Source organism: Hemiscyllium ocellatum, chromosome 17, assembly GCF_020745735.1.
Source record: "Hemiscyllium ocellatum isolate sHemOce1 chromosome 17, sHemOce1.pat.X.cur, whole genome shotgun sequence".
Classification (NCBI taxonomy): Eukaryota; Metazoa; Chordata; class Chondrichthyes; order Orectolobiformes; family Hemiscylliidae; genus Hemiscyllium; species Hemiscyllium ocellatum.
In genome coordinates, this window is record NC_083417.1 from 30,921,715 (window position 1) to 31,210,072 (window position 288,358).

The window sequence follows — 288,358 nt, forward strand, 5'->3', positions numbered from 1 at the left end:
TTTTTAAAAATACTTCTGACAGTAATTAAAATCTGAAAAAAATAAGCCTCCATTATGGGTCTGTACATTTGTGACTGTTTTTGAGGTTGTCTCCAGGGTTACTCGGTAATATTTCAGGGAGCTGCCCCTTCCCTTCCAGCGCCCCCTTTCACATGCTCACCAATCAGTTAGTAGCTAATGCGGCCATCTCATAACATTACTTTCTGTATTTGCGTTGTGCTTTTTTTTGGGGGGGGGGGGATTTCCTTCCGTAGAAAAGATAGATTAGAACCAAAAATAAGATTTAAAAAATAATTATTATAAATCTCCCATACTGTGTTTCCAAAGTGAAAGTTCTCAATATTTGACTCAAGGTAAGTTTCTGGGAAACGAGTCTCATACCTGTGGCCCCTTTTACAATTTAATTGCAAGGAATCTAATATGCTCCAGCATTTTTTGGTTTTGTCCTACAAATTTCAAGTTTGGCAAACAGACTGCCAAAGATCAAACGACAGGAATATGGCCAAATTATTTCTGCAGCACCAGGCTCACCATCAGATTTTAAAAATACTTTATTTTGTGGATATTTCACATTTCAGTAGGTGGTGGTGGGGGGGGGGGGGGAATGATGTGAGGAAGCGGACAGACTGAGATGTAAACGCGTCTATCTTCTCTCGGTGGGATGGTGACCGCAATATCAGTATCGGACCGGGCTTCCTCATGGGGAGGGGAAGGTAGTGACCCCACCCCCACCCCCTTTGCAGTCGCCAGAATCACTGCAGCAATCACCTCGGCAGCCCTCCGACTGACCCTCTCCCTCTAACGTGCCTCCTCTTCCCCCTCTCCCAGTGACACAAGTCCCCATCCCAGGCCTGGTGACCAGATTCAATCCCTCAAGAGTTTCAGAACACCCCCCCCCCTCCCGTGTCATGTAACTGGGGAAACAGGCAGGTGTCCCCCACCCCCCACCTGGCAGCAGACTCTGGGGGTCCGCACTCAAACCGCGCACATGGGGGCTGCCCTGAAGTTTCTGTACGAGTTGCACATTAATAGCCAATCGCCAGGACAGTTCGCCTCTGCAGCGATTTTGCTGGCGGCATTCCCCATAGCACTGACTACCCAGGGGCTGGCCCAACAGAACCACAGCTGGCTACACCGGATCTGAAGGTTCACCTCAAACATGTCACAGATTAGTCGTGTGCCTGAGTTTCACCCCTTTTCAGATGCGACTGAGTTCCTCAGCGCCTCGATTTCTAAATACACGGCTTCGGTAAATAATTCTTTCACGATATTTTGGACTTGATGTCAAATACTACTGCAGTGGTCTCATGGGAGGAAGTTTTCTTCAAGTGGAAAAGAAAGGCAGACACATTTGTACCCAATGAGCAAGTAGGCGGTCGTGGGGAGAGGCTGCTGCTGGCTCTGGGAATGTGAGCGAGCGGGAGTACCCGAGTGCAAATCCCTCTGTTCCTCCCCCTTCTCTCTCTCTCTCCATCCCTCCCTCTTTCTCCCTCTCTCTCTCTCTTCTCCAGACTTGCCTCGCCACTAACTGGCTAGCCTCGAGCACAGGCGACGAGCATTGAGTCCAAGGCTCTCTGTCCAGGTACTTTTTCTTTTAGCGACAATTGTTATTTGGAATTACTGTTATGCATTGTTACAGCAGTATTAAATAGAGGGATGCTGTAAGGAATACATAAGGAGGGAATTAAATAACTCGTGGAAAGACCACATTCATTAAGTTACGTTTCTGACAGCTCTGTGATTTGAAGTCTCGGTTATTATCTTAGTAACCAGATTACAAGCCAACCAGATGACTTTTGTGAAGGATATCGCCTCGTGTCTAGAAATTCACTACTTTCGACCAACTTGCTTTAATCAACTCGGACTGGGCAATATCAGTGCTGTCAGTTTAATTTCAATGTTTTAACATCAACTATCTCGCATGTGGTCGTATTGGATTTCATTAAAAAAAGAATGGCCAAAGGTGTTGGGTGTTCGATTAGTGCCCTTTCAAGTATGAATGGAACCTTTTTTAAATTTTCTGTATTAGGTTAGGGTGTACCGCGACTAAAGTGGCGACCCGTGGTTCTCTGTAAGTGTGATCAGCCTGGAGAGAGGCTGCTTACTGAACAAACTCTAAATTTAGTACAGATGGTTGTGTTTTAATCCGGCTGCCACAGATAGGAGTTGAAAGCAAGCGATGGAAATTGGGGGAAAAAAAACATATTGTGGTTCCGAAATAATTTTGGGAGGACGAGATTGAACTTGCTGTGGTGTCGGTATGGCATTTTACAGGGTAGCATTTCAACGCTAAATACTTCAGGTCCTTGTCAAGTAACACATTTTCATCATCTCCAACATTGGGCACAGCTTCTTATACTTTTTAAACGAGTGATTAACTTCATTTCATGCTGTTAGTACATGGCTGATGGGATGTTCATTATTAGTGTACACAAAAAATATATAAAGGTCACTACGTGGTACAGCTGCCCACTGTGTCCTTTCACTTTCTTATAACCAGTGTGAAGAAACTTAATTACATTTACATTTATTCAAAGTGTCTATGATAGACGTTTGCACAACATCTGTACAAGTTTCTACTGAAGCACTATTAGCAGTAGGTGGAAGCTGAATTACAAAATAATGAAACAAATTCAAAAATCAGTCAATTTGAAGGTAGCCATGAGAACAACCCTTGGGGTTTCTTGTTTATGAGAATTTGGTTGTGACAGGGGCTAGTTGGGAATGCTTGCTCTCTGGAAACAATACCTGGTCTACTTTGAGCTTTGGCAACACTTCATATAAGTTTTTATGTTGTGCTTTAGGGGCAGAGTTGTTCCTAAAAAAATCTTTCAGGACATAACCAACCAAATTTGGAAGATTCTTTACTGACTATTGAAATCTTGAAATCCCTTTATCAAGCCAGCCAGCTCTGCTGTGAATGGGAATGAAGTATGTCAGTAATTCTGAATGTGGAGGAGCCGGTGTTGGATAGGTGCAACAAAGTTAAAGATCACACAGCATCAGGTTTGGACTATAATCTGGTGTTGTGTGATTTTTAGCAGTAATTCTGAATACTTACACAGCACATGTAGGGTGTTAAGTAATTAAAATTCAGTAAATTGGCTTACCATGGCACAAGTCCACTATTCATAACTGGAAAATACAAAATAAACCCTTTTGAAAAACCCTTTCCTTCTGAAAGGTTTTATCAAGCATACACACAAATTGCTGAGTATTTCACTGCTATCTATTCAAATATAAGGGATTCTAATCTTACACTGAGGTGATTCACACCACCCCTCAGTGAATATTGATCTTTAAAGACTGGCTAGTGCTTTAAAAGATGGCCTGTCATTTCATTTCTCCTCATCGGTGGTTTGGATTGATCCCCGACATGCTTCGTCAGATTTGCCGAAATAATCACTCAGTAGTTATGGTTTCTCTCAGTAGGTGTTTCTTGAATTACCATTTAAAGTTTCTCCTGCTTGAAGTAGAAAGTAACTTGGATCCAGAGTCAAGCCTTCTGTATTGAGCATCTGAAGCTATTAGAATCAGTGCTGAAAATGTCTTTGGACATCATTACTTCAGAATGGATCAAGGTTTCCTCTGTGATGGTTTAAGGTTGCTCCACCTAAGTGTCTTGTCGAGACAGAATATATCTGTTCTCATAAACATGTTGTAATTTTGTTTTTGCTGAAATTAATTCAGTAATATTACTTATGTAATACTATTTCAGTGAATCACTGTAAAATCACAGAGGAATTTGTCTTTTGTCTAACAAGATTGAGACATTTATCAACAGCGTGTTGGCAATGTAAAGTATTAAAAGACACAAAATACTGACCTTTGTTTATAAAATATTTAAAGAAGTGTAACTGTGCCTGATATAGAGGGGAGAAACAGAAAATATAAATGCATTACTATATTTGGTAAAGGTCTGCACAGCTCTGGTGAAATACAATATAAATTTGGCAGTCTAACAACATCCAGAACATAAATTGCCTGTATTTATTTTTGTTAATGCAGCAAAGTTTAATTTCAGCTCTGCCATTTCTGTTCAAACTGAACAATGTTAGAATTTTGAATTTTTTTTTACTGTAGTGAATGTGGCTTTATGAATTGCACATACTACCTCTTACTCAATTCTTACTCATGCCAAAAAAGTTATTCTTAATTCCACACACTTCCATTTTGCTGAAACTCTAATGAAAATATGTATGAGTATGAGTTAGAAGCACATATAGACCACTTGGCCATCTTTAAAAGCTGGATGTGATTATAACCTTCAAATTCATATTCCCACCTATCTTAAGTAATCTTTCACCCTATTGCTTTCCAAAGAATCTATCCACTTCTCCCTTAAAAATATTCAAAGCCACCTCTTACACCGAGGTCTCTTTAGGAAAAATGTATTGAATGCCTTCTGGAAGTCGAGGAAATAATACTTCACTTCACTCTACACCATATTAGTGGCATCCTCAAAATTTGAAACAGGTTAGTTAGGCATGCCATTCATTCCAAATGCATGCTGGTTCTCTCATCAGTACAGATTTGTTCAAGTCCACAGTCACTTTGTCTCTAATGACATTTTCTGATAATTTTGTTAGGATAAATGTTAGACCATTCTTGTTTGTCACAACTATCCTCCTTAAGTTATTAGAATAGAAATGAGCTATCCAAGTAGCATAAAAAAATGCCCAACATCTTAAAATGTAAGAACTATATTCTTATATAACACATAACGCATATATCTTTCACATATAAATTAAACTTCTTTCCTAATCAAGCCAAAGAAAATTATCTATTCATGTATCTGTTGATAAATTTATGCTCACAATTTAATTACAATCATACAAGTTCTATACAAGGCAAGGAATTGTAAAGTTAAACAGCCTATTTTTCAATGAAGCTTATTGCTTTTCGTTATTTATTAATATGATGTAGGTGTCACTGGCTACAGTAAGATTTATTGTTCAACCCAAATTTCCATGAGAAAGCTGCCTTCTTGAACTTCTGTCATTGATGGAGGTGGTTCTGGGTGTGGTGGTTGCGGGTGTGGTGGGTACCCCTGCAATGCTATAGGGATATGAGTTCCAGGGTTTTGGCCCAGTGCAGTGGAATGAACAGTAATTTAGTTCAATGAACCAAGATGGTGTGTGGCTTGAAGATGAACCTGTAGATGGTGGTGTTCCCATTATTCTTGTCCTTCCAAGTGGTGGATTTGGATGGTAGTGTAAAGCAAATAATTGTGGATGCTGGAAATCTGAAATAAAAACAGGAAGTGCTGGAGAGTCTCAGCAGATCTGGCACTATCTGTGGAGACAGAAACAGATTTAATGTTTTGAGTCCAGTATGACTCCTATTCAGAATGTCATGTTTGTGTTTATTTGAAAAGGTACACATTGCTGCCATTGTGCATTGGTGGTGGAGGGAGTAAATATTGAAGGTGGGTGGATAGGTTGCCAGGCAGGTGGGCTGCTTTGTCCTGGAGGGTATCAAGCTTCTTGAGTGTTCTTGGAACTGCTGTCATCCAGGAACGTGAAGATTATTCTGTCACATCCTTGACTTTGGTCTTGTAGGTGGTGGACAGACTTTGGGGACTGAGAAGGTGAATTATTCACTGCAGATTGCCAAGCCTCTGACCTGCTGTTGTAACCGCTATACCTGGCCCAGTTCAGTTTGTAATTATGGGGGAATTCAACAATGGTAATGCCATAGAATGTCAAGGGGAGATGGTTATCTTATTTGAAAATTATGTTACTGAATATACTTGTTCATAAGTTTCCTGAATAATAATTAAATGTTTTAATTTTAAATTGCATAAAGTTTGCTTGTGTTGTGAACTAAGTCAGTTATGAAATTGATATGTTGTATTAGGGGTACTTAGAACATCATGAAACTCATTGCATTCAGTGAATTTCATTCAAGTGACAGAAATATCCAGCTTCTATATCCATTGACATTGATAGGAATGTTGGCCAGAACTCCCTTTATAGGAGTCAAAGTGTGATGCTGGAAAAGCATAGCAGGTCAGGCAACATCAGAAATGATGAAGGGTTCATGCCCGAAATGTCGATTCACCAGCTGTGCTTTTCCAGCGCCATACTTTTAGACTCTGATCTCCAGCATCTGCAGTCCTCAAATCAGGAAAAATGAAAGCAAAAAATCTGGTAATCTTATTACATGATGAAAACTCCAGGATTATTATCAAAACAACAGTCTTGTCTGGCAGACAGGTGACTCCAGGTTGACACTCTGTTATTATGCATTAATACTACCCATGAAACTAGCAAGCCAGCCAATTGTTCTGTAATGAGCAATTGTGACTCATACCATGGTCTTTTTAATTAGAAATATTTCCGTTGACAGAATAATCCTACATGTCCTTGCTAATGTTTGGAAAAGACTGGATTTTGAATGATAATGCCATGGCTGGGGGAAGGAGTCTTGGGAAAACTGAGCAAATTGCTCAACTTACAAATAAAAGTGCTGTGACTCCAGCAGGAACTAATCTGCAGAATTCCACCATTAAATCAATGACTCCTCCGCAGATACTGTCTGGGTATATCAAGCATTTTCTGGTTTTATTGTTTTCATTAAATAGTGGATGTATGATCTGATCATGATAAACGAAAGTTATGTTAGGTCAGTTATCTTTTTAATTTAAAAAGCTGTATGAATACAGAAGTGAATGATCATTGGTACCTTGAAACTGTTAGTTGTGTCATGCACTATAGCTTTCCTTCATTGCCTTTAGAGGCCAGTGATGATTTGTAAAATATTCTTTGAAGTTTCACTCACGTTTCATCACTCCCATCAAAAAATTAAATAGGACAGTGTGAATATAAGATAAATTTATTTATAAACTGGCAGGTTGAGCTTGAAAGACTGAAATAATTTAGAATAATAGTTTAAACAGGCATTGTTCATAGTAACTCTATAGGGAAAGGAGCAATATACCATGAAGAACACGGTTTCGTTCTTTTATTAAGGCCAATCTGAGTTCTTTTAATTCTCCAATATTTAATTACAATAGATAGGATTAATGTTGAAATAAATCCTCGGCAGTTGATCCTGTTTCCAAGTGATTTTAAATCCTGGGGTTATGTCCAATTTCAGAAGACCAAAAAAAAAGTTTGGTCAAACGTGGTGGTACAGGCTTGGTGGGCGGAAGAGTCTCTTCTGTACTGTGTGATTTTATGAAATGACTATTTATAACTTGTAGTCCAGTGTGATGTCTAGTATGTGAAGTTTAGAGTGTGCTTTCCACCTGAAAGACAAGGGACACAAAACTGTAATATTGGAGAAATAATGGATAGTGACAATATATGATTTCACACGTTTACAATATAGTTAACTGAAATGAATGGGATATAATTTGGTGCTGAAGGATGAATGTAGATAAGAGGAAAATAATGGGAAAATGATCTGAAATATTTTTAAAAAGTGAATGGGAATTATTTGTACTCCTTGATAAAACCAAATAGGAGGTAATTTTATGTATGTGAAGTTCTAAATCATGAAAATAAATGTGTGAAACCTTGAATGAGCATGTTGTATCTATCTCTAATTTTGGAACAGAATGAAACACATATTTATGTACATAGAGTCAGCTATGCTTCAGAATGACAGAGAAAACATTGGCTTAAAAGGGTTTATTTGTTTATTTCCTGGTCTCTTAAAAAAAGGCAGCATTATCTTCCTTTTTTATTATTTCCCTTATTTTTTTTGCTTAATTTCATTTTCCAGCTAGAAAAATGGGCACTTAAACATTATAAAATCTAACAACAGGGTAGAATAGGTTATGTAAAAAAAAGACTAACATTCATTCATTCTAGTTACTGTTAAACTGAATCACAGGCCTCAGACTTCAAATTTCTTTGAAATATGATCTTTATTACAGTAAACTTTTTCTTGATTTATTTTCAGGTGCATTTGATATCACTTTTGGTTCTGTGGAGTTGTCTGAAAGGACTACATACCGTTTCTTCAGTTTTTTCTTGGATACTGAAGATGGAAAATTCACAGTATTAACAACGCTGAATTGAAGAATCCTCGAACAGAACTGATTCCACTGAAATAATCTTTATCACCTTTATACTTTCTAACATCTCAGTGGCAGTTGCCTTGGTGTCAACATCCAAAACAAATCCTCAGTGCTGGCTTTCCATTGTTGGTGCCTTGGTGAAGAGCTCAGTCCCTTGTTAAGGTGCTCCCAGTAACATATCCTTGCTGCTGGTTTCTCAGACATCTCTTGGTGCAGAGATGACTGAGCTCACAGGCAGGGTGTCTCCAGGTCCATTGGGTGTTGTCACTGCTCCCTGTGTATCCAAGGTGGAGCTACGTGTTTCCTGCAAAGCTTTGCTGGACAGAGATACTCTCAATAAATCTGACCCATCTGTGGTACTTATGATGCAGTCTCAGGGACATTGGGTAGAGGTAAGTGACAATCAATAGATGTTACCTAGTTCAAAAGACAATATCAATGTGCTTGTCCATTAGTGTATGTATGAAAGGTTTGTATAATGTATTTCAAATAATGTGGATCATGACTTTTGCTTCCAGTAAAACTGCTGGATAAAGATGGATAGAGACTTTCTAATAACATTGCTGATTAAAATAGCAGATAAATTATACCACTTTATTGCCCATAAAAATACATGGCGTGTGTATTGTGGGAGGCATGGTGGCACAGTGGTTAGCACTGCTGCCTCACAGCGCCAGGGACCTGGGTTCAATTCCCGACGCAGGTGACTGACTGTGTGGAGTTTGCACGTTCTCCCCGTGTCTGCGTGGGTTTTCTCCGGGTACTCCGGTTTCCTCCCACAGTCCAAAGATGTGCGGGTCAGATGAATTGGCCATGCTAAATTGCCCATAGTGTTAGGTAAGGGGTATGGGTGGGTTGCGCTTCGGCGGGTTGGTGTGGACTTGTTGGGCCAAAGGGCCTGTTTCCACACTGTAAGTAATCTAATCTAATCTATTTTGAGGTGTGAAAAGTGCGATTTGATAACAAGCTCATTGTTTTCTTCTTTCAATGCCTGCGTGGAACTGATTGTCTCAAAAAATGTGAGACAGGCTCTGACCTAACATCCTCTCTTTTTCCCTCTGGGAAACATTCTGTCCAAGTTTGTTGCCTCCTTTCTACATTTGACTGATTCTAAAAGAGAATCTAAAAGAATGTGGGGGTAAGGTCAGAAAAATGGGATTCAAGTAGAGTATTCCATTCATAAACCAACAACACAAACTTCTTTTTACATGTTGTAATTTCCATATTCTATGAGTTTATACTTGCTTATCCCCAGAACACAATAAAGATGGTGAGAATCACAGGAAATTGTATTTAACTGCAATTAATTTATGATTATCTAACAGGATTTAAGAGACTTTCTCTGGTTTATGAAGTGTGTAATATACACACAGATGTATTTGCTTCAATTAAAAAAAATGATTGTTTACATTACAGTGTTCAAGATGGATGGGATGGTTGGGAGACAGGGTGGGGGTGGGGGCAGGAATTCACACCCTAAAATTAATTATGTGAGTAATCATTGAGAAAAAGTTGACTCACTCATGGAAAAGACAAAGTTCCTGGAGAGTCTCTCCTCCAATCATAGGCTAGTTCTTCCTGTGTTTCAGCCAACATGTGAGAGAAGCAGCCTGTGATTGGAGGAGAAACTCCAATGTGATTGGTGGTGGTGAACAAACCAGGACTGGAGACTTAGCATCGTGAGTTGTCAGGAACACAGGATGGGTGAAGTAGCAGGAAGCTGTGCTGAGAGCAAGGCTGTAGTGGGGTGGGTGGAAATTGGGTCATATTTTCTGGTTCCCATAATGTTAGAAATAATCATACATTTGACTTGAAAATGTTAGAACTCTGTGCTTACTACAACTTGCTATGTTGAATGGTCAGAAGATGGATCTAGGCTCGTGTTCTGTTACGTGTTACCTGACTCTCCAGGATATGATCCCCTGGAACTTTACACATGGCTAGTCAGTTCCTAACAGACAAGCTATCAATGGGGGTGGAGGTTAAACAGGGCAGCTGCAAATGGGCAAGGAGAGAGGGTGTGTAGTGAGCTGGGGCATAGAGGGAAGCTGTAAAGAGAATAATTCCAAACTAGTCAAAGAATTACTGAGCTAAATGGAGGCAGGAAAATATGGAGTCACTGATTCAACAAATTCCTTGCAAATGAATATTTTGCTCAACATTGTGTGAATTCAAGGGCTTACTATATGGAAAAATGGAACAGTTGGTATTTTAATGAGCACTGTTAGTTGTTAAATCTGAGTTTGAGACATCAGATGCACCAAAAAGGATATTAACTGTCTGGTTAAAGTCTGTATATATAGGGCGGCACGGTGGCGCAGTGGTTAGCACTGCTGCCTCACAGCGCCAGGGACCTGGGTTCAATTCCTGCCTCAGGCAGCTGACTGTGTGGAGTTTGCACGTTCTCCCCGTGTCTGCGTGGGTTTCCTCCGGGTGCTCCGGTTTCCTCCCACAGTCCAAAGATGTGCGGGTCAGGTGAATTGGCCATGCTAAATTGCCCGTAGTGTTAGGTAAGGGGTATATGTAGGGGTGGGTTGCGCTTCGGCGGGTCGGTGTGGGCTTGTTGGGCCGAAGGGCCTGTTTCCACACTGTAAGTAATCTAAAAATGTGAGAGAAATGCAATAATTATGAGCTCACTAGCCTTTGGAAGGTTTATTTAAAATGATAGAATTTTGGATGGAGGTATTTGCCTGTTATGTCGTAAAGAAAAGTCTTTTGCTAACTTGTATATTGCGTTGTGTCAAATACTGTGGTGTTTATGTAATTAATGTTTTGTTTTTACTTTGTGGCTTTGTGTTTAATGGAATAACGATTTTGGATGTTGAATTTTTCTAATTCCATGCCTGTGCAATACCGAATTCCACATATATCAACACAGATGTAGAAGGTAGTGTTGCTATGTGACTGCACCACCTCATAATGAGAATGAGAGATAGAGCCACTGAAAATCAAAAAGGAAAATCTCAAGAAGAGCCCTCCAAGAGCAATTTTAACCCTGGTGCATTGGCATTGTTCACAAATTACTTGTCTTTGTGGAATGAATTAAGGACAATTTATATTGAATGTATTGCATCCAAACAAATGGAGCAGCTCAATAGTCAACACATGATTAGAACAATTTCTCAACTATTGGAATGTGTTTTCACTGTAACGTGTCCCCCGATGAGTTCCGCAGCTTCATGAAAAATAAAACACTTCCATCTATCAGTGAAACCTTCTTACAAAATCTGCTCAGTGAAAATACAGCTGTCTAAAATTTAATTCCAGCAGAAACAGGTTAAATACATTTTTAAAATTTCAGGTGAAGAATTATTATGAAATGTATCTTTTGGACATCATTAAAATAACTACATAGCTGTTGATTGGGTCCATCTGAATCTTATTGCAGCAACTCCTGCTGACTATTATTGTTGGGTATCTGTATTTATTAGTGACTTAAAGACCTTGTGGCACAGTGGTATTGTCCTTACTAGAAAGCCTGAGTTCAAGTCCAGCGTGCTCCAGGGGTGTTTCATAAAACATCTGAAAAAGTTGATTAAATATACGTCAACAGGTTGCTTAAAAAGAAGAAATGTCTCCCATTTAATGTATTCATACGCTAATTGTAATTGTTAATTTGAAAAAATGAATTCAGGAATGCGGGCATTGCTAGTTAGTCCAGCTTTTATTGCTCATCTTTAGCTGGAGAAGTTTCTGGTGAATTAAGTTCTTTAACTTCTACACACCATTTGGTGTCAGTACACTTGCAATGCACTTAGGGTGGGGAGTTCTAAGATTTTGACCCCGTGAAGCTGAAGGAATGGTGATATATTTCCAAGCCAGGATGTTGAGGTCCAGGTTTGGAGTCCCATCTGGTTGAGATGTGTGTAGTAACATCTCTGATCAGGTTGGTTAGAAAACATGTACTTTGAGGAACTCCCAAAGGAGCTCTTCAGATGACAATCATTACTTATTGGCAATCTCCTACATTTTCCCTGTATCCTTGCACATTGTTTATACCCAAATAATCATCCAGTGTCCTCTTGAATGTCTCAATTGAATCTGCCTCCACCACTCTTCCAGACACGCAGTTCTTATCCTAACTACTAACTCTTGTGGAAAAATTCTGCTCTCACCTCTCATTTGCTTCTTTTGCAAATCACTTCACTTTTGTTTCTTGATTCTCCCTATTTATTCTCTCCAACCCACTCCTGAATTTGAAAATCTCTCAGAATTTCTCTTAGCCATCTTTTCTTCAATGAAAACAGTTCCAACTTCTTCAGTCTACCCTCAGAACAGAAATTTCTTGTCTCTGGAACTATTCATGTAAATTACTTCTGGATGTAGGTTTGCTCGCTGAGCTGGGAGATTCATTTCCAGATCTTTCATCACCCTACTCGGTAACATCTTCAGTGGGTCTCAGGCGAAGCAGTGTACATGATTCCTGCTTTCTATTTATATGTTTGGGTTTCTTTGGGTTGGTGATGTTATTTCTTGTGGCAATGTCATTTCCTGTTCTTTTTCTCAGGGAGTGATAGATGGGGGTCTTACTCGATGTGTTTGTTGATGGAGTTTCGGTAGGAATGCCATGCTTGTAGGCATTCTCGTCCATGTCTCTGTTTGGCTTGTCCTAAAATGGATGTGTTGTCCAATTCAAAGTGGTGTCCTTCCTTATCTGTTCGTAAGGATACTAGTGAGAGAAGGTCATGTCGTTTTGTGGCTAGTTGGTGTTCATATATCCTGGTGGCTAGTTTTCCGCCTGTTTGTCCAATGTAGTGTTTGTTACAGTTTTTGCAAAGTATTTTGTGAATGACATTAGTTTTGCTTGTTGTCTGTATATGGTCTTCCAAGTTCATTAGCTGCTGTTTTAGTGTGTTGGTGGGTTTGTGGCTACTATGATGCCAAGGGGTCTGAGTAGTCTGGCAGTCATTTCCGAGATGCCTTTGATGTAGGGGAGAGTGACTAGTGTTTCTGGACATTGTTTTGTCTGCTTGTTTGCATTTGTTGCTGAGAAATCAGCGGACTGTGTTCATTCTGCTCTCCAATGAGTTCATATCCTTCCTATAGAATGGCACCCAGAACTGGACACAACACTCTGGCCGAGGTCTACCAAGTGAGTTATACAAGTTCAACATCACCTCCTTGCTCTTGTATCTTACGTCCCTGTTAATAAAACTGAGGATTGTATGCTTTATTAATTTGTTTCTCAAGCTGTCCTGCTACTTTCAGTGATCTGTATATGCACTCAGGTCTCTCTGCCCCTGCACCCCTTTTAGAATTGTGTCCCCTACTTTTTATTGTCTTTTAACATTCCCTCTACCAAAGTGCATCACCTCACATTTCTCTGTGATTGACCTCATATGTCACATTTCTGCTTCCTTCTCCAACTTGTTGATGTCTTTTTGGAGTTCTATACTGTCCAACTCACAATTTAGAATTCTTCCAAGTTTTGTGTCACTAATGGTTTATGATTGTCTGTCCTGGCATTCTTCCAACGTATTTAGGTAAGCTTTGTGCATGTTAGTGTATTTACAGAGGATGGAAATGCTGAGTGTTTTTGCAAGGTAATTAAAACTAACGAATGTTAAGGGCCTCTAGGGGTGGATAACGAGGAAGCCAGAATGTGCGATTGTGCAGAAGGAATGGAGGAAGGTATTTCAGAAATGTGGAGATCCACCTCAGCATTGCTGAAATTTTGTTTCCCATCTTATAGCTGACAAAGGTGAAGGCTGTTAGGTGGGGCAGAAAGTGGTGGAAAATCATAATTGTAAACCATTAATAACTGCCTTTGGCAATTGGTGAGCAAGGAGCCATCTGGGAGCTGAGAACAAGCTGAGGGAAAACAAAGGTTGGTGTTAAATGAGGATAGCAATCTGGGGGAGATAGAGATCAGGGTAAAGAAATGGATTGGGGGAATACTGATGGAAGGAGATGGTACAGGGTAAGCAGAAAGGAGGATTGGAATTTGGTTGTTGGGGTGATGGCCATTCATGGCGACAAGAAAATCTGCAATTGGCCGATGTTTTTTGGAGCAGTTGTGCTGGTTGCATTGTTGGTGGCGCAGATGGGGGATGGTAATAAAAACGTCAAGGCTTTTATGCGCACCATTTTAATTTTTGTTCCATTATTCAAATAATTGAATTGGTATTGAGTAATTTATCTGTGGGAATTTACTTAGGTCAGTTGGCTGGATTGGTTGCTTTGCAGAGAAGTGTGATGCCAATAGCATGGGTTCAATTCCCATCACTGGTTTGAGGTTACCATGGAGGCCTTTTTTTAACCTCATCCCTCGCCTGAGGTATGGTGGTCCTCAGGTTAAATCATGACCAATCAGTTCTCTCTACTGAGAGAGCAGCCTCTATGGTCTGGTTAGACTATGGCGACACAACAACAATTTATCTGTTTACTAGTGCTATGGCTGGTGACATATGGCCAATATCTCTTGTAAGCCCCAAGTGCATAACTTTTCATTCAGGGATTAAAGAATCAAATTGTCAGAAGTAATAGCAAGAGGATTGAAATTTCTTGTGTAGTTTCAAATCACATCAATACCATTGTGCAAAGATATAATGATAATTACCAGGCTCTGAGCAATTTGGGCTATGGTGAGATGTACGGCAGTATTGAGAGAGAGACCTATCTCAATGTTGAGATAATCTCACCACATCTTATATGCTTTTCACAAGTGGCATGATAAACCTTGCTGTGCAGTGGCAAGTTCCCAATTGCTGATTATTATTCTTGATTAAACAGCTTGTTGACAGCTCAACTCACCATGGGTAGCAATCTTTCCAAAGTCTCCATATAAACTCATCACTGGAAAATGTGATAGGGAAACCAAAGCAGGTTTTTGATAGGTTCAACTTGCCACTTGTTCCATTTGATGTTCATGTTTTACACTGGACACCAAGATTTCAGGTCATGGTACATGGCACTGGCCATACACATCCCACACTCACAGACACTGACATCCAACATATGGAGCATGTCAGATCCACTTATAGGATTCTTCTGCACTTTGGTTGTAGCATCTCAGGCTTCACTGGTAACTGTCATTGTGATGCTGCAGCAAGGACATTCTGCATTCAGGGATACACGCCTGGCTGATGGACTGGAGTAGACTGCAGCTCCAGGCTCTCCGCTCACTGTCCCAGCACTCACCCACTCTGAGCCTACCTGTGAGCTCATACCATCCTAGCCTTGCCTTTTTTGTGCTGTTCTCCCCTCACGACAGATACCAGGATTAAACTCCTGCTGACTTTCTATGCTGTCTAGTGCAGTCACAATGGGAGGAAGCTTGGCCTGCCGATCAACAGGCATCAGTTATGTCAAGGGGGTTAGCATTCGCACAGGGCTTTCAGGCATAGCATAGACTCTATAGCAGCCCAGAGTGGTCAGCATCAGGATCTTCTCCTCGTAACATGGTGGGAGTTGAATGCCATACAGCTCACTACCTGTTCTGAGTCTTTCCGCTGTGTTGTTTTACTCATGTAATGAGAGGGACAGAGAGGTATTATGGAAGATGAAATTGGCTGGCACAACTATTAATGTTAGTTAAGGTGGGAAGGTGTCCCCCAGTGATTGATGAGGCAGCACAGAAGGCATGCAGGGTTAGTACAGATGAGGATTGGGATGGGTGAGGATGAGCAAAGGAAGGTGTTGTAGGCAGTAGTGAGAGTGGTTGATGATGAAGCTTGGTAGGAGGTGAACACAGTAACAGAGATTGAGTGAGGTCTCTGAGAGAGAATGGTGGCAACTCTGCCAGTGGAGAGGAAGACATTAACCGTCTACCTACAGTGTCGGATATTTCTCTGGATGACTGAGACTACACTGACTGGGTGTCAACGTCGGACAAGCTGGCATGGTCTGGTGCTCTGGCCTGTACTGCTGGTCCCTGGGGGAAGTGGATGTGCTGCCTCTGCATGCACCATCTCTGTTCTGCAGAACCTTCAGGAACCAAATTTCCTGCTGTCTGCCATGTCGGGATCAAAAATCAGGAATGTGCAGGGCTGCCCTGGACTGACAGTGCTGGTCCAGCTTTAATGACTCAGATGCAAGGGACACTGGTGAATTCCTGCATATTTGCTGCATGGCAGATGTTCTGGGTGTGGCATGTGGTAAGCTGGGGTCGAAATTGGATGTGATTCTTGCTGCGAGGCTTCAAATGCCAACGATGGCAGTGAGTTGGCATGATGCTGTGAATAAACTTGCTCAGTCTTGTGTTGAGAATCACTCCATCAATCTTAAAGTTTCTTGGATTTAACCAAAAGAACCATAAGATTCAGCCCATAATCTTACGACTGCAGTATGGAATAATTTCCAATATCATGTATGAAATTGGATTGAACAGAGCACTGTAGCTTTAAAAATTAAGGTATACTTGGGATCTCTGACTATCTCGTGGGGTAGCATATTATGGGCAAATTCAATGCTCCTAACTTTGAGCTGCACTCAGCTGGAATGCAGGCCTGACAATTTATAACCTGCCCTTACACCAAGTGTAGATGTTCAATCAATCAACAGAGTGACCACAGAGCAACCAGATGTCATGGGACCACCGAAGTACATACAAGGAGTGAGATCCTGAATTAAGAAAGAGATTGAAAAGCAGGATCTCTAACTTAGTAATACCAGAGTTGCTCTCCATAGCACATCTACTGAGTAGAAAAGTAGGAAGATTAAGTGAATGGACATTGAATTGAAGAAATAGTATAGGAGGGAGGTCATTAGATTTCTGGGCTGGTACTGGGACAGGTGAGATGTATACAAGGAGGACAAGTTGCACCTTAGCAGGAACAGAACTTGCAAGACAATTTGTTAGGAGGTTTAAACGAGCTTGGCAGAGCTTTGGGAGCATGAAGGAATCCAGCTAGGAGAAAAGCAAGGCTGGTTTTGGGAAGTAGAAAAGACATAAACGATAGGCAGTAGGAACAAATGCTAATGTCAAATAGAGTCAAAATATGGAGTTATAAAGCAGGACTAAAGGCATCTCTATCTGAATGTACAGAGCATTCACAACAAGGGAGATGAATTGATGACATAAATGGAGATAAACAAATATTAAAAGTTTGCTATTAAGGAGACGACTACAAGATGACCACAGCTGGGAACTGGAACTGAATATTCAAGGAAAGTCAACATGTAAAGAGTAACTTACCTTAGAAGAACAAGATGTGCTTGCTGAGAACCTGGACCACAGAGAATTTTGGAAAATCTTAGTAGGTTTGGCACCACCTCTGGAGAGAGAAACACAGTTAGTTTTCAAACCTGGAATGACTTTTTTGGAACTGTATGTGTTTGGATGGAGCTATGAAATAGCTAGTGTTGACAAATGTTGGTAAGAATTGTTTATAGGTCATCAAACAGTAATGGTAATATAGGGCACAGTAAAAACCAGGGTGTTAATGATGAATGTAACAGGGTCTTGCAAAAATTATAGTAACTCCAATCTGCATAAGACTAGGTAAATCTAATGAGCACCAATATTGTGGAGGACACTTTCTTTGAATGTAGACAAGCTGATTTTCTAGAAAAGGTTATTGAGGAACCAACAGGGGAACAGGCTATTTTAGATCTAGTATTATGCAATGAGAAAGAGTTAATCAATAATCTTCAGGGAGGACTGGCCATATTATGACAGATTTTCCAATAAATCTCAAAATCATGTAGATCAATTTGAAACTGGAATCTCAAATCTAAATGCAAAATTATGAAGTTTATGTTGAATTGGAAAATGTATAAACATGGAATGACAGCAGACAGGCAAAGGCAGGTAACTAAATCTAATGCATGGTTAAAAAGCATGCATTATTTTACAGCACAAAAAGCTAGCAACAAAGGAAGTGGCCAACAAAGGAAGTTAAATATTTTAGTTAGCTAAAGGAGAAAGTTGACAAAATTGACAAAAAAAAAATAAGCCTGAGGATTGAGAACATATTTAGAATTCAGCGAAGGATGGTAAGAACTGAAAAGTGGTGATTGAAAATTAGTAGTGAGCATAAAAACAGACTATTAAAGGTTTCACAGGTATGTGAAAGGAAAAGGTTCACAAAGACAAACGTGAATATAGACAGAGACAACATTTATAATGGGCAAAAGGGAAACTGCAGAGAAGCTAAATAATTAATTGTGTCTATCTTCACAGCAGACGATACAAAAAAATCTCACCAATGTAACAGATTTTCAAGGGACTAATGAGAATGAGGAACTGAGAGAAATTAGTTTCAGTAAATGAGTAATATTGGATGAATAAAGTAGGGTTGAAAGTTGTCAAATCTATATGTGAGTCTTGAAAGAGGTGGCAATGGAGATAATGGATGCATTGGTGGCCATCTTTCAATTCAAGAGATTCTGGAATGATGCCTGCAGACTGGAAGGTTACAAATGTAAGGAGGGAGAGAGAAATTGGGAATCTGTAGAGTCAATAGTCCGATGCTAGTAGTAAGGAAATTGCTAGCATCTATTGTAAAGGACATGGCAACTGGACAATTAGAAAATAGTGATCTGACTGGGCAGAGTCAGAGTCACAGATTAATAAAGTGGAAATAATTTTGGAAAAACCTATTTGTGTTTTTCAGGACGTCACTAGCAGATTTCTAAAGTGGGAAATCAGTGTATTTGGATTTTCAGAGGGCTTTTGGTAAGCAGCTGCATAGGAGGTTAGTAAACAAAATGACAGCACATTGAATAGAAGCTGGTAATCGGTGGTGGAATAGGTTGAGGTTTGGTTAACAGCAAGAAAAAACTGAGAGTAGTAATAGATGGATAATTCTCAGGTTGTGACTTACAACATACTGCAAGGTAAAGTCACTACAGTCCCAGAGGGCCCTGTCTCCTGAGAGGGACAGCGAGAGAGATGACTACTGGCGGTTTAACCTGAGGGTCACTACATTTCGGGCAATGGGGAAAAGTTGTGAAGGTATGACCTTCACAGCAACCTCAGCCAGATCAGAGATTGAACTTGCACTGTTGGTACTGCCTGAGAACCCGTCATCGAGCCAGCTGAGCTGAACAACCCCCTGCGTGCTGCAAGGAACAGTATTTGGTTCCCAGTTGTTTAAAACCTTGACAAGTTATTTTGATATGAGACTAAATGTAATATTTGAGTTTGCAGACAATGTGAAACTAAGTGTGTGTGTGAATTGTAAAGATAATTCAAGGAGTCTTCGAGGGAATTTGGACAGGTTGAGTGAACTTCACAGGTGAAAAATAAAGTGGATAAATGTGGGGATTTATACATGGACACAAGGAGCATGGCTGCTGTGTTCTGTTTAATTTTTCCTGCCATTGCACAGACTTCCGTGTTTTGTTCATGGCAGCAGCTTCCAGAACCGCAAGTCAGTCCTTTCATATGCCAATCAGAGTGCATAGATTCTCTGAACCATGTAGCTGTGTAGATTGGAAGGATCATTCCACGACTGAGGAGTTCAATGAATATTTTGCATATGTTTGTAAAAAAGGAAATGCTACTCAGGGCAGTGTCCAAAGTTGACTAGGCGCTGGGACCAGATGAGATACTTGCAAGGATTTGATGGAAATGAGAGTGGAAATTATATAATTAGAGGCTATAATTTTTCTGTCTTCCCTCGACTCGGGGAAAGTACCAGAAGACTGAAGAATTAAAAAACTTATCACCTTTTCCAAGAACAGCTCTTTCAACCAGTCGAATATCATTGGTGGGGAACATTCTAAAAATAATTATTCAGGAAAGAGTGAATGCATTAGGAAGAATCAGCATGGATTTCTGTCAGGGAAATGAGTTTGACCAACCTGCTGGAGATTTTTGAGGAGATAATAGAAAGGCTCACTGAGGGTAACACTGTGGATATGGTTTACATGGATTATCCGAGGCATTTGATATAGTGACACACACAACAGACCTGTGAGGAAAGTTATAAGAATAAAAGGAACAGTTGTACTGTGAAGACAAAACTGGCTGAGTAATAGGAGATAGGGAGTAATAGTCACTGGATATTTTCAGGCTGGAGAAAGGTTTATAGTGGAATTCCCCAGGGATCAGTACTGGGACCCTTGTTTTATGGGACCCTGATAAATACTAATGCTCAAACATTTGGTGTGTAGGAGACAATTTTGAAATTTGCAGAAAGCATGAAACCTGGAAGAAATGTAAACTATGAGGAGAATAGCATGAAACTCCAAAAGGACACTAACAAGTTGGGAGAGTGGACAGATAGGTGGCCAATGAGATTCAGTGCAGAGAGGAGTGAGGTAATGCACTTTTGTTGGAAAAAACATTGAAAGACAGTTTAAAATAGAGGCACAATTCTAAAGGGGGTACAGGGCCAAAGCCATAGGAATGTTTATGTGCATGGTTCACTGAGGTGGCAGGATAGGGAGAGAAAACAGTAAATAAAGTATTCAGTATCTTCAGCTTTATTAATTCAGGCATAGAGTGAAAGATCAGGAAAGAACTTATATAAGACACTTGTTAGATCTTAGCTGGAGTATACAGTTTTGGGCTCCATAATATACAAAGGATGTGATTGCAATGGAAAGAGTCAGAAATAGTGCACAGGAATAGTCCCAGGAAAGATCAACTTCAGTTTGGAGAATAGATTAAAGAGCTGAGACCATCCTCTTTGGAGAGGAGAAGGTAAGAGGAGATCTGATAGCTTTCAAAATCATGAGTAGCTGGATAGCGTGGATAGGGAGAAACTATTCACTTTCATTAAAGGAAAAGACATGAGAGGCCATAGATTTAAAGTGGTTGGCAAAAGGATCAAAAGTAGTGTGAGAAAAGATTTCTCATACAGCAAGTAGTCAGGGTGTGGAGTATACTGTGTTGGTGGGGCAGGTTCAATTTAAATATTCAAGAATGCAATGGACAATTATTTGGACAGAAATATTGTGTGAGATATGGGGAAAAAGCAAGAGATTGATTGGCACAGGCAAATAATACTTATTTGAAGAGGCTATGAGATGTAATGGGCTTATTAACCTCCTACTGTGCCTTAAGACTTCTATGATTCTGTGACAAGGAGTGATAGTATAGTCCAACCACAGTTATACTAAGTGCAACAGGAACCCAATGTTTAAGCTATGTCTTCATCAGTATCACTGCTAAAGCTGATGTAATCAACTAGAAAATGAAATCAAATTTCGGGTGAATTGAAATCAAACAAGTTTCTTTGGGAGAGAAAACTGGTAAATATATGCATTAGCTCTTAGCCACTTATGTAGTGTAGCACTAGAACATATAGTACACAGTTTTCATAATGCACAATGTCCAAGTTCACTGTCAAGTTAATGAGTTTAATATCATGGATGAATCTGGTTGCCAAGGGATGACTAGGAGAAACTATAACATAAAATTTTTTTAAAGTATTTATCACTGACACCACCATCTGAAACCATTTAAAAAGGAGCTTAAAACATTGAGTTGACAGAAACATTGTAAAGCAATCAATGGTGATGCATAGCAAGGCAGAGAGCTAAATACCAGATGTAAAAGTGAATCAGGAAATGAAGGTTGAGAGGTGTCATAGGGCAGGAAAGGAATTAAATAAACCTTTAAAAAATTTATCATCTTTGAATTTTTTTACAGCTGCTTTGATGAATTGGTAAAAGGCCATTTATGCTCAGGAGATTTTTAATGAAAACTGTCCCTGAATTGTACCAGTACCTCCTTAAAAGGAGATATACACTTACATACATATTAAACATGGACAACCCAAGCCATTCTGAGGTATTTTCTAATCCCTATTAATTCCTGCTCTGCCAGTGACAGATATTTCTCTGTGTCAAAATTCCTGAATGCAAAAATGTTTACATAGCAGCTGTCACATTACAACAAAACCAGATGTCAACAAAGCTGCTGTCTATGCAAATGCGAATAAAAAAAATGAATGGAGTCTGTACTCTGTGTCCTGTCACTTTATTGAGAACTGTAGCTTGTGGTTTTACATTCTTGAACAAGCTGTAGATTGTGGCATGCGATAAGTACATTTGGGACTAAGAGTCTGAAAGCTGATGTGATTCAGTTTTATTCACCAAACATGGGGGTGATCTGAGTTCTGAGGAAGAATTACTCGACCTGAACGTTAGCTCTGATTTCTTTCCACAGATGCTGCTGGACCAGCTGAGCTTTTCCAGCAATTTCTATTCATGTCTCTTTTGCATTTTTTTTTGGTTTTTATGATTATTCCACTTCACAATTGCGTAGTAATACATAAGAATATATTAAAGTCACTCAATGATGGGTTACAAACTCTTTTCTGCTATAAATAAGCAGGAAACTAATGGCCACCACTTGCAGATGTAGAAAATCAGAATATTAGTATTTTTGTAAATACCTTATAAGATAAAGTTTTCCTTTAAAAATTTAATAAAATGCACTGTATCCTATATGATTTCTTGACCACATTAACTAATTTCTGGATCAGTGGTGCTGGAAGAGCACAGCAATTCAGGCAGCATCCAACGAGCAGTGAAATTGACGTTTCGGGCAAAAGCCCTTTGTCCTATCTTAAGGACTCTGGGGAAATGCATGCCAAGCTCCATCTTTTCCTCTGTATTTCTCAGAATCCTATCATTTATTATCCACCCCTTGGGACCTTGTCTGTCCTCCTCAAATATACTGCCTCATACTTGTCCAGGATCAATTCCAAATGCGACTGAGTCCTGTGGAGCTTCATTGAAATGACCTTTTAATTCAGTCACGTCCAGTAGTGAATGGTGCTTGACAACTGAACAATTAACAGAAGGAAGCTCCACAAATATCCCTATCCTCAATAATATGTACTCCAAGCACATGTGTAAAAGCCAAGGCAGAACTTCTTGAAATCATCTTCAACCAGAAGTGGATATTCAATCTCCTCCTGAACCGCTCAGCATTGCAGATGTCAATCTTGTACCAATTCAATGCACTTCACTTGATAAATATTTGGCGGAACGCAGTGAATACAGCAAAGGCAATGGACCACTGTAAGATACCAGCTGTTGAAGATTTGTGCAGAGTTGGGCTTGTTCCTGATCAAGCTGTCCCAGTACTGTTCTATCAACTGGCATTTTCATACCAATGGCTTACTGATGCTTAGTTTTGTTTTTATCAAGTCCACCTTCCTATTGACATCTTACAATCTCATTCAAACATGAACTAAAGAACTTAACTCAAGATGTGAGTGAATGCCCTTCAGAACAAAGCATTTGAAAGAATGTGGCATCACAGTCAGCCCTCACAAATTGAAGTCAATGAGAATCGTGGGGAAAATGGATGAAGATGGTTGTGGATATTGGAAGTCAATTATCTTAGCCTCACGATATCTCTGAAGGAGCTCCTCAGGGTAGTGTTTACCATCTTCAACTGCTCCATCAATGACCTTCCCTTCACCATAAGACCAGAAACGAACTTATCCACTGATTTGGACAATATTCAACACCATTTACAACTCCTCAAAAACTAAAGCAGCCCATTTCTAAATGCACCAAGCGTTTGACAATGCACATCAGCTTTTGCTGATGTTCAATGCTTTCTACTTAAATGCCAGACATTGACCATTTCCAATAAGAAATCATCTAACCATCTCCACTTGACATTTTAATGGCATTATAATCACTACATCCCCACCATAGATATCCTGGGTGTTGACGTTGACCAGATTTTGAATAGGATCAGCCAAAGAAATACAGTGGCCAAAATACAGGGGTTAGGATTTCTTTAACAATTCGCCTCCTGACTCTACAAAGCCAGTCTGCCATCTACAAGGAGTATAATCAGATATTCCCTGCTTGCCAGACTGAGTGCAGCTCCAATAACACTCAAGAAGCTTAACACTTCCCAGGAAAACACAGCCTTCTTGATTTAACTTGAATGCTCCTCTAAAGGAGAAGGGAAGAGACATGGAATCATTGCTAAGTTTAAGTTCCCCTCCAAGCCATACATTGTACTGACTTCACTGTCACTAGGTCAACATCCTGGAGCTCCATCCCTGACAACACCACAGATTTACCTACACCACATGAACTGCAATGTTCTTTAGGTAAAAACAATGACTGCAGATGCTGGAAACCAGATTCTGGATCAGTGGAGGGCTTTTGCCCGAAACGTCGATTTCGCTGCTCGTTGGATGCTGCCTGAACTGCTGTGCTCTTCCAGCACCACTGATCCAGAATGCAGTGTTCATTACCCTGTGCTTCCTGCCATTGAACCAATTTTGGAAACAACTTATAACTTCCTCTTGAATTCCTAAATCCTTTAATTTTCTGACCAATCTGATGTGAAGGACATTATTGAAAGCTTTGCTTAGATCTGTGTAAATCTTTAGTTCTCAAATGTTTTCACCTGCAGAACACTTGGATGGTGCAAAACATCCTGCAGATCTCTTATCAAAATTGCCCTACCTGCTTGTGCTTGCCTTTGCAAAGAATCTCATTGAAATTAATTGACTCCTTCATCACTGATACAGAGGGGCAGCAGTGTGTACAATAGTGAAAATGCTCTGCAGCAACTCACAAGCCACTTCCTATAGCATCTTCCAAGCCCACAACCTCTACTACCTGGAAGGACAAGGGTTAGTGACACTTGGGGACTCCATCACATGCAAGGTTCCCTCGAAACCAGACATCATCCTCCTTTGGAAATACACCAGGTAGAATGTTGCTGCTGTTCCTGAGACAGCTATGAGACAATGTCTGGTTTCAGGCTGGGGAGCTTCGGTCCCATGTTAGGCGTCACGTTCAATCACTTTGGGGAAACTCTGTGGGAAGCTAGAGAAGTGATTGCTGGGTCTCTTGCTGAGATATTTGTATCATCAATAGTCACGGTGAGGAGCCGGAAGACTGGAGGTTGGCAAACGTGTTGCCACTGTTTAAGGAAGGTGGTAAAGACAAGCAAGGGAACTATAGACCAGTGAGCCTGGCCTCAGTGGTGGGAAAGTTGTTGGAGGGAATCCTGAGGGACAGGCTGTACATGTATTTGGAAAGGCAAGGACTAATTCGGAATAGTCAATATAGCTTTGTGCATGGGAAATCATGTCCCATACACTTGATTGAGTTTTATGAAGAAGTAACAAAGAAGATTGATGAGGGCAGAGCAGTAGATGTGATCTATATGGACTTCAGTAAGGTGTTCGACAAGGTTCCCCATGGGAGACTGATTAGCAAGGTTAGATCTCATGGAATACAGGGAGAACTAGCCATTTGGATACGGAATTGGCTCAAAGGTAGAAGACAGAGGGTGGTGGTGGTGGGTTGTTTTTCAGACTGGAGGCCTCTGACCAGTGGAGTGCTACAAGGATCGGTGCTGGGTCCTCTACCTTTTGTCATTTACATAAATGATTTGGATGCGAGCATAAGAGGTACAGTTAGTAAGTTTGCAGATGACACCAAAATTGGAGGTGTAGTGGACAGCAAAGAGGATTACCTCAGATTACAACAGGATCTGGACAAGATGGGCCAATGGGCTGAGAAGTGGCAGATGGAGTTTAATTCAGATAAATGCGAGGTGCTGCATTTTGAGAAAGCAAATCTTAGCAGGACTTATACACTTAATGGTAAGGTCCTAGGGAATGTTGCTGAACAAAGAGACCTTGGAGTGCAGGTTCATAGCTCCTTGAAAGTGGAATCGCAGGTAGATAGGATAGTGAAGAAGGTGTTTGGTATCCTTTCCTTTATTGGTCAGAGTATTGAGTACAGGAGTTGGGAGGTCATGTTGTAGCTATACAGGACATTGGTTAGGCTACTGTTGGAATATTGCATGCAATTCTGGTCTCTTTCCTATCTGAAAGATGTTGTGAGACTCGGAAAGGTTCAGAAAAGATTTATAAGGATGTTGCCAGGGTTGGAGGATCTGAGCTATGGAGAATGTGAACTATAGGGAAAGGCTGAACAGGTTGGGCTGTTTTCTCTGGAGTGTCGGAGGCTGAGGGGTGACCTTATAGAGGTTTACAAAATTATGAGGGACATGGAGAGGGTAAATAGACGAAGTCTTTTCCCTGGGGTTGGGAAGTCCAGAACTAGAGGGCATAGGTTTAGGGTGAGAGGGGAAAGATATAAAAGAGATCTAAGGGGCAACGTGTGTGGTACGTGTATGGAATGAGCTGCCAGAGGATGTGGTGGAGGCTGGTACAATTGCAACATTTAAGAGGCATTTGGATGGGTATATGAATAGGAAGGGTTTGGAAGGATATGGGCCGGGTACTGGCAGGGTGGGACTAGATTGGGTTGGGATATCTGGTCGGTATGGACAGGTTGGACCGAAGGGTCTGTTTCCATGCTGTACATCTCTGTGACTCTATGACTCTATGACTTCTGCGTCTTTGTCTTCAGCCCAACAAGCTCATTCCCTCAGTTATAGGTTATAACAGTAATATAAAGCTTGCTGATAAAATTTTATTTTTGTTGCTATGCTTATGATTTATGCCCTGCTAACAGAAGCCCAACCGTGTGTTGTCATATGAGTGGTGGGGAATAGTGTTCTGGCCTGTTTTTCCATGCTGTCTTGGCCATGGCACTGTGCATCAGTGACTTGTGTTTCAGACCACCTGGAGGTCATTCATGGACCATCAGTTGTTGGCGGACAACATTTTGGAGACTATCAATGTGGAGTACATCAAACATGCTACCCTCATTTGATGCTCCTCTTTATTTCCCCATAAAATCAACTTAATTAGAAATGACTTTCCCTTAACAAATCCAAGCCAACTAAGCTTGATTAATCCATGCTTTTTTAAACAAGAGCTCAAAATGTTTTTAATAATTTGCCGCCACCAAGGTTCAGCTGGCTAGCCTGTAATTACCCGATTCTATCCCTGCCCCACGTTATAAACAACACTCCAATGTTAGCCATCTGTCCACCCTCTGGCACCAGACCCATAGCCAATGAAGACTGAAATGTTAGTTGGAGCTTGCTTCGCATAGTAGCCTGCTGAGTTATCTACATCTCAAGAATGCTAAACACAGTAATAGGTTTCCCCATCCAAGATATCAATCTTTTCTCTCCTTAGCTATAACGACTGGTTCAATCAACACTTTTGTGAAAACAGACATAAAATATTCATTTTGAATCATACTCGTGTCTTACACCTCTATACATAAGTGACCTTTTCAGAACCAACCATTGACAGTGGTCCTTTGAATTTTCAAGGTGCCATGCACTGGCATTACCTCATTAAACCATTCCTCATTTATCTTTTCCTGTCTCCTCCACCATCTCCCTAAATCTTTTTGAATGAATTTCATTGTGCTTCTCCTGATTTCTCATTTGCCATGGATCCAGTTTTTATTCCCCTTATGCCTTTGAGAAGTGCCTTGGGATATGTTTCTATGCTAAACCCACAATAAATATGCTTTATGTTGTTTTTGTTGCAATAAGCGACTGCTCAACTGGAATGCTTTAAATCATATATTGTAATGTAATGGTATTTTACATCACTTCTAACCATTTTACATCATTACATTTTAAATCAAAATTTAAAATATCATTTTGTAGTTCAGACAGAAAATTAGCTTTTACATTCAAGAATGGGTCTCATTTTCCTCTGCTGTTGTGAACTGGGGATGTGAATTTTTCTACGGGACAACCTAGTTTCTCTTGAGTGAGTGTCTCTGTGTTGGTGTTTGCTTTAAGTAAGATGTCATGATGCATTTGGTGAGGAATGAATAGCAATTACCAACAGCTAATTCTCTAGTGAAAGGGCCTTGCTGATTATCATTGTGGGTGGCATCTTCGACAAGACAATCTTTTAAATGGGAAATACAGACGAGCTTCTTTAGATGTGCAGTCTCATTTGAGGAAATAATTACTGAGTTTCAGGATATTAGAATACTTTGAGAAAGTAAAAGAAGCTGAAACTATCATTCCGAGCAGATCCCATTTTCCCCAAGCCTGCTGTTACAAACTTAACTTGCAAATCTTCTGCTCCAGTTGGCTCTGCTGTTTGTCTGGCAATGATTTAGAGAGTTTCCTTTCAATGCACAGTCAATGTTTACAGGATTGCTGTTCCTTCCTGCTTCCATTTCTCAGACAAAACTTTCCTTTTAAAGGGAGGGAGGATAGTGTTAAGGGTACTTGAATGACATTGATGTTTTACCTTAAACGACTGCATGCATCCCATGTGGAAATATGGAAGTGGGTTGTTTTCTTAAATCACACTCTTGAAGACTAATTGCAGTACTTGAGACAAGTAATATAAATTCCTAAAATATTTTAGTACATTAAGGTGCTGTAGTATTTACCAAGGTTATTCTTAGCAGAAATCCTCTGACAACTAATCGCTGAGGTAAAACAACTTTGAGTGTCAAAGAATTGAGAATCTGTTACTGGAAAAGCACAGCAGGTCGGGCAGCATTTGAGGAGCAGGAAAATCGACGTACCGGGCCAGATTTCCGGATGAAGGGCTCCGGCCTGAAATGTCGATTTTGCATTTCCTCAGATGCTGCCTGACCTGTGCTTTTCCAGCAACACACTTTCAACTCTGATCTCCAGCATCTGTAGACCTCACCGTCTCCTTTGAGTGACAAAGAGGTGAGTGAAGGTCATTGTCATGAAGGGTTTGTATTGTGAGGAGTGCCGAAACTTGTCTTAATTACGTTTGTGGGATCATTGACTGTCACCCACTGTCATGCTGCACTTTTGTACCATTGAAAACTAGTATTTTCACATTGGTGGGTAATATTTCCTCTCTGCCAACTTTGGAGAAGTTATCTAGACTTGAAATGTTAGCTTGCTCTCTCCCAACGGATGCTGCCTGACCTGCTGTGATTTCCAGCATTTTTTGTTTTCAGTACATATTCCAGTGTCTGCAGTAATTTGCTTGTAGACGTATGATCCCATGGGATATGTGTCCTTATAGAAACTCAAAATATGTTTCCCCATTGGTCTGGGATCATGATCTCTATCAACCCTACCTGGCAAATCTTTAGCAGTGCAACAAAATATTGACTTTGCTGATGTTGGTGGAAATGATGACAGGTATGCAGTCTGTTACATAACTAATATAAACCAACAAAACTTCTCCTTGTACCCGCATAGTGACATTTTATTATAAAGTGAGCAATGAGATTGCAAAGAAATTGGACTTTCTCCACAAAATGAGGATTTTCTTAATTTGGATTGATTCAGGTGTGAACTTCTGTTTGAAATTCCTTCATAAATTACCATCCAGAGATACACGAGAGATTTTCTGTCCTTTCAATGAAGTAGATTTGTTGTTTTATTCTCTATAGAATGGACTGCAATAATAACTGTGACTTATAATTTCCAGTCAGATTCTGATCACACCATGCTCATTCAAGCAAAATAAAGAAATTAGCAACATGTGACAGTATGGCATGCAGTAACTTGGCATCATGATGATTTTTGAAAATAAGAGCATTCAAACCCAAGGTATATCATTACAGATGTACCTGTGTTTGAATGTTGTTTAGTTTTTCTGATTTCTTCGCCCTTCCTCTCCTGAAGGTATACAAGGTCGCTGTGCTATTCTCCACCTCAGACAGGGGCCATTCTCTGTTTATAAGCTTATGTATTGTACTTGGACACAAAACATCACTCAAGAAGATTATGAAATAAAAAATCAACTGGGGGGGAAACTGTCCTTCTGATAAAGGTGCCTTTCCTTGTTCTTCATTTGCTAATTTAAATGGAAGAATATGTAGGTGATGTTCCAAAACCCTGTCTTTGCACATAGAATTGCTAACAAGTAAAATGCATTTGTAGTTTTATACGTCTTGTTGCTCAGTGATTCTGTTTCCAATCACTCACTGGGGGTTCCTAACTACCTCTCCTACTCACTCACTAGGGGCTCCTCACTACCTCTCCTACTCACTCACTGGGGGCTCCTCACTACCTCTCGTCACTTACTGAGGGCTCCTCACTACCTCTCCTACTCACTCACTGGGGGCACCTCACTCCCTCTCCCACTCACTCACTGGGGTCACCTCACTCCCTCTCCTACTCACTCACTGGGGCTCCTCACTACCTCTCGTCACTTACTGAGGGCTCCTCACTACCTCTCCTACTCACTCACTGGGGGCACCTCACTCCCTCTCCTACTCACTCACTGGGGTCACCTCACTCCCTCTCCTACTCACTCACTGGGGGCTCCTTCTACCTCTCCTACTCACTCACTGGGGGCTTCTCACTACCTACTCACTCACAGGGGCACCTCACTACCTCTCCTACTCACTCACTGGGAGCACCTCACTACCTCTCCTACTCACTCACTGCGTGTTCCTCACTACCTCTCCTATTCACTCACTGGTGGTTCCTCACTACCTCTCCAACTCACTCAAAGGGGCACCTCACTACCTCTTCGACTCAGTCACTGGGAGCTCCTCACTACCTCTCCTACTCACTCACTGGGGGCACCTCACTACCTCTTCGACTCAGTCACTGGCGCTCCTCACTACCTCTCCTCACTCACTGGGGTCACCTCACTACCTCTCCTTCTCACTCACTGGGGGCACCTCACTACCTCTCCTACTCACTCACTGGCGCTCCTCACTACCTCTCCTCACTCACTGGGGTCACCTCACTGTCTCTCATACTCACTTACTGGGTACTCCTCACTACCTCTCCTCACTCACTGGGGACACCTCACTACCTCTCCTCCTCACTCACTGGGGGTTCCTCACTACCTCTCCTACTCACACACTGGGTCACCTCACTACCTCTCCTCACTAGAGCATGCTCTTCACTACCTCTCCTCACTCACTGGGGGTACCTCACTGTCTCTCCTACTCACTCACTGGGGGTTCCTCACTACCTCTCCTCACTCACTGGAGACACCTCACTGTCTCTCCTATTCACTCACTTGGGGCTCCTCACTACCTCTCCTCACTCACTGGGGGCTGCTCACTACCTCTCCTACTCACTCACTGGGGGCACCTCACTGCCTCTCCTACTCACTCACTGGGGGTTCCTCACTGCCTCTCCTACTCACTCACTGGGGGCTGCTCACTACCTCTCCTACTCACTCACTGGGGGCACCTCACTGCCTCTCCTACTCACTCACTGGGGGTTCCTCACTGCCTCTCCTACTCACTCACTGAGGGCTTCTCACTACCTCTCCTACTCACTCACTGGGGGCACCTCACTGTCTCTCCTACTCACTCACTGCGTGCTCCTCACTACCTCTCCTCACTCAGTGGAGACACCTCACTGTCTCTCCTACTCGCTCTCTGGGGGCTCCTCACTACCTCTCCTACGCACTCACTGAGGGCTTCTCACTACCTCTTCTACTCACTCACTGGGGGTTCTTCACTCTCTCTCCTGCTCACTCACTGGGGACACCTCACTACCTCTCCTCACTCACTGCATGCTCCTCACTACCTCCCCTCACTCAATGGGGACACCTCACTGTCTCTCCTACTCACTTACTGGGTACTCCTCACTACCTCTCCTCACTCACTGGGGACACCTCACTACCTCTCCTCCTCACTCACTGAGGGCTCCTCACTACCTCTCCTCACTCACTGGGGGCACCTCACTACCTCTCCTCCTCACTCACTGAGGGCTCCTCACTACCTCTCCTACTTACTCACTGGGGGTTCCTCACTACCTCTCCTATGCATTTATTGGGGGCACCTCACTGTCTCTCCTACTCACACACTGGGGCACCTCACTACCTCTCCTCACTAGAGCATGCTCTTCACTACCTCTCCTCACTCACTGGGGGTACCTCACTACCTCTCCTCACTCACTGGGGGTACCTCACTATCTCTTCTGCTCACTCACTGGAGGCACCTCACTACCTCTTCTACTCACTCACTGGCGGCACCTCACTGTCTCTCCTACTCACTCACTGGGGGCACCTCACTACCTCTCCTACTCACTCACTGGGGATTCCTCACTACCTCTCCTACTCACTCACTAGGTGCACCTCACTGTCTCTCCTATTCACTCACTGGGGGTTCCTCACTACCTCTCCTACTCACTCACTAGGTGCACCTCACTGTCTCTCCTATTCACTCACTGGGGGTTCCTCACTACCTCTCCTACTCACTCACTGCGTGCTCCTCACTACCTCTCCTCACTCACTGGAGACACCTCACTGTCTCTCCTACTCACTCACTTGGGGCTCCTCACTACCCCTCCTCACTCACTAAGGGCTCCTCAATACCTCTCTTCACTCACTGGGGGTTCCTCACTACCTCTCCTCCTCACTCACTGGGGGTTCCTACCTCTCCTCACTCACTGGGGGCTCCTCACTCTCTCTCCTACTCACGCACTGGGGGCACCTCACTACCTCTCATCACTCACTGGGGGCTCTTCAATACCTCTCCTACTCTCACTCACTGGGGTTCCTCACTACCTCTCCTACTCAGTCACTGGGGGCACCTCACTCCCTGTCTTACTCACTCACTAGGGGCACCTCACTACCTCTCCTTCTCATTCACTGCATGCCCCTCACTACCTCTCCTACTCACTCACTGGGGGCACCTCACTGCCTCTCCTATTCATGCATCAGCCACCATCATATATGATCTCTCCCTTTCTCTCGTTGTAGGCAACATTGATCAAGGGGAAAGGCATAGATCTGGCCAAGAAAGGGATCAACTATTTTGTTTTGTGGGTTTGGGGGAGTCAATAGGCAACCAACTTAGTACGCTTCACTATGCTGTCCTCCCCATAGCACCAGCATTAGGTCATTCTAAATCTGAACAATATTTTACCCCTCCACTCCACTCCACCTTACCCTTTGAATATGCACCATCAAGACGTCCCACTGTGCCCTCCACCAGCTCAGAAGTTCTCACCTCAGTGAGCTCTTTTTCGAGATGACACAATCTGGTGAGAACGTCATTGACACATCTTTGGCATTGGCTGAGGAAGATATACCTCAGTTCTCCTGGAGACCAGGCACCTGTCATATGATAAGCGCCTCCTCAGATACAACTGGGTTAGCCAAACTGCAGCAATAGCCACAAAACAGCAGGCAGTCAGTAAGTTGGATTGAACGGTGCAGATGTCCAACAATATTGCCTGTTCTGGCTTACAGGTGTTTTGCTGTTTCCATGTAAATGTTAGTGACCATCTTGGAGAGTCAGGTCCAGCATACTGCATAGACCTGCCTTTTATCATTCTAGCCCTGGCCATTCAGCATCAATGAAAAAGCAAGCGGAGGACAGGGGACCTTAATCTCACCGTCTGTACCCCTTCCCTAAGGGAGGCAGCGTGTTGCCAGCATGTGACTGAGGAGCCACAGATAATACCCCAGAGACTTCTTTTCAGGACACTGTAGATGAGTCTAATCTCTCCACCGCCCCTCTGCCTGTGATCCTAAACCCTGCAGTTGTTCATGCTGAAGGGGTTAAAACTGTTTCTGGGCAGGAGACTGCTATCGGGCCTGGGCCTTCTAGGTGCAACAGTACCAGAGAACACCCACCAAGTTTTCTAAACCAATAGGGTCAACCACAGAATAGGGACCATCTGCCCATCTGTGAGACTGCAATTGCATGTAATAGAAGGGAGGGGAAGAAGAAAACATACCTGGGAACCACATGAACGTAAATAATGTTACACTTCTGTAAATACATATTCGCTTCTACTGTTAAATTACTGTTATATAATGTTTGCACTCAGAGCTGGTTAAATTGCACATATGAGAAATGAGCTTGCCTCTTCAGGTATCCCATGAATGAAAGAAGTTGCAATTGTCCAGGCATTGGTCATCTCTCACAAGCAACTGAATTCTTGACTGCAGATGGTCTCCGCCATCAGGGATCCTTAGATTGTGACATTGAGGACTAAAACCGGTCCAGACTTTTCATTTCAATTTCACAACAGTGAGGCTAACAGTGATGAGTAGAGAGTGTGTTAGGATCTGTGTTGCACACATCATTCCACACTTATGAGTAAGAGTTTAGAATCAGTGGTGATTCCACGCATCTCTCGAGGGCTTTTCAAGGGAGTGCACTGGCATTCTCTCTCCCAGCACTTTGATTTGCAGAGAAGAGTTGCGCAAGGTGCTGTGTCTCGTGCCACACCATCCTTGAGAACACTCAAGAATTTCAAGGCAACTGAGCAGGCAGTGCAAACTCTAAAGAGTTGATGGGTTACTGATGATGGAAGGGTTAAAAGGAAATTCCTGTCAGCCTGCTGGCTATTATGGGCCAACTTCACTCCATACCACTTGTTTACAATATCCTGACAGATACCTTCAGAACTGTATAACTGATGTTAGTGCAATGCCTCACTGCTGTTTATTTTCCCTAATAGTCAAGTTGGATATGTGTACATGGTTTAAAGAAAATATCAAGTGTACAATAACATGGCTAATGAGACATTTGTGCAGCAACACAATAGGTCAAGAATTACAAAATAACAAAATCCATGTGTCCTTAGCAAAGGTTGTTTGGCAGATTAACTACCAAATCTGAACCTATTAAACAAGTCCAAATCCAATTCATTCACTCTGGAAGCAGCTTTCAGTTCAATTTTGTCCAGCTGCTTGGTTTCCGAATTGCTCTGCCATGCTCTCTTCAGCATTGCTCCTGCTCCATGTCCTGATTCTCAGTCTCAACCTCATCTTCATCTGCAAAAGATTGCTGTCAATTCCCCATTACGTCTGCATTCGGACATCTCCTGTTTATTCCCAGTTATGAAAGGCACAGCCGGCCACAATGCTGCAGGGTATAATTTCAGGGCTTTTATGCTAGGCCCCACTGCAGAAGCCCAGGCATTCATACCTCATCCTATGGTCTGTCTCACTATGGATCTGGTCAAGGTTTGATCAGGGTTGTATCTTTGCTTTGCGATTGTCTGAGGGTCTTGTAAGTATATGTGGAGGGGTAGCCCTTGTCTCTCAGCAGTCATCCCTGCATGGACCAAGGTTGTCAGAGTGAATTCTCTAGTGACCTGGCAGAAACATGCAATTCATGGATGTTCCTGAGCGCTGATGAGTGTTGAAGGGCTGAAGTGGGGCCTGAGAGCAGGTATAATTGTATATGAGGCTGGCAATTTGCCAATGCTGACTTGTGTGGGTGAAGTGTCAAGGAGGAGATGGAGAAAAATCTTTCGGCTACAGAGGAAGAATGATTGCTGAGGGGAATGATGATCTAGTTGCTCTGCTGAATATGAAGAACTCTAATTTATTTGTGCTTTGATTTTAGATGTTTAAAAACTTTGTGCAATGAGAATTGTTTTAATATTGAGGTTTCTGTCTAATTTTACTGTTAAGATTTCGAAGTGTGCTCATTGTACATTTCCTTTGGAGTGTGTCAATAGTGGGGAGATAATATGTGCAGGGCAGGGTGTGAGACTTGCTGCTTATGATCCTAGTTCAGAAATGTAGCATAGAGGAGGAGGTGAGCTGAATGCTCATTAGGTGGATGAGCTTTTGGAGCTGCACTAAATATTTGTAATTTGTGTAGTGGGGTCAAAGGTCTCAAATCTAGATATTGATTTAGCTTTTATTTGCTGCTAGTAATGATGTACAGATTGATTCGAAAGTGAATTTGTAAATGCTTAAAAGTGTTTGCCATCAAAAGTCCAAAATTTAGCTCTATAGTGTTGCTGACATTAGCACTATAGAATGCCACAGCTCCATCATGGTCAGCCAGACTGCTTCTCAACAATTCACAAGTGTCCACATGCTGCACTGTGCATTTATTAAAGTAGCCCAGCCTTGGATGTTTACAGCATGGGATGTAAAGAACTTCAAAGGCCTCCTGAACTAAGAATAAGAAAAATCAAGTGCAGAGTTTATATTTAAAAAAAATCAAAGCTGCAATAACTTTTGACAAATGTAATAAAATGGATGATCTATATTAAGAGTGTCTTATGTAAGTGTTACAAAATATGCATTATAAATAAAATGTAAATTGTATAAATTTTGTGATATCTTATGCTGGAGTGATATTAACATTATTCATCCTTAAATAATTCCTTCATACAAAGAGCGTTTCTATGTTCTGGCCATTTTCAGTTTTTTAAAATATCATTCATGAGGATGTTTCATTGAAATATAATCATTTTGCAGTCTAAACTGTTTAATAAGCTCACATACTATTTGTTGAATCATCTGGAATACAGAAGTCTGGTTTTGATTAAATACTCTCTGTTAAACAGGAGGGCTGGACAGTGATCAGTTATGCTTAGAGTCTAATCTGTTACCAATAGCAACGCCAGTATTGTGCATTACAATTCAGTAATGTTATTTATGTAAGATATTAACAGTGTAGTTTCCACATTGAACTTCTTAATGAACACCAGAACCAATTTGGCCTTTTGCAACAAATGCATCTGGTGAAGTTCAGACTCTGGGGTGGTGCCAATATGTTTCTTCAGCCAAGGGAAACCATCTTGAGAGGTTTCTTATCTGTAGGCACTGATTCCTTTCCAGGATCTGGTTGTGTGATGGCAATCAGCTCACTCCAACTTCGTCAAATGACCATTTTTCAATGTGCATGTCAGAAACCAGGAGCTTGCCAAGCATTTGATAGATATTGGAACAGCCAACTATTACTAACTACTATCCATTTTATTACATTTGTCAATACTTATTGGAGGATGACAATGATTCTGATTCTTGCAAGATAAATCTCCATAGAGATGTTGATGTTCATCTGTCATTGCTTCTGAAGCAAAAACGTGAAAGCATTGGAAAAATAATGGCTCAGATTTTATGGTTAGTGAAAAAGGGTTGGAATTTGCTGTTGACTTTGAAAGAAATCATCCATAAACATCTAGCAATCTTTGAAGGCCTGAATTTCATTTTTTTCCATCTTTAATTTCATTTTGGAGGCAGATGTAGTGAATGCCATCAAACAGGCTAAGCAGGTAATCATTGAAGAATTCCAAATTACAGCAAGCAAGAAGGAGAAAGTGAGGACTGCAGATGCTGGAGATCAGAGTTGAGATTGTGGTGCTGGAAAAACACAGCAGGTCAGGCCACATCCAAGGAGCAGGAGAATCAACATTTCGGGCATAATCCCTTTATCAGGAAAGGCTTCTTGATGGGCTTTATGCCCAAAATGTCATTTCTCCTGCTCCTCGGATGCTGAACAAACCAGGAAGTGGAAAGCAAAACTTAGTTTCACTTCTTAATATAATTTTAGAGACCAAAATGAAGGTGTAAGGTAGAAGGTGAAATGTTGTAACAGTAAAAAACAATTTTTTTTGTCATAATCAAGAAATTTGGCACTTAATAAACATAAAACTTATAGGGTTTGAGAGCTTTTAAAGCTGTAATAATGACTTAACATATTAAAAACCATTAACTTTCAATTAACAAGACAAATTTTTCAAAGGGTTTTGCAATGACCCTAAGAGCATAAAATGTGGAGGTGCTAGTCAGATCAAGTAATTTTTAAAATTGCCATTTCTGAGGACTTCAACAGTGGCCATTTGGGAAATTATTGACAAGGACTTTTGGATTTCCACATTGCCATTGGCAAATTCACTGATAAGAGGTTGCTTTCAGTTTTGTAATCACTGGGTAACACGGGTGAAACCTGACAGTTTCACTGTCAACACAATTACAAAATCAGGTCAGAGTAAAGACGCTGGGAATTCTGAAAAGATGACGTTGAAGAAGATACTACAGAATAATTGGTACAAACAATTACATCTGGAATATTGCTTTGAATTAAATTGAGTGTAAGATGCAGGGACATGGGTCCACTTCAGCAGAAACTAACTTTAGGACTGATAGCAGAATTCTTCATGCAGAATGGACAGTAAGGAAAAACAGCTAAAGGGAAAACTCTGGCTTCATTTCAGAAACAATGAGGTGCAATAATAGTTGGATGTCAGTGTATATTAGATGAATAAACTAACATTGAGGGGAAACAATTCTTAAGTTCCAATTACATTGTGAACTTGTGAATGGTACAGCTACCCAGAGGTTAAAACATTCAAACCACTGGAGATATCGCTGGTTAGTTTTAATATGCTACCCTTAGAAAATCATTCACCGTTTTTCTGGATTTCTCTGATTTCTTGGATGATGTTCACATATCACTCTGAAAAACAGACATTAGTAGTTTGCTGAAGATTTAAATGTTTCCTTATTTTGTATAATTTTGGGGAAAAAGTGCCATTTATTCACTGTGAAACGTAATGCTACTTGTGAAACTTTGTGTGTAATATCATTCCTAACACTTTGTTTAATTATTGCATTCATTATTAATTAAGTTGGATGATGTATGGCTATTGGATGTCTTCTCTTAACAATCATATGGATGTTTCTTATGACTTAGTGACTTGTTCCTCCCATGTATAAGAAATGCTCCGATGTTATAAAGTTCATTTACCTAGGGTAGAGCATCATATAAATGTCATTCATTTAGAAATAATGGTTTTGCAAGTATGGGATTGGAAAATAGGAATGCTATGCTCACAGATAGATGCATGTGTTATGTAGTCATTTGCAACATGGTCACTAAAAGAAAAAAACTACTTTGCCAGTTGCCAAGTTGTAACGATTTAGTGGGACAAATAACAAAGGATTTTTGTTTTGCAGAATTGGATAGTAGCATTAAACAAAGAAATCTACTATTATGACATTCTGTAATTTCTGCGCTTGAGCAAGTTTCTTGCAAAGTTCACAGTATTTCTCCAACAGTTAAATTGTCAATCTGATTGTCAGGTGAATCCTCTGGAAATAGTTTGTAAATTCTGTTGTTCTTCTGTGATATATTAATTATAAACATTTTATACATAAAAAAAGCAAAGCATCTCTTGAAACTAAGTTTATTTTTTCTGTCCCCCTTGTTTTTGGCTTTGTTTACTGATAGTTATAGAAGGGAAGGAAATGCTTAAATAAATGCTTAAAGAGAACAAGGAACAAAGAAAATTTACAGCCCAGGAACAGGCCCTTCGGCCCTGCAAGCCTGAGCTGATCCAAATGTACTGTCTAAACCTGTCGGTCAATTCCTAAGCATCTGTATCCCTCTGCTCCCCACCTACTCAGGCATATGTCCAGACACATCTTAAATGAATCTATCATGCTTGCCTCTACCACCTCTGCTGGCAACGCGTTCCAGACACCCACCACCCTCTGTGAGAAATACTTGCCCCGCTTATCCCCCTTAAACTTTCCACTTCTCATCTTGAAAGCGTCACTTCCTGTTATGGAATCCTTCACCCTGGGAAAAAGCTTGTCTCTATCTACCCTGTCTATACCCTTCATGATTTTGTAAACCTCAAACAGGTCCCCCCTCAATCTCCTTTTTTCTAATGAAAATAAACCTAACCTACTCAACCTCTCTTCATAGCTAGCACCTTCCATACCAGGCAACATCCTCATAAACCTTCTCTGCAACCTCCCCAAAGCGTCCACATCCTTTTGATAATGTGTCACCCAGAACTGTACACAGTATTCTAAATGCGGCGGAACCAATGTCCTGTACAATTTTAACAGGACTTGCCAGCTCTTACACTCAATACCCCATCCAATGAAGGCAAGCATACTATATGCCTTCTTGACCACTCTATCCACCTGTGCAGCAACCTTCAGGGGACAATGGACCTGCACTCCCAGATCTCTCTGCCCATCAACTTTTCCCAAGGCTCTTCCGTTCATTGTATAATTTGCTCTAGAATTAGTCTTGCCTAAATGCATCGTCTCACATTTGTCTGGATTGAAATCCATCTGCCACTTTTCCATCCAACTCATCAGTCTATCTATATCCTCCTGTATTCTTTGACAGTCCCTTATGCTTTCTGCTATTCCACCAATCTTCGTGTCATCTGCAAACTTGCTGATCATGCCAACAGTGCCCTCTTCCAGATCATTCCAGATCCCAACACTGACCCCTGCGGAACACATTTCTCCATTTTGAGAAACTCCCTTCAACTACTACTCTCTGTCTTCTGTGGCTCAACCAGTTCTTTATCCACCTAGCTAGAACATGCTACACGTCATGTGACTTCACTTTCTCCATTAATCTACCATGGGGAACTTTATCAAATGCTTTACTAAAGTCCATGTATATGACATCATCAGCCCTTCCTTCATCTATCAATTTGGTCACTTCCTCGAAGAACTTTATTAAGTTGGTAAGGCATGATCTCTCCCGCACAAAACCATGTTGCCTATCACTGATAAGCCCATTCTTTTCTAAATATAAATAGATCCTATCCCTCAGTACCCTCTCCAGCAACTTTCCCACTATCAATGTCAGGCTCACTGGTATGTAGTTTCCTGGAATATCCCTACTACCCTTCTTGTACAGGGGGACAACATGAGCAACCCTGCAGTCCTCCGGCACCTCACCTGTATTTAAGGATGCCACAAAGATATCTGTCAGGGGCACAGCTATTTCTCTCTTGCCTCCTTCAGCAACCTGGGATCGATCCCATCCGGTCCTGGTAATTTGTCCACTTTAATAATCTCTAGCCTACCCAACACTTCCCTATTTACATCAACGTGATCCAGACTAATCAAACTTCTGTCTCTAATCTCAAGATTCATCATGTTCCTCTCCTCAATGAAAACTGATGCAAAGTAATCATTCGGAATCTCATCCATTCTCTCAGGGTCGACACACAGCCTTCCTTCATTATCCTTTGGTGGACCAATCCTTTCTCTAGTTACCTGTTTGCATCTTATGTAAGAATAATATGCTTTGGGATTCTCCTTAATTCTGCTTGCTAAAGCTATTTCATGACCCCTTTTAGCCTGCTTGATTCCTCGTTTAAGACTTGTCCTACTCTTTCGATATTTCTCCAGGGCCCATTCTGTTCTTAGGTGCCTGGACCTTATGTAAGCTTCCCTTTCCCTCTTGGCCAGTCGTGCAATTTCTCTTGTCATCTATGGTTCATGAATCTTGCCCTTCCTATCCTTTGCCTTCAATGGGACATGCCTATCCTGCACTATCTTTAACCTATCTTTGAAAGCCTCCCACATATCAAATGTGGCTTTTCCTTCAAATAGCTGTGTCCAATCCACATTTCCAAGCTCCTGCCTAATTTTGATATAATTAGCCTTGGCCCAGTTTAGTACTCTTCCTTTAGGACCATTCTCATCTTTACTAACGTGTATTCTAAAACTTACAGAATTGTGGTCACTGTTCCCAAAGAAATCCCCCACCGCAACTTCTGCCACCTGTCCTGGCTCGTTCCCCAGTACCAGGTCCAATATGGCCCCTTCCCTTGTCAGACTATTGACATACTGCTCCAGAAAACTCTCCAGGATTCTTACAAATTCTACCCCATCCAGACCTCTGACACTAAGTGTATCCCAATCATTGTTGGGAAAATTAAAATCTCCCACAACCACGACCCTACTGCCTCTACATCTTTCCATAATCTATTTACCTATTTGTTCTTCTCCCTCACGCTCAGTGTTGGGAGGCCTGTACTACAGCTCCAACAATGTAACTGCACCCTTCTTATTTGTCAACTCTACCCATAATGCCTCACTACCCAAGACCTCCATAGTGTCCTCCTTTAGCTCAGCTGTGATACCATCCCTGACCAGCAATGCAACTCCAGCCCCTTTTTACTTCCCTCCCTGTCCTGTCTGAAGCGTCTATATCCTGGAACATTTAGCTGCCAATCATCATGCCCTTCCTTCAACCAAGCCTTCTGATTGCAATAACGTCCTACTCACAGGACCAATCCAAGCCCTAAGTTCATCTGCCTTACACACTATACTCCTTGCATTAAAGTAGATGCATTTCAGGCCACCATTTCTTTTACGCTCATCTGCTCTCTGCCTAATCTTCCCTTTATTAATGCTATCTTCATAATTCTTACAGTCTCCAGTCTCCACCTCGCTGCCTACTTGTTTTCTCTTCTGGTTCCCAGTCCCCTGCCATATTACTTTAAAACCCCCTCAACAGTAGTAGCAAAAACTCCCCCAAGGACATTGGTTTTGGTCTGGTTCAGATGGAGACCGTCCATTTTATAATGGCCCCATCTTCCCCAGAACCGGTCTCAATGTCCAATAAATCTGAACCCTTCCCTCCTATACCATCTCTCAAGCCACATGTTCATTCTGCCTATTTTTTTCATTTCTGTGCTGGCTAGGACATGGCACTGGTAGTAATCCCGAGATCACTACCTTTGAGGTCCTCCTTGTTAACTTCTCTCCTAGCTCCCTGAATTCTTTTTTCAGGACCTCATCTCCTTTTCTACTTACATTGTTGGTGCCTATATGCATCAAGACAAGTGGCTGTTCACCCTCCCCTTTTAGAATGCTCTGTAGCCGATCGGTGACATCCCTGACCCGAGCACCTGGGAGGCAACATACCATCCGGGAGTCCCGAGTTTGGCCACAGAACCACCTATCTACTCCCTTCACAATAGAATCCCCTATGACTATGGCCCTATGAGTCTTTTTCCTGCCCATCTGAACAGCAGTGCCTGCCACAATGCCATGATCTTGACAACTGCTGCCCTCTCCACGTGAGCCATCTTGCCCAACAGTATCCAAAATGGTATACCTGTTTTGGAGGGAAATGACCGCGGGGGATACCTGCCACTGCCTTCCTACTCTTTTTCTGTCTTTTGGTCACCCATTCATTGTCTCCCTCAGCAATTTTAACCTGCGGTGTGACCAGTTCACTAAATGTGCTATCCACGACCTCCTCAGCATCGCGGATGCTCCACAGTGAGTCCATCTGCAGCTCCAGAGTCATCAAGCTGTCAACAAGAGCTGCAGCTGGACACACTTCTTGCAAGTGTAAGAGTCAGGAACGTCAGACACATTCCTAAGCTCTGACATCAAGCAAGAGGCACATGCCACGGGTCTGAGATCCCCTTTATATGAACTATGAATTTAGCTTTATATAAACTAACTAAAATCAAACAATACACTTAAATATATGAAAAAGAACGATAAGAAAGAAATAAAAGTCTTAGTTTACAGAGTCTTTGTCTTCCGGTTAGAGGAGGGGGGCGGGAGGGAGATACTGCATGTGTAGTATCTCGGGTTTAGCCATTACCCAAATATAAATTAAGCCCTTACCTTCCCTGCCGTCCTCACTTCACCTCATCTTCTCTCCTCACCGCTCTCTCAAAATGGAGCAATTTTGTCAAAAAGAGAACTATGACTATGATCCTAGACTAAAGATATGAAGGTAATTTTCAGTTTGTACAGAATGGACATAATTGTCTTTATATGATAGGGAAGACTTGATATATTCAATTAAAAAAATGCTTTGTATGTATTACTTCCAATAAGAGATGTGGTACATCATATTAAAAGATTATACAATGACAAAGCTGAGTGACAAATTCCTAAGTGATTAGTATCAGCAGTATGAACCTATTGTCTCCTCTGCAGCAGATTCCATCTTCAACCTCATCCTCAAAGATCCTTTTCTTCAACACTGGTTGAGCAACATGATGCCAGAATCTAAAGTTATGGCTGTGAAAGTGTTATCAGAGATTTGGTGTATCTGTTGCCTTTCATGATGTGGTCCTGTTGGCTAACTAGGTGGCAGTTCTTGGCTGTCTTCAAGCAGAAATGCAAAACAAGAGACTGGGGTGATGAAATAAGAATGGGTTAGAAAGCAGTGACTTTTTCACGCTGAGGGTGGAATGTGTATGGAATGAGCTGCCAGTGGAAGTGGTGGAGGCTGGTACAATTGCAACATTTAAAAGGTATCTGGACGGATATATGAATAGGAAGGGCTTGGAAGGATAAGGGCCGGGTGCTGGCAGGTTCAACTAGATTGGGTTGGGATATCTGGTCGGCACATGCCAAGTTGGACCAAAGGGTCTGTTTCTGTGCTGTACATCTCTATGACTCTAAGACTATGACTCTATCTGCAATGTGCACTTTATACCAGACAGCAGGAGGAGTGTGATATAGGATCGCAAACTACATAAGGTAAAAACACAAACAGAATTCTGAATGTTTGAGCAGTGCCGGCTGTCACACCTGATTCCATGATGTGAGACACTATCTCCTTCATGGAGTTCAGGCTTCAGGCATGGTTTCCCCTTCTAGTTCTCGGCTTCTCCCTTCTATTATTCAAGAGAGACAGACTGTCAGAATGTGTCTAATATAATTTGATTGGAGGCTATGCCTGCCATTCCTGAACAGCTGGAGTTACATGGAAACAACAAGAGCTGGTGCTAAGGCTGGCAGCCTTGGGAAGTGTGTCGGGCTGAGGTCAGATATCTCACTATTTTAGAATGAGTGCTGATATATGAGCCATGATGCTATGGTGCACTGATCAGCTGGACAGGCTGGAGCAGTGGTGAGTAGGAGATGTTGTGTGATGCTGCAATTAATAAGTGGTAATTGAAATATTTTGGGTGCTGCAGCCAGATACCCAGGGCCAGACTCTGAAAGGTGACCACCCTGAATCTCATTCTGTCCTCAGTGTTTGTCTTAAGACGATCTTTTGTCCCCTACAGGAACATAGCATTTTTCCACCTTTCAATGTGTCCAGGAGTGTATTGGATAGTGTGGGACTCCACTCTCTGGCCTGATTTATTTACTATGCATTTCTTTCTAGCAATGTGTTTTAGAGACAATTATAATGGCTGTGTATTATGAGCACACGTTCCTTTAGGTGGGGGCAGGTTCCCTTGAAGAAATCCATGCTCAATGTATGGTGAACTTTCCCAGCATGCCACTGGGCCTCCTGTAAGCATACACTCAATTAGCTGTTAGAGGTGGGAAGGGAAGGTAGGCAGTGCAGGGATCCCCTGTGGTCGTTCCCCTCAACAATAAGTATACCGCTTTGAATACTGTTGAGGGGGACGGCCTAGCAGGGGTAAGCTGCAGTGACCGGGTCTCTGGCACGAGGTCCGGCTTTGAGGCTCAGAAGGTAAAGGGGGAGAGGAGGAGAGTGCTAGTTATAGGAGACTTTATAGTTAGAGGGAAGACAGGGGGTTCTGTGGACATGGGCGAGACTTTTGGTTGATTTGTTGCCTCCCGGGTGCCAGGGTCCAAGACGTCTCGGACCGTGTCTTCAGAATCTTTAAGGGGGAGGGTGTGCAGCCAGAAGTCGTGGTGCACATTGGCACCAACGACATAGGTAGGAAGAGGGGTGGGGAGGCCATTCAGGAGCTCAGGGAGTTAGGCTGGAGGCTAAAAACTAGGACGGACAGAGTCGTCATCTCTGGGTTGTTGCTGGTGCCACGTGACAGTGAAGCAAGGAATAGGGAGAGAGTGCAGTTGAACACATGGCTGCAAGGATGGTGTAGGAGGGAGGGATTCAGGTATTTGGACAATTGGACTGCATTCTGAGGAAGGTGGGACCTGTATAAGCAGGATGGGTTGCACCTGAACCAGAAAGGCACCAATATCCTGGGAAGTAGGTTTGCTAGTACTCTTCGGGCGGGGGATGGGGGAGGTTTTAAACTAATTTGGCAGGGGGGTGGGATCCGGACTTGTAGTTCAGCAAGTAGGTTAGCTGTTTTTCAGGATGTCCAAGAATGTAGGGAGGCTGTGGAGAAGGTAGCACTGACAGGGAATACTTGCGGACACAGAGATGGGTTCAAGTGTGTATACTTCAAAGCAAGGAGTATCAGAAATAAGGTGGGTGAACTTAAGGCATGGATCGGCACTTGGCACTACGATGTTGTGGCCATCATGGAAACGTGGATAGAAGAGGGACAGGAATGGTTGTTGGAGGTTCCTGGTTACAGATGTTTCAATAAGATTAGGGGGATGGTAAAAAAGGAGGGGGTGTGGAGCTGCTAATTAGAAATGGTATAACGGCTGCTGAAAGGCAATTCGAGGGGGATCTGCCTTTGGAGGTAGTATGGGCTGAAGTCAGAAATAGGAAAGGAGCAGTCACCTTGTTGGGTGTTTACTATAGGCCCCCCAATAGCAGCAGAGATGTGGAGAAACAGATTGGGAAACAGATTTTGGAAAGGTGCAGAAGCCATAGGGTAGTAATCATAGGCAATTTCAACTTCCCAAATATTGATTGGAAGCTCTTTAAATCAAGTAGATTGGACGGGGTGGTGTTTGTGCAGTGTGTCCAGGAAGCTTTTCTAACTCAGTATGTAGATTGTCTGACCAGAGGGGAGGCCATATTGGATTTGGTACTTGGTAACGAACCGGGACAAGTGATGGGCTTGTTAGTGGGTGAGCATTTTGGTGATGGTGACCACAATTCTGTGACTTTCACCTTGGTTATGGAGAGAGATAGGTGCGTGCAATAGGGTAGGTTTTACAATTGGGGGAAGGGTAAATACAATGCTGCAAGACAGGATCTGAGGAGCATAAGTTGGGAGCATAGGCTGTCAGGGAAGGATGATTTTGAAATGTGGAACTTTTTCAAGGAACAGTTACGATGTGTCCTTGATATGTATGTTCCTGTCAGGCAGGAAAGAGCTGGTTGTGTGAGGGAGCTTTGGTTGACGAGGGAGGTTGAATGTCTAGTAAAGAGGAAGAAGGAGGCTTACATAACGTTGAGGAAACAAGGTCCAGACAGAGCGTTGGAGGAATACAGGATAGCCAGGAGGGAGCTGAAGAAAGGGATTAGGAGAGCTAAGAGAGGGCATGAAAAATCTTTGGCGGGTTGGATCAAGGATAATCCCAAGGCCTTTTATGCATATGTGAGAAACATGAGAATGACGAGAACGAGGGTAGGTTCGATCAAGGACAGTAGTGGGAGACAGTGTATTTAGTCGGAAGAGATAGGAGAGGTCTTGAATGAGTACTTTTCTTCAGTATTTACAAATGAGAGGGACCATATTGTTGAAGAGGAGAGTATGAAATGGACTGGTAAGCTAGAGGAGATACTTGTTAGAAAGGAAGATGTGTTGGGCATTTTGAAAAACTTGAGAATAGACAAGTCCCCCGGGCCTGAGGGGATATATCCTAGGATTATGTGGGAAACAAGAGAGGAAATTGCAGAGCCGTTGGCAATGATCTTTTCGTCTTCACTGTCACCTAGGGTGGTACCAGGGGACTGGAGAGTGGCGACTGTTGTGCCCCTGTTCAAAAAAGGAAATAGAGATAACCCCGGGAATTACAGGCCAGTTACTCTTACTTCAGTGGTAGGCAAAGTAATGGAAAGGGTACTGAGGGATAGGATTTATGAGTATCTGGAAAGACACTGCTTGATTAGAGACAGCCAGCACGGATTTGTGAGGGGTAGGTCTTGCCTTACAAGTCTTATTGAATTCTTTGAGGAGGTGACCAAGCATGTGGATGAGGGTAGAGCAGTGGATGTAGTGTACATGGATTTTAGTAAGGCATTTGATAAGGTCTCCATGGTAGGCTTATGCGGAAAGTCAGGAGGCATGGGATAGTGGGAAATTTGGCTAGTTGGATAGAGAACTGGCTAACCAGTTGAAGTCAGAGAGTGGTAGTAGATGGTAAATATTCAGCCTGGAGCCCAGTTACAGGTGCAGGGATCAATTCTGGGTCCTCTGCTGTTTGTAATTTTTATTAATGACTTGGAAGAGGGAGTCGAAGGGTGGGTCAGTAAATTTGCAGACGATACGAAGATTGGTGGAGTTATGGACAGTGAGGATGGCTGTTGTCGACTGCAAAGGGACTTAGATATGATGCAGAGCTGGGCTGAGGAGTGGCAGATGGAGTTCAACCCTGTCAAGTGTGAGGTTGTCCATTTTGGAAGGACAAATAAGAATGCGGAATACAGGGTTAACGGTAGGGTTCTTAGTAATGTGGAGGAGCAGAGGGATCTTGGGGTGTATGTTCATAGCTCTTTGAAAGTTGCCACTCAGGTGGCTAGAGCTTGTAAGAAGGCCTATGGTGTATTAGCTTGCATTAGCAGAGGGATTGAATTCAAGAGTCGTGAGGTGATGTTGCAGCTGTACAGGATCTTGGTAAGGCCACATTTGGTGTACTGTGTGCAGGTCTAGTCGCCTCACTTTAGGAAAGATGTGGAAGCTTTGGAGAGGGTGCAGAGGAGATTTACCAGGATGTTGCCTGGAATGGAGAATAGGTCATATGAGGATAGGTTGAGAGTGCTAGGCCTTTTCTCATTGGAACGGCGAAGGATGAGGGGTGACTTGATAGAGGTTTATAAGATGATCAGGGGAATAGATAGAGTAGACAGTCAGAGACTTTTTCCCCGGGTACAACAGAGTGTTACAAGGGGACATAAATTTCAGTTGAAGGGTGGAAGGTATAGGGGGGATGTCAGGGGAAGGTTCTTTACCCAGAGAGTGGTAGGGGCATGGAATGCGCTGCCTGTGGGAGTGGCAGAGTCAGAATCATTGGTGACCTTTAAGCAGCAATTGGATAGGTACATGGCTAGGTGCTTAAGCTAGGACAAATGTTCGGCACAACATCGTGGGCCGAAAGACCTATTCTGTGCTTTATTGTTCCATGTTCTATGTTCTATGTTTCTGCACTCACTACAGTCTGAAGTCATTTAGCTGAGGAGGCAGTGTGTACGCTTTGTGGCTAAATGGACTGATTGGCGATAATTATACATCAGAGACTCAGAGAAATATAGGAGTTTACAGTTCCCCTCCCGCTTCAAGGGGTCACAGCTGTAATTAGATTGTGCATTCTAGCTTCCGAAAGATTTGAAATGCTAAAATGTTATTAGATTAGACTCCCTACAGTGTGGAAACAGGCCCGTCAGCCCAACAAGTTCACACTGACCCTTCGAAGAGTAAGCCACCCAGACCCATTTCCCTTTGACTAATGGACCTAACACTATAGGCAATATAGCACAGCCAATTCATCTGACCTGCACATCTTTGGACTGTGGGAGGATACTGGGGCGAATGTGCAAACACCACACAGACAGTTGCCCGAGGTTGGAATCAAACTGGTGTCCCTGATACTGTGAGGCAGCAGTACTAACCACTGAGCCGCTCTGCTGCCCCGTAACTTTGAGGCAAATGATGTGAAGTTCAAACATTTGTTGAACAAGAATAAATGCAAATTATTCCCTTTGTGGCTGGTAATAATCCATTCTAATTTTGTAATATCTATTCAACAAAGTTATTACATTGCTAAAATGATTTTTCTTTGTAATATAGACTAAAGAGAGCATGAAAGATGGCATACTGATAATTGTAGAGTACTCCAGCTTTTGAAGGCAAGAAAACTGTTATTTCAATAATGCTGCAGCCAAAATGTTAGGGCTAAAACTTGTCACATGCAATACTTAGTAGCTAAGCTAATGACCAATGGGAATTGAACATCAAGATAGAATATAAATGGAATTGGTTGACTGGAGCTTACTGGAATAGTGAATAGAGGATTCAATGGCAAAGGGTGTACAAAATATCAGCACCAACAGAGTCAAACCGAAATACCACGTTCATGCCCAGTGAGGGGCAATGCACTGCAAGTAAACTTGAAGGTAGGATACAGAATATTTATTTAAATTAAATTGCTTTTAGAAACATGCAGGCAGCAATGTTAGGCTAATTTGCCTCTTATGAAAGCCATGGGATCAGGTGCAATGTAAATGTTATGTCCCATGTAATATTTCAGTACTCATTGACCTTAATAAAAATGGACAGTGTGTCAAACCAACAAAAACACTTAATTCTGTCAGAATCTCATCTGACAGATGGTTAAAATTGCTTCCATTGGGTTGGTTGCAAGATTTGTATTCCACCTGATCCCACAGATCTCCCATTAGGTCAGAATTTCCCTTAAATCTGTCTACTAGCTCATAAAGCAATTTGTCATTCTATTAATGGCACTTTCTTCGGTTGGGCCAGAATTAGATGAAAGCCACTAACTGCTCGTTCTGTGGACAAAGGTTAGGGAGTCACAGTACTCCCTGGAAAACCTCATTAACATATATATGATTATGTAGGAATGACTCAGCTAGGATATTTTCGAAGTAATTCATTTTGTGTAGTGATGTGTGGAAACTGCTAATTAAGTTTGCAGAGTTCAGTATTATGTTGCCCACACATATTCACATATCCACTTATGTGACTTTTAAGCATAAATGGAATGTGTAATTCTCTAGGAATTTGTGATCATTACTATGTTTCATAACAGCTACATTATTGTTAATGCTATTTCTTATTAATCGTGTTCAGCTACATTCTTCTTTGGTTTAAAAAATATTTAATTTATTGAAAAGAAATAGTCATTAAAATCTGTAGAGAAAATAACAATAATAATAGAGGAAATGTTTGCAGAAATGTATCCACAGATAATAAGCAGCATGATAAATACATTTATATATGGTATAAACATAATATTAAAATACATTGTTTGTATTTTTTAAGCTAATCTCCCATGGAGTTGCTCATGAATTAAATTATTCACAGGAAAGTTCTAATTTTACCTATTAGTACGGAGCTATGTGTAATGTTGACTTGTATGTTTAGGACCACTGCTAAAGTATTTAGAGTCACAGAGTCATAGAGATGTACAGCACGGAAACAGACCCTTCGGTTCAACCCGTCCATGCCGATCAGATATCCCAACCCAATCTAGTCCCACCTGCCAGCATCCAGCCCATATCCTTCCAAACCCTTCCTATTCATATACCCATCCAAATGCCTCTTAAATGTTGCAATTATACCAGCCTCCAGCACATCCTCTGGCAGCTCATTCCATGCACTTACCACCCTCTGCGTGAAAAAGTTGCCCCTTAGGTCTCTTTTATATCTTTCCCCTCTCACCCTAAACCTATGCCCTCTAGTTCTGGACTTCCCAACCCCAGGGAAAAGACTTTGCCTATTTATCCTATCCACACCCCTCATAATTTTGTAAACCTCTATAAGGTCACCCCTCAGCCTCTGACGCTCCAGGGAAAACAGCCCCAACCTGTTCAGCCTCTTCCTGTAGCTCAGATCCTCCAACCCTGGCAACATGCTTGTAAATCTTTTCTGAACCTTTTCGCCTTTCACAACATCTTTCTGATAGGAAGGAGACCAGAATTGCACGCAATATTCCAACAGTGGCCTAACCAATGTCCTGTACAGCTGCAACATTTCCTCCTAACTCCTCTACTCAATATTCCGACCAATAAAGGAAAGCATACCAAACGCCTTCTTCACTATCCTATCTACCTGCGACTCCACTTTCAAGGAGCTAAGAACCTGCAGTCCAAGGTCTCTTTGTTCAGCAACACTCCCTAGGACCTTACCATTAAGTGTATAAGACCTGCTAAGATTTGCTTTCCCAAAATGCATCACCTCGCATTTATCTGAATTAAACTCCATCTGCCACTTCTCAGCCCATTGGCCCATCTGGTCCAGATCCTGTTGTAATCTGAGGTAACCCTCTTTGCTGTCCACTACACCTCCAATTTTGGTGTCATCTGCAAACTTACTAACTTGTGCCTCTTATGCTTGCATCCAAATCATTTATGTAAATGACAAAAGGTATTGGACCCAGCACCGATCCTTGTGACACTCCACTGGTCAGAGGACTCCAGTCTGAAAAACAACCCTCCACCACCACCCTCTGTCTTCTACCTTAGAGCCAGTTCTGTATCCAAATGGCTAGTTCTCCCTGTATTCCATGAGATCTAATCTTGCTAATCAGTCTCCCATGGGGAGCCTTGTCGAACGCCTTACTGAAGTCTATATAGGTCACGTGTACTGCTCTACCCTCATCAATCTTCTTTGTTACTTCATCAAAAAACTCAATCAAGTTTGTGCGACATGATTTCCCACGCACAAAGCCATATTGACTATCCCAAATCAGTCCTTGCCTTTCCAAATACATGTACATCCTGTCCCTCAGGATTCCCTCCAACAACTTGCCCACCACCGAGGTAAGGCTCACTGGTCTATAGTTCCCTGGCTTGTCTTTACCACCCTTCTTAAACAGTGGTACCACTTTTGCCAACTTCCAGTCTTCCGGCACCTCACCTGTGACTATTGATGATACAAATATCTCAGCAAGAGGCCCAGCAATCACTTCTCTAGCTTCCCACAGAGTTCTCAGGTACACCTGATCAAGTCCTGGGGATTTATCCACCTTTCACCGTTTCAAGACATCCAGCACTTCCTCCTCTGTAATCTGGACATTTTGCAAGATGTCACCATCTATTTTCCTACAGTCTATATCTTCCATATCCTTTTCCACAGTAAACACTGATGCAAAATATTAATTTAATATCTCCCCCATTTTCTGTGGCTCCACACAAAGTCCGCCTTGCTGATCTTTGAGGGGCCCTATTCTGTCCCTAGTTACCTTTTTGTCCTTAATGTATTTGTAAAAACCCTTTGGATTCTCCTTAATTGTATTTGCCAAAGCTATCTCATGTCCCATTTTGCCCTCCTGATTTCCCTCTTAAGTATACTCCTACTTTCTTTATACTCTTCTAAGTATTCACTTGATCTATCCTGTCTGTACCTGACATATGCTTTCTTCTTTTTCTTAACCAAACCCTCAATTTATTTAATCATCCAGCATTCCCTATACCTACCAGCCTTCCCTTTCACCCTGACAGGAATATACTTTCTCTGGATTCTTGCTATCTGATTTCTGAAGGCTTCCCATTTTCCAGCCATCCTTTACCTGAGAACATCTGCGTAATCCAAAATGGAGGCTGGGAAAGGTTTCTGGCTGTAAGAGTTGCTCCTTTTTTTTGGGGTGTTTTGGGTGTTGGAGGAGATTTCCTCGAATTCCAGGAGCAGCAATTACTGTTTTATATGCTGTTCCATTGTTTTGGAACTTTGGAAAAAAAAGTCAAAACAACAGCCGTTTCAAAGGGAGAAGAGCAGACAAAGGAAGCACATGGTGAGGACAGTGCAGGAGAGAGAGAGAGAGAGAGAGAGAAAGCCTATACAGTTACTGCCTTTGCTATTTAAATTTGTGTATCGCTGGACATCGGAGTGCATCTGGGAAAGTTAACAAACAGTGAAATTCACGACTAATCTTGGAGGAACTGTTGGGCGAAGTTCACAGCACAGAATCAGATAAGTTAATTATTGTTTTAAGTCTGTTCTAGAGAAAGGCTGCAGTAGTGGGTACAGTGGATTCTTTTTTGATTATATGTTTTTGGAGATAAGTCTCTTGATTAAAATATAAGCCATAGCTATTAATTTAACCTGTGGCAGTGTTTGTAGAGGAATAAGACAGTGTTATTTTCTGGGTCTGTAGATTGTGAAGGAGGAAAAATGGCCTTTATAGTGATATGTACTTCTTGTCAGATGTGGAAGTTTAAAGAGAGTTTAAGGGTTACTGCGAATTATATCTGCCATAAATGCTGTTGGATGCGAATCTTATCAGATCAAGTGGATCGGCTGGAGAGACAGATAGAAGCGATGAGGAATTTGCAACAGCAACAGTATGCGATGGATGGCAGTTATAGGAAAGGGGGAAAGTCTCAGATACAGTCACATAGATGGGTTAACTCCAGGAAGGGTAAGAGAGGTAGACAACTAGAGCAGGAGTCTTTTGTGGATATACTCATTTCAAACAGGTATGCTGTTTTGGAAAATGTAGGGGGTGATGGATTCTCGGGGCAATTTAGCACAAACAGCCAAGTTTCTGGTATTGAGACTGGCTCTAATGCAACAAGGGGTATGTCGGATTCCAAGAGATCAATTGTGTTAGGAGATTCTGTAGTCAGAAGTGCAGACAGACGTTTCTGTGGCCAGCAGAGAAAAAGCAGAATGGTGTGTTGTTTCCCTGGTGCCAGGATCAAGGGTGTCTCAGAGAGGGTGCAGAATGTTCTCACAGGGGAGAGGGGCCAGCAGGAGGTCATTGTCCACATTGGAAGGGAAAAAGTTGAGACTCTGAAGGGAGATTACAGAGAGTTAGGTAGAAATTTAAAAAGAAGGTCCTCAAGGGTAGTAATATCTGGATTACTCCTAGTGCTACGAGCTAGTGAGGGCAGGAATAGGAGGATAGAGCAGATGAATGTATGGCTGAGGAGCTGGTGTATGGGAGAAGGATTCACACTTTTGGATCATTGGAATCACTTTTGGGGTAGAAGTGACCTGTACAAGAAGGACAGATTGCACCTAAATTGGAAGGGGACTAATATACTGGCAGGGAAATTTACTAGGACTGCTTGGGAGGATTTAAATTAGTAAGGTGGGGGGGTTGGGACCCAGGGAGATAGTGAGGAAAGAGATCGATCTGAGAACAGACGTGAGTCAAACAGTCAAGGCAGGCAGAAATAAGGTAGGACTAATAAATTAAACAGCATTTATTTCAATGCAAGGGGCCTAACAGGGAAGGCAGATGAACTCATTGTATGGTTAGGAACATGGGACTGGGATATCATAGCAATTACGGAAACATGGCTCAGGGATGGGCAGGACAGGCAGCTGAATGCTCCAGGATACAAATGCTACAGGAAGGATAGAAAGGGAGGCAAAATAGGAGGGAGAGTGGCATTTTTGATAAGGGATAGCATACAGCTGTGCTTAGGGAGGATATTCCTGGAAATACATCCAGGGAAGTTATTTAGGTGGAACTGAGAAATAAGAAAGGGGTGATCATCTTATTGGAATTGTATTATAGACCCCCCCCCCCACCAATAGTCAGTGAGAAATTGAGAAACAAACTTGTAAGGAGATCTCAGCTATCTGTAAGAATAATATGGTGGTTATGGTAGGGGATTTTAACTTTCCAAACATTGACTGGGACTGCCATAGGGTTAAAGGTTTAGATGGAGAGGAATTTCTTAAGTGTGTACAAGACAATTTTCTGATTCAGTATGTGGATGTACCTACTAGAGAAGGTGCAAAACTTGACCTACTCTTGGGAAATAAGGCAGGGCAAGTGACTGAGGTGTCAGTGGGGAGCACTTTGGGGCCAGTGACCATAATTCTATTCGTTTTTAAATAATGATGGAAAAGGATAGACCAGATCTACAAGTTGAAGTTCTAAATTGGAGAAAAGCCAATTTTGACGGTATTAGGCAAGAACTTTCAAAAGCTGATTTAATTCAGAGAACTATTTGAAATAACCACATTCTGAGATTAGTTAGACATTACATTTGATGGATGTTCCTCTAGATTGGCAGATGCTGGTTCTTTGCATAATGACCAAAGGCAGTTCGCAGGATATCATGGCAGAAGCTGCTACTATGTGGGGATGGGGCTTGGGAGTATGGCAGGGGGAAGCTTTGTTTTGGCTAAAGAGTATCCACTGAAAGTCACTGGGATTTACCTGGTGGATACCCCACATGATAGAGGGAATACCTGCTGCTGGTAAAATGCTAGCTGCAGTGTAAAAAGGTCCTTCCATGGCCATGCAATGGCTCAGTGGTCTCTGGTCTGGAAGGCCATTTGTCACCTTATTATCACTGGTATGATAACATGACAGAAGGAAAATAAGGGGCACACCAGCCCACCTTCTCTCATTAATTTATAGGCAGCCACCTCCCACTATGTTCACGGTGGTATATAGAAACATAGAAAGAAAGGGATTTTGAGTTGCAATATGGCCAATTGGCCCTTTGGACCTTGTCAACCATTTAATAAATTATGGCTGACCCTGGTTAAGGTCTCAACTCCACCTTCCTGTCTGCCCTCCATAAACCTCGACAACCTAAGTATCAAAGATCTCTCACTTGGCCTTGAATAAATTAGAAAACAGAGCCTTCACTATCTTCTGGTGAAGAGAATTCCACTCTTTAATTACTCATTTACTGGAATTGTTTCTCCTCATCTCTGACTTAAAAGAGAGACCTCCTATTCTTAAACTGTCTCTCTTAGTTTTTGGCTTTTCCTCTCAAGAGGAAACACCCTCCCAAAAACCAAAGTATCCAGTTCCCTCAAGATTTGATGTGCACTAATAAGATGACCTCTCAATTTCTAAATTCCTAGCGAGTATATTCCAAATGCATTAACCCTTTCTTCATAAGATTAGCCATTCCTCTCAGAAGTAAGTCAAGTGAACTTTCTGTAGAAACTTTGCAAAATCAATAATATCTTTTTTTCAGAAAGAAGACCAGAATTATACACAATGTACCACTGGTGATATTAACAATGCCTTCTTGTATATACCATTTCCCTAGCAATAAACTGCATCATTCCATTTACCTTGTCACTTGCTGAACCTGCATATTAATGTTGTGATTCATGTACTAGGACATTCAAATCCATCTTTACCACTGAGTTCTACAATCTGTCTCTACTTAAATAGCATTTTGCTTTTGTATTCTTCTTAGTAAACTGGACAAGTATTTGTTGACCCACATTATATGGCATCTGCCAACTATTTTGACCTCACGTTTGACCCATGTATGTCCTCTTGCTGACTCTCAACCTCTTGTTGACAACATATTTTCCTACCTATCTTGGTGTCCTCAGCAAGTTTAGCTCCCATACTCTCTAAATCATCAATATAGATTATAAATAGTTGAGGAACCAGGACTAATCCCTGTAGTACTTCAAGTTACAATTCACTAATCTGAAAAAGCCTGATTTATCCCTGCTGTCCCCATCCTGTTAGCTAATCAATCCTTTATTCACACTAATATGTTACCCTCTATAGCAGGTGCCACAGATAATCTGCCACAGGTACAGTTGATTTCTGAAGGAGCTGCTGGGTGGATCTTACTCCTGCCCCAATTGTGTGTTGGAGATGCTTGAAAGTTTGGGCTGCTTAAGGTTTTGTCTTGACTTTATGGTGAGGCTACATTGACAGTTGACAGTTCTTGGATACCTGAAAGCTGAAAGGCAGAAGGTGGCGATTAGCATCGGGGGTGGGGGTGTTGATGTTGGAGTGGAGGGTGCATTTTGGGAATTGAATAGTCATTAGATAACACCATCTGCAGCTTAAATCTCAAGTCAAGTTTCAGGGTGACATTGGTGAGGGTTGAGGAAGTGCATAAGGCAGGAATATTTCATCATGTTAGATGCTGTCACCAACACTGGTCATGGTGACCTAAATTTGGAAGCTGGTCTCCACCAGGTTCAGGGAAATGCAAGCATGCTCACTCCCTCCTATTCTGTGCGCACCTAGTCCTGCAAAAGAGATGAAAGGATATCATTGAATGCTTTGCAAAGAGTGTGCCTGTCATGGACACATAGCTGAGAGAAACTGAAGACTGCAGATCAGAGTCAAAAAGTATGGTATGGAAAAGCACAGAAGGTCAAGCAGCATCTGAGGAGCAGGAGAGTTGACAATTTGGGCATAAACCCTTCATTAGGAATGTTGGCGGGGTGGTTGGGGGGAGAAGGGTGCTGAGAGATAAATAGGAAGGTTCGGGTGGGGGTGGGGGCAAGGTAGCTGGGAAAGCAATAGGTAGGCACAGGTGGGGGATGTGATGGTGATAGTTCGGAGAGCAGGATGGAGCTGATAGGTGAGAAGGAAGATGGACAAGTAGGAGAGTTCAAGAGGGAAGTGCTGAGTTGGAGGCTTAGATCTGGGAATCCGATTGCCACAGCTACCTGGACATTTACTTCAAACCCACTGGCTCCCACAGCTATGTGGACTACACCACCTCCCACCTCCTGTAAAAATGCTATTCTTTACTCCCAAATCCTCTGCCTCAGCCGTATCTGCAATTCCACTCCAGGACAACCCAGATGGCCTCTTATTTCAAGGACCACAGTTTCCCCTTCCACGTGCTCAACAATACCCTCCAGTGCATTTCCTCCACTTCCTGCACCTCTGCCCTTGAACCCAACCCCTTCAGCTGCAACAAGGATAGAACCCCCATGGGTCCTCACCTTCCACCTTCCAATCCACCAACCTCTGGATACAGCGCATCATCCTCTGCCATTTCTGCTACCTTCAGTCAGGCCCCACCACCAGAAGGATATTTCCTTCCCCACATCTATCTTGTTCTGCAGAGACCATTCCTTCTGAGAATCCCTTGTTAGGTCCACGCCCCCTCCCCACCAACCCATCCTGCACCTTCCCTTGCCACCACAAGACATATGAGACCTGCTCCCACACCTCCCCCATCCTCACATCCAAGGCTCCAATGGATCTTCCCACATCCAGCAGAGATTTTCCGGCACATCCATATGCCTCATCTGCATCTGTTGCTCTTGATGTGGTCTTCTCTACATTGGAGAGACAGGATACCAACTTGTGGAACTTTTCAGGGAACATCTCTGAGACACATCACCTAACAACCCACACCTCTGTGGCCAAACACTTCAACTCCACCTCCCACTCTGCCAAGAATATCCAAGTCCTGGGTTGCCTCCACTGCCAAATTGAAGCCACCCGACACCTGGAGGAAGAATGCCGCATCGTCTTTTTTGGGACCCTCCAACCACGTGGCATCAATGACGACTTCACCAGTTTCCTCATCTCCTCTCCCCCTACCTCATCCGAGACCCAACCCTCCAATTTGGCGCCGCCCACTTGAACTGTCCTACCTGTCCATCTTCTTTCCCATCTATCCACTCCACCCTCCCCTCCAACCTATCACTATCAAACTCCACTTACATCTACCTATAGCCTTCCCAGTTACCTTCCAACCACCCCACCCCCATATTTATCTCCCATCCCTCTTCTCCCTCTACATTCCTGATAAAGGGCTTCTGCCCGAAACATCGACACTCCTGCTCCTCAGATGCTGCCTGACCTGTGTTTTTCCAGCACCACATTTTTTGACATAGACCATAGCTGACCATATTTGGAACCTTTAAGATGTGAGGGTGAGGCTAATAGTAGCAACATGTAGGGAGGCTGTGGAGAAGGTAGCACTGACAGGGAATACTTGCGGACACAGAGATGGGCTCAAGTGCGTATACTTCAATGCAAGGAGTATCAGAAATAAGGTGGGTGAACTTAAGGCATGGATCGGTACCTGGGACTACGATGTTGTGGCCATCATGGAAATGTGGATAGATGAGGGACAGGAATGGTTGTTGGAGATTCCTGGTTACAGATGTTTCAGTAAGATTAGGGAGGGTGGTAAAAAAGAAGGGGGGGGGTGGCATTGCTAATTAGAAATGGTATAACGGCTGCAGAAAGGAAGTTTGAGGGGGATCTGCCTTTGGAGGTAGTATGGGCTGAAGTCAGAAATAGGAAAGGTGCAGTCACCTTGTTGGGTGTTTACTATAGGCCCCCCAATAGCAGCAGAGATGTGGAGAAACAGATTGGGAAACAGACTTTGGAAAGGTGCAGAAGCTACAGGGTCGTAGTCATGGGCGACTTCAATTTCCCAAATATTGATTGGAAGCTCTTTAGATCAAGTAGATTGGATGGGGCGGTGTTTGTGCAGTGTGTCCAGGAAGCTTTTCTAACTCAGTATGTAGATTGTCCAACCAGAGGGGAGGCCATATTGGATTTGGTACTCGGTAATGAACCAGGACAAGTGAAGGGCTTGTTAGTGGGTGAACATTTTGGTGATGGTGACCACAATTCTGTGACTTTCACCTTGGTTATGGAGAGGGATAGGTGTGCACAACAGGGTAGATTTTACAATTGGGGGAAGGGAAATTACGATGCTGTAAGACAGGATTTGAGGAGCATAAGTTGGGAGCATAGGCTGTTAGGGAAGGATGTGGTGGAAATGTGGAACTTTTTCAAGGAGCAGATACGACGTGTCCTTGATATGTATGTACCTATCAGGCAGGAAAGAAATGGTCGTGTGAGGGAGCCTTGGTTGACGAGGGAGGTTGAATGTCTAGTAAAGAGGAAGAAGGAGGCTTACATAAGGTTGAGGAAACAGGGTTCAGACAGAGCAGTGGAGGGATACAGGATAGCCAGAAGGGACCTGAAAGAAGGGATTGGGAGAGCTAAGAGAGGGCATGAAAAATCCTTGGCGGACAGGATCAAGGATAACCCTACGGCATTTTATGCATATGTGAGAAACATGAGAATGACGAGAACGAGGGTAGGTCCGATCAAGGACAGTAGTGGGAGATTGTGTATTGAGTCAGAAGAGATAGGAGAGGTCTTGAACAAGTACTTTTCTTCAGTATTTACGAACGAGAGGGACCGTATTGTTGAAGAGGAGAGTGTGAAACGGACTGGTAAGCTAGAAGAGATACTTGTTAGGAAGGAAGATGTGTTGGACATTTTGAACAACTTGAGGATAGAGAAGTCCCCTGGGCCTGACGGGATATATCCTAGGATTATGTGGGAAGCAAGAGAGGAAATTGCAGTACCGTTGGCAATGATCTTTTCGTCTTCACTGTCAACGGGGGTGGTACCAGGGGACTGGAGAGTAGCGAATGTTGTGCCCCTGTTCAAAAAAGGGAATAGGGATAACCCCAGGAATTACAGGCCAGTTAGTCTTCTGTGGTAGGCAAAGTAATGGAAAGGGTACTGAGGGATAGGATTTATGAGTATCTGGAAAGACACTGCTTGATTAGGGACAGCCAGCACGGATTTGTGAAGGGTAGGTCTTGCCTTACAAGTCTTATTGAATTCTTTGAGGAGGTGACCAAGCATGTGGATGAGGGTAGAGCAGTGGATGTAGTGTACATGGATTTTAGTAAGGCATTTGATAAAGTTTCCCATGGTAGGCTTATGCGGAAAGTCAGGAGGCATGGGATAGAGGGAAACTTGGCCAATTGGATTGAAAACTGGCTAACCGGTCGAAGTCAGAGAGTGGTAGTAGATGGTAAATATTCAGCCTGGAGCCCAGTTACAAGTGGAGTTCCGCAGGGATCAGTTCTGGGTCCTCTGCTGTTTGTAATTTTTATTAATGACTTGGATGAGGGAGTCGAAGGGTGGGTCAGTAAATTTGCAGATGATACGAAGATTGGTGGAGTTGTGGACAGTGAGGAGGGCTGTTGTCGTTTGCAAAGGGACTTAGATATGATGCAGAGCTGGGCTGAGGAGTGGCAGATGGAGTTCAACCCTGCCAAGTGTGAAGTTGTCCATTTTGGAAGAACAAATAAGAATGCGGAATACAGGGTTAACGGTAGAGTTCTTAGTCAGGTGGAGACACAGAGGGATCTTGGGGTCTATGTACATAGATCTTTGAAAGTTGCCACTCAGGTGGATAGAGCTTGTAAGAAGGCCTATGGTGTATTAGCGTTCATTAGCAGAGGGATTGAATTCAAGAGTCATGAAGTGATGTTGCAGCTGTACAGGACTTTGGTTAGGCCACATTTGGAGTACTGTGTACAGTTCTGGTCGCCTCACTTTAGGAAAGATGTGGAAGCTTTGGAGAGGGTGCAGAGAAGATTTACCAGGATGTTGCCTGGAATGGAGAATAGGTCGTACGAGGATAGGTTGAGAGTTCTCGGCCTTTTCTCATTGGAATGGCGAAGGATGAGGGGTGACTTGATAGAGGTTTATAAGATGATCAGAGGAATAGATAGAGTAGACAGTCAGAAACTTTTTCCCCAGGTACAACAGAGTATTACAATGGGACATAAATTTAAGGTGAAGGGTGGAAGGTATTGGGGAGATGTCAGGGGTGGGTTCTTTACCCAGAGAGTGGTGGGGACATGGAATGCGCTGCCCGTGGGAGTGGTAGAGTCAGAATCATTGGCGACCTTTAAGCGGCAATTGGATAGGTACATGGATGGGTGCTTAATCTAGGATAGATGTTCGGCACAACATCGTGGGCCGAAGGGCCTGTTCTGTGCTGTATTGTTCTATGTTCTATGTTCTATGTGTGACCGAAATTTGAGATGAGTCCTGATTACTGGATACTGCTGATGGGTGGGTGTTGGGTATGTTTGATATGAATTATATGTAGGTTTGGTAGTGCAGTGTTAAGAACAGAATAAAGAACCCCTACAGAACTCAGTCTATCCAAACTAGACTTAATAGTATTGTTCCAAATATACACAACAGTCCCAATAGCAAATTCCCTTAAAAAAACCCAGTAAAAATGGAACAAACACTTACAGGTGAAGTTAGAAAAGCAGAAGGAAAGAGAGTTTAGCAACTCGTTTCAACACAGCTGGACTCCTAACTAGTTCTGCACTGAACTGCTCAGCTAGAGAGCTGACCACTCCCCTTTCATTATATAGGTCACTTCTAAAACATGACCATTTTGGCCTGACGTCTTATCTGTTTATATATAAACAAAAGGCCTCTCAACAATCCATTTCATCTCTGTATCAAACTAGTCACCTTGGAACGGGAGGGTTTTATGACCCCTCTAAAAAAAAACCAAGGACACAGTATCTTTGAGAAAGGGAACAGCTTTGAGAAAAAAAGGGACCAGCTTTGTGACAGCAGTGTGCAAAAGATAAAGAGAGTGAAAGGAAAGATCTGAATTTGAATAGCAATTTTCATTTTAGTACAAAGGCATAATAATTATTGTGCTAGTGTTTCACATAGGTTGTCAGTGATGTCAACCACATGTAACTAGAGCCTGAGGGAAGAAGCTTTCAAACTCTCCGTGCCAGAGGAGCCCAGAGCACTCTCTGTCAAACACTTTTGAAGGATGCAGTCAATGCCAATACTGACAGGAAAGTGAAAAGATTTTGCCTGTCAGAGAGCACTCTTGTACATGCAATCAAAGCAATTCAACTTGACTGGAATCCAAGAAAGCTGCTTAGAAGTGCTCTAAGTTACCTTTGTCCAAGCCCCTGGACTTTGCAGGGTGCTGTAAGAAGTTGCATCCTGTGGAAACTGACATTGCTGATTAAAGTGATGTGGGACAGGTTCTGGATGCACTCAGAAGCAAAATAATAATTGGGACAGTGCGTTCCTGTTCTAACATTATGTTATGCAGACAGGGGTTTGTGCAGAAACTGCTAAATGTGTAGCAAACTTTAAAGAGTTTGATTCCTACATGAACTTTCATAGCAGTGCTGCCACAGACTGGACTAAATTCAGCAGGATACCCAGAAAATCTTTATTCTTTTGGTAATGATTTGCATCAGGTGCCAGATGACTGTGGATCTGGGAGAGATCTTAGAGTGTCAGTAAGTAAGCTAAGTTGTGGGACAGTGTGATACCCACCATTGTTTTATGTTTCCATTATGGCAAGCAAACACAGCATCACCACCAAGCCACATGGGATCAATGTGGATTTCACCAGTTACTTCATCATCCCTCCGTCCACCTTATTCCAGAACCAACTTTCCAACTTGGTAGTGCCCTCTTGACTTGTTCTACCTGTCTGTCTTCCTTCTCACTTATTTGCTCCACCCTCCTCTCCGAACTATCACCATCACCCCACCTTCATCTATCTACATGCTCTCAACTACCTTCCCCCAAAGCAGACAAGTTCCAGAGGGAACTTCTGAAACTACTCACAGGACTTGGAAGCTGCAAATAACTCACCATATCACTGTCTACTCATGTCAAGCAAGTTTTCACATTTCTCTTAAAAAGTTTAAAAGAAGCCATGCTACAGCAGGGAATGATATCAATACTGGCACCCAGTCCACTTCATGGTGCTCTGGCATGGTGTCTGTACCCAAGCCAAACGGCTCCCTCTATATCTGTGCCAACTTTACACAACTGGGTGGTGGTGTGAGAAATGCACTCCAAGGTATCCACTGATGAAAATACCTGTGTCAACCTAAATCCTGGCATATGGTGACCCAGACCTGCCATTATTGTGGCAACTGAAGCATCTGCATTGTTTTAAGAGCTGGTTTGTTCCATGTCCAGTGTGATAGCTCCATATGTCCTGTCTACCCTTTCTTCAGGGCACTGACAGATACAGAGCTGTGCCACAAGGCCATTGAGAGAGACACCTGGATACATGAAAACCGTCTGTAATTAGAGCTTGGATCTCAAATTCAAACTCCAGATGGATCATAAGGCATTAATGACCTTCATAACACTATGGAACTGCTAAAATTCCAGCTCAAATCCAAAGGTTCCAATTCTATCTTCTACAGTTTGATGTCAACATGGAGTATGTCTATGGGAGAGTTCAGATCCTGGTTAATGTTTTGATCCATATTCCTGTGGGGAAACTTGCACGAAATGATTACTCTTTTATTCGGGATGTGGTGTTCTATGCAGTTTTGTTCATAGAATTATAGAATCCCTACAGTGTGGAAGCAGGTCATTCAGCTCATCTAGTTCACACTGACCCTCCAAACAGCATTCCATCCAGACCCAACCCCCTCCTACAATATCCTTGTACCTCTGCAATTCATGGAACCTGGACAACTTTGGACTGTGGGAAGAAACTGGAGGAAATCCAAGCTGACATGACTAGAATGTGCAAACCCTGCACTGACAGTAACCCGTAGCTGGGATTGAACCCGGGTCTATGGCACTGTGAGGCAGCAGTACTAATCACTGAGCTATCATGCTGCTGTTGATCATGCTTTTTCCAGTGACCGCTCATAAAATGGATGACATTTGTTCAACTCAGGATACCACGCTAAATCCTCACAAATGTGAGATTGCCATGTCATAGGATGGCCTGCATATATCATTACTAATGTACTCGAAGGCAGTACTTCAAGCAATATCATCATCATAGCCTTCTGGATGACTTGCTGGTCTATTACAACTGCATTCTTACTCCCAGGGCCATGAGGCTGGACATTCTGCAATGTTCCACCAGGTTCACTGGGGAATTACCAAATACTAAGCAACACCCTCTGGTGGTCTGATATATTGAAGTCCATTGGAGACATAGTCTCCAATTGTCCAACGTGTGCTAACATAGGCAGAATACAAAGTGCCTGTGATGCTGCTATCACTCTCATTTTGTTGTTGGGAATGCTGGGGATGGATCTGTTCACTATCCAGGGTAAAACCCATCTTAGTGTTGTCAATTCATCTGCCCAATGGCTGAAGGTCAAGTGATTAGACAGCCCTACCTCAATGGCTGTAATCACAATGCTCAGAGATATTTGCCACACATGACATTCCTGAGGTAGTCACCTCAGACAAAGGCATGCAGTTTGCCATGACTGTTAAACACTTCACTGATTTGTACAATTTTGTACGCATTACCAGTTCCCCTCAATTCTCACAGCCAATGATAGGAAGATTTGTTTGGTCAAGGACCAATTAAAGAAAAACAATAACATTGATCCTATGTTACTTAGTTATAGGTCCACACCTTTACAAAATGATCTGATTCATTTGGAGCTCCTAAGATGAAAGAGATTATATGCTCTGTTCAAAGTCCTCTGCACACCTGTTGCTTAGGAATCGCAGAGACTGGCTTGGATAAGAACCAAAAGAAGGAGGATCATTATCGTACAAACCAAGCTATCACCTTTGACAGCCACCAAGGTACAGAAACAGCCAGCTCGCCATCCTTGGAGTGTGTCTGGATGTAGGATCAGAACCCACTTGACCAAGTTTTGCACACTTTGACATGTCCTCCATGTTTTTTGGTCAACACTGACTACAATGTCCTCACACACAACAGTGTAGATGTCTAACAGTGGTGTCAGATGATGTTACTGCATAATCTGAAGGAAGAAGGTTCTAATGATGTCCTGCAAAAGTCTGCCTCTATAATAATTTAACCAGTCAATGAATATTGACTAGTTTTCTCCAGTGTGCTTTTCAGCTCTCTCCATTCTTTCACACTCAGCCAGAGCTTGTAATAATATATTCACAACCACCAAATGTTACAAAGCCCTCTATAGCCATAGAGACGTTTTGAAGCATAGTCACATGATTGCAAAATGTTTTGCCACAGAAAGAGGCCATCTGGACCACTATGTCTGCACTGGCTTTTCAAATGAACTTCATTACCTCCTGCCAATCCCCTGCATTTCTCTGGTTTCTGTGCAAGTAATCATCCAGTACCCTCACAAATGCTTCAATTGTATCTGCCTCCACCACACTTCCAGGCAGTGCATTTCGGATCTTTGTTTTTTCAAAATCCTTTTAAGTCTGTATGCTCTGTTTATTAATTCCTTTACAAGCAGGAACAGCTTCTCCTTATCTATTCTATCCAGCTCACTCATGATTTTTGAAAACCTTAGTTCACTTCTCAGCCTTCTTCTCTCCAACGAGAACAGTCCCAACTCCTTCACTCTATTGTCGTAACTGAAATTTTTCATCCCTGGGACCATAATTGTAAATCACTTTGGCACTCTCTCAAATGCGTTCACATCCCTGTTATAATGTGGTACTAACAACTTACACAATACTCTGGCTGATGTGATGTTAGTAATGTGGGAAATGTAGTTGTTAATTTTCACTCAGCAAATTCCCACAAGCAGCAATTTGGAAGTGACCAGACCATCAGTTTTATGACATTAGTTGAGGGATAAATATTGCCAGAACATGGTCTTTTTCTTCAAAATAGAGAGATGGATCTTTCATATATGTGTATGTAGGCATGTGGGACATTGATTTAACATCTTACTGGAAAGATGGCTCATCTAATTGTGTTGCACTCCCTCAGTATTGCAGCAGATTGTCAGCCTTGATTGTTATGTCCAAATCAGAGAGTGGGGATTAAATTTAGAGGTGAATGTTTTATCAACTGAAGCACAGCTGATACATATGAAGACATTAGTTGCTGTATGGAGTCTTCTAGACCAGAATCCTTACATTGGTCCACATGGCTATCAGCTAGACCACCATTTGCTGTCTCTGCCTGGAGAGCCTCCTGTATCCCGAGGAGACTTTGCACCTCTCCTCCTTTCCAATTTCTGTGCTAAGATTTTGAGTCCTGCAACTCTAAACCTGAGGGCCCTCCCTATGGCCAGCTGCTTAATTAATATTCTTTGAGAAACACCTTCTGAAACAGTTACAACCCTAACCTTGAAGTTCTGCTTGCAAATAACTTGTGTGACTCACATAGACACTTGGACCTTACTGAGCATGCAGCCTGTAAGCATCATATATTGTTATCTCATTGCCTGAGAGTGCTGGCCTTGCAAGGATTTAGCTCTGATTGTTCTCCCAATTCTTTGCAGACTCTAATCTCAATTTGTTTCTTCACATCAGTCAGGCAGAATGAAAAACCTCTTCATAATTTACTTCATAGACAAAGTTTTTACAAACCCTAAGATGTGATAGTAGTACAACAAAGAAACAGGTTTTCCTGAACTTCCTTGTTTATGAAAAGTTGTCTTGCAGACTTTTTATTCTGATCATTTCTTTAATGTTTATGAAAGAATCTGAAGGTTAGCATTCTTTTCACTTGAATATTTTAGAAAGTTTCATATCTTTTTAAATTAATAATAATTTACAATGGTTGGAATAATTGTCCTTCAATTCATTCTACAATTAAGTCAAGGAAAATTCCAGTAACCTCTGGACTTTTATATAAGTTTGATTACAGGGTTCTTGTGGTCCCTACCCCTCAACCAGGAGACCTAACTTCACATATATTTTGTGGGGTGAATTTATACTTGCAGAGTTACATTGTAGTTTGCTCAAACCTGCATGAATTCATGTAAGACTCTGTTATCTCACTTTTTAGTTTAGAATCAGTCTAAACATTATGGCACAAACAGTGAACACAGGGGGCTAACACCATCAACATAATATCTAGCTAATACCAATTGTCACAGTTAACCTGAGAATGTAACTTTTAAAAAAACGTTTTGTGATTTACACATGACAGAAGTGAAACTACCATGGTATTCGAAGAGATGAAAGACTCAGCAAACAATCAAGGTATTTTTCAATGTATAATTTCAGTTACATCGCACTGTAAACTTTTGCTATAAATTCTGTGTCTTACAATTGTGTACTCCACAACCACCTTATGAAGGAGTGGCACTCCGAAAGCTAGTGCTTCCAATTAAACCCGTTGGACTCGTATTGTGTGATTTTTAACTTTGTATACCCCAGTCCAACAGCCAGTCAAAATCATCATTACCAGAGTATAGTTGGTTCTAAGGTAACAACACAATCATGTTTTTTTGCCAGATTATTTTCTATGCATTATGTTCACCACCAGGAGATTTGCTCCAAAGCACATGGTGCTGATTGTTGCATTTTTATTCTCTTCCCTGAAGTGGTTTTTTAAAAAAATTCCTTGACATTGTTCTAGATGTGACATTCTAGGGTCACTACTGAGGCTGGGTGTAATCCACAAAGGAATTTCCCAGACAGTCACTGAATTGTTTTTAAAGCAAGATAAACTATCCATCTTAAAATTTAATATGTCAGTAAGTAATCCTGAGTTTTGATACATTGATTACATCATCTATCATTGTCGCATGTACTGAGATACAGTGAAAAATGTTGTTTTGAGTGCAGATTGTACCATTCAACCAGAGTGCAGAATACAATGTTATAGCTGCAGAGAAGCTGCTGAGAGAGGGATCAGAATAGCTTCTGAGAGGTCCATTCAAAAATCTGATAACAGCAGGGAGGAAGCTGTTCTTCAATCTATTCATACATGAATCAAAATTTTATATCTTCTGCCTGATGGAGGAGGATGGAAGAGATTAAAACTGGAGTGGAGGAGTCTTTGATTACGCTGGTGCTTTCCTGAGGCAGCAGGAAGTGTAGATAGAGCCAATGGATTGAGGGCTGGTTTGCGTGATGCACTGAGCTGTGTTCATAGCTCTCCAGTTTCTTGCGGTCTTGGGAAGAGCAGTTGCCAAACTGCACTGTGAGGCATCCAGATAAGATGCTTTCTGTGGTGTATCTATAAAAATTGGTTAGAGTCCTTGAAGACATGTTGAATTTCCTTCGCCTCCTGAGGATGTAGAGATGTTGTTGTGCTTTCTTGACCATCGCGTTGATGTGGGTGGACCAGGACAGATTGTTGGTGATCATCATTCCCAGGAACATGATGCTGTTGACGATTTCCACTTCAACGTCATTGTTGCAACCAGGGGCGTGCCCTTCACACTGCTTCCTGAAGCCAATGACCAGCTCCCTTCATTTTATTGACATTGATGGAGAGATTGTTGTCTTTACACCATGCAACTAAACATTCAATCTCTTTCCTGTATTCTATCTTGTCATTGTTTGTTGGAGCTGTGGTCAAAAGATAGGAGCCTGACATAAATATTCTTATTATGCAGATATTACAGGGATGAGTGTAGGGCCAGGGAACCAGTGCTTTGGACCTCTTGCACTAGTAGTTGAATTGAAAAGAATCAAGGCAAACTGGGAGGCTAGAGTTGACATGAGACATGACTAATCTCCCGAAGCACTTCATAATTATGGAGGTCAGAGGCACCAGGCAGTTGTCATTGAGGCACGCTACATGAGTTTTCTTTGACACCAGGAGGGTGGTGGTTTTCTTGAAGCAAATGGGGACTTCAGACCAAAGCAAGGAGAGGTTCAAGATGCATGTGGTTATTCTTGCTAGCTGGTCTTCACAGGATCTGAGTGCATGGCCATAGGTTCACTCTCAAGAAGGCCAATCTAATGTCTGCGGTGGTGACTGTGAGTGCAGGTGTACCCAAGGCTGATGGGACAGGTGACATTGTTTCATTGACCTTCTGTTTAAAGTGAGCATAGAATGCATTGAGCTCATTGGTTAGGGATGTATTGTTCATTGCGATTCTGTTTGAATTTGTTTTGTAGCCTGTTATAGTAGGTCTTGCCACAAACAACAGGTGTCTGTGTGGTTGTCTGAGTCTCAAACTTAATTTGGTAGTGCCTCTTGGCGTCTCTAATGGCCTTGCAAAGATCGTACTTAATTCCTGTATAGGTCAGTGTCACCTGTCTTGAATGCCTCAGATCTGGACTTCAGTAGGGAGTGGATCTCCCAGTTGTCTCATGGCTGCCTGTTTGGCGAACATTCAGATTAACTTCTTTGGCAGCAGTGTCACTTACTAATGAAGTGTGTGACAGTTGTTGCATAGTTGTTTAGGTTGGCTTTCAGTTCTTGAATATGGCCCAGTCCACCGTCTCTAAGCAGTTCTGTAGAAGCCTTCCATTGCCTCAGACCAACACCGCACTACTTTCTATACTGGGTCCTCATGCTTCAGCTTCGGTTTGTAAACTGCGAGGAGAAACACCACAGCATGATCCATTTGAGCATTTCTCGAATTACAAAACCAAAACCAAAACCAAAGCTCTCCAGTCTTGATTAAAAATTTTTAAAAATGGAAAGACCTTTATGGCATTATAGGGCTGGAGACATTTTTCGCAAAATAACTGGTAATTAATTAAAGTAGAAGAAAATCCAGTCTTTGATGATTCTAAGCTCATTGGCTCTGAATAGAACAGAAGTGAATGGATTCAACTGATTAAAATTGGTCCTTCATTCATCTGCCTAGCTCTGTTAAGCACTCCCTTCCCAGCTATAAGTCTTGACTTCTGCTCCATTTATTACAAATTCAAATACAGATGACATCATTCTTGATCTGATGATTTTGTTAAGATTCTTTTAAAGTTACAGGCAGTAAACAGGCTGAGGGAACTGTTGATCATTTTTGAGCGGCAGGCTAGCATTTTACTGTGTAAAATATTAGAGCTGTTCTGTTCATCTACCATACTGGAGTCATGTCTTGATCTATGCAGTTCTGAACAAAAATGTCTAGATTTATTAAGCTGCCCTATATTCTAGAAACAAAATCCAGTTATCCAATGTAAGGTGAACATTGGAACTCGCTACATCTGATATTCCAAACAGTCATCAATAAGACTGTAATGAACCCATAAAATTGTTCTGCTTTGCAGGTTGACCGGACTGAAGTCATAAAGAGTAACCTGCATCCAGTCTTTTCCAAAGTTTTCAATGTGGATTATTATTTTGAGGAGGTTCAGAAGCTTCGATTTGAAGTATATGATATCCATGGCCACTGCAGTATTGGTACTCGTGATGATGACTTTCTGGGTGGTATAGAGTGCACTCTGGGACAGGTAAGCACTAGAATAAACACTATTTTCTTCTCAATTCTAATAACTACAGGGCTAGTTGATATTTTAATTCTTTCTTTCCCTCTCATATTAAATCAACAATATTAATGATGAGAAAATAGATTAGTCAAAGCTGTAAAAATTTTTGTTAACTCCAGTATTGGAGAGTTTCAAAGTTTAATATTAGGGTTTAATAAATAAAAATTGATCTAATACTTATTACAATCTTCTGTCAAAGCAAGGGGGCACCTACACTCAGCTACCAATAAAAGAGATACAGTTTGTGTCTATACTTAATGCCTTGTATGCCTTTATAAGACATCAACTGAAATCTGCTCTTCTGCATATATCAATGATGTGTTGCATTAGCTAAAAATGATTTTAAAATTAGTTTCATCCAGAAACCATCCAAAAATGTCAATGTTTTACTTTTCTTTGGTAATGCACCACTTAATGTACATGCAATATCTTTTGTGTGCCACTTAAACATATTGGCCTAATTATTTTATTAGCTATAATTAATAATAAGAACAAAGGAAGCATGAAGTATTGCTTAAGTAAACAGTCCATGTTCCAAGGTAATTAAAAATACCTCAGGTTTTTTTTCTAACCTTATGTAATGATATTTTCTTTAAACCAGTCTCTAAAGTGATGTTTGGCATGGAATCAAACATCTATAATAGTCCCTTCTGGCCCCTGATTGTCAATAAACTAGCAAAGAAAGTTATTTAATAAAGATCTTTGATGCTTGATACACCTGCTTGCTGACTTGAACTTCAAATGGTGATGAAGAAATGTAGAAAAGATATTTTTTCAAAATCTGTTGCCCTAAATGGAATGTCTCCAGCTGAATTAAGCAAATTAAAGTGATGACCAACTGGTTTCATACAGAGCTACTTTAAAAATAATCTTTTATGAAATGAGATATGATTTTTCAGTGATGGTGCATGATGCATTCTTTTAAAAATGAAACAGTAGGAATTTAAAGATATATTTATTTCTATCCAAGTAATATTACTTGAAAAATGTGAAATGCTATTGATTTTACTGCAGTTGTATATTTTTAGTGTAAATTGTTTTCATTAGCCAGGATTTGTCATTCAATTTAACTTTCCTCGAGAGAAACTGATCTGGTTTGTAATGCCTGTTTTACTTTGTACTGAAGTTGGTGGGGAATATTAGTCTGTGGGGTATAACATGGATACCTGAGCTAATCTGATCCGTTCGTTGTAGATGGGTTAGACTAACATAATCCACTATGGATTGGTTTGGTGGAAATTGAATAATGTTAGTAAATTTAAGACCATGTCTTTTATTCCATGGTATTCCATTTTTTTCTTATGAAATGTAGGGTCATTTTGTTTAAATATAATTCTTCATTTGATGCAAGGGTTTCCCTTTGTTCCATTAAGTAATTCATGTGCGTAATGTTTGAGGTGCATGTAGTTACTAAAATGTTACAGATTGTGTGATTGATGTTCCTGTCGCTTTATATCTCACAGCAGATATGAAATATATCTCTAAGGGAGATGGTCATGATACCATTACTGTATTACGGCATGTGACCTACTCATATAGAGGCCTCAGCTTCCATCTTACTGAACTGCGTCATTTTGCAGCATGACATGCTGAGGGAAGCATGTTGCAGATCAGCTAACTGGCTTAACAGGAACCCACGCACACTCGTGCCTGTAATTGTAATACACATTGGGTAAACACCAGGAGCTGTAATAAAAGTTCATTGAAATTTTCAGTGCTGCATGTCCCATGTCTCATATATCTGTTACAGGAACTAACATAAGAATCACATTGTTGTAACTCATAAGCATATTTCACCATATCACATGGCCTTGAGAGCACAGTGGTCAGCATCAATAACTGTTTGTAAAAGAATCTTCAGTGAAAATGAGACAGCCCTGGATCATTAATCATTTGGATGACCAGCCACAATAAATTTACATGAATACAAACCTCTTCACTTAAGTAGCCAGAGGGCAGATTTAGCTTTTCTTCTACTTAAACTTCAGGACCTATCAAGCTGGAAGTCCTCTATCTCTTTACAAACAAACAAAAGATGTTTCAGCTTGCTTCCCGATAGGATAATTGAAGTACAGCAGCTTTAAAAAATACTTCTTCTAGATTTAAAAACAAAATCTGCAGTTAAAGTGTTTCCTACAGGGTTAAACTAACATCAACCATTATGCAATGAGTGATGTAATAACTAATGCTCAATTACAGCACAAGCAGAAGTTACTCAATGTCTGGAAGTACAGAAAGAGGTCACACAAGCTCAGATCATCTTTCCCCCTTGTTAAATGCTAATTCTGATCACCATGGCTATTCCAATAGTTTGACTAAATGTAACAAAATATGACTGGAAGGAAATTGAACAGAGATAACTGTGCTGTGAGTTCACAAAATTTATCTGCATTGTCAAACTGAAACCTTGTACAAGTTTTACACGCTGGAAACCCTAATTATACACCTGGATTGTTGCAACTGTAATTAATCTTAATGCATAGTAACTAAAGGGAGTTAGTTGTGTATCTTTACTAGATCAATTGTTATTCTTTCAAACCATAGTTTAAAATAACCAAAAGGATATAGTCTATTCCACCAGTTAAGGAAGCTCAAAATAAACTTTTGATGGGAGTTTTCCTATGAATTCAGTTTTGTGTGATGTGATTTCATATCTTACAGATCGTGGCTCAGAAGAAAATTACAAAGCCTTTGTTTTTAAGATATGGAAAGTATGCTGGAAGGTCTACAATTACAGTAAGTATTAGTACTTAAAACTTCTTATATATGACTTTAATCAGAAAACTAAAAGATAGAAACAAACTTTGTTCCAAAATATAATGTTCACTTCATGTGGCATATAGTATTTGAAATCAAAGTATTGAAATAACAGAACGGACAATGTGCCATCTTTATTCTAACCATTGCTCAGCACATTATGATAACTGAATTTTAAGAAATGACTTGCCTGATTAAAGTGCTAAAACAGTTTCAAAGCTTCTTTCCAGCTCTGAAAGCTTGGACTGCCACAAACTAACCTGCCGTTCTGTGGTATGATTATTCTTTTCAATTGAAATATGATTGTTGACCTGTTCTGTCTTTCTGCATGTTGACTAACTTCAATGTTGTAAACATTTAATCAGTTAATCTCCCCAGAAAGTCACATAGCTCCTGCTTCCTTGGAAATGAGGTTTGAATTCATCATTCACAAAACTGAATTTTTTTCAAATATTTCACAGAATTGAGACCTAAAACACACACAACTCAACTTTAAAGTTCAAATTTCCAAATGATAGAAATATGACAGAAGGTAAGACTGATGGTACTTCTTCAGTGTTTAAGTGCCTGCTGTAGATTGTCAGAACTTCCAAAGGGGTGGCATGGTGGCTCAGTGGTTTGCACTGTTGCTTTACAGCACCAGGGACCTGGGTTTGATTCCACTCTTTGGCAATTGTCTGTGTGGAGTTTGTAATTCTCCCAGGTCTGTGTGGGTTTCCTCTGGGTGCTCTGGTTTCCTCCCACAGTCCAAAGATGTGCACGTTGGTGGATTGGCCAAGATAAAGTGTCCAGGGAAGTACAGATTGGGTGGGTAGGCTATGGGGGTTAAGAGGATGGGTGTTGGGTCTGGGTGCGATACTCTTTGGAGGATTCATGCAGATTCAAATGGCCTGCTTCTGCATTGTAGGGATTCTTAGTTAGTAAAAACCAATGCTTGGTAAATAGTGTCCTTAGACTCAGGTATGAGATTTTGTTCTTAAAATACCATTTCCTCAGTTAGCTGAATGCTAGCTGGCATATTGGTAGGCGATAGTTTGAATCTCAAGAATATTGATGTTTCTGGAGAAAAAAGACATGTTTGGTCAGATGAAGCCTTAGCATTCAGTCAAAAATTAAAAATATGTTGGGACAAAAGCACTATTCCTGTTACCAAAATTACCAAAATGATGGTAACTGTATAATAATGAGTGAGAGACAGCTTGAATAAGCTAATAGGTCAGAAATAGGTCTTTGGGAGATATTGGCTTGAAGAAGATATCAGTCAGGAAGGATCTACTAGGCAAGGGTTTCATGAAGTGTGTAGAAAACATTCCATGAAGAGGGGAGTATTGGGCAGCAGCAACATGCCAGTTGATCATTAGCTATGCTAATACTGAACGCTAAGCTTTCTAGGCAGAGAAAGCATAGGAGAATGTGTGTGGTCTAACACAGCCTGAAGCAGATCAATTCCATTACGGCAAACTTGCCTGGAGAACAACAGTGACTTATTTTCTTATATCACACTCTTGCATAAAGCAATAAATAGAAATTTTCTTTGGAAGCTTATGCAAATGAAATAAATCACCATTACAGATTTTACATGGAACTCAGAAAATGAGTTATCCAATATTATCACATTGCATAGTGATAGCAGACAGCTGATGTTCAAGTCAAAATATACAGAGACAACCTCAAATTGTCTTTGTAAGAAAGTATTTCTGGAAAATACATTTGGAAATGGAGCGGAAAGGTCTGTGGAGTCAAACAATTTGAAGCAGCAAAATTAATTCTCAAAGTGGAATTGTATCAAACAGTAGCATCCACGAAAAGAATTGACACATCTCTTTTGACAACTCTGCAAGACACTTTTTAACCTCCCTCCACTTACTCTTGATGGCAGCACTCAGAAGTGGAAGCTAAGTGGATGGCAATTACTGCTTGCACTGAATCAAGTAAATTGCACCTTGCTGTTTCACCACCCTAATGAGTCATAAACCGGGATCAATGTACAGAGTTAGCAAGTTATTCCTGGACAACGTTTTTTGCTGTACCTTCTGCAGACGGAGTAGCTAACATAATTAAATGGGATCTTGAGTGTTATTTGTTTATATTATTTTATTATTATGTTTATTACATAAAATATTGTGAAATTTTGTTTAAAATCAAAACAACAGATTGTTAATTAGACATTCAACTGAAGTTTATGCTATTGAATGCTTTTTCAGGAACAGTTACTTTCTGTTGCTGCTATGATCGATGCATTATAGTTGGGGAAGGGAATTAAAAACATATTTTACTGAAATTAAATTAATTACAAATTAATCTGAAAGCTTTGAAAAAATGGCATAGATTTTCAGTTTGCCAGCTGAATGGATTAGATAGAAACCCAGTGAAATGTGATTTTCGTTGCAATCTATGGCTTTGAAAAAAGGATGGATTCTAAAACTGATTCGCGATCCCCAATACCATTTTTATGCTACAGTGACAGATTGGAAAGCTATCCATGTACGTTTGAGATCCTCGATGTTGACTCAACCTACTTAAAATCATTTACCACAGCTGGCAATCTACCAGCCTGTCACATGCCACCCAATTGTCCGAGCAATGTACCAACCACTTCACCAAACTACCACCCTATTCAATTACCTCACCCACCTTACACAACTGCAGTTACCTATTCAATCACACAGTCACAAATTCTTAACATTGTTCTATGTGGGACCATCCTGTACCATAAAGCCTCCAAACAGTTCAAAACATTCACTTTTATTCAGCAACAGCAGAATGACAAACAGACAAATAGAAGGTGCTTCCCAGAACAAAAATGGATTGCTTGCTTTTCAAGTGGCAACAAATCCAGTCAATAAATGATCACTGCTCTCATTGTCTGGAACCAAGTGTCTAAATTGTTGCAATTGACACTGCTGCAGTCTTTCAGGCTAGAAGTGATGATCTTCCTGCTCAATGTCCTCACCTTTCTCCTTGCAAGACTGCTGCCATTCTCCCAGCGTCCATCACATCCTCTCGTTGTCAGCTTCAGTTGTGATGGGGATAGCATGATTGGATAATGCAACACTTTCTGTCCAGAGTTTACTGCAAGGATGCCCAGACCAATCCAAACATCCGAATCTCATTTTAGCTGGCCTCCTGTCTGCTCTGTCATGGCCCTGGTTGAAGAATGCGCTGCACTGTTTCCACACTCAGCCTCACGAAGGGAGTAGTATAATGAAATCATCAGTCATGGTCACAGAGGGTAGCCCTAATCTCTCAGCAACAATTCTTGTAAGGCATCTGAACCAGTCATATGAGAGTTCTGAAGATGTGAGCATCATGACAGCTTCAACGATATGTCACGCACACTTTTGAGATGTGCTACCGATGATCATAGATCTCTCATGTATGGAATCTTTCTATTGATGAATTCTGCTGCATTATGAAATGGCTTTCTCAATGCAATGTGTGTAGAATCTATCACACCCAGCACCTCGGTGGGTGCCAGCTATATTGTTAAAGCTTACTGCTTGGGCTACAGTGCTGATTTTGTCACAGGGAAACAATGAAGTAGTATGATCTAACATAAGTTGCATGAGTAACAGTCTTGATGCATTTAAGAGTCACAGAGTTGGATGGCACAGAAACAGACCCTTCAGTCCATCTCATCCATGCTGATATCCTAAATTAATTTAGTCCCATTTATTAGCATTTGGTCCATATCCTTCAAACCCTTCCTATTCATATACCCATTCAAATGCCTTTTAAATGTTGTAATTGTACCAGCCTCTACCATGTCCTCTGGCAGCTCATTCCATACACGTACCACCCTCTGTGTGAAATAATTGCCCCTCAGGTCCCTTTTATATCATTCCCCTCTCACTTTAAACCTGTGCCATCCAGTATTGGATCCCATCTCCTGGGGAAAAAGTCATTGGCTATTTATTCTATCCATGCCCCTCATGATTTTATAAATCTCTACAAGGTCACCCCTCAGCCTCTCTCGCTCCAGAGAAAACAATCCCAGTCTATTCAGCCTCTCCCTATAGTTCAAACCTTCCAACCATGTAAAAGATGGACATCATGGTTAGTGGTTAGTACTGCTGCCTCACAGCATCAGGGACCTGATCTTGATTCCACCCTTGGGTGACTGTCTGCGTGGAATTATCACATTCTCCCTGCGTCTGTGTGTGTTCCCACCAGGTGCTCCAGTTTCCTCCCTCAGCCCAAAGATGTGCAGGTTAGGTGAATTGGCCATAGTGTGCAGGGTTAGCCATGGTAAATGTGGTTAGGGTTAGGATAGGGTGAGTGGGATCTGGGTGGGACGCTTTTTGGAGGGTTGGTGTGGACTCGATGGCCTGCTTCCATGCTATTAGGGATTCTATGAACCTGTCTCATTCTATGAGACAGATTCTATGTTCTGTCTAAATGATGCTTAAACTATCTGTACTCTCATAAGTGAAGGATATTTCTCTGAAGAATATGCATAACTTGCTTTACAAATTTTTTCTGCACCCTTTCAAGTTTAACAACATTTTTTCTATAGCAGGCAGACGAGACTTGAATGCAGTATTCCAAAAGTGGCCTCACCAATATCTTGTACAGTTACATTATAATGTGGTAACTTCTATATTCAATGCACTGACCAATAAAGACAAACATACCAAATGCCACCTTCACTATCCATTGTACCTGTGACTCCACCTTCAAGGAGCTATGAATCTGCACCCTAAGGTCTCTTTGTTTGCCAATGGTCTCCAGGACCCTACCATTAACTGAATAAGTCTGGCCCTGATTTGCCTTACCAAAACACCTCTCATTTATCTCAATCCATCTGCCATTCACGGGCCCATCTGACCAAGGTCCCGTTGTACTGCGAGTTAACCTTCTTCACTGTACACTACACCACCAATTTTTAATGTCATCTGCAAACTTATTAATTGTATCTCCTATATTCACATCCAAATAATTTTTATAAATGATAAAAAGTGGTGTTTGTAGGTGCATGATTGAGAAACCTCTCCCATGAATCCAGTGGCTCCTTGCAAGGAACCAGTTTCAGAAACGTTTATCAAAGCTGCCATCTTGATGGCCACTGGGATAGATGGCCACCCGCCCTTTTGTGTCGCAGGTCCCACTTCAGCACCTGCTCAAGCTTTGTGACTGTATCCAGGACATCCTCACTCTGTGGTGACACTTATGTCTTGCTTATCTGGAGAAATTGGCGTCAAGTTCGAAAGACTAGCTCTCCTCTATCTTCACATTCTGAGGGGGACTTCAAGCTCTGACCTCTTCACGTGGAGCATCTGCTGGAGGTTTCTGCAGGTCCTGTAGTTGCTGATATACCAGGTCCTCCTCTGCTCCTCTCAGCCTTCATTGCAATACAGTAACAGTGACAATAGGCCCTGCTGTGGCTGGATCCATTAGTTATATTTCCAATGTCCCTGGCAGGGGACCAGAAGAAACAGGATGCATCCTCAGTAATGTGAGCAGTCAACATTCACATTGCTCATAAAAGATGCTTTACCAGACTGCTCCACAGTGAAACATGGAGAACTCTGATAAGGAGGGGTATGGACTGTCTTGAAATCGTAGTTCAACATTGAATATTATTCTGATGCAGCACCAGTCATATTGCAAAAAGACAATGTGAGATAGTAAGCACTCTGAGTTCCAACACCTTCTCCTCCCAGCCCCACATCACCCAAGAAATCCATCATTGCATGTAATAGCATATTGGTGAATACTGACAGTTCAGAGTGAGAGGGAATCAGCTTGGTTTCCCAGTGCAGCCTATGAGACCTTGCGATATCTTTGTGAAATGTGGCCCATAAGTGTCTATGATTACACTTGTCTTACAGAGGTGACTATCTTCAGTCTGCAATGACAAATGACATGGTACGATTGGTATGGTTCCATGATGGTTGATGACTTCAATCCATTCTGCAATTAATACCTAATTAATGCATTCTCCCTTTGAGGGGCCTTCCATCATACTGTCAAATAGAACCTGTGTGTTCAGATAGGAAAAAAAATCCTGACTTTGTCCACTCTGGATGTTATTGCAGCTATTTTGCATTTACATTTACATGTTGATGCATTGAATAAATATAGCAGGAAATGCCAGCCATATTTGGCACAGTGAGTCTTTGGGCTTAGCCTGGTAATTAAGGGCCCTCCATTTGTTTTCCTATCTTGGCAGTCCATGCCAGCCCATTAGTACTTATTCTCTGCATGTTCCCATAAACTACTTGGATTTACAACTGCAACTCTCGTCATTACCTCCTGAGCATCATCCTTACAGTTTAACCATACCGACCATTGTGCTGCAATGTCTCTCCACTCCCCCAGCAAGGCCCACCCCATTGGTGGTGGTTATTGATGACTCCCTCCATCGTATCCATATCCTTCAATGCAGTCATCTCTGCCACCTTGTATATTAAAATTTCCCCCTTCATCATTCCTGTTCCTTCTGCATCCCAAATTGTCGCTTCCAATCTCCAGCACTGATTTCCCCAAATTTCCCTAATACAATATGTTGCCTGACACCATACTTGACTTCCATTGAGCTAAGAGCAGGACTGACTAAGGTCTATCCCCCTGAACAGTTTGTACAGATAGCTCCAACTAATCACCGATCAGACTCCTGACTGATTTGTGTCTAGCTCCCAAACTGACCTATCACAAGCTCCCTGACTGTTTGGACCTGCAAGTCTGACCATGCACTCAGCATTTTCTGTCCTGATATGGACCCCCAAGCAGTGACTGACTATATTCCAGCTCCAGGATTGAGATTGGAGTCTGCTCCTACTTACCCTACCTATGGTCCAATGACTGATGACAGACCTCCTTTACTTGACTAGGGACTACTCCCCTTAGACTTTGATACATGGCTATTTGGTTGAAGCAAGTACAATGTATTTACTGGCCTAGCTGCTGCCACATGCTATAGAAGTGGGATTGACATAACACAGTGCAGTGCAACAACATGTCCATCCCGTTGACTGATGACCATGACAAGTTGCTTGGTTTTGTGACTGCGCTAGGCAGCAGGGCAAGACTGAAGTCTTTTAAGGTCTCACTGAGGGAACAAAGTGCAGAAAGGCAAAGCAGGGATGCTGTAGTATCAAAATAGGTGTGAGTGAGTGAACGCTAAGAGGGAAAATTAGCAATCCTGAGATGCAATGTGGTCTAATCTGTGAGCTAACTTCCTGGTCCTGTGAGGAAAGTGGTCTTGCAGTAGCACTGCACTGAAAGTGCTGTTGCACTTCATACTGAAAATAGATCAGAGATGTGTCATGAGGATGTGGTGAGCTGGTATGTCTCAGATGCCAGTGTCCATGGACGGAAGCATTATGTGCAGTCCCTGTCCTTGGAGATGCAACGGATCTGAGATATTGATGCCTGGTTCCAAGATGGAAATCCATATGAAGAGATAATGAGTTGGAGTCACAGGTAAGCTCTCTTACTTTCATATCAGGAATTATTGCTGTTTAGATTCTAACAGAAGGTGGGAGATTCGGAAACTGCATATTAATGAGGCATGATTAGTTAAGAATGCAATATTAATGTCAGTTAGTGCATATAAATAGGTCTCTTGCTGCTCATTAACATGTATGTCAGGTCTTGCCATTAAACAATTGTTTGGAAAATGGGTCTTCTCGCTGTCTATGTTGACAAGTTCCTCAATGGCCATCTCATGCAATTTTCACAACTATTTTCTATGGTGGCAATTCCAGGGGCAGCCAGTAAGGAAGTATCATCTGAAAAAAATGTGCTTTTTCTCTATTATGAACATTGGCTGGAATTGTTTTAATGCTAATTGAAATATTTGGGCCATGAAGTTTTATTTTTTATTCATTCAGGGATATGGGCTTCTCTGGCTGGGCCAGAATTTATTGTCCATCTCTATTGCCGTTGGAGTGACAAGCTGCCCTTTCAATGTTCTGTTTGGTGTAGGTCGCTCCATAATGTGGTTAGTGAGGGAGTTCCAGGATTTTAAATCATCAACACAGAATGAAGGGTGATATATTTCCAAGTCAGGATTGTGGAATGTTTGGAAGTCAACTTGCAAGTGGTGATGTTCCTATATGTCTGCTACCTTTGCCAATCAAGATGATAGTGGTCAACGGTTTAGAAGATGCTGTCGAAAGAGCCTTGGTGAATTTCTGAAGTGCATCTTGTAGATAATATGCACTGCTATTAGATACGGTGCCAATTAAATGGGCTGTTATGTTCTGGATGGTGTTAAGCTTCTTGAGTGTTGTTTGAGCTGGAGAAATTATCCAGGCAAGTGGAAAATATTCCAGCACACTCCTGGTTCATGCCTTGTAGTTGGTGAACAGGCACTGGGGAGTCAGGAAATGAGTTACTCGCTGCAGGGTTCTTAGTCTCTGGTATGTTCTTGTAGCCACAATATTTATACCATTAGTCCAGTTCGTGATGTTTGTGAGTTTGTGCCCAACATAAATGACTGTAAAGTATGACATGAATTCATTCTTATGATGTATAAACCTGCTAAGATCCAATTAACAATATGATGAGACTTGATGAGGATTGAGATTTCTATTCCTCCCTTAGACAACAGATGCTTTGTCAAGACTGTAAGGTGTGTGACAATTGGAGAGATGAGATTGCAGGAAAGGAACCATCCTGTAACGTACAAAGGTTAATCTAAAAATGTAACCTCACTCTACCATCTCTGGAGTCATTACTGGATACTGTATGAGTGAATATTGATGTTCTTTCATGTCTATGAAAGACACAAGATATACACTTGTGAGTTGTGAATGTGAGTTTAGTTATTGTAATTTATAAAAAGCAAAAGAATTAAAGTGATACTTCATTCTCAACAATCTATGCAGTCATGTTATCTCATACTTTAAAAGTCAGTCTGAACTGTTTCTAAATGGTTGACTTTTTATTTCATGCTTTTGGTGTACTACATTGTAAAGAGGGCAGTTTATTTGTTGAGAGTTTTCATCCATTCATATACTGGGAATCATTAGCATCACAAAAAGTATCAGTCAGAACGTACCCTGTCACAGTGAGTCACACTGTTCATTTATATATATCCACATTGTCAACCTTGTTAGCTTTCAGGTCTTTGAATTTGATCACTGTTGGTTCTGTTGATGTTACAGACTTTAGCACATTGTTACTTGAATGAAAGAAAAAGATGACATCAAAAATTGGAGTTGATGTATTGTTCACCCCATTAATTCCCCAGACCATTGAAATGCAATTTTCATGTAGGCTGTAGTGATGATTAATGTGTCCACCCAAACAAGTCTAAAGATTGCATAAATATGCAAATTGGGAACTTGCAGCCCAACTTTTGTTGACTTCTCCATTGTTGCTAAATTCAGGTTGCTTATTTAACACCCAGTACTGGATGTGCAACAACTTCCTTCAATCAAATATTAAGACGATTGGAGCCATTATTTTTGGTTCCCTCCCCACCTCCTGCCTGAAATTCCATTCCATAATTACTGTCTCCTTGTCTTTACCTGACAATACTTTAAAACAAAGTCAGTTCACAGTCTTGGTACACATATGATTTTAAGGTAAACGTCCAACCTCATATTTGTGCCATCTAAAAGAATACTTATTATCATCACTGTAATGTCACCTGATATTTCCCTTGTCTCAGCTCATCTGCAGCTCACACTGTCTTCAATATCTTTCTTAACTCCAGACACAATAATTCCATGGATTCCTACCTGGTCCCATATATGAACCTTTGTAAACATCAGGTCATCTACATCTCTGTGGCCTGAGTCTTAATTTGAAGCAACTTCCATTCACCTGCCAGCTCCCATGCTGCTAACATAATTAGCTCCTGGTCTATGTGAACAGAGCAAGCAAGTATGGATCTCCATAACCAATCAATTTGAGAATTCTTTACTTCTTTACAACAAGCTTTCTTGGACTCTTCATGTGGATGCACTGATTACAAAGGCCCGACAACATCTCTTCTTCCTCAGGCAGCAGAGAAAATTTGGCATGACGGCAAATACCCTTGCCAACTTTTATAGGTGCGCCATCAAGAGCGTTCTGTCTGGATGTATCACTACCTCATTTGGCAACAGTTACCTTTCAAGATCATAGATGGTTACAGAGAGTGGAGAACTCAGTCCGGACAATCACAAAGGCCAATCTCCCACCTATAGAATCCATCTACCAGACCCGCTGTCAAGGAAAGGCCACCAGCATTCTCAAAAATCCATCTTGCCCTGTCCATGCTTTTCTACAACCTCTACCATCAGGGAGAAGGTACAGAAGCCTGAACACACATACCAGCTGGTTTCGAAACAATTTCAACCCTACTGTTGTTAGAATACTGAATGCACTCACAAACTCTTAGCATTCACCTGTATCTGTGTTTATATTTTTTGCAGCTGTTTACCTGTTATTTACTTATCTATGCTATTTAACTACATGATTGCCTGTATTGCTCAGAAGACAAAGCTCTTCACTGTGCCTCAGTACACATGACAATAAATTCAATTCAATTCCAGAATTACGGGGTAGAGACCTAGTAGATGAGAACTGTAGCAGGTAGGGGATGCAATTTGCTTTGGAAATGCTAGGGTTCAGGATTCCTGCATGATGTGATATTCTGACTCCACAATGTGTGTTATGTTGCCTGCCCAGAAGTTAGTTTGTTTGACAGACTTGATACTCAGTCCAGTGGGGAGTATCCAATCCAATAATTTTATGGTGGGTCTGACCTAAAAATCCTGATTGGGAGCTCCTAAGTATGGGAGGGAGGAAGTCTGAGTGATGGAAGGAACCAATTCAAAGGTTAGCTTCCTGGGGCAGAAAGCGCCTGTACTACTCGTCCCACAAGGAGTACTGTAAATATACTTGTCTCCTTCCACCAAAACACTCTTGATCTCCCATGATCTGTTGTGTTACTTTAGCCAGGAAACTCCAAGTTACCCATGTTACCAACATTAATAAATAATTATCTTCCGTCCTGGGAGCAAGTTTGCTGTCTTTCTCCTCTCCCATCTCTGTTGAAGCCAATAAACAATGAGTTGGAATCAGAGAGTTGCAAGCAGTTGATTTTGAGTTTTAAAAACTGAATACTATTTTTGAAGTCTGAAACAATGAAACCCTAAGTATGTAGAAACCAATCTTCAGCGGTAAAGACTTTGACAATTTTAAGACAGCTTGCACCTTGAGCTTATATTTGAATGGACAACACCAATTTCTTTTTCTCTCTGGCAAGTTAAGGTTTCTATCATGTAAGTACCACAACATCATGCTGTTGCAGACTTTATGTTAAAATTCCCAGAGGGGAGAGTGATTCAGATAGCGACTTCCTGATTTTCATGGTTAACTTTACATGTGCAATCACCAGATATTTCTGTCTGATTTACTCTTTAATAAGAATCAATGAGATGACATAAACATTTTAAAAATATCATTAAATTGCTGATATAATTACTATGATCTTATAACTGCGTTTCCATTGCATAAAAAGCTTCACGGATTATTCAACCTCTCTTTAACATAACCTGTACCATTAAGAAATCCATTGTAATCTAGTATTAATGTAATAGCTAAGCATGGTGCATGCCATCAGCTAGACTTATTATTTCTGTCTCTGTTCACAGGTTATTGCAGAAGAAATAAGTGGAAACAATGGCTATGTTGAATTGGCCTTCTGTGCCAAGAAACTGGATGATAAGGTACGGTAGATCTTTGAGCACTAAATTTAATAGAATATATATAAGAAAGTGGATTATAAAATTAAAATTCTCAATTGCACAAAGCAATGCTTTTTATGGTACAATCTAGTTGCATAAATGCCTGAATTTTAAAAGAAAGGATTCGTTTTTGGAGTTATTGTTCCCTTTATGTAGATTCAATAAAGCAGGATATGAATATCAAATCTCACTAAGATAATTAAAGTGCTCAAGAGAGGTGATAATTAAACTTTGATGGTTTGTTGCTTCTGAATAACATTATGTGCAATAATGCTTTCTCAAATCACCATACTCACTTTAAGACTCATATTTCATTTCATAAGACAGCCTTAACTACATTTTAATCAGATCTATACAAAGTACATTTTGGAGGATGACTCAAATGGATTTTCATCTTGCAAACAGACAGATTTAGACATGATCTAAACGGGGAGACCTTCCATTTTGTAGCAAGAAAATGGGATAGATGCCATTTATATCAGCTTGCCACCAAACAGAGATTTTTCAGAGTAGTATTGCATTTGTTAACCCTTACACAGTTTGTCCATTAAACAAATAATTTAATTGTATGATAATAAGGGCCGATTTCCTGCTTTTACACTTTCAAAGTACACAAGGTAACATAAAGAGTGAGTTTCCCTGCATCTGGCCCCTTTTACTTATATCACTTAAGTGGATACTTGACACCATCCTGTTTACACCTCAGAATTCTCAGCCTCTGATCTGCTGTTATAGTTGCATATTTATATGGTTGGTGGAGTTCACCGTCTGGTTATGGGGACCCTTCCCGGATATTGATATTTAGGAAAGTCAGTGATGACAATCGAGTCGTATGACACAAGGAGATGGTTAGAATCTCTTCTTGAAGATGGTCATTGCCTGGGACTTGTGCGATGTGAATGTTACTTGTAACTTTGCAGCTCAAGTCTGCACATTATCTCCTCCTTGCTACATGTTGACATGGATTGGTTCATTATCTGATAGTCACAGTAGGACAGTGGGAATGTCAGGAGGGGTTTACATTTTCTTTTGTTATGTTGCCTATTCCATTTTCTTTAATAATTTTGTGTTTCATGTCAAATTACATAGCTCATCTGTCCCAATTGTCATTTCAAGATCTTGATATATATTTGGTCAACTGACCTTGGTAATAGCAGAATTTTCTTAATATCATTTCAGGATCTTTTCAGCAAATCAGATCCTTTCTTGGAGATATACAGGATGAATGATGATGAATCTGAGCAACTTGTCTACAGGACAGAGGTGTGTGGAATGCTTTAGAAAAATATCTAGGATTACTGTACAACACACAAACCATAGAAGATAAAACGCTTTACTCAATGATGATGGAATTAATATGGAATATGAAATTTAAAGCCTATGGTAAACACACTTAAAGCAATGGTAACAAAGTTACATGATCTATTCAGAAAGAAATATAATAGAAAATATTCATTTAAAAGTTGCTTTTATGTAACGTTAATATTTTATGCCTCTTTAAATATTCGGTTTTGAATTATGAATTCCTCATTCATAATTTTAAATAACATTTTATTTTTAACTGACTATTTTCCTTGAATATTAACAAGCAAAATAGGCTGCAAGTTTTATTGGAGTTGAGTAGATGAAAGAGGCAAAGCTGCCTAAAACATGAAGCTAGAATTGTGCTACTTGGTCACTCAAAGAGCAGTTGAGAGAAATTGACCAGTATTTCTAATACCTCTAAACAAGAGAAATGGCATGGAGACCAATTTTAAAAAGTGAAACAAGATACACTTACAATTTTAATTATCTATTTATCAGGAAAGATCTAAAGAAAAAGCTAAGAAGAGCCAGGAGGGGGCATAAAAAGTCGTTGGTGGATAGGATCAAGAAAAATCCTAAGGCATTCTATAGCTATATCAGGAATAAGAGAATGATAAGAGTAAGATGAGGGACAATCAAGCATAGTAGTGGGAAGTTATGCATGGAGTCAGAGGAGATAAGGAAATTGCTAAATGAATACTTTTCGTCAGTATTCACATTAGAAAAAGACAATGTGGTCAAGGGGAATACTGAGATACGGGCTACTAGACTCAATGGGATTGAGGTTCATATGGAAGAGGCGTTAGCAATTCTGGAAAGTGTAAAAATAGATAAGTCCCCTGGGCCAGATGGAATTTATCCCTGGATTTTCTGGGAAGCCAGGGAGGAGATTGCTGAGCCTTTGGCTTTGATCTTTATATCGTCATTGTCTATGAGATTAGTGCCAGAAGACTGGAAGATAGCAAATAGACAATAGGTGCAGGAGTAGGCCATTCTGCCCTTCAAGCCACACCACCATTCAATATGATCATGGCTGATCATCCTTAATCAGTATCCTGTTCCTGCCTTATCTCCATAACCCTTGATTCCACTATCCTTGAGAGCTCTATCCAACTCTTTCTTAAATGAATCCAGAGACTGGGCCTCCACTGCCCTCTGGGGCAGAGCATTCCACACAGCCACCACTCTCTGGGTGAAGAAGTTTCTCCTCATCTCTGTCCTAAATGGTCTACCCCATATTTTTAAGCCATGTCCTCTGGTTCGGCACTCACCCATCAGCGGAAACATGTTTCCTGCCTCCAGAATGTCCAATCCTTTAATAATCTATATGTCTCAATCAGATTCCCTCTCAGTCTTCTAAACTCAAGGGTATACAAGCCCAGTCGCTCCAGTCTTTCAGTGTAAGGTAATCCCGCCATTCCAGGAATTGACCTTGTGAACGTACGCTGCACTCCCTCAATAGCCAGAATGTCATTCCTCAAATTTGGAGACCAGAACTGCGCACAGTACTCCAGATGTGGTCTCACCAGGGCCCTGTACAGCTGCAGAAGAGCTTCTTTGCTTCTATATTCAATCCTTTTGTTATGAAGGCCAGCATGCTATTAGCCTTCTTCACTACCTGCTGTACCTGCATGCTTGCCTTCATTGATTGGTGTACAAGAACACCCAGAGCTCTCTGTACTGCCAATTTACTTAATTGATTACATTTAGGTAGTAATCTGCCTTCCTGTTCTTACCACCAAAGTGGATAACCATACATTTATCCACATTAAACTGCATCTGCCATGCATCTGACCACTCACCTAACTTGTCCAGGTCACCCTGTAACCTCCTAACATCCTCATCACATTTCACCCTGCCACCCAGCTTAGTATCATCAGTAAATTTGCTAATGTTATTGCTAATACCATCTTCTATATCATTAACATATATTGTAAAAAGCTGTGGTCCCAGTACTGATTCCTGCGGTACCCCATTGGTCACTGCCTGCCATTCTGAAATGGAGCTGTTTATCACTACTCTTTGTTTCCTATCAGTCAACCAACTTTCAATCCAAGTTAGTACTTTGCCCACAATACCATACGTCCTAATTTGCTCACTAACCTCCTATGTGGGACCTTATCAAAAGCTTTCTGAAAGTCCAGGTACACTACATCTACTGGATCTCCCTTGTCCATCTTCAGAGTTACATCCTCAACAAATTCCAGATGATTTCCCCTTCATAAATCCATGCTGACTCTGACCTATCCTGTTACTCCCTTGTTCAAGAATGGGAGTAGAGACAACCCTGGAAATTATAGACCTGCGAGCTTTACTCCGGCTATGGGTAAAGTGTTAGAAAGGGTTATGAGAGAGAGGAATTATAATCATCTGGAAAGGAATAAGTTGGTTAGGGATAGTCAACAAGGTTTTTGAAGGGTACGTCGTGCTCACAAACCTTATTGAGTTCTTTGAGAAGGTGACCAAACAGGCGGATGAGTGTAAAGCAGTTGATGTGGTGTATATGGATGTCAGTAAAGTGTTTGATAAGGTTCCACATAGAAGACTATTGCACAAAATCACCATTTGAGGAAAAAGACTTTCACTGTCCAACCTATCTAACCTTCTGATTGTGTTATATATCTCAATTAAATCACCTCTCAACCCTACTCTCTCTAACGAAAGGGATGGGATTACCAGTTTGGATCAGAAATTGGCTGAAAGAAGGTAGAAGGTGGTGGTTTATGGGAAATATTCATCCTGGAATTCAGTTACTAGTGCGGTACTGCAAGGATCTGTTTTGGGTCCACTGTTGTTTATCATTTTTATAAATGACCTGTATGAGAGCATAGAAGGATGGGTTAGTAAATTTGAAAATGGCACTAAGATCAGTAGAGTTGTGGATAGTGACGAAGGATGTTGTATTTTACAGAAAGACATAGATAAGCTGCAGAGCTGGGCTGAGAGGCAACAAATGGATTTTAAGTGGAAAAATGTGAAGTGATTCACTTTGGAAGGAGTAACATGAATGCAGGTTACCGGGCTAATGGTAAGATCCTTGGTTGTGTAGGTGAGCAGAGAGATCTCTGTGTCCAGGTACATAGATCCCTGAAAGTTGTGACCCAGGGTGATCTGGTTGGTAAGAAGGCATACGGTGTATTAGCTTTTATTGGCAGAGAGAATGAGTTTCAGAACCATGAGATCATGCTGCAGCTGCACAAAACTCTGGTGCGGTCACATTTGGAGTGTTGCATTTGGTTCTGGTGACTGCATTATAGGAAGAATGTGGAAGCTTTGGAAAAGGTTCAGAGGAGATTTACTAATTGTCTGGTATGGAGGGAAGATCTTATGAGGAAAAGTTGAGAGACTTGAGCCTGTTTTTGTTAGAGAGAAGAAGGTTGAGAGGTGACTTAATTGAGATATAAGATAATCAGAGGGTTAGATAGGTTGGACAGTGAAAGCCTTTTTCCTCAGTTTGTGAAGGCTAGCACAAGGGGACATAGCTTTAAATTGAGCAGTGATAGATATAGGACAGATAGAGGTAGTTTCTTTACTTAGTGAGTAGTAGGGGCATGGAATGCACCACCTGCAACAGTAGTAGACTCGCCAACTTTAAGGGCATTTAAATAGTCATTGGATAGGCATATGGACGAGAATGGAATAGTATAGGTTAGATGGGCTTCAGATTGGTTCCACAGGTTGGCGCAACATTAAGGGCCGAAAGGCCTGTACTGCGCTGTAATATTCTATATGTTCTATGTTATATCATTTAAATGGAACATTTGGTCTAAATAAAAATAAACATTCTCATTCTAATCAGTGGTTTTATTTGTATTATCCTTGCCCAATGCTGTAATAAAAGTGCAATAATGTTGTATCCTTCAAAGAAATCACATTTTTAATAAATTTATGTATTTCATTGAGGCTTGGTGCATTTATTACAGAATTACAAATTATTACAAATTTGAGTACCTGCACCCTTCAAAATTGAATACATGTAAGGAACAAAATTCCTTGAATCAAATGATGTTGGACAGAACATTTAGCAAAACAGGCTTTCGGTTTTACACACTTAAACCAAAGAAGATTTCTATGATGGTAGAACCATTTCATAGTCCATGTTCTAGATTGCTTTGATATTATGAAGACTGCAAAACAAATGACACTATCAAAGAAATGTTCATGTTCTTGTCACTCAAATCCAGCAGGCTAGTATAATGTGTGTCACCTTTGTCTCCAGAATAATGATTTTACTCTTTTAATTGCCTATTTATGAAGTAATAGAGCTGGAAAGACTAATGAACAAATTCCATTACTAGCCTAAAAAGACTATTTAAAATGATTGCATCTGACATTCCTCATTACAGCTGTCAATAATAGAACTAAATCATTTTCCAAACTGCTTATTACATTTTTTTGACATGCAGAGTGTTCAATTTGTAATTAGTATATGCCTAAGACATACATTTACATAAATGTTGGAAATTTTCCAAGTTAACTGGTGATCTTCAGATTTAAAGAGAAGTACTGAAAACTGACGAGATAGACTAAAATGCCAACTCAATATGCTAAAGGTTTCAGTGAAGATTCGTATTTGGGTTGTGGTTGGAGTTGTTGGCGAGCTGGTTAATTTTCTTGCAAATGTTTTGTCTCCCCCCTGGGTGACATCTTCAGTGAAGTGTAGCCTCAGGATGAAGTGCTGTTGTTATGATCTGTCCTGAATTTATACGGTTCTGTCTGTTGTGGCAGGTGGTTCTACTTCCAGTTTCCTATTGTCGTGGTCTGAGGATGGGGTCTATGTGACAAAAGCAGCCATTAAAATGTTGAGGTTCTAAGATTCTTTTTTAACACTTGTTATGATTAGATGTACATTCAACTTTTAGGCAGTAGTAGTGCCTTTCTAAATAGAATTGGTGAAATGCTTGAAGGGGAAATCTTTGCAGGACCATGGGGAAAGGAATGGGAATGGAACTCCTTAGAAAGCTCTTCTGAGCAATTTGGACTGAATGTCCTCCTAATGCTCTATCATTCTACAATTCCATAATGTGCTTTCCTATATTTTCCTTTAAATCTACAGGCAGATTTCAAACACCCCATAAATATGAAAAATACATTAACTGTTAATGGGTAACAGGATGTGCAAGAACTTTATCTGAGCATATTAATGATTCATTAAAAATCATAGTAAGTGGCATGCCTGACTACAGATTGGAAAATCACTTGTGACAGTTTTAAAAGAAAATTTCCTCAATAATTCACTTTGACGTCATGGGGCATGAATAGTATATGCAAAGTAATTACCTTTTGTGGCCAACAGATTGAGCACAAAGTGACTAGTCTTCTACACAAGGAAAGGAGTAATTTTCAGTTTTCTTTATAATCTATTTGTTTGCACTCACATTTAATTTGAACATTTAATTTCTTAGGACTACATTGAATTCATCCAAATCATCCAAAAAGTAAGTATATGTTGGGCTGTGTTTTATAGGGTGCCACATTCCTTGCCACCAACACCTGACAAAAATGTTAGGTCCCATCTATCAATAAAGCAGCTGCGCTGCAGCTATTTTACACTGAAAACAACAAGAATTGTCCAAGGTTGAGATTTATGTCCTTATCTGGGAGGAAATCTCGCCTTAGAGAGCTGGTGGCCACTGCTGATACTGTAAATCAGTTCCTGAAACGGAACGCATTATGGAAAACAAACCGAAAGTGCTGGAGAGATACGGTATGTCTGGCAACATCTGCAAAGTAAGAAGCAGGTTTTAGAATCAAATATGTTGGCAGGGAGGAAGGTAAAGACTTGACAGATTTCAAAGGCAAGATTTCCTCTTCAAATCAGGAGACAGGGCAAGTGATCCTTTCTCAACACCAGCCAGTGCAGTAAGAGCTGCTATGGCACTTAGCTTGTCTGGGCTTTCCTTGGTGAAAGTAAAATAACCACAGAGATGAATGAGATAGTTAAATTGCCATTAATTGGCCACTTAGAGGCCGCAATGGACTCAAGGACAGGCCTGGCACCACCTCTGTCCACTATATAGTTGGAAAAAGGCAGCTAGGCACATGACAAGCAGGGCATGTGATGCATTTTATGAGAACTCATCTTCAAATTTGCCAAAGGAATGCTATAAAATCATGTCCTTTTCCTTTGTTTTGTGTGAGATTGACTAAAACTGAGTGTAATGTGACGTGCGCTTTTCTTCTTTATTCTCCACCAGGTTATCAAGAACAACTTGAATCCTGTGTGGGAACCCTTTAAAGTTTCCTTGAGCTCACTCTGTAGTTGTGATGAAAAGAGACAGCTAAAGGTACAGATTCATGTTGAATATTTACTTCTGCATGTGTTCAAACGGAAGACAGTTTTCTCAACAGAATGTGTTTTATTTGTTTGTTATTGGAAAATCACTTTGTAACCTTTTGTGGACAAAAGTTCAGTTGAAGCTAATTGTTTCCTTGGTACATGTCTCTCTTCTTGTCATTGTAAAATGTTGAGTCAGGATCAATAGTAGTTTGCAACATTTTGAACCAGATTTTCAACTTTTGTCCAAATGTGAAGCTATCATTAAAGATTGATGGCTCATTTTGTTTTTAAAAGCCTGATTTTTGGTGTCATCATAGAATCATAGAATCCTTACAGTGCAGATAGAGGCCTAGTCTTCACAATTCCTCTAAAGAGCATCTCAACCAGACCAATAATAATCCCCTACATTAATCATGCTAACCACCTAGCCTGCACATCCCTGGGCAGTACTGTGCAATTTAGCATGGCCAGGCTACCTACCCTATATGGTTGTTTTTGCAAGTAACGTGGTTGGTTTGCAGGTGCAACAAGTAATTAGGAAGGCAAATGGAATTTTGTCCTTCGTTGCTAAAGGGATTGAGTTAAAAAGCAGAGAGGTTATGTTGCAGCTGTATAGGGTGCTGGTGAGGCCACACCTGGAATACTGTGTGCAGATTTAGTCTCCTTACTTGAGAAAGGATGTACTGCCACAAGAGAAGGAGTAGAGGAGATTTACTGGGTGATTCTAGAGAGTTGATGGGGTTGGCTTATGAGGAAAGACTGGGTAGACTGGGATTATATTCATTGGGATTTAGAAGAATGAGGAGGGATCTTTATAGAAACATCTGAAATTATGAAGGGAATAGATAAGATAGAAGCAGAGAGGATGTTTCCACTTGGAAAAAGTGAGGGCTGCAGATGCTGGAGTATCAAGAGTCGAGAGTGTGGTGCTGGAAAAGCACAACAGGTCAGGCAGCATCCAAGAGCAGGAGAATCGAAGTTTCAGGGTAGAACAAGAGGGCATAGCTCAAAATTAAGAGCAGCAGATGTATTGAGGAGCAACCTCTTTACTGAAAGAGTTGTAAATCTGTGAAATTCCCTGCCCAGTGAAGTAGTTGAGGCTTCCTCATTGAATATTTTTAAAACTAAAATAGATAATCTTTTTGAACAGTAAAGTAATTAAGGGTTGTGGGGAGAGGATGGATAACTGGAGCTGAAGCCACAACAAGATCAGCCTTGAAGAGGCAGATAGCCTACTCCTGCTCCTAGTTCCTATGTTCTTATGTTCTATCTTTGGACTGTGGGAGGAACCCAGTGTATCCAGTGGAAACAAATGTGCAAGCTCCCAAACACAGACTCCGAAGGCTGAAACCTGGGATCCCAGCACTGAGAGGCAGCAGTGCTAGAACTGTGCCACCCTAAATTATTAACCATTGAAATTAGTGGCAAGCTAAAAAATCTATAGCAAGATCAATAAGTTGATTGTACTATTGCCAAGCATCAGCAATGGGCACTGCTAATGCTGAGATTTGGAAAAAAATTACATTTTATTTTTAACTTTAAATCTTTCATCCTTCATAAAATGTATCTACCCTTGACAATAAATTAATTTCTTTGGAATGTACAAAATTTCTATAATTTCCACAAGATGTTTCCTTTCCCTGCTTCTTCACCTTCCTCATTAAGCACTCCTATATGTCAATTTGGGAATTACAGTTCTATCAATTAAAAAGTGTTATTATTGTGATATTTTATTGTTCATTACTTTTTTGCAAGCATTAATCCAACTGTCTACTAAAACCAAAGTTGGGGGAATGCTACAGTGTGTGTTTGTTTTAGATTTTTAATGGCTTTTTTATTTTAGGCAATGTTTGCCAATTACTAAGATTATTGTTTTAATTTGTATCAGTGATGATTCAACAGTGATTAATATTATTCTTTTAGTTCTTTTTGGTATTTCTTGGCATTTTGGAAGAAAAATATTCAATGAAATGGATCTACTAAGTAGTGTCAGATCTGTTCTGTACTTCTTCTGTCTCTTTGAATCAAAATAGTTTTCTTTGATGATCATGAGTATTTTCAGATTGTAATTGTACCTGAGAACTTGACAAACTGAATTTCTGAGTGATGAGCATGTGTGTAAATTCACAGATGTCCTTTGTTCTATATTCATTAAATGGAACAGATCTCACCTAAACACCTGTGTGTCATGCTGATTTTTACCCAGCCAGATAAAACACTAATGAAGCTTCCTCTTTGTTTAACAATGGAGGGTACTCCGTGCTCTTTCCCCACTTGACCTATCTGCCTACAATCTTTAATTGTGAGTGGCAAAGGCATTTGCCCAATCCAAAAGGTCCTCATTAAAAACGCATTCTTTACTGCCTTGACATCCTTCAGGCCTGATCTGCTATTTCGACTTGAAGACTAAAGGGGAATAGGAATGGCTGCCCTGGCCAAATCTGTCACAAACAGCAATCACTAACAGGATAATCTAATGATACTTTTAAGTTAATTTGTTAGTATCAGGATGACAACCCAGAACAAGTGCTGTAGACATTATTGACATCAGGCATTCTATCACCTCTCTGGAATGTGATTGCTCTGCTGAATATCACTGATCCACTTGCTTGTGTCAGGAAATAAATCTCTCATTCCCTGGTCACAGTTCCCTTCTGCCAGTGAGTCAAGCAATCAATTCTGTAAATTTCTTGACTGTTTTGGCCTTTAACCAACATTAGATTAGTCGTTACATCTACTTTAGTCGCATGTTGATTCTTGTCAGCCAAAGTCCATATTGTCCTCTGAAAATACGTAACTAGCCACTTCTCTGCATTAAATATCATCTGATATTGATAGGCCCTTCTGAAGACATCTAGAGTCCTCCCCACATTGAACTCTGTTCCCTAATTTTGGATGTTGTGCAAATTTTGAAATTGTACTCTCTATACCCAAACTCTGATTATATAATCATTCTGAAAGAAGCAATGATATCAATTGTAATCCCAGGGAAACAGGTTAGTACCTGTCCAATCTGAAAATATTGATAAATCACTGCGTTCTGTCCTTTAAATAACTTCGAAAATACATACCTTAAATTTACCAACATACTTTTTGCATAGCACTTCATCAAACACATTTTGAGAATTTACATAGAGATGACATCCATGGCATTTCTTTATTAATAAATTCTGATATTTCTACAAATAACTCTTTTGTTTCTTTCATGTTTTGTTGAATTCAAAGATCAAGCAAAGAGAAAGACTAAAGCAAAAAAAAGCAAATACACAGGAAAATGCTCAAACTAGAAAGAAACATTTAAAAATGAAAAGTGAATCTTAAAATGTCAAAACAGTGCATTAAAATATTGTATATTCTTGTGTATTAACTGTACATATACTGTACATAGTGGTCAGTTAGCTGGATGGCTGGTTTTCAGTGTAGAGATTTCCCAATAGCATGGGTTCAATTCCTGTTCAAACTGTATTTACTACGATGGTTCCACCTGCTCAACCTTTCCTGTTGCCTGAGATGTGGTGACCCTCAGGTTAAACCACCACCAGGCATCTCTCTCTCTCTAATGAGAGAGCAGCCCTATGGTCCTCTGGGACTATAGCGACTGTATCTTTATTATTCTAATGCTCAAGTAAAATATAAGAAGGGGTGATAGAAACAGTTTTGTTGAGTTTATAACTTTTTCTTGGCAAGTCTAAATTTTTAAGTAAATTCAAATATAATTTTGCTCTTGCATTTCCATATATTTTTGATCAATGGGAAGCGCATTGAACCCCATTGCTCTTTATAAAGTGACATTTCTTTTTCAGCAATTTCTTTCTTGTCATACAACCAGAGTTCAGACCTCAGGGTATTACAGAAAATCGTTTTTGAAGTTCATAATTTCTTCATGATTATTGCGATTGATCCTGTAACTTTGGCAAAAGATCAGTGGCAACTCTTGCTGCATGCAACAATTTCTCAGCCTCCTTACTACAGTGTGGTGCAATCCTTGGGTGGATGAGATTTAATATTATTAGTGCAATTAGCAATAAATAGAAACATAAGTTAACCAGTCGCACATTCTCCATGCCAAGTCTGCAGATTTTAAATGTACCCAGGCTCACTTGTTTCCCTTTATCTGCATTGCAATATATTGGCTATGCCATAGCCTGCCTAATCAATCATTGAAATTATTTTAAAGATGTTCTTAATTCCATTAAGTTCAATTACTGGTTCATGTGTTGAATGTTAACAATGTATTTTCTAGTCTTCATCGGAGTCTTTGTTCATGAATAGCTTGAACAATGTGGTGAAAACTATTAGTCCTCAGCTAGAGGTCTCACCACTTCTCTGTGGCATATGTTCCGATGTTGCCACGTTCGACAAAGGAGTCTCCGAAATGTCCACCTTCTTTCTCAACTGTGGATTCCCCAGCACTATTGTTGAAAGTGCCCTCAGCCAGTTCTGACCCATTTCCCATTCTTAGGCACTCACTCTCTCTCTCTTCGCTCCTGCAAAAGCAATAGGGTCCCCCTTGTCCTTACCATTCGACCAGCATCCACACCCAGAGGATAATAAGCTGCAATTTCTGCCATCTCCAATGGGATGCCATCACCAGACACACATTACCCCCACCTCCCATGTCAGCCTTCCACAGGGACCATTCCCTCTGGTTCACCTTGGTTCACTCTTCTTTCACATCCAACACCACCCCAACCCCACCCCTCCACAGCCCCACAGCACGTTCCACCTCAACTGCTAAAGGTGTAACACCTGCCCATTTAGCACCTCCTCCTCCATATCCAATGGCTCAAATATACCTTCCAGGTGAAGTAGTACTTCACCTGCACTTCCCACAATCTAGTCTACTGCATTCGCCGCTCATAATGTGGTCTCTTTTACATTGGGGAAGTGAAGCATAGACTGGGTGACCACTTTGCAGAACACTTGCATTCTGCCTGCAAAACATACTCTGAACTTCCAGTTGCCTCCAACTTTAACACACCACCCTGTTCCCAGGCCAACATCTCTTTCTCAGGCTTGCTGCAGTGTTCCAGTGAAGCTCAGCACAAGCTGGAAGAATATCACCTCATGTTCAACTTGGGAATCCTGCAGCCTTCAGACTTTTTATTGAGTTCAATAACTTTACAGCTTGAACTCTCCCATATAATTACTCCTACCGCCACATACCTGGTCTTGGTATCATATGGTCTGCTATTATACACAGCCCTTTGTTAGCCACTAATAGTCCCCATTAATAGCTATTCACCTTCCTAGCCCTATTATTATCCACTCCTTTGTCCAACAGCTCTTCTCTCTCTCTCTTTGGGCTCTATCTCCACCTACCGTTTATTCCTTACACCCTCCACAGACCATATCTCCATCATGTAAACCAAAGTTTTCCTAGCTACCATCAATTCTGAGGAAGAGTCACTGGACCCGAAACCTTAATTCTGATTTCTCTCCACTGATGCTGCTGGACCTGCTGAGCTTTTCCAGCAATTTCTATTTTTGTCCCACCACTCTATTTATAGAGTCATAGATAGAGTCATAGAGATGTACAGCATGGAAACAGACCCCTTGGTCCAACCCGTCCATGCCAACCAGATATCCCAACCCAATCTAGTCCCACCTGCTAGCACCTGGCCTATATCCCTCCAAACTCTTCCTATTCATATACCCATCCAAATGCCTCTTAAATGTTACAATTGTACCAGCCTCCATCAATTCTTCTGGCAGCTTATTCCATACACGTACTACCCTCTGTGTGAAAATATTGCCCTGTAGGTCTCTTTTACATCTTTTCCCTCACCATAAACCTATGCCCTCTAGTTCTGGACTTCCTGACCCAGGGAAAAGACTTTGTCTATTTGCCCTATCCATGCCCCTCATAATTTTGTAAAGCTCTATAAGTTCACCCCTCAGCCTCCGACGCTCCAGGGAAAACAGCCCCAGCTTGTTCAGCCTCTCCCTATAGCTCAAATCCTCCAACCCTGGCAACATGCTTGTAAATCTTTTCAGAACCCTTTTAAGTTTCACATCTTTCCAATAGGAAGGAGACCAGAATTGCATGCAATATTCCAACAGTGGCCTAACCAATGTCCTGTACAGCTGCAACATGACCTCCCAACTCCTGTACTCAATACTCTGACCAATCTACCTGCGACTCTACTTTCAAAGAGCTATGAACCTGCACTCCAAGGTCTCTTTATTCAGCAACACTTCCTAGGACCTTACCATTAAGTGTACAGGTCCTGCTAAGATTTGTTTTCCCAAAATGCAGCACCTCGCATTTATCTGAATTAAACTCCATCTGCCACTTCTCAGCCCATTGGCCCATCTGGTCCAGATCCTGTTGTAATCTGAGGTAACCCTCTTTGCTGTTCACTACACCTCCAATTTTGGTATCATCTGCAAACTTACTAACTATACCTCTTATGCTCACATCCAAATCATTTATGTAAATGACAAAAAGTAGAGGACCCAGCACTAATCCTTGTGGCACTCCACTGGTCACAGGCCTCCAGTCTGAAAAACAACCCTCCATCATCATCCTTTGTCTTCTACCTTTGAGCCAGTTCTGTATCCAAATGGCTAGTTCTCCCTGTATTCCGTGAGATCTAATCTTGCTAACCAGTCTCCCATGGAGAACCTTGTCGAACGCCTTATTGAAGTCCATATAGATCACATCTACCGCTCTGTCCTCATCAATCCTCTTTTCTCTGTTCCCTTTCAATCTGTAGAGATAAATGAGCAGAAATGCATCCAATACAGCACCTTAAATTATATATATGTTCTGCTTGTTTGCAGTGTTTAGTCTGGGATTATGACACTCGTGGAAAGCATGATTATATTGGAGAGTTTTATACAACATTTGAGCAAATGCGGAAAGCAATGGGAGAAAACAAGGTAAATGATATTGAACCATAATGTTTTGTGAAGTGACTCAATGATCGATGGACAATCAGAAGGGTTAGTTCTAATGACTGTGCTGCAATGCGACTGCTCTAAAATATATAATATTTTAGTTCTGTTCTGTGCTTAAAATCTATGAGACTAATATTATTTGGTTGAATGTTTAAATTCATTTTATATTTGCAGCTTGTAATAAAACTGAGCTGAACGGTAACCTCAAAAGTGTTAGGCTTTTCTCTTATGATTGCAGACCCCCATCCTTGGTAACCTATCTTCCCCTTCTCCTTCTCCCATGATCTTTTGTCCATTAGAATCAGATATTAAAATCAACTCCAAATGGATAGAGAGTCGTGTAGTAGCTCTCCCCTCTGTCAAACACCTTGGGCTCAGAGAAGGCATTCAGTGCACAACTTGCACCAACCTTTGTCTCATATTTGACCCTTTTCTTCATCTCTGCATTTATGGTTCCACTGTAGCAATGTCTATATTTTGCTGCAGTTATTCCATCTGGATATGTACATAATGGCCACACAATTCAAGAAACTGCACTGGGATCATGTGAATCAAGGAAATTCAGCTCATACACTTCATAGAAAAATGAATGGTCAAGTTTTAGTATTTGTTTTTAATGTTCTGAATAATTTCCTTTATTCAGCTTTTAAATATTGCCTTCTGTGAAAGCATAATGTTTGCTGATGTTCTGTGCCACAACTTTGCTGTTTTCTCCAACCAGGAACCCAGTGAAATGTCTGCACTGCTTTAGGAGCTGCTGGTCATGTCGTATTGGTAATGTCACTGAACTAACAATCTAGAATTCCAGGCTAATATTTAGCAATTTCTGTTTTGCTTCTGGGAACATGGGTTCAAGTCACACCATAGGAGATGAAATTTGATTTCAATAAATATCTGGAAGAGATCTGGTTATCATGTAACCACTGTTGATCATTGTGACACGCCATGTGGTTCACTAGTGCACTTCAGGAAAGGAAATCTGTTGACTTTACCTGCTCTGGCCTACATTTAACTCCAAACCCACAGGAATGTAGTTGGCGGTTGGCTGCCCTATGGGGCAGTTATGATAAGCAATGAATGCTGACTTATCCAGTATTGAATTTTTAAAAATTCTGTCTTTTGCACATTTCTGATTTTAATTGTTACATCATTGGCCACCATTTTTCTGTCATAGTGGCTCCAAATTCTCGAATACTGCTCCCAAAACTTTCTGTCTGTCTCTCTCTGTATTGTTCTTTCCCCCTTTGGAAGTGGCCCTTAAAATGCACCTGTTCTCATCTTTATATCTCTTAATATCTTAATATCGCAAGTGTAGGATTTGTGCCAAGCAACAGCAGTCAAAAGTATTCCGTGTTCTTTGGGGCTTTGTGCAATAATCCACATTCCACTGTTGAAACTATGGAATGGAGCCTAATACCAGCTGTTTTGTAGTAAACCTATAGTTTGTTTCTATATTAAGCCATGGAGTTCCCATTTGTTAGTCAGCTAGGACAATAGAATGCCAATTCTTGCCATTTTAGAATCAAGCACTTCCTTTTTTTAATTACTACAATCTTTTCCTGTAAGTAATTGTAATTCTCAGTTGAGGTTATGGCCCCATTTAATTTTCCTGTATGTAACACTGAACGTTACAATATTTCTTCCTGTTTCAACTCATAAAACAGTTTGTATCGCATGGTCAATATGTCACTAATCATTAAGAGACATATTCATGAGATCATCACTGCATCATAGCATGTGTCATAATGGTATAAAAGTCTCAAGTGACACCTTAAGTCAAATTACTAGAAGCACACTCTTTTGCTCAAACCTAGATATGCCCATCATTGTAATAGTTGTGCATATGAGATATCTATAATAATGTCTTTAATAACACGTTATTATATCATATTATGAATGAAGCCATAAGCATTGCTGTATCAGGTAAAAATGCCACACTAGAGGCAAAAAAGAACCACATAATGGCTAGTAGTGGTGGTTGGCCATAAAGAAAGGACTTTATGCTGTCAGTAGTAGATATTTGGAAACCTAATTGAAGATCAACTAGACAACAGTTTAAGACATCAAAGAATTCAACAATCAGCAGCATCAGTTTCTAAGAGTGTAGATGGCCATATGGATCTGCAGCTAAATATTGAACAGTAAGAAGACAAAACTAATTATTTTTATTAACATTTAAGTTCTTTTCAAAATACACAATATTTTGGGATTGTCTTAATTAAAAGTTAAAATGGCCAAAGTTACAATACAATCAAAGCCAAAAGAAATCTGTATCTCCCATCTTAAAAAAATAAGAGTCCCAAATGCCTGTAGTCCAAATGTTTAATAATACTGCAGTGGAACAGACCTTACAGCATAGCTACAGAGAAAATATATAGCTAGAAATGTGGCCTTACACTCTTAGGATTACTTTTGTCCAGACCTCAGTAAGTTCTGCCGTTTTCTTTCTTCAAATTGGCACCTTCTTTGGTACAGACTTCACTGAAGCTGAAACATAAAATTAAAAGCCCATACTTGTTTTAAACCGGTAAACATATGGTCCTTAAACTTTCTTAATGGGACCAAGACCAGTAAAGGAGCAGCAATAACAAAAACACCAGAAAAGACTGGCAAGGACACTGAACAATAAAGATCAGAGCAAAGAAACAAACAAACACGGCACTGTACTTTCCAAAGAAAAACCAAAGGAAAACAATTTATCGTGGGCTGGGCATTCGGTGATTGTTTTACTGCATGACAACTATGCAGACGATGTACACAGTTTTAATTAACAGATCAGGCAATACATGATAGCCATATGTGATCTCCAAAAACTTTGCTTGCTGTCAGGAAGGATGGAATTTTCCAAATTAACATGTCTGGTTTGTTGATGGATGTTCAGAATGATCCAGAAAAGGTCTGGTGTGTTCTTAGCATTTACACACTCCAACTCTTGCCATACAGACAGCAACCCCAAGATTCTATTGACCAGTTTATCAGAAGATGCTGCAAAGGCACTAGTCCAACTTTTCTGGAGGGGAGCTCTCAGAAATGCTCATTGACCAGCTGACCACTGAGGGAGAATCTTTGAGCAAGAAAAAAATACCATGATGTTGACTCATTAATCAACAAAGCACACTAAGCTAATAAAGTCTTCAACAGATGTGGTTCATCACACTGACCCAAAAGCTGTCCACCCAATCTCGATATCTGTAAAGCATGTTCCTCACCACCAAAGGGCATTGGGCGTACATGGTGATGCAAGATCTCTGGTTCATAAGGTCAAGCCAGGCTGTAAAACAAATCACAGATGACCTACAAGATGGTACAAGACCACAAATCATGGCTGCAAAGAAAATATTAAGAAGGTGCACAAATGCAAGCACATTCATGTGGTTCAGAGACAAGCAAGCAAAGGACAGTTGTCAGAAATGACCATGCTTTCCATGAGGTTAACCTCACATGGCATGTTAATGGTATAATGTGATCAGAAGATTATATAACTATTAGCATGAAAAATCCTGAAAAGGCAGGTCGTTATACATGAAAACACTAAAAGCTAAAATTGACATAGGAGCTAGTGCTGACATATGCATCCTGAAATACATGTGCCTTGTCAAATGGTACTTCATGGCACAGCCTATAAGAGATTATTTCACAGAGTATAATGGATCACCAATTCCATGCAATGGTTGAATCAGACTGCAGTACAGCACTCTAGCTCATCGTGGCTTCCTGAAATCTTCTGCCTGGTAGATTCTAATAGTCCAGTATTGTGATCATTCATCAGATTCCAACCACACCCGTGAAATTGAAAATGTGCTCAGAATTTATCTGTTACACTTTGACCAAAGCGAATGTCAGCAGTTTCAATTAGTATTTAGCAAAAATGAGCAACGACAAGAATTGCAAAGGGTTGTTATCCAAGGATGACCTGACATTATTACGGAAGTACCTGAGAACATTTGCTTATTTTGGCCATACAGTGATAAAGTTGGTATATTCACAATAAATCACCTTCAAGGGCAAACTAGTCCTAATGTCAAACACATTATGCCAAGTTTTCAAGTCTATGTTAAACATGTGGCCATTGAATGCTCAAGACAGTGACACATGAATCTGTGAACTGGTCCAGTGATGAATCAGGATATTCGACTACTTGTGACTGAATGTGAGGCATCCCAAACACATCAACCCCAACTTCAGAGGGAGCCACTACATCCACACAATGTACACTTTTTGGAATAGCAAGAGACATGTTGGCAGCATATTCAGCAAATTTGTATTCTTATGATGGATTACTTCTCCAAATTTCCCATTGGCTGATAATTTAGCAACAGAATTGACATTTTGACTGTTATTTTCAGTTTGAGGTTTATGTGGATGGTATCTGACAACAAACCATTTTAAGACATGCTTACTAAGTGGGGAGTAACCCATATTACATAGTCACTGCAAGATCTCCGGTCAAGCAGCCTAGCAGATGATCTGTGATATTTTCAAATCCATGATTATGAAGTGTTGTGCAAGACTTTTTGTGTTACTGAATTTTCATGTTGCATGGTATGATCTCAGCTGATGTTATCACTGGACAAATCAAAATTGCTCACATTATTTCAAATATGAACAGACTAGAGCCTTATACTGTCTCAGCAGCACATCTCTGCTCTTGATATTCAAGCCCTCTTGAAATGAATGCTAACGTTACAGAGTCATAGAGATGTACAGCACGGAAATAGACTGTTTGATCCAACTTGTCCATGCCGACCAGATATCCAATCTAGTCCCTCCTGCTAGCACCCAGCCCGTATCCCTCTAAACCTTTCCTATTTATATACCCATCCAGATGCCTTTTAAATGTTGCAATTGTACTAGCCTCCACCACTTCTTCTGGCAGCTTATTCCATACACGTACCACCCTCTGCATGAAAAAGGTGACCCTTAGGTCCCTTTTATATCTTTCCCCTCTCACCCTAAACCTATGACCTCTAGTTTTGGACTTCTCCACCATAGGGAAAAGACCTTGTCTGTTTATCCTATCCATGCCCCTCATGATTTTATAAACCTTTATAAGGTCACCCCTCAGCCTCCGAGGCTCCAGCCTATTCAGCCTCTCCCAATAGCTCAAATCCTCCAATTCTGGCAACAGCTTTGTGAATCTTTTCTGAACCTTTCAAGTTTCACAACAACATTCCGATAAGAAGGAGACCAGAATTGCATGCAATATTCCAAAAGCGGCCTAACCAACATCCTGCACAGCCTCAATATGACCTCCCAACTCCTATACTCAATGCTTGCTTTCCAAATGCCGCCTTCACTATCCCATCTACCTGCAGCTCTACTCTTGCACATTTATGAATGGTGAGCTGATTGTGATGGAGAGAAACAAACCTGACTTTTATAACCAAGTGAACAGGGCAAGCAGCTCTCTTTGAGCATTCACCTCAAAAGATTGTGAAATAAACAATGATAGGGACTGAAGAATGAAGTAGAAATTAGAACAGGGGAGTTCAGTGCCAAATCAGGTACAGCAAGAGAAGTAGTAAGGGAAAGAAAGGTTGGATATTGAGAGAGAGATAGAGAGAGAGAGAGAGAGAAAGAGTGTAAAAGAGAATCAGAAAGAAAAAGATAAAATTGATTCATTAATCTTCAACCCATCATTAAAAGGATCCTCAGTCTGAAATCACTTCACACCATTCAATTTATTTCAATAGTGACCAAGATGGTAAAATGCCAATTTGTGAAGCTAACAGCAGAGTGGTATGGCTCAGATAGTAACCTTTGGATTTTTCAGTAAAACTATCCATCTGGTACTTGCCTGTAGCACTTCTCTGTACCAGCTACTCATAAGTAACAGTGAAAGTAAACAGACTTGTATTTTGGTGAGAGGATCTGGGCTATTGTGAAATCAGCATCTTCTGTCGCTCAGACTGGTGAAAGCTATTCAGTTGAATGGAATTTGTGTGCTGAATTTCTGAGGTGTTGGTATTCAGGATCTAATTATTGTTCATCTGTTCTGGCAGTGATCAAATACTGAATTTGTATTCCACCTGACATATCAGCTGCTCATGTTATGATCGAAACTGTTAATGGTATTCCCCATTGCTGGTTGCTTTGTTCAACTTGATATGCACAGTGAATATTTAAATTGGCTTCTTTCCCACTTCAAATAACACATTGCCTGTTTCGGTATGCATGGCAACCATTTTGTCAGCATACATTTCTAAATTCAAATATACATCACACATTGGAAATGTAATTTCAAATTACATTTACTTAATAGTACAGAAGATGTATTATGAATGCAACATTGGTTTATAGTATCATGTAGTAATCTGGCTAGGCCTTCTCTCTTTTAATCAGATCCATTGGGACTGTGTTAATCCAAAATATAAGGCAAAAAAGAAGCATTATAAGAACTCTGGAACTGTCATACTGAAAGATTGTAAGGTAAGATACAATGGTATGCAATAATCATGGACAAATTAGATTAGATTACTTACAGTGTGGAAACAGGCCCTTCGGCCCAACAAGTCCACACTGACCCGCCGAAGCGCAACCCACTCATACCCCTACATTTACCCCTTCACCCAACACTATGGACAATTTAGCATAGTCAATTCACCTGACCTGCATACCTTTGGAGTGTGGGAGGAAACCGGAGCACCCGGAGGAAACCCACGCAGACATGGGGAGAATGTGCAAACTCCACACAGTCGGTCGCCTGAGTCGGGAATTGAACCCGGGTCTCTGGTGCTAACCACTGTGCCACCGTGCCGCCCATTACTTTTCCCCACAAAACAGTAACTATAGTTTAAAAGTGGAGGGAATGTTTTTATAACAAAATTGTGCAGTGTTGAGCAAAATGTTCTGACAATAAACATTGTTTCTGTGCGAATAGCATGGATCTGCTTACAGCTGATTTCACTCAGTCTGCTGATCTGAATTTGGGAAAATGTAAAACTTGGAAATCAGAACGTTTAATTTGTCTTGTGTGAAATTTCTAATGTATCTTCAAATACTGCTTAATTAAAAATAAAACGCTGCATTAAAAAAGTGAAAAACTGAGAAAGACAACGAAACACATTTATTCAACAGTCTGTGATTTCTGCCAGTAGTGTTATGAATTTTATACAATCAACTTCTAAAATTATACAGAGTAAGATGTCATTTGAACAGCCATCAAAGATGAGTTTCCACTAATTTCTATCTTCTTTGTTAAATTATTTTATGTTACTCAGTCTTTGCAGTTACGAGAAAATCAGTTAGAAGTGCTATAAACTCCATTTAACATAGACTGGCTCAGCTCTATTATGACCTTTAGTTAGACACAGCTGGTTTCAAACAAGCATTCATAACCTTGTATTCCTACCTAAAGATAAACATTAAAACATCAGGATTTAAAGCAATCATCGTTCATTGTCATCATTCTCAAACATTCATTCGTGATGAATTAAAAGCTACCTGTCAACAGGAGTTGATCTAATCTGCATATATGACAAATATCAATCTTGTATACAGAATGACAGTTCAGGGAAGATGCCAAGTTATTAGTCATTGTATTAAAATGGTTGAGTTAAATGTTTTTGGACTGACTCTGTATTTTTTGTGTTTTGAAGTTGCACAGGATTTATTCCTTTTTAGATTACATAATGGGAGGATGTCAGATTCACTTTACGGTAGGTGAACAGTTATTATGCTTTTAAAACTATTTCCTAGTGATGTTTTTTCTTGTCTCTGGAAGATGGATGATTGATAACTTTTATGTTTTAGAGTGTGAGTTTGCCAAAAGTTTTCATTTGACGCTAATTATTCTTCTAAAAGTGTTATAATGACAGCAATTCCTGGTTTCCAAGCCAAGTTCCCAATTAAAATGTGAAACGTTTGCATTTGGATTTATTTTTGTAACATTTTATTTTTGAAGAGGAAGGAATGTTGAAAAGAATTGCAAAATAAAATTAATTCTGGTCTGTGAAATGTTGTATAAGAGAAACGGCCATCAGACCCTAATATTGAGCCTATCAGACTTTCATTTCATTCCAGACGAAGGATATTAGTAATAGAAAGGGTTCTGTTGTTGCTGAATCGGCCAGTGAGTAGTTACACTATGGTATACAGTTGTAAGTGACTATATGCACTCAGTCACTGCAAAGCTATGACTTTATCATTCTGATAAATTGTGGAAGCATCCAGCAAAACTGTTTTGTAAAAGGTTTTGATGCATTTTGGTGATAGCTGTAGTGTAACTACAGGCGAACCTTACAATATTTTAGCAGAGTAATTTTTGTTGGGTTTTTTGTAGAGTTCCCTCTGCAAGGCCTAGCAAGTTTTCTCACACTATGTTCCCACACCTACCTCATTGGCTACTAACTTCTCAGTGTTAGTATGATTCTACCACTTACCATTGCTGGAAGTATTCACCACTGCTGGGATATGCCTGATTAGACCATTACCTCAGCACAGGTGCCACCTTGGAACCCTGGCTGTGCATCTGGTCACGCAATGGCCTAGTTCATTCACGATGTCCTGGAATATCCTCAGTCCGTGCCAACACTGTGCCTCACATGTAGAGAATCATGTCAGAAATGAGTGACTCTGGCTTTCCTCAGTTTCCCACGTATCCTGAGGCACCCTTCAGCTGAGATCTCTTCACATGGTTTCTGTTCGGTTTCTGCTACATAGATATTAGATTATCAGCAAACCTTTTTGGGTGCTTCAACTGAACTTGAGGCTCCAAATTAGCATGTGCCATGCACACCTGCACATGTGGAGTGAACCATATCTTAATACCATCTCATCGAGGGTGTTAATACATCTGCAGCGAACATTTTCCAGAAATGTACGGAGCAGATAGATGACGGCAATCTGTATATAATGCTGATTTTACATTAATGATGCCTTTCTGGAACTTAGCGCTCCAGTGAACATTGTCTACAGTCATGGCTGGACTGATGCTTTATTTCAAAAGAAATATCTATGAGACTGAGAATGAACAGAGGTCATGCAAAGCAGCACAAGCTGCTGGAAGGGCAGGGATAGGGCCATTGCAGGAGTTCTCAAAAGTGGAACAAATCTGTCCAATACTCCTTCCTGAACATCAGCACAGAACAGTGAGAGAAGAGTTTTGGTTTTAGTAAATTCAATCTCCCTGGAAGACATAATCAACTAGAGTCAAGCGGGAGCACCTGGGTGTGTTGGGCACATCTGTTCCTCCTCCATCTCCTCGCACCTTCATTGCATGGAAAGAAATAGCATCCTTGTAATGAGCAACTGATAGACGTGACTGGTGGTGTCCTGGAGACAAACTACTGATTGATTCTTGGGGGAAAAAAGGGCAAGAACTCTGCTATGTTGCCTTGCCTTTTGTCTTTTGCTTTGTTCTTATCTGAAACCTTCAGATTTAAATTCCAATTCTCTGAAGAGGATTTTGTCAGTGAGAAATGTTGAATATCACATGCCACAACTTCTAAGATGGGGTGCCCAATGACGTTCATTGATATGATATCTACCTCTGGGAGGAAGATGAAATGAAGAAAGAAGCTGCCCAGGGAACTCTATTTTATCAGGTAGCACCAGAGAAGAGCCATGGCCTACTCCAATCTGTCAATGGGATGCATAGATCTCAGAAATTCTTGGTAAACATTTCTGCAGCTCTATCTCTTCAAGTTATAATTCAATGTAGAATAGGATATCTGCCTTCTGCTACAGACAGGGCTCCAAAGGAACATCTGTTGGTGCAGAAAGATGTTAGTACGAAACATTTATTTGATCATTCATTCTGAGGAGGAACTGTAATCATTTCCATTATATTCTTTGTACACTTGCCTCAATGACTACTGCCCTCCATAATTATGAAGTGCTTCAAAAGGTTGGTCATGACTGACATCAACTTTAGCCTTGATCCTTTGCAAGCAATTCGTCTACTGGTGCATCAGCTCCATGGCAGACGCCATCTGTCAGGCTTTGCACTCATCTCTGGAACACCTGCATAACAAGGATATCTATGTCAGGGCTCCTGCGTATTGACTACAGTTCTGCCTTCAACAACATAATTCCAACCAAACTCATCTCTAAACTCCGCGACCTAGGCCATGGCTCCCCCTCCTATAACTGGATCCTCGACAATCAGTAAGGATAGGTGACATCACCTCCTCCACCATAATCCTCAACACCAGTGCCCTGCAAGGCTGCATACTCAGCCCCCTACTATACTCCTTAGACACTCATGACTGTGTGGCCAAACTCCACCCCAACACCATTTACAAGTTTGCTGATGACACCACCATTGTAGGTTGGATCTCAAACAATGATGAGACAGAATACAGGAAAAAGAATGAGTGCTTAGCAACATGGTGTAAAGACACCAATTTCTCCACCTACATCAGTAAAATGAAGGAGCTAGTCATTGATATCAGGAAGCAGATTGGAGGGCATATCCCTGACTGCATCAATGATGTTGAAGTGGTGATAGTTGAGAACATCAAAATCCTGGGAGTGATGATCACCAGCAATCTGTCCTGGTCCATCCATGTCAAAGCAATTGTCAAGAAGGCACAGCGATGTCTCTACTTCCTCAGGAGGCTAAGGAAATTCAACATGTCCCTAAAGACTCTTACCAATTTTTATAAATGCACCCATGAAAGCATTCTATCTGGATGCATTACAGTGTGATTTGGTAACTGCTCTTCGCCATACTACAATAAACTAATAAATTACAGAGAGTCATGAACACAGCCCAGTCCATCACGCAAACCAGACTTCCTTCCATTTACTCCATCTATACTTCCAGCTGTCTCGGAAAAGCAACCAACATAATCAACGACCCCTTCCACTCTGGTTATACCCTTTCCTACCCTCTTCCATTGGGCAAAAGATATAAAAGTTTGTATACATGCATGAATATATTCAAGAACAGCTTATTTCTCACTGTTATTAAACTTCTGAATAGACCCCTCAAGTTTTAAATTTAATGTTGACCTCACTCCCTGTGCACCTTCTCTTGCAGCTGTAACATTGTATTCTTTGCTCTGTTCTATTATCCTAATGCACTTTGTATGATATGATCTGCCTGAACTACGTGCAAAACATTTTTCTGTACCTAGGTACATGTGACAATAATAAATCAAATCAAATCCAGGCAAGTCACTAATACTTAGTTTGCCAAGGTTCCCAAATGGGTGATAGTACGCCCAAGGACTGAATGAATACTCTGTAAGTGGCTGCAGAATCATACGATTTAATCAGAGATCCTGGAACAAAGAACTCTTTTCAAATGGCCATATCTGTACCAACTGACAATGGTCAACGTGACATCAACAGAAAGGAACTTCACTCCCTGAGCATTGAAATGATGTATATTTACAGTTTTCATATAAACACTCGTGTGCTTTTATTTGCCGCCATCTTTTCATCCTCAGGTATCAGAAAGCTCTTCCTTGTTTATTTGACAGTCTCTGCGAAATGAAGGCTGCCTTGCTGCTTTCCTAGCTTGTAACATGCCATAGCTGCAGCAGTGCAGTGATGCTATATTTAATCCAGAACCAAAGGGAACTGCAGGAACACTAAACAAATGCTTATTTTTGGCTTGGAAATCTACACCCTACTCCTGTTTCAAGAATGTTGTCCTGATTTGCCCTCTTTAATCTGTCGGAAGTTTTGAGAGTAAGTGTCCCAGGAGGAGGAAGGGGAGGCAGATGTTGACGACTTCGAAACAGAAGATCAGACACAGGAAGACAAAGCACCAGAAGCATAAACAACACCAGCAGCAGAAGTGCCAAGGAAGCTTATCAGTAAAGTGCCCTCACTGATCCTATTGTGACACATTGCCAGTAAAAGCTGTACCAAGAAGAAACAGTATTTTCCTACAGCTATGTTTCCTGCTAGTTTCTAACACTGGCAGAATGAATTTATGCCAATCCATTAAAATTGCTACTCCTTTAATAATCCCATGGAGTCGGGTGTTCACACTGTTCTGTCAACAATGAAAGAATGCCCTCATACCGATTTTCCTATTTAATGCCAGTCCTTCCATGTACTAACATTGTTTCCCTACCACCATTGTCACTTCCTGCCATCCTTTCTGATTGACCAGTGCTGAATCAGCAGTAGCTACTCAAGTGGGTTTAACTTTCTGCTGTTGTCATTGGGCAGTTGGTGCACACTGGCCCCTGCCACTGTCTGATGTGCAGCTTCGAAGAATTGTTCCTTTAGTGTCAAACTGAAAAAGAAACTGGAAATCTTAAGATTTTTCTGAACAATTAGGCATCAGTAGATGGATTGAATTTTAGAAAAACTGCATTCAAGATTGAGTTCATTAATTCAATGCAATCTGTTTACAGATTTCTGTACTTTTTTTTATAGACATTTGCTTCAATGTTTCTTTTCCCTTTAACAAAGGGTTAATGCCTTAGATTTCAGCCGCAATAGATCTGAAATAGTGCTATTATTTTTGACGTATTTTATATGCTTTTATTTAGAACATTGTGCATCAGTATGAGCTTCTGAAGGAATGAAGCATCCAGGGCCTAGTGCTGTTAATTATGAATTGCCACCTTCTATTTTAGGTAGCCATTGACTTCACAGCTTCGAATGGAGACCCACGAAACAGCTGTTCCTTGCATTACATCAATCCCTACCAGCCCAATGAGTATTTGAAGGCACTAATCTCTGTCGGTGAAATCTGTCAAGACTACGACAGGTACTGTTAACCATCTCCCAGAAAGCATCCTTAGCTCACATTACAGCAGCATGTTTAGTAATAATGGTGCTCTTTAATCTTTGTTGACATTTTTAATAGAGCAAAGCAATTGTCTTTCATTCGAACTGTACAAAACTAATGAATACTGCATCTTGATTGAATTTTCTATGTTTGATTTTGCATGATTTGAGGTGAAATTATTAACAAGCCAGTTTAGCTACTTAATGGGATAGAATAGTAAAGTTAAATTGAGGAAAAATTAAGAAATCCCTGTCATTTATTGAGAAAACTTGAATTTATTGGAACTGCTGAATTTAGTCACAATTATTATAATGTCTATCAAGGTGAGTTGTAATTCTGCAGCAACTAGACTAGTTTAAATATTTAAGTCTATTTAGAGTCAATAAGCAGTTTAATCCATGCATGAATTCAAGATCCTCTGAACTAGGCTTTTAAAATATATGTTTATGAGTGCTTAACATGTTTTCATGAATTTCTATTTTGGCAATCTTTATAAAGGTTGTTTATCTTAATGGATGACACCTCCATTAGAATACAGGAAAAGGAATTACACACATGATACAATTCCAAGAGCTGACTTTCAAAGGTCTCATTTATCACCATGTTGGCTAATTGTTTTTGCCATTAATGGCCAGTATGCTGTCATTGACAATTGCTCATCTCCTTCCTATCCCCTCGTGAGACTGACAATGTCTTTGAGTTCCTCTAAATGAGTTCCTGGGGATGTTCGGTATGTAGGTAATTAGCTGTACTCTACAAGGGGTCATGGTTTTCTCTATTAAAGTGAGACAATTGGTTACATAGATTGAGCAGCACCATTCCACATTGAGCATTGGGAAGGCAAGGAAGCAGATGTAATGGGAATGGCAGAATGGGAATTGAACTCACACTGTTGACATTATTCTGAACCACACACCGACCATCTCAATTATCTAACCTTCACTGGGACCTTAGGCCACTTTAAAGTTTCAATATGACTAAAAGTATCCTTAAGTTCCCAGTTCATAACTTCAGAGATGGCACATTCAGCCGAAAATCTACATTTCGGATTTTCAAAAAAATGCTTTAGGATTGATGAACCATTAAATAACAAATCAGATTGGATATGGCCATGTTTTTAAGGAAACATTTAACCTAATATAATTTCTACCATCAAAGCATTAAGCATTTCTGTGGAAATGGTTTCACTGTCAGTTATACATCCCGCCTAATTTTTAATTCCTATTGAAATTTTACACCTTGCTGACATTGTACCTTCTGTCCTATATCTCCCAGTGTAGTCTGTTACAGTCAGATCAATTATACTTTTTATTCATATGACACATGCTCATTGTAATTTTTTTAGATTAGATTACTTACAGTGTGGAAACAGGCCCTTCGGCCCAACAAGTCCACACCGACCCGCCAAAGCGCAACCCACCCATACCCCTACATTTACCCCCTACCTAACACTACGGACAATTTAACATGGCCAATTCACCTGACCCGCACATCTTTGGACTGTGGGAGGAAACCAGAGCACCCGGAGGAAACCCACGCAGACATGGGGAGAACGTGCAAACTCCACACAGTCAGTTGCCTGAGGCGGAAATTGAACCCGGGTCTCTGGCGCTGTGAGGCAGCAGTGCTAACCACTGTGCCACCGTGCCGCCCAGGGCATGGCAATACTTTCTCCTGAAGACTTTGGCCATTCTCAGAGGACTACATTAGGAAATATAAGATAAGCAGTGAGAGCTTGTGGAAGATTAACTATTAGTGGGGCTTAGCTCAGTGGTGGGGTTGAGTGTCAGGGTCATAATAATAAGTTGCAACTTACACAACAAGCAGCTTACTTCAAAGAGCAGTGTTCCTATCTATTCACATGCTGAATGAGTGATCATTCTGGAACAGTTACTTCACGAGTGTTTTACAACTCCTGTAGGATTCAGACTGACCCTCAAAAGTTGAATAATTTTAGGGAAGTAGTGATCCTTATTTATAGTTTGACATCCAGTATTCGGGTACTGTAGTGTGAGCAGATGATTGCTTACAAATGAAATTCAAAACTGGCATTAAATAAAATTGAAGGAAGAGTTCAAAACATTATTAGCATTCACTGAAGGAACAGGGGGAGAAAGGAGCCAGTAAAATGAAGGGAAGAAAACAAAAGATGTGGTGATGTTTCTGCTGATGAAGTGGGATTAGTGCTACATGTGGAGATTGTGATAAGGGTTTGCCTTTGTGCCAAACCATGCTGGCATTGTTAGAAGTTCTCAGTGCATTGCACAACCACCTGCCATGCCAATTACAGGTGCTTTTATGTATCCCATCTGGAATATCTATAGGAGACACCTCAGAGTGCTGGAGCAGTACCACCAACACTGCCTGCATGAGATCCTCTGTGTGCACTGGGAAGACGGATGCACCAACACCAGCGTCTTTGACCAGGCCAACATCCCCAGCATTGAGTCACTGATAACCCTTGATCAGCTGCAATGAGCTGGGCATGTCATCTGCATGATCAACACAAGACTCCCAAGCAGGTGCTCTACTCTCAGCTTCGAAAGGGCAGGGGAGCCCCAGGTGGGCACAGGAAGCGCTTCAGTGCTACCCTCAAGGCCTCACTGGTGAAGTGCGACATTCCCACAGACACCTCGGAATCACTGGCCCAAGACCGTGCAACGTGGAGGAGGAGCATCTGGGAGAGCTGATTAACCATAGGTGCAACTTCCTCTTTCTTTGTAAAGGGAATACCTGCCCGGATTAAGCCGGAGGCTGGATGGAGTGCTGCCAAAAACCTGCCCTCTAGTGGTAGGATGTTGATTAGGCTCAGTAATGAGCCAAGTGACACCAACTATCTACGAGTCCACAAAAATGTAATGGTGCTCAGAGATAAAATAGGAATTGCAAGGCTTTCCTATGAATCCCAAAGGCTGCCTCATAGGATTTGCAAATGGCCTTCAGGTTGGGGTGTTCCTCGTTTTCCAGGTATTCAATGCCCGATAATAGGAATGGGAGAGACTATTGACAGTCCCCACTGAACCACCACCACTACCACCACATTCCTTGGCTCTAACTTCCATCACCACTATCCCTCCAACAAACTCTTATTCTGCCCACACTTGGTGAGTTCAGGGATCCAGCATTAGCTGCAGCCTATGCTTCTAGTTGTGTTGGCAGCAATGGAGAGCTAATTAGCTGGCAGCGGATGGTGGCAGGATTTCTGCTGCCAGGGTCCTATACCCTCAGGGAAGACCCAAGCTGGCTAGTTAAGGGCCTGAGGAGCACTTAATTCAGTCACTATTTCCAACAAATACTGCTGGTTTCTCACTGATCTCCAACAATGGTGGTCCGAGAACATTAAATCCCATCAAACATCTCAACATCTGGAACTTTGCCATGATGAGAAATACAGATGCTGCCACTTGGGTTAATATTAAATGGTCAACAACATCTTCTAATATACCCAAAATATGAAAATGAAGTGACCCAATAAAAGGGAAAGAAGCAAAATATACCGTCTACAATAAACAGCATAGCCCAATTATAATTTGTTTATCACATATGGTGTTCCTCCTGGGCAAATCAAATTGTAACTGGGTTCTTCAGATTAATCAACTCCATTAAGCAAACATGTTTAAACATTCACTGCCTCGTCTAACAGAAGAAAATATATGCATTCCAAAACGCAGATAGTGTTTTGTTAATAATGATAATAAACAAGAGTCCAGAAATATTCCATGAGATTTAAGGGGAAAAATAAATTTGTTAGCTCCTTGTGCCAGCCTGCTATTTAACATAATTGCAGAATTTAACAGAGTGATATGCCACTTGCCCTTGTCTCAACCCACCCCTTACAAACTCTCCTAACCCATAAGAATGGTTTGTTCCAAACCCACGAACTTTGAGAAAGCCTGTGCTGGAGCAATAACACGTGGTGGGCCATCCAGATAGGCTTAGGACTGGCCAGATTCTGTCAGAAATGCAAGAATTTCATTAATGGGTCGAGACTAACTAATTCCTAGGATTTGAGAGTGGGAATGGATCAGGCAAACTAGGGAGTGGTGGGGATTGGACCACGTGGGGAGAAACCTGGTGTAATATCTTTGACAGAGGGTGGGGACGGGGTGAAGTATGACCAGTGTGCATGGGTCACCCTCTAATTGATGAGCTCCTCCATTTTCAACACAGCTAAAAAACAAACTGCATTGCAGTCTGTCTCTACTTCTCTGGGTTTTCTGACAGTGGAGCTGGATTGAGGCCCTCTAATTTTGATAAGGAGGAATTTCTTCAGCCAGAGGCTGGGGACTCTTTGGAACTAATTGCTACAGAGGGTTGTGGAGGCCAAGTCATTGAGGGTAATTAAGACAGAGATAGTTAGGTTCTTGATTGATAAGGGGATCAAGAGTTATGTGGAGAAAGCATGAGAGTGGATTGAGAAGAATATCAGCCATGATCAAATGGTGGAGCAAACATGATGGGCTGGATGATCTAATTCTGCCCTGATGTCATTATAGTCTAGCTAGACTGTTAATGTCGTCATCAGGCATAAGGTGGGTGGATACCTAGGCACCTTGCGTCCCCTCGCTACCCTCACCAACCCATACTATGGGGTATTAATCGGGGATGGCAGGAAAATGGTTGCCCTCTGCACAACCCAATCTACACTCCCACTATCCCCCACACTCCCCCACCAACAGAGTTCAATAGAATCCAGCTTTTTGTGAAGTAAAATATGGAATAATTCTTGCTTGTTTCTGATTCCAAAATGGCAGTAGAGTAGAACTCCTCAGCTGGAGCTCGTCCACACCATCTGTTTCCTTTTTTCTTCTTTTTTCTTTCTGTTTTTTACTATATTTTTTCTTCTCAGTGATTTCCTCAACTCACAAGCCTCATTGTGCACTTGGACTCGTGGTCTCAGTGCGGACCTGAAGTGGCGGTCTCTCAGCTCGGTGTAATGGCCTCTTGGCCCATCATGGCGGCCTCTTGCCAGCTCAGCGTGGTGGGCTCCTGACTAATTGTGATGGTCTCTTGGCTGGTCGTGGTGGGTTTGTGACCCATTGTGTTGGTCTCCCAGCCAGTCACGGTGGCCTCTCAGCCCTTTGTGACTGTCTCCCGGCCCTTTGTCATAGTTTCTCGGCCAGTCATGGAGGTCTCTCGGCCTGTTGTGACGGTCTCCTGGCCCTTTGTGGCGGTCTCCCAGCCTGTTGTTATGATCTCCCAGCCCTTTGTGATGATCTCTTGCCAGGTTGTGGAGGTCTCTCGGCTGGTCGTGGCGGTCTCTCAGCCCATTGTAATGGTCTCTCAGCCCGTTGTGATGGTTTCTTGGCCTGTTGTGGCAGTCTCCTGGCCAGTCGTGTCGGTCTCTCGGCCCATTGTGGTGGTCTTCCACTGGTTGTGGTGATCTCCCGGTTCGTTGTGATCTTCTCCTGTGTGGCCTCAGTGTGGACTCTAGCCTTGAAGTGATTCCAGAGTGGTCTCCTAGTCTCAATGACTTTAAGGTGAAGCCGAGGACAGTTTGGAGTCCAGGCCCTGTGCAGACCAGAGGCTTAGTGCTGGAATGGACTGGGTTGGAAGGGGTGTTATTCTGAATTTTTTATTTCTTTATTTTTCCAATTTATTCCTATGATTTATAATGCTGGACTTTATATTTCTTTATTTTCCTAATTTCTTTTCACTTAGAATTTGTACTTAGGAATCTGTGCCGAGATGGCGCCTAAGATGGCGCCGTAAGTGGTGACTTGTAAACGTTTCACTGTACTCATTTGAGTACATGTAACAGTAAAGCTAATTCTAATTTTAATTCTAATTCTAACATCAGTGGAATGGAGCAACAATCCATTTCCTGCTCTTTATCCAGTTCTCACAGTTTTAATTCCATCGACAACCCACAAGTACTCATTTCAGTGAAGTATGTAGTATATTGTCAGTCTTGCACCAAACTATTAACTAAAAATGAATGCACATGGAAACACAATGTAAGGTGGAAAGAAATTCTTACCTACAGTATGTGAAGTTTGTACCAGCTGATATATATACATGATACCTAATCAAAATAAAAACAGAAACAAAATACAAAACTAGGGTAAAGAGAGTAAAGAGAGATAATTGGCTTCATGCATTAAATTCAACATGTACCTCTTTAAGACATTATTTTCTACCAGAAGGCTCTCAATTTTCTTGAGGATTTCTACATTCCCAAACATTAGATAATTTCCTGAGTTAATCCCACTCATTTGCTAGAAATTCATTAGAAATAGGTATGGTAGAATTGTGGTTTCTGGAACAGTTTCTGTAAAGGTGTAAGAGAAGATAGGTTGAGTACATTGGTGTTTGTTAAAGTATCATGATGAGTTGAACAGTTGACAAAATGTAAGTTATTGTTCCAAAATTGTATATTGCTAAAAGAACATTCCTCCCACAGTGTGTTAAAAGTAACGCTTAATGCTTTCTGCTTTCCAAGATATATAAATGAGCACAAAAGAAAGTCATCAGCTGAAGTCTAGTTTCCGTTATAATGAAGCTTGACATTGAGTCCTGGATTAAAGTTCAGTTTTATAGTTAGTGGTAAATTGAATAATCTGAAGATTCAGGGGTCAGCTGTTGCATGTACTCTGAGGCTCAGCGAAGGTAAGGAGCTACATTCAACAACACAACCAACAAATGTTTTGGTAGTGATGGCAGAAGGTCTTGAACCATTAGGGATAATGGCTAACCAGGTAGAGGGTGATCCCTCCAGGTGAAGACAGGAAGTGCACTTGAGGAAGTCAATGGGATATCATCTCATGCTTTCCTACCTTAGTCAAATTGCTCATGGAAGATGAAAATTGGAGACTGCTATGAGCAACTAAAGTGGAAAGGACAAAGCTATGTGGCATGGAGAAATGAGAAGGGGACCTGCCTTTAGTCTGACTCTTGCTGTAAAGCTATTCAGCTAATCTTTGGCCTCAAAGAAGGTGACTACAAACTTCTATTGATATTCATGGTGTCAATTTTAACTTGCTCAAAGGCTTAATTCTGAGTCAAATCAACGGGGTGGATTTTCTGATTGGAGGCAGTAAACAAGAGATATGTCTGTCTTTGGGTCAGTAGTTTGCTTCCATTGGAAATCTTATTGAGGGGGCAAACCTTTAATTGATGGTGATCCTGTCCAATTAAAGCTAACTGGGGAAGCAATGGAAACTGGCTTCAGATACCAACAGCAGTCATCACTAAGACTGCTGCTTGCCCTAAGGGAAATAGTTTTTGCCAAAGCAAGCTATTGTACATGAGGTGAAAGTGAGGATTGCAGATGCTGGAGATCAGAGTTGAGAGTGTGGTGCTGGAAAGTACAGCAGTTCAGGCAGCATCCGAGGAGCAGGAGAGTCAATGTTTCGGGCATAAGCCATTCATCAGGAATTCTTGATGAAGGGCTTATGCCTGAAACATTGATCTCCTGCTCCTCGGAAGCTGCCTGACCTGCTGTGCTTTCCCAGCATCACAATCTCGACAGGGATCCACATGATACAGGGAGCCAGAAACCTGGTAACCACTTTGGAGAGGGACATAGCATTAGGAGCATATCGCCTTGCCTTTTGAGCATACTGCACGATTCAGCAATAATCCTGGCTGATCTGGTTCTGCCTTCAGCCCAATGTTCCTGTCTTGATTTCATAACTCTTGATTCCTTTGTCTTCAAAAATCTATCTAATTCGCCCTTGAATGGATTTAAAGTCCCAGCCACCACTATCTTTTGGGGAAAGAAGTGCCAAACTCTAACTTTTTCTGAAAAAAAAACTCTTCATTACAGTCATAAAAGAAACCTCTTATTTTGAAAATATATTTTTTAGTTTTTCTCCTGGGATCCACACTATTCAACTCCCTCAAGATCATATGTTTTGAGAAGATCATGTCTCATTCTTCCAAACTCAAATAGATAAAGCTCTAACCTGTTCAACATTTCTTCATAAGATGAGCTATAAGAGTAAATTGAATTATCCTTTCCTGAAATGTTTAAGCATACAGGAGCAGGAGACATTGAAGACGACAAATGGCATATTAGCCTTCAAAGTGAGAAGATTCGAGAGGAGCAGGGATGTCTTGCTGCAATTGTACAGAAGTTTAGTGAGAGCACACCTGGAGTATTGTGTGCAGTTCTGGTCTCCTTATCTGAGGAAGAATGTTTTGATTGTGGAAGGAGAGCAATGAAAATTAAGCAGACAGATTCCTAGGATTAACATATGAAGAGAGACTGGATCAGATAGGACTATATCCATTTGAGTTCAGAAAATGAAAGCAACCTCATAGAAACCTATAATATTTTAATAGGGCCAAATACAGAAGGATATTCTTGATGACTGCTGAGTCCAGAATCAAGGATCACAGTCTAAGGATACAGGGTAGGTCTTTAAGGACTGAGGTGAAGAGAAATCTCTTTGCCCTGAGAATGGTGACCCTGTGTTATTCTCTACCATGGAAATCTGTGCCAAAACATTGAATGTTTTGAGGAAGGAGTTAGATATAGTTCTTAGAGATAAAGGGATAAAATGACATGGGAAGAAGGCAGGAACAGGATACTGAGGGGGTGATCAGTTATAATCACATTGAATGGCGAAGCAGGGTGAGAGGGCTGAATGGCCTACTCATGATCTCTGTTTCTCAAAAAGTTATACCCCTTTTTCCAAATAATGAGACTGTCACGATATACAGATAATCATGACCCACTGTTTCACAAGCCATCATAAAATGTATAAATGTATGAAATCCCAATGAGACCACCCAATTTCTCCGGCTGACTGCTGTATATGACAAACACAATTCACATTAGGTTTTTTCATTAACAAGAAATATCTATTTCTTATAACATTGTAATTTTAACAAGAGCAAGTGACAGAAAGGATTGTTAAACTATTATGATGCAATTTATGTTATACCCCTTCGAAACCCCAACTACACACACACATCTTGGTTAAGACAAATGGTTTAACATATAGACTAAGGGAGGAAAAATAATAAAGACAGAGTAAACAAAATTCTGAAGGTCAAAATCACAGGATGGAAAATTGCTTTCTACACAATTTTTTTTGATCTTTTAATGATAACATGCTGTTTGGTGCTGCTTTTTAATTTAGTTCCTAACTGTTCATACTCCCATAGTTTTATCTATGTCATTGGTACCTATGTGGACCATGACTACTGAATCTTGACCCTCTCACTCCAACTTCCTGTGTAACCCAGATGAGATATCCTGAAGCTGAGCACCAGGCAGACAACACAAATAATGATAATAAAGCAGTTTGGTAACTGACATTGTCAAAGTTACTCAAATATATATGACCGCTAGCATTTGTTAAACATCAGAAGCAAGTATTTATGTATGGGTACAGATTAGTGGGTGTTAGTTGGTTTGCTAGGAAGTCCATTCATAATTCAGTGGGACAGGAACATATGATCTGAAGCTACATTAATGACTCAATCAAATTTTTAGTAAGGCTTCTTAGTAATCAGTACCTGAATATATTTCAGAAAAATATTTTAAATGAAGGAGTGATGCACACTACTATTGTGTATTCTATCACAATGCTGCACTCATGGAGATGAACCTGCTAATGCAGAGTTTGCAACTCCAGATTTTTTGACTTCATTGCTTTAATTTCATTCACAGGCACTTTTACTCACCCATTCGCTCCCTTGCAGGGCTTCTTCCACTTAGACATGCAGGGACATGAATCTATGGACATCAGAAAACAATATTCATGTGTGTGAACCTTGACTGTGAGTTTATGTGCGTCCTGTCTTTAAATTTATGTCCATATACATTCAGTTTCAGCACTTGTGGAGATAGGGACCTTTGCAATTTATTTTTCCTCCACAAGCCAAGGTCACTGAGTTAAACTCTAATATCACTACAGTAGCAGAAATCTGATAACTCAGTACAAATAATTCTGAAGACGAGTCATTAGGTTTGAAACAATAATTCTAGTTCTCTGAACACAGATGGTGCCAGATCTACTGATGTTTTGCACTGCTTTCTGTTATTGTATCTGAATGTAGATCTGTGGCTTAAAATTACGTAGGGGATAAACCTGCTGAGAAACCATATCCACAGAAGTCCATTCCCTTTAGTTCACTGGGAACAGGAGAAATTATTGAGATTTTGTGCCAATAATACAAAATGCAAATTTGGATTTTAATCATTACATCAGCATTGATGGTATCCAGGATTTATGTACATTTATTTGTTTTATTGGATTGCCAATATATTCATCTTGTAATGTTAGCACTTGGAAAGAACATTAGCACAATGACGAGGAATTCAGAGACCTATGACATACTTTTAATTCCAACCTATTTGATTATTAATTGCAGTCAGCCAGTAGTCTGTATGAGTGATGGAAGCCATTGTTTGAAACATGTTTTCACAGGTCAATGTGAAGCTTCATTACAGGTATGCTGGAAGGTAGTGCTGTTATAAATTACGCAGCTTTGATTATACTGGGACTTGTTTCAACTTCTGAAAATGAATTCTTTCAAGCAAATTTGAATCAGGTCCAGAACATATGAACAGCACAATGGTAACATGATGTCTTTAATTCAACTCAAATCATCAAATGATTTAATGGCATCAAAAACAGCTGTTTTGATTTTCATTTATGTTAATTCATAAATTAAACAGATTTTGTTATTTTTCCATTTTCTGCTGCTACCAAACAAAGCTCAGAATTACTGTCTTCAACCATCTGTGCTGGTAATTTTGTCACTTCATTCAGCCTTTTCTATAGCTGATGAGTGTGATTGCTTTTATTCACCAGTAAACTATTACACAGAAAAATTGAACAACAGAACAATGCGATTCAATACTATCTTCTATTCACCAAGACTTTGTAAAATTGAAATCTCCAGATGGAAATAATTATTTTATTTGGTTAGAAAATTGACCTTTCATTTTTTTTTTAAATCTTGATTTTGATTTTCATTCCAATTGATGAGATTTGAAGTCCGAAATTGAGCTTGATGACGTCAGTAATTTGGGTACTACACTGCCTTTAAAGCTCCAGTCTGTGGGGTGAATGATATTGTTTAGAATAATGATGAGGACATTAGCACTTGTAAAGGGAATGATCACCAGAATTAGCAGCAGCAACAGAGGAGGCAGACCAGACTGACAAATGCCATGCAAATCTGACTTGGTACCACTTTGGAGACCAACATTCTACCTCGGGCTTTATCTGAACCTCAGTCAGCTGAGCACACATTCACGAGCATAAAGAACCCGCCCTGTAAGAACTATGCAGAGATTTCAACACTTGTGAGCTAACCATTGGTTGACTTCCTCTGACCTTCTGTGATTCAACATGTTTAGTTCTTTCTAAACTTTCTTCAAGTTGCATAGATTTGCAGGGTGTGGTTTGGTGTATGCTGAAGGACATTTTAGAGACTCCAAGACTTCTGCAGAAATTGCTTGCTTCCATAGATGGGTGTACAAGCAGGCATTTCCCTCAGAATACAGTATGGCTTAGAGAATGAACATAGGGCACACATCCAAGAGCAAACTGCTAGAAGAAAGGGTGGATGGGGTGGGGGAGGGGCAGTGATAGGAAGAAGGACACCCAGGAAGAGCTGAAATGTGCCCATGGTGTTCATGGAACAATTCCCCTACCTGAACCTTAGGAGAGAACAATGGGCAGTATTTAGAGCCCTCAGTTGAAGACTGGGGTGAGCTGTTTAATGAGATATGCGATGTTGTGCATGGTTCCTGCTACTTTCTCATCTCATGATTGGCCTACCCATCCTGATGCCATCTGAAGCCCTTGTGAAAAATTAATAACAACTTCTGGATTTCATCCTGCCTTTTCTGATATTCACCCAGTCAGAGCTTGATCTTCGACTTGTACCAGGATGGATGTATCCACTGAGAGGCACCCCTACTGCATGTCCCCCCTCCCCACCAACACTTACCAGTAAACCCTGTTCTCTTCCCTCCCCCCTCCCTGCAGCACTCAACCTGGTGTCTCTCACCTGTGACCTGGTCTCTTGCTGATCCTGGTGGCTGCATGCTGGCTGGTACCATCATGCCCATTGGCACTGCCTAAATTGGAGAATTACCAGACTCTTGGATGGCAGCTCCTGATGGATGAGGCTTCTACCTCCAAAGTCCTTGGGACAGCTTGCTGTTGGCCACTAAAAGAACTGACATTTGACAGCTTTCTTCGCAGGAGGCGTAAGTGTTGGAGCACTGAGCAGTTAGGGAAATCTCTGCTGTCGCTGAGCAATTCACTGGGTGTTCCTTTTACTGTGTGCCTGGAGCCAAGGTTGAGCAGAGGAACTGCTACATAGGGGGATAAGGGTTGGTGGTTTGAGGTGTGATTAGGGAGGGTGAAGGGGACAGAGAGTGGTGGTGGAGGGGACAGGGAGTGGTGGTGGAGAGCCCAGGGGTGGGTGCCATTTATCAAAAAGCAGGGAATCTTGCTGGGCAGGCATTTTGCTGAGGCTGAAAGAGCCTTTTGCTGGATCAGGGAATTTCATCTGCTGGGGCCGTTAGCCAGAGGATGGAAGGAAAGAGGAAGTTGAAGGAAGCTGCAAGAGATGCCATGAGCATAAGGAAGCATTGTGAGGGTTGTCAGAGAAAGCTGCAAGTGGGGTTGGGGTAGAAGAATGTCCTGCAAAAGGGGCATGGGGGAGAAAAGGAGGCTGCAAGAAAAGTATGGGAAAGTGGGAAAAGAGAGGTTGCAATGATAGAGTAGAGAGAGAACAGTTTCACTTCTGTCAACAAAATAGTACTCAGCTAAATGTGAGACAAGAAATCACAAAGATAATCAGTTCCTTGCAAATGAGTGTGGAATCTCTAGTTCAAGGCTGTATAAATTCAAGGTATCCTGATTATAAAACAAACCAGGAAACTCATGGTCAACTATATGTAAAAGACCAGTAACCTGGTGGGGTAGACTGCTTCATTCAAACTATGGTATCAAACCATTTAATTGCGCAAAAGCTTCCAATATTCAGCATCTTCTAAGGATGCAATTTCCTAGATTATTGGGCTTTTTGCATCAGGATGATATTGGGGTAAAAGCTGATCAGTGCCACTAGCCACCTACATTGGGCAATCACACTGACTCAGTAAAACAAGCTTGACCAAACCAGGACACGAGTGCCTCGACTTGAAAGGGGAATGAACTTTTAATGAAGCATTAATCTGATGTGGATGAATATTAAAAGGAACACCAATAAAAAGATTACATAGTAAGTTGAGCTGGGCACAAAAGTAAGGAAAGGGAAAATAAATTTAAATGGTGTGGCTGTCAGAGAAAGGATAGATCCTGAAGAATGGAGGAGCCGAAGTTTTTCACTATACTTAGGTACGTGTGACAATAAATCAAATCAAGTCCAATCTGAACAAGACAAGCACACTGGGTTTGAGATAGTCAAATTAATTGGGACAATATGGATAGTAAAGACTGGGAACTGGATATTAAGGTGGGGCTACCGAATGGAATTGTTGGTGTGCTGTGGAGGAAGGCGGAACTGAACAAAGTGGAGGAGTGAAGCTAAGGACAAGTTGGCATCTGAATTCTCCAAGGAGCTGGCATGAGGAGATTAGCAGGAATAACCTAAGCAACAGGAAAGAGTCAATATAGGAGGGGGAGATTGAAGAAGGACAGAGGGATGGGAAGGGGAAAATAGGCCAATGATAGCAATACTGAGGGATTGGGTTGCATATTGTGCTTGAAAGGGGCACGATAGAAAGAGAAATAATCAAAGATAAGGTGTATTACAGCCACCTTATAAAAGATAATTTCCAAAAGAGGGATTCTGAGAATGCCCCATATAAAAGTGAAGGACCCCAAGTGGTGAGGCAAAGCAAAAAGAAGCAATCAAAATCAAAAAGGGCGGCATAGTGGCTCAGTGGTTATCACTGCTGTCTCACAGCACAAGGGTTCCAGGTTCAATTCCAGCCTCAGGTGACTGTCTGTGTGGAGTTTGCACATTCTCCGTGTGTCTGCATGGGTTTCCTCCAGGTGTTCCGGTTTCCTCCCACAGTTCAAAGATGTGCAGGTCAAGTAAATTGGCCATGCTAAATTGCTCATAGTATTGGGTGCATTAGTTAGAGGGAAATGTGTCTGGGTGAGTTACTCTTTGGAGGGTTGGTGTGGACTGGTTGGACTGAAGGGACTGTTTCCACACTATAGGGAATCTCATCTGAAAAAAAGCATATTGCATTAAAAACACATTAATGACTTTGTATTGAAGGAAAACTATCAGAGCACATTAAAAATGAGTAAGGTATAAAAACTGCAAACAACTGTCTCCCCATTATGTTCAGTGAATCATTAATCTTTCACAAGGTGGAAAGCTAAGCTTCACCAGCAGTTGGCAGAGGTGGTGGTAGAGGAGGGGAAAGTTAATACTCAATTTGCCGTGCAGAGCTATTCACTGCATAAAGACGTGACAATGAAATGATTCTGTTTCCTGATCCTTCCAATGTGTAAGGACTGTATTGCAGGAGGTAATGAAGGGCAAACAGATTGTTTTGCATTTGTCTTGTAACGCAAGGTTAAGATAAAAACCACAAATATTTTGCACATGGCAGTATCAGGAAAGAGATGAAGCAGTCATGGATTATGGAGAGTGCTCCTCTCCATTTACAATTGGCAGTAGGCCCAGGCTTTCAGCCAAGACAGGAGTGACCTAATAAGGCTACAAAGTCATCAGTGTCTGTGATGAGTTGCCAAATGCAAAACACACACCTCAATCCTGCACTTCCTTCACAGATAAGCAACTCCATGCCAGATATTGGACACACTGAATGTAGCAGCAGCTTTAACATTGAAAAGATGCAGAAGTTGAGAAGAAACAAAAAATAACAAGGCATCGTGCTACCTTGCTCGAAACAGCAGAGTGTGTGAAGATTGCTTTGCTGTATTGCTTCAGATGACTTTAGTATCCTCTGGTGGCTTGGGACCTAAGTGCTACGGTCCATTGAGGGTGTCTTGCACTGGTGCATGTACAACCTCCTTGGCATGAATTGATGGAGCTGTTTGGATGCCTGGTAGATGGAAGTGGTATGATGTGGAACCTTGGGATGGTCTTGAAAAACAATTCCTGGGTGCGTGTCTGTTGTTTCTCTTCTCTGTCAGTACATAGTGACACATCCCTCACCCTTTAAGAGTTAATACTTTTGCTAGGGATTTGAGGTCTTGTGGCCCTCTTTTTCCAATTCAATGAATGTCCTGCATTAAGGAGTGAGGGGCCAAAGCATATCTTGCAGATGCTGACTATCTTGTTGATCTGGCTCTCTATGGCAACCAGCATCCGATTTGTGGAGGCAGCCATGTGCTCATATTGTAGAGACACAACATTGGACAGAACTGGAGCACTTTCCTCTGCCTTTGCCACAGTCTGAGTGTGGCAGATTGGCAACTTTGCTTCTGTATCTCTGTCACCTCATCAGTGGCTGGAACCAGAGGTTCACCTTCTGTACTAAGTTCAGCGGACCCTGTCTGAGACCTTCTGTGGCTGTGAGCCCATGTTAGTGCCGTGTGTCCCAGCATACTCCAGATATATGACCCACTGAGGTGGAAGCTCTGTGAGGGCTTATGGATAGTGGGGAGGAAGGCCTTTATTGTGCTTTCTCTGAGCATGACAGGTGCTTCTTCTCAGAACTGTCTTTTGTGATGACTGGAAAAAACCCAGCATGACCTGGGAAGCTTGGCTCTGTGTTCTGGAAGCTGCACAGATAAACAGAAAGATTTGTTAATGTCATGATGCACCATTCATATCCAAAGTTTCATTGCAGCTTTGATTCTTGATGGACAGTTGGTATTAGCTGCTTGGAGAAATTTTCACTAGGTGGCTAGACACATCCAATCTTCCCTTCAGCACAGGCACATTCCCCTTGCTGCCTTGTCAGCTCAGTGGCTGGTTCCCTGAAGGGGGTCAAGGGTCATATGTTAGGCATTCCCCCAATCTCACTGCCTCCCATCTACGAGTGGAGTACATTCATCTTCTGCAGAAAGGTGAAAGCATGAAGAGACATGAGCATGGCTGTACAAGCACTGTGCCTGCATTGATTCTTACAGTAAGATGTCTGAGTCTTCCAGCAGAGCTATGATTATCTGAGTTCATTACTTTTAAAAATAACGTGGTATGGGAGAAATGAAGAGTTGAGGGGTTCTGTGTGGAAGATGGTTCAGTGTTGTTAAAGCACCACTTTTGTGTGTGATATTCCCATGAAATGGTAATAGCTTCCAATGCTAACACACACTCAGGGGAATGAAGCATTGAGCAGACAGAGGCACTTACTCTGATGGGATGTATGATGTGGTGGAGCCAATGTTGGACTAGGGTGGACAAAGTTAAAAATTACACACCACCAGGTTATAGTCCAGCAGGTTTATTTGGAAGCACTAGCTTTTGGAGTGGTTGTGATAGAATGTAAGAGATCATTCATCCTCTTGAGCCACTATAAGCATTCTCACCTCTGGTTGTCATGAGGATGTCTGCCACAAAGTCTTTAGACCGGGCTGCCTCAGTGATTCTGTTCTCCTCCCTTACAGACTGTATATTCATCTCTCCTGGATGGCCTGTACAGGAATCTGTAGGGAAATGCCATTGAAATATGGGGCTGCCTGTGGCAATGTTCTGACATTTCTGCGGTTAGGTGCAGGTGATGGTCCTGGGTTTCAAAGAGTGAAATGTTTTCTGGTTCCCAGAAGTTGAAGCCCAGAAGGAGGTCCCACCTGCTTACCACTGTAATTGAATGTTTTACCCACAGTTGAATATGTAATGAGTATAAAAGAACATCAGCATGCTGGAAAATGTGCCGTGCTCGCAAGCCAACGCCTTCTCACTTTTCAGTCTGCCTCCGCACCTAATCTCAGCAAAGAAAATTCTGCAAAATGTGCCACTTCTCTTGTACTTCCTTTCCTTGATGAACACACCAAATGAACTGCATTTTGTTTCTTTGTTTATTATTTTACTGCATGATAGCAATTGGCCAGTACCTAGCCTTAGCAATAAGCTCATGTTGCTGCTATGTGTGCAATGTTCCCTAGTTTTTTGAGTTACAACAGAGTTATTGACAGAGCTCTGGGAAGGACTAATTTAATAAATGTGGGAATAATACTGTAATACCAAGAATATCACTTCTCAGTTGTTTGCTACAATGGACCAATAGGCACAGAAAGGCTTACTGCAAGCTGTAGTGAAGTGATGATTGGAACATTGAGTGGTGTTGCAGAACAGTTGGAAACCACTTTAATTCCCAGATTCACGGGAAGTTCCTGATTTCAACAGCATTGCTGTGTGGAAGCAATGAGCAGATGTCAAATGCCTCCCGGCAGGAAGGAAGGGGAATTGAAGACTACAACATGCCTCGGGTGTGCCTGCATTCCTCCTGGCAGCGATTTCAAAGAAAACGTTGCTGGAGGCCTGTAAGCAGGTTCTGTAAACATGCCGTCAGTGGTAGGAGGTATGTAGATTGGAGAGATCAAAAATAAAGGAGAAAATAAATGCTCAAACTGCCAGTTGGAAATACTTCTATTCTTCAAGGAAGTGATGAAAAACTGTTATTGTCTTATAATTTATCATTTATAGATCTAAAATAAATATTTCAAACAAATGGTTAATCAAAGGGAAAGGTACTTCATTTGTTTTATATTACACAGTTATGTGACCATTGACCAATATGTTCAAAAGTCAAATCCATGGAGTTGATTTTAACCGTATCCACCCGACCATTAGAAGTTAAATCCGACCAGATAACTTGCCATTTGATCTTGCCTGAATTCCAACATTTTTGATTTTAAATTGTTCTTCCACTATGGGCTATTTATAAAGATGTAACTTCAAGCCTGGTAATATCACCCAAATCACAATTTTGAGCAGGAAACTTGCTGCTGGTTTTCCATCAGATGAATTCCAGTCAGGACATGATTGGAAACAGAACACGTGTTTTAACTAAAGATTTTGACTTTGCTTTCTGTGGAACCTGGAGAATGGACAAGTGGCTGAGGATCTGAATTTTCATCCTTGCTTCCGACCAAGAGGTAATATCCGAATAAGACCAAGCATTTAAAATGATCTCCTTCTATTGACAGTGTGTGACAATTTAACTGAAACCAATGCGTCCTCACCAGAAACTTGCTCATAGTTAAATTGATGTTCAGCTGAACAAGAAGACAAATGCAAGGATTTGCCGGTCTTGATGCTAAACCAACAGTTTTCTTCCAATTGTCAAGGTCTTTGGTGAAATTAAATTTAATTTGATAACCCTCTCTTTCCTACTGATACAATATATACATTTAAATCTTTTAGTGATAAGAAGTTTTCTGCCTTAGGATTTGGAGCAAGAATTCCCCCCAACTATGTGGTGAGTAATATTTGCTGCTGTTTAGAAACATTGATGTCTCATGGAGTCAGGTTACTCAGTGTGCTATTGCTGTTTCAGTTTCTTTTCTTCCATTTTTTTTGTGTCTATGTTCCTCTTTATATAAATCTCAATTTTCCTTTTGCCAAGGTTTGTGCCAGGTTCTCAGTGAAAGATGACTTGCTTCTATTCAGCAATTTTCCATTTATGTTGCCCACCACCTGCTCTCTGCCCATCTCCACAGTTGATTTGCATGCATTCTTACAATTCAAATCTGTTGTATCCTAAGCTGTAGCACAGTCTGTTCTGTGTGTCTCTTTCTCCTTTTTCTCACTCCAAGACTGCTGTTGGAAATGACCTTCTAGAGAAACATTGGAAGAAAATGTCACCCTCTACTTTATGTAATATTTTGCATTTAATTTTGTTTGTCAGATTTTGGTGAAACTGTAATGAGTTAAGATCATTAAATTACCACATAAGTGCATGTCTTGAATAATTTATTTATATATTCCTTTGAGATTTTGATCATTCTTCTTTATGTTCCAGGAAAATGCATTTAATGTACTGTTTGTTCATGACTGCCATCACCCTGTACATTTTTCATCCTGATTTCTTTACAAACAATAAAGTAAATGTATAGACACGTCTTTTATTTTCCAAGCAGACTTCTTATGAAGGTAAATCTATTATTGCTTAAATTTTAAAAATGTCATGGCAGATAAGAAATCTGTTTGTGTAGCTTCCATTTCCACTTCATGTTTAAAAACTTTAATTTGATCCTTTCTGCCTTATTGCCTACATACTGCCCAGAAAACAATTTCTATGTTTAATTCCCGTAACTTGATTTTCAGATGGACTGAAAATGTAAGTAGAAAATGTCACTTCTACTGAATACCCAATGAGTCATTGTCTGATATGAATCTTGTGAGCTATGGTTTTAGCAGAATTGTTTGGAATTAGACTTTCATATGTTTTATTTCTGAACATACATGTATTTAAATAAGTGCATTGTTGATAGGGGCATGGAGGGAATAAATGATTTGTATTCATTTATTGTCTGTTGGAGATGTGTTTTTGGGGTTCTCTAATGATTACTGCTCCTGTAAGGGGTCTAAACAACCTTCCTTCTTCAGAGTCTGCTCACATTTCACTTTAAATACATTGTACAATGGGTGGCACGGTGGCACAGTGGTTAGCACTGCTGCCTCACAGCGCCTGAAGACCCGGGTTCAATTCCCGACTCAGGCGACTGACTGTGTGGAGTTTGCACGTTCTCCCCGTGTCTGCGTGGGTTTCCTCCGGGTGCTCCGGTTTCCTCCCACAGTCCAAAGATGTGCGGGTCAGCTGAATTGGCCATGCTAAATTGCCCGTAGTGTTAGGTAAGGGGTAATGTAGGGGTATGGGTGGGTTTCGCTTCGGCGGGTCGGTGTGGACTTGTTGGGCCGAAGGGCCTGTTTCCACACTGTAAGTCTAATCTAATCTAATCTAATCCAAGGTTGCAAAAATGTGTACCAGATCTCTGTGCTTTTCGCGCATACATTTTTCTTCAATTTCTCCAGACAGATTAATACGAGATAAGGCAAAGTTTGAATCAAATCATTAAACTAAAATAAAACTAAGAGATAAGAACAGGTCAAAAGCAGACAGTCTTTTGAGCCTGCTCTGCAATTTAACTTAATCATGGCTGACTTTCCAGTTTGGCATCATTCTCCTGCCTGCTCCTTTACCTTCCTCAATTTAACTCAGCATTAAATATATTCAGTGATGGAGAATCCATACCATCTGGGTTGTCTCAAAGAGACAATCGGCATCACTTTCCATTAAAGAGGAATAATTTGTTGTACAGCGTGACGGGCACCACTTTGCCTTAAACACAGGATGGGTAAAGAGACAGGTCCCAAGATTACGTCAGTTGGAATGGGAATGTGTTGTTAGCATTATTCTGAATCACACATTAGCCATCCAGGCAACTGAGCTAACTGGCCCCTTCCGCTGGGAAGGGGATTCTAAAAATTCACGTCTGGTGGAGAAGAAATCTCTCCTCATCTCAGTCTTAAATACAGTCATAGAGTCATAGAGATGTACAGCATGGAAACAGATCCTTTGGTTCAATCTGCCCATGCCAACCAGATATCCCAACCCAATCTAGTCCCACCTGCCAGCACCCGGCCCATATCCCTCCAAACCCTTCCTATTCATATATCCATCCAAATACCTCTTCAATGTTACAATTGTACCAGCCTCCATCACATCCTCTGGCAGCTCATTCCATACACGTACCACCCTCTGCATGAAATAGTTACCCCTTAGGTCTCTTTTATATCTTTCCCCTCTCACCCTAAACCTATGCCCTCTAGTTCTGGACTCCTTGACCCCAGGGAAAAGACTTTGTTTATTTATCCTATCCATGTCCCTCATAATATTTAAAACCTCTATACGGTCGCCCCTCAGCCTCCGACACTCCAGGGAAAACAGCCCTAGCCTATTCAGCCTCTCCCTATAACTCAAATCCTCCAACCCTGGCAACATCTATGTAAATCTTTCCTGAACCCTTTCAAGTTTCATAACATCTTTTCAATAGGAAGGAGACCAGAATTGCACGCAATATTCCAACAGTGGCCTAACCAATGTCCTGTACAGCCGCAACATGACCTCCCAACTCCTGTACTCAATACTCTGACCAATAAAGGAAAGCATACCAACCACCTTCTTCACTATCCTATCTACCTGCGATTCCACTTTCAAGGAGCTATGAACCTGCACTCCAAGGTCTCTTGTTCAGCAACACTCCCTAGGACCTTAACATTAAGTGTATAAGTCCTGCTAAGATTTGCTTTCCCAAAATGCAGTCCCTCACATTTATCTGAATTAACTCCATCTGCCACTTCTCAGCCTATTGGCCCATCTGAAAAACAACCCTCCACCACCACCCTCTGTCTTCTACCTTTGAGCCAGTTCTGTATCCAAATGGCTAGTTCTCCCTGTATTCCATGAGATCTAACCTTGCTAATCAGTCTCCCATGGGGAACCTTGATGAATGCCTTATTGAAGTCCATACAGATCACATCCACTGCTCTGCCCTGATTGACTTCTTATCCTGAGACAGTGCCCTGGTTTTTACAGCCTGGGAAAACACCATCAGTGCCTACCTTTTCAAGCTGTTTGAAGAATTTTTCTTTTAATTTACTCATAAGATATAGTCATCGCTGGCTTGACCAGCGTTTATTGCCCATCCCTAATTGCCCTTGTAAAGGTGTTGGGGAGTGCTTTCTTAAACCACTGCAGTTCAAGTGGTGTAGCAAGACCCACAATTAGGGAGGGAATTCCAGGATTTTGTCCCAGCAAAAGTGAAGGAACAAGATATATTTTCAAGTCAACCTCATGAGTGCTTGGAGGGAACTTTCAGGTGCTGGTGTTCCCATGTATCTGCTCCTTCTCCGTCTCAATGGAATCTGTCGTAGCTTTGGAATGTGTTGTCTCAGGAGATTTCTTGAGTTTCTGCAATGCATTTTGTAAATAGTACACATTGCTGCTACTGCGCATCAGTGGTAGAGGGAGTGGATGGTTATCGATGGGATCCCAATCAAGCAGGCTGCTTTGACTTGGGTGAAGTCAAACTTCTTGAGTATTGTTGGAGCTGCACTCATCCAAGCAAATGGGGAGTATTCCAACACACTCCTGACTTGTGTCTTATAGATGATGGCCTTGCTTTTGGGGAGTCCAGAGAAGACTTACTTGCTGGCCTCTGACCTGCTATATTAGCCACTGTATTTATGTGATTAGCTCAGTTGAGTTTGTGGTCAATAGTAACCTCCAGGATGTTGATTGTGGATTCAATGATGGCAATGCCATTGAAAGTCAAGGGATGGTGGTTAGATTATCTGTTATTGGTCATGGTCTTTGCCTGGCATTTGTATGGTACGAATGTTCATTGCCACTTTTCAGCTCAAGTATCCCATTATACCAGAGATAAAATAGACGAGCTGGATGGACATACTGGGACTACATAAAATGTAGGTTTAAGCAACAGCTAGAGTAGTACTAGATGCAGTTCTTGTCATCACACCAGAGGGAAGGTGTGATTGCACTTGAGAAGCTACGGAGGAGACATATGAGAATGTTATTTGGATTGGAGAGTTTGAGTTATGAGAAAGGATTGGATTGGTTCGAATTTGTTTCCTTTAAAATAGAGGAAGCTGCAATATATAAAATTACGAAGAGCATGATAAAATGGATAGGGATTACTTATTCCCCTTGCTTAGAATATGCTTCAATGAGATCAGCTCTCATTCCTTGAAATTCGAGTCTGGATAAGCCCAGTTTAGCCTTTCATCATGGGACAACTGTTACCAGTGGGACCAATCTAGTGAAACTTGTGTCATTTCTAAGTTAAGTATTTGATGTTGTAGAAATGGAGACTGAAACTGTATATGGTACTTTTGTCATCACCAAACCCTTAAACAACTATAGTCTGATTGATGATGCATTAAAATCATGATCCATTAAGAGCAAACATGCCAATTACCTTCCTAATTACTTGCTGTGCTTACATGCTACAGTCCCTTGTACAACTTTCCACAAGTGCCTCTGAACAGCAACATTTTTACAAGTTTTGTACCTTTATAAAAATAGTATTCTACTGTTCTATTCTTAATTATCAAAGTAGATAACTCTGACATTATATTCCATCTGGCACCTTGTTGCTTACTCATGTAATCCGAGAGCATCTCATCACAGCCTCATTGTGCCTTCCTCACAGCTTTCATTCCCATTAGCAAATTTAGATATGTTACTCTCTGTCTCTTACCTTGGTAATTAATATAGACTGTTGGTAGATTCCAGCACTGGTCCGTGTGCCATTTCACAAACTCGGGCCTGCCAATTTGAAAGTGCGCCATTTATCCCAAATTTTTGTGTCCTGTCTGTTAACCAATCATCTATCCATATTAATAACCCATCCACAGCTACTGGATGCTTTCTCTTATGTGTGAAATGTTTGTACCAATTCCTTTTTGGAAATCTAAGTAGAATACATCTACTTGTCCTCCGCCATCTATATTTTGGTTACATCTTCAAAAGACTCTTTAAAAATTGCGTAACAAGGTTTCCCTTTTGTAAAACCTTATTGACTTTTAAATTTATAATGATTTCCAAAAATACATAGGAAAATTTCCTTAGTAATAGACTCCCAACATTTTCCTAACAACTGATATCAGGATCTCTGTTCCTTTGAAATCCTTTCTTGAAGAACAATATCAGATATAGTAACTGCCAAACTGTTGTGACTACTTTAATGTCTAGTAAATTATATCCTTGATTTCTCTAGTTAAGCCAATTCAATGTTGAAAATGTGTTGAATATTTTGAATTGTTTCCTCTAATATTTAATGCACTAATCTGATTTCTAGTCGGCACATTTTTTGCATGTCATGATCATGGGAAAAGAGGAGCGGAAAAACCAAGGCTAAAGGACAGTGAGACAGCATTTGAGAAAGATAGTCACTCTCTTTCCAAAAGTATGTGCACACATGCCCCAGGAAGACTTAGTGGGGAACCGTACAACAAAAGATTCTGTTTTTACTTACTCAGGCAACGCAGACTTCATTGGCCTGACCAATCTTTGCTGTCCAGCCCAAATTAGGAACACAAGATCAGGAGTCAGCCATTCAGTCCCTCAAGCAAATTCCATCATTCAGCGATATTATGACTGATTTCTGACTTGACTCCATAATCACGCCTTTGGCCCATATTCCTTAATACTTTTGCTCAACAAAAATGTATCTACCTCAGATTTAAAATTAACTTATCTGGCATCCACTGCCATTTATGGAAGAATTCCAAACACCTAACACTGTGTTTAGAAATATTTCTCCACATCTTGCCTAAATAGGCTGGCCCTAATTCTCAGACTGGCCTAGAAACCCTAACTAATGGAAACAATTTATTTACAGAGGAACCTCGATTACCCGAAGGACACGGGCAGGGAGTATTTTGTTCGGATAATTGAATGCTGGATAATATAGTTTAGCCCAGCGTCGGGACAATCTTGCCAGATAATCCGATATTTGGATAATCAAGGTTCCTCTGTACACTGTTTTTTTCCTGTTACTATCTCAAAGATTCAATCAGATCATCCCTTAACCTTCTAAATTAGAGAGAAAACAGGCCTAATTTGTATAATATCCCCTCACAATTTAACCCCTGATGTCCAGGTATCATTCTTGTAAACCTACATTGTACTCCCTCCAAAGCCAATATATCCTTCCCTAGGTTTGGTGCCCAGACTTGTTCACAGTATTCCAAGGGGGATCTAACTAGGGTTTTGATTAACAGCAGCCAAACTTCTGCATCCTTAACCTCCAGTCTTCTCAGTATAATGGCCAGCACTCCAACACCTTTCTTGATTATTTTCTACACCTGTTTTTGACACTTTAAAGATCTTTGCACCTGAATTCCTCTTGAGCATGTTCTGGTGAGCTGCCTTCCTGAACCGCTGTCGCCCTTTTGGTGTAGATATTGTTAGGGAGGGAATTACAGATTTTGGCCCAATTACAGTGAATGATTGGCAGTGTGTTTCCAAGTCAGGATGGCGATGAGTTTAGAGAGGAACAGAAAAAGAATTCATTTGATCAAGGAGGCAATTGAGGGTCCTCAGCAGTCATGCTTGTGATCTGCAGCCACATCTGCCCATTCCTGTGCCTCGCCATGGCTAGATAGTTTTATTACATTGTCTCATTTCAGGCACTGATAAGATCTGTATAACATGATGCAGAGTGCAGTTTGCAAATGCATCATCAGGCATTTCTTTCTGCAAAGCTTGGGAATTCATCCAACTTGGCAAAGCAACAAGGCAACAGCAGGATGGGGCCATCCAAGCATCTTTCCCAAGATGCATAGATAACACCACTGTTGCTTTGTGAACTGCCACAGCACACTGCCTTCACAGCCCTGAGCAGAATTAGCACCATTCACCCAATATCCAGATTGTGTGCCTACACTTCTGCAGTGAAAGAGTTGGCACTGAGCGCTCCTGCCAGCTTCCTCCATGTGGAGTAGGTTTTTATACGTTCTCCAGTGGGGCCGCAGCAGTGTGCCTTTCTGCTGGACCGCATTCAGATGGTTTTGTTGCTGGCTTTCTGTCAAATTTTACCCTTTCTTGCCCCTTTTCACTGTCCTGATTGCTGATAGGGACCTCAGACTTTTTCTAAAATGACACACAAAACTGTGGGATTCCATAAATCTCTGACTGTGAACTCAAGTCAAGCAAAACATTCTTTACTTACTTGCTATTTCTTTAACTAGTTGCCACAATCTCTTTGGCTTTATAAAAGTTTCATCACTAATTTCAAGCTGTTTTAGATTAATATTTACATGTCACACAAAATTTATCTTTTTTATACACCTGTCCTTTGCATACAAGAAGAACATCTCCATGCATTTCACTTTTCTCAACTAAACAAAAGCTTGAGGGAACAACCATTTCCTGGTGCATTTGACCAATCAGAGTTGACTTTACTGGTTTGAATTTAAATAATGAGCTGTTCCTTGCCAGTGAACTGTTCCTTTGTGCATTCTCTTTGTTAACCAATCAATATCCCCTTCCCATGCAGTATGAATTGTTGTTCCTTTTGAGGTTTGGTATTCACCACCTTCAGCCTTCACTCCCTCCATCACTGAAGCCTCATGACAGCAATGCGTACCATCTACAAGATACACAGCAGAAATTCAGCAAGGCTCTTGCAACCATTCCTTCCAACACAACACCCGTTAACATCTAGAAGGACAAATGCAGCAATTGCATAAGAACACCACCACATTGCAAGTTCCCTGCTGGCCACACACCAGCCTGACTTGAACTACATCGCTGAACTTGCTTCCATACAATATTGTTGGTGTTGTTACATTCCACTGTTCAAGAACTTCAGTGTTCTCTGGGGCAACTGGGGATTGGCAATAAATGTTGGCCTAGCCAGTGGTTCACACATTCCATGAACAAATAAATGAAACAAAATCCTTGCAATTCTGCCCTGAGGAGTAAAAGGACAAAAACCTTTGAAAGCCTGTCCCTTTCTTCAGCAATAGTCAAGTTTGTGTATTACCAAATTAATAGATTGTTCTCAAAAACAATATGATTAAATATCATTGATATTTCCCCTGCATTAACATTGTTGGCAGTATACCAATAGAATGTGTTATCTATTGTTCATTTTATAAATAATTAGAATTCACTAACACAAACAATGGAGAAGTGAGCTTCAAAATTGGAAAGAAAATTAAATTTAACCTTAGGGAGATGTTACCTGATTATGCTGCGATCAATGTGAATTTCTCTGCTGTGAGTATGAAAGGGATACTTCACATTGGATTCATTATCTGTTATAATTGCAAACTCAATGTGAGTCATCTTCAGAGTCTCTTTTCCAATGGAGAATGAATAGGTCATGTCATGTAGGTCATATAGCTTAGATCAGCTAAGGTAATAGAATATGGTCTCCTTATGAATATAACTAATTCCATTTCACTGGATTACTTTCTTTTACAGGTTTCTCATAATTTTGCAATTAACTTCAATTCAGAAAATGACGAATGTGAAGGTAAGCTGAAACCAGTTGCTTTCAATAAAATGTGTAATTTGCTTTCTTATTTGTTGCCCTATTATATAATTTAAGATTCACAGCAATGCAGTATGAATGGAGTCAGATCTCAAACTGTTTTTAGAGTCCTATCCTGTGAGCCTTCCTAAGGAGGACCTCTCGCTGAAAGAAGACCAGTGATTTCTGAAATCATACCTTAATGCGTTGAGAATGCAGTTTGTTTAGAAGCACTTGAATGCTACCCCCTTGCCCGTGACCCATCAGGCCAAAATCGAATGCACTGTCAGTGCCCTCATTGCCTCTGATAATCTCCTCTCCACTGCCTCCAAACTTGTAGTCCCCCCGCCATGTACTGCCTGGTTCTACCTACTCACCGTAATCCACAAGCCAACTACCCTGGCTGACCTATAAGAGTGGGCATGCTCCTGCACCACCAAACTCATCTCATCCTACTCCATCCTCTCTCCCTTAGTTCAGGCACTTCCCACCTACATCTGTGACACCAACCACTCCCTCCATCTCTTCAGCAACTTTCAGTTCCCCAGCCCCCAGTACCTCCCTCCCCTTTCTTGAGCTCACCATTTCCATCTCTGGTGACAGTCTCCAGACGAACATCTGCTACAAACCTACAGACTCTCATAATTACCTGGACTACATCTCCTCCCACCCAGTATCCTGCAAGAACTCCAAACCATTCTCCCAATTCCTCTGCCTCAGCCGCATCTGCTCGGATGAGGAGACATTACACTCCCAAGCATCCTAGATGTCCACCTATTTTGAACAACGTGCTTTTCCTTCCTCCATTTCCAGTCAGCCCTCCGCCACACCACCTCCATGCCATGTTCCACTGCTCTAACCCACCCAACGCAATAAAGACAGAGTCCCTCATGTCCTGATCATTCCCTTCGACAGTCCTTGGTTTGCACCACTCTGCCCACCGATCACCCCCAAAACACCCAGGTACCTTCCCCTGCATCCTGAAAAGATGCAAAACATGCCAATGCTCAACTCCCCTCACCACCATCCAGGGCACCAAACAGTCCTTCCAGGTGAGACAGAGGTTCACCTGCCTCTCTTCCAACTTAGTTTACTGCATCAGGTGCTCCCAATGTGGTCTTCTCTACATCGGGGAGACCAAATGTAAACTTAGGGAACAGTTCACTGAGCATCTCAGCTGGGTCTGCAGAGGCCGACTGGACCTTCCAGTCACCGCCCATTTCAATTCCCCTTCCCACCCCCTTTCTGACATGACCATCATTGCCCTCCTCCATTGCCAAAATGAACCACACCACGACTTGGAGGAGCAACACCTCATCTTCCGTCTACAGCCCAGAGGACTCAACACTGAGGTCTCCAATTTCAAATGACTTCCCTCCCCATCCCTTCTCCTCTGTGCCACCAACCGGATTCATTCCTCCCATTAACCAACCAGGTTGTACCCTCAACCTGTCTTCACCTATCCCACCTCACCACCCTGCCCCTGCCTCCCCTTTATCTGTAGCTTCCCCGACACCCACCCCCAGTCCCGAAGACGGGTTACACCCAAAATGTCGACTACTTCAGCTCCTGATGCTGCCTGGATTGCGATGTTCTTCCAGCTTCCCCCCGTCTATCCCATAAACACAGACACAAACATGGTCCAGCATTAGCACAATTAACAATGAACCTGTTTGATTTTATGGGATGTGCTAGCTTTTGCTGCTGAAGGATTGGTATAAATCGCCGTTTTGTGTATAATGCTCATTGTTTCTAATGCTTTATTGCATTGTATAACTATAAAACCAATATTTAATTGAATTATGTTTTTTTTTGTTAAAGGAATACAGGGAGTTGTTGAATCATATCAGAGCTGTCTACCCAAAATTCAGCTCTATGGCCCAACCAATGTGTCACCTATTATAGGGAAAGTGGCTAAAGTGGCTGCCGAGGAGGAGAAAACAAAAGAAGCATCTGTACGTACACCTTACTTAAAGAAATTCTCAGAAACACATAAAGAATGCAGCTAGCCATAATCTTTTCATCCCTCGATCTTCCCTATCTGATGTTGCTGGGACACATGAGCAGACCGATATATTAGTTAAGGCTATTTAACTAGACTGGTCAAATAGTGCACAATATCCATATGCTAAGGAGCCTTGTCAATCACGAAATAAGAGTGAAAAGGCAGGAAAATCTTAGTTGCTTGGGCAATGTTTTATGTGGTTTCCTCAATGCAGAGGAGATCAAAGGCTGACAGGGTGACTGTTTTGTGGTGCATATCTGTTCTGTCCACAGGCATGACCTCTAGGTTCCAGTTGCTTATAATTTCAATTCCCTACAATATTTCCTTGCTGAGCTTTCTTCCCATGGTTTCCTACAGGACTCAAATGAAGCTCACACAAGCTGAAGGAATGACACCTTGCCTTTGAACTTGGCATTCTATATTGAGTTCCCCATCCTTTGCTGAGCTGGTCTTTGTCTTGTTTCTTCATTTATCCCTTCACGTTACATTTGGATGGTTTTGTATAACAATTCATACCTTATTTGTTTATTCACTATATTCATTACAACTCATTTTGATTGTTGCATTTTGAAATTCTTCGCTATTTCATCTCCCTTAGCTTCTATTCCATCTCGGATATTTTCCTTTGTTCATCCTGTCCCCTCTTGCACTGGATTTCAATCATTCACATTTCTATTTCTGTTTGCTTCTGATAAAAGCTGATCAGAAAGTTAAATCTGTCTCTTCACAGATGCTGCCCGACATGCTGAATTTCTCCAGCTTTGTTTTAATTCCCATTTCCAGCACCTGCAGGATTTTACTTTCAATCAGGAGGCCTTGACACATGCTGTATTACTGATCTCAGCTTTGATAGGGTGAAGGGATTTCAATGTTCCTTGGCCTGGAACAACATAAATCTTCTAGGATTCCTGCAATTAGTAGCCACCTCCCATAGTTTCTGCTGAAAGTTGCCCTTGGACATTTGTTGCATGAATGAAGGATTGAATTTGGCTGTGAAGTTGCTGTGAATGATTAGCCTATGGATGTTCAATGTCTTAGCTCACGATCAAAGGGAAGAGAGAAATCTCAGGATTTGGAGGAAAATGGCGATAAGGTCATGATCTTATTAAATGGCAGAGAAGGTTGGAGACATTGAGAACTGATGGTTACTTGAGGAGAGGCACCCAATGGTAGCTGATTCAGCCATTCCCAATCAGAAGTTAACCTCTGTAATTTTTGAGATAATTCTGACAATTAAGGAGTTTAGTAATTCTGCATGCAATACTACTGATGGAAAACTAGTAAAGTAACATGATGGTACTTGCTTTAAGGTTTTTACATGGGAATGTTTCAGTTTTGATTGTTCCTTGTTTTTGTCTTTCCAGCAATACTTTATCCTGCTGATTCTAACAGATGGTGTTGTCACTGACATGGCAGATACAAGGGAGGCAATAGTCCGAGCATCATACCTGCCAATGTCCATCATCATTGTTGGTGTCGGCAATGCAGATTTTACAGATATGCAAATACTGGATGGTGACGATGGGGTTTTACGATCTCCAAAAGGGGAACCTGTGTTACGAGATATTGTTCAGTTTGTCCCCTTCCGTGAATTTAAAAATGTAAGAATTAAAGTAATTTTTGAATTTTGCTTCTTATTATAATGCATACCTTCTTTTAGAGTGATACCTTTGGAGTAAGTTGCTGAACCTTCACAATAAATTCTATGCATCTTTATATTTACGCTGTAGGCTAGAGATGAATACCAAGTATAACATTTCTCTTTCTGGCTTCTTCACATCATCATTAACTAATGAGTTTTTGTTAAGACAATGCTTTTTAAACAATGTAGTCTTCTCTACACAGATTTTGAGTATTACTTTAGAGCAATTGTTCAAAATTTTGCCTTGTGTCAATTTCACCCTGCTCTCCATATAGAATACTGTGAGATGCTACTAGCTCTTTCTATGATCTTCCTGTTCTCTGCTGGAGCTGCTCATTATTAGATAAACTGACTTCTTTCTGTTGATAGCACTCACCTTTCTTGACAATGATCACATTTTCTAATTCAGAGCATGAGAGATTAAGGCTAAAGTGAGACACTGTAGTTACTTTACTAATTCTAAAAATTCTGTTTAACATTCATCCAACCACTTTGAAGGTGACAGAATGTAAGAACAAAGGACTAAGCAGATCTTTTGAGTTGCAAGGAAGAAGATTCCTTTTTTGCAGTGACTTACTCAAGGCATTTGTTTAGACACAAGAAAATCAAAGTTCCCATGAATCATGCTGCGCTAATAAAAGTGCTTGGATTATGTGTCCAATGAAAATGGCTATTAATCAAAACATGCAGTGGACTCTAATTAGCCAGATTAAAGAAAAAAACAAACACTGTAGTACTGAATGTCATGCTAAGTCTCACATTTGACATATTCTCTCTATTGTTTTCAATATTAATAATTCTGAAAGCAATTTATCTGCATTCAGTCAGTGTAATATCCAATATCCTCATTTGCAAATTTATCATTAAATCTGTATTAATTGCAGAGAAAGGAAATCCAACAAAGCAACAAATAAAAAACAAAGATGACAGAAGAAATCATTTAGAAAGGGATGGTAAAGATGGCTCTGGATCTCAGCATTGATCTAGGAAACTAAATGTAACTTTATTGGAAAATGTTTGGCTGGGAATATTATCCAAGTTTATAAAATAATGAGAGATTGATGGGATTGATGCAATAATGCATTTTATTCAAAATCACAAGAAATCCAGAGATCATAAATTTTCTTTAATCTTTCATGGGATATAACCAGTGAGGCCAGCAATTATTACCCGTTCTCACTTGCCTCTGAGAAGATGGTGGTGAGCTGTCTTCTTGACCTGCTGTAGTCCATTTGGTGTAGATACACCACAATGCCATTAGGGAGGATGTTGCATGATTCTGACCCATTGACACTGAGAGAACAATGATATATTTCCAAGTCAAGATAGTGAATGGCTTGGAGGGAACTTGCAGGTGGTGGTATTCCTATGTATCTGCTGCTTTTGTCGTTCTAGATGGTAGTAGACATAGGTTTGGAAGATCCTTGTTGAATCACTGTTATGCATTTTGTACATGATGCACACTGTTGCTATTGTGTGTCAGTAGTGGAGGGAGTGAATGTTTTGTGGATGCAGTATCATTCAAGCAGGTTGCTTTGTCTTGGATAGTGTTAAGTTTCCTGAGTACTAATCACAAACGTTATATCATATGGGATTCAGGGTGACATTACCAATTGGATACAAAATAGCAGCAGGAGAATAGGATGGCGGTGGAGGGATGTTTTTCAGACTGAGGACCTGTGACCACTGGTGTTCCACAGGGATCAGTATTGGCTCCATTTCTGTTTGTCATTTATTGAAATGATTTGGATGAGAATATAGGAGGCATTGCGGATGACACTAAAAGAAGGTTATCTAAGATAACAAAGAGATCACAATCAATTCATTCAGTGGGCTGAGGAGTAGAAGTTGGTGTTTAATTTGGATAAATGCAAAGTATTGTATTTTCATTTCTAAAAAAGGGCAGGACTTACACAATTAATGATAGGGCCTGGGTAGTGTTGTAGAACAGAGATTAGAGCGGTGCTGGAAAAGTACAGCAGGTCCTGCTCCTCGGACCTGCTGTGCCTTTCCAGCACCACTCTGATCTAAACTCTGGCTTCTAGCATCTGCAGTCCTCACATTTACCTTGTAAAACAGAGAGACTTACAGGTTCAGGTACATAATTCTTCAAACTTTGCATCACAAGTAGATGGGGTGGTTAACAAGGCATGTAGCACGCTTTCCTTCATTGCTCAGACCTTTTGAATATAAGAGTTGGGACGTCATGTTGAGGTTGTACAGAACATCGGTGAGGCCTCTTCTGGAATACACTGCAGTTCTGGTTGCCGTGCTATAGCGAATATATTATTGAACTGGAAAGGGTTCAGTAAAGATCCACCATCATTTTGCCAGGGTTCAAGTTACAAAAGTAGACTGGATAGGCTGGGACGTTTTTCACTGGAGAGTGGGAGGTTGAGTGTTGACCTTATACAGCTTTATGAAATCATGAGGGGCATAGATAGGGTGAATAGCAAGGGTCTTTTCCCGAGGTTGGGAGTGTTCAAAATTTGGGGGCATATTTGAGGGTGAGAGGAGAACGACTTAAAAGGGACATGAGGAGCAGAGTGGTTTTGTGTGTGGAATAAACTGCCAGTGGAAGTGATGGATGCAGGTTCAGTAACAACACTTAAAAGATATTTGAATGAGGAATAGGAAAGGTTTGGAGGGATATGGGCCAAATGCAGGCAGATGGGACTAGCTTACTTTGGGAACATGATTGGCATGGACTAGTTGACCTAAGGGTCTGTTTCCATGCTGCACGATTCCATGTCTCTATGTTATCGGGGTTGCAATCATCCATGTAAGTTGGGAGTGTTCCATCACACTCTTATTAGTGAATTTTAAATAGTGGACTGGTTTTTGTGAGTCGGAGGAGGCTTACTCAATGTAGGATTTCTAGCCTCTGGACTGTTCTTGCAGCCACAGTATTTGTAGGTATTTGTTATAACCAACCTGTTCAGGGTTGTTATTATATTCCTGTGGAGTTGGTAGGACCTGAACTCAGGACTCGTGGACGAGAGGAAGGGGCAGAAGTATTTTGTAGGGCTAATCCAATTCATGTTATGGTCAATAGTGACCCCCGCCCTCACCCACACGATGTTGATAACGGAGGACCCAACAGTGGGAATTCCATTGAATTTCAAGGGGTGATGACTAAATTCTCTCTTGTTGGAGATTGTCTGGCACTTGCATGGTGTGAATGTCACTTGCCAATTGTCACCCCCCCCACCTCAATATTGCTTAGGTCTTGCTGCTTTTGGGCAGGGACTGCTTTAGTAACATCCCCACTTCAGACCTTACGATAGTAGGAGGGTCATTGTTGAAGCAGCTGGAGATGGTTGGATCTAGGACATTAACATTATCCTGCAAAAGTCTTGCAGAGATTACCTGGGGCTGAGCTGACTGACCTCCAACAACTACAACAATCTTTCTTTGTGCAAGGCATGACCCTAAACAGCTAAACATTGGCCCAATTTGGATGGAATTCTCTCTTCTCAGGTGTGCCATGGCTAGCCTGAAGGGGGTAGATTTTCTCCATCCAAATTGCATTCTTATCAATTAATTATATACGTCTACTAATGTAAGACGTCAGATTCTATGAGCAGCATGTTCTGATTGGCACCAGCACCATTCAGGCCTCATATTTAAAGGCACTTGGACAGAGTCTCACTGTCTGCAACCCAGAAGCATCACCAAGTCGTATTTCATCCAGCCCACCTATCCTTGCAGATGTCAGAGACCAGGCTAAAAGCATGCCATATTTTAGCAATGTTTCCCAAGCAAGGGAGTACATCATTGCCTAATAACTGGGGCCCAGACTCTAGGTGGCTGACTGTGCTCAAGTAGATAGCCAGAGGACTGGGCCTGGAGTGGCACAAGGGGCCATGATTTCTGTCCTTGATCCTGTTCATCTTTTCCTGAAGTTTAAATAAAAGTAAGGTAGCTTTACCTATGGATCTCAACAATTCAAAACTTCTCATCTTTGTTTTCAAATCTTTCCATTATCTTGCCATTCCCTATTTCTGTAACATCCTTTGGAATATCAAACTTGTTACATTACCAAAGGGATCTATCCAGCTGACCATGTGCGCCAGCTCTCTGACTGAGCAATTCACTTGATGCCATTCCCCTGCCTTCTCCCCCAAGCCTGCACATTCAGATAACAATCCACTTCCCTTTGGAATGTCTTGAGGGAACTTGCCTCCATCGCACTTTCAGTCACTGCACTCCACACATTGCACAAGCTTTGTGAAAAAAAGGTTTTCCTCATGCCACTTTGCTTGATGAAAGGCTTTTGCCAAAATGTTGATTCTCCTGCTCCTTGGATGCTGCCTGAACTGCTGCGCTTTTCCAGCACCACACTCTCAACTCTGATCTCCAGCATCTGCAGACCTCACTTTCTTCCACTTTGCTTCCTTTGCTAACTGCTTTAAGCTTATGTTCTCTCATTCTTGATCCTTTCCCAAATGGGAATAGTCCTTCCTATATGCTCTGTCTTGATTCCTCATGATTTTGAATATATCCATCAAATATCCTCTCAGCCTTTTCGTCTCCCAGATAAACAGTCCCAACTTCTCCAATATATCATTATAACAAAAGTTCGTCACAACTGGAACTGATTGTGTAATCCTTTTCTGCGATCTCTCCAATACTGTCCAACCTTCTAAGATCTGTGAATTCTTCCAATTCTGGCCTTTTGCACATCTCCCATTTTTAATTGATCCATCATTGGTGGCTGTGTCTTCGGTACCATGACCCCAAGTTCTTAAACTCCTTCCCAAACCTCTTTACCTCTCCACCTATATTTTCCTAAAAACTACATTTTTGATCAAGCTATCCTAATGGTCCAGATGTTATGATACGACTTATGATAAGTGTTAGAGTTTGTCGATGTAAGCTGTCTGAAACCTGACAGCATCTGATGTTTGTGATTCTGTGCTTCCCCGTGGGTTGTTGCGTAACTGAAGATCTCCAGGCCACAATCAAGTGGAAATCGCTAAACTGCCAAAGCCTGCACTGTTACTTTAACAGTTTCACTGTGAGAACTCTTGCTGAATGAGGTGAAAATGGGTTTTTATTGGTGCACTCATAAGAACATAGGAAATAGGAGCAGCATTAGGCCATTTGACCCCTCAAACCTATCCCATAATTCTATAAGAGCATGGCTAATCTGCCCCAGGCTTGACTTCTCTTTTGTGCCAAATCCTTGTAGCTTTCATTTCCTCAATACTGCTGAAATCTATGTACCTCCTCCCTAAATACATTCTGTGATCTAGCCTCTACAACTCTCTAGGGTGGTGAATTCCAGACTCAATCCATAATTTTATACTGAACAGCTTCAATGTTCCTCAGAGTAATTTTGTATAAGTGGAATGTTAAACTTTTCCATTATGGTTTTAAAAGAATCACTTTTAAAAATAATTTTAGTTATTTTTCTCTATCATGTCAAAGTTCCTTCTTTAACTTAATCCTATTCTGATCATTTATTTTGCTCTTTACAAAATATGTTAGTGGAGAGTGAAACTTTCGGTGCTTTATACTCTTTGGTTTGTCATCTTTGGAAGTAATTCTCCACGATTGACTGCTTACCCTGGTTTATTAATATCGCTGTTGCTGGGCTCTTGGAGAGCCCCTTGCCTTGACACCAGATTTAAACTGGCATCAGCAAAGGGGTAATCCACACAAAGCCATGACTTTTTCCAACATCAGTAATGTGCACCATTGTTTTGGCAGTGACTGCAAAATCCAAGTCAAAATCTTATTTGGCGTCAAGTCAACTATTACTTTAAAATGAATGTTGTTGTGGTTAGCACTGCTGCCTCACAGTGCCAGAGACCCAATTCCCACCTCGGGTAACCGTCTGTGTGGAGTTTGCACGTTCTTCCTATGTCTGCGTGGGTTTCCTCCGGGTGCTCCGGTTTCCTCCCACAATCTAAAGATGTGCAGGTCAGGTGAATTGGCCATGCTAAATTGCCCGTAGTGTTAGGTGAAGGGGGGAATGGGTCTGGGTGGGTTGCTCTTTGGAGAGTCGGTGTGGACTTGTTGGGCCGAAGGGCTTGTTTCCACACTGTAAGTAATCTAACCTAAAAAAAAATCTTGGGATGTCAAAATAAAAGAAAGGCATAATGCAAATGGAGCATATTGTTTGTAACCATTTGAAACTAACATTATTATAGTGATAATGTTCTTTAAAGATTGAATTCATTTATTTTGCTCTTACTATAATGCTCTTAAATAACTTTTGAAAGGTGCTTGATGTGGAAACACATTTAGGTGAAACAAAAACACAGTTGGTCTTATCACTAACGTCCTGATCTGTGTTCCAGGCCTCTCCAGCAGCTTTGGCTAAATGTGTCTTAGCAGAAGTTCCAAAGCAAGTTGTGGAATATTACAGTTACAAGGCTATTGCCCCAAAATGCCCAGCTCTGGACTCCCCTGAGTCAGCGTGCACAACACCCGAATAAATGGACTGACCATTATCAGTGGAAGTTTCTGAAGAGAGAATTATATAGATGCCTTGTGTGAAAATAATATTTGTGTAATGCAACTGGGTTTTTTTAATATACATTTTAAAATAAAAACATCATTCAACACTTTCACAGCGCTCATGAACAAATTGAAATGTCCATGGGAGTGATTGACCACAGATAAGCGTCACTATGGAATTGCCAAATGTCCTGCCAATACCCAGACACGTGATGTGTTGTTCTAATGCTTTACGAAGTTATTAGAACATATATTTTATCTGAAGGGAATAGGGATGTAAATGTAAAATGGATATAGGATCAGGATGTTTTACCTTCCAGAGCTATCAGCACATCATAAAGACTTTCTTCAAAAAGCAATTCAATCTGTCACAGAAAGCAAATGGAATGTGGCATATGCTGCATGGGTACTGCATGGTTAGCTTCTTAATCTGAAGATTTTGCTTGTAAATTTAAAGCCCCAAGTTTAAGGCAGCTCTCCATATAATCTACACCCCATCGATAGTTAGACTGGGGATTTCTTTTGCACAATTTGGCAAAAATCTTTGTTTTGCTTGCATTTGTTTTAAAACACATACATAAATTAATATGTTTAATACCAGGACTACAGAGAAAAGTACAGTTTTAGACCAGAAAACTACCACTTTGTCACGATAAGAAGTTATATAATACATTATACAATAATACTTTTGAATCATGGTGATATAATGCATTTATTCTACCACCTGAGATGACATGAAGAAGCTGAACATTGGTTGACATTTGCAATTACCACAAGGAAGTTGCTGATGTTAGCTGTTTCAGGGATGCACTGCGCACATTCCAAGGAGGGAATGGTTGACCAATGTTCTCAAATGTTTAATAGCGATCAATAACAGTAGAGGCACGAATTTGGTCACTTTCCTACTGGGGAATAGTACGTGCTGGGAACACATTGAAAGGAAACTCTAAAACATATTAGAAAGAAGACAAAATTAACAGAACATGTCCTCATAAAAAAAACTTTCACCAATCCCTTTATCATATAACAGACAGGACCATTCTCTTTGTTATTAAGTCCTGCTCAGATGTCTTGGTACTTTGTAATTATTTCCCTTCAATGATTCCTATTTGTTAAAGAAAAATTAAGTTTGAGATATTCTTTCTTGGGGCCAGCACTATTTTAAAAGCATAATGTCAATTGCTTCTTTCAGTTTTCAGATAAATGTGGAAATAGAATGAAGTGTTGAGTTTGACTGCTGTGTGTAGTATAAGGATTCCTCTGGTATCAACTGAAAATCAATGGTCACATGTTTATATTGCAAAGCAATTTGTTCAGATATCCTATATAGAAAGAGAAAGTGAATCAAGTTGGGCTATAAAGCAGTGTGCAGACCATTTCTGTTAGTGGAAGCCATGAAATCAGTGAAACAGATTGAAAAAAATAATAGACTTAAAGTAAACTGCTGAGACGAGGATGACGATCTGAGAAAGGATGCCTCACATTAACAAAGGGGACTGAAACATATGCACAACTGAGTTTGATTTCCCTCACAGTTTTGGATGATTCTACTGCTGAACTCCGAACGGACAGCATTTAGTTCAGAATGTTTAATTTGCATTGTCAGATGCAAACCAATCTAAAATTGCAGCTAGAATTTTGCTGGTTGTTGTTTTCTAATTTCTAGTGCAAATGCGTCATAACTCTGGGAAGCTACTTACGTCGCATTGACTCGACATTTAAAGGATGTGTGAAATGCAAATCAGATAGCAGGGTCTGGCTTAACAACAAACTAAAACACACTGAAATTTTTCAGGTCTCTGTACTTCGCTTTGAGTCTGGACTGAGATTTGGATTTGAAATTGATGGAGATTAGAAGGATGGGGTGGGGGGGGGTGCAGGATCTGATTGAAACTTACAGAATACAGAGAAGCTTAGATAGAATAAATGTGGAGAAGATGTTTCCACTAATAGAAGAGACTAGGACCCCAGTTCACAGCCTCAGAGTGAAGGGACAATCCTTTAGAACTGAGCTGATGAGTAATTTCCTCGACTGGATAGTGGTGAATCTGTGGAACTCATTTCTGTGGAAGACTGTGGTGGCCAAGTCATTGAGTATCTTTAACATTGGGATGGATAGCTTCTTGATTCGTAAGGAGATCAAAGGTTACAGAGGCATTTAGTCAGCAATGGTCAAAAGTGATAAAATCTCTCTCAGAATCATACGTGATGGACAAAATCTTAACCCAACCCTTTCTGTGGGAACATGTTGGAATGGGACTGGCTATGCAGCTTGTAGTCCATCCAATTCTATTGTCCGTGACTTCCAGTGGGAATTTTATTCGAACTCACTGATGCAATTATTTCCAACAACTTAGCTTGGGTTATTGCTTAATAATGTTGAACACTGTACCCATAAACATTTCTGGGAATGGACTAACCTAAGGCTCTAACAAAAAAGTCTCATTTATTGTTCAATATTATAACAATAGAAAGATAGTATAAAAATAGTTCTGATTAGAGTGATATCCTAACAGTAGACTTGATTTTAAAGATTAATTTTAAATTGTTTACGTATGTTATTCGAGCCAACCTCCAGGAAAAATGTATCCTATTTACTTTAAAATGCTACTGCAGTGAAGCAATAAGTTATATAAAAGCAAAATAGTGTGGATGCTGGAAAATAGAAATAAAAATGAAGTGCTGGGGAAGCTGAATGGATCTAGCACTACCTTTAGAGAGAAAAACAGAGTTAGCATTTCAATTCAGTTCTGAAGAAGTCATCAAACTTGAAATGTTAAATGAATTGTATGTTTAGGACAGACCTTGTGTGCTTTGTCCTTCCAAAAAGAAAGATAAAGCACACAAGGTCATGATCTACCTTCAGTCTTCCTCAGGAATCTTTACTTATATCTCTGGCTTTTAACAGTTTCTAATGAGTTAGAATCTCAGCAGAGGTCAATTACAAGGTCGATTAAGACTTTCAAGGACTACAAATACATTTAATAATTTAAACACAATTCCAGTTCAAGGTTTACAGTATTTAACAGCTTTGCAGCATAGTTCGCTCTGAAGGTTATTACTACCTTTAATTGAAGCTACAAAAATAGTATTTTTGCACCAGACAGATTATAATCTAAGATTTGCTGGAATGCAGAAAAATCACAGCAAAATCACGCTATGGTAATTATTCTATAAATGTACAAACTAAAGCGTTGCTGAGATAGTGACTGCATTACATTTAAGGATAAATAGTATGTAGTTAGGGCCATTGCTACTTCTATTCATTTTCAGCTTGTAGGCTTAATTTTATGTTATCTTTCTATAAAGGCATGTGGTTGTTCCGAGAACTCCTATAGAAGTAACATGAAATATATCAAAAGTAGGTTGAAGCACTACAAACACAAGATCTTTCCTGTGTTCTGTAATCTCATTAATTTGCTTCAAAAACTCAATTAGAATGAAACCTGCATGCATAATGTATATGGACAATCCTTTGGATTTTATAAAGAGTTTACACCTCATTTCAACTTCACAGAGTGAAAATAATGAATATTTTAAAATGTCCCTAGATAGGTCTGAGGGAAATGGAATTAGGTTTACCCTAAGATTACATTTACCATGGTAACAAACTGAAAGAAAGAGTGCACAAAATCAATAAAATACATAAAGTAACTAAAAAAAGTGGGAGAAATTATAGTATAAGAGAAAATGAGCTATAAATATTGAAAGACATAATAAAGAGTTCCCAGATTAATTCAAAAAGAAATTTAAGTAAAGTTAACATTCATCCTCAAGAGAGTGGGGAATTAATAATGCAAGTCTTGGGAATTAATAATGCAAAATTGAGAAATGGCAGATGCAATGAACAGATTCACTGTAGAAGAGAGAAATTACGTTCCACAAAAGTGTAAATCAGGAAATCAAAGGGAGAGCGGAACTTAAAACAGATTCAATCACCAGAAAAAGGTGAAAAGTTATAACTAAAAGCTGACAAGCATGTAGATCCTGATGGACATCATCCTTGGGTCTGTAACAAAGTGTTTGCTGAGATAGCAGATGCATTAGTTTTAATTTTCCAAAATTCCCTGGATTTGGAGAAATCCTAGCAGATTGAGATATTGTGAATGTAACTCCTGCATACGAGACACAAAGCAGGAAACTACAGGCCACGTTGCCTAAAATCTAATAAAGGAGACTATTGCAAGCCACTTAGAAAATCTTAATGCAATCAGACAGAGTCAACACTGTTTTGAAAAAGCAAAACAGGATTTGACCAATTTAATGTTCTTTCAGGAAATAACAAGTAAACATGGATAAAGGGATCGTGTTGTTTGTTGTACTTGGATTTGCATAAGACATTGAACAAGGTAACGCATCAAAGGTTGCCAAACAAATTAAGAGCTCGGGGTATGGAGGTAATATAATAACATGGATAGAGGATCTATCTGTTGGACTATAACCTGGTGTCGTGTGATTTGTAACTAGATAGAGGATCGGTTAACTGACTGGAAACACAAAGTCAATACATGGGTCAGTTTGGGACTGGCAAGGGTGTACGGAATGGAGTCACACAGGGATCACTTAATCTTCCCTGCCTTCCACCCTATGACAGACATTCTCTGATGTTCTTTCTCCCACCTTTCCATCCTTTCATTTCTGAAATCTGATTAAATTACTAACTTCTCCTCCAGTCCTGAAATGCTAACTTTGTTTCTGTCTCCAGAGATGTTGAATATTTCCAGCATTTACTGTTTTTTTTAGATTTCCACAACTATTTTGTTCTTCTATTGTGTAGAAATTGATCCTCATTGTTTCTGTTTCCCTGGTGAAAATCAGGGCAAAGAGGTCACCTCCGGGAGCTGATAGATGGCTTTGTAGAACTTGCTGTCTCCCTCCAAATGCAAGTTGCATTTGTGAATTGGGGCCCTTCTGTAGAATGAATTCATTGATGAAAATTCCTCCTTTGTTTCAGCCTATAAATTGATCTCATTATACATCCACATCATTAATTTTGATTTTGTAAATATTGAGATAAATGTCTGAAAATTGTGCAGTACTGCAGCTTTAATACATTGGATGAGCTTTATGCAGAAAGTGATTTGGACAGCGATACATTGAGATATGTCACTTAAACAGCATCACTGCAGTAGAGATGATATACATACATAATAACATTTGATATCCATGTCACTTATGTAAGAGGCACTCAGACGTATCAATGTTAGTGATAATGTGGGAGAAAAGCTGACAATAGAATGTTTCATCTGGCAGTTAAATAAGGAAGTGTGCTTTAATGCAGATGAAGGAATTAAGTGGAGCTCTGCAAAATAATGTTGTTGTTCTACTGAGGAGACAGTAAAGGAGGTGAGAATGATGCAGGCTGAAAATGAAGAAGTTGCATTTTCTTCAAAGCTTCCACGTCTGAAAATTATGTGTCAAGTTCTAAATTTTAAAATAATACATTCAAAAATGGGTTTTGTAGTAGACATAATATGCTTTAAACTATTTTGCAAACATATGTGCTTGCTTTTTGCTCAAATGCATGCCAGTGACAGACCCACCAAATTATTGCATTGTTTTGCTTCAAAATGAATGTTTTCAACATGCTGCATTTGTTGAATTCTCTATTAATGTGTACAAACTTAGTGGCTGTTTTGCAAACCTATTATAAAGGCTGCATGAAAATGTATATTGTGCGAGTGAACCGAATGTCCAAACTACGATTATACAACATCATGTTTTTAACTTAATAAAAATTGAAATATTGATCTATGGAAGTGAAAGCATTAAGAAGGGCAATCTGCTGCCCTGTTTTGTTTTGATATTCTACAGATATCTAATAAATATAATAAATAAAAGTGCCATAAAATACATTCTTAAGTGTTTATCTTCTCTTTGTTCTTTCCTTTTTGTTTGGTGCATAACCTTGCTACTTTACAAACCTTACAAATGTTTGGATGAACTATTATTAATGTTTTCCAAATTACTCCCATGTATTAGAAATAAGTACAGATCATATCAACATACAGTGCATAAAACCTGTAATCTGTAAATATATTATTTCTAGCATTCATAATGGAAAATATCGAGTTGACATTTTACCAGTTATATTTATCTTTTATTTATTCAAGAAATAGGACATGAGCACTGCTGGCTGGGCAGAGTTTATTGCCTGTCCCAAGTTGCCTAATCCCTAAGTCCACGAATCACTCTCAGTTTGTTCAAACACCAAATAAATAAAAGAAACATGAATAGGAGAGAGGGCACTTGTATTATCAGGTGTGTTGGTCAAAATTTTGTGAATGGCACACTATGGTGTGGTTAGCCATTGAAACAGTAACAGTATGTTGCAGAAAGCTGATTAAGAGCCTGAAAGGAAAATTAAAATTGGGAACTTCCCTCGAAATGCATTTGGAGTGCCTACACTGTCTCTCTAGCCACTCCGTATTCATTTAGAGCAAGCCCAGAAGGAAAGGTGCTGATTTGATAAATCAGAAAACTTTTCCTTAAACACTACACTATTCTCCTAACACTGAAAAATCCTTCTTGTCTTCAAAGGTAAGCCTGAATTCTTTATTGATGTCGAGGTGGCAACTTCTGTCTCCTTGACTCTCCTCATACATAATGATCAATGTGCTAGGAGTCACAAGAAAATATTAAAATTAGTTGACTTTGCAAATCAACAAAGGGAGATAATCTCAATACTGCAATGTGCTATCACTGCTGGAATAGGATTGGCACAGACAGCATTGCACAGAGTCTACAATGAATATATCTGCATTCATTAACCCACATAACATGCAAAATCTTGCACTGGCCAAATCACAGCCCTTGTACCCTGTTGTTATCATTTTTAGTTATCCTGTTATGTCAGTAAATTACAATTATAATTGATCATGTAAATATTTAAACTGGGAAATTTCCGTGTAAGTAGCAATGCGCCATATGGTTTGTTGATGAATCAATTGAAAATGAACAAAGTTTTACTTTTAATCATCTAACAGTTTTGCCTCATAGGGCTGTATTATACACTGAAGACTGATCTGCTGCATCCCTCTGCCAATGCCAAGGCCAAGCCCCACAGTGCATTTGCCTGCTTTACGAATAGCTCTTTAACCATTTTGAGGCTGGATCTCCAGGAGAAAGACTCACTTTGCAAAACTGCTGGCAAATCAGAGGCCATCCACTCCAGCATTCAGCAAGTTCATGACTGATCTGATTACTCCACAGTCTCACCCATCCCTGTTACCTTTAAACCCATGCTTATTCTTCATCCTAGATTATTCCCACAAAGGGATACATGCTTTGCACATCTGTCCCATTGAAACCCCTCAGGATCGTATATGTAGTGCCCTGAAACATATATAAGTCCAAGAACTCACCAGGGAGGTGGTGGTGGGATGTAACATATTGGACAGAGTGGAGGGCTGTTGGAGGGTAAATGCATGGAGGCAAAACTGTTAGCGATGGCAGATAGTGCTTCAAATTAGCACAGGATCCGTGGGAAGGGTGTACTTACTTTATTACCACCAGCAGCTCACATGTTGGAAACTGGACACTGCACTGTTCATTACATTGGGGATGCAATAGCAAAACACCCTTAGTTACGCATTCACTGCCTACTTAAGGTCCTAATTGTGCTATAAATATTTCGCCCAAACATTGCCTCCCATGCCAATCACAAATCTTCTCAGCTGGGCACACTGTCATTGGCATGGTGCGCGAACTGCAGGTCCATTTGCCTGTTTTCCCAACAGAAGATGGCCTCTAAAACAGGTTTCACAAAGTTCAAAGCATGACTTTTAAAAATTTTAAAAATACACATTGCAGAATGACATCATCGAGCTTATACCCACTGAGTTACCTTTTATGATCTTTAAAGCCTTGAATCCTTCAACTCTGCAGCCTGCCTGTAAAGGTAAGACTTTAAATATAAATCTTTGCCTCAAGAAAAAAAATCTTAGTTCTTTCATCTGTGCACTTTGAGCATGTACAGTGTGCAGGATTTCCAAACAAACCTAAGGAACAGGATAAAATTCACCAAGGCTGCTTCAACAGCACTTTCCAAACTTGTAACGTCTACCTATCTAGAAGGACAAGGGCAGCAGATAAATGGGAACAGCACCACCTACATATTGCCCTCCAAGCCAGTCATCATCCTGACTTGGAAATGTATCGCCACTTCCTTGCTGTCACTGTGTCAAGAACTCCCTTTCTAACAGCGCTGTGAGTGTCCATGCAGCCTAAAGACTGCAGTAGCTCAAGAAGGCAGCTCATCACCATCATCTCCAGAACATGGGATGCTGGCCCAGGCAGAAATACTTACATGTTATGAATGAAACTCTTATTAAAAAAAGCCATTTCATCTTCTGTGGAATTGTAAATTTTTTTCAAATTAGGTTACCTACAAGTCCACGGCGACCCTCTGACGAGTAACCCACCCAGACACAATTCCCTCTGACCAATGCACCTAACACCGGGGACAATTTAGCATGGCCAATTCACCTGGCCTGCACATCTTTGAATTGTGAGAGGGAACTCACACAGATGCAGGGAGAACATGCAAACTCCACACAGACAGTCACCCAAGGCTGGGATCAAACCCAGGTCCCTGTTGTTGTGAGGCAGTAGTACTAACCACTGAGCCACTGTACTCATTTTATTATGCCAGTTGGACAGGACTTTGATGAATCATTGGCAGCAATTTATTTGTTTTCCTCTCTAAATATTAGCAAAATTCATTTGCCAATGTTGGACATTTTAGCTTTCATTGATTATGTCAAATTTGCATTGAAAATCTTTTTTCTGAATGACTAGAGGAAAGGATAGCTCATGGTATAGAGGGTACCATATTTGCATAGATAAATATAGGCACAAATGGGTCATTTTCAGGTTGACAAGATGTCATGGAAGATGTGCCACTGGATCAGTGGTGCAGCCTTAACAGTTAATAGATACCATTTGGATTTTTAACCGGCAGACAGCCATTATTCTAGTGTAGATGAGAGTGGTGCATGGGGACCCTGTGGAATCCCCTCCATTGAACACCCTGAAGGAATTATCTGGGAAATTGCAGATTCTGCTGGGTAACATCGTTTCACCTGAAAGTCGCCAGAAGTCCCCACTACTAAAAAAGACTAAAAAAGCATCAATGCAGAGAAATTTGAGGATGCTAGTCCATAACCACATGAACCTTCTAGGTTCAGTGGGTAATAGGAAGATAAATGAAATTTATTTCATAGGGAATGGAGTACAGAAATAGGGAAATCTTGCTAAAACTGTGCAAGACATTAATTATTCCACAGCCCTGGAATAATGTGAACAGTTTTGTTCCCTTTATCTAAGGAAAGAGAAGGTTCACTTGGCTGATCCTGGGTACGGAGAGATATCCTTGCGTGAAGAGGCTGCGTAGGTTGGGTTTGTATTCACTGGAGTTCATAACAATCAGATGACACCTGATTGTAACATTCTTAGAGGACTTGGCAGAGCAGATCCTGAGAGATTGCTTCTTTCGGGCATAATCTCAGAGCAAGTGGTCACCCATTTAAGACAGGTATAGAGTCATAGAGTCATAGAATCATACAGCATGGAAACAGACCCTTCAGTCCAACCCTTCCATGCCGAGCAGATATCCCAACCAATCTAGTCCCACCTGCCAGCACCCGGCCCATATCCCTTCAAACCGTTCCTATTCATATACCCATCCAAATGCCTCTTAAATGTTGCAATTGTACCAGCCTCACCACTTCTTCTGGCAGCTCATTCAATACATGTACCACCCTCTGCGTGAAAACGTTGCCCCTTAGATCTTTTTTATTTCTTTCCCCTCTCACCCTAAACCTATGCACTCTAGTTCTGGACTCCCCAACCCCAGGGAAAAGACTTTGCCTATTTATCCTATCCATGCCCCTCATAATTTTGTAAACCTCTATAAGGTCATCCCTCAGCCTCTGATGCTCCAGGGAAAACAGCCCCAGCCTGTTCAGCCTCTCCCTATAGCTCAAATCCTCCAACCCTGGCAACATCCTTGTAAATCTTTTCTGAACCTTTTCAAGTTTCACAACATCTTTCTGATAGGAAAGAGACCAGAATTGCACACAATATTCCAACAGTGGCCTAACCAATGTCCTGTACAGCTGCAACATGACCTCCCAACTCCTGTACTCAATACTCTGACCAATAAAGAAAAACATACCAAATGCCTTCTTCACTATCCTATCTACCTGCGACTCCACTTTCAAGGAGCTATGAACCTGCATTCCAAGGTCTCTTTGTTCAGCAACACTCCCTAGGACCTTACCATTAAGTGTATACGTCCTGCTAAGATTTGCTTTCCCAAAATGCATCACCTTGCATTTATCTGAATTAAACTCCATCTGCCACTTCTCAGCTCATTGGCCCATCTGGTCCAGATCCTGTTGTAATCTGAGGTAACCCTCTTCGCTGTCCACTACACCTCCAATTTTGGTGTCATCTGCACTTACTAACTGTACCTCTTATGCTCGCATCCAAATCATTTATGTAAATGACAAAAAGTAGAGGCCCAGCACCGATCCTTGTGGCACTCCACTGGTCACAGGCCTCGAGTCTGAAAAACAACCCTCCATCACCCCCGTCTATCTTCTACACTAATCCCATTTTCCAACATTTGGCCCATAGCCTTGAATGTTATGACATTTCAAGTGCTCATCCAAGTACCTTTTAAAGACTGTGAGATTTTTCCCCTAAAACTATGCTCTCAGGCAGTGCATTCCAAATTCCCACCATCCTCTAGATGAAAGAAATTTCCTCAAATCTTGCCTTTCACCTTAAAATTATGCCACTTAATTATTTACTCTTCAACTATGGGGACTGGCTGTTTGCTATCCACTCTGCCCCTGTCCCTCATTGTGTTATAAATCTCAGTCAGATCCCCCTTCAATCTTCTCTGCGCTAACGAGATCAACCTGAGCTTATCTAGCCTCCCTTCAAAACTAAACCGCTCCATCACAGGCAACCTCCTGGTGAATTTCCTCTGCACACCTTCCAGTATAATCGCATCACCACATCATCGTGTGGTAACCAGAACTGTATATACCATCCAGCTGTTGCCTAACCAAAGTCCCCAACTCTCACAACATGACTTCCTTGCTCTTAAGTTGTGTCCCATATTCCTGTTTAACTACTGTATTAACCTGTCCTGCTGCCTTCAGGGATTTATGGACAAGCATCTTGAGGTCCCTCTCTTCCTCTGAATTTTCTAGTCCTACCATTTGAGTACTCCTTTTTTACTGCTTTCAAAGTGCATCACCTCACATTGTTCAGTGTTTAATTCCAAATACCACTGATCAGCTGGTCTGACTATTTATATTGTTCTGTAATTTAATCTTCCTCACTGTCAATGACCCAGCCAATGAGGAAACAATAAGAAGATAAGGAGGACTTCCATTCTCTCGGTGTGTGGTGAATCTGTGGATTTTTCTTTACTGCAGAAGGCTTTCATTAAGTATATTCAAGACTGTGAAAGACAGATTTCTAATGCTTATGGGGAGAGTGCAAGAAAGTGGAATTGAGAATTATCAGATCAGCCATGATCTCATTGAATGGCAGAGTAAACTTCAGGTGCTAAATGGCCTACTCTTGCTCCTATGTCTTATGGCCTTGCCAGAAACATGTAAGAAAGATGTAAAATGCTGAGGGGTTTGACAAGGTTGATATGGATAGGATGGTTCACTTTAGCTGGAGAATCTAGGAGTTGCTGTTAATAAATAAGAGTTGCCTCACTTAAGACAGAGTTAAGGAGAATTATTTCTCTTTGGATTGAGAGAAAATTTTAAATTCTCTTTGACTACTGGTGGTGAAAGCAAAGCATTCAAATATTTTTAAGGCTGAGGTAAATCCATTTTCAATAAGCAAGGGGTGGAAGGTTATCAAAAAGGTGGGTGGTAATTGAAAGTAAGCATATTATCCATGATCTTTTTAAATGACAGAGAGACTGAGTTGCTTATGCCTGCTTCTGAATTGTAGGTAATTAATTCTCTGCTCCCCACCGTCTACACCTTCAGAACTCTCTCCACCTGGCAACCTAAACCCCTTCCATTACAGCTAGAAATGAAGCAGCCTCCATGCTGGTAATTCGGTGACTCAGAAAATACTATTTGCTCTTGATTCAATGTGAACAGTACACGATAGAGCTGTTAGTAAATAAAATATTTGTAAATTGAATATGCTCACTGAATGCAAAGGTTTCCAATATCACTCACATTGCCAGATTCCCCGACTGTCACCCAATGTATCTGTTGTACACAAACTGATAGTCCCAAACCCCTGGAGCCTTTAATTTACTATCATTAGATACAGAAAAGCCATCTTTACAATAGATTGCAACATTTTCCCATTATAGCTATCAAACTGACAACATATAATTCTTGAAACCATGCATCTTGCTGCTTTTCTAACTTCTGGAGTAAGAAGCTGTGAACAATTTCTACATCCATTATCTAATTCTAAGCACCAAATGTAACGGCTGAAAAGAATTAATAGTGAACATGATAAGTTTTCCATTTGTCCCATATTATTCCATTATATATGAAAAGTGTCACTAATGTGGATGGGGAAAAGACTCTTAGGTCTATTTTAATTTCCTGTTAAGATAAGGCATTTCAATCAGATCCTGACTGTAGATTTTGAGCTTGCATCCCCAATGATGAAGGCTCGTACTTCAAGTGTTTAGCATGTCCCTCTTCGTGAAGGAGAGGATGAGTAATTGTGTTACTCAATTCTGTGGGCCTGAGGCAATGTAATACTTTAATGATGATTTCTGTTGTGAACTTCTATATGTTCCTGAACTCAGATGGATCACATTATATTTCCAAATGGAAATATCATGGATTTGATGGTTAATCCAATAAAGGAATCCTTATTCCATTTCCTGGCACTGGTTTCTAATGGAAATCAAGTTTGTAGAGGTAGATACAAACAGGTAGATGTTATGTGTTTTATTGGTATCAAATGATCAAAGCATTTTAATGTTTGAGATTAATGTGTTTTTGAACAGAGAAATTTATCTTGATCCAGCTACAAGCTCTTGTGAAATTAAAACTAAAAAGCGATTATTTATTATTGCAGACTTGAACTGGAGGTTTAAGATTTAACACTTCAAACAAACCATCATGTGCACATAGATTAGGTGAAGTGAAAAAAAATCATAATCTGGAAGTATTCCAGTCTCATTCATTGTAGGCTTGTAGTTTCTTAGACGAATTGCTGTCTTGCTGGAATGGAAGTCTTTCAAAAGCAAAGGATGCTCAGAAACCTCCATGTTTTAACAGCCAAGTAAGATTTATTGTGATTTGCAACTCCCCCATTACCACCACTGTAAACCTATTCTTAACAGGGCAGCATGGTGGCACAATGGTTAGCACTGCTGCCTCACAGTGCCAGACACCTGCGTTTAATTCCCACCTCAGTTTGCACATTCTCCCTGTGTCTGCGTGGGTTTCCTCTGGTGCTCAGGTTTCCTCCTACAGTCCAAAAATGTGCAGGTTAGGTGAACTGGTCATGCTAAATTGCCTGTAGTGTTAGGTGAAGGGGTAAATGTAATGGGTCTGGGTGCGTTGCTCTTCGGAGGGTCGGTGTGGACTAGTTAGGCCGAAGGGCCTATTTCCACACTGTAAGTAATCTAATCTAATCTAAATGATTTGCTCTATTGCATAATTCATTTCCTGCTTTGTCTTATGCAGGCACAAGTGGCATTCACTTAGCCTTCATCCTGAAGAGGTTAGCTCTTCTGTTCATCATCCCCTGCTCCGTCATTAAGGAAGTAGACATCTGTCTGGTCAGCTGTCATTTCAGCTGCAGCTATAAGAATGAATCTAGAGAAGCTACTGTTCCTTAGTATCCCACAATATCAGAGCCCTGTTTGTTATTCTTTTTCTCATGCAAATATTTACCATAAAACGTGGCCCTGATTAAAGGTCAGAGCCACAGTTGTTGTGAAGCCTTCCAATAGTTTGCAGCATTAACCTTGGATTTACAGCAGAAAAAGTGAAGAAAGAATAAATTGATAAGTTGCATTTGCACTTGGGAATAAATGGGTGCTGCTTTATTTTTCCCAGCATCAACACATTTATAGTTAAACAATGACTTCACACAGCTGAGTTCCATTGGAAGCAATGCGATATAATTCCAGTTTGTCCTGTTGAGCTAGGTACAGTTATAGTGTATCATGGTGAAGGCAGTTGTCCTCTCATCAATTTCCTCCTTGGAAGAATGCACCTACCCTCACAGTGCCTCATCATCCTTAATTTCCCCATTTGGATGCTTCACTTGTTCATGGTGCAGTTTGCACATTCTATAGTGTAATGCAATGAACAGCCAGAGCTGTGCAACAGGAAGAATGTCACCTTGAGGAGAAGCATATGGTTCCCAATGACCCCAGTGGAAGAATGGTTTGCATTGTATCTACACTTGGCCTCAGGCAGGAGGTTCCACAGCCATGGTTGGCAAGGTAGCCTTTTGTCTCTCAGCAACCAACCTTGTAAAATAAACAGCCATTGGAATGAAGTCGAAGTCTGAGAGCTAACAAGAATATAGGGGTAATGAAAACTTCAAGAGTAACTGACACAGAATTGTAAAACGTATTTGCAACAGTCACAGATGAAGTGAACATTGATCAAATGGAGCCTTTACACCTTAGTAAAGTTAATGTTGTTATGATCTGAAGCTCTCACCACTATGTGTGTACAGATTGTAATGCAAAGCAACTCGAATGCTCCAACAGATGATACAATTCTGTCGTGATTTCCCATACATCCTCGTGGGGGTCAGTGCCTTGCTCATCTGGAGAACATTCCATCCAAGACAAAAGCTATAGATACCCTACATTTTCTTTGTATCACCAGTGGACCTTTTACTGGAAAATCTACATTAGGAGACAGTTTGGCAACTGCTGGAGGTTGCTGCCAGATCTGAGCTTCCAGGTTCATATGTTCCACATTAAATTCAGGCCCCTCATTATGCTCTGTCACAGAGACAATGATAAGTGCTACACTTGGATCAATTCAGGACAGTTTCAATGAATCTATCTGGGAATTTCAGAAATAAAGCAGCTTCTCAATAATGTGATTAGTCAGCAGTCACAGTACAACAAATGGCAGTTTCCCATCATTCTCAACATATTGGGACATGGAGGCATCCAATGAGAAGGACAATGGGGTGACTTGATATTGACCCTTTAACATAATAGACTTTATTCGATTGTATGTTGCATAAGTCATGTCTCACAAGAGATTGTACGTGTAGTAGGAACAAAGACATTTCCCCCCCACACCCACCCTCATGACCCAAAAAGGTAACACTGCATATAAGAGCATATTTTTTTTTTAGATTACTTACAGTGTGGAAACAGGCCCTTCGGCCCAACAAGTCCACACCGACCCGCCGAAGCGCAACCCACCCATACCCCTACATTTACCCCTTACCTAACACTATGGGCAATTTAGCATGGCCAATTCACCTGACCCGCACATCTTTGGACTGTGGGAGGAAACCGGAGCACCCGGAGGAAACCCACGCAGACACGGGGAGAACGTGCAAACTCCACACAGTCAGTCGCCTGAGTCGGGAATTGAACCCAGATCTCAGGCGCTGTGAGGCAGTAGTGCTAACCACTGTGCCACCGTGCCGCCCATATTGTGAAATCCCTATTCTTCAATGTGTCAGAGAAGCAGCTCTGACACCTTGAACAACATATGGGATTGTGCAATGTATTTATGAGATGTGGACCACAGGTGACACTTAGTATGTTACCTGTAATTGTTTCCACTTCACAGATATTAGATTCATAGAGTCGTAGACATATACAACACCTTTCAGTCCAACTCATCCATGCCAATCAGATATTCTAAATAAATCAGTTGAAGATGTTCAACACCCCCTCATCTAATATGGATATTTTTCAAGATATTGCCATTTATTTTCCCACGTTCTATATTTTCTTTGTCTTACTCCATAGTAAACACTGATGCAAAATACTCATTTAGTATTTCCCCCACCTCCTGAGGTTCCACACAGAGGTGGCCAGGTTGAACATTAAGGGGTCCCATTCTTTTCCTAGTTACTCTTTTGTCCTTAATGTATATGCAGAATCACTTTGGATCTCCTTAACCCTATTTGCCAAAGCTATCTCATGTCCCCCTTTTCCCTCCTAATTTCCCTCTTAAATATACTCCTACTGCCTTCATACCCTTCTTGGGATTCACTCGATCTCTGCTGTCTATCCCAAGCATATGCTTCCTTCTTATTTTAACCAAACCCTCAATTTCTCTAGTCACCCAGCACTCCTTACACCCACTAGACTTTCCTTTCACCCTAACAGGAATATATTGTCTCTGGACTCTTGTTATCACATTTTTGGAGGCTTCCCATTTTCCAGCCGTTCCTTTACCTGCAACTTCTGACTCCAATCAGCTTTTGAAAGTTTGTCAAAATTGGCCTGGCTCCAATTTAGAACTTTAACTTTTATCCTTTTCCATCACTATTTTAAAACTAATAGGCTTGTTGTCACTGGCCCCAAAGTGCTCCCTCACTGACAGCTCAGTCACCTGCCCTGCCTTATTTCCCAAGGTCAAGTTTTGCTTCTTCCCTAGTAGGTACATCCACATACTGAATCAGAAGATTTTCTTGTGCACAGGTAACAAATTCCTCTCCATCTAAACCCTTAACACTATGGCAGTTCCAGCCTATGTTTGGAAAGCTAAAATACCCTACCACAACCACACTATTATTCTTACAGATAAATGAAATTTCTTTACAAATTTGTTTCTCAATTTCCCGCTGACTTTTGAGGGCAGGGGGTCTATAGTACCATCCAAATACGGTGATCATCCCTTTCTGATTTCTCAGTTCCACCCAAATAACTTTCCTGGACATATTACCAGGAATATCCTCCTTAAGTACAGCCATCAAGTTATCCCTAATCAAATATACCATTCCCCTTCTCCCATGTCCCCTCTTCTATCCTTTCTATAGCATTTATACCCTGGAACATTAAATTGCCAGTCCTGTCCAAGCCTGAGCCATGTTTCTGTAATTGCTATGATACCCCAGTCCCATGTTCCAAACAAGCCCTGAGTTGATCTGCCTTCCCTGTTAGGCTTCTTCCATTGAAATAAATGCACTTTAATTTATCAGTCTTAATTCATTCTCTGATTTTTGCCTGCCTGCCCTGACTGTTTGACTTGCTCCTTTTCCTAACTGTACTGATTTCTTTTCTCACTATCTTCCTGAGTTCTACAATCTCCTCACAACTCCCCCCACCGCTCTACCCTCCCCCTCCCAACCAACCTTACTGCTAAATAGCTCTAGCAAATCTCCCTGCCAGTATATTAGTCCCTTTCCAATTCACGTGCACGTGACCTTCTTATACAGGTCACTTCTGAACCAGAAGAATTCCAATGATCCAAAAATATGAATCCTTCTCCCCTGCACCAGTTTCTCAGCCCGCATTCATCTGCTCTATCTATCCATCTATTCCTATCCTCACTAGCTCGTGGCATGGGGAGTAATCCAAATATTACTACCCTTGAGGATCTCCTTTTTAAATTCCTGAGTAACTTCCTATATTCTCTCCTCAGAAACTCATCCCTATCTTTCCCTATGTCATTATTTCCAACATGTACAATGACCTCCTGCTAGTCCCTCTCTCCTTCCAGTATATTCTGTACTCTCAATGGAATATCCTTGATCCTGGGACTAGGGAGGCAACATACCATTCTGATGTCTTGCTGTCAGCCACAGAAACATCTGTTTATCCTCTGATCAGAGAGTAAACTATCACAATCGACTGCTTGGAACCTGATGTACTGCCCATTACATTAGAGCCAGTCGCGGTACCAAAAACTTGGCTGTTCATGCAACATTGCCCTCAGAGCCAATCGGACCCTACATTTTCCAAAAGAGCATACTTGTTTGAGATGGGGATAGCCACAAGTGACTCCTGAACTACCTGCCTCCCTCTCCTACTTTTCCTGGAGGTAACTCATCTACCTGACTGTATCTGTGGTTTATCGCTCTCCCTGCAACTACCATCTATCACATCCCCTAGCTTCTGTAAATTCCTCATTGCCTCTAACTGCTGCTCTAACTGATCCATGTGATTTGATAGAATTCTCAACCAAACACATTTCCTGCAGATATAATCAACAGTAATATGGAAACGCTCCCTAATGTCCCACATCCAACAGGAAGAGCACATCACTCTACTAAAAGTCATCTTTGCTCCTTCACAAATTATAGACCCAGGGTTGAGAGCGTGATGAAGGGCTTATGCGCGAAATGTTGATTCTCTTGCTCCTCAGATGCTGCCTGACCTGCTGTGCTTTTCCAGCACTCTCAACTCTGATCTCCAGCATCTGTAGTCCTCACTTTCTTCTAACTTATAGACCCAGAAAATAGCACAATCTTATGACACTAAAAACACTGTGCCAGGCTGATTTATATCTTTTAAGTTTAATCCTGAGACAGATCTCAATAAAAACACACAATCAAGAAAGAACCCACTCTATCCACGACAAAAAAAGGGTTACACTCTATAACTAGTTACTTAACTGCTCCGCTGCTGCAAACTTCCCAAAGCTTCTCCATGATCAGCTATGAATTTCGTGTGAGTTTATTTTTCTTTGAGCAAATTCTGATGTCCAGAGATACTTGAAACTAAGCAGCAAAGCAACAGCTGTGCATATTCGCTGCTGGGTCAGGCAGCAGTGTCAGCCTCTTTCACAATTTGAATCATTTCCCAAGTGGTGACTGCCTTTGTCTGCCTTCCTCCTTTTTAAAGTGCCGTTGTTTTGATCTTTTTCTGCCCCTGAGTTCCAAAACAATGCAAAAATTTATAAAATAGAATTTATCAGAATTTGAGGAAATCAGTTCCAGTACTGAAAATACCTCAAAAAAGGAGAAGCTGTTCCAGCCACAACCTTTTTCATTCCTCCATCTTGGATAACCCAGAATCCTCAATTTGAATTAATTTGTAACGATCAATGCCATGTGCAAGATTGTTTGCAGTCAGGATTTATACTCAACATAGCTGGTCAATGTATAAGGTTCACACGCAAATTTCTGTGATCACAGATGTCTGTAGCCTGCAATGTGAATGCCTGCTTGATTCAATTGCTCCTGAAAGGGCCTCAAATCAAGTACACCTTGTTTTCTCAGACAAAAGAAAATTTATTTCTCTCACTCCAGGTGCGGTGGCAGTGATTTTCCATTTCCATTGTGTATTTGCAAATTGGATGAGGATGGAACAATAAGTCACAGGCTCAGCCTATTAATCCAGGGTGACTCCCCAGACCCTATGTTCCTTTCTGCCTTTCATTCCTGTCAACCTCATCAGGTTTGAGGCTCTCCACATTTCACCCAACCCTTTCCATCTCCTACTTTACTGCCTGAGCCTGAAGACTACAGCTTCAATATTCCAAATATGAATTTGGACTGTCCTCCCCACTGAAGTCAGTGTAGTGGTGAACACTGACCTCTTGTGCCCTCCCAATGACTATCATCTCCCACATTCACATGTTGAGTTGACCCCTTCACAATTACTGTTCCCTCTATATCACAGTATGCTGCCTCCATTCCTCACAATTGTTTTCCCAACTTCCCCACCGCAGCAGTGGTCTCTGATAACAGATCTGACTTTCAGACCACTTTTCAGCCCACCCCTCCTAACTGACTTGGAATGACTGCCTCGATTACTGACTGACCAGACTCCTGACTGATCTCTGTGTATCTCTGTTGCTGAATAACCACTCATCCCTGGGCTGCATGCAATGGATCTGCAGGACTAGTTGTGCCCCACTCCCTGGACAATAAGAGTACGGACCCCACCCCTGAATACCTTGAGTAGTTGACTGAGTATATCTAAGCGTCTCAGCTGAGGCTGAGGAATGCTGATGGACTAGCTGATAACAGGCCTCTGGACATAAACAAGGAATCCTCACCTTATGTATTGAGACATGGCCATTTGATTGAAGCATTTGCAGTGTGTGTGCTTCATAAGATGCTGACACATGGTGCAGTGTGACATTGACACAGCACAATGCTGTGGAGGACCATGTCTGCCCATGACTAGTCAGCGTTTGTAACTGTGAGAAGCTGCCTGGTTTAGTGCATGCTTTATATGAAAGGTGAGACCGAGATGGTGTGAGCATCCAAATGGTGCAAAGTGAAAGAGCACGAAGAAAGCAAGAAGCCTGAGTTGCACCTTGTTCTGATGCATGCAATGGTGCCATCTCTGTATTCAAAGCAGCATTGCTATGCAATGTGACAGTGAGTTGCAAAGTGCAGCATTGAAGTGATGGACTGTATTATAGTTCTGTCCATGTGTGCCATGATGAAGTGATGAGGCTGAACTTTCTATAGGTCATGGGTGCAGCTGGCCACTGCCCATGGAGCATATCTAGAGACATTGGTGAATGCTAGCCATGGTAGAAGCTCACAAAAAACACAAGGGAGCTGTAATCTCCAGCTAACTGCTCTGACTTTCATGTTGGGAACTGGTGTTGTACAGTTTCTCTTGTTTCTATCATGATACAGCAACCTGCAGATAAATAAAGCTAGATCAGGTAATCATGAGATGCTAATGCATGCAAATTGGCATCTCACTACTCACTAGCAAGATCAGACATCCAGACGTTAAAACCATAATTTCCACATTTCCAAAACTGACCACATTGTTCAGAGGCTGGGACAATTCCATTCCACCCCTTTCCTATCTCATTCCTTCTGCTCTCCATTGTTATCCTCATCCCATTTCTTCCCACCTTCTCATGCTTTTCCAATCTTAGCATACCCTTCCTTCCCATCAAACCTTGGGGATTGGGGACCTTAATGAGGTCATGGGAGGCAGTAGAGAAACCATGTTCTAAAGGTCAGGGTAGGCAAAATTGAGGGTTACTATCTCATTTTCTCTGCCCAGCATATTATGATGGAGAAGGTAGAAATAGGTAACTGAAGATCCTCAATAATTCAATTGAGGCATTAACAGGTTCATTGAATGATTATTTGGATAGAAATAGTGTCCGAACATATGGGGAATAAGCAGGAGATTGGCACTGGGTGATGATACCCAGTTAAAGAAACAGTGCAGGCACTATGGGCTGAAAAACCTTCTCAATTCCATGATTCTGTGAAAAGCTAAGGGTGGGCTCACTTGCTGCTGCCTTACCCAGCCCCTGTAATCTCTCTTTGCAACCCTGCTAAGCATTTCTACAATTTTCTGTCTTAATTTCAGATTTCCAGCATCAGCCTTATTTTTCTCGTGTATAACAACAATTTCCTTGTTGTGCATACATCCCTTAACCTCCTGCTATTTTTCTTTTCCCACCCACCCCACTGATGCTGCTATCAATGTTGGGGCATTGCCACTAAATAACCCTACCAACTGACATGCTCCAGTCAGAATAGTCTGGACAGATAAAACCGAGTATTGTTATTATGGGTTGCACATAGACATCTCAATGTCTCCTTTCAAATGTGCAGCCTTATGACCCTTTTAACTTGTCCTTACCATCCTGTCAGCAGTTTGCAATTCCTAATGTTCCACATCAGCTCACAGAACCTTTATATCACTTCTTGTGACAGTTCACAATCTCCAGATTATTCCTGCATATATTTACATTTTTTAAGTACTTGCTTTGGTGAATTATACTTTAACCAAAAATGAAAACACATCTAATCTGACAACTAATGATCAATTATTATGAAGCACGTTAATCTAATGAAAATCCTGCTACACAGACAATGACAGCTTCTTTCACAGTCTGACAACTGAGGTTAGTCATTAAATGTACCTTACAACTCTAAGATGACCTAAAAATGCTTTGTATGATTGCACCATGAGGTGGTTTGCAATTCCAGAAGTCATATTGCTGACACGACATAATAATATTATTTTAAATACAACAATTTGAATCATATTTGAAATACATTTCGGTTTACAATAACTCAGTAGTCAACTGCCATACAGTTGATTACTTATTCTGTCTTTATAATGAGATTTACATATTAAACAAAGGGAGTTGGACAGGTATGTGCGGAGGAAGAGCTTGCAGAACCACAAATAAATAATGGAGATGTGAGATTAAGCACAAATCCAAAGGCATGAAGTCCAAGCGACCTTCTTCAATGCCATGAGCTTCTCTGATTCCATGATTTCTAGAGAACAGAATTTTTCTGAAGTTTGAAATCAGTACAGGTACACAATCCTTTATCCGAAATCCCAAAATCTGAAAAGCTCCAACCTCTGAACTCATTTTAGTGAAGTTTTATTTTCCATAACAAGGTTGTTTGACATGCAAACAGTTAACTCAATTCCACACCTACTCGACCCAGGTCACTCAGGTATGATGTGGCAACATGGCCCATCACTGGCAGGTGTCGATTCTGTCTCAGCACTCATAGTACTCACATGTGTGTCTACTGTTCGATAAGATTTTTATTATTTCACTGTGAAACTGTTACGTATTCCAAACTCTGAAAAATTTTGAATTCCAAAAATAAGCTGGCCCCAACAGTTTCAGATAAAAGATTGTGTACATGTATTAGCTTTAAACACAACAGAAAGTATGAGCTGGCACATACAGCAATGATAATTTGCTCTAATAAAGCACATTGCATTACAAAGGGAGGAGGAGAAATCAGTTCCCCTCTTTCTAAATCCCTGTCAATCACACAGAGCATTTTTTAGATCTCTTTTATTATTTAGCTGTTGCAGATTGATTGAAACATAGTTTTCTAGACAATGAAAGAGCTAGTCTTAAAGAAGTTGTACTACTTACTAAGCCAGTGAAAACACAAGTGGCATCAATCTCATAATTAAACACAGTTAAGAATGTGCTTACCAAAACAGGAACTTAAGAGAAAATGCAGTTTAAAGTTTTGGACAATTTTAACATTGATTTGTGAATTAAAAACTGTTGCTTTGTTTCCAAAATGCCTGGAAATTTGTAGAATTCTGAAATTCTTAGTCAATGGCTGTTTTCCAAAGTTGTTTTTTCACCTGGGACCAACTTTGAAGATCGAACAAAACAGTGAGTGAGGAAGTGCTACTTTCCAAGTTCTGTTATTAATTTATTTTTCCTTCCCTTAGCTTTACTGCTCAAAAGCATCTGCTGAAATAGAGTCCATTTGTGTCATGCGGAGTCCATCTTCATCGCATTTCCAAGTAGAACAGTTGCAGGCAACACTTTGATGTCCACCATCTGCAATTTATCATGTAAGTGTGAATTAAATAGGATACAAATTTCATGAAATTGCCTTAGTTGTTTGGTTTCACTCTATTTTGGATGAAATGGTAATTCAAGTAATGGCTTCCTGAATTTATTTCAATCTGTGGTCAATACTTTAAAAGTCATTTTAGGTCACGTAGGTCTCAGATATTAAAATCAGATGAGAGGAGTTTGATATCGACAGTGCATGGTTATCATATCATCATAGTTAATGTAGAAAAACATGAAAGTACTTCACAAAGTTGTAATTAACTTATGGATATCAAACTAAAGAAGGAAATATGAGGATGGCCAATCCAAACCTTGATCAAAGTGGTACACTTTAAGAAGTGGTTTGAAAGGAGAAGGAGGATTGAATAGTGGAAGAATAGGGGAGGGGTGAAGTTTCCAGATGGAATTCCAGAGCATGTTGTAGCATTGGGGAGGCCTCACCTGCTGACAGGAGGGCCAGCAAGAGACTTGCACTGACTATTTCTGGGAAGCTCCACTGAACCACCAGCCTAATAGGCAGAAGCAAGAGCGCTGATGGGTCTTCCCCTGGAGCCAAGGCCCTGGGCCTGGAGAACAGCTGAAAAAGCAGCTGGAAAGCAGCTGGCCAATCAGAAGCTGGGAGATCTAATGCTCACAGGAAGATCATAGTTACCACTAGAAGTTTAGGCACTACATCTCAGATGATAGCCATGGAGAGAGAGCAAGCTAACGTTTTGAGTTTAGATGACAGAGCTCTGATGAAGAGTCATCCAGACTCGAAATGTTAACCCCTGCTATCTCTCCACAGCTGATGTCGGACCCTCTGCGATCTCCAGCATTTGTTTCTTAGTACCGATTCCAGCATTTGCAGTAATTTGCTCCTACCCTGCCATCTCAGGATGCCCGAGCCTCAGGTAAGCAATGTGTGGGGGTGTATTTCATTGGGTGTTTGCAATGGGGAGAAGGAGTTTGGGGTCAGCACTATAAGAGAGCATGGCTCACAGTAGCCACCCCCCCTCATCCCCACCATCTTTTCCTGGTGCTCAATCCCTTAATTAAGGGATCAAGAGATGACCTCCATTATCTCCCTCACCCCAAACCCTGGAGGTGACGACCAGCATGACTTTAGCTGCCATGTGCACTCCATGGTGACAGGTACCTGAATCTCTATTAATCCCAGTATGAGGCCCTTTAACGGTCATTAATTGGCCTCAATTAGTGGGCCTTATCACTTCATTCTGGCCGAGCTGGAAAGCAACATTGTTCATGCGTGCCACTATCCTGCCTAATTACATGCTCTTTTTACCTCGAAGATCATCATCAGCAAGAGCAGAAGATTCTGCCCTTTATTCTTGACCTAACTGGTGCAGTGATTCCAGGAGAAAGCTTACATTTTCTCAAGGGAATTGGTGATGAAAATTCAATGCAGCTTGGCCAGTATCCCTCACATCTCAAGAATTAATTCATGGAAATGGCAATGTATTCATGTTGACGCATGTTTACAAACACTTGAATCATTTATGTAACTCCCACTGAATAACATCATTGCACCATTTGTGCATTGTGATGCAAATGACTTATAGCATTTCTGTCTCACAGGAACAAAAGCACTTACATAAGTACAGCACCCTTTAACTTTAATTAGAAATTTTGATGCTTCTGTGAATTATAGCACTTAGAGTCATAGAGTCATAGAGATGTACAGCATGGAAACAGACCCTTTGGTCCAACCTGTCCATGCCGACTAGATATCCCAACCAAATCTAGTCCCACCTGCCAGCCCCCAGCCCATATCCCTCCAAACCTTTTCTATTCATGTACTCATCTAAATGCCTCTTAAATGTTGCAATTGTACCAGCGTCCACCACATCCTCTGGCAGCTCATTCCATATACGTACCACCTTCTGCGTGAAAAAGTTGCCCCATAGGTCTCTTTTACATCTTTCCCCTCTCACCCTAAACCTATGCACTCTAGTTCTGGACTCCCCGACCCCAGGGAAAAGACTTTGCCTATTCACCCTAGCCACGCTCCTCATAATTTTGTAAATCTCTCTTAGGTCACCCCTCAGCCTCCATCGCTACAGGGAAAACAGCCCCAGCCTGTTCAGCCTCTCACTATAGCTCAAATCCTCCAACCCTGGCAACATCCTTGTAAATCTTTTCTGAACCTTTTCAAGTTTCACAACATCTTTCTGATGGGAAGGAGACCAGAATTGCACGCAATATTCCAACAGTGGCCTAACCAATGTCCTGTACAGCCGCAACATGGCCTCCCAACTCCTGTATTCAATACTTTGACCAGTAAAAGCTCTTGTCAGAGAACGAATATTGCTTTACAACAATCATATTTTATTAAATCTAAGCCTGAAGTTGAAAGTGACCAGGAAAGTTTGTCTGTCCACCAACTAATATGCCCGTCAGTTATTCAGAGCATTGCATTAAGCTAACTTATTAACTTATTGAAAAGTACCATGAGACTTTTATATCTTGTCTAAAATAATGAGCTATTTACATTTGAGGTACTTACATCACTGTCCCTGTAATTTTTAATTTTATTTTCACAATCCTGTTATTTTTACTGGGAGAACTTGAATATCTCCATTAAATAATGCATACTTATTTTACTGATGACAAAATATGTGGGCCTTTGGGATGTATCCTTTAATTGGTGAACAACACCAAGCAAAAATATGAAGACTTTCATTTGTGTTTGCTACAATATGAATAGAATGGAGAGGACAATAACAGACAGTAGTGCAGTGCAAATTATCAGTATGTAGTGATAGGTCAGACACAAGACAGTGAACCTCAGCACTCTGGGGATAATTGACAGAACATTGATTCAGGATGTCTGTTTCTGTTCATAGACTTCTGTAGCATAGCAGTGACACATGAACTGGCGCAGTAACATCAAATGGAAGTATGAACTGTGTTACTCCGTTAGCTCGGCAAACACTACTTTCTGGTTATTTTATCACCTTGCTTGACAAACACACAATTAGGTTACAGCAGAATCAACTGCACTCATGTGATGCCTATCTTGGAGGAGAATACTCCAGAACACTTTACAAAGCGGAGAAGCACAGGAATAAAGGACGTTTGCAGATGGCAGAGAGGAGGTAGAGTTTATTTGCTCATTGCACGTGGGCAAGACTAGCAAAGTCAACATCCCTAATTGCTTGAGAGAAAGTGGTGGTGAGATGTGATATAAATGCATCCACCATGCTGTTCCAGGAGTTTGTCCCAATGACAGGGAAGGATCGGTGATATAGGCAGAGTGGTGTATGATTTGGAAAGAAATTTACAGGTGGGGGGCTTTCCCATACATCTCGGCTTTTAATGTGGTGGAACAAGTGAGTTTCGATATTGCTGTTGAATGAACTAAACTAGTGTTTTATGCAATCCTGGCAGAAATCCCTGCTCTTATCTCTATATCTTAGCTAATAAAGGAAAGTATCCTGCATGCTATATTAGTTAAGTTACATGATCTGTCCTCTTTTTCTGGGATTTGTCAACGTGCACTTCAAGGTTCCTCTAGATTTCTCAGAATCCTGCTAAATATTGTCTATCCCTCTGCCTTATTCACCTGCCCAGATGCATTACATCATACTTTCCTGGACTGAGTTCAATTTGATATGTATTTTTGTCCATCTGACCAGTCCATTGATATCACTCTGAAGTCTCGAGCTTTCTTCCTGTCAAGAACATAACTAAATGCATCATATGGGCAAGGATCTGACAAATGGAGTATTACATGAAAAGTATGAAATTGTCCATTTGGCAAAAAGAATAAAAAAGGAAGCCATGATCTAAATGATAAGATGATGCAGAGCTCTGAGATGTGGAGAGATCTTGGTGTCTTAGTGCATGCCTCACTGGAAGTTAATATGTAGGTACAGCAAGTATTCAGGAAACCTAATAGAATGTTCTGCTTTATTCTGAAAGGAAGTGAATGCAAGAGTAGGAAGGCTATGCTTCAGTAATACAGATGAGACTGCATCTGCAGTACTTACGAAAATTATGTTAATGTGTTCAAAGCAATTCAGAGAAAATTTACTAGACCAATATCTGGAAATAGCAAATTGACTTGTTGAGGAAAGGTGAAACAAGCTACACCTGCCTCCTCTGGACTTTAGAAGAGACAAAGGTGACTTAAATGAAACAAACAAGATCTTGAGGGGACTTGACATAATAGATAGAGTCATAATGATCTACAGCACAGAAACAGACCTTCAGTCCAACTTGTCCATGCCAACTAGATATACAAAATAAATCTAGTCCCATATGGCAGCATTTGACCCATATCCCTCTAAACCCTTCCTGTTCATATACCTGTCCAGATGCCTTTTAAACATTGTAATTTTAACAACCCCCACTGCTTCCTCAGACAGTTCAATCCATACTCGCACCACTCTGCATGAAAATGTTGCCCCTCAGTCTCTTTCAAATCTTTCCCTTCTCACCCTAAACCTAAGCCCACTAGTTTTGGAGTCCTCCACCCTGGGGCAAAGACCTTGTTTATTTACCCTATCTATGCCCCTCATGATTTTATAAACCTCTAGACGGTCACCCCTCAGCCTCCAATGCTCCAGGGAAAATAGCTCCAGCCTATTTAGCCTCTCCCTACAGTGCAAGCCCTCCAACCCTGGCAACATCCTTGAAAATCTTCTCTGAACCCTTTCAAGTTTCACAACATCCTTCCTGTAGGAGGGAGACCAGAATTGCATTCAGTATAGGTCATTCTGTTATAATGCGTGTTTTGTCAACACAAGTTCACTATAATGCAATTGTTGAATTGGGAACATTGTTTCTAAAGTGCAAACTTTTAAAATGTGTATTGCTGCTACGCGATTACATTGCCAACACTTCAAGCACTGTTTCTAAAGCATGATTTTTCTATAATGTAGGGTTGCACAAGAATGCAACCATTGAGTTATAGAAGAGCTGCCTGTATTTCAAAAATGACCTAACTAATTAGTCTTTACGGCTACAACATGACCTCTCAACTCCTATACTCAATGCACTGACCAATAGAGGCAAGCAAATCAAGGCAAGCAAAGCCCTTCCTGATTAAGGGCTCTGGCCCGAAACGTCGAATTTCCTGTTCCTTGGATGCTGCCTAACCTGCTGTGCTTTAACCAGCAACACATTTTCAAGCAAATCAAACACCTTCTTCACTATCCTATCTACCTGTGACTCCACTTTCAAGGAGCTATGAACCTGCACTCCAAGGTCTCTTTGTTCAGCAACACTCACCAGGTCCTTACCATTAAGTGTATATGTCCTGCCCCGATTTGCCTTTCCAAAACATGGCACCTCACATTTATCTAAATTGAACTCCATCTCCCATTCCTCTGTCCATTGGCTCATCTGATCAAGATCCCATTGTTCTCTGAGGCAGCCTTTTTCCTGATGAAGGGCTTTTGCTCGAAACGTCGATTTCGCTGCGCCTTGGATGCTGCCTGAACTGCTGTGCTCTTCCAACACCACTAATCCAGAGCCTTTTTCCCTGTCCACTACACTTCCTATTTTGGTATCATCTGCAAATTTACTAACTGTACTTCCTGTGTTCACATCCAAATCATTTATATTAATGTCAAAAAGCAGTGAACCAGCACTGATTCTTGCAACACACCACTGGTCACAGGCCTCCAGTCTGAAAAGCAACCCTCCATCACCACCCTCTGTCTTCTACCTTCACACCAGTTCTGTATACAAATGGCTAGTTCTGCTTGTATTCTATGTGATCCAAACTTACCAACCAGTCTACCATGAGGAACGCTGTCAAATGTCTTACTGAAGTCCATAAAGATCACATCCAGCACTCTGCCCTCATCAATCCTCTTTGGAACTTCTTCAAAATACTCAATTAAATTAGTCAGACATGATTTTCCACACATAAAGCCATGTCGACTATCCCTAATCAGTTTTTGCTTTTCCAAATACATGTACATCCTGTCCCTCAGGATTCCCTCCAACAACTTGCCCACTTGTCAGGCTCATTGGTCTATTGTTTCCTGGCTTTTCCTTATCATCTTTCTTAAATAATGGCACTACATTAACCAACCTCCAGTCTTCTGGCACCTCACCTGTGGCTATTGATGATACAAATATCCCAGCAAGGGGCCCAGCAATCAATTTCCTAGCTTCCCACAGAGTTCTAGGATACACATGGTCAGGTCTTGGAGATTTATCCATTTTTATGCACTTTAAGCATGCAGCCTCTGTATTATGGACATTTTTCAAGATTACACTATTTCCCTACGTTTTATATCCTCCATGTCCTTCTCCACAGTAAACACTGATGCAAAATACTCATTTAGTATCACCCCCATTTCCTACAGTTTCCTACACCTATCAGATTTGCCTTTCATTCTAACAGGAACATATTGTCTCTGGACTCTTGTTATCTAATTTTTGAAGACTTCCATTTTTCAGCTGTCCCTTTACGTGTGAACATCCAACCTCAATCAACCTTTGAAAGTTTTTGCCTAATACCATCAATATTGGCCTTCCTCCAATTTAGAACTTCATCATTTAGATCTGGTCGATCTTTTTCCATCATTACTTTAAAACTAATAGAATTATGGTCACTGGTCGCACTGTGCTCCCCCGCTGACACCTCAGTCACATACCCTGCCTTATTTCCCAACAGTAGGTCAAGTTTTGCACCTTCTGTAATAGGTACATCCATATACTGAAACAGAAAATTTTTTTGTACACACTTAACAAATTCCTCTCCATCTAAGCCCTCAACATTATTGCAGTCCCAGGCTATGTTTGTAAAGTTAGAATCTCCTACCACAACCATCCTTTTTTTCTCACAAATAACTGATATCTCCTTGCAAACTTTTTTCTCAATTTCCCACTGACTATTGAAGGTGAGTCTATAGTACGATCCCAACAAGCTGATCATCTCTTTCTTACTTCTCAGTTCCACCCAAATAACATTCCTGACCATATTACCAGGAATATCCACCCTAAATACAGCCATAATGTTATCCCTAATCAAAAATGGCACTCCCCCTCCTCCCTTGCCCCTTTTCTACTCTTCCTGGAGCATCTATACCCTAGAACATTAAGAGAATGTAGGAACTTAGACAAGAATTTAAAAAGGAAGTCCTCGAGGGTAGTAATATCTGGATTACTGCCAGTGCTATGAGCTAGTAAGGGTAGGAATAGGAGGATAAAGTGGATGAATGCATCCCTGAGCCACGTCTCTGTAATTGCTATGATATCCCAATCCCATGTTCAGAACCATGCCCTGAGTTCGTCTGCCTTACCTGTCAGTCCTCTTGCATTGAAATAAGTGTACTTTAACTTATTAGTCCTACCTTGTTCTCTGCTTTTTTCCTGTCTGCCCTGATGATTTTACTTATTCCTTTTCCCAACTGTATCTGTTTCAGACTGATCTCATTCCTCACTATCTCCCTGAGTCTCAACCCTCCCAATTACTTGTTTAAATCCTCTGAGCAGCTCCTGCAAATCTCCCTGCCAGTATATTACTCCTCTTCCAATTCAGGTGCAATCCTTCTTTCTTATACAGGTCACTTCCAGCCCAGAAGAGATTCTATTGATCCAAAAATGTGAATCCTTCTCCCCTGCATTCATCCACTTTATCCTCCTATTCCTAACCTTACTAGCTCATAGCACTGGGAGTAATACAGATATTACTACCCTCGAGGACCTCCTTTTTAAATTCCTGCCTAACCTCCTATATTCTCTCCTCAGAATCTCAATGTTTTCTCTTCATGTGTCGTTAGTTCTAATCTGTAAAATTACCTCCTGCTGGAACCTTTCTCCTTTGAGAATATTTTGTTGAAAGAATTTTCTTCTCGTGGGAAAATCTAGAAGTAGGGGTCATACTTTGAAAATAAGGGATTGCCATTTAAAACAGGGACAAGCTGCACCACATTGGCTGTCCACCAGTCCTCTGGCACCTCACCTGTGGCCAGAGAGATATTGAAAATCTGATGACAGAGAAAGTGCCAGAGGATTGAAGGTCAGCCAATGTGGTACAATTATTCAACAAGTGAGCAAGGGATAAACCAGGAAACTATAGGTCAGTCAGTCTAAACTCAGTAGCATGGAAACTATTGGAAGCAATCCTAGGAACAGAATTAATCTGCACTTTGAGAGGCAGGGAATAATCAAGATGTGAAGGAGCCGGTGTTGGACTGTGGTAGATAAAATGAAAAAGCACACAACACCAGATTATAGTTTGACAAGTTTATTTGGAAGCACTAGCTTAAGGAGCAGTGTTCCGAAAACTAATGCTTCCAAATAAACCTGTTGGACTATAACCTGGTGTTGTGGGAACAATCAAAAACAGTCAGTATGGTTGTTAAGAGGGTATCATGTCTAGCCTACTTGATTGAATTTTTTGAAGAGGTGATCAGATGTGTAGATGAAGGCAATGTATTTGATGTAGTCTACCTGGACCTCGACAAGGACCTTTGGAAAAGGTCTGATATGGGAGATGGCAAAGATAAGGGCCCATGGGATCCACAGAAATTTGGCTAATTAGATCCAGAAGTGGTTGAAGCAGAGAGTGATTGTTGAGGAGTATTTTTCTGGTTGGAAGCTTGTGTCCAGTGATGTTCTGCAGGAATCAGTACTGGGGCCCTTGCTGCTTGTGGTATATATAATTGACTTAGATGTGAATGTACAAAGGTTGATCAGTAAGTTTGCAGATGATACAAAAATTGATGGGATCAAAAAATGTGATCAGCATAGTCTTAGATTAAACAAGGATATAGATGGGCTGGTGGGATGGATTGATCAATGGCAAATGGAATTCAATCCACATGTGTGAGGTGATGCAGTTGGGCAGGGCAATCAAGAAAGGGGAGTACAGATATATGATGAATGGTAAGACCCTGGGAAGCATTGAGGATCAGAGGACCCTTGATGTGCATATCCAACTGTCCCTTTAGGTAGCTGGATAGGTAATGTGGTTAAGAAGGCATATGAAAAACTTGCCTTCACTAGCCGAGGCATAGAGCCTAAGACCTGGGAGGTCTTGTACAAAACATTGTACAAAACATTGGTTGGATCACAGCAAGAGTATTGTTTGTAGTTCTGGAATCCACATTTCAGGAGGATGTGATAGCACTGGAGAAGATACAGGGATGATTTACCTGGATAATGCCTGGGCTGGAGAGTTTTAGTTATGAAGAGAGATTTTCAGACAAGGGCTGTTTTACTTGGAGCAGAAGAGATCCGGGGGGAATGATTGTGAGGTGTAAACTTTGAGGGACATAAACAGGAGAGACAGGAAGAAACTTTTCCCCTTGGTAGAGGGATCAACAGTCAGGGACTTAGATTTAAGGTAAGGGGACACAAGGTTTAGAGAGAATGTGAGGAATTTTCTTCCCTCAGAGAGTAGGGAGAGGCTGTAATTCATTGCCTGAAAGGGTGGTAAATGCAGAAACCCTTATAACATTGAAGAAATATTTAGGTACAGACTTGCATTGGGCCAGGTACTGGAAAATTGCTGGATGAGAATAGATGGTTACATTTGATTGGCACAGACTTGATGGACCAAAGAACATTTTTCCATGGTGTAGTACCTGGCCAACGTGCAAGTGCATACCTTAATATTTCTTCAATGTTACGAGGGTTTCTGCCTTTATGACTCTAAAATATTGTGGCAGTCATTTTGGTAAAAATAAGATAAATTCAGTCATATTTAAGGGCCTTGAAGTTAGATTGAGGTCAGCAACAATATTTCCTGACATACTCACATTTAATTCTCCTAGTAGAATGACTGAAGCTATGTGGATGAAACAGCACAACTTGATTACTGTTTATTGTTATGGCTTTAAATGAAGATAGAGCTTCAGAAGATGGTAAAAGCTAATAATTTCCATTTGCCATGCTCTCAGCTGGCTGAATATGTCTCCATTTGCTGTTTTGGTACAACTTGGTCCCTCTAGTAATGTTAATTAAGAGCTATGGTGGCCAGAGATGACCAGATTTTGTAGACTGACAACAGTAAACAGCTGATCGGGAATTTTAAATGCTGCTAGTCTTGCTCACATTCCAAATAACATTTGTGTAGTAATTTGCATGTACATGACACTTCTGTTGGTTGTGTTGAAATCTTGAACCTATATTTTGCATATTACCTTTTTATACAGGATGGGAAGCCAGACTTCATCCCAGTTTTGATTAACTATTTCCATTCTGGGAAAAGGAGACTCAAATAAAAGGCATTCAAGGTTATTCAAGAGATTAAGGTTGAAAATAGCAGAAGATCTAGCTACGATCTGCTGGAGGAAAGGAAGATAGTGAATGTCACAACCCTATTTAAGAAAGGGATGGGGATATACCATCACAACTAGTAAGTCATCTTAATGCTGCTGCTCAGGAAACCTGGAGAAACAATATTGCAGAAAAGTTAACAACATGCATTTGTTAAAAGTAAACCATTTTTGACCATCTTAATTGGTTTTTGGTTGATGGTATTGTGGGAATTTACATATATGGCCCTTCAAAAGTTGTCAACTTCTGCAAAATTATAATTTTGTACAAATTATGAAATTGCCTAATGAACAGAAAGCAGGGAGTCATTGTGAATAATCCTCAGGCATTGGTTTTAGGACGATCATTCTTTCTGATACATTAACAATCCGACCTTGAGTATATAAAACATGATACAAAGCTTGCACACGTGACACGAAACATACAAATGCAGTAAACAATGAGGATAATAGCTGCTGAAAACAGATGTGATAAACTGGCTGGTGAACTGGCCAGACTCACTCAGATGAAATTTAATACAAAACTGCGAAGTGATGCATTTTCTTGAATCCAAATTCCACCATCTGCCGTGGCAGAGTCCAGGAACATTAGCTGAGTGTCTGGATTAATAGCTTAGCAATAATACCACAAGGCCTTCCTGATTATTCTCTTTCGTGTGGATAGATTAAGAGAAGATGTGATAAAGCTGATCAAAACCCTGTGTGAATACTTTTGAGTAAATACGAAGACACTACTTTCCATAGCAGATGGGTTGCAAACCAGAGGACACAGATTTAAAGTGACTGCCAAAAGCAACATCGAGGACAACACAATTTTATTTTTGCCTAGTGGGTTGTTGGAAGCTGGAAGGCACTTTCTGACAGAGGATCAAGGCAATTTCATGGTCAATATGATCTCCTGGATTAACTTGGGGTGAAGAAGTGGGTTTCATTATTTTTCTCTCACAGGAGATTATGTGGTGAATCGCAGATATCTAAACCAACATAACTGTGTGGCAGCAATTAGATGGACGACTCTGATTCTTCTTGTCCATTATTTTCTGTTATTTGTGTGCTTCCACAGGCATTGGTCACCTTCTCTGGCTACTGTTTTTTAAAGAATGTTGACTGTGCCACAATACATTACTGTGATTAAATATTTATTTCCTATGCTCACAAAATAAGCAAACTACTCTTAACATTTAAACCAAAATATCTACTTTCATTTCTAATGAACCTCTAAAGAGAGATATAAATATGTTCCAGGTATTATGGCATTATTTTCTTTTACAAAGTGTGTGTATTGTAGTTTAATTTGATATACATTGGCAAAACGATTAATGGTACATTTTTCTGTTGGCAAAATGCAGTTAAGATATTAGAGGATGTGTTTCCAGCTTAAAAATTATGATGGAGATGAAATGATGAAAATTGAAAATGTTTTTTCCAGATGCATGTTATATAACAAAACATTGAATATGCCTTATCCAGTTGCCCATGTTCATTCATCAGTACATATCACTTAGTGACAGGGAAATATGTTTCACTTACTGTTACAGGTATTTGATTCTGGACTCAGTCGATGAGCTGTCAGAACCAATCAGACATGGAATCGCTGACAGATTCTGAGAAAATAATTTCTGCAAAGAACATTTTTTTCTGGAACAGATAATTCAGTAAATGTTTAATAGTAATGAGTGTTTCATGTGTAACAATCAAGTTGTGTCTTACTTTGTTTCCTATGGACAAGGATCTGTCTTGGACTAGCTTCCTTTTTAGGGATATTGTCCACACAAAATAAAAATCTGCAAACTGACATTAAATCTGATATTCTGAGTTCTTTAGTGTTTTGAATTTCTGGCAACAGTATAATGATATTTGATAGGGAGTCAATCTGAATCCTTTCAATCTGATTTTACCAAAGCAAGAGGTAGTAGAACGTTTGGATAACATTACACAATAGACTGAAATATTTCCTGTGTGCTGCAGGAGATGGAAATACAATTATTCTGCCATGACTATTCATAGCCAGGTTGGATATAGGGGAAAGTTTGCTAAATGGAACTGGAAAACTGGAAAATAAATGTATTAAGATGGACATGGTTTTATGGGAATGAGGAATGGAAGGAAATTAACTTGAGGTGATTAATGAAACTAAAAATAAAAATTTATTCCAAAACTACAAAACAATGTGCAATCCTTATGAAATTGTTAGTCAACATGTTCCTCACCCTTTCAATGAACCACCAGAACAGGGACTTTTCAAACTTCGGCCGTCCTCCAGAAAATACAGTCAGCTGATACAATGGTCAATCTAGCAAAGAGCAAGTTTGCTAAAGCCCAAGAGACCTCTCTAAAACATTTAGTGAGTCAAGGATAAGTACAGACCAGGCTATGAATGTAAACACATTTCCCCATTGCCATCACAAAATGGAAACCATGAGGTCTTGGGCAATATGTAGGTTCTACCAAAAACTTATCTCAAACTTCAGTACAGGAGTTGCACTTCTGATAGACCAACTACAAAATAAAAGTTGTAAAACTTCTCAAAACATTTAAAAAGTTGAAGGGCATTTTAACAAATGAGCCTGTGGCTTTCACTTCCAAACTTTAACCAAGAATTTGTGATAGCCATTGTTGCGAGTGAGATTGGAGTTGGGCCTCTCCTGTTCCAGGAAGAGAAAGAGAAAGATTCGATATTTCTCCTAACAAGCTAAACAAACTTCAGAAGCAATACTCCACCAAAGAGAAGAAAACCTTCAATTTATAACTGGATCTCAAGCACTTTGAGATATATGTCCAAAATATGTACAGAGAGGCCACAGTCTACACTGACCACAATTCATTAACTCTTATGGAAAAATTTCTGACCCAGAATGCAAGGTTATTCATTGGGACATGTTCCTTCAATGGTACTGTGTGAAAATCATCCACGTTGTTTGGAAACTACATGTAATTGTAAATGCCTTGTCCATTTAGGGGGACTTTGTTAGAACAAAAAGCTAATTGATCAAGGCTTGAAGAATGCATGTATGTCTGTGTATATCTGTTGTTTCAAGTTTGATTTTTAAATTTTTCTCTGTAATGGAATTACAATTAATTTCATTTCATTTGTCATGTGGTAGAAGAGTTGTGGAATGGATTTTCCTTTATTTCCAAAATGTGCTTGCTTTTTAAAAGAGTAACTATGACAGAGAAATAAGAACTATAGCTGTAAATTCAGTGACTGTCTGACAAAACTCCTGTGCAAAAAGCCAGTGGAATACAGCACATTAAGAGTCAGGGATACTTAAACAGGAAAAAAAACCTGATAGGAAAAGGTATTACTGAGGCTGAATATACCACTTCTCATCAGAAAGCCATTTCTTCGAGACATTTTCATTTTAACCTCCAGGAAGTTGCAAAATGAAAGCTTAAAGGTTGAGTGTAATACTAGTCTGTCTGTGTTATTGGGCAGATATCCAAATGTGTGGACTAGAGGGTTGTGAGACCACAGCATTGAGAACACAGCATCTTAAACACCTCAGCACTGTAGGTAAATCAAAATGAATGTATTTTTGCTGTCAGCCAGTTCGAAAGGAATTGAGATAAAGGAATTTTTTTTTATCAACACAAATAAAACCAAGAACCTCAATATTTTTAACTTTGTTTAACTTTTAAAATTCACCTCCTATGTCTACTTTGTGTTTATCTTGCTTTTTTTAACTTTTTCTTCTCATGTTAAGCAATTGATATCTCTTTTTTGTTATTTCATGAAAGCCTGGTAAAGTTGGCTCTTTTTAACACTTGGGCCAGGAAGAGCGATATCTCCAAGGGAAGGGATCCTTTCAGAATTAAACTTGTTGGAAGAAACTGATAGGGTGGGTCAACATAAGCCTCATTTAGAATCTTAACAATTTGGAATCTCCTATCTGAGCTGTAACAAATTAGGAAAATTGGACTGGGATTAGGTTGTAACAAACTGGGGTCTCGAGTTTCAATTTAAACCCACAGCCCAAACAAAATAATCAAATTAGATAAATTATTACTTTGAAATCATTTTTTTTTAAAGGAGAAACTGCAAAATGATATCCTGACAATATAGAAATGTCTGAAAATGATGTCAGTATGTTCACAGAATTAGGGAAGTTACTTTTGAGAATATAAACATTTTGCCCTTAAACAGATTAAAGATTTAATAAATCACTCGGGATTAGAAGTTTGCTTGAAATTTAGAAAACGCAAAATTCGAAAGGGTATGGCCAGTGCTTCAGAGGTAGAAATTGAGGATAATAATATGGATAGAGTAATGGTAGAGAAATTGAAATGGAAGCAGTGGAAATTAACATTTCAACAAAAGAAAGGAAAATAAAAAAGTAGTGGAAAAGTAAAGAGAGAGAGAGAAAGAAATGAGAAAGGAGATTAAAGAAAGGAGAGAGGAGAGAGAATTCCAAGAAAAAATGGCCAGAAGAGATGTTTTAAGATTTCTATTCATGTCCATCCCGCTTTTTATTCCAAGGAGTACTAAGATCATGTTCACTCACTTAGGTCCTCACATTCCTGCTAAATTTGGAGGTTTATTAGATCCACAGCTAAGCTATAAAATAACTATGGTTACGACGATTTTGAAGATTTCAGTAAGAACTTATAAATGCAGTGATATGATTTAGATTTAGATTTTATTGTCAACTATACTTATTTACAGGACAGTGAAAAGTATATAATGTCACCACACATGGCACCACCTTAGGTACCAAGGCAACCAGGTACAAAAAACTTAGGTATAAAGTTGTAAGAGAAACAAAAAATTAAAAAAAAACTAAGCATTACTTCAGAGAATAAGTAGGAAAATAAAGAGTTAAAGTAATAGTTAACATTAAAGTTTTTTGTAACTTAAACTAGGAAAATAAAGGAGGAACTTAAATAAGTTAATAATTCTGCTTTCATGAAAGTTCTAATCTGAAGTTGAAGCAACTTTTTTATCATAGTCTTTTATAAACAACTTCATTGTTATATATCTGAGAAATATGTGTTATGCTAAAATCAAAAGTGACCTTGATTAGTTGAGCCTATGAGCAGAGAAATGGCAAATGGTGTTCAGTTCAGATAAATGCAAGGTGCTGCATTTTGGAAAGGCTGATCAGGGCAGAACTTATAGAACATTACAGTGCAGTACAGGCTGCTTGGCCCTTGATGTTGCGCCAACCTGTGAAACCAATCCGAAGTCCATCTAACTTACACTATTCCATCAGAGTCAAGTTTATGGATGGCATGGTGGCTCAGTGGTTACCACTGCTGCCTCACAGCACCAGGGTCCTGGGTTCAATTCCCCCTGCCTGTGGGCAGTTTGCACATTCTCCCTGCATCTGTGTGAGTTTCCTCTGGGTGCTCTGGTTTCCTCCCACAATCCAAAGATGTGCTGGCCTGGTGAATTGGCCATGCTAAATTTTCCACAGTATTAGTCAGGGCATAAATATAGGGGAGGGGAGTGGGTTTTTCTTCGGAGGGGCGGTGTGGACTTGTTGGGCCGAAGGGCCTACTTCCACACTGAAGAGAATCTAATCTATTCCATTCTCATCCATATGCCTATCCTATGACCATTAAATGCCCTTAAAGTTGGCGAGTCTACTACTGTTTCAGGCAGTGCGTTACATGCCATGACCACTCTCTGAATAAAGAAACTACCTCTGATATCTGTCCTATATCCATCACCCCTCAATTTAAAGCTATGTCCCCTTGTGCTAGCCATCACCATCTAAGGAAAAAGGCTCTCACTGTCCAACCTATCTAATCCTCTGATCATCTTATATGTCTCAATTAAGTCACCCCTCAATCTTCTTCTCTATAATGAAAACAGCCTCAAGTCCCTCAGCCTTTCCTCATAAGACCTTCCTTCCATACCAGACAACATCCTAGTAAATCTCCTCTGAACCTTTTTCAAAGCTTCCACATCATTCCTATAATGCAGTGACCAAAATTGTCCACAATACTCCAAGTGTGGGTGTACCAGAGTTTTGTACAGCTGCAGCATGATTTCATGGTTCTAAATCACAATCTCTCAACCAATAAAAGCTAACACACCAAATGCCTTCTTTAACAACCCTATCAACCTGGGTGGCGACTTTCAAGGATCTATGTACCTGGACACTGAGGTCTCTCTGCTCATCTACACTACCAAGAACTTACCATTAGCCCAGTACTCTGCATTCCTGTTCCTCCTTCCAAAGTGAATCACCTCACATTTTTCCGCATTAAACTCCATTTGCTATCTCTCAGCCCACCTCTGCAGCTTATCTATGTCCCTCTGTAACCTACAACATCCTTCATCTCTATCCACATCTTTACCTTAATGTCATCCACAAATTTACTAACCCATCCTTCTATGCCCTCATCCAGGTCATTTATAAAAATGATGAACAGTGGTCCCAAAACAGATCCTTGTGGTACACCACTCGTAACTGAACTCCAGCGTGAATATTTCCTACCAACCAATTTCTGATCCAAACCGCTAAATCACCCTCAATTCCATGCCTCCGTATTTTGTGCAATAGCCTACCATGGGGAACCTTATCAAATGCCTTACTGAAATCCATATACATCACATCAACTGTTTTATCCTCATCCACCTGTTTGGTCACCTTCATAAAATATTCTATAAGATTTGTGAGGCATGACCTACCCTTCACTAAACCATGTTGACTATTCCTAATCAACTTATTCCTTTCTAGATGATTATAAATTCTATCTCTTATAACACTTTCCAACACTTTACCCACAACTGAAGTAAGACTCACAGAGCTATAATTTCCAATATTGTCTCTACTCCCCTTCTTGAACAACGAAACAACATTTGTTATCCTCCAGTCTTCTGGCACTATTCCCATAGACAATGATGACATAAAAATCAAAGCCAAAGGCTCGGCAACCTTCCCCCTGGCTTCCCAGAGAATCCTGGGATACATCCCATCTGGCCCAGGAGAATTATCTATTTTTACACTTTCCAGAATTGCTAACACCTCTTCATTATGAACCTCAATCCCAATGATTCTAGTAGCCTGTATCTCAGTATTCCCCTTGACTACATTGCCTTTTTCTGGTGTGAATACTGATGAAAAGTATTCATTTTGCACTACCCCTATCTCCTGTGACTCCACGCACAACTTCCCATGACTATCCTTGATTATCCCTAATCTTACTCTAGTCATTCTTTTATTCCTGCTATACCTATAGAAAGCCTTAGGGTTTTCCTTGATCCGATCACCAATGACTTCTGCTGTCCCCTCCTGGCTCTTCTTTGCTCTCTCATTAGATCTTTCCTGGCTAACTTGTAATTCTCAAGCGCCCTAACTAAGCCTTCACATCTCATCCTAACATAAGCCTTCTTCTTCCTCTTGACAAGCGATTCAGCTTCCTTAGTCAACCACGGCTCCCGCACTCGACAACGTCTTCCCTGCCTGACCGGTACATACTTATCAAGAACCGACAGTAGCTGGTCCTTGAATAAGCTCCACATTTCAATTGTCCCCTGCAGTTTCCTTCCTATGCGTCCTAAATCTTGCCTAATCGCATCGTAATTGTCTTTCCCCCATCTTTACCTCTTGCCCTGTGGTATATACCTATCCCTTTCCATCACTAAAGTAAACATAACCGAATTGTGGTCACTATCACCAAAGTATTCACCTTCCTCCAAATCTAACACCTGGCTGGGTTCATTACTCAGTACCAAATCTAATGTGGCCTCACCCTTTGTTGGCCTGTCTACATCCTGTGTCAGGAAACCCTCCTGCACACTTTGGACAAAAACTGAGCCATCTAAAGTACTTGAACTATAGTATTCCCAGTCAATATTTGGAAAGTTAAACCCTATAACAACTACCCTGTCACTCTTACTCCTATCGAGGATCATCTTTACTACCCTATCCTCTATATCTCTGAAACTATTCGGAGGCCTATAGAAAACTCTCAAAAGGATAACCTCTCCTTTGCTGTTTCTGATCTCAGCCCATATTACCTCAGTAGACAAGTCCTCAAACATCCTTTCTGCAACCATAATACTGTCCTTGACGAACAATGCCCCCTCCCAACGCTACTCACCACATCCACCAAACCCTTTACCATTTTCTCTGTTCTAAATCCCGTAACTTGCAATAACCATTCCTGTCCCTGCTCTACCCATGTCTCTGAAATGGCCAAAACATCAAAATCCCAGGTACGAACCCATGTGCAAGTTCACCCACCTTATTCTGGATGCTCCTGGCATTGAAGTAAACACACTTCAAACCAACTTCTTGCTTGCTGGTGCCTTCTTGCGACCTAGAAATCTTAGTTCTTACCTTACTATTCTTAACCTCCTGTATACTCAAACTACAGTTCAGGTTCCTATCCCCCTGCTGAATTAGTTTAAATGCACCCGAAGAGCACGTAATGATAAGGTCCTTACCACATAATGGTAATGGCCGAGGGAGTGTTGCTAAACAGAGAGACCATGTGCAGGTTCATATTTCATTGAAAGTGGAGGCCCAGGTAGGTAGGATAGTAAAGAAGGCATTAGGTATGCTTGCCTTTATTGGTTGGTGCATTGAGTATAGGAGTTCGGAGGCCATGTTGTGGCTGGACAAGGTATTGGATAGGCCAACTCTGGAATACTGCATGCAATTCTAGTCTCCCTGCTATTGGAAGAATGTTGTGAAACTTGAAAGAGTAAATCTTCAGAAAATATTTACAAGAATGCTGCCAATGTTAGAGGGTTTGAGCTAAAGGTAGAGGCTGAATAGGCTGAGGCTATTTTCCCTGGAGCATTAGAAGCTGAAGGGTGACCCTATAGGGGTGTATAAAATCATGAGAAGCATGGATAGGGTAAATAGACCAGGTGTTTTCCCTGGGATGGGGCAAGTCCAAAACTAGACGGCATAGGTTTAAGGTGAGAGGGAAAAGATTCAAAAGGGACCTGAGGGGTAACTTTTTCACAGAGGGTGGTGCATGTACGAAATGAGCTGCCAGAGGAAGTGATGTTAGCTGGTACAATTACAATATTTAAAAGGCATGTGGGTGGGTATATAAATAGGCAAGGTTTATAGAAATATGGGCCAGATGTTGGCAAATGGAATTAGATTAATTTAGGATATCTGGTTGGCATGGACAAGTTGGACCGAAGGGTCTGTTTCCATGCTGTACATCTCTATGACTTCTTGACTCTATGACTCTATGGTGAGATGCTATGATTATGTGAATGGTTTTCTCTATTGCAAAGTTGCATTTTCTAAACATTTCTCCTCTAGTCTTTTCCTTCCCTCTGCAGGTTTCTTTTTGTATTAAATCTAAAGTTTGGTACAACAATATGAACATGATTAAAACGATTAAATTACATCCTTTGAAATAATGATAGGCTACACCTGAATGACGATGGATACTGTGATGGTGATGTGGTTATGTGCTTAGGCTTTGGAAATTCAAACTATCATTATCAGAAATAAGTGGATGCTGTCATTATGAAGCTGGCATTTCAGAGCAGTATGAATGAGTGCTCGATTGTAAGAGATGCAACCTTTTGAATGAGTCTTTAAATCAATGCCCTGTCAGATGATCTCTCTGATGGACTTAAAAGATCTTGTGGCGCTATTTCAGTGAAGAACAATGGAGTATTCTCCAGTGTACTGGCAAGTAATTATCTCTCAATCAACATATTTCAAATAGGTTTTTCATTATTATTTCACAGCTGTTGGCTTAAATCTTGCTGTGCAAATATTGCCTACAATGTTTCTTAAATTACAAGAGTGACTACACTTCTGAATTTGGAGGTGCTGATGTTGGACTGGGGTGTACAAAGTTAAAAATCACACAAAGCCAGGTATAGTCCAACATGTTTATTTGGAAGCACCACAACCACCTGACGAAGCAGCAGCGCTCCAAAAGCAGTGTTTCCAAATAAACCTGTTGGACCAAAACCTGGTATTGTGTGATTTTTAAATTTGTACACTTCTGAAGTCATACATTAGCTGTGAACTGCTTTCGAAAGCCCTGAAGACACATAAGAGTTTAGTTAAATGTATGTTTGTTATAGTTCTTTCTTTATTAAGAATTGTTTTTAACTCTCTGCTGAACAGTCATCTATCTATAGAACTGAAGTCTGCAAAGAGCTGTCTTAAAATAAATGAAAGGTGAAATTAATGATCTCTACAGTTTGAATAGAAGAGAACAAGCTTTAAGGTCACAATCTTCCTTGGTGAATGCTGACAGATAAAAGAAGTATTTGATAACATAATCACAGAGTACATGAAATTGTGATGTTGCAGTTAAAACATTGCACAAATTTAATCTCATTACTGGGAATTACTGGGCTTCCTGTAACACTGGTCAGACGGAACTCTGCAGCATTACTCATTACACTCATTTGTCTTAAACTCTCACCCTGCACAGATGTCTAACATTGTTTGGAAGTCCCAATAGGAATAATCAGGCAGTTCCAGAGAGCCACTCAAACAAATGAGTGGATTCTGCTAGAGACACTGAGGTTTCCTGCTCTAGCAAATTGGCTGGAAGTTATTTACATAAATAATTTGGATGCGAGTATAAGAGGTACAGTCAGTAAGTTTGCAGATGACACCAAAATTGGAGGTGTAGTGGACAGCGAAGAGGGTTACCTCAGATTACAACAGGATCTTGATCAGATGGGCCAATGGACTGAGAAGTGGCAGATGGAGTTTAATTTAGATAAATGCGAGGTGCTGCATTTTGGGAAAGCAAATCTTAGCAGGGCTTATACTCTTAATGGTAAGGTCCTAGGGAGTGTTGCTGAACAAAGAGACCTTAGAGTGCAGGTTCATAGCTTCTTGAAAGTGGAGTCGCAGGTAGATAGGATAGTGAAGAAAGCGTTTGGTATGCTTTTCTTTATTGGTCAGAGTATTGAGTACAGGAGTTGGGAGGTCATGTTGCAGCTGTTCAGGACATTGGTTAGGCCACTGTTGGAATATAGTGTGCAATTCTGGTCACCTTCCTATCAGAAAGATGTTGTGAAACTTGAAAAGGTTCAGAGAAGATTTACAAGGATATTGCCATAGTTGGAGGATTTGAACTATAGGGAGAGGCTGAACAGGCTAAGGCTGTTTTCCCTGTAGCAATTGAGGCTGAGGGGCAACCTTTTAGAGGTTTACAAAATTATGAGGGGCACGGATAGGGTAAATAGGCAAAGTCTTTTCCCTGGGGTCGAGGAGTCCAGAACTAGAGGGCATAGGTTTAGGGTGAGAGGGGAAAGATATAAAAGAGACCTAAGGGGCAACTTTTTCACGCAGAGGGTGGTACGTGTATGGAATGAGCTGCCAGAGGAAGTGGTGAAGGCTGGTACAATTGCAACATTTAAGAGGCATTTGGATGGATATATGAATAGGAACGGTTTGGAGGGATTAGGGCTGGGTGCTGGCAGGTGGGACTAGATTGGGTTGGGATATCTGGTCGGCATGGACGGGTTGGACTGAATGATCTATTTCTATGCTGTACATCTCTATGACTCTGTGACTCTATTAGATTACATTTACATTTAGATTTATTGTCACATAGAGTCATAGAGCTATACAGCACAGAAACAGACTTTTCGGTCCAACTTGTCCACGCCGACCAAATATCCTAAATAAATCCAGTCCCGTTTGCCAGCATTTGGCCCTTATCCCTCTAATCCCTTCCGTTTCATACACCCATCCAGATGCGTTTTAATTGTACTAGCGCACCACATCCTCTGGCAGCTTGATCCATCCAGGGATACAAAAATACAGTGAAAAGTGTCTTCTCATCTGCAAAATGCAAAGTGTCGCTATTCTCCAGTGCCATCTTGAAATACTGAATAAAATTCAAGATTTTACTGTAATAGAGTTTATCATTCCCTCTTCTTCTTGTTCCCCTCTACTACTCCTTTGTTTGCTGCTTCATATCAGCTGGGATCTTTGTAATGTGCTCCAAGGTCTCTATCATGTGTTCTGGGGTTTCTGTAACAGGCTCCGGGGTCTCTGTAACAGGATCTGGGGTGTCTGTACCAGGCCCCGGGATCTCTGTAACGTGTTCCAGGGTCTCTGTAATGTGTTCTGGGGTCTCTGTAACAGGGTCTGGGGTCTCTATAACAGGATCTGGGGTGTCTGTACCAGGACCTGGGGTCTCTGTAACAGTTTCTTGGGTCTCTGTAACAGGATCTGGGGTGCCTGTACCAGGCCCCGGGATCTCTGTAACGTGTTCCAGGGTCTCTGTAACGTGTTCTGGGGTCTCTGTAAAAGGGTTTGGGGTCTCTGTAACAGGCTCCGGGTTTCTGTAACGTGTTCTGGAGACTCTGTAAAAGGGTTTGGGGTCTCTGTAACAGGTGCCAGGATCTCTGTAATGTGTTCCGGGTCTCTGTAACAGGGTCTGGGGTCTCTGTAACAGGCTTCGGGGTCTTTGTAACAGGGTCCAGGCTCTCTGTAATGTGTTCCGGGGGTCTCTGTAACAGGATCTGGTGTCTCTGTAACAGACTCCGGGGTCTCTGTAACATGTTCCGAGGTCTCGGTAACAGGGTCTGGGGTCTCTGTAAAAGGGTCCGGGGTCTCTGTAACATGTTCCGGGGTCTCGGTAACAGAGTCTGGGGTCTCTGTAACAGACCCCAGGGTCTCTGTTACATGCTCCAGGGTCTCTGTAACAGGCTCTGGGGTCTCTGTAATGGGGTCTGGGGTCTCTGTAACAGACACCAGGGTCCCTGTTATGTGTTCCGAGGTCTCTGTAACAGGCCCCGAAGTCTCTGTAATGTGCTCCAGACTCTCTGTAACATGCTCCTGGGTCTCTGTAACACACTCCAGGTCTCTGTAACATGTTTCAGGGTCTCTTTAACACGCTCCAGAGTCTCTGTAACAATCCCTGGAGTCTCTGTAACAGGCCCCAGAGTCTCTGTAACAGGCCCCAGAGTCTCTGTAACAGGCCCGGGGTCTTTGTAACAGGCTCCGGAGTCTCTGTAACAGACTCTGGGGTCTCTATAACATGCTCCGGGATCTCTGTAATATGCTCCGGGGTTTCTGGAACAGACTCTGGGGTCTCTATAATGTGCTCCAGGGTTTCTGTAACGGTATCCGAGGTCTCTGTAACGTGCTACGGGGTTTCTGTAACATGCTCCGAGGTCTCTGTAATATGCTCCGGGGTTTCTGGAACAGACTCTGGGGTCTCTATAACATGCTCCGAGGTCTCTGTAACATGCTCCGGGGTTTCTGTAACATGCTCCGGGGTCTCTGTAATAGGCTCGGGGGTCTTTGTAACAGGGGCTCCTGGGTCTCTGTAAAGGGCTCCATGGTCTCTGTAATGGGCTCCGGGGTTTTGGTTATGAGTCCTTCTCCACTGTCACTGTCACTCCTGCAAAGGCCACATCTGAGCTGGAGCCACCTTGGTCTACCCATCCTCCAGTCATGGGTCACTAGTTTCCTGGCTCCATATCCGCCAGCACTAACGTGAAAGCCTCTGTAATCTCAGTGTATTGCCAGAGACTGCCATGGATCTGGGGCAGCCCAGGGCTTAGCCCCAACTGACTCCCCTGTGAAAAACAAAAGCTGGAAAGACAACAAAGTTGCCATGGCACCGAACGCCAATGATATGTGAGATGGTGTGGAAGTACGCCAGGACAGGCTTACACTTCCCTGTCGACACATGTTGATCGAAGTGAATATTTCAGGCTCAGCATTGTTGAAATTAACTTTGGATAGTATTTGCTGCTGTAGGTATCAGCTGCTGGGAGGAACTCAAACAGACAAACAGACATGAAGAATTATTTGGTCCTGCCTTTAACAAAATGCATAACAATTAGCAAGATGGAAAACTACCTACTCCCAAAGAACCTATTTCAGTTCTTTAAACATTACTGGCCATTGTTTGTCTCCTAGCAACGTCAGGTAGCTGACCCTTCTTATTTGCTGGTTTTAATCTCTGTGCTGACAGTGAGAGGAAGTGTGATATGCAATGTTACCCCATCGTTGTGATGGAGAGTGGTGGATATGGTGAGTGTGAGATGACATTTGAGATTGACCTTGACCACACAGATGAGGTTATTAAATGTCCATGGCCCCACAGCCAGACTCCTGATACTCACTTTCCTTGTCATCAGTCCCATTGGAAGCTGTTGCCTGAGTGCACCACAGCAACCCAAAATAAAGTGACCCTTTTCCTTGATTCCTTCTGGGTCACTGACACTTCCAGTGTAGTACCAGTGAACCATGAAGCTCTCTCATTGGTCTGAGATGTCATTTTCTTGATCTTTGGTGTCTTCTGTTAGCCTCAGTTTAACAATATGGTTTCTCTTTGAAAGAGACAGACTGCCTTGAAGTGCTGCCAGCTAGCTGGACCACATGCTGTTCTCATATGATGTTAATCCCCCAATGTGCAGACTCAGCAGAGTGGTTCCAAAGCAATCCTGTACAATCATCATGATGATGGGACAGCACCAGATCTACCTTCATGGATTGTCACACCTGAAAAGTAAGCCAGTCTTTAGTCTGTAAAGTGTCAGTTTTTGTAAGAGTTTGATACAGAATAGATTGGGTGTGTTAAGGATCCATGTGGAAATTTTTATTTTGTAGCAGACAACATGGCAAAAGTGTTAAACAAGTATTTTGTATCTGTTTGCAGGGTTTTAGATTACTAGATTACTTACAGTGTGGAAACAGGCCCTTCGGCCCAACAAGTCCACACCGACTCGCCGAAGCGCAACCCACCCATACCCCTACATTTACCCCCTACCTAACACTACAGGCAACTTAGCATGGCCAATTCACCTGACCTGCACATCTTTGGACTGTGGGAGGAAACCAGAGCACCCGGAGGAAACCCACGCAGACACGGGGAGAACGTACAAACTCCACACAGTCAGTCGCCTAATCACTAATTCTGGCACTAATCACTAATATTCTTCCAGAGAGCCAGTACAGGCCTAGTGAGCTGACCCATCCTCCTTCTCTGTCATAACTATCCATGCTTCTATCAAAACAAGTTGTAGATGCCTTTTAATGTTTATATTTCAATAGAATTCAGTTCCCACTGGCTTTTGAACACTAACTTAGAAAAATAGCATTTCAAGCAGCATTTTCTAATTTAAAATTTGATATTGGGTCTAGTAAAGGTGCGATTTATTTTCTCCAACTACTTGGGATCACAAAATACTCTTAAGTAATATTTTTACTTGAGCCATTGTTTTAATCTTACCTTCCGTTATGAGTTTTGCTCAGATGTTGAAACTGAACTGTAAAACCGTGGACATTCTACTCTGAAAAGATGTCATGAAGCTTTGGAGTGAAAATACTTCCTTCCTCTTCCTCCTATTAAAACATGAAAATCAAAGCTTTTCACATCTGTTATGTCAGAAAGAGCAATGATCTGCAGTACATTTTTGTCCACTTTTGGATTGCTACGCTGTGAAGAGATTCATCAATGAAGAATGGTGGAGAAAAGCTTTAAGGCTTTTCACCAAAACTTTCTGGCAGTCAGAAAGCTTCTTAGTGGAAAATATAATAAGTACACAAACCCTTAGGATGTGGTGCTAATGAGCCTGCCTAAAACAAATTCTGTGTGAACTAGGATAAGACCTCAAAATGGGTATGATTACCCTGTGTCCATTCTTGCAGGTGCGATGTTAAATTTGCATTAGTTGCTCTAATAAATGATCTCTGCGTGCACATAAAACATTTCACATTTCATTCACACAGCAGCAAGGTACCCAATATTGTCATTTGTTGCTATTTAAAAGAAGTATACAGTTCAGAATATTGAAGCTGCAACAAATGGTGGAAATTTTTCAAGACTGAATTAGCACTGCGATACTTTGAGCAATGGCTGAAAGTTTGAGAGGAGGTGCACCAAGATTTTCAGACAGTATTGCAAGTCTTGGAGGAAGGGATAGAAAGGAGATGTCCTGTGTAATAACAGGATGGCAGGAAATCTTCCAAACACAACCTCAGGCTGGAATGGGAAGAAATAATGGTGGATTTCAATACTCAAAGTGTTGCTATTGAACATGGATATCGTGCAGAAAGAAAGAAGTTGAAGAACTCTACATGGATTGTCAAGGTGAGTGATTTCATCTTCATGTGACTTATCTACCAACTATGCAAATCACTGCTTCCCAATCTCAATACCTCTTGATTATTTTAAAGTTCAAAAATTGATCTATCCCAGCATTGAATATACTCAACAACTATATAACCACAATGTAGGAGCATATTACTGCAGATGCTGGAATGTGAATTGAAAACAACAAATGCTGGTGATCGCAGCGTGTCAGACAGCATCCATGGAGAGGCAATAAGCTAACGCTTCATGTCTCCTCATCCTATGAAATGTCATGTAGACTTGAAATGTTAACTTGATGCTGTCTGATCTGCTGTGATCTTCAGCACTTGTTGTTTTCAACCATATAACCATAGTCCTCTGGGTTCAAGATTCCAAAGATTTACAACTTTCTGAGTGAGAAAATACCTCTTAGATGACAAACTCTTTACCCTGAGATAGACAACCCTGACATTTTAGATTCTCCAGCCAGGCAAAACAACTTCTCCATGGAGTAAAGATAGACTGTACATTCTCAAGGTGTAAATGTTCATGCTTCAATTTCACTTCTGCAGGCCATCCTTGAAATAGCGATGCAATCTAAATCTAAGCCCACATGGCCTTGAGCTACTTAAGGTTGCCCTCTAAAGCCATTTGTAGCCTTCTCAGTAAATGTTTAGCAACCCCACAGCAGCACTGATGCAATCACTGAGGAAGTACCTCATAGGTGCTTTAGGATATGCAAAGGAGCAAGAGAGGTTGGAATATAGAACCATACATCACAGGAACAGGGCCTGTAGCCCACCATACATATGCCACGCATGAAGCTATTCTAAACTAATCTCACCTGCCTGCACATGGTCTGTATCTCTCTGTAGAACATAGGTTCTAAGGAAATACATAAGCTGAGTAGTTTATTTTTGTATGCAATATGTAAGGATTTTATTTACAAATTTGGATATAAATATGCATCTTATGGTGGTGTTTATTGCTATTTTGTCAGCATTGGAACACAATGTAATGGTGAGTAATTGAGGAACGATAATAAGTGTGATTGAGGTTACAAGTATCATTCATGAATTAATTCATGGACAGAAAGTGGTTGTCTCTGGTGTATCTCTGCTTCTTCTTTCTCCTGTTATATTGCCTTCTCCTCCAGTTACTTCTTGTTTTCCTGTCTCTTCAGCTTCTTGTCTGAAAGCTGGTGGCAATGGCTGATCCACAAACCTTCATTCCAATTCAACTGACTACTGCGGTGACATGATGTATCATGATTGCTGCTAGAATAATGGGCATTGAGCTGGTAGATACCCAGTCTGCTGTCACAAACCAGCAGCACATTGAGGAGTGGAATCTTTGTAGTTCAGATGACAGGCACACAAAGCATGTACATAAGATTGGTAGCACCTTGCACCATTGGGAAGTGGCAATGCAGACTAACCCTCATGGTCAATCTACCTGTTATTCTCTGACAATGTTGAATGATATTAAACTCTCTCTTTGTACAGGAAGCCTTGGTGATCTTCATAATGCAGAAGCATACTGCAGAACTGCAGTAATTTGCTTATATCCAACAGCCTGGAAAAAAATCAGACTGGAAGAAAAGGCAAAGATAACCTTGCCAGTCACAGGCAATGCAATCCTTACCCTTGTTGAGATTGCAAATGTGGCAGCAGGTAGCAGATTTCAGTCACTAAGTTTTTATTGAAGCAACACTATTCAATGCGTTGATGTTTTTTATACTTCAGGGAACAGAGTTACTTCCTTTAGCTCTTGGGACCTCATGCTGATGCTCTTCTCCGTCCTCCTGGCGTTTTGGCAGCTTTTTCTTTTGGCATCAGGATATGCACTGCATGCTGTGACTGGTCATTAGGTGTGGACATTCAAACTACTGTACCAAGATGGCACTTCCCCACTTCCCATCTAAGACCTGATTTCTGCATTTTGGGAAGCTGCTTGGACCTAAAATAAAAAAGTATTACACAGACCAAAGTTCCTCCTCAGACTGTTATTGACTTCCTCCCCATTACTCAGCCTTGGAAATTTAATAATAAATACTTTGAAATATTGCTTACAAAGTGGCAAGGATATAACATTTGAAGAACTTGATATCCAATATCATAAACAGTAAGGTATATTTTATACAGCAAAACAAAGCTGGAATGATGAAGTAAAATAAAAGTTATTACAGTCTTCTTTGTTGTGATAACAGCAACAGAATGCAGCGAAACTTCTTGATTATACGTTTTATTGAGATATGTCTCTTCAATAAACTTAAAAATATAAGCCATAAGTATTATGTTAGCCTGGAGCAGTGCTTCGTAGAGGAATAAGTCCGTGCTATTTTCTGGGTCTGTAGATTGGAAGAAGCAAAAATGGCCCTTAGTAGAGTGATATGCTCTTCTTGTCGGGTGTGGAAATTTACGGAGAGTTTACGTGTTACTGAGGATTATATCTGCAATAAATGCCATTGGTTGCGAATCCTATCAGATCGATGGATCAGTTGGACAAACAGTTAGAGGCAATGAGGAATTTACAAGAGCAAGGGGATTTGATGTGTGGCAGCATTAGAAAGGGAGAAAAGTTGCAGATGCAGTCACCTAGATGGGTTAATTCCAGGAAAGGTAAGAGAGGTAGGCAGTTAGTGCAGGAGTCTTCTGTGGCTATCCTCATTTAAAACAAGTATGCTGTTTTGGAAAAGGTATGGAGTGATGGATTCACAGGAGAATGTAGCACGAACAGCCAAGTTTCTGGTATCGAGACTGGCTCTAATGCAATGAGGGGAACGTCAGATTCCAAAAGATCAATTGTGTTCGGAGATTCTCTAGTCTGAGGCACAGACTGATGTTTTTTGTGGCCAGCAGTGAAAGATCAGAATGGTGTGTTGTCTCCCTAGCGCCAGGATCAAGGATATCTCAGAGAGGGTGCAGAATGTTCTCACGGGAAAGAGGGACCAGCAGGATGTAATCATACACATTGGAACCAATGACATAGGAAGTGGAAAGGATGAGATTCTGATGGGAGAATATAGAGAGTTAGGCCGGAATTTACAAAGGAGGTCTCCAAGAATAAAAAATGTCTGGATTACTCCTGGTGCTGTGAGCTAATGAGAGTAGGAATAGGAAGAATAGAGCAGATGAATGTATAGCTGAGGAGCTGGTGCATGGGAGAAGGATTCACATTTTTGGATCATTGGAAACTCTTCTGGGGTAGAAGTGAGCTGTACAAGAAGGACAGATTGCACCTGAATTGGAATGAGCAGGGAGATTTGCTAGAACTGCTCTGGAGGATTTAATCTACTTGATCTACTCTTGGAAAATAAGACACGGCAGGTGGCTGAGGTGTCAGTGGGGGAGCACTTTGGGGCCAGCAACCATAATTCTATTAGTTTTAAAATAGTGATGGAAAATGATAGACCGGATCAAAAAGTTGAAGTTCTAAATTGGTGGAAGGCTAATTTTGATGATATTAGGCAAGAGCTTTCAAAATCTGATTGGGCGCAGATGTTCACAGGTAAAGGGATGGCTAGAAAATGGTAAGCCTTCAGAAATATGATAACAAGAGACCAGAGAAAGTATATTGTTGTTAGGGTGAAAGGAAAGGCTGGTAGGTATAGGGCATGTTGGATGAATAAAGAAATTGAGGGTTTGGTTAAGAAAAAGAAGGAAGCATATGTCAGGTATAGACAGGATAGATCAAATGAATCATTAGAAGAGTATAAAAGCAGTAGGAGTATACTTAAGAGAGAAATTAGGGCAAAAGTGGAACATTAGATATCTGTGACAAATAGAGTTAAGGAGAACCCAAAGGGTTTTTACAAATACATTAAGGACAAAAGGGTAACTAGGGAGAGAATACGCCCCTCAAAGATTAGCAAGGAGGCCTTTGTGTGGAGCCATAGGAGATGGGGGAGATACTAAATGAATACTTTGCATTAGTGTTTACTGTGGAAAAGGACATGGAAGATATAGAATGTAGGGAAATAGATGGTGACATCTTGAAAAATGTCCAAATTCAGAGGAGGAAGTGCTGGATGTCTTGAAATGGATAAAGGTGGATAAATCACCGGGACCTGATCAGGTGTATCCTAGAACTCTGTGGGCAGCTAGGGAAGTGATTGCTGGGGCCCTTGCTGAGATATTTGTATCATTGATAGTCACAGGTGAGGTGCCAGAAGACTTGAGGTTGGCTAACGGGGTACCAGTTAAGAAAGGTGGTAAGGACAAGCCAAGGACCTATAGACCAGTGAGCCTGATGTCGGTGGTGGGCAAGTTATTGGAGGGAATCCTGAGGGACAGGATGTACATGTATTTGGAAAGGCAAGGACTGATTAGGAAGAGTCAACATGACTTTGTGCATGGGAAACCATGTCTCACAAACTTGATTGAGTTTTTTAAAGAAGTAATGAAGAGGATTGATGAGGGCAGAGTGGTAGATGTAATTTATGTAGACTTCAGTAAGACGTTCGACAAGGTTCCCCATGGGGGTAAAAGACAGAGGGTGGTGGTCGAGGGTTGTTTTTCAGACTGGAGGGCAATGACCAGTGGAGTGCCACAAGGATTGGTGCTGGGTCCACTATTTTTCATCATTTAAATAATTGATATGGATGTGAGCAGATGGCACCAAAATTGGAGGTACAGTGGACAGCAAAGAAGGTTATCTCGAATTCCAATGGGATCTTGGTCAGATGGGCCAATGGACTGAGAAGTGGCAGATAAAGTTTAATTTAGATAAATGTGAAGTGCTTCATTTTGGAAAAGCAAATCTTACCAGGACTTATATACTTAATGGTAAGGTCCTAGGGAGTGTTGCTGAACAAAGAGACCTTCGAGTGCAGGTTCACAGCTCCTTGAAAGTGGAGTCGTAGATAGATAGGATAGTGAAGAAGACGTTTGGTATGCTTTCCTTTATTGGTCAGAATACTGAGTGCAGGAGTTGGGAGGTCATGTTGTGGCTGTTCAAGACATTGGTTAGGCCACTTTTGGAATATTGTGTGCAATTCTGGTTTTTTTCCTATCAGAAAGATGTTGTGAAACTTAAAAGGGTTCAGAAAAGATTTACAAGGATGTTGCCAGGATTGGAGGATTTGAGCTAGAGGGAGAGGTTGAATAGGCTAGGGCTATTTTGCCTGGAGCGTTGGGATGACCTGATAGAGGTTTATAAAATCATGAGGGGAATGGATAGGATAAATAGACAAAGTCTCTTCCCTGGGGTGGGGGAGTCCAGAACTAGAGTGCATAGGTTCAGGTTGAGAGGGGAAAGATATAAAAGAGACCTAAGGGGCAATGTTTTCACGCAGAGGGTGGTACGTCTATGGAATAAGTTGCCAAAGGAAGTGGTGGAGACCGGTACAATTGCAAATTTCAAAGGCATATGGGCGGGTATATGAATAGAAAGGGTTTGGAAAGATATGGACTGGGTGCTGGCAGGTGGGACTAGATTGGGTTGGGATATCTGGTTGGCGTGGACAAGTTGGACCGAAGGGCCTGTTTCCGTCATGTACATCTGTATGACCCCATGACTCTATAACAATATTAAATCATTAGAATATTTATTTTAACATTTGACACAAATCTTCATTCTTACATTGGCGCTTGCCTACTTATGACATATCTTTCAATCTGCTCTGTCCTATCACTTCTTCAATTAATGCGGTACATAACAAAACAGAACTTTGAATGTGTCTGGTGGTAGTTTTTCAATCAATACATTGATGCTACAGCACCCTCGCACCCACAATGAATGTTTAAATCTGATGCTTATTGAGAATGTAACATTACTACACTTAGCCTTAATTTGTAACTGAGAAAAATTTTGCTTATGAAATGGCTTAGTATGCAACAAAATGGAATGAATACTGAAAATGAGGGGAATAAATTGCTCATGGTGTATCCAGACTTTCTATTCATTCATGAGTGTAAAATGTGACATCACATCAGCAGTCCATCCATGAGTGACTGTTGTGGGTATTCCTTTATAACTCAACGACATTTGTGATCCACCTTTCCAAGTACACTGGCATGTCACGGCTTGTTGAATACATATCCCTGAGTTATCTCTCCTTATACGGAGGAGAATAGTGACTGTGATAAAAAGCAGAAGGTTGTGATAATTTGTGACTCAAGATTTTGGAGGAGTTTGGTTCAGTTGAGATGTCAACACAACAAAATATATTTGGGGAACACTATCAGCTACACAATTACTAGACCAGACCATCACCCCTGAGGTTTAGCATGGGTAGAAAAGGTTAATTGTAAAACTTCTCTTGATTTTTAGTTTTTTTGCATTATTATTAAATGAAGATTTATCTTGGAAACAAACATATGTAAAATAGCAGAAGAATTACAGAGCTGAAAATGTGTTGCTGGAAAAGGATTCCTGTAGCAGGGCTCATGCCCGAAACGTCGATTCTCCTGCTCCTTGGATGCTGCCTGACCTGCTGCGCTTTTCCAGCAACACATTTTCAGCTCTGATCTCCAGCATCTGCAGTCCTCACTTTCTCCTAGAAGAATTACAGAGTCATGCAGCACGGAAACAGACCCTTCGGTCCAACCAGTTCACGCTGAACATAATCCCAAAATAAACTAGCCCCATCTAACTGCCCCTGGCCCAAATCCAAATAGTGGTAAAGCAGCAAATAAATCTCTCAAAAATTACAACAGCAAAGTATATGGATTTAAACTGGTTAAGTAGCACTGTATTTTCTCAAAATGCCGTTTTAAAAAATTTAATTTTAGACAACAATCTTAAGTACCAAACCAATTTGTAATATATGAACTCAAAGTTATTTTAACAAGGGGTTATAAATTGTCATTAATCATGCTAATGAGGAATTCTGGAAAAAAATCTTTACTCAAATAGTGGTGAGAACGTGGAACATGGAGGGATTGGGCACATTAAAGGGATAACTTCATAGTCAGAAGAATTTGTTGATCCATGAGAAAATGGAAATGGAATGTGAGGTAGCTCAGCACAAACACCAGCATAGTTGGCTGAGCTGCCTGTTTGCTCTGTAAAGTTTACATACATCTGATGCATTAAAATTTTGAATTTTATAGAAATAACATGTTGAGTTGAATGAACACTATTAAGTGATAGGTCTGCACTTACCTCTCAGAAAAAATCCACTTCTCTAGAGAGGCTTTGAGATCTGTTACACTTTATACTTCAGAGATACGCAGAGCCTATAAATTCCAGATTATATTTCAGCACAGGAGTTTTATTCAATGCTTTAAAATGTCTGCTTTCAAAATCGCAGCTGCTTGCCTCCAGTTTCCTTTACTCAGTCATCACATCTAGGCTTAACTATACAGTGAGCAAACGTACATCATAAAACATTGAACAATGAGCAAAAGAACCCTACAGGGTTCAATTTTCAAGATGCTAATATGCTTAGATGATTTTGCTTGGAGTCTGCTGGAGGAAATCATGATAAATTTTATAATTATGCCAATATGGGATTGATTACCATTTGCAATAAGAAGGTCCATGCAGATGTCCTTAGGCCTGACCAAATGGTAAGTAAGAGAGTGGGGTGCTGGAAAAGCACAGTAGGCCAGGCAGGATCCAAGGAGCAGAAGAATCGACGTTTGGACAAGAATCCTTCATCAAAAATGTCGATTCTCCTGTTCCTTGGATGCTGCCTGGCCTGCTGTGCTTTTCTAGCACCCCACTCTCGACTCTGATCTCCAGCATCTGCAAGTCCTCACTTTCTCCAAATGGGAAGTAAAGCCATGGGGTTCAACATGATAGGAATCCAGAATTTGTAGTCAGGATGCAGGAGCTCAGAAGAGTGTGTCTTTTCCCCATTCCCTTTTCCCAAATGACATAATTTCTTGCAACATCAATATTCCTGCTTGATGTTGGACCTGATCCTAGCACATATGCAGAACACTACACATTAACTGAAAAGTCTCTTTCCAAGCACAATTGAGTTAGTCACCATCTTTACCGAGAATGGATCTTATATGTTCTACACTCGCCAACCAAAACATCCACCAAAATATTACATTATGGAAAAGTACCACAGTCTCTTGCTGTGACAAATCTAGGTCCAATACATCCAGTGGTGCCAGTGCCTTTGATTCCACTGTGCAACATGGTCATGCCATTGCTACTGTGCAATGGTCAAAATACTGCAGGATGACAACTGTATACTCACTTTTACATTTCTGGAGGCATGCTGTCCCAGATATTTTGAACCCACTAAAATGTACTTGAAATGGACCATTTGTTATGGAGTTGTAAGGGTAGACAGATATATTAATTACACATATTCTTATCACCTCAGTTCAATACTTTGCTAGCCAAGATATTACAGCCTGTTACTTTTTTAAATTCAGTGATATAGGTTGTAAAATATGGATGAATTGCATCTGTCATTTGTGCATTTGTTGTTACATTTATTGCAGAAACTTTGGAGGCTGTAGAAAGTGGTGGTTTCTCCAGTAAGTTGAAAGGAAGTAAGCAAATGGACCAAACGTTGCAGAGGAATTCTTCACATAAATATAATAATTTAAGCAAAGAGATCTGATGCAAATAATTCCATTAATGTACCTTTCTGGATAATTTCAGCTAACTATATGGAAGCTATTTTGGTCAAAAGGTGAAAACCAGGAGTGAAGTGGTTACAATGTTAATAAGGCTGGCTGATTCGAACATCTGCATCTAGCACATGGTTTTGGTCCTAACTACTGATTACTGTAACTTGCATTCACCTGGAGGTAATTAACAGATATCTGGGGTAAAAGTTCATCTTGCACAGTGACACAAAATTTTCAGCATCGCATTAATTGCTGCTTTTACAGTTCTTGATAATTAATTCCAATGTCAGCAATGGAACTGAATATCAAGCACGGGTTAAAATAAAAGATGATCGTGTCCTGCTGGTTTATTCCACTGCCTGAGATGTAATTCAACCTGATGCAGGCTTAGCATTCAAGTGCTGGTTAAAAGCAATGTTTGTGGAGAAGTATATGTTGGCTCCTCCCAACCGCTTCCCATGAAAGTGTGGAATACGCTGGTTGGCATTCTGCAGGATGGCTCAGCGAGTGAGAGGAGCACATGCAGGTTCTCAGATGTGACAATGGGCACTGTAATTGAGGAACATCTCCAGACAGGAAGGGATGTGGAATAATGGATGGAGTTCATCACACAGCTTTTGCTAATCTCCTGTCCTGCAGCTGTTGGGGTTGTTCTGCCATGTGTTCACCTCTCAGTCCTTATTGGGAATACTTATAATCCTATATGGGATACTCCTATAACTATTGGGGCAGCACGTGGCTCAGTGGTTTGCACTGCTGCCTCATAGCGCCAGGGACCTGGGTTTGATTGATGCCTCGGGCCACTGTCTGTGTAGAGTTTGCCCATTCTCCCCATGTCTGCGTGCGTTTCCTCTGGGTGCTCCACAATCCAAAGATGTGCAGGTCAGGTGAATTGGCAATGCTAAATTGCCCGTAATGTTAGGTGCATTAGCCAGGGGTAAACAGAGGGAAATGAGTCTGGGTGGGTTACTCTTCGGAGAGTCGGTGTAGACTTGTTGGGCCGAAGGGCCTGTATCCACGCTGTAGGGAATCTAATCTAATCTAATCCTAATGCAAAGCAAGGATAGATGCCAAAAGTGTGTCCGTAACCAATCACTCCCTTTCTCACGGTGCATCCTATACAATTTAACACAGCACTCACTGTTTTCAGGTGAAGTCCTCAGAGAATAGCTTGACTATTGGTAAAAACTTGATAGTGTTCCAGCAAATCTCCTAATGAGTTTCTAGTCCCCTTTATAACTTCAGCAGCACTAACCATGAAATAGAGTGAAGTATCAAGCAGTTATGAACTAACTGAATAGAGGAACAGATTGGAGGAGCTGACTAACCTACATCCATTCGTATATTTCTATGTTCAGAATATCATTCCTGCTTCACCTGACATTTACACTTAAGTACAGCAATTTTCATAAGCCCACCTGTGCCTCCTGCTTTTGCAATGATTTGACCCAGAAAATTCTTCCTTCATAAAAGTGCCTGGACAGAGTCTGGAGCAAGGGGGCACATGTCTTTTCATACAGTGGAAAGAACAAGATGAAATCAATGCAGGCAGCTCATTCTCATGAGTCACGTGTGCAGCCAGTGCTTCCTGTCAGTCATCTCCACTTCAGGGATTTTTCAACAGAAATTACATATTCAAAGTAGCTGGTAATGACAAACTGAAGTCAGGTCTCAAACATTCTATCATTATTGCCATAGCAACGTCGAATACTCATAACACCAACATGCTGCTAACATTCAGCTTCCCTAACAGCTAACAGAAAGCCCATGAAAATTTAAATTCCTTTCCCAAGAGTGTTATTGATTGTCCAGTGATCAAATTCGTTTTGACCAGTACTTGGTTGATGAAGTAAGAGGAATGCCTGCCCTGAGAGTGAGTCATAGAATCTTTCAGAACAAAAGGAGCAATTTTGCTTTATTGCCTTTATCAGCCCTTTATCCAGCAAGACCAGTCCATTCAATTTGACTCCATGCTACCAGTAACAGCGTCTGCATTTAATGAAGGAAAGGCTTATAGTATTATGCCACCTCTTAAAACTGGACGTGTGGCCTCAGAGAGATGGCAATGATGGCTCTACTATTGGCTGTTATGACCTTGGCTCTGAATTTCTTCATACTGAGATTTGATGCAAAATCTATAACTGACTGAAACTGGTCAGTGAAATTGGTCTTGTGTACATTAAGCTGTAAATTCAGTTCAGAGCAGTACAAGTGGTTTTCTGTTTGACTGTTTTTTAACTTCTTGAGCAGTACGAAATGCATCTTTTTCCAGTTCATCATCTACTGCAGCATTAGAGAGGACTCTTTATGTTGAGATAGCAGAGTTCATTGTGTTTTCTCTACAGACAGACACTCCAAGTGACTATATGGTTTTGCTAAGAGAATGGGATTGTCCAGGATGTGGGCTGCCATTGACTGTTGGCACGGTTTTACAATCACTGCATCTAAATGTTAAGTGGACTACAATCGCAAGAGTTACTACACACAGAATATAAAGTTGGAATATGACCATATTCTGGAGATTCTGCTGGTGATTATGCACTGCATTGTACAAGCAATCATGGTGAGTTCATCCTGCATCAGTCTGCTGTTTCCTTTATACTGGAGCCGCCACATCACACATTGATTCATGACATTGCTGCATGATCTAACCACATGGCCAGAAATATACACAGTGAGAACTATGCTGTCACACGAAGCACCAGACAGTAGACTACAGCAGTGTGAACATTTTGTAGTCTGTATACTGTGTCCAGTACTCACTGGAACATGTAGAAGTTGCCAAGGTTACACAAACCAGCTATAATGAAGCACGGATTTTGCCAACAGGGGATTTCGATCAGAAATGCAGAGTCATCCTTCCATTCTGACAGGTAGGAGAATTGTTGGGCGAAGGCAACCCATGACTCAGCTGCCATCTTCTGTAATTTACAGGTCAGGCATCACAGACAGCCACTTTGACAACACAAAAGGTGAAGTACATAAGAGGAAGTTAAGGTGCTGGGAAGGTAGGGTACCAGGTGGATAGTGGGTGCGGTGCCTGGTATGTAAAGAGACAGTGGCTAGAGATAAGATACTGGATAAATATATCAAGAGGATAAGGTGCCAGGTAAGTAGGAAGCAGATACTTGGGGGCTTGGGTGACAATGGGGTAGGGTGCCAGGTAATTAAGGTATCAGTTGAAGATAATGCCAAGTGGATAGTGTGCCAAGATGCAAGTTAGCAAGAGGGCCAGGTAAGGTTAGGTCACGGTGGGTCAGATCTACTGAGTCATTTGGGATAGGCTGTGTTCGATCCTGGGTTGGGGAGGGGTGGGTCAAGTCTGAATGTGGCACAGCGGGATATCAAGAAAATGGATAGAGCTGGGAGTAGAGGGAGTAGGGGGATCTGGATCAGGGGAAGGGGAATCAGGTCTGGCACTGGGAGAAGTATGGATCAGGTGCCTGTAGGTGGTGGTGTCAAGTCCAGAGCAAGGTGTCCAAAGCAGGCTGGGTGCAGATATTATATCCCCAGAGCATGAGGACAGGATTGTCTGTTGTGGCAGCAGGAGTTGAGTGGCAGGGTCCTAAGCAGGGTGTCAAGCGGTGTCAAGCCCACAGTAGGGCTGCTGATGGGACCTGTGGGAATAATGGAGCAGGGATTTTGGGTTCCCAGCTGAAACACGGCAGTTGAGTCGGGGTCTGGGGCTGGTGAGAGTTTGTATGTGCAGCTGAGCATGTGTGCAGTAAATTGGGATTAATTGAATAGCTGCTGGAGACTTAGAGTGTGTGTTTCATTATTTAACTTTTCCTGAGTAACTATTTACTTAACTGCAGCAGAATCCTCCAAATTTTCTGATGTAAATTGAGACCTGTGGAGAATTCCAGGCATAGGGTAACATTCAATTTCTCAGACAATTCCATTGGAGTCTGTGAGGATGGAATTTATGTAGGGTTCCTATGCACAGCTTTTATCTACGTTTCAAAAACAATTGTCTAGTAACAGTATGATGTCAATTACAGTACATTTCAAATAAACCAAAATATAATAGCAGTTCTTCATGGGTTAAATCTACATGGAAAAACATATTTTTGGACCCACAGACGTATCCAATATTTCCCTTCATTTTCACAGTGACCTGTTAAATTTCAAGCAACTCATCTGCGGAATTCACGGAAACTAATTTACTCCCTACCTCCCCATATTGCTACTAGAGATTAATAAGTTAGATTGAAAATTTCATTAAATCTGCCCAGAGCACCGCACCAATTATTGACCACAAATTGGAGACAATCAGAGCTATTTACTAGAACTGCAACACCAGAATTTATAGGCCGAGAAATCAAAAGATCATGCAACTGGTGTGAGTGGAGTGTTGAACAATGAGTCTCTGCAGGTGGCCAAGGGTGTTAGACAGTGTGAGGAAAATGTCAATAGCTGAATAACAAGTAAAGGGCTGACCTATAATCCAATTAAATGAAGCAGAAAGATAATTACAAAAACTTAAAAATAATATGGTGCTTGATACAAAATAAATAACTGGAATAACACGTGCTCTGAAAGCTTGTGATTTCAAATAAACCTGATATGAAGGAGCCAGTGTTGGACTGGGGTAGGCCAAGTTAAAAATCACACTACACCCGGTTACAGTCCAACAGGTTTATTTGGAAGCATTAACATTTGGAGCGCTGTGAAGGTGGTTGTGAAGCAGGACCATAAAACATAAAACTTATAGCAAATGATTACAGTGTCATGCAAGTAATATGATATATTTAACAGACCTAGATTAAAAGTGTGAAGTCAGAGTCTGTCTATATCCCAATCTTGAGTCAGATTGGTTCTATTTCCAAAGTAGGAACCTACAAAATATGACATGGATTGACTGCTTGCTTTGACTACTTACAGGTTGTGTATTTTTTGAGTGAAATAGAATATATTTGCAAATATAATTCTGCAAATACAAATTCACCCAATAGACTGCTCACCTTTAATGCATTGTCTGAGTTGAGATGTCAGCTTTTTTCATAAAACCTTAAGTTATCTTGAGAATGTGACTTAAAAGATGTTCTGGGATTTATATATTAATGAACTGAAACCTGTAACCCATTCTAAAAGATGAAAGACTTAACAATAAGTGAGGTTTGTTCAATATATCATTTCAGTTGCATAACACTAATCTTTTGCTATAAATTCTGTGCCTTATGATTCAAATAAACCTGATATGAAGGAAGCTAGTGATATAAGCTAGTGCTTCCAATTAAACATGTTCGACTATAACCTGGCATTGTGTATTTTTTTAACTTTGTCAAATAAACCTGTTGGACTATAATGTGATGTCATGTGACTTCTGACTTTGTCCACCCCAGTCCAACACCAGCACTTCCACATTGTAGACATTAGACAGTCTTTGGGGAGGGAGGAGAATTCCAAGCCTAGATTTGCTCTTGTAGTCATAATATTGATATGAAACAAAAACAGAAATCGCTGTAAAAGCTCAGCAGATCTGGCAACATCTGTGGAGAGAAATCAGAGTTACTGTTTTGGGTCAATTGACCCTTCCTCAGGACTCAACAGTATTTATTTGGCTGATCCAGTTTAGTTTCTGGTCAATGGTTATCACCAGGATGTTCAAATAGATGAACTTAACAACGGGAAAGTCATTAAATATAAAGGAACAATGGTTAGGTTCTCACTTGTTGAAAAAAAGTCATTGCTCAATTCCCAGCACACAACAGTTTGTTGAATCTGATGTCAATTCTCAAAGTCCAGTTGATGTAGAGCAATGGGCAGTGAATAATGTAGGTCAATGTCTGAAGCAGTTACAATGGCTTCATTTTACAACAGTGAATTATGTCAGTTGCATTTGAGCCATCATGGCAAACCTATGGACAGCTACTTGTTGGCAAAGGCTATTCACTGATGCTATGACTGATGACTCTAATGTATAGTATAAATACAATGAAAGCCAATCTAAGAGACAAAATGGTGATAGAACAAATCTATAGTATGCTTCCATCGCCAAGACCATTTTGGAGGAAGTTTGTGGTACTCAGCAAGGTGCACTCAAGTTCATGGTGGGTGGGTAGCAGTGGGCAAAATCTCCTGTACCCTGAGGCTAACTCATGTTCAATTCAGCTGCATACCAACTTGTTCTGCAAAAAGAGAAGTAAGTGCAACACAATGTGTGGAGCTGTCTGGTTGAGTAGCTAGTCGTGTGTCTAAATTATGGGGTCTTGTTGTGAGATTTGCAGCAATAATAAATGCATCGAGTTGAGGTGAAGCTAGGCATCAGTTAGCGCTGATAGTTTTTTTGGTGGGTGAATGATGGTGGTGTGAGGCATTGAGCAATGTATGATGCACCTATGTAGTTGGGTTGGACATGACATTTATAGATGAATTCACTGAACTTGCTCACTTACACGAGGTCATTAAACATCTTGAGGCACATCATCCAGGTCTATTGGATGTTATTGGATTGCAGTAGTTGTGGAAGGCAGTTTACCACCACATTCTCAAGGGCAGTTATGGATGGACAATAACTGCTGGCCTAGCCCTAGCCAGCGATGCCCACATCCCCTGAATGAATAAGAAAAAACAGTCTTCAAGGTTTGACTCATGGCATTGCTCTCTATGGCAATCTGTTTCCTTTGCCTTTTGACTGTGCATTAGGAGGGCCTGAAACGGGTCATCTCTCCCCTCCATCAAGACTCTTGTACAGCACTTAAAAACGGAGGAGCTGACTCTCTTTATGCTGCCTGCTGTCAGGCCAGCATCACTTGCTGCATAGCTCTCAGCACTTGTTACTTTCTCATTGCTCCTCTTTAAGCAGTGAGGGCTAGCTTTAAGTGATGCTAGGGCTCCCTGCTGATGCATCTAGCCAATGGTCAGCTCGTTTGGCACTGTCTGCTTAAGAAAGCATTATAATCATCATAACATATAAGCCTATAATTGCAAGTTAATTGTGCATCGCGACCACCATCCTGCTTTTGGGAGATATCCAATTTAGCCTCTTTTATGTTCACTCCCTGTATGAAAGCATCCAATGCTTTTTGAACATTATTTGTTGGCTGGACATCTGCCCAACAGAGGAAAGACTTTACCACGTCATGAAAGTGGAATGGAGAGCAATTAGAAATATGTCAACAACATAAGCTGCTTTGAGCCACAAAACCTTGAAACCAGCATTTAATTTAAAAAAAATCCGACAGGTAAGAGTTACAAATGCACACATACACAATCAACATTTGATGACACTACAAATACTTGAATGGTTAATCCTTGAATGGTTTTCTATGGAAATTCGACAGCTGCAGTGCTGTCAAACACTGAAGGTAATACGATAAAGAGAGAGAATTATATTTGGAGCATTTTTGTAGACTTATGAAAGAAATCATTTAATGTTAAGAATTTTCAATCTAAGACTAAATGACATTAAGTGTAAGAATAAATAATGATGTTTACAGTTTAACATTTTTTGAAAGTATAAGGCAGGTCAATTATTTTACAATCTCTAGCTCTTGCAACGAAACCTCAAATGGATTATGAACAAAATTTCAATTTGCAATATCATTGTTGTCATGGTCTTTAGTGAACAAGATAAATATGATGCTAAAGGCAAATATAAATTTATAACTTCAAGGAAAATATTTCTTCCCCCCATTTTACGTTTGGAGTAAGTTATTTTCTGGATCAACATGATATCTGTTCTGTTTTTTTCTGGAAAAGGATAAGAAATATTTGGGACAGTGCCCCTTTATTAAAACTCACTTCAATCCCAATCTTAGGAATAACTTCAAGTAGGGTATTGGTTAAATTTTGTCACTTTTCAATGCATTTTCTCTTGCCTAATCTCAATAAGAATAACCCTTTTACATATGTAAAGTTGAACTGGCAAGTTGCAAACCCCTGTTATCGTGTAGAAGACACAATGCACATTAATAGACAATAGGTGCAGGAGTAGGCCATTCTGCCCTTCGAGCCAGTACCACCATTCATTATGATCATGGTTGATCATCCTCAATCAGTATCTTGTTCCTGCCTTATCCCCATAACCCTTGATTCCATAATCCTTGAGAGCTCTATCCAATTCTTTCTAAGTATCCAGACACTTAGCCTCCACAGCCCTCTGAGGCAGAGCATTCCATACACCCATCATGCTCTGGGTGAAGAAGTTTCTCTTCAACTCTGTTCTAAGTGGCCTACCCCTTATTTTTAAACTGTGTCCTTTGGTTCGGGACTGACCCATCAGTGGAAACGTGCTTCCTGCCTCCAAAGTGTCCTATCCTTTAATAATCTACTACATCTCAATCAGATCCCCTCTCAGCCTTCTAAACTCAAGCATATACAAGCCCAGTTGCTCCAATCTTTCAGCGTAAAATAGTCCCCTCATTCCGAGAATTGACCTCGTGAACCTACTCTGCACTCCCTCAATAGCCAGAAGTCTTTCCTCAAATTTGGAGACCAAAACTGCACACAATATTCCAGGTTCGGTCTCACCAGGGCCCTGTACAGCTGCAGAAGGACCGCTTTGCTTCTATACTCAATTCCTCTTGTTATGAAGGCCAGCATGCTATCAGCTTTCTTCACTGCCTGCTGTACCTGGATGCTTGCTTTCATTGACTGATGTACAAGAACACCTAAATCTCATTGTAATGCCCCTTTACCTAACTTGACTCCATTTAGGTAGTAATCTGCCTTCCCTTGCCACCAAAGTGGATAACCACACATTTATCCACATTAAACTGCATTTGCCATGCATCCGTCCACTCACCTAGCCTGTCCAGGTCACCCTGTATTCTCCTAACATCGTCCTCACATTTCACCCTGCCACCCAGCTTTGTGTCATCAGCAAATTTGCTAATATTACTTTTTATGCCGTCATCTATACCATTAATGTACATTGTAAAAAACTGCAGTCCCAGCACTGATCCCTCCAGCACACTACTGGTCACCGCCTGCCATTCCAAAAGGGAGTCATTTATCACTACACTTTGTTTCCTGACAGCCAACCAATTTTCAGTATTTTCATGTCAGTATTTTGCCCCTAAAACCATGTGCCCTAACTTTGCTCACTAACCTCCTATGTGGGACTTTATCAAAGGCTTTCTGAAAGTTCAGGTATACTACATCCACTGGATCTCCCTTGTCAATCTTCAGAGTTACATCCTCAAAAAATTCCAGAAGATTAGTCAAGCATTATCTCCCCTTCAAGCTGACTCTGACCTATCCTGTTACTGCTATCCAGATGTGTCGTAATTTTGTCTTTTATAATTAACACCAGCATTTTTCTCACCACTGAGGTCAGACTAACTGGTCTATAATTCTCTGTTTTCTGTCTCCCTCCTTTCTTAAAAAGTGGGACAACATTAGCCACCCTCCAATCCGCAGGAACTGATCCGGAATCTATAGAACATTGGAAAATGATCACCAATGCATCCATTAACTTGGTTCTCAACAACAAACAACTTGACAAAAAGCTTTTACATTAACCACTGGCACTTTATCCAGGTCAGAATTGCAGACAAGTTCTAATTTTTAAGATTAGATTAGATTCCCTACAGTGTGGAAGCAGGCCCTTCGGCACAACAAGTCCACACCGACCCTCTGAAGAGCAGCCCACCCAGACCCACTCCCCTGACTAATGCACCTAACACTATGGGCAATTTAGCATGGCCAATTCACCTAACCTGCACACTTCTGGACTGTGGGAGGAAACTGCACACAGACACAGGGTGAATGTACAAACTCCACACAGACAATTGCCCAAGGCTGGAACTGAACCTGAGTCTCTGGTGATGTGAGACAGCAGTGCTAATGACTGAGGTACTGTGCCAACTAATGTTTATAGATTCCAATCATAACATTACACAGGATGACATATTGTGAGCTAAAGCAATTTCTACAACAGGCTACCTCTCAACTTTTGAGAACAGTTAGAGAAGAACCACGTTACTGTCATGGATTAGAAAACTCCTTTCACTTCTGGGACTAAGAACTGAACCCAGTCTGTACTGATAAGATGGAAGTTTTTAGGCTAGGTATGCAACATGGGCACATATCATAAAATTACCCACTTTTGATGTGCATTACGTGAGAATGAAGGTGATAAAGGATGAGCATTTGCATCTATTATGAGCATTTTAATATGTATTCTGAGACTACCAGAAATCTTTCTGGGAAATTCTCCACGTGTCATGTATTTTTTAAAAAAGGAACATTTATAAAAAAAGAATTGGCCTAAAATCCTCTCTGTCATTAGTTTTCTGAAAATCTGAAGTTCTGGCTGAAAGCCCAAGTTCATGATGGTACACGCAGAAATCTTGGAGGATATGCCAACACCATTTGCAATTTTCTTAAGTGCCTACCTCAGCACCTGGCTAAAAGTTTCTGATAAACTCTTCCCTGGAACATTAAGAGATCAGTTGTTATTGAAAAACTGACCAGGAAAGTAAAATTGCCACTTGATAGCATTGCTGTACAAAGCAATATGTCATCAAATGTTTAGTGTTGCACTCATCAGGACAGATTTGCAAGAATGTCAAATCCCAAGTGGAAGAATAATTTATACTGGATGAGAATAATTTGCAGATTTGATTATCATGCAGATGCTAGTTGAACAGGCAGTGCAGTGGAGAATGCAGCAGGGAATGTCTCCTACCAAGCTTGTGTTTATGTTTGAACCACATATTGACTTGGATTGATCAAGGCATTACTATGGAAATGCATCAGGAAGTGGTTATCTCCTAAGAGTTTGTTTCATTGAAAAAGGTACAATGGAGATATTCTTTCTGCTTACAAAGGAAGTGCTCTGCAGGTGAACAAACATGAGGTTTTCTTGTGATTCCATCTTGATGAGTCAACTGCACGTCTCTTTTCACAGAAAAGTAAGACTTTTACTAAACAATGCAGAAATTGTAACTGGTATACTGACGTTCAGAAGTTTTAGAAAATTGAAGGATATGATGTTTTGAGACGGTTCAATTTATAAATGGATTAGAACAGAATAAAAGAGTGGAACAACAGAAAAGTTGTGGCCAATATTAATCACTCAAACAGCAAGAGTATAAAGATTATCTGGTCATTGCCATATTGCAATTTGTAACCCTTTTGTAAATTTAGTCACAGGGTGAGAGCATCACTGACAGGCACTTATTGCTAATTCCCAATTACTCAGAAGGCAGTTAGGAGCCAACCAACTTTCTGTGGGTCCAGAGTCACATGTAGGCCAGACAAGGATGGTAGTTTCTTTCCCTAAAGGGGCATTAATGACTCAGATGGGTTTTTCCCCCAGCAATCATCAATGAATTGATGGTCATCATTATACTCTTAATTCCAGATGTTTAAACAAACTCCACCATCTGCCATGGCAGGATTTGAACCCAGGTCCCCAAGGCATTACTTGGGTCTCTGGATTATCAAGTAAAAAATGAGGTCTGCAGATGCTGGAGATCACAGCTGCAAATGTGTTGCTGGTCAAAGCACAGCAGGTTAGGCAGCATCTCAGGAATAGAGAATTCGACGTTTCGAGCATAAGCCCTTCATCAGGAATAAGAGAGAGAGAGCCAAGCAGGCTGAGATAAAAGGTAGGGAGGAGGGACTAGGGGGAGGGGCGATGGAGGTGGGATAGGTGGAAGGAGGTCAAGGTGAGGGTGATAGGCCGGAGTGGGGTGGGGGCGGAGAGGTCAGGAAGAGGATTGCAGGTTAGGAGGGCGGTGCTGAGTTGAGGGAACCGACTGAGACAAGGTGGGGGGAGGGGAAATGAGGAAGCTGGAGAAATCTGAATTCATACCTTGTGGTTGGAGGGTTCCCAGGCGGAAGATGAGGCGCTCCTCCTCCAGCCGTCGTGTAGTTGTGTTCTGCCGGTGGAGGAGTCCAAGGACCTGCATGTCCTCGGTGGAGTGGGAGGGGGAGTTAAAGTGTTGAGCCACGGGGTGATTGGGTTGGTTGGTTCGGGCGGCCCAGAGGTGTTCTCTGAAGCGTTCCGCAAGTAAGCGGCCTGTCTCACCAATATAGAGGAGGCCACATCGGGTGCAGCGGATGCAATAGATGATGTGTGTGGAGGTACAGGTGAACTTGTGGCGGATATGGAAGGATCCCTTGGGGCCTTGGAGGGAAGTGAGTGTGGAGGTGTGGGCGCAAGTTTTACATTTCCTGCGGTTGCAGGGGAAGGTGCCGGGGGTGGAGGTTGGGTTGGTGGGGGGTGTGGATCTGACAAGGGAGTCACGAAGGGAGTGGTCCTTGCGGAACGCTGATAGGGGAGGGGAGGGAAATATATCCTTGGTGGTGGGGTCCGTTTGGAGGTGGCGGAAATGGCGGCGGATAATACGTTGTATGCGCAGGTTGGTGGGGTGGTAGGTGAGAACCAGTGGGGTTCTGTCTTGGTGGCGGTTGGAGGAGCGGGGCTCAAGGGCGGAGGAGCGGGAAGTGGAGGAGATGCGGTGGAGGGCATCGTCGATCACGTCTGGGGGGAATCTGCGGTCCTTGAAGAAGGAGGCCATCTGGGTTGTGCGGTGTTGGAATTGGTCCTCCTGGGAGCAGATGCGGCGGAGACGAAGGAATTGGGAATATGGGATGGCGTTTTTACAGGGGGCAGGGTGGGAGGAGGTGTAGTCCAGGTAGCTGTGGGAGTCAGTCGGTTTATAATAGATGTCTGTGTTGAGTCGGTCGCCCGAGATAGAAATGGAAAGGTCTAGGAAGGGGAGGGAGGAGTCTGAGACAGTCCAGGTGAATTTCAGGTCGGGATGGAAGGTGTTAGTAAAGTTGATGAACTGTTCAACCTCCTCGTGGGAGCACGAGGCAGCGCCGATACAGTCATCGATGTAGCGGAGGAAAAGGTGGGGGGTGGTGCCAGTGTAGTTGCGGAAGATGGACTGTTCCACATATCCTACGAAGAGGCAGGCATAGCTGGGGCCCATGCGGGTGCCCATGGCAACTCCTTTAGTTTGGAGGAAGTGGGAGGATTGAAAAGAGAAGTTATTCAGGGTGAGGACCAGTTCAGTCAGTCGAAGGAGGGTGTCAGTGGAAGGGTACTGGTTAGTGCGGCGGGAAAGGAAGAAGCGGAGGGCTTTGAGTCCTTCGTGATGGGGGATGGAGGTGTACAGGGACTGGATGTCCATAGTGAAAATAAGGCGTTGGGGACCGGGGAAGCGAAAATCCTGGAGGAGGTGGAGGGCGTGGGTGGTGTCCCGAACGTAGGTGGGGAGTTCTTGGACTAAAGGGGACAGGACCGTGTCGAGGTATTGGGAGATGAGTTCGGTGGGGCAGGAGCAGGCTGAGACAATGGGTCGGCCGGGGCAGGCAGGTTTGTGGATTTTGGGCAGGAGGTAGAAACGGGCGGTGCGGGGTTGTGGGACTATGAGGTTGGAGGCGGTGGATGGGAGATCCCCTGAGGTGATGAGGTCCTGGATGGTCTGGGAGATGATGGTTTGGTGGTGGGAGGTGGGGTCGTGGTCAAGGGGGCGATAAGAGGAGGCGTCCGCGAGCTGGCGTTTGGCTTCAGCGGTGTACAGGTCAGTGCGCCAAACTACCACCGCGCCTCCCTTGTCTGCGGGTTTGATGGTGAGGTTGGGATTGGAGCGGAGGGAGTGGAGGGCTGCACGTTCTGAGGGTGAGAGGTTGGAGTGGGTGAGAGGGGTGGACAGGTTGAGTCGGTTGATGTCACGGCGGCAGTTGGCTATAAAGAGGTCGAGGGCGGGTAGGAGGCCTGCACGGGGTGTCCAGGTGGATGGGGTGTGTTGGAGGCGGGAGAAGGGGTCGTCAGAGGGTGGGCGGGAGTCTTGGTTGTGAAAGTAGGCACGGAGGCGAAGGCGGCGGAAGAATTGTTCAATATCTCGCCGCGTGTTGAACTCATTAATCCGAGGGCGTAGGGGAACGAAGGTGAGGCCCCTGGATTATCAGTCATGCTGACACCACTAGGCCATCATCTCCCCAAGAACTAAACCTCCTTCAATGACTGTAAAGTACTTTGCAATTTGAGATCATAGAAAGCACTATATAAATGCAACTCTTCCTTTTTTCTACGAGTCAAGGCTTATTCTGAAAAGCCCCCTCAGAAAATATTAATGACGCTGCATAGGGTTTTATTGTGGGCTCCCTCTGTTCACTCTGTATGTTAATCATTTGGATACAAGAATAGATAGGTGTTCAAACTTTTAAAAAATACTAAAATAGGAGATATGGCAAATAGATCTGTGGACTAAAATAAGCTGCAAGGGAATACAAATCATGCAATGATTTTTATCAATAGGTTGCAATGGAGCTGCCACCCATTTTGCACTATTACACAGAGATCTGCTGCAATCTAATTGAGGACAAAAGCTCAGAAGACTTGGGCATCAGCCCTTTAAGTGCAGATATCATATTTTACCTTGTTACTGCTAAATGAATTGTACGGTAGCTCCTCCACATTTTGTTTCCTAATTGCTAACTTCCAGTTTCAGATTTGACTGCTAGATGCGACATTTGCATTAGGAGTGCAGTAATGGTGACTCCCACAGGAGTGTCACAAGCTATCAACCTCCACCTACATTTTTCCTAAGTGAACTCATAATAAAACATATACTGAGAGGTCATTTTTCAAGATTCCAAATGATTAGCAAAAAAAAACTAATATTGATTCACAAAGCAGGTCACATTTTATAAACCTACAGCAGTGCTTTAATGACAAAACTTTATCTAAGCATGCAAAGCTAGTTCAGCTAAGCTGGCAGCATAGATCTCAATCATTCTGACCTGACTGTGGCAATAGCATTTTGCCTGTGGAAATAATGTAATGCGTTGGTTGTAGTTCATTTTTTTAATAGCAACAGCAGCATGACTCGGCTAGAGGATCAATGTCAATTTATTGTTTCAATTCTAAGAATTCAGAGTATTGTTCACAATTGCCAGCAGGATCCTGGGTTCACTCTTCCAGATAATCTTCCTCCTTCTCATTGTTGCCCTATGGCTCATTTATACTAATGCCACAAGCCAATCAACTGCACCTTACTGTAATTTTGACAATTTCAGCGATTATTGTAAGGGGCGTCAACTGGACTGAAATATGGTTCATTGCCGGGACTCAGAAACTATCATTTCCAGGCCTAAACAATAAAAAAGTGACTGTCTTCAAATAAACTATCCAACAGAGTTTACATTGTAATATACTTAACTAATATAACATATCCTCCAGGCAAGTATCACAGAATTGAGCATAGGACCTCTAGACCTTAGTATACTCCCATATTGCAAAATTTCACTGTGCTTCTCTCATGGCTGCAATAAACAAGTGATCAATTTTCTGCATGGTTCTTAAAATTAATTGGGAAAACTTCTACTTTTCACATTTTGTTCCCATCATAGGAATATCTGTATTTTGACCTTGAGAGGCTCTAAGACACATTCTGAAGAAGCATACCAGACTTGAAATGTTATCTCTGTTTCTCTCCCCACAGATGCAGTCTGACCTGTCGAGTTTCTCCAGCCCCTTCTGGTTTTAGCTCATATTTGCAGCATTGGCAGTATTTTGTTTTTATCAAACTGAGGGGCACCCTTTACGCACACAGGGTGGTTTGCATGTGGAATGAACCACCAGAGGAAGTGAAAAATGCAGGTACAGTTACAACATTTAAAAGACATTTGGACACACACATGAATATGAACGGTGTAGAGAGATATGGGCCAAAAGCAGGCAAGTCGGACTAGTTTAGTTTTGGGAAGGAGCAAATTACTGCAGATGCTGGAGTCTGTACTGAAAACAACAAATACTGGAGACCACAGCGGGTCAGAGAGCATCTATGGAGAGACAGCAAGCTAATGTTTCGATCTAGATGACTAGTTTTGGGAAACTTGATTAACATGGACATGTTGGACAGAAGTATCTGTTTCTGAGCTGTACTACTTTATAATTCTAGACATTGGATCTACTGTATCTGTGATTGTATAGTATTCCATTATAATTGTTTTTCCATTGTATTCAGGTCTAAATTTCTAATAGTGTTATACAGAGGAACCTCAATTGTCCGAATGAGGTAGGCAGGCATGATAATTGTTTATTCAGATAATCGATTTTGCCTCAAACAAGGGAAGCCATTAAACAAGGTCCCAAACAGCTTCTATGATTGCAAGAACATGTGTCAGACTTTGGGAAGTCAGTGTTGTGGTAGAAAGACTGAAGCACTGCCTTGCGCATGCATTTACTTTCTCCGCCATTTTTTTCATGAACAGCCCAGTAAAGTGACTGGAATACCCTGAAAAACACTCACTTTTGCAAAGGACTGTGTAACTCACCCTTACCTAAAAGATATCCAGTCGCTGATGCTTGAGGTGCTTGTGTTTCTTTGTTACACTTACCTCTTTGATCTAACGTTTTTGTGGGACCTTGAGATCTTCTTTGGATAATGGGTGGCACGGTGGCACAGTGGTTAGCACTGCTGTCTCACAGCGCCTGAGACCCGGGTTCAATTCCCGACACAGGCGACTGACTGTGTGGAGTTTACACATTCTCCCCGTGTCTGCGTGGGTTTCCCCCAGGTGCTCCGGTTTCCTCCCACAGTCCAAAGATGTGCGGGTCAGGTGAATTGGCCATGCTAAATTGTCCGTAGTGTTAGGTTAGGGGTAAATGTAGGGATATGGGTGGGTTGCGCTTCGGCGGGTCGGTGTGGACTTGTTGGGCCGAAGGGCCTGTTTCCACACTGTAAGTAATCTAATCTAATCCGAAATTTGGATAATTGATATTCAGATAATCAAGGGTCCTCTGCATTATCTCTTCCTGTTTCTGAGCAATGTGAGTTGGGTTTCCAGTGACAGCACAGTTGAAAGTCAGCCTGTGGAATAAATCTTCTTAGTCCTCTTCATGATTACTTTCTATTGCATTTTGGAAATGCAATAACCCTTTAATATAAATTAAACGTATCACTATGTAAAACTATCAAAGTTAAATAAAACGTAAAATACATCACATTGCAAATCTAATCCGTAGTTTAAACATCAGGAATCATTTTGCATTTGAATAATGATAAATTAACACTTGCTAGAAAATAAATTGAATTGCTTAGAGGGCTGTATGTGGAAACAACCACTACAAGCAAATGGTTTGGGTAGAGAGCTATCATCAGACCTCCTTTCTTCCCTGTGTCTAAGGGTCAGTTTGGTTAACAGTGACACAGGATGAACCACTAGTCAGTGTTAACAAGAAGAACAATTTTTCTCAACAATAAGTCTAATTTATTGCATGATAGCTTGGTTCTTTGGCTCGTTAGGCATAATTGTAAAGACTATCAGGAGGCAAAGATAATGTCCGACTCCATTGAGATCTTAATTTGACCTCTATTTACCACCAAATACTTTTTAACATTGGAAAAAGCCTAACACAGTCTCCTTTCAGAACTAAGATCTTACAGTATCTGCCCAAAAGCGTTTCTCCTCAAAGTTTATTCTTTCAAGTTATTACCTCATTTACCAATATCCTACCTACTTCCAAGTCTCTGATTTCACAAATCCAGATAGTTTGAAGGCTCCACACTTCTTTCAGAATGCATTAATTTGGATGTGGAAGATGGGTATATCTTTCACTAGAGAACTGCTAACTTTATTTTGACCATCTGTAAATTATTTCTCCACAGAAGGATCTTTTATCTCTTTGATTCCTTTGCAGAGAATTTTGTTCCTTCTAAATTGGTTCATTGGTCCATTACCTTGTCTGAAGAACACTTAATGTGCTGAATTTCCTTTGCAGAGAAAATGTTCCCTGTTAATTCAGGTGTAGTTTAACCACTGAGATTAAGGAGATTGGATGTCCATCATGGAACATGACTGCTCTGTTGAAACAAATACTTTTTCCCTTGCAATATCATGGGTGTTCAGACCAGGCAATTTCATTTTTCTTTTACTGTGTCCTGAATTTGTGGACATTACTCTGGCTTCCTGGGAGTCCATTTTGTTCAAGCAATGCCTTGTTCTCAATTTGTTGATACATCTGTGATAAAGTATGTAAGTTGCTGAGAAAGTTTGGTGTCTTGGTCATCCTCTGTAGACGTCTTTCTGGCAAACTAGATATCTTCAGAACCTCAGTCATGGTGTGAGAAGACTAAAGCTTACCAAGTATTATCTTTGTTCCTGGCATTAATAAGTCTTCTTTGAAATGTTGCTCTTGAACTTTTGTCAGCTCATCATCCTGCATCAAAGTCAAATCTGTTGTATCAATGTCTTCACTATACTGTTCTCCTGTCTGACTTCTGTTAAAGTTTCCTGAATTGACTCACGCGATGTGGTGTTCAATCTTGTTCTCAGTACTTGCTTATCTGAACAAATTTTGATCGTTATTGTCTGCTGATTCTTTACAATTAAGGTGAGAATGGAAATCATGTCCAGAACACCTGTAAAGTTCATAATTTCCTTCCTGGTGGCAGTGTGAAATAATTCTGTTCTGCCAACATAGGTAATCTTAATAAATTATTTCTTCTTTCAGGCTCCACCATGCATTTAGGAAATAAGTCTTTTCCTTCACCAGTTGATGTCATAGAGTTATAGAAGTCATTTAGATGTACAGTACGGTGTCTGCAGTCCTCACTTTTTTCTCCCAACTCCTATACTCAATGTTCTATCCAATAAAGGAAAGCATACCAAACGCCTTTTTCACTATCCTATGTTCCTGTGACTCTACTTTCAAGGATCTATGAACCTGCACTCCAAGGTCTCTTTGTTCAACAACACTCCCTAGGACCTTTCCATTAAGTGTATTAGTCCTGCGAAGATTTGCTTTTCCTAAAAGCAGCCCCTCGCATTTATCTAAATAAAATTCCATCTGCCGCTCCTCAGCCCATTGGCCCATCTGATCAAGATCCCATTGAAATCCGAGGTAACTTTCTTCACCATCCACTGTAGCTCCACTTGTTGTATCATCTGCAAACTTACTAACTATACCTCTTATGCTCACATTCAAATCATTTATATAAATGATGAAAAGCAGTGGACTCAGGACCGATCCTTGTGGCACACCATTGGTCACGGGCCTCCAGTCTGAAAAGCAACCCTCCACCACCACCCTCTGTCTTCTATCTTTGAGCCAGTTCTATGTCCAAATGGCTAGTTTTCCCTGTATTCTATGAGATCTAACCTTGCTAACCAGTCTCCCATGAGGAACCTTGTTGAACGTCTTACTGAAGTCCATATAGATCACGTCCACCTCTCTGCCCTCATCAATCCTCTTTGTTACTTCTTCAAAAAACTCAACCAAGTTCATGAGACATGATTTCCCATGCACACAGCTATGCTGACTATGTCTAATCAATGCTTGCCTTTCCAAATACATGTAAATCCTGTCCCTCAAAATTCCCTCCAATAACTTGCCTATTTCTTGTGTCAGGCTCACTGGTCTATAGTTCCCTGGCTTTTCCTCACCACCTTTCTTATATAGTGGCATCACGTTAGCCAACCTCCAGTCTTCTGACACCTCACCTGTGACTATCAATGATACAAATATCTCAGCAAGGGGCCCAACAATCACGTCTCTAGCTTCCCACAGAGCTCTAGGGTACACCTGATCAGGCCATGGGGATTTATCCACTTTTATGTGTAATATGGACATTTTTCAAAATGTCACCATCTATTTCCCTATATTCAATATCTCCCATGTTTTTCTCTACAGTAAACACTTGAAAAATACTCATTTAGTGTCTCCCCCATCTCCTGCAGTTCCACACATAGGCTGTTTGCTGATCTTTGAGGGGCCATATTCTCTCCCTAGTTACCCTTTTGCCCTTAATGTAATTATAAAAACCCTTTGGATTCTCCTTCACCCTATTTGCCAAAACTATCTCATGTTCCCTTTTTGCACTCCTGATCTCCCTCTTAAGTATACTCTTACTGCCTCTATACTCTTCTAAGGATCCACCCGATCTCTTCTGTCTATACCTGTCACATGCTTCCTTCTTTTTCTTAACCAAAACCTCAACTTCTATTATCATCCAGCATTCCCTACACCTACCAGCCTTGCCTTTCACCCTAACAGGAATAAACTGTCTCTGAACGTTCATTATCTCATGTTTGAAGGTTTCCTATTTTCCAGCCATCCCTTACCTGCGAACATTTGCTCCCAATCAGCTTTTGAAAGTTCTTGCCTAATACATCAAAATTAACCTTCCTCCAATTTAGAACTTCAAATTTTAGATTCAAAATTAGAGATCTCCTTACAAATTTGTTTTTCAATTTCCTGCTATTAGGGGGATTATAATACAATTCCAATAATGCAATCATCCCTTTCTTTTTCCTCAGTTCCACCCAAATAACTTCCCTGGATGTATTCCCAGAAATATCCATCCGAAGTAGAGCAGTAATACTATCCTTTATCAAAAACATCACTTTCCCCTCCTCTCTTGCCCCCTTTTCAATCCTTCCTGTAGCATTTGCACCCTGAAACATTAAGTTGCCAGTCCTGTCCATCCCTGCGCTCTCTTGAAACTAATTTCATGCTTGCTGCTTCAAGGATGTTGAGGTCAAGACATTAATGCAGGCTCAAGGGTCAGAAGTTTGGATTGTGAATTACCTAGTCATATTTAACTCTCATACTCTTTTTGTTGCTATGTTACTTGTGAAATACCTTTACTCTTGATAAATATTCTGCCTGGATTATGTATCACTTCCATCTCTTCAGTCGTGGTATTTGATCTAACAGGACAGTGACACGTGATCCTACATCAAGCTTTAAGTTTAATGAGTTCTCCAATGACATAAACAATTTTTTCAAACAAAATTCATTTGTATTACCAATTCACCCATGATTGTGTTATAATATTGAATTAAAATTTCTATCATCTGATTTTAATATTTCAGAGTTTCACAGATTATGTTTTAAAAGAATCACAAATACTGACCTAAAATGGCTGTTGTGATTACTAGACCACAGATTACGGCAACCCATGGAACCCATAACGAATAAACAAAACTGGCTGCATTAAAACTATCATTTTATCTAAAGACTGAAACCAATCAACTGAATCAACATCAAGGAAATTCATAGAATTCACAGAAAATTCATAGAATCCCCACAGCGCAGATATAGACCATTTGGCCCATCGAGTCTGACTGATCCTCTGAAGAGCATCCCTCCCAGTCCCAATCCCTTACGCTATTCCCATAATCCTACATTCATCCTTGACTAATCCACTTAGCCTACATATCCCCGGACACAAAGGTTATGAGGAAAAAGGCAGGAAAGTGGATGTGAGAAATCTCAGATCAGCCATGACAAAGCAGGCTCAAGGGGCCAAACAGACTACTCTTGTTCCTATTTCATTTGGTCTTATCATACGATAAGTTGTGCGTGTTGGGCATGAATAGTTCACCTGCAAATGTCAACCTGGAAGGGCAACAGAGTGGACTCAGGAATAAAAAAAAATGGATCATGGCTTCTGTGAGAAGTAAAGTGAAAAGAAAAAGAAATATGAACTGATGAAGCAGAGATACTGCAGACCTTTCTTTCTCAACCTCAAATCTCATGTCCAGTGAAAAAGTTACTTGGGACAACTACTATTCAAACCATTTTAAACCTTGATGCAGAATGCAAGTCAAATTTTAACAACAGCCCCAGGTTTAAAATCTAATACTCAAAGTCTCTAAGGACCTTTTTAAAAATAAAGTCTACTCATTTTTTCTATACAAGACCAATTCTTATTTTTATACATATTACTTGTGTTTGAATGCATGTTTTGATGTTACAATTTTATTATTTTTCAGGCTTGTAGGTAATAAAACTTTATTTCACTTAAGAAAACCTTGTAATTTGGATCCATCATTTTGGTATAGTTAATTATGTTTTAATTCAAATGTGATCATTACATGCTAAAAAGAAATATAAATATTTGTTATGACTGACAGAGAGAAATTTAAAAAGAAGGGAGTCAATCATCCCATCACCAAGTTGCAACAAAATCTCTGGTATCTGTCAGTGGTTTTATCATGTTCTGATCCCTGTATGGGTTACCACTTGGTGTTTAGCTGCTCTGAAACAGTGTCTGACTTCTGCACATCTTTTGAAAGTGACCTATAGTTTTACAAATGTAGTACCCTTTTATCATAGTCCAATGTTGCAATTGCACGTGGGGCATTTTTATTCCACAGTGCTGTTATAACTCATAGAATCTGCTAGTTAAACTCCACTTTGAGTTGGTTTGTCATGTGTGTTTGTAAAGTACTTATACCTTACAAAGTGAATGGGTTTGAGCTGAAAATGTGTTGCTGGTTAAAGCACAGCAGGTTAGGCAGCATCCAAGGAACAGGAAATTCGACGTTTCGGGCCAGAGCCCTTCATCAGGAAGGGCTCTGGCCCGAAACGTCGATTTTCCTGTTCCTTGGATGCTGCCTAACCTGCTGTGCTTTAACCAGCAACACATTTTCAGCTCTGATCTCCAGCATCTGCACACCTCACTTTTTACTCAAAGTGAATGGGTTTGTCCATCTCCTCTTGGGATATTTCAGTGAGTCTTCCTCAGTTCTGCTTCTGGTACCATTTTAATAGATTTCTCCAAAGTCACATCTTTGTAGTACTGCAATAAATCTGACAAAGTCTCATCAATAGTTCCAACAACAATTCTGTTTCCTATGATTTAAATTGCGAAGCTCTACAGACACAGTTTTCCACTAAACAGTGGAGGTCATTACATGACACTATCTGTGGATTCCACAGGATACTGAACTATTCTGTTAAATCTTATTCTTTCAAGGTAAAAAAAAAACACTCAACAGCATGTTCTAGTCCAACAGGTTTATTTGGAAGCATTAGCTTTCAGAACGCTGCTCCTTCATCAGGCGCTTGTGACAACCACCTGATGAAGGAGCAGTGCTCCAAAAGATAGTGCTTACAAATAAACCTGCTGGATTATAACCTGTTGTTGTGTGGTTTTTAATTTTGTCCACCCCAAGACCAACACCGGCTCCTCCACATCTTGGTTTATTCTTTCAGGAATTGGAGGAATTTCACATGTTCTCAGGTACAAGTAATTATCAAAAGTTTTTTAAACCTCAAAGGTATTTGTGCCATATTCCTAATTTTTTGGTGACTTTCCATCCCCACTTTCCTTAACTCCTGTAGGCAACATCAAGATTTTCACACTTCCTAAAGCTCGGATGATGGTTTCCCACTTTGTTCTGTGCCAAATGGACACTTGCTTTTCGCAGTTTAGTACACAATGCATGTGTGTCCTGATTTTTCAAATAAATTTCTATTCCTAAGACCTTAGTAATTTTTCCCACCAAATTTGTGATTAACTTATGTATCATCAAATGTTTCACATTTAAACTTCTTGTATCCTCTGCTGTGATGATCTCACTCTTTTCCAAACTTCTTAAATTGTTCTCTTTAACCTGAAATCTGATCCATAATGTTCACACCTCTCTAGCCTCTGTATACACTAACTTAATGGCCCATGACTTCATAGCTATAGTCAAAAGCTGTAGTGTGTGATTGCCATGGTAGCAATGTTTGGTGAGAAAGGTAAGTGCTCCTATTTTAACCTCTATTATTGCCAGTCTTTACACCAAGAATCTAAAGAATATTTCCCTTGTTTAGGGTGATCGTTGACGTTATTTACAGAGCTTTGAAACTCAGCCGAACCTTGAATTGGGACTGCTTCTACCGTTCCTTCTTTTTTAAGATCTTTGTAACTGCCAAATGTGACCTACCTTTTAGTCTCATATCAGCCGACTATGTTTTTCCTCTGGCTTTTAACAGTCCTGAACTGAAGATTTTCACCTCGATACTACATTTTCCCTGTTGTTCCCTCTACAAGTTCTACTGACTAACTGTCTGAGTATTTGTAAAGTGGCAATGTTCCTAAAGTGGTTAATTTTCTTGTCTTCTGAAATGTTTTTCATCTGGGCCAAACAGACTTTGTCACCATTGTGACCTTGATGTTTTTAAGTTACACTTCACTATGCTGCATGTTTTGCAGAATGAAACATGCCAGTTAATGGTTGAGGAAATGTTACCCCATCAGTCCTCCCGTCTAGATATTCTTAATCAACCAATTCAGGGATGTGATAACATAACTCTTGAGCAGGTGGGACTTGAACCATGATCTCCTGACTCAAAGGTAGGGACACTACCATGGCACCATAAAACCCCCCTAAGGTCCATCCTTCTTTTTATTTTCTAATTAATCTGCTCAGAGATATTACTCTGCACCTCTGGAGCATTTGGGACTTGAACCCAGGCTTTCTAGCCTAGAGGCAGGGACACTACCACTGCATCACAAGGTCTCTTAACAATTCGGGATGGTATGATATTTCTGAATCACCTTGTATAGAGATGTAGTTACACACCTCAGGAGCAGGTAGGATTTGAAACCAGGTCTCCTGGCTCAGAAGTAGAGGCAGTACCACTGAAACACAACAACCACCTAAACTGATCAAATTCACTGTCAAAACCCACAAGTGAATCATGGAACTTCAGTCTAACCCTCTCCCAACTGACTTATTTCAGCAACAGCCCTTCCTTCCAGATGTTGTTAACCAACCTGTTGAGAAATGGTATGATATACCTGTGGTGCAGGTGGGATTTGAACCCAGGTCTCCTTGTGCAGTGGTAGAAACACTACCATTGCACTATAAGATCCTTCAGTCCACCCTTCAATATTGGGTCCACTGCCTGTTTGGCAAAATTGGTAAAGCATAAACCACTCATGAGTGTTAACAAGAAGTGCCCCTTGCTATAATAGAGATGTAGTTGATTATATAATGGAATGGATACTTGTTACATTAGTTTGTAAAACATAATTACTAAGATTATTACGATCTGGGAATGACATATTTGGCCTCACCTGGAACTCATGTTGGACTCTTTAATTCTCCACTCAAAACAATGATGACATCATCAGATTGCGTGGTATTTAATGCAGTCTCCAACATTAACCCTTTCAGATCCATTACTTTATACAACATACTAGAGACTTTATTGAGCCAAATGGATTGGGGACTGGAATATCCATTATATCATTGTTAATTATCTGTGATTGACTGGAATACTTCAAGGTGTCAGTAGTTGGTTCTAATTCTAATTTGTATAGATTGTGTTGCTGAAGGTCCATAATCTTCAAAGGTATAAACTGCTTACTCAGTATTGAATAATTATGTAATTACAGTTTTAAACCATTTTGATCAACTGAAATGTATTTTAGGACTAAAAAATTAGTTATGACAAAAGAAATAGACTTTACTTTCATGTCAATGTTCATATTATGAAACAGTTCAGTCTAAAGATAAGGGTATATTTGAACTTGGCTTTTCAAAGTTTGAGAAAAGATTTGTAGCTCGGGTGCTTGTTGTTGTGGTTCTGTTTGCCGAGCTGGGAATTTGTGTTGCAGATGTTTCGTCCCCTGTCTAGGTGACGTCCTCAGTGCTTGGGAGCCTCTTGTGAAGCGCTTCTGCGATCTTTCCTCCGGCACTTGTAGTGGTTTGAATCTGCCGCTTCTAGTTGTCAGTTCCAGCTGTCTGCTGCAGTGATCGGTATATTGGGTCCAGATCGATATGCTTATTGATTGATAACCAGAAGCGGCACATTCAAACCACTATAATTGCCAGAGGAAAGATCACAGAAGCGCTTCACAGGAGGCTCCCAAGGATGTCACCTAGACAGGGGATGAAACGTCTGCAACACAAATTCCCAGCTCGGCGAACAGAACCACAACAACTTGGCTTTTATTTGTCAAAGGGAGTAAGATGGAAAATTTTACTCTCATGAATATTAATTTATTGATGGAATGACAGTTTATTAGTCATCCTCACAATAATCAGAATGTCTATTGCTATTTCTAGCACTTAAGTACAAAAGTTTCCAGACAGATCTTCACATCTCCTCATTTTTAAACGTACTCAGTATATATTTGAGGGGAAAAAAATCTGTTCCACCACTAAAATCACAAAATTTCATTGATTATAAAGTGTCTCTTAATGGTGCATCAACTTCAGCAAACAACAAACTTTGCAGACTTCACTGAAAATGTGTAGCTGCCCCTTTAGACATTTTAAGCATTCTGATGGAAATTGAACCCAGACTTAAAATCAATCATTCTTTCCAGCTGCTTTTTCAGTGCAGCTTATCTGTCTTAAAGCAAGCACTGCTGAAATGTGATCCTTAATGGTGCAATTAACTGTTTTTTCACATGTATTTCTTCAAGGGATATATTCATTGCTGGGAAGGACAGCATGAACACCCATCCTTAAGTGCCCTTATGAATGCTAGGCCATTTTAGAGAGCAGTTACGAGTCAACTACATTGCTATAGTTCTGGAGTCACATGTAGGTCATACCAAGTAAGGATGGCAGATTTTCTTTGTTAAGAGACATTTGTGAACTAAATAGGTTTTGCAGCAATCGATGACCTTTAGAACAGGAGGAAAAGGCCACTCACCCTATCAATTTTTCTCTATCACTCAATAAGATCGTAGCTGGCCTGATTGGTCCATTAACTCTGCTCTCCTGTCTGTCCACCATATCCCCTGACTCCCTTGTCAATAAAAAATCTAAGTCAGCCTTGAACATACTCAATAACTCAGTCTCTATGCTCTCTATGCGAAAGACTTCCAAAGGCTAATGACCCTTGAGGAAAAGAAATTCCTTCTCATCTCAGCCTCAGTTGTTGGCATGGTCATCATCACAGAAACTAGCTTTCAAATCCAGGTTTATTAATTCAGTTCAAATCAAATTCCACCAGTTGTCATGGTTGAACTATGTTTTGAAAGCATCAGCCTGAGTCTCTGGATTTAGTCGAGTTAGGTTCCCATGACACAACCATCTCCTGTAATTTTGTGTTTAATATTGTGTTTGACGCCCTGATTGTTTTAGGTTGGGACATTTCTATTTCTGTATTTTATGTAGGAGACTGGCTCAACAGAACAATTGAACATTACTAAGCCACTCAGTGATACAGGACTCTGTTCCACAGGCCTTTCCTGAAAATGACACTGAGCCAAATTGCTTTCAGACTTCCAATTCAATTAAAGATGGTCTTTATAATTTGATGATTTTCACAGAAAGAAACTATGTATGATTGAATGTTGTAAACTGGCACTTTCCAAAGTGAAGGACTACATGCTGAGGAATACACTGAAGTTTGGAGAAACCACTACAAATCCTTCCTGGGGAAATAGTACAGTTTAAAGCCTGATTATCATAGTAGTACACTTCGGAGCTGGGACCATGCAAAACATCTCAGGTTCTATGATTCAAGGATCAGCATGGACGAGTTAGACCGAAGGGTCTGTTTCAGTGCTGTGCATCTCTATGATTCTAAGTGTTCAATATTGAAAATGTGAATCATTGGAAATGAAGTGAGAAGAGCTGATCAAATATAAGCAAAGCCCTGAAAATACTGGAGGTACCTGAAATACAAGTAAAAAGTGCTGGAGAAATCAGCATCTCTGACAACTTCCAAAGAAAAGTTATATTGGACTTGAAATGTTAGCTCAGTTTCTCTTGTCACAGATGTTGCCACACATGCCGAGTTTCTAACACTTTCTGTTTCTATTTGAGGACTGCTGTTCTATGATAGCTTATAGTGCAATGCATACGAATCATACTGTTACACATCTTAAACATTTATTGGATCTAGTAGATTTTTGGGAAAATGTATTTGATGGTGGATTGCTGCTAGCATGGTTTTACATTGTGAGTCTCTTATCATGGTTAGCTCCTCCCCAGTGCTATTGCTGCCATCACATTTTATTGGCAGAACTTTACTGTCCAACATGAGAAATCCATCAGGAGTTCCAGGGCGTGTGGGAATTTGCATGAGGAAGGGAGTTCAAGCAGAGTATTTACATCCAAGTGTCTCACATCCAATCATCTTAGTCTCAGAATTTGTTCTGAAGAAGGATCTTATCCTGAAGTGTTTATAAATATTTCTACTTTTAATTCCAAAATAGGTTGCTTTTAAAAAAAGTGCTACAGAAAAAAAACTGTACAGTTAAATGCAGTAATTGTGACACACATATAATATACCAAGAAAACTTCAAACAGACTAGAGTGTGCTCTCTTGTGACTATAATGATAACATCAGGCTGGTTAGCACCTGCTCACAACATCCCTTATAGATGATGTTCCAAGCTGCGTCCTCATTATCCTTTTTTCCCTTTGAAGATTATGCAAGGGCAGGGGTTAAAAAGTCAGTTGCAACTCTACTGGAGTGGACTAGTGGGACTCAATCCCCTCATGTGTTCTGGCCTCTGTTCAAGTATCAGCATGCTGTGAAGATCACAGTCAGAGAACTGTGTTATCTTCTTGTTATCTTTGTGGTGCAGATAAAGGAAGACCCTCCCACTCTGAGTGCTATAAACCAGTTGAAAAATGAACCAGGAGAAAGGAATTTTCAGCAGTCTATGGCACCAGGAATCTTGAAAATAATCTGTTTAACTGTCAATGTCAACATTACTGGTGCAAGTCCATAATTACCCCAATATCATTTTATCTGCTCATCACAAACAATTCAGCCACTGACCTAGATATTTGGTTTTTAAAATTTTATCATTTTGGAGTCACCGTTTTTTCTAAGATCTGTGGACATGCATTTCATGACTAGTTCTTCTCGTATTTAGTAATTAATAAATTCACTGTTTGATAATTGTTTGAAGTGATCCCTTTCAAAACAAGTGTTCATTTGGGTCTGAGAAAAAGGTACAGGTAGTTTTTTGACAACGTGATAGTTGTGTTCTTGTGCAACCACGCATTGTAGGAAAATCCTGTTTTAGAAAGAGTGCTTAAAATCTTGGCGATGTAATCGTGTTACAACCAACATACGTTTTAAAAGTTTGCACTTTAGAAACAGTGTCCCCAATTTGTCAATCACTTTACAGCGAATTTGCTTTAACAAAACACGCATTATAGCAGAACGACCTGTATTCAAAAGGGAAGGGATCAATGTCCCTTCTAAACTGTGTGGCCGTGTAACCAACTAGAGGATGTAGAGCCATAACAAATTGGGGAAGTTGCCTGGGATCTGGTCACATCAAATGAGTATATTAACCGAACCTTCCAGCTGGAAACTGACAGTTTGGACACCTATTTTATAACCCACTCAATACTACTTAATACATATCCATAGAGCTTAGAAATAAACGGTGAGTCCAAAATGATAATTTTTTTTTAAAAAGTGAAGATCAGTCTCTGAATTGCTTGTGAAGAGCAGATAAAATGATATTGGGGTTATTATGGACTTGCACCGGTAATGTTGCCATTGACAGTGGAACAGATTATTTTCAAGATTCCTGGTGCTATGGACAGATCAGGTCAAAATACTTGCAAGTATTTAAATAGACGCATACTTAGTTCAGGATGTTTGTAGAAACCAGCCTTCGGCTTCTCAACTTTGTGTGCCAGCTTCTCTGGGAAGGTCTGTGCTTTCCTTCAGCCTGCCCTGTTCACACCATTTACCCCACAGGCAGATTGCCTGGTGTTGTAAAGGTCACCAGAACATCACATTATTGCATAAGCTGATCCTTCAAAGACACCACTAATGACATTTAGCACATTTCAGTCACTAAAGCATGAAACAAGTGACAGACATTTTGGTTAATGACAAGAGACACATTCATTACAATCCGCAATGTGAGATTGTGCATACTTTCTACAAGTAACAAACTCGCTGATGACTGGCTCATCACCATCGGGGCATCGAGGGACAAAACTATCTGCTACATGAATACATAAGCCTTTCATTCTTTGAAATACAAGTAGTGTCAGATTACAGGAACCAAAATAAATGTGCAGTGCTGTGGCAGCAGTCACGAGGCCTTCATTTGAAATTCTCCAATTTTTCTTTGGAACAGTCAGGGAAAAGTTCCACTTAGGAAATTTCAAAGCAATGATACAGCACAAACATGGCCCCTGCTGAAGCAGAGATTTTGTTTTGAACAGTCAGATTTTTGCCAGCCCAAGGGAAATGAACTGAAAAGAGTGGAGAGCCGGAACATTGCAGTAAAAGTCAGCATGAGGGAAGCCTCTCGGTTTTATGTCCTGAATGGATATACTGAAAGGGGGCAAGAGGTTCTGACATGTAAATATGTCAAGAAGGTAATTGAGTTAAACAAGGAATGAAGCAAACTTTTGCTAGGGTTTTCATAATGTACAAAAATGCAGACATAGTAAGATAGTGCAGAGTTAGTGGGAAGTCAACGCTGGCTCCAGACAAAGTGAATGGCTTGGCAGGGAAATGAAACACTGTGAACATTGGCAGTGGCACTGGGTGCAAGGACAGGGTTGCCAGCACAACACAACAGATCACTTAAGAGCTATCTCTCCATTAAGGCACCTGAATATACAGAGCAGAGTTGGTAAGATGCCTGGAAAACTCAGTACAGCTCCCCAGCATTCACTCAGGCTTAGAGACCTCCAGTAAGGAACAATACCAGGGAGGGAGGGGGGGTTGGAGCCACTGGCAGTTGGCAATCAGCATCCTCAGGGCCACCAGAAGCTTTTGTCTTGGAGGATAGAAGGAAGAGGTGGGCATAGATGGGCACAGAACCAGCTTCTTGTGTGATGTTACCCACCAGAAAGGGTTCACTACCAAAGGCCCAGTTGACACTTTTCCAGGGAGGGAGGCTAGCACTGAGCTGTGTGTCATGGTGGAATAGGAGCTAAACATTATGGGAAGTGATGGCCAACAAATTCCTGTAATGCGATGCTGAATTTTTTTCTCATCAGGATCATTCTAAGGATCTACTGGAGATACCTCCAGTGGGACCCTCCAGTCTGTGGCTCATCAATGCATCAAAATGGTCACCATTTCAAGAGGGTCAGCCAGTTTCTGAGCTTTTGTACAATTGCAGAGAGTCAAGGTGAGACAGCTACAGGCTTTAAGGGAAATTTCTTTTTATATTCATTCACGGGATGAGGGCATTGCTGGCCAGGCCAGTATTGATTGCCCATCCCTAACAGCCGGAGATTCCTTTATCCCAGACTGTAACTCCAGAATCTGCTGTTTTGCTGACAGCTTCAGAGACTTGTGCTCAGTCTGAAACTCAGCGTCACCCAGGCCACACATTCATTTGAATGCCCAGAGGAAGGGTTGAGTAGGAGATCAGGAAGAATTTTCTCTTTCAGAGTGTTATATGTTTTTAGGAATCTCTTTCCCAGCTGGCACTGGAAGTTGGATCATCAATTATATTCATGGCTGAGTTAGACAGATTTTTGATAGATATGGGAGTCAAGGGTTACAAGAGGCAGATAGGATGTTAGCACCACAATCATACCAGCCATGACCTTATTGAATGGAAGAGCAGACTCAGTGGACTGAATGGCCCTACTCCCATTCCTATTCATTATCTTTTAGGTGACTGTAATCTCACTCCTTGCCTGAGTAGCTGTAACTGTGGGTTGTCCAGGGTCTTCCTTCTGTCATTTCTCTTAAGAACCACCTTCCTCTGAGTTTTCAGAGATGCTGCTTTAGCGGGAGGAATAATTTGACAGAGAGAGATAACAGTCGCTAACTTTTAGCAACATCACTTCCAGTGACATATCCTCTGCATGAGTGGAGGTCTCCTCCACTTCCTGGCTGCCGATTGGTCTGTATTACCTAGCTCTCTAACCCCTTACCCTCACCACTCAAACAGTATGGTCTCCTACTTCTAGTTTCAGCAGTATCACTGATTGATCTAGGCGGCTTTAACTTACCTCTGTCAATGTGCCCTTGCAATGTTGTGGCCTCTGAAACAAAATATTCTGCCAACATTGCCTCCACCATGTACTGGCCTGTAATACAAATATAATATGATAATAAGATCAAAATAATAAGGTAGGATTACAATAAGATCAAAAAGCTGGAAAAAGCCACAGCTTAGTGAGCATTTGTGGAGAGAAAAAGTGAGGGTTTCATTATGAATATTTGACTTTGTTTGACTTCAGTTTTTAGACATGTGTCATGATGTTTAGAAACGTTGTGGACTAGCCATGTAGATCCCATCCCATAAACTTTCAAACCTGTAATCAATTATTTTCTCTATATAGATTGTATCTCCTGGAAATGTCTTAATCAATGCAAAAAAAAACCCATTAAAGCACAGTCCTCGACTTCAATACATTTTCACAGAGTTTGTTTGAATTGATTGCTGGCTGACATTTTTGTCTCCAATTATTAAGCAAGAATATCAATGTTATTACTGTCAATGTGCAGCTTTGCTGGTGATGCCTAGTCTCTAATTTAGTTCCTTCTTTAAGTATCGACTTTAATGTGTCTTCAGTGCCAATTAGCAACAAAGGATAAAAAAATTAAAGAAAATTGTGACAAATCATTAAAATAGATTATTTGTAGAGCATTATCTAAACCAGTTCAGGAGTTGAGCAGAACAGGATATTAGACCCAGCTCTTTTACTGAAATGAATTATGCAAATTAGATTATGGAATGAAAAATAAGCTGCTCAATATTAAAAAGGTTTCCCACAATAATCTTACAGATTTTCTCCTCAGTTCAGCTCAGTCTAATGTGTGAGAATATGTGATTTAAGATGGTCTTCTGGCTTTCAAATCTAAGAGTGGCTTTGATGTGCATTGAAGGACTGGTAATTTAACTATTCTAATTAAAGCATTTGCAAATTACAGGATATGAGTGAAAGAGGCACAGATGAAAACTCATCGACTGCTCTTTTGTAACATTAAATTTCACCACACGAGTTGTCAATCAGTATTCTTTACATGTCTAAACTACCCTGCCAATTATCTCTCACCAATTCAGGCTTTCATTGTTCTGAAATGCAGCTTTAGAAATGATAGACTTCAACTAACTGATATTCAAACTTAATCAATAATATGTTCTAAGAATAATATGTTTTGATGACATGTCACCAACCTGAAACATTGGGATGAATCTTGCCATATTTTGACTGTGTCAATTTTGTTGGATTTGGTTTCTCTCCAAAAGGCACAGGAAGATTTTTCAGCTATTATCCCAAATGCGCCTCTTTAGCTAAATAGCCCTCCCCATGTCACCCCTGTTATCTGCTGTTAGTCCAATTCTCTCACTCGCTATAGCCAGTATTTGCTGCTAGCCAGATGTCCCCGAATAGACTGGCATTCCTGGCACTGGCTGCTGTGCATAAAGCTGTCATTCTGGAGCTGCTCTGCACGGCTGCACACAGTTTGGTGGGCAAGATGGCACAGAAGGTGGTGCCTTGGATGTCATCACCTGGATCAGTGCAGTCTCCATTGTTGAGAGGAATGCCCAGCAGAGAGAAGGTCAATGACCTTCTTCACTCCACCATCTTCTCCCTGCTACCTCACACTCACTCTATTACTCTCACTGTTTATCACTGTTGCATGCAACATCTTCCCTCACTTGCACTCACTCACCCCAACACTTGCAGATCTCTAACCATTAATTTACTAACCATGATTTCTGAAGTAAGTTTCTCACTTGGTAACCAAGACAGTCTAAATTCACAAAAAGTATGGAATCCCTAACTTAATTATCCTGAGTTGTTTTTAATACTTACAAAGGTGTGTCCCATACGCAGTTGGAAGGACCCAATCCTACATGATGGATGATGTGCTTCCAACACAGAATGAGAAAGCAATACAGACATGGCAAAATTGAATTTGGCAATCAGGATAATAATTATGGGCAATTGGATACACTTATTTTGGATCTAATATTTTATGCTGTTTATAATATCTGTTCAAAACCAAATCAATATTCTTTTTTGAAAAGCCAGTAATGATTGTCATGAATGTATATGATGTAAACTGAGTTGTCCTGAGGCAGACTTCCTCTTTATGGTTTATTGTAGCAAACAATAAAAATTTCTAAATTTTTCTCATCAGAATTAATAAACAAGACAAGGATGAAAGTATTCAGCTGATTATATTCAGTGTCAATCTAGGATAAAGGAATTCCATTTCCCCATACAGAGAAAATTATTATGGGAGTAGAAGGATATGCACTAAAAAAAAACACCATCAGATGAACTCTCTCTCCTATTTAATACAATGGAATAGCATGTGTATTCTGGAAGATTGGCCAAACAGGAACTGGAGAAGTTTAATTCTACTAATATGTTCGGGCCAGTTGAGGATGAATTGAATAGCTCCCCTCTTTCCCCATTCCACTGAGCCCAACAGGATTTTTTTTATGAAGAGTGTACCTACCATTTCATGGAATCTTTAACTGTTCAGATGCCATGACTGCAAGATCAGAAAGGTTTTCTTCTAGGTTTTATTAAAAGGAAAGAGAATAGTGTTTATTTTAACTAACAGCAAATCTAATATGAACTCTGTGACTTTCACAGACACATCCACATGCTTTAGTTCACACATATACACAGATATTAAAATAACACAGCAGGAGGATAGGCTAAGTAACTGTAAAATTCAATGGTACAGAAATCTTTGTAAATTAATGTTTTAGATGGTTTTAGAGGGGGTCTGGTGTTTTTCTGGATTACGTATTAAGTCCATTTAAAGCTATTGACCCATTAGTAATCTTTTCCTCTGGATGCAACAGTGGCTACATTGATTCTTAAAACACTTACTGTGGTGTGATGTTCAAAACAACAGGGTTGAAGGGTATAAGGAGAGAAAATACTCAACTGGGTTATGACCCTTTTTTGTAATTTTTCATGTGTCCCATGGCCTTAAAACACAAAAGAGGGTTATTGTTTGCAGGGTGTCTTCTCAATAGCCAGCCAGTTACCCAAACATGATCATCACCAGTTGATTTCAGGTTCATGGTTTCAACATAATTAGATCCCTCTGAAATTCCCTCCTAAACCAGAGTCTCATGTCCAAAGTGTTTGATCCAATGGCTTCTTCCACATCCAACTGAATGCCCAGGTGTTCTGGCTTTGTGAATGGTTAAGAGATGAGCCATTTACATTTCCCAAAGTGACTGTCTCTTCTAGACAGTCTGGTCCCAAAAATCTTTGTAATTTGCAGTTATGATAATGTTCTGCCATCCTAGAAGCTGTTGTTTTCAGTACCGAGATGCTGGTTAATCTTTTAAAGCTCACTCAGTAATTTCAGCCGAATAAATATTATTTTCAATAGTTTCATAATAAACAGTAGTTGTTACTAAGCAATGAAATACAATGATGAAATAAAAGATACAATTTTCAGAGTTAATGTATATCAAGTGTTGAGGTTTAGTAGAGTTCCTTACTTTAACAGATAGGAAAATCTAAGGAAGATAATTCATTATTCACTACCATACATGATCATGTGCAAGATTACAATAATCAGAAAATATATATGAGGTAAGTACAGATTAAGCAAAACCTCAACCTAAACATTTTAATAGTAATTTTACATTGCAATCCATCCTTACTCTAGAGGTTAATCCATCTTTTGTAAGACAGGACAAGGGATAGAGCAGTTTGCTTCTGTATAGAAGGTTACTGATAACTGCCTGGTGTTGGTATCTTCCTGTATCTAGGTAAAAACAAGAAGTGCAGATGCTGGAAACCAGAGTCTAGACTAGAGTGGTGTTGGAAAAGCACAGCAGGTCCGGCAGCATCTGAGGAGTAGGAAAATCGACGTTTCGGGCAAAAGCCCTTCATCAGGAATAGAGGCAGGGTGCCTGCAGAGTGGGGAGACATCTCTCCACTCTGCAGGCACCCTGCCTCTATTCCTGATGAAGGGCTTTTGCCCGAAACGTCGATTTTCCTGCTCCTTGGATGCTGCTTGACCTGTTATGCTTTTCCAGCACCACGCTAATCTAGACCCATCTTTCTGTATCTGTCAGGGGAGTTCCATTGGTTCTGAGCAGACAAGCGGATCTTAATTCCAATGTCAGAAATGGCGAGAGTAAGCTCATCCTTGTCAACTAGTCAGAAAGTACTAATAATGTACTGAGTGGTTACTGATGAGAATTGACCCACCGTGGGTAGGTGGAAAATTGAAAATTAAAATGATAAGGCTCATAGAAAATAAATGGTGACATTTATGTGGGTGATTTGTTTGGTTCAGATTATATGTTTCCTTTGGAAAGGATGCACGAAATGTACACGTAATACATCCAAATGAGTACCAAAATGACATGTCACTTTTTGTGTGGAAAATGTATTGTTATACAACTAGCATTAACAGTTAGATATCTTCTTCATGCAAGCCTTTGCTATCAGATTGACAATACTGTTAGATTGGGTGCTGCTTATTTTTTCACTTAATTGCAATAGCAGGTAATACATGCAAATTAGGCTGCTTTTCCAGTTGGACTAAGCTCTGTGAATTTAGATACACTCCAGCATCTCTTCAGATAATCGAGTTTAGTCTCATAACAGTGTCAATGGCAAATTTACACTCAAAAATCAGCCACCTTCATTATTTTGTGCTATTGTTCAGCTTTCTCTGTGTATAATCACCAGGTTTAAAAGCAATGCCATTAGTACTACCTATATTAAGCATACAATTGACCTTCACTGTAGTGCTCTCTTCAATACCACTTTCTCAATAATGTTTTATTCTAATGGACCAATTTTTCTTTTTTTTTCAAATTGAACGCCATATCAATAGTTCACTTACACCTTCTCTCAATCTTCACCTTCAATACAACTACAAAATCTATCACTCGGTTTGTTATATGTCTGGCAAAACCAGGAAGGGTTTTGTTTGCCTCTTCCTCCATGCAGTGCTACATAAGTACCTCCAGTATTACTGTGGTGTTGGCATCTTCAATATGGTTGTACTTGTGCCTGTACTCATTCTCAATGATCAAAAATACCAGCTGCGGCTGTTCCTTAGTCAACGTGAGAACTCCTCTATACCAGTATGATGCAGAGTACTGTTTGGTTGGTCAACAGATTTTGGTCCTCCACCTCCACTTAGTTGATAGAAGCATTTTAAATTTTACATTATAAAGAAACGGGGGGCTCACTGCAGATACCACAGACATCCAGCAATTCTAGTGCCACAGTCTTCATCTTCCCTGACAGCAATTTAAATGGGTTATGAAGTCAAAACCACCTGATGAAGGAGCAGTGCTCCGAAAGCTAGTGCTTCCAAATAAACCTATTGGGAGTATAACCTGGTGCTGTGTGATTTTTAACGTTATACAAAATAAAATACTGAAGATTGTGAAATTAGTAACATGGAATGCTTTAAGTACTCCACAAGTCAGGTAACATTTGTGGAGATGGACACCTTGCTAACATTTGAGGTTATTGACATTATTGGTGGCCACGACTTTCCACTCCCAAAGAATGTTGGGGAAGTAGCAGGAAAGGCGAATAATCAGATGCATTAGCACACTTAGAAGAGAAAAAACAGAGAAAATCCCAATTTGCAATTGTTGCAATTGTATTCAGCTTTTTACAAGATCCCACCCCAGGAATATGAAAAGTTGCCTTAGTAATCAAATATTTGTTTAGTGTGGACTAGTTCTTCATTGCTGCATCTATTCTCTGTTAAAATACCAGATTTGTATAGAGGTGTCATCTCTCGTAGCTGCAAGCACACAGGCTCCAAGAAACCAGGCAGTTGAACTTTCCTCCTGCAGAATGTGGGAGGTAAGGGTCGCCACTAGTGTCCCTGCTGACTGCATCTGCGGGAAGTGCACCCAACTCCAGCTCCTCGAAAACCGCGTTAGGGAGCTGGAACTGGAGCTGGAGCTGGATGAACTTTGGATCATTCGGGAGGCAGAGGGGGTTATTGAGAGGAGTTACAGGGAGGTAGTCACTCCTCAGGTACAAGAAAAAGGCAGATGGGTTCCAGTCAGGGGATGGAAAGGGAACCGGCAGGCAGTGTAGGGATCCCTTATGGCCATTCCCCTCAACAATAAGTATAGCATTTTGGATAATGTAGGGGGGAGGGGGAACTTACCAGGGGAAAGCACTGGGGCACAGGGCTCTGGCACAGAGTCTGTCCCTACTGCTCAGAAGGGAAGGGGGAAGAAGAGCAGAGCAGTAGTCATTGGGGACTCCAAAGTTAGGGGGACAGATAGGAGGTTCTGTGAGGACGAGAGAGACTCACGGTTGGTGTGTTGCCTCCCAGGTGCCAGGGTTCGTGATGTCTCTGATCGTGTGTTTGGGATCCTTAAGCAGCCCCAAGTCGTTGTCCACATAGGCACCAATGACATAGGTAGGAAGAGAGATGGGGTTTCAAGGCAGAAATTCAGGGAGCTAGGATGAAAGCTTAAAGCTAGGACGAACAGAGTTGTTGTCTCTGGCTTGTTGCCCGTGCCACGTGCTAGTGAGGCACGGAATAGGGAGAGAGAGGAGTTGAACACGTGGCTACAGGGATAGTGCAGGAGGGAGGGTTTTGGATTCTTGGATAATTGGGGCTCTTTCTGGGATAGGTGGGACCTCTACAAGCAGAATGGTCTTCTTCTGAACTAGAGGGGTACCAATATCCTGGGGGGAAATTCACTAAGACTATTGGGGTGGGTTTAAACTAGTCCAGCAGGGGGATGGGAACCAAAATTGTAGTTCGAGTATAGAAAAGGTTGAGAGCAGAGAGGCCCGAAATCAAGTTTCAGGGACGCAAGATGGCACCAGCAAGCGAGCCAAGAGCATCCAGAATAAGGTGGATGAACTTGCAGTATGGGTTGGTACCTGGGACTTCGATATTGTGGCCATTTCGGAGACATGGATAGAGCAGGGACAGGAATAGTTGTTGCAGGTTCCAGGATTTAGATGTTTCAGTAAGAACAGAGAAGATGATAAAAGAGGGGGAGGTATGACATTGTTGGTCAAGTACAGTATTGCAGTTGCAGAAAGGATGTTTGGGGACTCGTCAACTGAGGTAGTATGGGCTGAGGTTAGAAACAGGAAAGGAGAGGTCACCCTGTTGGGAATTTTCTATAGGCCTCTGAATAGTTCCAGAGATGTAGAGGAAAGGATAGCAAAGATGATTCTTGATAGGAGTGAGAGAGACAGGGTAGTTGTCATGGGGGACTTCAACTTTCCAAATATTGACTAGGAACACTATAGTACGAGTACTATAGATGGCTCAGTTTTTGTCCAGTGTGTGCAGGAGGACTTCCTAACACAGTATGTAGACAGGCCAACAAGGGGTGAAACCACATTAGATTTGGTACTGTGTAATGAGCCCGGCCAGGTGTTAGACTTGGAAGTAGGTGAGCACTTTGGTGATAGCGATCACAATTCTGTTATGTTTACTTTGGTGATAGAAAGGAATAGGTGTATACCACTGGGCAAGAGTTACAGCTGGGGGAAGGGAAATTACGATGCGATTAGGCAAGATTTAGGATGCATAGGATGAGGAAGGAAACTGCAAGAGATGGGCACATTAGAAATGTGGAGCTTATTCAAGGAAAAGCTCCTGAGTCTTCTAGATAAGTATGTACCTGTCAGGCAGGGATGAAGCTGTAGAGCGCGAACTGTGGTTTACAAAGGAAGAGGAATCTCTGGTCAAGAGGAAGAAGGCGGCTTATGTCAGGATGAGGTGTGAAGGCTCAGTTAGGGTACTTGAGGGTTACAAGGTAGCCAGGAAAGACCAAAAGAGGGAGCTCAGAAGAGCCAGGAGAAGACATGAGAAATTGTTGGCCGATAGGATCAGGGTAAACCCTAAGGCTTTCTATAGGTATTTAAGGAATAAAAGAACAACGAGAGTAAGATCAGGGCCAATCAAGGATAGTAGTGGGAAGTTGTGTGTGGAGTCAGAGGAGATAGGGGAAGCACTAAATGAATATTTTTTGACAGTATTCACTCTAGAAAATGACAATGTTGTCGAGGAGAATACTGCGATACAGGCTACTAGACTAGGTGGGATTGAGGTTCACAAGGAAGAGGTATTAGAAATCCTGCAAAGTGTGAAAATAGATAAGTCCCCTGGGCCGGATGGGATTTATCCTAGGATCCTCTGGGAAGTCAGGGAGGAGATTGCCGAGCCTTTGGCAACTGATCTTTAAATTGTCATTGTCTACAGGAATAGTGCCAGAAGACTGGAGGATAGCAAATGTGGCTCCCTTGTTCAAGAAGGGGAGGAGAGACAATCCTGATAATTATAGACCAGTGAGCCTTACTTCAGTTGTTGGTAAAACGTTGAAAAGGTTATAAGAGATAGGATTTATAAGCATCTAGAAAAGAATAATTTGATTAGGGATGGTCTGCATGGTTTTGTGAAGGGTAGGTCGTGCCTCACAAACCTTATTGAGTTCTTTGAGAAGGTGACCAAACAGGTAGATGAGAGTAAACTGGTTGATGTGGTGTGTATGGATTTCAGCAAAGTGTTCAATAAGGTTCCCCACAGTAGGTTGTTGTACAAAATGTGGAGGAATGGGATTGTGGGAGATATAGCAGTTTGGATCAGTAATTGGCTTGCTGAAAGAAGACAGAGGGTGGTGGTTGAGGGGAAATGTTCATCCTGGAGTCCAGTTACTAGTGGTGTACTGCAAGGGTCGGTGTTGGGTCCACTGCTGTTTGTCATTTTTATAAATGACCTGGATGAGGGCATAGAAGGGTGAGTTAGTAAATTCGCAGACGACACTAAGGTCGGTGGAGTTGTGGACAGTGACGAAGGATGTTGTAGGTTACAGAGAGACATAGGTAAGCTGCAAAGCTGGGCTGAGAGGTGGCAATTGGAGTTTAATGCGGACAAGTGTGAGGTGATTCACTTTGGTCGGAGTAACTGGAATGCAAAGTACTGGACTAATGATAAGATTCTTGGTAGTGTAGATGAGCAGAGAGATCTAGGTGTCCATGTACACAGATCCTTGAAAGTTGCCACCCAGATCGACAGGGTTGTTAAGAAGGCATACAGTGTTTTAGCTTTTATTAATAGAGGGATTGAGTTCTGGAACCATGAGGTTATGCTACAGCTGTACAAAACTCTGGTGCAGCCGCACTTGGAGTATTGTGTACAGTTCTGGTACAGGGGAGTTCTTACGTGGAAAGGCTGAGGGACTTGAGGCTGTTTTCATTGGAGAGAAGAAGTTTGAGAGGTGACTTAATAGGGACATATAAGATAATCAGAGGGTTAGATAGGGTGGTCAGGGAGAGCCTTTTTCCAAGTATGGTGATGGCGAGCATGAGGGGGCATAGCTTTAACTTGAGGGGTGATAGACATCGGACAGATGTCAGAGGTAGTTTCTTTATTCAGAGAGTTGTAAGGGTATGGAATGTTTTGCCTGCAACGATAGTAGATTCACCAACTTTAAGTGCATTTAAGTCGTCATTGGACAAACATATGGACGTACATGGAATAGTGTAGGTTAGATGGGCTTCAGATTGGTATGACTGGTCAGCGCAACATCGAGGGCCAAAGAGCCTGTACTGCGCTGTAATGTTCTATGTTCTATGTTCTACTATTCCATCAACTTCAAGCAGGTGAGTCATAATGTGTCTGGATGCAACAGATAAGGCCAAACTATTCCATTTGATGGAAGGGTTGAGAACTAGAGTATTTGGACTTAAGGTGATTAGCAAAAGGGAAAAATGATGACTGGAAGAATATCTTTTTCTGTGCAACAAGTATTTAAGATCTTGAACCCACAGCCTGAGAATGTGGTGGAGGCAGATCCATTTGGTTCTCTGTCCAAAGAGAATTGGATCATGTCTCTATCTATGGTACCCATGTTTGCTGACGACACAAACGTCGGTGGGAAGGCAAGTGGTTAGGATGACACAAAGAATTTACAGAGGAATATGGACAGTTTAAGTGAGTGGGCAACAGCTTGGCAGATGGAATATAGTGTGGGGAATTGTGAGGTTATGTATTTTGGTGAGAAGACGAGAGGAGCTGAATATTATTAAACTGTGAGTGACTGTCCACTTTGGCTATTCAAAGAGAATTGGATCATGATCTAAAGAAGAAAAAAAAATACATGGCAACAGCTAAAGGTCTTGACAATTAGTAAATGGCTCCAGTTCAGAACCAGAACATGCATGATGGACAGAATGGCTTGAAAATATACTGTGATCATTCCAATATTCTGTAAAATTATGACTATCTTGGAATTAAAACATTAAAGGTATGTTTTGGTAATAATGCACTAATGAAAATTATTTTCTGTTGACTTGGCATTGTACATAGATATTTTTAAACAATTTTAGTCCTGCTTTCGATTTATTGGGAGTGCACAGACAGGTACATGTATTCAGTAAGTCTACCTGAGAAAAACCAACAATGTGGTAAAACTATAGTTGCCTCTTAAACTAGTTGGTGTTTCAGTGTGTATGTAGATAACTTGATGAAACTAAACTTTCTTACCTCCAAAAAATGCAGTCAGTGAACAAAGTATCTGACTCCTTAACTGCAACAGGACTTAACAGAATGCACTTGGGAAATGGACACTGAAAAAACAGCATCAACATTAAGTCTTGAGAGGAGTCAAAGATACAGTGAGAAGATTAATAAAGAAACATACCTGAGAATTACAATGAATACTCAGGTGCAATAGTGGAATGTTTGAAGGACTGGCTAACTAAGAAGTCAGACATTTGTGGTAAAGATAGCATTTCCAGGATTGCAACCTGTAACTAACGGAGTACTACAAACATCAATGCTGAGACCACAATTATTTACAATATATAATGAGGACTTGGACGAGGGAAATGAATGTACTGTACCTAAGTTTGCATAGGACACAAAATAGATGGGAAGGCAAGTGGTGAGGATTACAGAAAGAATTTACAGGGGGATAGAGACAAGTTAAATAAGTGGACAAAAATTTGGCAGATGAAATATAATTCTGTAAAATGAGAAGTTAAACACTTTGAGGGAAAGAATGAAAGAGCTGAACTACAAAAACCTACAGCACAAGTGGTTTTGGTTGTCCTTGAGCATTAATCACAAAAAATTAGAATCCAAGCTCAGCAAGAAATAAGAAAGACAAATAGAATGTTGTGTAAAGATAGGGAAGTCTTACCAAAACAATAGAAGGCACCAGGAAGATCAAACCTAAAATACTATGAACAGTTTTGGGCCCCTTATCCTTGGAAAGATGTACTGGCATTGAAGGCAATCCACTCAAGGTTCAGTAAGTTGATCCTGGATTTGGAGGGATTTTCTTGACAGGAAAAGAGGATGAGTAAATTGGGCCTGTCCTTATCAGAGTTTAAGATAATGAGAGGTGACCTCATTGAGATTCAGAATGGGCTTGACAGTGTAGGTGCTGAGAGGTTGTTCTCACTTATGGGAGAGTCTTGGACCAGAGGATATAGTCTTACAGTAAGGGGTCACCCATTAAGGACAGAGAAGAGGAGGAATTTCTTCTCTCAAACCGTAATGCATCTGTGGAATTCTGTATCACAGAAAGGTACAGATGCGGAGTCATTAAGTATATTCAAGGCTGAGACAGACATAGTTTTAATCAGTAAGGAAATTAAGGATTATAGTGCAAAATCAAGAAAGTGGAACTGAGGATTATCAGACAAGCTATGATCTCACTGGAATCCAGAGCAGACCTGATGGACTGAATGGTCTCCTTTCATCCTGATGTTTCATGGTCTTAGGTGTGATCATGTGCAATGACAGAAGTATCAGAGTGAGAAGTTGTGATAAACAGGAACTATGTTCTAGACTCAGTACTTTTAATTAAAGGCAAAATACTGTGGAATCCGAAAATCTGAAATAACAGAGGAAATGCTGGAGGTACTCTGTAGGTCTGGAGCAAGAAGCAGAGTTAATGCTTCAAGTCCAGTAAGACTCCAAAGAAGAATCATTGTGACCTTTAATCCAAGGATGCTGCCAGACCTGTTGAGTTTCCCCAGCATTTTCTCTTTTGTTTCAGTATTTTCAAGACTTCATTGAATATTTTTGCAGTAAATAAACCCCAGACTCTTGAGAGTTTGGCTTCAGATTCAGCTTTGGAAGTAATGTTATTAATCCAGATTTTCAAATCTATTTGTTCTGGTCTTTAAAGCTGAGGATTGTGCCTTAGAAACCAAAACTTCTTAAATCTGAACTGCATCAAATGCTTTGAAGTCTTGCACAGTCATCACTAAATCTTTCTAGAAACACTGGCCTGAATATTTATAGAGAGCTAGTGTCAATTAGAGAAAGTGGGGTTGAAAAGAAACAACGAGGCTGGAGACAGGGCGATCTTGTTAAAAGCAACAGCAGGATCATGCTGTGGTCTTTTCCACTTAGCAGCCAATCAAATAGACTGGCTGTCCAGTTGCTAGGCAGAAAGCTGCAGCTCAAATGGGACATGAGGCCATTCATTTGATAATGCCACTCCTCCATTTCTTGGTAACAAAGTAAAATTCATTGTCTTGTGCTGCACTGTTCCCCAATGACATTATGGTGAATGTATTGTTATACAGATATGAGGAAAAATCACTTCTCTCAAGAGAGACTGAATCTGTACTTTGAGAATAGGAGTTGGGATATCATGTTGCGACTGTACAGGACATTGGTGAGGCCACTTTTAGAATATTCTGTTCAATTCTGGTCTCCCTGCTATAGGAATGATAATGTTAGACTTGAAAGAGTTCAGAAAAGAATTACAAAGATGTTGCTGGATCTGAAGGGTTTGAGCTCTAGGGAGCGGTTGAATAGGCTGGAGCTATTTTCACTGAGGTTGAAGGGTGACCTCATAGAGAGTTTATGAAATCATGAGGGGCATTAATAGGATGAATAGACACCCTAGGATAGGATGTCCAAAACTAGAGGTCAATAGGTGAGGGGGAAAGATTTAAAATGGACCTGAGGGCTGACTTTTTCACATAGAGGTTGGTGTGTTTCCTCTATTTGAAGAGCCTGGAACTGATGACATAATGTAAAAGTACAGGTGAATGTCATTTGGGACCAAGATGAGGAGAATTTCCTTTCCACAGAGGGTGGTGAATCTTTGGAATTTTCTATCCCAGAGGGCTGCGGAAGCAGTGTTTGAGTATGTTTAAGGTAATATTGTTATTGCAAGAGGGAAGAGAGGGAGGAAGTGAGGAGATGGGTCAGACCCAGCTGAGGACCCTGTCAACCCTGATGCTGGGGTTTCTCTTCACTGCTGCTTGAGTTTTTCCAGCAATTTCTGTTTTTGTTTCTGATTTCCAGCATCAGCATTTTTTTTTGTTTAGTGTCAAAATCAAGAGAAGATATCTTCTGCTGAGTTGTTACAATTTGAAATCATAGAATCATAGAATCCCTAGAATGTGGAAACAGGCCATTTGGTCCAAAAAGTCCACATTGACCCTCTGAAGAGCAACCCACTCAAACCTATTCCCCTATCTTATTACTCTATAATTAACACAACTAATGCACCTAGCCTACCCATCTCTGAACACAATGGGCAATTTAGCATGGCCAATTCACTTAAACAACACATCGTTGAAATGTTTATGCTTTAAAAGGTATTTGAAGGAGATTTCCAAGTAGCGATGGAGGCTGAGGGGTGACGTTATAGAGGTTTACAAAATTATGAGGGCATGGATAGGGTAAATAGGCAAAGTCTTTTCCCTGGGGTTGAGGAGTCCAGAACTAGAGGGCATAGGTTTAGGGTGAGAGGGAAATATATAAAAGAGACCTAAGGGGCAACTTTATCCTGCTGAGAGTGATACGTGTATGCCAGAGGAAGTGGTGGAAGCTGGTACAATTGCAACATTTAAAAGGCATCTGGATGGGTATATGAATAGAAAGGGTTTGGAGGGATATGGGCCGGGTGCAGGCAGGTGGGACAAGATTGGGTTGGAATATCTGGTCAGCATGGACGAGTTGGACCGAAGAGTCTGTTTCCATGCTGTACATCTCTATGACTCTATGACCTAGATTTTCAATATTTGATGAGATACCCGACCATGCTTTGTATTAACTACGAGAAGATTGTGTGGTCGTTTCATTCCTTGAAAGGCCAAAAACTTCTTGAACACTTTAAAATAATAGTGGAACACATTCCTTTGGACCTTCTTACAAACATGGTGCACCAGAAAACAGACAATTTTGATAAGACATGGCAGCCCTTTATGAATTATTTGGAAGCAGATCTGTCCACCATTTTAATTAGGGCTTTTGTCTAGCCATGTTGGTTTGGTTCAATAAGCCTAATGCCCTGAGAGGAAGAATTTCGAGCAAACATGGGTTTAATAATTGATGTTCTCGAAGGTTGAGAGCGGAGGTCTTGTTACACTGAGTAGTGTTACTTGTTTACTTATTTATTTATTGATGTGAGTGTAGTTGTGAGTTCTTTTGTAGAGTAGTATAGTGGTTGGTTTATTGTTTATTGTTGTTATAATGTTATATTTCAGATTTTTGTAATTTTATAATTTTGTAAAGAAAATTTTTCCAATAAAAATATTATAAAAAATGTATTGAAGCAGATTTAAGAAAGACATTCAGAAATGAATTGTATAAATATGAACATGAGATACTTTAGAGCTACCAGGAAACAGCAGTAAAATGAAGTTCATTGAGTAGCTTTCCAAATAATGGACACAGGTTCAATGGGCTGCATGGTCGCCTCTGAGCAGTATGATTTGATGATTCTGTAGAATCCTTCCAATTTAATTCAAGTTATTTAATGGGCATTCAGCAGCATACATCACAGAACATGACCTGTACAGCCACAACATGGTCTTCCAACTCCTATACTCAATGTACTGACCAATAAAGGCATTCTTTCCAATCCATTCAAATCTTTCCTACAATGTAGCACCAACAACAAAACACAATACTCCAGCTGAGGTTCAACATAGTCTCCTTGCTCTTGTACTTGATACCCTTTTAATAAAGCAGAGAACACTGAATACCTTTTCACTGCTCTCTCCACCTGTCTTGCCAGCTTCAATGATCAGTGCACCTATACACCAAGGTCCCTTTGCTCCTGCACCCCTTTAGAACTGTGCTTCCTGTTTTATATTGTCTTTCAGTGTTCATCTGAATGTATCACCTCACACTGCTCTGTATGGAACTTTATCTGCCATTGACCTGCCCATCCACCAATTTATCAGTGGTCTTTAGAAGTTCCATGCTTTTCTCTCATAACTTACAATTCTTCCAAGTTTGGTGTCATCTGCAAACTCAGAAAATATTCCCTGCACACCAAGATACAGATCAGTGATATGTATCAGGAAAAGCAAGAGTACCCGTAGCAATGTCGGGGAATTCCTACGTACCTGAAGAAGTTGCACCGATGTAACTTTGTACCTAAGATGGTACCGTAAGTAGTGACTTATAAACTTTTTACTGTGTTTATTTGAGTGAATGTGACAATAAAGCAAATTCATTCATTCAATCCTTCCTCCACATCAAAAAATATCCATTGAGCATTACTCTGTTGCCTATCATTCAGTCTATCTTGTATCTTGGATTTGTTTGTCCTCCCTTTTCCATTAGTTGGAATATAACTTATCTGCTCAGTGATGGTAGCCCATTTTCAGTTACCGATCTGTCTGCCAATCTCTTATTCCAATCAATCCTGCCCAGCTCTGTTCTAGCCCTATTGAGGTCACCTCTCCACCAACTGATTTTTTCTTGTTGCATGTTAGTGTCCAACACATAGCCTGAACTTTAGGGAATAATGTTCATTGTCTCCCAAATATTTTCCCACTGACATGAGATCCACTTGGTTCACCTCATTTTCAAGGATCAGATCCAAATGAATGTATCCTTCCTTGTTGGTCTGGACACATACTGTTGTAGGAAACTCCCGTGAACACAACCAGGAACCATTTGCCCCTTATGTTATCAGTATCTCAGTCTATGTGGGGGTAATGAACTCCCCCATTATAAGTGAGTTTAGGAGTTGGGAGGTCATGTTGCGGCCATACATAATACTGGTCAGGTCACTTTTGGAATATTGTGTGCAATTCTGGAATGATGTTGTGAAAGTTGAAAGGGTTCAGAAAAGATTTACAAGGATGTTGCCAGGGTTGGAGGATTTGAGCGACAGGGAGAGGTTGAATAGACTGGGGTTGTTTTCCCTGGAGTGTTGGAGGCTGAGGGGAGACCTTATAGAGATTTATAATATCATGAGGGGTATGGATAGGATAAATAGACAAATTCTTTTCCCTGAGGTCAGTGAGTCCAGAACTAGAAGGCATAGATTTAGGGTGAGAGGGGAAGATATAAAAGAGACCTAAGGGGCAATTTTTTTCACACAGAGGGTGGTATGTGTATGGAATGGGCTGCCAGAGAAAATGAAGGATGCTAGTACAATTGCAAAATTTAAAAGGCATCTGGATACGTATATGAATAGGAAGGGTTTAGATTAGATTAGATTCCCTACAGTGTGGAAACAGGCCCTTCGGCCCAACCAGTCCACACTGCCCCTCTGAAGACTAACCCACCCAGACCCATTTCCCTCTGACTAATGCACCTAACATTATGGGCAATTTAGCATGGCCAATTTACCTGACCTGCACATTTTTGGACTGTGGGAGGAAACCGGAGCACCCGGAGGAAACCCACACAGACATGGTAAGAACGCACAAACTCCACACAGACAGTCGCCTGAGGCTGGAATTGAACCTGGGACTCTGTGCTGTGAGGCAGCAGTGCTAACCACTGAGTCACCGTGCCACCCCATTTCGAGGGATATGGACTGGGTGTTGGCAGGTAGAGCTAGATTGGGTTGGGATATCTAGTCGGCAAGGACGAGTTGGACTGAAGGGTCTGTTTCCGTGCTGTACATCTCTATGACTCTATGCTCTACAATGCTGGTATTTCTCTTTAATTTCCCTGAAGATTTGATCCTCTGAACACTCACCACCCACAACATCAATCTCAATCTCATGGAAAATAAAAAACTCAATCGCATTTAATGCTTAACTGAAATTCGAGCTGGTTTATACTGACTTCAGTAGCAAAAATCGGATGTTCAATTTAACATCAAGCTTAATTACAGGTATTTTGTAGTTCCCAGTGTGTATTGCCATGACTGGGTACCCTGAGTAGTTCTATGAATTGCTAATTTTATGTAATTTTAAATTAAGTGGTGGCTGTTTGCACCACTTTAATATTCGGAGGCTAACATTTATTTGCATAGTATACACAATGTCTGCCAAAAGCTGTGGAATTCCTTCCTTTATTGATAAATATCAAGTGAAACATTCCTGGATTTACAAAAAGAAAATCTTCAGAGTACTTGACCTATTTTTGAGAGGGAGTGATTTCACAAAGTTTATTAGAGCCTTCAAATGCTACTGTAACGTTAAGATGTGACAACATTTACATAAACCACTACTGCTTAGATGGAATAGTTAAATGGAACAATATGAAATTTGTTTAAAGCAATCTTCGAACAGAATTATTTTTACGTATTCACTTGATGATCACAAAACTGTTTTGAAAATTGCCTGGTTATTGATTGTCAGCAATTTTTGCCCCAATGGAAGCAGGAACCTTATTAGATTTTAATGCTTAAAACCTGGTGTGGTTCAATTAACAACTTTTATTAGTCATCCAAGTAATTGCTTAAGAGGCACAAAATGCACACAAAAGCAAATATTTTCCAAACAAGTTCTTGTATTTGAAACAAAAACTGGAATTGCTGGTGAAATTAAGCAGATCTGATGGCATCTGTGGGGAAATAGCAGAATTAATGTTTCCAGTCTGGTGAGTCAATTGTTTATAGAAAGTCCAATTGGATATTCCTGAGTCTACCTATTGTTTATTTCTAAACTCAATACTCCACAGACAACCTTTCAATTGAGAAGTGCACCCAACTCCAGCTCCTCACAGACCACATTAGGGAACTGGAGCTGGAGCTGGATGAACTTCGGATCATTCAGGAGGCTGAAGGGGTGATAGAGAAGAGTTTCTGGGAGGCAGTCACACCTAAGTTATAGGATTAGGTAGCTGGGTGACCATCAGGAGAGAGAAAGGGAACAAGTGAAAGTGCAGGGGCCCCCTGTGGCCATCCCCCTCAACAATAAGTATACTGTTTGAATACTGTTTTTTTTGGGGGGGGGTGGTAGGGCTACCAGTGGAAAGCCAGAGCAGCCAGGTCTTTAGCACTGAGCCTGGCTCTGTGGCTCAGAGGAAAGGGGGGAGAATAGGAGAGCAATAGTGATAGGAGGTTAAATAATGAGAGGAACAGACAGGAGATTCTGTGGTCACGAGTGAGACTCCCGGATGGTATGTTGCTTTCCGGGTGCCAGGGTCAGGGGTGCCTTCAATCAAGTTGACAGGATTCTTAAGGGGAAGGGAGAGCAGCCAGACATCGTGGTACACATTAGTACCAATGACATAGGTAGGGAAAGGGTCGAGGACCTGAAAAGAGAATATAAGGAGTTAGGTTGGAAGCTAGAAGGCAGGATGAGCTGAGGATTGCTACCGATGCCACGGGCTAGTGAGGCTCGGAACAGAGAGTGAGTGCAGGTGAACACATGGCTGCAGGGCTGGTGAAGGAGGGAAGTCTTCAATTATGTGGATCTCTGGGGTACCTTCTGGGGAAGGTGGGACCTGTACAAAAAAGACTGATTGCACCTGAACTAGAGAGGCACCAATATCCTGAGTGGGAGGTTTGCCAGTGCTCTTTGAGAGGGTTTAAACTAGATTGCCATAGACAGGGTGCAGAGAAGATTTATCAGGATGCTGTCTAGACTGGAGAGCATGTCTTATGAAGAAAAGTTGAGGGCTTTTCTCATTGGAGCGGTGAAGGATGAGAGTGATTTGGTAGAGGTGTACAAGATGACAATAGGCATTTTCCACAGACATTTTCCCAAGGCAGAAATGGCATAATTTTAAGGTGATTGGAGGAAGGTTTAGTGGAGATGTTAGAGGTTGGTTCTTTAAACAGAGAGTGGTGGGTGTGCGGAATGCACTGCCAGCAGTGGTAGTAGAGTCAAATACATTAGGGACATTTAAGCGACTCTTGGATAGGCACTTGGATGATCGTAAAACGAAGGGTTTATACTTAGTTTGGTTTTAGCGTAGAATAAAAGGTTGGCACAGCATTGAGGGCGGAAGGGCCTGTACTGTTCTATGTTTTAATATTGGCTTCAATTCACCACCAATCTGTTGTCCTGACAGAAGAGAAAAGTAGCTGCCTTCATGACATGAAAACCAGGTTGGAACTACCTCTATTTTCCCCAATCTTGGGGAACAGAAGAGTGGCCACAGAAATCCACCCCAAAACTTTTATTTCTGAACCACTGACACCTTTCTCTCTGCTCCACCATTTTCTTCCCTGATGATATAATAGTTATAAATTTATTTTCAATTTCTGGAAACAACTTCACCAAAGTTTATTCTTAAAGTGGTGTTCAAATATTGTTTGGTCCCTTCAGAGTGTTTTTCACTTTATTTGACTTCCAAATTCTAAACAAAGGATGCAAAAATGTGAAAAAAATGTCACAGAATGTGAATGCCCTAAGAAATCATTTCCCTGTACACTTCATTATTCATTGAAAAAGCACAGTTCCCAAATATTTCTGAGAGTGCAGATTGCAGTTTCTTAAAAGTGCTGGCTATTTTATACCAAGCACAGAGAATACTAGAGAAACTCATCAGACCTGGCACACCTTTGGAGAGAGAAACAGAGTTAATGATTCAAGACCATACGATTCTTCTTCAGAATTTGATATTTTTATACTGTCAGTAACATGAATGGTCAAACTCTGTATTCAAATGGAAGGAGAAACATATGAAAGCTATAACTGGGTGATAGTTATTTGCCAGTTCGTTGTGTAGAGTGCTGCCCTGTCCGATCAGAATCGACCCATTAATCTGAAATCTAAGAAATGTCTGGCAGTTAATGATCAATCATCATTAACTGTTGCGTTCTTAATGGCAACATCTCTACCAATCAGAGTCCAGTAGCTACTCTGCCCGCACTTGTCTCATATAGTATAAATGTTGCTTTTCTCCTTAACTGATATTCTTGTGATTTGTTCCAGTGAATGCAAGACCAAAAGCATTGACAAATTGTCTTTTGCTGAAATTGGTCAAGGAGTAATTGTATGTTCTAAACTAAGTAACTTAACCCATATTTTACAGAGATACTACTCTACATTGAAAATTAAACTTTCAATACAAATCGTCCCAAGATATTCAAATTGTTGGACCTTCATTTGGTTTCTCCCTAGATTTTCCAAAATCGATGCTGCAGATGAACAGGCAAATGTACAAACGAGGAGGAGTAGGACAATCATGCCCTCAAATCTTCTTTGCTGTTCAATGATATAATGGCTGATTTGTTTGCGACCTAAAATCACACTCCTGCATGCTCACAGAACCTATCCCCGCCAACTCAGATTAACAAGAATCCATCTGTTTCTGCCTTAAATATATTCAAGAACTTTGCTTTCATTACCTTTTCAGTAAAAGAATTCCAAAGGCTCTTGACCCTCAGAGAGACATTTTAGTTAATTATCGATTTAAAATGGGTGATCCTGATTTTTGAAGTGTTTGCTTGTTCTGGATTGTCCCATAAGTGGGAACATTCTTGTCACATTTACTCTGTCAAGACCCCTCAGGGTTGTCTCTCCTAAACTCGAAGCCTAGCCTTCCAACATCTCTTTATAATTACAATCAATGCCTTCCAGGTGTAATAAGGAGAAAGTGAGGATTGTAAAAGCTGGAGAGTCAGAGCTGTAAAGTGTGGTGCTGCAAAAGCACAGACCAGGCAGCATCAGAGAAGCAGGAGAGTTGATATTTTGGGCATAAGCCCTTCATCAGGAATATTAGGAGGTGGGAAGAGGGTGGAGAGATAAATAGGAGGGGGTGGTGCAGTTGGAAAGGTAGCTGGGAAGGCAATAAGTGGATGCAGGTGACAGGTAATTGTGATAGTTCGGTGGGGAAGGTGGAGCAAATAGGTGGGAAGGAAGATGGACAGGTAAGGAGGATGGTGCCCAGTTGGAGGGTTGGATCTTGGATGAGGTGGGGGGAGGGGAGATTTAGAAACTAGTGAAATCAATATTGATGCTGCGTAGTTGAAGGGTCCCAAGGCACAAGATAAGATGTTCTTCCTCTCGTCGTCGGGTGGCTTGGATTTGGTAGTGGAGGAGGCCCAGAAATGGCATGTCCTTGGCAGAGTGGGAAGGGGATTCGAAATGGTAGGCCACAGGGTGGTGAGGCTGTTTAGTGCATGTGTCCCAAAGATGTTCCCAGAACCGCTCTGAGTTGGCACCCTGTCTTCACAATGTAGAGGAGATTACATTGAGAGTAACTGACAGTAGATGACTTGTTTGGATGTGCAGGAAGATCTCTGCCGGCTGTGAAAAGATCGTTTGGGGCCTGGACAGAGGTGAGCGGAAAGGTGTGGGTGCAGGTGGTAGGGGAAGGTGCCAAGTGTGGAGGGTGGGTTAGTCAAGGGTATAGACCTAATGAGGGGCTCACGGAGGGAATGGTCTCTGCAGAAATGGTGAAAGGGGTGGGGAGGGAAATATATCTCTGGTGGTGGGGATTGATTGTAGGTGGTAAAAATAGTGAAGGATAATGCACTGGAGGTTGGCGGGGTGGAAGTGAGGACCAGGGGAGGTTCTATCATTGCTGTGGGTGGAGGGGTAGGGTTCAAGGGTGGAGGTGTGGTAAGTGGAGGAATGTACTGGAAGGCATTGTTGACCATGTGGGAGGGGAATTTGCGGTCCGAGAAAGCCTGCGCTCACACCTTCCCCTTCACCTCCATCCAAGGCCCCAAAAGATCCTTCCACATCTGGCAGAGATTTTCCTGCACCTCCAAACACATAATCTACATTGTTGCTCTCGATGTGGTCTCCTCTACACCAGGGTGACAGGACACCAAGTCGCAGAATGTTTCAGGGAACATCTCTGGGAGAAACACACACACAACCGCTCCGTGGTCAACCACATTAACTCCCCTCCCACTCCATCAAGGACATGCAAGTCCTGGGCCTCCTCCACCACCAAATCCAAGCCACTCAATGACTAGAGAAAGAATGCTTCACTTTCCACCTTGGGACCCTTCAACTACACAGCATCAATATCGACTTCACAAGTTTCCAAATCTTCCCTTCTCCCACTTCAACACAGATCCAATCCTCCAACTCAGCACCACCCTCTTAACCTGTCCATCTTCCTTCCTTTTATCTGCTTCACCCTCCCCACTCACCTTTCACAATCATCCCCTATCTGCATCTATTTATTACCTTCCCAGTTACCTTCCACCTACCCCCTCTCCCACCTTCACCCTCTTATTAATCCCTTAGCCCCCTTTCCCCTGCCCCACACTTTCCTTATGAAAGGCTCATGCCCAAAACGTCAACTCTCCTGCTCCTCATATGATGTCTGACCTGCTGTGCTTTTCCAGTGCCGCACTTTTCAACTCGTGTGATAACACTACTCTGACCTATCACCAACACATTAACATCCTTCCTTAAACAAAGTGACCAACACTGTGCATAATACTCCAGATTCAGTCTCACCAGTGTCCTGCATAATCGATACCCAACTCATATACAAGGACACCTAGATCCCTCTGCATCTCAGAGGCCTGAAAACTCTCAGCAGTTTGATAGTATGACTTTTCTTGTTCGTTTTGCAAAAATGCCAAATTTCACAATTTCCCAGTATACCCTATTTGCAACAACTTTTCCCACTCACTTAACCTTTCCGTATTTTTTTAATAGCTTACTTATATTTTGTCACAATTTGTTTTCATGCCCCTCTTTGTGTCATCGGCACATTTGGCAACCTTCTGTTCCTTTATCCATGTCATTTGTGCCAACAGTTAGGACCCAGCACCAACTCCTGTGGCACACTAATCGTTACATGCTTCCAATCTGAAGAAGACCCACCCCTTCCTACACTCTGTTTTCTGTTAGCCAGCCAATCTTCTATTCATGCCAATTTGCTGCCCACTACACCATTAGCCTTTATTCTCCATGTACTGCTTCCTCAAATAGCTCCAATAGACTAATCGAGCATGATTTCTCTTTCATAAAGTCATGTTGACTCTGCCTGATTAGCTTGAAATTTTCTAAGTCTCCTTCTATAACACATTTGATAATAGCTTCTAAACATCTTCTGCCTGATAGCTAATCATCCTGGTGTCTTGCTTTTCGAATAATGTTTTGAATATTTTCCAATCTGAAGCATTCTTTCCCTAACCTAAAAAGTTTTGAAAACTTAAAACTAATGCATTGCATAGATCACTAGCCACTTCTTTTACAATTCAATGATGACTTGCTTCAGGACCCAGGGCTGTGTCATTTCACACCTCCTATAATTTGCCTAGTCCCACTTTAGGGGTGATTGCAATTTTCTTGATTTCCACCTCCCCTTCCATTTTTGATTTATTGGATGCTATTTTTATTTACTAAACTAAATACAAATGCAAAGTATCTGGTCAATTCACCAGCCACCTTGTTATTTTCCATATTAATTCCCCAAACTCACTTTCTATTAGACAAAGGCCTTCCCTGTTATTTCTTTTCCTTTTTAAAATATCCATAGAAACTCTGGATCCATCAATTTTTATATTTCTAGCAAGTATTGTCTCACTTTATTTTCCCTTGGCCATTCTTCACCATTTTCTATACCCTGCTCAATTATCTGACCTGCCACTCATCTTTGTGAAATTATATGCTTTTTCTTTAAGTTATATTTTTTAGGTAAATGTTTGTTAAATGAAGGCAGCAGTCAGAAGATTAATAATACTGTATAAAGATGATATATAACAGACATCATAATTGCTGGACAAGATAAATAGTCAAAGCAATGGTTTTATCTATATTGTGACTCCTGCATTATCTTCTAAATTAGTCATTAATTTAATTTTGGTCCCCAAAGTGATCTCCTAATGGGAAATATCATAAGTATATTTCACAGATGTTATAATTTAATTGATGATAACCATTGCCTCGGGTTGAGCTGTGTGCCATCTTCTGATTAGATAGCGTTGTGACCAGGCAGTGAAACAAAGTAGTTTTGCAGCAAATAATCATCTGATATTTCTCTTTTGATTAAGCAGCAGAAGCTTCGTCAAGACTGCCTCTAAGCAGCAATTAAGATTCAAAATATGCAGAGATACATAAGATATCCATAGAACAAATGTAAAAACTAAAGCAAATAAGAAAGACTGAGAGGAAAATGCCTCTTTTCTGGTATTTTCAAGGGAAAATGTAGAGACCTGGCAGGCAAACTTTAACTATCTTTTTGAAACCTTAAATTTAAAATAATCCTGTATAATCTTCCCTTGAAAAGCTGAATCTCGTCAGATATCCTGAACCTTTCTTCAAGTAGGAAAGTACAGCTTGGCTTTGCTCAAGGATTTGACACCACCATGCAATTTTAACACTGTTTTGGTGAATAGTGTGAAGTTCATTAATATTCAATTTCCCTGACTGTGAAAACAAAATGAGAAGAATTTGAAGTGTGTAGTAATCTCCCCCCATTTTTAAGCAATATAAAATGGATTGTAGACAGTGAAAAGTTAATCTGCAAAATGGCAAAGTAAATTAGGGAGTCATAGAGATGTACAGCATGGAAACAGACCTTTTGGTCCAACTCATCCATGCTGACCAGATACGCCAATTCAATCATAGTCCCACCTGCCAGCACCCGGCCCATAATCCTCCAAATCCTTCCTATTTATATGCTTATCCAGATGCCTTTTAAATATTGCAATTGTACTAGCCTCCATCACTTCCTTTGGCAACTCATTCCACACACGTACCACTCTCAGCAGGAAAAAGTTGCCCCTTAGGTCTCTTATATCTTTCCCCTCTCACCCTAAACCTATGCCCTCTAGTTCTGGACTCCTCCACCCCAGGAAAAAGACCTTGTCTATTTACCCTATCCATGCCCTTCACATATTTAGAAACCTCTATAAGGTCACCCCTCAGCCTCAGACGCTCCAGGGAAAACAGCCCCAGCCTATTCAGCCTCTCCCTACAACTCAAATCCTCCAACCCAGGCAACATGCTTGTAAATCCTTTCTGAACCCTTTCAAGTTTTAGAACATCTTTCCGATAGGAAGGCGACACGAATTGCGTACAAATTTAACAAGTTTAAAACTGTTCCATAGAAATAACATTTTTTGTGTTATGCGTCTAAGATTGAATTTGGTTTGTAATGTTTACCTTAGACTAATAGTTCAAGCATGCATGGAACAACTTGTAAACACCAATTCGGAATTTCTGGGACAAAAGCAGTTTAAGTTTTTGTGAACCATATACTTTTCTGAAGCAGTCTGCTCTTTCATAAACATCTAGTTATGATGCAGAGAAATTTTCTCCAGTCAATTGAACCTTTTTTGTCCTGTTCCTTTTCTGGTTTTCAGCAGCTTTTAGAACACCACCACTCTTAACCTAACTTTGTGTACATACCTTAAAACAGACAGACAACAAAGAAAAAAATAATTGTTCATTCATAACTTGACATAAGAATGATATTTATAGCGACAATATTATTCATTCATATTTGGAACATTTGTGTTGCTCGGTTTGTGTTTTTTGACGTTTTTTCTTTCCACACCAATGCCTGCCATACTGATATGAACAAGAATACTTAGCATCTCAACTTTGTTCTGTTCATTGAATGAGATCATGGCTGCCCTGCAACCAAACTCCATATAACTATTCCTTTTCTCAATTACTAAATGATCAATTGACCAATTTGTTGGTGTAAAATAGGCTCCAAAGGGCTTAACGGTGAGATATGCACAAGCTGATTCTGCACCACAAGTGCATTTAGTCACCATAGAGTCACAGGGATGTACAACACAGAAACAGACCCTTCAGTCCAACTTGTTCATGCTGACCAGATATCCTAGGTAAATCTAGTCACATTTCCCAGCAGTCGGCCTATATTCCTCTAAACCCTTCTTATTCATATACCCATCCAGAATTCTTTTAAATGTTGTAATTGTGCCAGCCTCCACCACTTCCTCTGGCAGCTCATTCTATATACACAGCACACTTTGCATGAAAAAGTTGCCCCTTAGGTCCCTTTTAAATATTTCCCTTCTCACTTTCAACCTATCCCCTGTAGTTTTGGACTCCCCACCCAGGGAAAACACCTTGGCTATTTACCCTGTCCATGCCCCTCATGATTTTATAAACCTCTATAACGTCACCCCTTAGTCTCAGGGAACACAGTGCCAGCTGTTCAGCTTCTCCCTAAAGCTCAACCTTACAATCCTGGCAATGTCCTTGCAAATTTTTTCTGAAGCCTTTTGAGTTTGACAACATCTTTCCTTTAGCAGGGAGACCAGAATTGCACACAGTATTAGCCTGACTAATGTTCTGTACAGCCTCAATATGACCTCCCAACTCCTGTACTCAATGCACTGACCAATAAAGGCAAGCATACTAAATGCCTTCTTCACCACCTTGTCTACCTGTGAGTCCACTTTCAAGAAACTATGAACCTACACTCCACGGTCTGTGTGTTCAGGAACACTCCCCAGGACCTTACTGTAAAATGTATAAATCCTGCCCTGATTTGCCTTTCCAAAATGCAGCACTTCACATTTATCTGAATTAAACTCCATCTGCCATTCCTCAGCCCATTGACTCACCTCATCAAGATCCCTTTGTACTCTGAGGTAATCTTGTTGGATGGGGTTTATCCACGTGTACCCAGAGCATTGCTGATAGCATTGAAAAGCCTCATTACACTATTTAAATTGGAAAACAATCTGCCTCACTAATTGCCACCTGGTAAAAGTGCTCAGCAACACGCAGGACAGACTTTTCGCTGTGTTAGTTGAAGGGATACAACAAACGCTGTTTTGATCATTTAGGTTGGGAAAATGAGAGGGTGGATCCTGTCAGGTTGTTTCCCTGAGCAGACTGCCAAAGTAATTTGTTAGAATGCCTCATCACCAGAACTTTCCAATAAACACCACAATGCAGCTCGACTGATGATGGGAAGGGCAGTACCTGTAAGATGCTTTATACCTGGACTCTCTCTGCCACTGCACACTGCCCTCAAAGCGGCTGCAATGTGGAGGTTGAGTAAAAAACTATCACACATCTTCTTCTGGATGGAGCCTTTGCAAAGGACGTCTGGAGAGAGATGCAGTAGTTTCTGCCAAAGTTTGTCCAAAGAAGCTCCGTGTTGCAAGATTCTGTGCTCTTAGAGCTGTTCCCTGGGACCCAAACTGAGACAAACATTGACTATGCGTGGAGGACCAGCAACTTGGTGAAAGATGCTCTTTGGGCTGCCTAAAACTTGTTAGTCTTTAGTGCAAATAATTAACCTCGACCAGTGTTGCAGACTGAGACTTTCCTAGGTCCAGGAGTACGTGCTGAAGGATGCACTAAGGTTCAGGACAGCTTCCACCACTGCGCAATGGAGAAAGACCACGGTCTAAGGTTTTCTGTAAAGGTATAATGACAGCACTTTCAGTTATCAGACCCTTTCTTTGCTTCAATATATGTAAATAGTGTTCCACATGACTTTGTTTTTTGACAATTGTAGGGAATGTCCAATTCCAATGTTCCTTTCTTCTTTATATTGAAATACTCTACAGAACTACATATAGATAATTTTTTATGAATAAAGAATATTGTTGAATTTAAAACAATTGAATTTAATGCCGGGACATTTTTAATTTTGCCTATTTTCTGTCCTTTTTTAAGTGATTTGTGAATTGTGCTATCATGTTTTGCTGTTCTATTGTCATGGCTGGTTTGGTTTGTCATTGTCTGAGACTGCTGAAAGCAAGAGATCACTCAGGAAGAATTGGGAGGGGAGACTGTCAAGGAGACCAGGGATATTTTTACTTGCTTTCAAATGAAGACAGAAAAAAATGGTGGAGGTTAAAACGGTAACATATCCACAATCTTTTTATCTGGCAACAAAAATATGGACCAGCCACTTTATATTATCTTTACCTATTCAAGCACAGAACAATAATAGATCTTGCTAATAGTAGCCAGATTCAATGTATATCATTGGTAGTGTTGATACTTTTAATGAAAATGAGAATCTGACTTATCACTATCACATTTCTGTCTGTAGGAGTTTACTACACAATTTACTGCCCTACTTCATACATTACAACAGTGATGACAATTTAAAGCTCTCCATTGTCTGCATAATACATTTGTAAGTCGTTTTCTTCTGTAAAAACAAAAAAAACCCGAAAAACTGTGGATGTGGGAAATCAGAATCAGAATCAGATGCTGCCAGACCTGCTGAGTTTTTGCAGCAACTTCTGTTTCTGTTCCATTTTTCTCTTTCTCTTCAATTAGGCTGTTTTATTAGTACAATAAACACTGAATTAGAGGGGGTATATTTTTAACAACCTGTAACTCTATTTTTCTTTCATTCATTTCATAGCCCTCTGATAGAGATAACAGGATAAAGGAGATCAAAGCAAACTGCATAATCCTGAGCAATGCTGCTTTATGTATCAGTCTGCAGCAGATCTCCTGTCAAGGATGAAATGTTCAGGATGTCAATTTTTTCCTGAGTGGCTGGACCCTTACCAGCTAAGCGCTGACAAGATCAACTGTGAGTGAAGCAACTGGGTTTCAGTGTTACTTAGCAACAAAACATAGCTGTCCAAAAATGTTCAGTGTATCACAGGCCCATGCCACAATGTGGACAATATCTTTCATAAATACATAATCATTTAAAATCTATAGATCAAAGCATCAAGCACTTTATCCATTATTGGCTGGGAACGTACAGCTTTCTCTCTACAGAACTAAATTTGCAGATTCAAAATGTAGATTGATATTAATAAAATAATAATGTAGATTAAAAGAGTAGATATTTGAGTTTTAGATCAGACATCATTTATATTTCTACATTAACTGGATATATTAACTGATGTTTCATTTTCACAATGTATTTAAAATCCCATTCATCCATCCTTTCCTCTCCAAAGTCTATGAGTGAGTGTTGTTACATTCCAAATCCATTTCCATCCTTCCGAGAATTCCTTGCAATCAGGTTTCTGACCTGCACCAGCACCAAAACAACTCTTACCAAAGCCACAAATGACTGGTGTCTCTCTCTGCTCCTGCACCATTACCTTTGCTTTCCCAAGCCCCAAAATTCTACATCTCTCCTCCTCTTCACTTTCCTTTTTTAAGACAATCCTTCAAACCTGCTTCTGTGATGAAGCTTTTGGTCATCTGCCCCAATATCCCCTTATTTGATTCATGATAAATTTTGCCTTATAAAACTCCTGTGAAATACCTGGGAACTTTCTATTCTGTGAACGGTGCTTAATGGATACATCATCCATTATTCTGTTATCCATTGCTACACAAAACCCAATATATAATCAGATATGAATATTTACAACACTTCTGTCCAGACATTTAGCCTAAGATGTTCAAACAATATGGATTTTGACAGCATTAATGTATAATGGATTAATTATAAAACTCCATTAAACTAGGCATGTAATGGCTTGTTGTTGTTGACTACTGAGATCTGAAAGTTTATGTTGCATATAGCTTCATTCGTAATGATGTTTCAAAATTCATCTTAATTTTCATACTGAATTTGTCAGCAATATAAATGTTGGAAAAGATTCCCATCGAAGTAGCTAAGTTCCTCAGCAACCTTGTGTTATTTTGTTTCATGGTTTAATCTGCATTTGTCATTCAATCAGGGCGTGAACATTTCATGTTTGTTCCAAGTCACTTATAGCAGCACTTTCAAACTCCTGACTATATTGCCTATAGGCATCCATTTACACAATTCCTCTGTCTCTCTCCATCTGTTCAAACACCCCCTCACATCCTCTTTAAGGGTGCCTTTATCTTCAGTAAAACCTTAATCTCTCCAATCTATTTGTGCCCATTTCTAACAGACTCCGTTCTCACCCCCTTAACTCCAAACATCACAGATACAAATGTATAAAGCCCAATGATTTAGTCATTGATCATTGCATTTGTTTAAACAGTAATAATGGATCCAATTCTCTCTGGCCCCTATCAAAACTGAGTACTAGTGTAAGATGATCCTGGAACACAAAGATAAGGCCAGATTATTTTCTTCAGTGCCAATCATTTCTGTAAACCATTCCTTCCTTGCCCCACTCATTTCTTTGTCACACAGATTGAGACTATTCATTCATTTGCCTTCATCACATCTCCTGTTCCTTTAGCCCACTAAGCCAAACATTGTCTAAATTTCTTCCTGCTAAGCTCCAAATCCACATCTATCTTTAGTTTCTCATCTAAACTGCATCATGCCTTCTGGAACCATATCCTCTCTGTGAGGCCTACTTCTACTAAACTGCTGAACAAGGTATGTCTTTTTGGTTTTCATGATGAATGGAATGTAAATAGTCTGACCTGACATGTTACAACAGCCAGAATAGTAACAGCTCAGCATGGGCCAGCCCATGAACCTGAATTGGGGGTTGGCAAAATTTGGAGGAGATTTTACTGGCAGCAGTCAATTGATGCCAAGACCATTATCCCATTAAGAATGGGAATCTATTTCTCTGAATTGCTGGCCCTATGTGAAAGCTTGCAAGCTTGGGCCACAGTGATCTGTGGGGAGAGCTTTTGTAACAAGCTTAGATTTTAGATTTGACACTTACTTTGCTTAATCTGATAATGTTTACAGGCTTTTTATTAAAAAATCGGTCAAGACACCATTTTGAACTAATACTGGAACCATTTTGATATTAATCAGTCAGCAGCAATATTACAAGAAGCTTCTCAAATTGTACTATAATTGAAGAATAATTAACTAGTGATTCGCAGTGAATAAAGGTGGCCATTTTATTATTTTCTACTAATTAAATTATCAGAATTCTGGGCTGAATGTTACTTTTTTGGGCTGAGTCCAACTTGCTTAAAGTTTTATGAGGGGTTTCTGCCTTCAGGCCGAGTATATTTTCTTGCCCTATCTTATCATTACCCACCCTGTCCCATGGCCTTCCTCACATCTGATTTCCATCCTGTTTTACCACACACAATTCACAGAACATCATAGTGAGCCTGGAATATACAAACCTCTTTTCTGCCAGCTTTAAGGCCTATTGTGCACCCAGACCACAGTTGTAATGCATGGTATCTGACATATAGCCCCAGACTTGACAAACAGGGAAATCGGTGCCCTGTGGGTAAGGTCCTGCTGGACGAGGTACTACAGAGGCTGGACTCCTTCTTCCTCCAGGACCAGCGGTGGAGGCCACAACACCAGACCATGCCAGCATGGTCTGAGATTGCCACCTGACTTACAGCAGTCAAAGCCATCTGGAGGAGTGACAGCATGTAGAAAGAAGGTCAAAGTCTTTCTGCATCCTGTCGATGTAAGTACCACCATCTTCTCTCTGATACCTCACACTCACTGTATTCTCTTTGACTATATCCACCTCAAAGACCAGCTGGTCTACGGCTATAAGAACTTCCACCATAAGCGTGATAGCTTTCCTGGCAACTGCCATAATTCCTACAGCTTTGAGCAGTCCAGGGTCTTCACTCAGATCTTCAGCAAACCTCCAAAAAAGAATTGTGCAATGGATCCTAGGGAACAATGAGTATCTCTCACAAACGTGGCTACTCACTGATCTACCAAAGAGCCATTGGTAGACATTGAAGCAATATAACTGATGCCACCTTCTCAGTAGAACAACCATTGAGTAGTGCTTTGGGCTTATGAAGATGCGCTTCCAGCACTTGGAGCAGTCAGATACTGTACAGTATGCTCATTCGAAGACCTCAGTCATTATGGTGATCTGCTGTAGTCTTTGTAACATGGCTGTCCATAGATCTGTATACCTATAGGACCATGAGACCCTGGAGACTGACAGTTCATTGGGGGAGGAGCAGGAGAAGGCAGTGAAAGACAGAAAGCAATTGGAGGCGAGGAAGATGATACAAATTGAGAGGTTTGCTGCACAGCGAGATGCCTGGTTCATGAAGGTGCCCCAAATATCAGTGACCTCCTAACTCAAATATTTCAACTGAATTCCTCTCACCCAGACGGAGGACATGACACAGAGGGTTCTTGGAGGATCCTGGCTTAGCACATGCAGGGAAAATACAGCTTGAGCATCAGTTAAAGCAACAAATCTACCCCAGAGACTTTTTTGTCCACATCCTGGAGGCTCACATCACTCTTCATCCCCTCATACCACTTAAACCTGTACAGGTTAACTTAGAGACTAACGCAGCAGACAGAGAATAAGACCCATACTTGCAACTGCCAGCTTCTGTGAGGAGGACTCCCTCCCTTCTTTCATGCTCCCCAATACTCCATCTAGATCTGACACTGGAGTTGGCTGATCTTGTTGCTTCCAGGCCATGACCAGTACCTATGGATGCAGTTGGTACTTACAGCTTGCTCATCAAAAGTAAAAGGATGTCAGTGGACCAAACTAATATCCCCAATGCTGTCAGCCTCTTTGGTAATAGGCACAGACTGAAGCAGGATTGTGCTCCAATTTAGACAATCCTCAATTCCCCCCATCTATATATTTCTAATTATTCATCTATAAATCATTCTGTCATGGGTTCTCTTTATGGAGATTTTCACCATTTCAGTGTTGCGAATTCTGCACACAGCAGACAGAATGGTAAGAAGGAAGAAAAGATAAACACTTTAACATTGGATGTTTTATGCTTGACAACTCATGAATATTTTTTATGGCATTCAATTTGTAAAATAGATTTGAGTCTTATTTTAGTGGATTATAGGACTGTGTCAGATCATATTAGACCCATCACTAATGAGCCTAAAAGTCAGTGAATTTATTATGGTTGCAGAACCAAAAATATAGAGCAATTTTAGCAAAGTTGCTTTCAAAATTGGTTTTAGGTTTTATCTCTGCAACTATCAAACAAGAATATTGAAGACACTGTCACTGTAAACCATATTGCTTTTGCTCACGATAATGTGAACGATCACACTGGTAGAATTCAGTCGTTGTGTATTTCTAATTAAATTTGGGGAAATAGGTGAGGCTGCAAAGGCAGACATTTGTTTTGGATGTAGGTTTGCTTACTGAGTTGCAAGGAAATAACATCACCACAGGAAATGACATCACCAACCCAAAGAAACCCAAATATATAAATAAAAGCAGGGATTTTCAGCATTGCTTCACCTGAGGCCCACTGAAGATGTTACCTATAGGGTAATGAAATATCTGGAAATGAACCTTGCAGCTCAGTAAGCAAACCTCAACCTGAGCTACAAATCTTCTCAAAACTCTCAGACATTTGTTGTCAATCCCTAATTTTGTGATGAGGCGGTTATGGAACCTATACCCATAACCCTGTTACATAGGGAGTTCTAGCATTTTGATCCAACAATGACAAGAAAACTGTGATACAACCAGACAGCGTACATCTTGGAGGGGAACTTGGAGCACTGATGTTACTAATCACCAAATGTCCTTGTCCTTCTAAGTGGCAGAGGAAAGGGTTTGGAATGTGCTGCCAAAGAAGCTGTAGCAAATTGCAAACACTGCAGTGCTTATCATTTTCTCAGACAGTCCCTTGGGACTGGAGATGAAGGCCTTCCATTTGTGTTATGGGTCCTGAGATGGTGAAACAGTTCATTTGCTGGACCTGTACACTCTGCCACAGCTGGGGTGGATGGTGTTTGAAGTGGCAGGTCAGTGGGATACATAGGATTTTTCTCCTCCTTCTGCTGTTTATACTTAACCACCAAGCTCCATCACAGTTGATGGGCACTTCCACAGATTCCTCTTCCCCAGACTGGGCAGCTTTGGGCTGCAGAGTCCCATTGGGGTTATTACATGCTCCCATGAGGCATTAAGGACATTCTGGAGGTACTTCCTGTTCCCTCCTGGTAGTGGCTTATTGTAACAGATCCTGGTTTTGGAAGTCTTATGTCAGGCATGTAGGCAATGTGACCTGCCTGATGCAGCTGATTGACAGGAAATAGTGCCAAAGCTGAAAACATGTTGCTGGAAAAGCGCAGCAGGTCAGGTAGCATCCAAAGAGCAGGAGAGTCGACGTTTCGGGCATGAGCCCTTCTTCAGGGATTTTCCTTGAAGAAGCTCTTTTCAGCTCTGATCTCCAGCATCTGCAGTCTTCACTTTCTCCTAGGAAATAGTGCCGCACTGTTGGGGATGTTGGCCTGACAGAGGGCATGGATATTGCAGTGCCAACCATGCCAGAGATTTGCAGGATTTTTTGAAGGCATCACTGGTAACATTCCTCAATGTATTGTCTGCTGTATTGTATCAGTACAAGAGGGCTGGTAATACTGCTGATCTATAAGCCAGGAGCTTGGATTGGAGAATGGGTTTGGGGTTGGGGCAGTCAGTGATGGAGGAGGTGGATGTTTAGGTGGTGGATATGGTTCTGGCAAAATTGGCACTGAGTATATCAAACTAACATAACTGGTCTTCAGGTGGGCCAAAAGTTCCACTTTTCAGCAGTCCAATGTTCCTTACAACTGTTTTAAGGGCCCAGTCATCTGGTATATTGAGAATGGGCTGATCTAGAACAGAATCCAGAAGCTTAGCTCAAGAAACATTACAGTAGGAGTTCCTCAGGGTAGTGTCCTTGGTACAAACATATTCAGCTGCATCATCCATGATTTTCCCTCCATTATATGGTTTGAAGTGGGGACGTTCACTAGTGTTTACACAATGGTCATGCCTCAGATGTTGAAGAATCCTGCGCTCAAAGGCAGCAGGATCTGGACAAAATCTAGGTTTGGGCTGATAGGTTACAAACAACATTTGCACCACATTAATGCCAGGCAATGGCAATCTTCAACAAAACAGAATTGAACTATTGCCTCTTAACATTCAATGGCTTTACCATTGTAGACCGTTGTATAATCTTCCACTGTCAACATCCTGGGGTTACTGCTGGCCGCAAACTGAAATGAACTTTACACACTTTTGTGACAAGAACAGGTCAGTATCTCAGAAACCTGCAGTAAGTAAATTACCTCCTGACTCTCCAAAGTTTGTCCAACATCTACAAGGCACAAGTGAAGAGTGTGAAAAGCTTTACACCACTGAATTGGTGCACCACCCGCAAACACTCACCTGCTCCACCATTAACTCTCAGTGTGTGTGTGTGTGTGTGTGTGTGTGTGTGTGTGTGTGTGTGTGTGGTGGTGGGGTTCGGCAGGAAGGCTTGAAGATAGTCTCCAATACCTAAACAAACCAGAAATGAGTTTCTTGGCACGGTCATCTAAACCTAAATGAACATGAAAGAGAGGAGTGGACATTAGATAAATCAACGTGAGAAGCAGAGAAAATGTCTAAATTGACAAATGGAAAGAAAGAATGGATAGGCACAACAGAAGAGCTGATTTGTTGAAAAATGTCTACATTTAGGTATAATTTAAAGTATGGCAGGGCAGCCCATCCAAGCAGAATGCATATCTGGTGGTCCGTGGGGAATTGCATCCTCTTCAATAATTGATGAAGAGAGGGCTTCAACTGAAAAAGAATGGGGTGGGTAGGACTGACTTGAACCAAAGTTTGCCAGTAAAGCCAATAGCTGAATAATGGGCTACTTGCAAAGAGTCGATGGTTTTGGTACAATCAAAGTACATATACTGAAAAGGGAAAGACAGGACAAATGAATCCAGAACTCCATGAATGTCAGAGGATATATAAATTCAGTTTAAAAGAAAATGTGCCTATGACAAGTGTCATTTAGTAAATACCGTTGATAACCAAGCTGAAAACAGAAGGTTCAAAGGGGAGGTGAAAAGCAAATATTACTAAAAGGGTTTAAAATTGCATGGGAGAAGATATTGGATAGGCTGGTGGTATTTTGCAGTGGTGGTATTTAAAGTTGAGATGGAACCGGAAACAAATGAGACGTATCAAGGCGGTTGAAGGAGGTAAGAGTGAAACAAGATCTGAAATTGATGGCAAAACTCAGCAGGTCTAGCAGCACCTGTGAAGAGAAAACCGAGTTCCGAGTCCAGTGACCCTTCTTCAGAGCTGATAGCAGCTGGGAAAAAAGTGGTATTTATGTTGAAGATGAAGTTGGGGAACGGGTGAAATAGGTGGAGTTGGAGCCCATAGAGAGCGATAGGGAGAGAGAGATGAAAGAGGTAGGTAATCAAGGGGATTATTAATCGTAAGCAAATTGCAAAGGCACTGATTTGCAATAATACTTTAACCTTCCTTGGACTTAGGGATTTGCAAATATTATGGCCTTTTTGAAAGAAAAAGGTTGGGAAGATTATTCCGTCAATTACAGGCCAGTTAGTTTAGTTTTGACAGGATTAATTGCCATAGAATTAATAGTCACATGGAAAAACATGCATTGATTTGGAACAGTGAGCATGAATTTGTTAAGGGAAATTTGAGTCTAACCAAATTGCTGGGGTTTTTGAAAAGGTATTAGAGAGGGCTAATAAGGGAAAGACTGTTGATGTGCTGTACATGGACTTCAGTATAGTGTCATTCAATAAACTCCTGAGGAAAGTGAAAGGTCAAGATCTAAAAGAGTCAGGAACAACTTGGATACAAAATAGTTCTAAGTGATAGGAACCAGGGTAGTGCTTAATGGAATAAAGTGGAGTTCTTCAAGTATTGGGACCCTCGCTTATTCTGATATATATAAACGATTGAGTTCTTGGGGAGAGTTTGTGGATTATACATAACTTAGGAGAATTGTAAATTGTAGAACTGCAAAAAGGAACATTTGCGAAGTAAAATTGGCCAAGAGGTGGCCCATGCAGAGTTCAATGGAGATAAGTGTGACCTGATGTACTTTGTTTTCAAAGATATGGAAGGACAGTATAAAGTAATGGGTTTATTTTCATGGGTGTGCTGGAATAGAGAGACCTGGGTATAAAACTGGCAGGACAGTTAGAAAGAATTACTGGTAGAACAGTTTTCTCCATTTCAAGAGGTTATGATGAACTTATATAAGATACTGGTTAGACCCCAATTGGAGATCCAACCAATGTGCAGAAGAGGTTTTTGGGAATAGTTCCAGGAAGGAAATCTTTCAGTTATGAGATAAGATTAAAACAGCTGGCAGTATTTTTCCTGGAGAAAAGACTCAGAGATTTGATTGATGCTTTCATATCATAAAGAGGTATAGATAGAGTGGATAAAGAAAATTGTTTTCACTGGCAAACAAATTGAAAGTCGAGGGCACTGTTTTAAAGTGTTTTGCAAAAAGAAGCAAATGTGAATCGAGAACTCCCTTCTCAATCAGCGAGAAGTTAGGGCCTAGAATGTACTGGCTGTAAGTGCATTGAACACAGATTCAACTGAGGCATTCAAGAGGCCGGTGGATGATTGTTTAATTCTTAGTAACTCATGTGCAGAGTTAAAGGGAAAAGCCAGGAAATTGGCACTAAGTTAAAACGCTTAGAGAGAGAGTGCAGACACAGTGATCTGAATGGCCTCCTCTGCACCATAACAATTCTGTGATTCAATTCTGTAACCATTTGCAAGTTCCCCTCAAAGCTACTTACTATCCTGACTTGGGAATAATGTCACTGCTCCTGCAGTGTCGCTGGGTCAAAATTCAGGAATACTCTTCCTACCAACATGGTGAAGGTTCACTAAATGGAATGCAGGACTTGAGAAGGCAGCCCATTATTACCTTCTCAAGAAAAACTAATAATGATCAATTAATGCTGGCCCAGCCCGCATTGTTCATGCTGCATGAATGAAAATTACGGGGACCCAGATTGTGTCCTAAAAATAAGACAGCCTACAGGATCCAGGGTATGTTTCAGGGTGGTGGGAAATAGTGAAAAGTTTATTCAAAACTTGTCTAAAACAAAAATGTATTTGAGGCAGTGATGAGGAATCTAGAAGTTCTGAAGGAAGTAACAGCTTCCAGGGATGTGGGAAGCATTCCAAAACACTCCCGCTTTGAGCTGTGTACCTAATGACCAGGGTTTGAATGGTCAGGAGCTGAGACTTTGCTGCAGACTACCCAACTTTTGACCTGTTCTGGCTGCATAGTAGTTGGATGGCTGATCAATGGTGACTTTGAATATTAATAGTAGGGAACTACAGTGGAGTAAATTACGAAGCAACCAGAGATCCAACCTAGTTCTGTTGGAAGACACGTGAGCCTAGGCCCAGTTGCTGTACTTATAAAATTACACATAGAACTCCTACAGTATGGAAGCTGGCCATTTGGCCCAGTGCGTTCACACTGCCCTAAGGAAGAAAATCTCACCCTAACCACCTTACATTGTAGGTTGTACTGTAACCCGACATTTCCTATGGCTAACCCACCTAACTTGCACATCCCTGGACACTATGGGCAATTTCGCATGGCCAATCCTGCTCCTTTTCAGTCTGTGGGAGGAAAATCAGAGTACTCAGAGTACACCCATGCAGATACAATGAGAATGTGCAAACTCCACAGTTGGGCAGTTGCCTGAGGCTGGAATCGAACACAGGTCGCTGGTACTGTGAGGCAGCAGTGCTAACCACTGGGCCATCATGCCACCCAAATCATGAGAGCTGGTGAATATTGAGAAAAAAGAAGAGCAGAAAAGGAAAACTACACAACCAGAGCAGCTGTCTGAAGAGGGAGACGATCACTGCATAGGGGACACATCTTCATGGTATATACAGGGAGCACTGTAGGAAGCAACCTTCTCCTCCTGCTGGAGCTAGCTGTATTCTAGTATGAGCAGTGCTGCTTTGGTTGTCAAGGTCACTACTGTTCCCAAATTTTACCATGAACTCCTTTCACGTTGTAACAAAGAGCATGAACTACATCTCATGATTTGCAGTAGACTGATGCAGCCGGTATATCACAGTGGTTCTCTGTACCAGGAGGAACATTTTCCTACAAAAAGGAAAAGAGAAAAAGGAAAGAACAAAAGCAGTGACCACCAGTGCTCCTACCTGCCATGTTCTCAACTCAAAGATCCAGATTTAAGGTCCTGAAGGACCTTTGTCTCCCATTCCCCATCTTCAAGAATTCCTGAATCCTTATCACTCTCATTAGAACCACATCCACTTGTCATCTTCATTCCAGATCCACAAGTTTTGCCCTGACTTCATTATAAAGATAAATATCAAACAAAATCCAGAAGATAAAACAATTCATCAGACAAATATTGTAATAGCTATGCACAAATGATCCACAGTAAATGCAAGAGATTACTCTTCACCCTTTCAGCTCTATGTTGTTCTTCTAGCTATGACTGTATTAGGGATTTAATTAGCTCTGTGTTTTTGAAGAGATGATTGAATTAACTGCAAAGAGGAGAAACAAACATATTTAAGACACCTGAGGATGTTCAATCAGCATGTACTAGAGTGTCTCAATTAAGATAATCACAGTTTTCCTTGGTGGCAAGTCATGGTAATATTAAAACAGAGCATCAATTATCATGCTCTATCAAAATCTATTAGAACATTATTGTCACTGGCTCCATGTTAAAATTCTGTTCTTGACTTGGGGCATCATTTCAAGTATCAAACTGGACATCATTTAAATATTATTTCTTTATTTTGAAATTTTCCAAGTGCATTTATTTGTGAGATATGTAAGATATAAAGAAAACGATGTTCCAGTGTAGTTCGCACTTGCAGTGAAATAAATCTTATCAGCAATTTTGATCATCACTTCGAGTTTACTATTAATGCCTACAGCACCTGTGCAGTGTTATTTATAACGTGAAAGTGCTTTCAAACAATTACTTATTTTGAAGATGTTGTTCTTAGTAATTATTCATGACAGAGATAATTGTATTATTTTGGTCCCATATGATTTGAGGTTAAACATTGATCATTGCATTCCACTTCACAGAGTGCTCACAATAACCTGTTCATTGAAGTGAATGGGTAGAAACCACGAGATTGCTAAACTCAGGATGGGAAAACTCCAGCTATTTCCTGAATACAAAGACACACATTTTTGACATAACAACAAGGAGAAAACTCTTCTGAAGCATTCTAGTAACCAGACCTACCCCATCGCAATTTCATTTTGCACTTTGGTTTTCTTCCATGAACATTCGGTAGGCCTTCCCTCCTTTGCCGCATCACACTGTAAAGAGTTTCCACGTAGCTGTCACTAAAATGTTATGCTGTTCATTTCTACCTCAGTTCAATGTATCACTTCCTTCTTTTAGGGGTTCCTGCTAAAGTTTCCCACATGAAGACATGGTATGTAGCAAAATCTCCCATGAACCTTCAACCACATAGATGCCACTGACATAACTCATTACTGCAGTCTTTAATATTTATACATTGCATTTCCCTCCATTCTGGGCAACACCTGTCCTCAGCACTCTCACTTTGCTCCGTCCCCAGCCACTCTAACTCCAAGCAACAAGGGGGCTGTCTTTATTCATTTTCTAAAGGATTGGCAAATGAACTGACCACACATTTTATGAGAAGATCAGCTCTCAAATGATTATCTGGTGGATGATGTCCTTTGGGACTGATATCAGTTTGCATCATGCATTTTACGTATTACTGTCCTGAGTGTCATGGCATTGTGTTTTACAGGTGTTGAAAATAAAGACAAGATTTTAAATTAATCAACTTCAAAATAATCAGACACTGATGAAACCAAATCTGCTGTGCACTGATTTTCCACATTGCCTTAACAACCAAATAGCATTTTAATTCATATCTAATTAATGCTATTGCTAACGTTCTTTTAACTTCTCTTTATTTTTATTCCATTTGTGGTAGAGCTTTAAACTACTAAGCTGGTTCTAGCTGTAAACAGCTCATTATGCGGGGACTGCACCAAAACAAGTTGGCATATTTAGTGTTGAACCTCTGGCCACATGTTGGTGCTGAACAGTATATAAGCTAATCCAAAACCTGCCTGTGCTCAGTTTAAGAAGTATAATAAATCACAGAAGTTTTTTTTTACACTGCATCTGCTCTGTGTACACAGAACAGCCACAAGAGTTCAAGTTTTCAATGATTGGTTTAATGACCACCATGTACCCCATTTACCTGGCAACTCAACATAAGCCAGTTAAAAGGATCACTGTCATGCAGCTTAGAGGTATGAAGCCACTGAAAATTCAGATCAAAAGTGAAAATCAATCATTTTACTAAATTGTGTAGTCCACTTGCACTGCAATTAATTCATATTTTTATAATTGCTCTAAACTAAAGAAATTTTACATTAATAGCCATCATTCTTGCTCACAGGAACATTTTTTCACATGAAATAGCAATTTATCATCCCTTGTATTGATGAAAATACAGTGAGATGTGTATATGGCACCACAATTTGGCCACCAGCTTAATTACAGAAATTTTAAAGAGAAGTTAGGACAAAGTTTATCTTTTGTTCTGTCCGCAGCCAATCAGTGTTTGCGAAATGGCCATGGGACTCCATCACCGAAGCCACCTGAGGATGCCAAAGAAAGGATTTCCAGGCCAGACCCGTCGCACCGCCACCACTGAAGCTGACACTGAAGCCATTGCATTGCTGCTATGAACAGGAGGGACAGACTGGACCCACCGATGCTGAAGCTGTTGCTCAAACCATCGCCACTTCAGTGGCCGCCCGAAGCTGCCATAGTCAGAGGAAGGAACTGGAACCACCACGCTATCACTGCAATAGCCATCGTTGAAACCGCCGCACCACCAAAGGACAGGAATGGGCCTGACCCACCAATGATAAAGCCTTCAAAAAAGCCATGGGCACTATGACCACAAGGAATGGACATCCTGATCCACCGTGTGACAGGCCCTCCCAACCACCTTCCTCCACCACAGCCGCAGAAAAGAAGAAAACATTGATACAAAAGAGAAATGAAGAAACAAAACAAATAAAAAAAACAACAAAGAAGAATGCGGCCACACAGGTGAGTGAGAGCAACAGCATACGAGCACACAGCCCAAACACTTCTGCCGCTGCTGCCAGATTTAGAAGCTACATTTGCAAGGCATATGTTTGGGTTAGGTTGCTATAACTTCCAATGTACCTCAATTTTCATTAATTATATCGTATGGTTTTTACTTTATTACAATTTAATAGACTTTTGATTCTTACTGCTGCTTCTGGGTGCTGTGATAATATTGAAAATGGTCTCAATCATTTGCATGACTGGGATTAATTAACTCAGAGTTGGTTTATTTAAAACAAAACATTTTATAAGTTGTGAAGCAGGCATTACACCAACTGATTTGTTTGTGTGTGTGCAGCTTGTAGACTCACAGTAGACTAACTGCCAAACAGAGTTGCAACATTACAGCACATGGAGTCCCTAAAGGCAAGCGCTTAAACAGAAGGTGCACGTACAAAGTTCTTCTTTCCAAAATAAATGTAATAATTCGTAATGACAATGAACATACAAGTCTCAATCACATGTTGGTAATTTGCTGGTATATTCAGATCTTGTAAAGATAACTTTATCTGGAGGTCACTCATTCTCACTGGTCAGTGATATGGTCTGTCTTCCTTGTTTGTAGTTAAGTTATTATTTGCTTTTCCATAATTTGCTTATCCTAATACACCACTGCCACATTTTCTGTTCCAAATTAGCATATAACTTGAAAAACTATTTGAAGTGATTCAAATCTTCATGGCATTTACTGCTTTCTTCCTTAGGAGCTTTCAACTGATTTTAAAGATTTTTCGTTTTGCTACCCTGGGTTCTTCTAATGGTCCTATATATTTTCTCATTCAAAACTTGCTTTAATAACCTTCAAATCTCTATTTTTCCCCTCCTTTTTGCCTTTTGACTCTTCCATTTGCTCCTTCTGTGGTTGTTTGGTTTTCTTTAACTTTTGGTTTGAGCTTTTTCACTAGAGAATCATTGCGGGAACTTATTCCTGAAAAGCCTATTTCATGAGTGATTTTCAGCTTCCTGTTGTGTGCATTTGCATCTCCACTGGTTTTTACAGATGTGATATGAAATTGCTGTTTCTATAGCTGCTCCTGCGGAGTCTAGTCTGTTATACATGCAAATTGCTACACATCTTCCTGGAAACATGTAAATCAACTTTTTCAATGATTTGACAGTATAAAATTTGTAGCCATCCTGATTCTTCATATCCCTTTCAGATCCTCATTCATCTTTGGAATCGAGGCAAAGGTACACCTAAAAACTTATCATATTATCAAGTTTCTATGTATTCTGAGTTTAACTGTTCAGTTATTTCTTCTTGAACTTTCATTTTCATCTCCACAGCAAAGAACTGATTTTGGCTCCACTAATTCAGAAATCTGAAACTCCCTATCTAATTGGTACATCAACACTACATGGCTTGTAGAAGACAGCTCACCACCTTGTGCAGGGCAATTTAGGATGGGAAATAAATGCCAACTTTTTCCCACAGTGCTTACGTTCGAATTGCATATTAGGAGGAATAAATGCAAAGGTTGTCTGCCAAGTCTCAATACAATACATAAATTCTACTGTTCTCCCAATAATATTCTGTGGCTGGTAATTAATGACCACAGACTTTCTATACATGTCAATGACTTTATTGAGAAGGAGTTTCTCCTTTCTTGGTAGACATGTTTTCTACCTATCTCTGATGAGGTTATCTTTCAGTTCTCCCAATTCAAAGCATATAGTTATATGTGTCCATGGTATCACAAGCTGATCAACAGATTTTTCCCCTGATGTTGATTTCTGATGTTGAATGCATACCGGTTATAAGTAATAATAATATGGGTCCCATGTATATCTTCAAAGGATCTACTGTCTGGATGTCCACTGCTCCGGCGCAATATAGCTTGTAGCACTTCCACCTGCGCTGATAATCAGGTCAGTACTCCTGTTTGCTCTGCTATTTTATTTAATTTTATAGTTATTTCATAAATTTGCCACTAAGATTTTTTTCTAAATCCAATTCCATCCTACATCTTCAACCGACCATAATTCGGTTACATTTACAATAGCAATAGGGAGGGATAGGTATATATCGCAGGGGAAGAGGTATAACTGGGGGAAAGGCATTTATGATGTGATTGGCAAGATTTAGAATGCATATGATGAGGAAGACAACTGCAGGAGATGGACACACTTAAAATGTGGAGCTCATTCAAGGAATAGCTACTGCAAGTCCTGAAAAGGATATACCTATCAGGCAGGGAAGTAGTTGTCGAGAGAGGGAGCCATGGTTTATCAAAGAAAGTTGAAGCTCTTGACAAGAGGATGAGACATAAAGGCTCAGACAGGGGACTGGAGGTTCTAGGTTACCCAGAAAAGATCTAAAGAGAGGGCTAAGAAGAGCCAGGAGTGGACATGAGAAGTTGTTGGCGGATAGGATCAAGGAAAACCCTAGGTATATCAGGAATAAAAGAATGACCACAGTAAGATTCGGGCCAATCAAAGATAGTTGTGTAGAATCTGAGACACAGGGGAAGCGCTTAATGAATACTTTTCGTCAATATTCACATTGAAAAAGGGCAATGTTAGTGAGAATACAGAGGTACAGGCTACAAGATTAGATGGGATTGAGGTTGACAAAGAGGAGGTTTTAGCAATTTTGGAAGATCTGAAAATAGATAAGACCCCTGGGCTGGATGGGATTTATCCTCAGATTCTCTGGGAAGCCAGGGAGGAGATTGCAGAGCCTTTGGTTTTGATCTTTATATCATAATTGTCGACAGGAATAGTGCCAGAAGACTGGAAGACAGGAAACGTTGTTCCCTTGTTTAAGAAGGGGAGTTGGGACAGCCTTGGTAATTATAGACCAGTGAGCCTTACTTCGGTTGTGAGTAAGGTATTGGAAAAGGTTAAAAGAGGTAGGATTTATAATCATCTGGAAAGGAATAATTTAATTAGGGATAGTCAAGGTGGTTTTATGAAGGGTAGGTCGTGCCTTACAAACCTTGTTGAGTTCTTTGAGAAGTGACAAAACAGGTGGATGAAGGTAAAGCAGTTGATGTGGTGCATATGGACTTCAGTAAGGCATTTGATAAGGTTTCACATGGTAGGCTATTGTACACAATACAGAAGTTTGGGATTGAATGTGATTTAGTGGTTTGGATCAGAAATTGGCTAGCTGAAAGAAGACAGAGGGTGGTGGTTGATGGGAAATGTTCACCCTGGAGCTCAGTTACCAGTAGTGTGTCGCAAGGACCTGTTTTGGGGCCACTGCTGTTTGTCATTTTTATAACTAATCTGAATGTGGGCATAGAAGGATGGGTTAGTAAATTTGTGGATGACACTAAAGGTCGGCAGAGTTGTGGATAGTGCCGAAGGATGTTGTGGTTTACAGAGGGACATAGATAAGATGCAGAGTTGGTTGAGAAGTGGAAAATGGAGTTTAATGTGGAAAAAAGTGTGGGGTAGTTCACTTTGGACGAAATAACAGGAATGCAGAGTAATGGGCTAATGTAGATGAACAGAGAGATCTCAGTGTCCTGTGCAGAAGTCCCTGAAAGGTGCCACCCAGGTTGATAGGGTTGTTAAGAAGGCATATGGTGTGTTGGCGTTTATTGGTACAGGGATTGAGTTTCAAAGCCATGAGGTCATGTTTCAACTGTACAAGACACTGGTAAGGCCGCACCTGGAATATTGCATGCAGTTCTGGTCACCGCGTTATAGGAAGGATGTGAAAGCTTTGGAAAGGGTTCAGGGAAGATTTATTAGGACATTGCCTGGTATGGAAGGAAGGTCTTACGAAGAAAAGCTGAGGGAAATGAGACTGTTTTCACTGGAGAGAAGAAGGTTGAGAGGTAACTTAATCAAGACGTATAAGATAATCAGATGGTTAGATAGGGTGGACAATGAGAGCCTTTTTCCTTGGATGGTGAAGGCTAACATGAGGGGACATAGCTTTAAAATTGAGGAATGATAGATTTAGGACAGATATTAGGCATAGTTTCTTCACTCAGAGAGTAGTAGGAGCGTGGAACAGCCTGCCTGCAACATTAGTAAACTTGCTGATGTTAAGGGCATTTAACTGGGCATTGGACATAATATGGATAATAACGGAACAGTATAGTTTCGATGGACATCAGATTATTTTCACAGGTCGCGCAACATCGAGGACCGAAGAGCCTGTACTGCGCTGTAACGTTCTATGTTCTGTCTCCTTTCTTTTCCACTGCAAAATCAACCGATTGACACAGTACTTCAAAGTGACATACTGTTCTTTTTAATAAATTAGTCTTTCTTTCTTACAGAAGCTGCTGTTCTTACAGCTTTGAAAAAATGATGCCTTTTTTTAAGTATTGAATGTAACGGCTGTCACAACTAATATGGAAGTAAGTTCCAGCAGAGGCAGAGGTCAGATGACTATGGTGAGTTAGCAAATAAACTATGTATGAAAAGACTTCTACAAACATATATCCTACTGCATTACTAGCCAGCGGCCCATTCACATACTGGGAGTATTCATTTCTTTCAAAATATATTTTCACAAGAAACAGCCAGAATTTGGGCACAATTTAGACAATAATAATGGAAATGTCACATTCACAGGTCAAAAGTAAAGACTTCAGTTGACGAGAAGTATTTTTCTTTTCTATCAAATTATTTACACTTTTCGCAATTGCTGCATCAATATACACAATCTGAAATGGAAATCAAGAGGATTACCCAAAAGTAATTGCATCACAGGCAAGGATATTTATTTTTATCGTTGAAGCTGGATAAGATTAGAACAACTCCTTACTCAAAATATTGACTACAAAGCTATGAAAGCAAAGTCACGTTGCGCCTTTTGAACCAAAACATTAATAATTTCCATCTCATCTGTTAGAGTTTCCCAATTCTCCAAGGTACACAAAATAAAATGTATTCCATGTCAGTTGTATCATTATACTGTCAGATGGGTTATGGAGCATTAACATGGAATTTTTGAAATGAGCTTGATTTGGTGTTAATCAGTTACTATGTCCCTTGGTGATAATTAAAATAAATATCCCCAAAATGGAGATGGAACAGGAGGAATTTTAGAGTGAACAATTGGACCTTTTCAAATTGCACTCAGTACTATGCAGAAGTGCACTTCTATCCTGTCAACATGAGCACATAACAAATTCACTCTCTGCAGCGAAATAAACAACAGAAAATCAGAGTTAGACATTGTAGCATAAATTCTATGTATGAATAATCTTAGCACAATAGTAGTGATGGATCAAGAATACATTTGACTGCAATCTCATGGCATTTATCTTACATTGCAGTTAGATTATCCCTAAATGGAAACTAGCCAAGCCTGCATGGATAACCTTAATTGGCTAGCAACAATCTGCCTACACGAGCCTCGACGTAATTAGAGAAAGGATAGACTGTGCCTCATAAAAATATAAGCAGCTCCTATTTAATGGACTTTCATTTGCATTACGATTTTCAGTGATAAAACACTTGGGCACAAAACTTAACTTTGAATTGATTAGAAGCAATGTCTGTTCATATAGAGAGTGATATTAATGTAGTCACATTAATGATGGTCACGTGCATAGCATTTCTCCAGTTAGGATTTATTCAACTAATGCCTTCTTTCTGTCAGAAATAGTGTTGCAGGTAGGAATGAAAACAAGGCCTTGGCTTGATTGGTTGTTTTCTGTGGATGGTTATTTACTGTAGGAAGAGTTGTCAAGATTGATGAATGTGATTTATGGAGTACTAAAAGGTGTGTGGACATGGAAGTACTTGGACCTCTATTAACATCCCTATTGCTTTTTCAACAGTCTGGAGCACTAAGCAAATTTCCAAAGGAATAACCATGCTTCGCATTTTATTGGCTACAATATCAAACAACAGCAGGTGAGAAAGTATGTGAAAATAGTGTCATTCACAACAACAGAAATGAATTCAAGAAGTAATAGATGCATTAACATGATGGCCTTTTTTTGGGTTATGCAATGAAACATAAACTGCTCAGTAGACAGGTGACAGGGTTGATGCTCCTAATCTTAGTGAGTATTCAGCAGCAGCAGCAGGCCACTTAAAAATTTGCATTTATATAGTGCCCTTAACATGATCAAACTTTCCAATATGTTTCCCAGGAGCACTAATCAGATGAAAGGACCATATGCCAAGTCATATACCGAGATGTTGGGACAGGTATCAAAAAGCTTGGTCAAAGAGATAGGTAATAAAGAATGTCTCAAAGGAGGAGATAGAGAGAGAAAGGTTTAAGGATGAAATTTCTGAACTTAAATGATTCAGGTAGCTGAAAGTGTGACCACCAACATTCCCTCAAAGCTGCATGGCAACACAGCCATGCCAAGATTGCATGCACACCAACTGCTCGGCCAGTGCATTAACTTTCAGAAGCTGACACCAGGCAAGGACCTCAGACGTCTAGGCACCAAAAAGGAAAACTAGAGACACTATTGGTGACTAACAATGATCGTGTAATGAAAATCCTAATTAATAAAGTAGCAAGCTATTTGCCCTAAGTAGGCACATCTTCGAATTATATGACTTACACCAGACATATAACTCTGACCCTAAAATTCAGCATAAGGCCCGATTCCCAAAACAAGAATGTTACATTGAGACTGACACTCTGTGGAGTTATCACCTTTGGGGTGATATGCAAATGAGCCAAGTACCCAGATGTTGTGACATGACTGTAGGCTGTAGGTGTTCTGCTCTGCAGTATTCTGGGCACAAGCTATTTCTGGAGATTTCTCTGTGCTACATATATTAGTTTAGCTGTTAATAAATCTATCAGAGGTCTTCGAATAAGCAGGATTCACATACGTCATTTAATTACATTTTGATCACACATAACAATATCATTATATTGTCCTTACTACCAGAGCAAGCTTCCTCGACCTTATAGTTTTCCAAGCTGTGGCCTTATGGAATATAACACTGCCAAGCTCATTTCTCAAGCTAAATCATTAGACTAAGGGCTGTTATCTCTACACTGTCAGTCAGTGAGCACAACAGTGACAAATATAATATGTCCTTACTGAGGGGCACTTCAGGCTGAGACGTCATTGCTGCTACTTACATGGAACCATGCAGTTGGCGAAGGTGAAATCATACACTTTTAAGCATCAACTCAAAGCACGTTTTGGACAAATTGACAGACTGTGAAGCTCTGCCATGATCAGGGTTATTGTTGCCACTGAGTGAAGGGAAAATGGTATTCATCACGAGTAAAGGCTGTCAGCCAAATGGTGTGAGAATAGTGAAACCTGTCTTGACATAATCAACAACGGCCCGTGACAGGACTTCAGCAGCATTGACAAAATGAGGTTCGATGTATTCAGTAGTATATCCTTTCTTGCAATGACATATGTCATCCTTTGTGCGCTCCAGAGATTACTGTTGGCTCTGGCTGACCCTCTATTCTTCATGATATTTGGCAAGTCAGTATGACAGGAAACAGAAGATCAGATTTCATCACCTTCAGGCAGCTTCAGCTTCCTGAGCAGCCAAGCTCATGAAATGGAAGCATTCATGTGCTACATACTGTCCACCGTGGAATGATTAGCTACTGACAGGCTGTTAGTTTCACTTCTTTCATATGTAAATCACAAAACCTTTGTTAAAGTTATATTCGCAGGTTAACATGGTCATTCTAACAGATGAGAGACTTAATAAACAATCAAGGTATTATTCAATGTATAATTTCAGTTACATCACACTGTAAACTTTTGCTATAAATTCTGTGTCTCACAATTGTGTACTCCACAACCACCTGATGAAGGAGCAGCGCTCCAAAAGCTAGTGCTTCCAATTAAACCCGTTGGACTATAACCTGGTGTTGTGTGATTTTTAACTTTGTACACCCCAGTCCAACACCGGTATC

The 288,358-nt window shown here is 40.9% G+C and overlaps 1 protein-coding gene across 1 annotated transcript; it reads left to right on the plus strand.

Annotated features, from left to right (window-relative positions):
* Positions 1-8,247: 8,247 nt before the first annotated feature.
* Positions 8,248-149,026, plus strand: cpne7 (copine VII). The gene is made up of 15 exons (XM_060838336.1): positions 8,248-8,421; positions 70,171-70,353; positions 73,051-73,125; positions 84,741-84,815; positions 86,013-86,096; positions 92,336-92,425; positions 99,205-99,303; positions 105,664-105,750; positions 106,920-106,979; positions 111,864-111,997; positions 130,292-130,346; positions 138,885-138,936; positions 140,755-140,888; positions 142,303-142,539; positions 148,889-149,026. Exons 1-15 carry the CDS (start codon positions 8,248-8,250, stop codon positions 149,024-149,026), a joined length of 1,677 nt encoding a protein of 558 aa, XP_060694319.1.
* Positions 149,027-288,358: the final 139,332 nt, after the last annotated feature.

Coding starts and splice junctions, on each gene's coding strand:
- cpne7 (XM_060838336.1), top strand. CDS start 8,248: ATGACTGAGCTCACAGGCAGGGTGTCTCCAGGTCCATTGGGTGTTGTC. Junction 84,816..86,012: donor CCAAGAAACTGGATGATAAG/GTACGGTAGATC, acceptor ATATCATTTCAG/GATCTTTTCAGCAAATCAGA. Junction 92,426..99,204: donor ATGAAAAGAGACAGCTAAAG/GTACAGATTCAT, acceptor GCTTGTTTGCAG/TGTTTAGTCTGGGATTATGA.